We start from the raw sequence: 243793 nt of genomic DNA on the forward strand, positions 1-243793 counted from the left end.
ACGAAATTATCGCGGGTTTTTTTTTATTACAACACCGTGCATGATATCAAACCGTCTGTCGTCTGTACGCGTACAGTGTGATCTCAATAATGCATTGTATTTTAGTCCAGAGTAATTTCGTGGTGCCAGCGGTTCAGACACAGGTGGGGGGGAGACCGCCCTTGGGTTGCCCCCTTTGAAAGAAGGAGCAAGCGGAGGGCAGTGCCAAGCGAATTCCGTTGCAAATGAAGCGAGTGGTGGCGGTGGGTGGTTCACAAGTTTCGGTGCGGCGGTGCCAACACCCGCCACAGCAACGGACGGCGAGTGTTGGTAGAGACGGAGAGTGGATGCTTCCAACCGGTCGCACAAACCGCGTCTCGCTTCGGCCCCGTTCAGACGAAATTGCGCGTCTCTCTCTCTCTCGCTCGCCCCCGTGGTCGCGTGGATTTTTCTCCGGTGTTTTTTTCTCGCATCCACGTTTGGAATAAACACGCGTTGAAAGTTTCCGACATATTTGGCCGCTAATAAACTAAAATGTCCACGTGATAAGCCACTTCGTTGAGCTATAATTTGTGGCAGCCGGGTCGCTTCTGAAAAAGAGCTGTATAGCTCAGTGGGCTTTACCTGGTAAAAACAAAATTATGCGATTTAAGAGGCTTTGAGTTTCAGATGGATTAAAGTGCCCGAATATGAATGCAAATCCCTTTCCTTATCCTTTGTCTCCTAATTGCAGGGATGGCAGGCATGCTCCACCACACCCTGCCGTATATTATACCACTGCCCTATTATTTGTGATGGGCACTTGAAAGGCTACATTGCTCATCGTTCTCATGAGACCACTTCATTCCCCAGAGCTGCGCATGGCAGCAGCAGCAGCATCCGTATTGATTCAAACGGGGAACCAGGTGGTCATTAACAACTTCTAAAAGTCGTGCATTGTCTTTTCTGTACACCAGCATGGAAGACGACTGCGTACACTGCGCTCCATAAACAAAGGCAATCAAACATCCGCAGACCATTTAATCAGAAGGCATTATTGAGCCTGACTTCATTTGCGCCGTGGTTGTGAGATGTTAATTACCTCGCCGGGTGTACACGAGGTCGTGGTTCGATCCCAACCCTGACGGCTGTACATTTGGAGTTTTTTTATGTTCTCCCCGTGGTCGCGTCTGAACAATAGCGATAAAAAATTTACCCGTAAAAACAAAGTTTTTCACTATAAATCCTTTATATGCGTGGCGGCTAGAGTCCTCTCGTCCTCTGGCTTGAGATGGCTGCCACCTATGGGTCAGATGATTGTCTGCCACAATTAAGCAATTGGTAATTAAATATAAAAAAAAATTCCCTAAACATTCAGACGCTGTCTCCCCGACAGACATTCAGACGCTGTCTCCCCGACAGACCTGGTCTTCACCTGAGGACGGCTGCTTGCGTTGTGGCCGAAACGTCGTGAGAATTATTTTATTATGTTTTATTTTTATTCTTTTATTACTTTTCTTCTACGTGACTTTACCGAAAGAACCAAGGTGATGAACCTTTCCATTGTTCACAACGAAGCAGAAACCAATATTTTCTTTACAAGCTCAGTAAAATGCCCATTTTTCAATCTTAACTTTGGAGCTTTCGTGACTGCAGGAATTATTTCTTTGGTTCTTTCGGTAAAGTCACGTATAAAAGAAAAAATAATAAATTAAATAATAACATACGACGTTTCGATTGCAACACAAGCAATCATCATCAGGTATAATGAAATGCCTATTTTTCGTTTCTGCCACGAAACAAACTAAAATCTATTTACTTGCCACAAGCGATTGGTAAGAAATCTAAAGCGGTATTCTTGCGGAGGGAAGGAAACCCGATGGTGGCTGTTGTCATCTCTCTCACGCCCACAATGCCCTGTCGGTACGATCTGTGCCCTTCAGAGAAGCTTGGCTCTGGACCTGCAGCATCTCAAATAGCTATTCAATTGCGCTGCCCGTTTTCTAACCTTAAAAATATATTTTTCTTCCTTAATTTTCCGTTTGATCTTGGCCTATAGTTGTTTATCACTTGAGCCTCTTGTTTTATCCTTCCTTTAAAGCAGTGGTTCTTAACATTTACTGCAGCCTTGCACCCCTTTTGTTCTCAATCGTAATACAAATGTATAATGTTTCGGTGATTTACCTTCTAAAATAGTCTGGCCGTGTCTCGCACTCCGAGAAACGGCATCTCGCATCCCCCAAGTGGTGCGTGCACCCCATTTTCAGAACCACTGCTTTCAAGTAATACAATCTGCCTGTGTGTGTTTATTTACTTGTTTAACACATGGGTAGTGGTGCACAAACACAATTAATAAAACCACAAACTCAAACACATTGATCAATTACTCTGTGGCCTTAAAAGGACAAATATATGATAGGTGACGTTTTGTGCAATGTCCCTTCTTCATGATGTGCTCTGAAGAAAGAGCGATCCCTGAAACATCACCTATTATATATTATTTTCCTTTTAAGGCCACAGTGTTCGAGACGAATGTGATTAGATGTTTGCTTTATTGTATTTACTTACTTGTTTTGTTTTCACGCGACAATGATCAATGACTCTACGATCCCCGTCTGTGGCTATTTTCTGAGTTAGCCGCTTTGCCTGGATTCCTCCCCGAATGTTTAACAATGCAGCACGAGGTACACATTTCCACTTCAGTCAATTTGGGGAGAAGCCCTAACTGGGCACAGAGGCCAATTGGAATTGCTTGCATTTTTGTTTCCTTCTGTGGGATGCTGGAGCCGAATGCGGATCACCGAGATGGAAATGCAATGGATTAAGCACTGGCCCCACACCCCAGCTTATCTACGACTCTAATTTCTTATTACTCTGTGTACTTAACTGCATATAAACAACAGCACACACATAAACATACGCACACATACACACACATAATATATTTGCATATATATTGCAAACATTACAGAAAAACATTATTATACATTTAGAATTCGTTCACTGTACAAATTCAAAAAAACATGAAAAGAAAAACTGCTTTCACCAGCCCACGGTGCCACTGCTGGTATTTACAGCTTTATTAGTTGGGGCGACTGTGGCCACGGGGAGGGCATTTTTCAGAAGATTAATGTGGTGGAAAAGTATGCCCGCTGGCCTGGTTGCAACTCATCAAATTCAGAGTGGCCCAGCCACGGCTCTGAGAAAACGCTTTTCTCACTCAGCCTCAAGTGGAGTGCCATATCAAGAGAGGGCACGGGCAGCCTTGTGCTCTGAGCTGGGAATTAAAGAGAGGGTGACCGTGGGGAAATGATAACCCCCTATGCCTTTTCATGGCATTCTTGGGTCCCGAAGAACAGGTCTTGGCACCGAAGCTGCCACCTTTAAGGACCGTTTATCAGCTCTCGACCTGGACCTTTGCCTCGGAGGTGTGGGTGATGTTAGATGATTCAATGTGGTCACGTATAATTTCTCATTATAATTTCCTAACATGTTAACGGATTGATCATTTGAATTTACAAAAAAATATTAATTACATGTTATAACTTGTATTGTGATGAGGTTAATTGGATGGAATTTATCAGTTTGTTTTCAAGTTTCTTGGCAGCTTCCATACTGCACCACGATATTTGCTTGCTGCAGCCGCCAATTAGCCAGCCAGGAGAATCTGGACGTGACCGGCCGTCGGCTTGGCCTGGTGGCTTTTGACCTGGACCCACGGTGCCTTGACCCCGTGGGTCCTGGCCTTGAATGCAGTCCTGCTGAGTAGTGCACGTTAGGGGAACGTAGGGGAGCCGCATCATCTAGTATACGGAGGCTTAATGGTCAATTTTTGTTTATCAAGCAGAGCCTAATAAAGCGTGACTGCAGGCACAGGCGGGCTTTGGTACTTTAAACCCGTGCTTACAAAATCCCCAAAGCGTGCCTTCTCAATTTCGTTTCCATGTATAGGAAACAGCACATTTACACTGTTCACGTGCTGTGACCTTCTGAGGATACGAACGCTGGAGACGCAAACGGTCAGGTACTGCACCTGCTTCTTGACCTGCGAACTCCGTTGATGCCCTGCCTGAGCGAGGCACCTTTTTATTTTTAAATGTAGCAGTGTTACTGCATTTACTTGGCACATTGCCCATTTCTTCTGCAGATAAAACATATGTATTGACAAATACTGAGTCTATGCCTGGTGGATTCTTTTTCTGTTTTATTAGGCTCTGTTATCAAGGGGGCTGACTGCCCTTCCGCACCCTCCCATCTTGGCACCCCTCCTCCTCCAGTCTTCCCTGCTATGAACGTACACCTTAGGGGCCATACATTTAGTATGAGGGGTCTACTGCCAATGTATGTACGCATAGGGGGTAAAGCCTCGGTAATAATTTGTCTACATTGGCCTTCAAATGAGTTAGTCCGGCGGTGGACTCTCTGTTTGCTTAAACACGTTAATATAATTAATCCTTGATCGTTTCTGCGTGGATTAATTATCGGCCGTTTTATAGGATTCGGGGGGGGGGGGGGTGCGTCAGGCGTACGTACGCAGGTGTGGGGGGGGGGTGTTAAAAGTCCGCGTGCGGACAGGGAGGGGGGGAGGGGTCAAGTTTTGACAGATTTTTGCGTACCGACTCAATAGAGGTCCCCTTAAGCACTGACCTGAACACAATCTTTTCACCATTCAGCACAAACTACACGACGCCAACACGTCTCAAATATGTACCACACTTGACAGCGCAGCTCCGGTTTCATGTACCTAACTGCCGACCGAATTTAACAATCTTGATAATAGCATTGTTCCGTGATTTCCAAGATGGATGGAGGGCAAATAGTGTCCATGATACTTGGACGGTCATACTTTGTGCATGTGAGGTGGTAGCAATGTGTATACCTGTGCTATTGTCCATGCGTCTCAGGTGAGCAGATTACTTGAACCTTTTAGGTCAGGTGACCACCTACCATCGCTATCGTTATCATTATCATCAGCCACGGTTAATCCACCACCGGATAAAGTCCTCCCCAAATTACCGCAAACATCTCAAGATCCGGTGACGTAATAAATGAGCACCAATATGGTTCCACGAAATGTGTTCCCGATTTGTCGATGTGTTGAGAAGGGAGAAATAAGATCCACTTAGAAGGGCAAAGGAGATGCCACCGGTGCATGGCAGGCGAAGTAGTTTTCCCAATGAATGCATTATACGGTCGCACTCATTACACACAAAGCACTGGGCACAAGTGGGCAAAAATACGTTGCTGATGTTAGGAAGCCACTGGAGCTATGCACTTTCAAATCATATAGATTGAAAACTCATTGGTTTAGAACTAGTATTTGTGTTTAGTTTGTTGTCATTTCCTCCACACCTCTGATAAGCACGGTTGGCTACGTACGGTGTGAAAGAAATTCAAAGTACATACATCCAGCAGAGGAAGCTGTGGTGGAATGAGATAGGGTGACGGGGGGTGTGACTGCAGAAGAGAAGCGCGTGTAGAAAGAAAATCCACGGAATAATGCGACTCTTGGCTGAGAAGAAGACAATGCACTTCCAGCGCTCGGTGAGAGCAAGTGTGAATCAGCTATGGGCCTACAGCTGTCAATTAGTTCCTCTATCTGTTCAGCAGCGTCGATCCCGATGTAGTGTGCCGCTGCCAACATTGCGAAGAGGTGGTGAACATGCAAATGCGGTCACCGTGGCCACAACGGTTTAGGGCATTGTATGAACGTTTCAGATTCCCAGCGGGCTGTAAGGCAAGGCAATTGTAAAAGCTTTTTAAGCAGATAGCGACCCTCTGCCAAATGCTCGTAGCAGACAGAAATGCGGTTCAGTTTAACACAGCGTGGCGTTAAGTGGGTGTTTCTGCATCGTGAGTGAATCGCTATACTTCAACACAATCTTGGCACAACTTACGCGAAGCGAATGGACAAATACACCTAAATATAGATGCTTGTGTGGGTTGACATGTGCATGTGAATGTGTGTGCAGCGCCGCGCTGCGAACCCGGCGACTCGAGTTCGATTCCCGCTCATGGCCACCAACACCAGTGAGAATTATCTGAACCGGTCCGGGTCTTCCCCTAGGTCGACTCAGTCTCAAATTAGTACCTGGTGTGGTGCGCAAACCTCCCCAATGGGGAGACAAAAGCGGTCGGGGGTGGTGTTGGCCACCCACCCACGTGTGTGCCCTGCTGGCCTTCGTAGGTTTTCGCTAACTGAACTAGTAAAGGTTGTCACGTAACCAGAACATACCGATTCGTCACTGGTACAGCACACCGATTGGCTGTGCCGGGTGGTGGCGGGTTTAACGACACATTCATATATTTACGCGATCAAACCCCAAAAAACTCTACTATGGATATTGGTCGCGAAAGCCTACGTGTTCAACTGCTCCCACAACAGGGGACGTCTAAACAGGGGACGACTAAACAGGGGACGACTAAACAGGGGACGACTAAAGAGGTCCTCTCTAATAGCACTTGCTTCAACAATCTGCCGAAGGCTACACATATGTGGGATCTTCGTCTCTATTTGCATTTCATCAACGTAACTTATAACTGCTGCCTCATTATGATTCCTCAATAATGGCTGATACCATTAATGAGCCGCTGTATCAAAAGAATTGGAACTCCAATTACAAGAGCCATGGCTCTAAAGATAAAGAAAGTTTCCACGTGACTTCGATGATGCTTCGATGATGAAGAGCTTAAGGAGTGCAGGCTCTGATGTGCTAAAGATGAAACAGCCATCAGCCGTGGAAGCCTCCAAGACGCTGCGACCTCCCGCTGTCAAACGCTGCAGTGGAAGTTAGCAGTGTGATCAAAAGGTAGTGGTGGAGCCCCTCCAATTGCTCGCTCACACAACTGCTGGCAGAAAGGGCCTCGGTGAGATGGAGCTCTAGAGGTGATTTTGTCTACTCTTCCAGCGTGGAAGGGGTCGGAGTACCCACATTTTATCCCCCACACAAGCGGCCTCAAGATCGACTGTGATGTACACCCATTCGGTCTGCTGGGTGGACAGAAGTTGGGAGGATTTTAAGAAAATGTCCAAATTGTTTCAACTGCCGTGCCAGGAGATGGCATTGAACCGGTGACCTTGAATTGTTAAATCCAGCGCGCTAACCATTACACCATGGCAGCTAGCAGTGCACTAGCGAAAGGAAGCTTTACGAGGAAAAATAGAAAAACATTTAAAACATTTCATCTCCAAAACTGATGACTCTGCCATGACTTAAGGAGCTTTCGTGGTTTACTCTTGATTTCAAGGTTGTGCATTTGGGGCAATGAAATGCAAAGCAAATAAAACGAACTATTTTATATTGGGCATAATACAGTATTACTACTATAATGAGCTAAGAATGTCTGTTTGTGTGTCACGCGCGTGACGTCACTCCACATGCCGCACCCCCCCCCCGACCCCCCCGTCATTAATATTCATGAGCGGGTGGATTTTTACACTCGCGCAGAAGAAGGTCGAGCGGAAAGACATTTTTTGTTCACAAATTCGCTTTAAGTTTGACGTTTCTTTATTGAAAGTGAATCTTATAAATAATTCTACGCAGCAGCAAAGTGGATTTGGTGTCTTTATTTATTTTTTCACCACTTGAGACAAAAGGTTATGCTTCTGCATTATGGTAAAATAGATATTTCTCGGTGATTTCCCAGATATTTGATCGAATTCCAATTTATTTCAACCCCAGCGACCGAAAGCAGAAGAGAATAAAGTATCAGAGCAGTGACTTTGAACAAATTGAAGGTCAGTTATATACAGTGCTACAGTGAAATGCAGTGAAGTGTTTGATGACTTCGTTTTGTGCAAGATTCACTGCCATTAAATTTACACGTGATACAATTATACTTTGCTCAATTTTCTCGTAAATATTACAGCTTCCGTCCTAGGACGGGCAAACAAGCTAGTGATTAATAAATAAATAAATACTCCTGCATGAAACTATACATATGTTAAAACATAGTGCAATTTATAATTTTAAATAGCTATACAGAAATATAATATTTTACAGCCCTTTGTCATACCACGGTGAATGGGGATCGGGTGGGGGAATGGGAGGGGGGAGATTTGGGGCGAGGGATGGGGGAGAATGGTGAGAGGGGGGCAGGTGCAAGACCACTTCAGATGTCATTCGCTACGAACGTTAGCCAGGACTAGGAATCGAACTCGGGTCACCAAGTTTATAAGCACGAAGCGCTGCATCATCAGCTTCCCAGAAAGGCTCACAAATATGATAGAGTCCACGGGAGACGGAAACAGACCCCACACATCATCAATAATATTTTGAGTTGCCTATGTGCTCAAGTTATAACGTGAAGCTGCGCCGTGATGCTATGACATTGAAGTGCATTTGCAACAGGCCGTTGACACTTGTGTTGAGAGGGCTCAAAACAGTGCGGCACCGTGCATTTGGTGGTCAGAGCATGTCCCTTCGCGAGACACTCGGCGTACGTGAAATGCGCGTGGTCTGGGTAGTGCTCATAAGCAGTGGCATATTGATGGATTGCTCTCGTTTGGCATGACACTCCAAGCCTTGCTTGGTCTCCAGAGCCCACCCATTAGGGTAAATCTTATTCACTGTGACATGACCTCTCGTCTCAGTTGGTCACGTGCCTGGTCGTGTGACTGCTTCGATGGATTTCTAACACGTTAGCGCTTTAATTCAGCGCGCTCATCAACTTGTTCATTTCACGTGTACACTCTCATCAGCAGTAGATTGAGATTGGATCCGTACGTGTAAACGTCTGAGAAACCGCGAGTTAATCGGGCACTATGTTTTATTTTCGTCAGAATAAGTGCCAATGTTGGCACAGGAAGCAGGCGATGACTTGGCACGGGGTGCACACCGGGGACAGAGAGATCCAACAAGAGATCGTGTTTCTTTCGCGATCGGCCTGTTATAATTACATGATCGAGTGGCCAAGAGAAATTGTGTTTAATGAAATAAAGTGGTAAGTCTCCCAGACGGTTACCAATTACAAAGAGACCAGGCCTGGTACATATTTTTACAAAGTTTAAAGCTGTATTTCTAAAAACAACTTTACTTGACACTTGTTTTTTTCCACCCGAATTTTATCCCCCCCCCCCCCCCCAACAACCTCCGCCATTACTAAATTCCAGCTCATTTCTCCAACTCGTAAAATTAAATTTATATCGGCCTTTTACGAACGGCTTCCAGGAGTAAGCGGCCTCAAATCCTGCCAACTCAAATCATTGCCATTGCCTTCCAACCTCCCTCTGATCAGTCGGGGCCAAAAAAGTCTCACCGCCCCCTTTGTCCTGAGAAGACACCATTGAGAGGAGGTCACTGCAAACGAGACGTGGCCTGCCAACAAAAGCAGCCCGTGCTTTGGCCGTGACCCTTGACCAAGATGTGCCTGTGCCGTGCACTCAAGGCTGTTATCAAAATTAAAATTAAAATGCCATTAATGGCTTTCCTACATTTTTACGTGCTGTATAAGCACTCGTACTGCGGTGGGCCTAACGTATCGAATCAGCAGGGTATATACTCAGAGCGTTCAACCAATATCACTGGGAGCACTTTAGCCATATTCACTTGGAAATTGAAGAGTGAAATGAAAACTGAAGAAACAAAAACATTATAATGATAATAATAATAATGCAATTTACGGTGAGGCAGCCAAGCATAGTGTCGCTCGAAAGCCAGGCGGAGGAGGTGGGCCTTTAAGAAAATTGTGGGTCTTTAACCAAGAGGTGGACCTTTAACCAAGAGGTGGGCCTTTGAGAAAACGTGGGCCTTTAAGAAAAAGGTGGGCTTTAAACCAAAACGTGAGCCTTTCACCAAAAGTTGGGCCTTTATCCAAGAAAGAGGTGGGCCTTCAACCAAGAGGTGGGCCTTTAAGTACTTTTAAAAGCAAGTGTAGATCGAATGCTGCTGCGAAATCTGAAGTGGGACGACAATGGCCCAACGTCAGGGGCTGCCACGGAGAAACAACGCCTGGCACGTGACCACCGTCCTGATCCTTGGTCCTGGAGTCGAGTTTGTGCGTCCCGATGCAGAGTTCTACCGTGGAGCTCGAGGACAGGGTGACGGGAGTGAAGAGTCATGATAGATGGTGATGGCTTGGGGGAGGCCTTCATCTAGCAGTGGATTGAACATGGCTGATGATCTTCTTGGTTATTTCGGTGAAGTCACGTAGAAGGGAAATAATAAAATAATGAAAATAAAACATAATAAAATACAATTCTCACGACGTTTCGGCCACAACGCAAGCGGCCGTACTCAGGTGAAGAACAGGTCTGTCGGAAAGACAGCGTCTGAATGTCCGACAGACCTGTTCTTCACCTGAGGACGGCCGCTTGCGTTGTGGCCGAAACGTCATGAGAATTGTATTTTATTATGTTTTATTTTTATTATTTTATTATTTCCCTTCTACGTGACTTTACCGAAAGAACCAATAAGATGAATCCCTGCAGTCACGAAAGCTTTACATCGAAAAATGGCTGATGGTGATTAATACAATTATGCAATAGAATGCGGATTTATATAGCGCTTAAACGCAACTGCATCTCAAGACGCTGGGAGGTAACACAGCCGACAGGTTTCCAACGTGTCTGGGAATTCCCATTGAATTTCAAGTACAATGCCTTAACCACTCGACCGTTATTCACATCCGCCTGGTACTGGTAGCCTTATCACTGCCACCATTGAAAAATGCAATATTGCCGATGTGTGTAAATAATTTCACCATCGCACTGCCAAGGGGCATGAAGTAAACAGAGTCAGAAACATTCCCGAATACCGGGTTTGCACGCATTAGGTGGTGTGAATAGCAGAACAAAAAGCACGCTCCCACACTTGACGGTAATTAGCTCCCGTGGGTGCTTCAAGAGAAAATGTTACTCCCAATTTCTCGCCTTTGGTGGGGAAATCTATCCACCAAGCGCAGCGCGTTAAACTCGCGGGTTCCACTCTTCAACACGCGACGATCATTTTGAACGCCACAAATACACAATGCAATGTAAACAAACCCTCGGCTATACTTACCTCCGGCGTCACTCTCGACAATATCGTTGCACAATCATCCTCTGCACAGCACTGAGCTCGAAAGCAATCCCTAGGCTGCCATGGTGATCATTTGGGGAATGGATGGAAACCCCCAATGTATAGAGGCTCATGGGTTCTCCCGGTTGTTTTTTTAAAAATACATTTTACAACATCTTACCCCGAGTGTGCTATTGGCGTCATGTCACGAGACGAAGAATCCTTCCAGGTTTCTCGCAGAGCAGCACAACTCTTCCTGTTCGAAATGTCCCACGGAAGCGGATATTACAGAGCCTCCACTGACATCCCTTCAAGTAACCTTCCGTCCACACACACGAGGGGACAGTACCCTCCCACACGCTCTACACATGAGAGTGAGGTGGTGCAGCGCATGACTGCAGAAGCAATATTTTAAATTCCCAGCGCTAGAGTTTAGCAAAAATGAGGTGTGGAACCAAATGTAAGGTCATGGTTTTTTTGTCGGGGGGGGGGGTGGGTCGGGGGGGGGGCTATTGACTGCCAGGCTGAGACCGTCAACTCACTACACTTGGAGAATGCCTCGATCCATACCCAGGACCTCAGCAGTGCCCGTGCAATGCTCTGACATTGAATATGGGTTCTCATTTAGTTTTCGCAATTTCAAGTGGCACGTGTGAACTGCCGAATAATTGGAATGCGATGGCAGTGGCTTCATCAGGGCTTTTGTCCGCTGAGCTCGATGAATTACAATCCTGATGGAGCTTCCCAAGAGGACCAGGTCTTGCAAAAGAAGCACAGCATTGGTGCATTAGCATGTATCACCTCCGCTTTACAATTAATCAATTTACCACCCCCCGTGCATTGTCTGCAATCAGAAACCCCAAAGCCAGATTTGCTTGCCTTTTCAAAATGGGATTGCGAGCCATCAAGGGTGGATTAGTAATAATAGGTTGGAAGACTAAATTATGAGATCAAGATTGCGTAGAAATTTGTAAAACATTTTCATAATTCATCATCTCAAAAAAATGCAGGGGCTATTTGATTATTTTAAACCAGTAGCTACTTAAATATTCCTTCCATGCACTGGAAAAGGCGTGGATTAGTGGCACAGTGATTAGCACGCTGCACGATAAGCCCTGCAACCGAAATGGTTTTCCCGACAATGTCTCATATCACTTCAAGCACCACTTGCACCAGTCTTTATTCTCGTTTGAAGCCACCCGCATCGACCAGTGTGGTGAAATATGGCGAAGAAACCCGCGAGATCGAACGCAGTGTAACGAGTTCTTCGTTCAGCAGTGGATTGACAAAAATTAACCCGTAAAAACAAAGTTTTTCACTATAAATCCTTTATATGCGTGGCGGCTAGAGTCCTCTCGTCCTCTGGCTTGAGATGGCTGCCACCTATGGGTCAGATGATTGCATGCCACCATTAAGCAATTGGTAATTAAATATAATATTTTTGTCCTAAAAAGTGTAAAATTTTGGAAAATTTTTTTAACGAAAAGTAATTGTCACGCACAACGAGTCTGTGTGGAAAATGTCAGCTCGATTGGATCACGGGAAGTGGGTTTAAAAACGACCGAAAGATTTGCACGGTCGTAAGCAAGCAAGCAACCAAGCGCGCAAGTGAACTTAATATAAAGGATTTAAAAAGGGGCTGCAAACATTATTTTAACAGTGGATTACTGTACAGGGAACGTCTCAATGTCACTTTGTCCGTGACGTTTCAGTGTACTTCAGACATCCAGAAGAAAATAACCAAAGCAAACATCATGCCGAGTAAATGTACTGAAAAAAAAAATAAAGAATAAAAAAAACGCATCGAGCATTAGTTTATTCCACACCTGGGCTTCAACTACGTTGCCACTGAATGTCAGACACTCTTCATACATTGTAGTGATTTATTACGGGATATTCAAGCAACGTAATTACATTTGGTCCTGATGAAATATAACTCCTTTTTGCACAATATCCTCCAAACAAATCGTTCTGCTTTTCCACTCGAGCCCATTGAGTTATTTATTTATAACATTGACCCCCATGCAGAACAGCGTTGCCTTGTGCTATTATGAGCAAGCTATGTTACTAAAACACTAAGTAATGCGTCTTATTAATAAGTACATAAAAACACCACACCCAGTGTGGAATGAAAATATTTACATTCACATTTTAAAATATTCATATTATATGCATATATTGTTCAACAGTATAGGAAAGCATTTAAGCTGTCTCGGACGCGTTCGTTAATGCCGCTAATATGAAAGCTTTGCCGCAATGAATAGTACATTTCCATTTTCACCGCTTAGCCTGAGCAGCGGTTTTATTATCAAAACAAAAAACCCCCTTTGTTCTGTTTCATTCTTTTTATTAAGGCAACGCTTAGCAGCCGCCCTTGCTGCCAGAAGCACCTCAAATTATTCCCAACCATAATTAGGAGCAGCAAAGGACCCCCGTGGACAATGACAAATGAGCCACGGTTCTCCGCCAGGAGTGGAACACCGCTCATTACGCACCAGTGGCACCGTCGGAAGATTGGGCTGTCCGCAAAAAAGCGAGCGCCGCTCGGTGTTAATCGTCGTGGCGCTACGCGAGACCAACAACACCGGCGCGTACTCGCTGAGGAGTTGCGCCGTCGATGGAGGGACACCGTCAATCAGGGGCGCAGAGACACGGGGCCACAAAGTGCAATTTTAAAGAATCGGCATAAAACTGAGCCGCTAGGTGCCTAGCGAGCAGCCGAGGCTCTCGAGAGGCCAAGGGAGAAGCCGGCGAGTTTATTAAGCGGGTAGGGGCGCGTTATTGCCTCGACGAGAGCGACAAAAAAAACAACAACAAGCGTTCTCGTAATTTGACCGGAGTGTTGTTCTGATGTTCAGAATAATGGTTTTTGACCCGACCTTGAGCAAACCCGCTCGCAAAATTACACGTGTGGGACTTTCAACGTGTCGCCTTCTTTAGAGGAGATTGCGGATTTAAATGTTTAACGGCCAGGCTTGCTCTAAAAGGTGGGTGCATGTGCGTACAACTCAAGTGCCTCCTTGTGGCAGGACGACGCACTGCTCGGTTGGCTTCGTATGTAGGCGTGAATGGTGAACTTCTTTCGCACAGTACGTAGCTAATCGTGTTCATCGGAGGTGCCGAAGAAGGTCAACAAACTAAACACAAAGCAAACTTAACACAAAGCTTAGGGCCCCGAAATAACTCAATGGGTTACACATTCATGACTTTCATGTTCACTTCATTAGCGAATAAAGTTAACAAGCAATTTAACATCAAAAGCCAAAGAGCATAAAACTGCAATAAATTTTCTCTCGTCTCTATCTTGTCTGCATCTCTATTTGTGTCTACATTTATCTTATCTTACAAAGTCTCTATCTTGTGTCGAAATCTCTTGTGATGTCACGAGGATATTTTAATTAAAGAGGGGTAGTGGAGGGGCGGCTTCAAACGAATTTCTGCTTTGGGCCTCCAATGAACCAGCATCAACCACTGCCGCTTCTAAACAACTGGCAGATCTTCTGCCCTTCACCGACATCTCATCGGCATTCAAATACATTCCTGCGATTAGATTTTTTTTAAGGGCGTCTGCTCGAGTATTTTGACAATACTAACAATTGGAGTGGGCATCATATTTTATTGTGTCCAATAAAACTATGATTTAAGACTCTCATCTTGGAGGTGTTCAACATTTTCCAGCAAACTCTAAAACACAAATTATTTTGTTTGCTTGGTGTGTACATATATAACAAAGACAAATATGCCCCGTATAGCCTGTGAATACTTTTGGGGCAAGTGCTGTTAGCGAGCACCTATGAAGGCCGGTACGGCACACGAGGTAGTGGGTGACCAGCACCACACCCGGCCGCCTTTGTCTCTCTAGTGGCGATGTTTACACACCGCACCAGGTACTCATGTGAGGCTGAGTCGATCTATATGCATGCACAATGTCTGCCAAATAATGTCCACTTGTTAAGGAAGTGGCTGTCAACGTTGTAGGTACTGGGCACTCCTTCCCACGCCAATCAAGATCACCGGCCCCGTGTCCTTCCCCCAAGTTACTCAGGCCACATCACGCCGATGCGGTGTTAATAAGGGATACACGTTTCATGTTGCACAGCAGCGCTGTGTTTTGTCGCAGCACAACTAATAACAACGCACTGCATTTTCTTCATAAATTTAGCAGGAAAATTGGGCAGGGTGCATAATATGGGATCGGCGGAAGATAAAAAATAAAACATAGCGCGGTTACAACCCTGCGTACCTGTTGGGGGGAACAGCTTGCGTTTTTAATTTACGTTCGAATTAAACTCATTTGTTTTTCCTGAAGCTCGCGTGACACCACTCAACGTCACGCTGAACTCCTCCTGCTAACCTCGTGCGCGCAACATTCAATTTATATTCCAAACACTCTGTCAGTGTTCCGCCACAATTGCAGTGTTCTGATGGGCAAATGAGCGTAGTTCGTCACCGATATCTCACCTCGCACAATTTAAAGCGAGAAAAAAACTGTTGCTATGAGCGTACATTCGAGCACGTTTTTTTTTAAGTTTCCAATTCAATCTTGGATTTGTTTTCACAATACCGCATTCCAGGCTGTCCTACGCTTCCATCGTTAAGGAAAGTTGAGACTCGCCCCAACTGCGCAGACGCGGGGCGTATTCCCGGTCCTTGCAATGTTAGTTTTGTACTTACAGAATTATCCGCTGAAATACAGCTTCGTTGAAGCGGCATCGGTGTGGTGAGAAACAACTGGCATTCCTCAGCCCCACAGGGGCAATGGATTTATCACAGAGGCAGGTGACCTATGCAAGCAAACGTCTCTGCCTCCTGCGCATTCCCCCCACCACCAATTTGGACGATACCGACGGTGGAATTACTCCGAAAATGGAGAAGCTGACGCGAAACGTGGGTTAGCTGTTGCGTTACTTTTGGCCGCCATTTGTCCGGCATGAGTCGGGGTGAACACAGCTTAGTGTTTAGCGAAGGTTAAAAACATCGACCCATCGCAGCAACAATCATAATAGTCTATTGTAATGTTGTAATCATTAGGCGTGTAACTATTGCAAGCTCTCCTCCCCACCACCTCGTCCACCCGTCCCGAGCCTGTGGATTCTGATCATCAATTATTTGTCACGATTCAGTGTCAGCGTTGAAGAATATTTTGATTTTTTTGAACCTCATTGTTGAGGGTGTGGGGTGAGCCGCGGTGGAGCGGCTCTACGAATGCGGCGACCTGAGTTAGATTCCCGCTCACGGCCAACAGTGGTGACGATTATATGAACGGGTCCCTAGCCTCCCCTAGTTCGACCAGGCCTCAAATGAGTACCTGGTGTGGTGTGTAAACATCGCCACTGGGGAGACAAAGGCGGCCGGGCGTGGTGCTGGCCACCCACCCCCTCGTGGGCCGCGCCGGCCTTCATAGGTGCTCGCTAACAGCACTTGCCCCAACAGTCTGTTGAGGCTATACGGGGGATCTTCGTCTTTGTTATTCGACACATAGAGGCATCACGAACCGGCAACATAGAACATTGTCATCAACGGGCGTGATCGACGTTGCGCTGATAGATGGAGGCCTCCCCTCGTAAATTTGTCATCTTTCCCAGCATTGCAGAGCCGTGATCTATAATCACAATCGTCCGCGCGAGATGAGCTCATATCGTCGGCACATCTCCGCGGTGGTAGCCAATACATATGTATGAGTTGAAAGTAATCGATTCGTGCACGCCCAGATTTCATGCATCGACCGTGAGCGTGAGAATTCATTTTCATCGATCCCGTTCATTCATTGCGACGCGCCTCGTGTTACGGTGACGGCTTCACCCACGTAAGACGCCGCTCTGGGTCAGCAGTGACCTGCCTGAAACGTGCAGCTCGTGTCTCGCACGCCAGTGGAAATTGTAGAGAAAGAAGGACAGCTCGTGCGTATGGGGACGCGTGAGGATCTGTCCGCCTAATAGGGCACTAGATCTTGTCGCGACAAGTTAAAGGCGCATTAGGCTTTGCTAACTTTGCGCACGAGAGATTTCATTCGGCGTTCCTCCTGTACCCGTGTGCACTTCGCCGGGAGAAACCTCCCGCAGGACTTGAGAGTGGGGCAGTCGCAGAGGTCGCAAACGGGGTTTGATTCCTTACCCGTACCTGTACCCGGCCGCACCAGGGTCGCAAATGGGTACCCGTACCCGGCCGGGTATGGGTACCCGTTCCCTACCCGTACCCGTATCCTACCCGAAATGAGTGACAAACGGTTACTCACCAGTGACTCACGGCCTACCCGTACCCGTACCCGGCCGCACCAGGGTCGCAAACGGGTACCCGTACCCGTACCTGGCCGGGTAAGGGTAGCCGGGTATCGGGTAGGGTACGGGTATCGGGTACCCGGTTGCGACCTCTGGGCAGTCGCCACCAACACGCGGCATCGTTTGTGCGGTGCCACGGCTGCACGTCGGCTTTGTCATGAAGCCCCCCCTCCCTCGAGAATGAAGCTTATCGGCATGGAGAACCTTTGCCCTGTGTCTGGAGTCTGGTCGGCAAGGCACCCTTCACGTCGCGCCAGGTCTCATCCAGGTGAGCAGACTGTAAGATCCGCGCTAAGGAGCCAAGTCGGTGCTGATTTGTTACCTCGCCATCCTCCCACCAGCCGTTGTCTCAGCGCCCGCACGGCTGTTGGAACGTCAGTGCGGGGGTGGCGTGGTGATGGAAGGCGAGCGGCAGGTGGAATTTTGGACGGGGAGAGGCGAGTGACTTCCGCAGGAGAACCCACATCCAAAAAGGCCTCATCTCATTGATGTGCCATTTCAGACACGGGGAGGGGGTGGGTGGGGGAGATTCGGTGAGGCATAATTCGTGTAAGCGGTGTGATACCCTAAGAGCAGCAATCGGTGCACTCGTGTGGAAGAAACATAAAATCCAGCGGCTACCACCACATCCACTTCCGTGAACATTGCCCGTGGTCATCTTCTGCAAGTGGAGATGCAACCACTGTGTGGGGTTGTGGGGGTACAGACAGCCCCCCCCCCCTTCCCCCCAAATGGTTAGTTATGGCTGAGGAAGGCACCCCACAAAATGGTGTGCCTTTTGGTCAGCCCACACAGGCACATGGTCAACAAAGAATCCCCGTGATAGACTGAACAGACTGTTGGGGCAAGTGCTGTTAGCGAGCACCTATGAAGGCCGGCACGGCACACGAGGGGGTGGGTGGCCAGCACCACGGTCGCCCGCCTTTGTCTCCCCAGTGGCGATGTTTACACACCGCACCAGGTACTCATTTGGGACTGAGTCGATCTAGGGGAGGCCCTGGGCCGGCTCAGATAATCGTCACCAATGTTGGGCGTGAATGGAAATCGAACTCGGATCGCCGGGTTCGTAGCGCAGCGCCCTAACCAATACACGACATGGTCAAACACACACATTCACACACACACACACCTTTAGCACACACATACATTCACAGTCGACAACAACCGCCATTTGTCACAAAGTGGAAGTGACGTCACCACAGCCCCTGTGCCAGGCTAGGTGCACTTTGAGGCCACGCGAAGTTTCCAAGGCTGAGAAGTCACGGGACGGGCCCAGGTGCCATGGGTCGACTGAGTGAGATGGCTGCCAGACGCACCACCTGTGCTCCCCTCTGTGCTGCCTCGCTATACTTTATCCGCCTGGCACGCCGTTCATTGTTGTGAGCATCGTTCTTCTGCCCTCCGCCGTTGTTAGAGAGCGACTTGCTCTCAACTGTCCTTTAGCGTCCTTCACGGGCCTCCTCCATAGAGGCCTATCTTGACACCTTTGGTACCAGTACCAGTAATCGACAAGTCCACTTAGATTTCGATTTAAAGCTTTCGTGACTGCAGGGATTCATATTCTTGATTCTTTCGGTAAAGTCACGTAGAAGGGAAATGATAAAATAATAAAAATTAAACTATAAAATCCTCACGACGTTTCGATTGCAACACAAGCAATCATCATCAGGTGTGAAAACCGAAAGAACCAAGAATATGAAGTCCACTTAGCTCCACATCCTCCTGTACCACATCGGCCCGTCTCTTCTCTGGCTGCGCCCTCTATCCGGCCAAACAGAAGCTGCTTGGGCATGCAATGGCTGGACATTCAGTCATCATGCACAGACACACACACAGTCAGCATACATACGTACAGATTCAGCCTGTGCCACTATCTGCCGCTGATGTTTTTGTCTTTCGGCAAACGCTGATGCACACGAATGCGTGCTACTGCCCACAACGATGCTGTCGAATATTATTGCAAATTGGAGGCTGAGGAAAGGTAAATGAAGTTGACAGAAACCATCAATTCTAGATTTGAAGCTTTCGTGACTGCAAGGATTCATACTCTTAGTTCTTTCGGTAAAGTCACGTAGGTAAAAAATGAAATTGTTTCATTATTATTTTTATCAATTTTAATTTCATTTTCTACCTACGTGACTTTACCGAAAGAACTAAGAGTAAGAAACCATCAAGTTTCTACTTGTTGTTTTCATGACGCTACTCGGATTTTATGTACCAACATTGCGTACCTACGTTAAAAATTACGTTTATTTTGTCCAACCATACGCTCGTTAAAAGCTTAACATAGCTGAGAGCCCTGTGTCAATCCACCGCCAGACGAAGGCCTCCACACACCATGTCGGTCATGAGGGCTGGTTGTCGACACTTCACGTTGATCAGCGAGAGAAGGAGAAGGTGGAGGGCCCAGCAAGATTTCGATTTAAAGCTTTCGTGACCACAGGGATTCATCTTCTTGGTTCTTTCGGTAAAGTCACGTAGAATGGAAATAATAAAAGAATAAAAATAAAACATGATAAAATAATTCTCACGACGTTTCGGCCACAACGCAAGCAGCCGTCCTGTCTTTCCGACAGACCTGGTCTTCACCTGAGGACGGCTGCTTGCGTTGTGGCCGAAACGTCGTGAGAATTATTTTATTATGTTTTATTTTTATTATTTTATTAGGCCCAGCAAGAGTTCGCATGTCACTCGCCATTGACATTAGCCATGGCCGGGAATTGAACTCGGGTCACTGTGGTTCACAGTGCTGTGCACACCACCGCCCAATCCTATTCTACAAATGAATTACCGCTACGTTAATTTGCTTTAATTCGATTTTCAAGTTTGCTTTGTACAAAGAGGAACCTTAATTTTGCCACTATAAATCAGTAGAACGGGTAAGCAACGCTGACTTGCTTATCTCCCTGATGCGTTCACTGGTTGTGCCAAGTTCCCGATGAAGCTCCCGGAATGTGGAGCGGAACGTCGGACATCGTAGCGAGACGACAGCACGTAGAGGTACAACTTGACAACGCATCAATGAGATGTACAGCAAAAATATTGAACGGGAATTTGACCCAGCATCAAAAACGGGGCATTCGCACCCACTTTGAAGTTTCGCCTCAGGCATTCCTGGGTAAAACAAAATGCTTTATTAATAATACAAAGACGCATTATGTGTGTGTCGCGCACAACTACATAATTAGCCTCATATTTATACTTCGTGAAAAGAAAACACAGCATTTGAATACAAAAAACCCGTTCGTTTATTTACAGCAGCTTCATGCTTATTGAAATACAAACATTCAGCTGCGAAATATCATTGTGTTGTGTGGCACCATCACGGCCAGTGCTGTTTTGTTTCATCACGCAGTACATGGTGTGTCTCTGCAGCTTAATTATGCAGCCAAAAGAGCGATGTTTAATTTATCTCGAAAGAACGGCACATACATGAGCAGTGAAACACAAATTACATATCTAACGCCAAGCCAGATTTATTTCATCGAGTGCCAAGGCAGAGTATAACTTCGAAGGGGGGGGGGATCTTGTCATTAAAATGAAAGCATCTATCCAAAGACAAATATCCCCCATAAAGACCACACAGATTGCTGGGACAAGTGCTGTTCGTGAGCACCTATTAAGGCCACACGAGGGGGTGCGTGGCCTGCCCCACGCCCCAATCCTGATATTTAGACACTGCACGAGGTACTCGTTGAAGGCTGCGTCCACCTGGCACAGGCCTAGAACCGGTTCAGATATTCGCCACTGATATTGGCCGCGAGCGAGAATCAAACGCAGGACGCCCGGTTGACAGCACAATGCACGAGCCACTACACTGCCGCTCCCCGAAAACAAAGATCTCCCGTGTAGCCTTAACAGACTGTTGGGGCAAGTACTGTTAGCGAGCGCCGATAGAGGTCACCACGGCACATGAGGAGGTCGGTGGCCAGCACCATGCCCGGCCGCACCAGGTGCTCATTTGAGGCTGAGTCAACCCAGGGGTGGCCCAGGACCCGTTCAAGTAATCGTCACTGGTGTTAGCCGTGAGCGGGAATCAAACTCGGGTCGCCGCGGTTGGTAGCGCAGGGCGCTAACTACTGCGCCACCACTCCCCGAGGATCTACCCACACACACGCACGCACACACGAAGCAACGAACAACAACGCGATGTGGCACTCCAAAGATAAACCCACGGGGGTGCAACGCTGCTGCATCACGCAGTAAATCAGAAACTGTGAATCAAACGCGCTCCTGTTGAGCTGCTGCGTTGTCCCTAGCTCCGTGTTCAGTTTTGTTTCCCGGCTAATTTACTCCCAGCGATTACTGCACTGGTACCGCGTGTGGCGCAGCCTGTTGGAATAAAGAAGAAGAAGAAACACCTTGTTGATGTGAACATTGCACATATCACGTGAATGGAATTCATGATCTCCTCGACTGTTTGTGAAATGTCAAGGTTTGGTCATACTTCACTCCCTTGTCATCTATAACTCCCCAGCAAAGCGTCATCACCGTGATGCATTTAATTTACTCTGCCATTGCACAATAGACCACGAATGTACAACTGTTAAGGATTTAACTATTTTCTATTTAGTATTTTTTTTTTACAATATTTTAATGTTATTCGACCAATGGCAGACCCGATGGCCATACAGGTCGGCACATGACGAGATTCTATAAAATAAATACGTGAAGTTAAACTTGAAAAAACAGTTGCATTTATACATGAACACACCTTATAAGAGCACAGTTCGGATATAGCCAAAATATCCAAACTCATTAACTCGAAATGTCTTCATATATAGGGGACTGCAGAGCTTGGGAAATTTCTGTTGCCAGCTCACCGCCTCGTTGCTGCCTTCCAGCGTGATTGTGGTGTTATTTATAAATGTGTCGTAACCCTCCACCACTCGACACGGCCAATCCGTAAAAAGTGTCACGTTGACAAAAGACAAATAGTTCACTGCTTTAGCCCACCGGTGTGTTGAAGCGTGAAACCACAACATTTACAATTTGAGTAGCACTGTGACGTTTCGCTGGTAATTGCATCCAGCATCATCGGGCAATTCGCGAATTGTCCGATGATGCTGGATGCAATTACCAGCGAAACATCGTACTCAAAAATTGTAAATGTTGTGGTTTCACGCTTCAACACACCGGTGGGCTAAAGCAGTGAACTATTTGTCTTTTGTCAACGTGACACTTTTTTTGCTGATTGGCCATGTCGGGTGGTGAAGGGTTACGACACAATTATAAATAACGCGATCTAAACCCAAAAACGTTGATTATGAAGTGATTGCGGTGCTCTGGCGATTCAAAAGTTCATCGCGCAGAGTCAGCGAAGGACCTCTTGCGATAACATTCGCAAAAAAAAACTGCCCCTGCTGCCATTCCGATGACGACGTCTCGAGTGATTTGTTTGATCCACGGATCATGGGGGGGAGGGGGGGGCGACCACAGGGGGTAGTCCCGTTCCTTTGAGAGTCGCAAGTTCGCTTCAAACATCGACCGCCAACCGAAGAAGTTGCGCAATTCGGCTGGAGTTTGCGCATCGAGACGGGGCGACGTGGTCCACGAAGTGACACCACGGCCGTCTCCCACGAACTAAGCCCTCGCTCGCTAGGAGACCGGTCGCGGATGCAATGGCGACAATTTCTGAAGACGAAGTCGAACCATCGGACGCCAAAAAGGCGCCTTTGGCATCGCGTGCGGATGAACTGTAGCCGATCCACATCGGCTTGAAGCAATGTCCAGACCTTCGCACCATGAGATACAATTGGCCTGAATCGTGACGCTACGTAACATAAAACATTTGTTTTTGTTCGTGTGCCACTCCTGCACGTGACTGCCATCCACACGGGTGAGGAGTGTCCCGAGAGGCAGCTGATAAGGGTGGAGTAGCAATCGAGCGGTTGAGTGACTTGCCCTGACCTTTGATAGCAAACGCAAGAAGAAGACTTCTGGGTATAAGCAACGCGTCCTTACAATACACTGGTGGGGAGTCGGGGTGGTGGGGAGGCGAAGGGCAACAAGTTGATATACTCCCAGGGAACCTTCCATCAGTGGTAGGTCACTCATTCTCCTAAACACACCTGGCCTCGGCTCCCTAGGGGTGCCCTAATGCTGTACCAGCACAGCAGGGGGCTTTTCTTTTTTCACGAACGCGGCCACAGGTTACCTGGCGTTCAATTTCATTCCACATTTGACGGCTTTGGCAATGCCCCACCCCCCCACAGGATTACTGAGTGGCTGTGGGAATTGCACAGGCGACTCGGCGCTCCGTGCAAAAGCAAACTGGCTTAGGCACTAAGTGCAGCGACTGACCACTGGGATTTCCATTTGCCGTAATGTGGGAGCACGGTTAAGCTGAATTACTGAACAGGAATGCGGTGTATTGTCGCGAATTTGTGTTAAATAGCTTACCCAGAAATACTATTAATGCACACAACATTTAACGATTAAAGACTAAGTTTTAAAAAGGGATGAAATTCAAAGTGTATGAATAACAGAAATTAAATGGTCAATAATAGTCTCGATGGCATAGTAGCTTTAAAATGTGTACATGTTTCCATACTGTATTGCTTATGATCATTGTGCTTTGGTCTGCGATCACATCGTTACCGAGTATCTCCGGATGATCGCTGCAAAGTATGATCTTAAAGGTGCATTGAAAAATGTTGACACTCCGACTGATGCTCCTGCTGTTGTGGAGTGACTCATGCAGCCAGCTGTGGCTGCAGAGTTTGGTAGTACATGTTGTTTACGTCGTTTATTGTGAAAATTCGGTCACAGTTCCTATGAGCACTGTCTCATTGCTTTTATGGCTTTATTTTGGTGATTTTTGAAAAGTTTTTCGGTTTGGCCATGTTTGTTTGTTGTAGTACAGAGTTAGACTGATCGCCTTAATCTAATTTGTCTTGTGATTGTTGTTGTTTGACTTTCATCCCACTTGGATTTTTGCACACAGTGTTGGTGTACGGTGCTTTTTCTGCAACATTTTGCTGTCTTTTCTTGGATTTTCTGTTTGCACATAGTCACTTTAAGATGTTTTCTTGTTAATGTTTTAGTTTTTTTTTTGTTGCGGTTGCACCCGTTCAAGAGCCGAATGGCTCACAGGGCAAAACCTAATAAATGAAACTTGAAACTTGAAATGCCCCCTTCGTTGTACTGCTGCATGGGAGAGACAGACGCGAGAGAGACGGTGACCCCCCCAAGGCAATCTAAGGCCACGAGCTCCCACCCGCACGAGGCCACAGGCAAACAGCACCGGAGGACGAAAGTCAATAAACGAGCGGGCAATCTCCGCTAACCGCCTCTAAGGGCCGAGCACAGCAAACCTCCTTACGAACTTCGCGGGGAGAAGAAAAACACCCACGCTAAAGGGAGTGGCGTCTTTCCCTTGTTCGATCTCGGGGAGGACGGGGGGGAAGGATGGCCGAGCAAGTTAATTTGTTTAGACGTGGCGATGCCACTTAAAGTAGACCGTGAAAATGTATTGCTTCGCAAAGGTGATTGGGGCGCTTTGGATCACAGAGAGAGAAAGAGAGGCATGAAATGAAAAATGGTCGCGTCGCATTGAAGATGTGTGCAGCTGATTGGCAAAGAACTGCCTATGAGTGCCATTAGCCCTGTTCTCAATTTACAGTAATGTGCTTCTTCGCCGTAAATTAGGACACAGAACGGCTATTGATTTAAACATCACAGGCAGAAACTCACAGCCCCACACAGGAGATGTTTTTCTAACAATAGCCTGGATTTGTTGGCAATTTGGTCAAGTGAGTTATATAACGAGGAATCAAACAGTCCATCAAAATGTAACTATTTCTATTAAAATCGGTCTACACGTGGAATGTCGCATCCATTTGAGCGTGTCCACGTAAAGGCGTGTGCATCGAATGTTGCAACAATTCTACAATGCAACAAATTACTGCCGTACAGAGCATACGTTTGGCACGGATGTTGGAACACTTGTGGTCACGTCTGGGGTTGGAGCATCCGCTTCGTACCTCACTGCACCCGATAGAATTCAGCGTGAAGCAGTCGAGGTGATCGATGAGCCAGCTGCTCACCGATTCACTCTATGCAGTCAGTCGCCTCCTCACCGCTCTCACCTGAAACTGCACTAGTTGCTTCTTCCTACCCACGTCGAGGACTCGCTCTATCAGACCGACTCTTTTGCCTACGTCCGCACTGTGGTCAAGAAGCCGTGGAGTGCAGGTCACAACACTTCACTCGCTTGCTTCTTTCCCTCCGCAACCTCCCATTTTAGCGCGGTTGGCCACGGACTGTTCCTTGGGTCATTCATGAACACAATTTTATAGGGCCCCAACAATTCTCCTGCGACAGGTCCGAACGGTTACTTGGTCTCATGAAGTGATGCCGGACGCACCATCGGAATCAAACTGGCAACAACACGTAGATACAGACACGAAAACACATTCCTGCTGCGGAGGGAGCTGGTAGGAACGTTGGGTTGCTCGGTTAATGGGCAGAGTCAACGGCGGCGTGGTGTATTCCGCAAATATGCCCGACTGTGAGGGCGGGCACAAGCCGGCGTGAGTAGGTTAAACGTTGAGTTTTATAAGGGCACCACGGGGTGACCAGCCCCTCCCCTACCAGCCCCACCCCTCCCACAATCCACCCAGTCCCATCCTCCCCACCCAGCCCCACCCCCACCCAGCCCCTCCCCACCCAGCCCCTCCCCACCCAGCCCCTCCCCACCCTCCCCACCCAGCCCCTCCCCACCCTCCCCTCCCAGCCCCTCCCCACCCTCCCCACAGAGCCCCTCCCCACCCTCCCCACCCAGCCCCTCCCCACCCAGCCCCTCCCCACCCTCCCCTCCCCACCCAGCCCCTCCCTCCCCACCCAGCCCCTCCCTTCACGACGGACGGACGGACACAATAATCCCCTGTGGGCTGGTGTAACCAGGATGTTCCTACCAGTATAAATGTTGTTTGGCTCAACAAACACCTTCGCTGTGGCGAAGTGCTGAGCAGTCGGTGTGTGTAACCATCACACAGGTGATCTATGGGAGAATATTAAACATGGCAATAACCCACAGAAATTGCCTTCTTCATTGCCGCGAATAAAATCTATAATGAACACGACACTTGTATCGTTTTTTTCTGCGTGAAATCCAATGCGCAACACCAATCTAATTAACTTGAGGTACTAATAAATACACCGTTAATGACTCCAAAACAGCATAAAAAGGCAAAGTTATTTTATGAGAGACTTCAAACGCTCAATATACTATTAATGAGTCTTTTTTTATATTTCTAGGGTAGCAGATTAGTGAAGCTGTGTCTTGCGATATATTTGTAATTTAATATGGTACGAGCTACCAACGTGTTTGAAGTATTTTCTTTTCTTCGGATGAGATTAGCGCGAGTTTTAAATGTCGGTTCCCGAATAACTTACGACGGAAAAATGCGAAAAATTATATTCCCACTTCATTATTCACAAGCAAACGGCTGCTGAGTTCATTTTTTTATTTGACATCGGGACTAGGACGAAAGCAATTTCACATTTACTAGATCTCAAATCCTATTACCGGTTATTTCCAGTAATATACCCGAGAGCCCACGTTGTTACGTCCGGTTCACGAAGTCTGCATGCATTACGTTAGGTGCACACGTATACAAACATTGATTACGTGTTGTTTTTCACGAGCTCCATACGATGCCGATGTAACCTATTTTGATAATATAGGACTTAAAAAGCAATTCGCTTTAAATTGTTCCATGCACATTGGTCGGACGTGCAGACAAAGACAAAGACCCCCCCCCCCCCCCGTGTAGCCTTAACAGACTTTTGGGGCAAGTGCTGTTCGCGAGCACCTATAAAGGCCGGCACGGCACACGAGGCCAACACCACACCCGACCACCTTTGTCTCCCTTGTGGCGACGTTTGCACACCGCACCGGGTACTCATTTGAGGCTGAGTCGACCTAGGGGAAGCCCAGGACCAATTCAGATAATCGTCACTGGTGTTGGCCGTGAGCGGGAATCGAACGGGTTCATAGCGCAGCGCGCTAACCGCTACACTACCGCTCCCCACACACATCAACTTGCACACACATACAGCGACTCACACACACATAGACTTACACACACACATCGACTTACACACACACATCGGTTCAAATAGTCGTCACTGGGTGTTAGCCGGGTCGCCTAATTCGAAAGCACCGCGTGCTTACCGCTACACTGCCGCTTGAGACACACAAGCACAGGCAGGTGTTCGTACACATTTCTTAGCACGCTGTTGTCTTGGCCACGTATTTTGAGAGGTAAACATGAACCCATTGACTCTCAGTTGTTGTTGAAAGCTCTCCTCTTTATGATAATAATTTCTATTGGCAAGCAACACATTTGTTCAAATTTGTGTCGGTGTCTCGTCGCCATATCTAAATGTTTGTTTTGTGGGGAGATGGAACGGGGGGGGGGGGGGGTCCGGTCACGCACGGCACCCAGAGTTCCTGCGCCCGTGGTTTCGGGGACAAGTTGGAGGAGTCTTCTTGGTTCTTTTCGGTAAAGTCACGTAGAAGGGAAATAATAAAATAATAAAAATAAAACATAATAAAATAATTCTCACGACGTTTCGGCCACAACGCAAGCAGCCGTCATCAGGTGAAGACCAGTTGTGGCCGAAACGTCGTGAGAATTATTTTATATTGTTTTATTTTTTTTATTTTATTATTGCCCTTCTACGTTACTTTACCGAAAGAACCAACAAGATGAATCCCTGCAGTCACGAAAGCTTTAAATCGAAATTTAAAAGTTGGAGTAGCCTCTGCCGACTTACCACACCATCGTCTGGATCGGCGTTTTCTCTTCAGCCCACAACGCCAACCATCTCCCCCTGGTGGACAACGGTAACAATTTCCGCTCGTGTGTCTGCACGCGCCCAAGTTTTTCAAATTTCTGAACAGGGATTATGGGGGTGGACTACCGAAAAAACAAGAAGAGACATTTTTTGTTCGGACTTCGGTTTCAAAAAAAACCTCAATAACTTCAAGAGCCGCGATGTAACGTGGTGACTGCGAGACGGCTGTGGGTCGTTAATAAAATAAAAACTGTCACGAAGCAACTGCCATAGAAGAGCCACCCGCACGCGCCTCCAGAGAGGCAGGTCTTAGGGCCCCCTGAGCGAACACAATGCCACACGCGGGGGCCATTCGGTGACGGCGGAAACAAAGACCATCGTTGCTTGTCGGTGCGTAGAGCTTCAAAAGAGGTTAGGGGCCGTCCATAAATGACGTCACGCGATTTTGGACGATTTTTGAGCCCCCCCCCCCCCCACCCTTCGATACACAGCGTCATAAAAAGTCAGACCCCCCCCCCCCCTCCTCCTCAAATATTACGTCACAAAGCTCTGCCTCCCTCCCCCCCCAAAATTAAAACATGCTTCAAATCGCTTTAAAGTATTGTCATTGTAGTGCCTATTTAATGTGGCGCTGCACATTTCTCAACCCCCCCCCCCACCCCAGGTGCGTGACGTAATTTATGGACGGCCCCAAAGACCGTTGTTTCGAGTTCCTGCGCTGAGAATTTCCAACTAAAATTGTAATTGTATAATCCAAGATCGTCTGCGGTGGCTAATGAAATATTAATATTGTCCTTACAAGGGGTACCGATATCATCATCAGCGGCAGAAAAAACAGCATCGATGTTATTATTTGCACCACGAGCAGCAGTTATGAAATGTGTCAGCGGCAAGATTAGCACCATCACCATCAGCATCGCCAATCTAGCATCAGCAGGCGACAGACAGATTTGGGGCTGTGGTCTGATGATGGCTAGTTGTAATTACTGGCGAAACGTTGTACTCGAATCGTAATGTTGTGGGTTTACTCTCCAACACACCGGTGTGCTGCACTAGTAACGAATCGGCACGTTCTGTTTAGGTGACAAACATTACTAATTGGCTGTGTCTGGTGGTGGCGGATTTAACGATACATTTATATTTCAAATCTATATTTTGGATAATAATTGGTCGAGAAAAGCCTGCTACCGCGTGTTAAACTGAGCATCAGCATTATAATTTTGTGTTATTAAAGAGCAGCAATTCCACGCACACATGGCATGAACAGCGTAAATCATTGCAATTTGAAATAGTGGAATCAAATGTACAACCGGTCACCACGTACGGCTTGTGTGACTGAACAGCACTTTTTTAACGAATCACGCAACACCTTAACAAAAAGGAGCGAGAGTTCAGCAGCAACAACAACAACAAACGACAATTACACCCTTATCATCTTGCCAGACGCAACGCCACTGCGGGCTCTCGGCAAAGGAAGTGTCACACGCAATGTCCCCATCGAGCACCGTCTCATCAGTGTGATTTCGGAGCCCTGGTGTGAGCGTGTAATTGGGGCCACCCAGGGCTAAGGGGCCATTTGCCAAAAGCCTCCAACCTCCATCTGCCACCTGGGTCCTCCCTCCTGCCTCGATCCTCAGAGGGGAGGCCCTTGTCCAAAGACTTCGGGAAGGGCACCCATTGAACTCCCTACGCTGGCTAATGTACTTGCCGAACGTTAAGCACATGCAGTCCACTCTCGATTATCCAGGGTAATGGAAGGAGGGTGGAGGGGAGGCGAGGCAGATTGCCGAGATGAAACATAAGCACAGATGATGTGATATGTGTAGAAGTTCAAAAAGATAAAGGTGCAGCCCTGCCATTGCTTACTCATGCCACTGCAGGCTTGAGGGCATACACTTGAGGAAGCTCTAGAGGGCTCCCTGTAGAGGGTATTTGGCCTACTTTTCCACACTGGACAGGTGTCTTGAAAGAGACAGGTAGTGTGGATTTCTCTCCGGGTCCTCCGGTTTTTCCCTCCACATTTAGAATCAACTTGTGTTTAGAGAATGACGTTTCCAAATAATAAGCCACTTCCTTGGGTTGTCATTTGTGGCCATATCGCCTCTGAAAAAGAGCTAAACAGCTCAGTTGCACTGCGTCACCGTATGGGACGGCGATGATATGGAGACAAATTCATCCAGCAGTGGATAGACACCGGCTGCTGATAATAATTGCTCGGTTCAGCATCAAAAATAACGCACAGCTTCTGCAGCAACTGCCTCGGCACGCAAGGCAAGAAGCCTGTCAGAATAGTTTAGCACGCGTTCAAGCCCCCCACATCATCATCCACCACCAGCGCCGCATTTAAATTGGATCTCGAAGAGCGCCTTTGACCAGCATCACCGTCGCTGACCACTGACAAGCATCATCGGTGTCCTGGCACGCATGGCCAAGGCAGAGCGCGTTCTCGCTCGAGGCAAATTCCCAATTTGATGGAAATGTTCGAACCGCGGTGCCGTCGCCCACAGCCGTGGTGAATTAGCGTGAAAGGGAGAGAGAGAGGGAGGGAGAGAGAGAGAAAAACAATTCCTGGTAAAATCCCAAGCTCCCCTCCTTGTTTGCGAGCGGCTTCCATGCCACCCCTTGCCTCGGTGGTTTTTAACGAGAGTGAAGCAATCGCCAAAAGCGTCGCTGCGTCCCATTTGGTGAAACATTTGACGGCTCAATGCATCAAACGGGACGCCCACCCGCACCCCACTCCCCCCACCCCCCTCCAGCTCAAAGGAGCTCGCCGCACAGACGAGGGCCTCCGTAGCCACCGCTGGTGGGATCAAAGGCTCGCCCGGCAAGTTCAAAGCGGGCCGGAGGCTTTGCCTAATGGGTGATTTGCAAAGGGCACTCGATGCCACGGATGACGCGATTCTAAACTCCGAGGGCCAATATCGTTTGCATGTAAAAAGGGCGCGCCAAGCAACACTTTACAGTTTCGAAAATGTCGACTGCTTAAGAGCAACGGGGCTAATATTTTGATTGATATTTTAAATCGAGTCATTGCAGTACTATTTATTTTAAATGTGAAGTGTGTAGGTTTGCCTGTGTGTGTGTATATATGCATATATAGAATGTATTACCGTATACGGTACTCGTGTTTGAATCTGGGGGCCGTCCATAAATGACGTCACGCACCTAGGGGGGAGGGGGTCAGACATTTGTGACGATGTGTGACGAGGGGGGGTTTGAGAAATGTGACGTCACATCAAAATGCGCAACTTTAAATAAATATAGACAACACGTTCTACTTAATTAAATATACTTTTTAATAAATATTTTCTCCTACAACATCAGAGTGCAGCGCCACATTAAATACGCACTACACTGACAATAGTTTAAAGCGATTTGAAGCATGTTTTTTTTTTGGGGGGGGCAGAGCTTTGTGACGTCATATTTGAGGAGGGGGTCTGACTTTTGTGACGCCGTGTGATTAGGGGGGGGGGGGTCAAAAATTGTCCAAAATCGCGTGACGTCATTTATGGACGGCCCCCTAGTCGATTTTCGGTCCATGTCTAACATCAGTGGCGAGTGATACCTGAACAGGTCCTGGATCTCCCCTAAGTTGACTCAGTCTTAAGTTAGTACCCGACTTGGTGTGTTAAAACATCAACACGAAGGGAGACTAAGGCAGTCAAGATCATTGTGGTGTTGGTCAACACCACCCTCGTTCAACTTCTTTCGCAACGTACGTAGCCAACCGTGCTAATTGAAGGTGCGTTGGAATGATGTCGGCGTTCATAGGTTTTCGCTAACGGCCCCTAGCCCCAACGGTCTATGACCAATATGCTCCATACTTTGCTATTTTTAAATCCTTTATATTAAGTTCACTTGCTTGCGTGCTTGCTTGCTTACGACCGTGCAAATCTTTCGGTCGTTTTTTAACCCACTTCCCGTGATCCAATCGAGCTGACATTTTGCACACAGACTCGTTGTGCGAGACAATTAATGTTCGTGAAAATTTTTTTCAAACATTTTACACTGTTTAGGGAAAACAAATTAAATATTTTATTACCAATTGCTTAATACTGGCAGACAATCATCTGACCCATAGGTGGCAGCCATCTCAAGCCAGAGGACGAGAGGACTCTAGCCGCCACGCATATAAAGGATTTATAGTGAAAAACTTTGTTTTTACGGGTTATACTTGTTACTGTCTTAGGTAAGGCCCACTGAGCTACGTCGCTTTTTTCAGAAGCGACCTGGTCACAAATGATAGCGCAACGAAGTGGCTTATCGCGTGGAGATATATCGCAGCTACATATTCGAAACGCGTGATGTTGATTCTAAGTGTGGAGGGGGAAACCCGGAGGACCCGGAGAAAAATCTACGCAACCACGGGGAGAACGCGCAAACTCCGGGGTCGGGATCGAACCCACGACCTCCTTCATACCAGGCGAGGTAGCTAACATCTCGCCACCATGGCTCCCATCTGTATACATACATAAAGGAAATTCTCAAAACTAGTTTTTCTTTTCACCAAATTATTTATACACACACAAATAATACCGTACAGAATTGATACATCCACTCGGGTAAAAAAAACTAAAAAAGGAATCTGTGCAGAACAACACCACCTTTGCTGATTCAATTCAGCAGACCGGGTCATTTTATACCTTCAGGCATTAAGGTCCGGCTGACAGCCTAATAAATGATCAAAACCGCCTTCTCTGTCCATGGGAAACGACTTGGATTGTGCTTCAGCTGTTGAATACAATTCCCCACGGCCCACAGGCTGGGTTGCGTGATCGCCCCTGTGCTCTCGCTAGCAGGAGCAATGCCTATTAAAAATGTAATCCGCGTCGGCAAAAAAAGCATTTGTTCATCCTTTACGATAGGTGATAAAAGTTGTAGGGGTTCGAGCCGAGTGATGACTGACCTAGATTATTTTCTCGGTGGCGAGGGCACTAATTCAGCCTCTCGCTTTCCTCAAGGAATTCCCCCTTGATGGTTTTATTCATTCTGCAACTCTGCTCGCCGAACATTACACTTTGATTATAATAAGTTTAATTCAACAACACCGTACTGATGGATATTTTATTAAGTTTCACGTGCAATTGCCTCACTTGGCATAATCAGAAGGTAAAAAAATAAGATTGCATGTTACCAAAGTATGCCCAATCAGAAATGTGAAATGCAGTTTAAAGGTTCTCACTGGAGTTAACTGATTCTTTTTTTTACTAATTCCATTATGCTCACTGTACCAGAGATAAGTCCCATCAGGAAAGCTTTACTTTTAATTTAAATTTCCGAAGATGAACGAGATAACAGTTTTTCATGAAAATGTATACTTGCGCTCAATCAGTGGTGACATTCTTTTTAAGAATGTACAATACGTTTAAAAAAAGGCATTAACTTCACGTTTTTTTTTTATTTGTTTCAATTTCTTATAGCATACCGTTGCTTACACGAGCACAAAGCGGCACCCATCTCCACTCATTCCTAAACCTGTGGTGTAAATTCCACATTTTCCTTTGGGCAGGGGGATTGCTCATAAAAAGAACAACCACCGCCCACTTTGTCACAACTGCGCGTGCCTCAGCGGGTGATGCTCATTTTACCAACCCTGGCAGGGGGGATGATGATGATGATGACGGACGTGTCAGTCCTGACCGAAATTTGAACCCACAAATTCCCATTTTGAAGTCCCCTTCTGCTCCACCGAATGGATCTAGATGATACCCATCACCTGTATGTGCTATGTATACACGCGGCTTTTTGGAAGACGAAATTGCATTGATATTATGGGTGATGATTGGAAAACAATCAGTGAAAATCTGTTCCATTGACTTCCATTGATTTTCCTTTGTATATATACGTGTGTCAGGGTTTTCTAGCAGCACGTGCCTACAGATAGTCAGCGCAGGTCAAAATAACACAAAGGACAATGAGACGCAGCCAAAGCTTGAAATAAAAAAACCCCATTACAACCTAATGTCACAAAAATGTGATTTTAGATTTGAAGTTTTTGTGACTGCAAGGATCCATACTTTTTGTTTTATTCAGTAAAGCCACGTAGGTAAAAAACAAAGAATTGAATTTATTTGTTTTCTTTTTTACTTTGACGAAAAATGTGATTGTCTTGTGGGATGAATATCAGGAAAGGATACAATTAACAACCAAGACACACAGCTTCTTAATAATAATAATAATCTACAAACCATCCAACAACTTTGCATTTCTCACTCTTCTATCACACTTACCATGGTTACTCTCTTCCCATAAACGTCACCCATTGATTCCTCTACCAATATTGAGGACTCAGTCTACCATACGATGTTCAACCACTACACTGCAGGTCACAACAACCCACTCAGAGTCAGAATATTTAATTATATCGGAGCAAATGTCCAGTAGTTTCACAGATGTCCTGTAGTTTCACAGATGTCCAGTAGTTTCACAGATGTCCTGTAGTTTCACAGATGTCCAGTACTTTCACAGATGTCCCAATAGTTTCACAGATGTCTAGGAGTTTCACAGATGTCCACTAGTTTCACAGATGCCCCAGTAGTTTCACAGATGTCCAATAGTTTCACAGATGTCTAGGAGTTTCACAGATGTCCTGTAGTTTCACAGATGTCCCAGTAGTTTCACAGATGTCCAGTAGTTTCACAGATGTTCAGTACTTTCACAAATGTCCTGGAGTTTCACAGATGTCCAGTAGTTTCACTCACTTACTCACCCACTCAAGCACACTCACCACACTGAGGATCACACCACTTCCTTTATTGCTGCCTCCCTTACACTGCCCCACTTGCGAATTCCCTCCCATTGTCAAAATGTTCAAGTTCTTATAATAACCTTGCTTGATACAATGCAACATATTAACTCGTATCTATTACACCTTCGGTAGTTCTGTTTTGTTTGTGGATGCGAGGCCTTTTAGCCCTTTCGGCCGGTGCTAGGCAACTGTAATTAAAAGTATCTATCGCCGTGCCAACTGGTAAAAAAAAATGGGGGGTGGGAGCTTGACTTGACTCATAAATCTCACAATCAAATCCCAGCAGAACCCAAGAACCAAATACACAAGGTCACTCCACAACGAAGAGGACGAGAGAAATCAAAGGGGAGAAACACGATATCACATTCAGATAATTGTCATACCCGCATACAATAATAATCTGTGCCGCAACAGTTGAAAATGGCATGTTCAAGCTAGGAAACGCACCCAATACGCCTGGCCAGGAAACAGATCCATCGCCTCAAAGGGGGAAAACACATACTATTTTTACAATCTAGCTTAGAAAAAGTTGCTTCTAGAACAGCTCCATGTGTACATTTGTTCATGCTCATTTCCCCTTCAGGCACACGTTCCAAAGTGTTCGAGAGGTGTCAATGAATGCATTTTTGAAGCCACGAAACTTAACTTTGGCCTAATGACTTCCTTCTGTTCTCGGGCGTATGCTCAGTCTAACTCGGATAGAAACACATCTGGAGAACCAGTGGCTGGTATTTAGTGAGCCGTGCTGGTGGTGGAAGGCCTCGAATCACAGATATTCAGGTTGTGAATAACTTGTGTGGAAGCACACGTGGTTAAAGTACAGTACAATATAAATGAGGCCCTCTCAATCAGCAAATAACCAAAACGAAGTTCCACTCGCTCTACCTCCCAAGCCTCTCGTTCACTGGGATGTCTGGCATTGGTCTTGTAACAACTCCTGGCACCTAATTTAAATCCAGGTGACCATCAGCTCTCTGACTCTTTTATCTGGTGAGCCCCCCATTGATAAAATCTTCCTCTCGGAAATACCCTGGACCCCCCCCCTCCTCCCACCACCTCTCCCACAGCTAGGCAAAGGCTTCCCCAGTCTTACTCTATGGTTCTTTCGGTAAAGTCACGTAGAAAGAAAATAAATTAAATATTAATGTCGAACTTATTTCGCACCGTCTGTAGCCAACCGTGCAAATCGGAGGTGCTGCCGTCCAATCGTGGCCTAGGGATTATTTGACGCCACCTCGCTGCTGCCACCTCTTTCTGTCTCGGCCTCCACTCCGTAGGTCTTAGTCCACACCGTTTCCGCTCGAGTTTCCAAAAATTTGGGAGAGAAGACAATGGACCAGTCTTGATCTCACCTTGTTCACCGACAATCTCAAAATCGACGCGGGAGCTTCCCCCAAGCAAGAATTATTCCTATTCTTAGGTGTTTTCGGTAAAGTCACGTTGGTAAAAAAATTTAATTAAAATGACTAAAAGTAAAATAAAATTAAAATAAAAATCACGACGTTTCGGAGGCAACACAAGCTTGATTTTAATTTTATTTTTATTTTACTTTTATTAATTTTTATTAAAAAATTTTACCTACGTGACTTTACCGAAAAATCCTAAGAATATGAATCCTTGCAGTCACGGAAGCTTCAAATCTAGAAAGAATTATTCCCCCACGATGTCAGACGTGAACGCGCCACTTTGGGGCGGCAGTGGAGGAAAAGTGACGCCCGGAGCTCCGATCGCCGCAGGAAAATCGTTCCGCGCACGGCAAAAAACCAAGGGGCCGCCACAACCGTGCGGGAATTTTAATGGCTTGGGACAGATGTCACACCGATTTGCCACGCGTGCGTCGGGAACTCCCGATGCTCCGAGCTAAACATACGGTGGGCAGAGATAAATCATCGGCGATCTCGCGTTACCAAGGCAGGTCGACATCAAGTCCCCCCAATGGTCAAAATCGCGTGTTTTATGCATCGTAGTCACCGTTCTAGATTTGACTAATGGTTGCCGATTCCGTTCACGGCGATCTCCTTGGTCGAGATACTGCCGTGGTGCAATCGTCAAGGCAGCGGACTTGTGATACGTAGGCCGCTGGTTCGAATCGGTCCTCCAGCATAGCAGATGAAACAACGGAGCAAGTTTTATTAAACACCCCCCCCCGACCGTGGCAGAATGAACGGCCACAACCACAGTGAGTGGACTGGTTGGTCGGCCGTCGCGTGTGATGGGGGTAGTAGAGCGTGCGTGCTCCCATCTCTCCCACGATGTCCAGCTCGTGTAGAAGAGTAGGCCAAATACACTCGATGGAGGAGCTCTCCAGTGGAGGCGGTTTCGCCAGCGTTGGCGTTGAGAGCCACGGCAGAGCTGCACTTGTACCTTTGTCTACCCTTCACCTTGGCATGCATATATGCTTTTCCATTTTAAATATTCATTTATCACTGAAACTCATTGTATTTTACGGCCTGCTGAAATATTTATTTTAAACAGTATATTCATATTGTGTCAATATTTTCACAATAACACTTCAATATACGATCCGACGGCATTACATTTACTTGAGGGGTCAGGGAGGGGAGGGGTGGTGGTGTGTTCCATGCGAGTGCACGGCCGTGGAGTGAACCTGCCTGGGCGTTCGAATTGCATTATGCAATTCTCCGTGGCTCCTCCGCTGAAATTAATCTGGGAATAATCTCGTGGGGAGTGCAGGCGATACCTTCCCACTTGGTTGCCTGTCAAAATCTGGCCGCGTTCCCCGACGTACGAAGTACGTCTCGGAAGATGCCCTGCAGCACAAGCATTGTCGCGACCTCAAAAAAGCCGGTAATTACTTTGGAACCAAACTCGGAGAATGCGACGCGATGTGCCGCGGAATTCGTTATTACTCAAAGGGATGGCAAGAAAAAAAAACTACGTGGAGCAAAACAAAGCACGGCATCTGCGTTGAAAACAACAAAAAATAAATCCACTCAACACGATCCCAAAATAACCGGGGAAAATTAATTGGGAGAAAACAAATGTGGTGTTATTGTCATCAATTATATATTTCCTAAGTGGACTTTGTGCTCACCCATGCATAATGTTTAGTTAAATTACGTGAATAAAATATTTTCTCTGTTTTGCTTTCTGGTTTAATGTTATACAAGAAGCTGTGGAGCGATGAAAAGTTGTACTTTTCTTGAACCAAAACGTCAAAGAAAGCCAAAGTGATGTTCTGCTCAAACGAGCATTAAGGCATTCGTGCTCATCACATTGTAAACAGTCCTGAGATAGCAGGAAATACGCATTCCTATGGCCGGAACCAGTCGATCGACAGGACAACTGCTGTTGACTTACTCACAAAGAGATGTTCATAAGAATGATGCGCTGATTCAAACACCAATCAGATTTGAACTTTGCAATATTCCCATCGCGAGCCGTTCATTCTACCGCTGAGCCACTTGGCCGGTTAACTAAAAAATATATCCAACGTTAGATATTTGTGAGCTCTCAAACCATATAAAATATTAAATTCCAGCAGTAATTGATGTCACCGCTTCAGTTTTGTCTGATGGTGTGAATGGAAAACATTAAATTGACTCCCAAAAACTTTGCCGAAAACATTGGTAGCACCACTAATTCAACATTTTAAACATTTGCATTACATTATACTGACAGTATACTAAACGTCAACGATGTGATATACAATACAAAAGCATATGGCACTTGTAATGCATCCGTACACTTGGTGAATGATGTGGCTCTTCTATTAATAAGACAAAAATGTCGTCACTTAACATCATTGGTTCCGTTCATCGGACAATCAACACAACTTCAAATTCTTCACTCGTAAAAAAAAATGTATTTCGAGGGTGGCTCAATTAAGCCGCAATTTGCTTGTGATGAGACACCACCCACCCCACCCCCTCCCGTGAGACATTTGGATGACGCAGGAAAAAAAAATACAATATTGATAGATTTGGTAATACGCTGGCACATAACAACCAGTCGATTAGGAAGTGAATTTGGGCTTCCATTTTTCAAGGAAGCAAGTGATTGGATAATGATCAACACACAAACAATGTATACCATGGCATGCTCAGTGAGATCGAGATGCTGTCGTGGTGAAATGGTTCACACCCTGGACGAACAGGCTAGAGATCGCCCATTGCGTTGACTGGCATTTGATGACTATCATTGTCCATAGCAGGACATGTGGCAAAGTGCTGCTCCCTAGTGTGGATAAGAGGTCACGTGAAGGGGCTTTTCAGAATGGCTTTTGAACCTCTCGTGTATACAATGGGTCGTCGCACAGCCCTGCGATATTTCCCAATTTGTCTCGTGACATGAATTCGATAGCGCGCAGGAATACAATTGATAAAATGAGCACCTTATGATCATATATAACCCCCCCCCCCCCAACGAAAAAGGTTATCAATACAGGATGTGTTTGTGTTGCTGAGTCTCTGTAAATGAATAAATGACGAAGCAAATAATAATGCCAATTATTTACGCAGCAAAGTCTCACCGAGTCTGAAGGAGGGTCCTTTCAGGCGGGTTCTGCTACATTGGGATGTTTGACCAATGCAGTACCATTTCTTTATTTGTTGTGATAATTCCGTTGTTGTCTGTGGTTTTTGTTTTGGTGCCTTTTCTTATTTTTTTGGTTTCACTCTTTGATTTTGCTTGGCAAGTCGTAGGGTTTTCATTTGCTTGGTAGTGGCTGTATGTGGGATCTGGTCCTGACAAAAAAATTCATGTACAGCGTTGTGGGATGCCATTCACATGAATGACCCAATATAACATGACGATATTCATATTATATTATTACTGGTGAATGTTCGGCCTTGCTGACGGCAAGAAACACGGAGAAGCTGGACAAACCTCCGGCGAGCTCGGGGTGGCGACACACAGCGCCGCCGTCTCCTGGTGCCCGCGTGTCTTCACGACATCCGCCGGGTCACCGGTGGCATGCCGTGCGAGAGTCGACCAGGGCTCAAGCCTACTCAGCTTCCCGAATCAGGACCAGATCGGACGCATTTCGGGTGATTTCGGGTCCTCCGGAGGTAAGTTGTAGAGGAAGTAACTAATCCAAACAACATTTACGGTGCTTGCATGGACATATATAGGCATAAACAAATGCTTCGTACGTAAAAAAAAAATTATTACGTGAATTAATTAGTTTTTAATGACACGAAACATAACAATTTATGCTGTGTACGTCTCTACGATATGCAGCTGTAAGTAGCGGAAGGTTTCAATTGAGCCGACGCGCATGAATGATTAAACAAAACAAAGTTTCGAGCAGCATTCTCGTTGGTAATTGCCGCGCTAATTGTTATCCAGATTTTTTAGAACGGCTAATTTCAGAAGACAAACACTCGGCGGATGCCACGGGACACAAATCACGGCGCCCGACACCGTGAAGGACCTCGTCATCTCCACGCATAGATTTTCTTTCATTTACCCAGAATTTTATATGTTTTACCTTGCCAATCTCGTCAAGGAGCATAAACCATCACCACATGAACTCCGGTCATCCTCGCAGGGGCAGCTTTTGGCTGGCCGTCGAACAAAGACGGTCGCCGCATCGCAATGCGCTTTCAAATGCGCTTCTGCGGCCGTCTGGAACGCTCTTCCTTCCGACATTAGGAAGCCACTGGAGCTATGCACTTTGAAATCATCTAGAGTGAAAACTAATTTCTTTAGAGCTGCTTTTCGTGTTTAGTTTGTTGTCCTTCCCCCCGCACCTCTGATTAGCGCAGTTGGCTACGTACGGTGTGAAACAAACATAGACATTTAAATTTCGATTTAAAGCTTTCGTGACTTCAGGGATTCATATGATTGGTTCTTTCGGTAAAGTCACGCAGAAGGGAAATAATACAATAAAACAACATAGAGATACATGTTTTTGTTGTTGTTCAATCGGGCCTTAGTCTGTGGATTTAATGTCATCATTCCCTCAATCTAGTCTACTAAAACGGTCAACATTTTTGACAAATCTTACAGTTATGAAATGTTCGTTCGAGGGGCATGCACATGTTGCCCCACCATGATTACCGGGTCAGCCAACCGGGGAACTCGGTAACTGTTTTTGTTCACATAAGCAGCCACCTACCATGTTGGGGGTTTTCCTCGGTTTTCCTCATCGCCATGTATGTAGGTATGTAGGTTCAAAGAAAATAACAAATAAAAAACTACGACGTTTCGATCGCAACACAAGCGGCCGTCATACTTTTCCCGGACGGGGGGTGAAGGGCATGGCTGCATCATCAGCAGCATCACGCTCGCTGTGGCTCTAAGGGGGTTTCCCACCTTCGGGAACCAAATGTGGGGGCGGCCGCCATTTTTTATGGGGTTCAAGTAATGGAGGGCAACAATAGTCGATGATTACAATTGACACTCTAACAATCGCCCCGGCTATAGCTTCAACACTGCGCTCAGTTCCGATGCTGCAGCGCCACGATTTTATGCGTACTGGACAGCTCCTTCACTCTCAAGATGTGAATAATGATTGGTATAATCGTGAAACGACTCTTTTGTTTGAACTTGGCTACAGTGTGTTCACCAATTCGGATTGAAAAAAAATAATAACATACAACCCTTGCTTGGTCAGGGTAAAATGCACGCAAAATACCACGGTGTCAGACACACTTGGATGAGCAGATTATATTTGACGGGCTCACAAGTGACGATGTCACATTTATCTCTCTATTTAAGAACGTAACAGGAGGATTTCTCAACAAATCTGTCTGTCGCCTGATGAAGCGAGTTGTAATTACTGGCGAAACGTCGTGCTCAAAATTGTAAATGTTGTGGATTTACTCTCCAACACACCGGTGTGCTGTACTCGTAACGAATTGGGATGTTCTGTTTACGTGACAAACCTTACTAATTGTCCGTGTCGGGTGGTGGCGGGTTTATTGACACAGTTATATTTACGCGATCTAACCCCCCAAAAAAACCCCTCTATTGGTGTGGACCAATCAGTTTCAAGGACAATGCCAATATATTATCATAGTGTGTTTTTTGTTTGCATTTTGACTGCAAGTATTGTGGTTAATGCAGACATGAATCCTCGTAAAAAGGTTTCAGTTTTGTTGCCAGAAAAAGGGAGAAACCCCTATTATTATATTTGGTACTGGCAAAAGAGATCTAATGATGTAGGTGTAACTTATTTCTTCATTTTTTGCTCGTCCAACATAGCAACTAAGCGAAATCAACTCTCTTAGGAATGTAACAAATACATTAAGAAACATATCACACCGAGAATTTTTATTTTATTTTTATTACACCGCGGCTCGCGAATAAACTCGCGCTCACCCCGGCACCTTGCGATGAAAGCACGGCGCAGCTCAAATGGAGGGAATCTGTTCCCCGTGAACCCTCTGGGGCTGAACTGTTATTTTTGGCCGCTCCTGTACAGAGAGTCCGACCGCTGAGGGGCTCCGCGGCAACGTGAATTATTTACACAATTCCACGTGAGACCAAACGGTCGTGTCCAACCGCATTGCACGACGCCGTCACGAGGCATCACTCCCGGCATCAGGACTTGCGCCCCGGTGTGCCGGACAGAGGTCTGTCGCAGCGTGACAATCACACCCGAGGCCCTCCCCTAGGCAGGTTTTGCCAAAGCTGCCTCGGTTGACGCAAGGGCCAAGTGCGCGAGTTGGAAATGATGGGGGAAATTAGCGCCTTGCGTGGTTATTCTGATCTCACAGAGATCCCCCCCCCCCCCCACCTCCTACGCATTTCACAAGTAGTGACTAATCCCATATCTGCATTTCCCATAAATATGCTGAATTCCTCTGTTGATATGCAAATTCCTTTGTCAAGGCGCCCTTCCTCCCCTAACCCAGCTTAAATATACGCTGCCAAGCTTGGTGGTGTTCATTCAGACGTTGTCTTTCCGACAGACCTGTTCTTCACCTGAGGACGGCTGCTTGCGTAGTGGCCGAAACGTCGTGAGAATTGTATTTTATTATGTTTCATTTTTATTATTTCCCTTCTACGTGACTTTACCGAAAGAACCAAGAAGATGATCTCGCAGAGATTTCAGATTTCAGCTGGTTGTGCATGCTTGGTTTTTGTTATCTTCAGTGATTTAATGTTTTCTCTTTGCGTAAACATTTTGCCGTTAAATAAAGGGGTGCGGAGAATTGTTTTGATTTCTGGGTTTCAACCGTCGGTGATTAAAGTGGGTTCTTAATTGGAGTGAGTTTATGGCCTGGTCACCAAATTACCGCACAAAACGAACCCATTCACATGTCGGTTTTAGTTTTTGACTAATCAAGGATTGTGGTTTTCATACTCTTTGGTTCTTTCGGCAAAGTCACATAGGTATAAACGCTTCGCAGACAATTGTATGCTACCATTGGTTGCTATTCCAATGAAGAATCGAGAGATTTCTTGTCACATTTTTCCCATGGATGAATTTCAGAGTTTAGTTTGCTCCTTTAGCCCAAATCTAACCCCAGAATTACGAGTGCAGTAATGATTAACGCCTCCCCCCCCCCCCCCCCCCCCCCACGACGTCGCTTTGCTAATCACGTCACTACGTGATGAACACCACCACCACCACGACCAGATTTGCGTCACCACGACCCCACACTCGCGTCGCTGACAGCATCATCGTCCTCATCCTTCCTTCCCCGTTACGCGTCGTCTCTCTAACCCAACCAACCCCTATCATGTAATCCCGGGTATTGCCGTCTTACAATTGGGAGCGGTGGCACAGTGGCTGGTGAATTGCACCCAGAACCAGCGAACCTAACTTTGGATTCCCAGCTACGGCTAACATCAGTGGCAGGTGACATTTAAACCCGCACGGACTGGCGTGGTGAAGTATGGTCCAGCACGGCAGGGGAAAGTCTCGAGAAGTGCCGCATAAGAGGCGCGGTATAAGAAACATTGATGATGATGATGGATTCATCCAGCAGCGGATTGATTTATGGTTACGAGAAGTAATTACAAACGTGGCCGCGAGTGGATGGAAGCCGAAGTGAAGCATTGTCTTAACTGCACGACTCTCAGGGCTCATAATGCATCCCACATGAAAAATGTATTCTAGAAATACAGGAAAATACGTTAACGCACAGCAGACTGTTACACTTTGCATAGTTAATGCACAGCAAAACCTCGAAGCTGCTACACCCTGACAATAGCTGCTCAGAGCACACGGCGGCAGCGGCGGGGATGGTGGTGGTGGACGTCACAAGCAGCATGGAGGGCGAAATGAGATGCTAAATGGAAATCTGATTATTTCCAACCGCGTAGATGCATCCTGAAAGGGGCACAGCAGAAGCATGAGGCTGATGCCACAAAGTCATGAATGTGAATGAGATCCCTGATATCCCTGCCAATTCCAGCCCTAATCTGATCCCTTCTTCTCCACTGAGCACACAGGCTTAGACTTTACATATGTTTATACACTACCGGTTGTCATGCATAGCAATGTACCAGCGGTGTGTCCGCATATACATATACAAACAAATTTGGAGTTGTTTAAAACATAGTTTGTCAAAAAAAACATTTGTAAAAATATATTTATATTTTTGTTGTAAATGTAAAGGTGCAGCTCTGCAATGTATTGCTCACACTACTGCTGCCGGAAGAAGAGCATTGGAGCCACCTCCGGGGCTATTTGGCTTAGTTGTCCACGCTGGCAAGAGATCTTGGTGAACCCATTTATAGTGCTGGGTGGACAGAGGCGGGAGGTTCTAGGTTTGAAGTTTTCGTGACTGCAAGGATCCATACTCTTTGGTTCTTTCGGAAAAGTCACGTAGGGTAGAAATAAAAAAATAAAATTAAAAAAAGAATGAATACAAATTTAGCTATTTTTATTTTTATTCTTTTTTTCACCTACGTGACTTTAGTGAAATAACCAAAGAGTAGAGGCGAGAGGGTTTAAAAAAAAAAAACTTGCACCATCTTTTTTTGTATCTTTTTGTTGATCAGGCCGGGCCATGTCTATCTGATTTTGGAACATACAGATATGGGTCGCCGAAAACATAGCAAAAAATAAACGAAGGAAAAATTGCTCGGATTATATTTTTATTTTATTTAACTCACGATATAAAATGTAACTTGGACATGTCCAAGCGTTTTCACACTTTTGTTAGGTAGGCTCGACATAGTCACAAACCGCACCTCTCCATAACAAAGACTCAGTCTTTTGTTATGCAGTCTATTCTTAGTCTTAAGCCTCACCTTACCATATTAACAAAAAGTGTACCGTACTTGGCCCTTCCCCTCTTCAACCATTATATATACGGAGTGGTATTTCTTGTGATCTCTCATTTACTTGATACAGCTGTCGTGGCTGTGACGGTTCCACCTGAAGACGGAAGCTTGTGTTGCCTCCGAAACGTCGTGATTTTTATTTTTACTTTTATAAATTTTTTACCTACGTGACTTTACCGAAAAAACCTAAAAATATGTCCAAGCGTGTTTACCAAAATTGTTCAGTTGGCGATTTCAAACATGAGCAACCAAATTTTGCATCTGCACCAGGCATGCAATTAAACTGATTTTAATGACATTGTCTGCGAGACGACGCTTGTGAAATTTCACGACTCGGCACCCTGATATTTCTCGCGACGCCCGTCGAACTCTTGCCGACACCTCCACTCCTCGTCCCGCCGAAGCGACATTTTATCCGTTGGCATTCCTAATCCCATAGCCCCCGTGACTTGTACAGGGAGACACGGCAATGTGAGGGCAGAGCTAATTCCTTGTGACGGAATAAGGCTCTAAATATTGAAACGCGAAGTCATTCTTGCCAGCGCCTTCGTCAAACGGGTTCTCCCTTGAGGATTAAAATGAGATTAACCGCCCCAAAACACACACAAAAAAAGCTTCGCGATTTGAGCGGGCCGGCTGGCAGGGCACCCGGGGTCAGGGTTGACGGAACACTTTTGTGCGCCAGTTTTCATATGCGGGAGAGAAATGAATCTCAAATTCGTAATGAGCCTAAGGAGGCCTGTGAGAAGACACCGTGACGTTTAATTTATTTAGGTTATTTGGCGACTGTAAATGTCCACGTGATAATCCACTTTGTGGGCTATCATTTGTGGCCAGGTTGTTTCTGAAAAATAGCTAATAGCTCAGTGGGCCTTAGCTGGTAAATAATGTTTATCTTGTATTATTGAATTGCTTATCTCTCCTATACTTTGCATACCTATTGTGCTTTTGTGTTGTTTGTTGTTGTAACTGTCTGACGCGCCCCGACTAGACGCGTGTGATTAAACCAGTGGGGTCGGCGGTCTCGGCCCTCCTTAGCACAAACAAACTCCCATCACATTAAATGTGGATATGCAACATAATTGCAGGGAATAATTCCAGATATGAGAATGTTAACATTGGTTTCACTGCCAGCTGGAGCAAGGTTGTGTGGGAAGTCTTCCCTCCTTCCCCCTGGTACGAATATAAAAAAGGTCAGTTGAAGTGATTTTGGAAGAAGTTTTTTTTCCTTAACACACGAAGTTGCCTCACTGCTTTGGACGCTCTGTTTCATTGCATGCCACTGGTAGCAACCGTCATCATCATCCGCAGCCATTGTCTATCCACTGCTAGATAAAGGCCCTCCCGTGCTGTCACCATCCCTCATTGTCCTACAACGGAACAGATCAACAACTCATTATTGCACCCATAATAGAGGTGTTTTTTGGGTTAGATCGCGTAAATCTATAAATGTGTCGTTAAACCCGCCACCACCCGACACAGCCAACTAGTAAGGGTTGTCACGTGAACAGAACGTGGCCAATTCGTCACTAGCACAGCACTAACCGGTGTGTTGGAGAGCCAAGCCACAACATTTACAATCTGAGCACGACGTTTCGCCAGTAATTACAACGAGCTTCCTCTAGTATGGATGATATTGGTCGCGAAAGCCGACATGTTAATCATTCCTGCACGTGAGCCGATCGCCCCTCACTCCCTTCTCACACAGTGGTTGTCATCCCAGGTCACCTTCTCTCATTTAGTTTTCCGTTCCATCACGGGTCTCGTCAACCAGGCTTCGTCCCTTTTAGCAACGAACGTTTCTTGCCAAAGCGCCCACTTACTTTTTTTTATTATTCATTCATCCAGGCATACGGTGGAAAAGTAGGTAATCACTTTCGTGGACAACGGACCGATTGGTATTAATGAGTCGTAAACCTTTTGGCACTCCACCACTATCCCTCCTGTCAGGGTTTCCTGGCCTGGTTGGGAAGTTGGGGGACTGCAGCCTGGGATGTCGAGATCTACTGGACTAAACTCTTTGTTGTGATAAAAAAACAATTGTTGTGGTGCCATTTCTTAATTTGTTATCTTTTGACTTGGTTGGTGTGCATGTGTGTTGGGCTTCTTTCGCACCGGACGTAGCCAACCACGTATATGGGATTTTGTCCTTGTATATAATTAATCTGCAGCGTTTATGGATGCTGTTGGCATGAATGATGCTATATAATATGAAAGTATTATTATAACTTTTTTTAGCAATGTTTCTGATTTACATTCATTCCCTGATGCAAGTGTTTGTCTGTCTGTCTCTCGGCTTAAATCCTCTCAGCGTGCATCTCTCCGTGAAACATTTTCAGCCTTTGTTCCATTTTGACTGTCAGCATCCCCCTTTCTGATCCGTGTCGTAGCAGGCAGGCAACATGCACCGATTGAAAACTTTCTTCTTCGATATTTGCCTCATTATTTAAGATTTGCATATCTTCCTGTCGTTTCCAGCTGTATCGCCCCCCCCCCCCACCCCCCAACAACGATTTTATATTGTTGATAAAAAAACGTGTTGTTAATCACTTTTATTTTATTCGTATTTATTTTGAGATCAACTGGGCAGCCTATTTTTAGATGAAGCTCCGCGGAAAGTTCCCCCTAATTTATTTTCAGCAAATAAGCGATGGCTAATACTCCATTTACCTGATTTTTGCCTTGATTTTCTCCAATCGAATTTTTGTGGAAACATATCTTCATAACGTCACGAGTGGGCTTCGTGAGAGCATAACTCCTCGCTCGGCTCCTAATCGTGTTGGTATTTTAATCTTGATTTGAAGCTTTCGTGACTGCAGGAATCCATACTCTTTGGTTCTTTCGGTAAAGTCACGTAGGTAGAAATAAAATAAAACAAATCACGACGTTTCGATCGCAACACAAGCAATCTTCATCAGGTGGTTGGTTGTATTTTGTTGCTCCATCATTGCACGGTCATTCCTTCTTTGTAAATCGTAAAAAAAAAATTACACGCGAATTTATATTTTTAATCAAGGCTTCGGTTTTGTGTGAGCTTGGATGACCCCATTAAGTTTCCGTCAAATCAAATGCCTTATCCTAATATAGGTAGAACAATTGTATTAAATTGTGCATAAGATAGATCAAATTTGAAAAGCGCTATAAATGACACAACTTGTGCAAAGGTATATTAAAATAATTGTTGATTACAAAACAAATGGTTCTAAAAGTACACACGGACGAGAGTGTCCTTAATATTACACTCATTAACACGTCCGATGACTATTCACCACGAAAGACGCAAGTATATGCAATACAGTATTACGAAGGAGAATTGTATGAATATAAATGCAGAGTGCGGTTTGGGCATTTGTTGGGTATCTTTATGGAATAGCAGCTGCATTTAAATGGGCAGTTTTACTGTTAAAATACCGTGAAATGGGCAGGCGAGAAATTTAAATGGCATGTAAATTACTCTTTTTCTCAAGCATTTGGGTTGTAATAAGACTCAATATTATTATTTTATTTCCGGAGCAAATTTGTTCTTTGCATAGATATAAATAGATCTTTACACAAATTTACATTAGTTACAAAGCCTCAAGTTTGATTAGTCTTCGTTGATGCCTTTAAACTAAAGCCCACAAAAGAGTGGATGTACAAAACCTTACACTCGACCGTCAAAGTCAAAAGTAATTTCTACTCCAATGAACGTTGGGCAATGGCTCATTTCCAGTTTACAGCCCCTAGCCATCGGAGTTGAAAATTCCACATTTCAATGTTGGGGGGGGGGGGGGGGTATGACCAAATCTCCCAAGAATTCACCCAATCTCGGGAGATCTCAGCAGCTAATAACAGCTAAGAGCTTGGACGGTGCTTGGATGGGTGACCACCGTACACACTAAAGCAGGTAGTTTGAGGCTGCTTTGGAGCCGTGCCTTGAGCAGCATGTGACGGTGTGGTACATCTCTGACGTGCTGCAACAATGTCCCCACGTTGTATGCTGCCCCCGTTGTCACCAACACCACGCTGAGCCCCCTGCGCGGTGAAGTTACGGTCAACCAACTTCCGCGACCTTGCACAGATTGGGGGGTCACTCATCCATCGACACGCGGTGGAGGTGAGTTCATCCAGAGCACCTTGCAACTTCACCATCCCATAAAGGTGGTCCTCATTTTATCGAACCCCTCCCCCCCCCCCCAGAGGGAATGTATGTCATGTTGAACTTCTTTTGCACCGTCCGTAGCCAATTGTGCTAATCGGATGGTGCGGGGAAGGACAAAAAACTAAACACAAAAGCGATTATAAAGAAATGAGATTGAACAAAAATTAACGTGGGTCGGGATTTGAACTCGCAAACCTTCCGACTGTGAGTCACTCACCCCACCCTAAGCACTGCACCCACCACCCCTGGCCAAATGTCACGTGCCGGCTCTCTGGTGATTTTAATCAGCGAGGGCGCACAGCTGGAACAAACAATCCCCTTTACAGCAGCGCTCCCCCAACGCATTGAGAATTAGTCAAATGTAAGGATAATGTCAGAGAGACGAAATGTCAATGAGATGACGGGGGCTGTCCCAATTTGGAGGCTCGGAAGGCTTGAAGGCAGCAATCGGGAGGCTGAGAGCGCAATGTTGACATGATTAGTAATGTTGACATCGGGGCCAATGACGAGGGGGGTGTCAGGACACGTCAGCGGCACCAGGGCCAAGTGCCAGGGCAAAAGGGCATTGCGTCGGAGCGTGAAGACTCTGGCTCAAGCTCAATAGACCACCCGAGTCAATCTCACGCAAGAGACGGATGTTCAGAAGATATAGCAAAGGGAGCAGGAGGAAGGATAATAAGTAATGTTTTAAAAAAAACTTGATTAAAAACACGCTTTAATGAAATGTGCCGTACTGGTAATGGAAGAACTCCACGACTCCAGGAAGTGGCCCCGAAGCTTGCCGTAACGTAAGGGCCCGTGGTCAATTACAGCCAACGTCAGTTGACCGTAGACAATTAGACCCCAGCCGAAACATAACATGAAAAAGATTGTTTCCAAAAAATGTTTTATGATATAATATAGTATTGTCATCAGTATGACATAAGTATACCAAGTTTGCAGTCGATACCACATTGGGAAGTGGATTAAAATTGAGTTACAAGATTTGAGGATACAACAAGGACAACAACAAAAACAACAACAACAACAGACAGAGTGAGTTAAATAAAAGCGTGTAAAAAATAAACTCCTTACCTCAACACGTAACCCCCCCCTCCCCCCCACCACAGCCACAAATAAAGGAGCAGCCCTGCAATTTCTTACTCGTGCCACTGCTGGCAGAAAGAGCTAAAACTAGAAGCACCATGCGAGCCCATCCGGATGTATTGAACTTCTTTCGCACCGTACGTAGCCAACCGTGCTAATCGGAGATGCGGAAGAGGGATATATTGGCCTCCTCTTCCAAGCTGGGCAGAAGTCTTGGTAAGAGGAGGGAGTATACACCCTGCCGATCATCTTGAACCGATTTGCAGTGAGTTGTTTTTTAAGAAACGTGCTCATTGTTTCAACCGCCAGGACCCGGGAGATCGAACCAGTGACCTCTAGATTTCAAGTCTGGTCTGTCATCAACCTTCACACCACAGCAACACCCCCGCTCGCCCAGTAACTACCGGTGGGAGTTCGCAGCATTCACCAAGAGGGGATTTGTCTAATTTAAGTGGGGCAGCCGTGGTACGTTGGTTCAGCCAACTGCCCTATGAATGTACCACGAAGCTGACCAACCCGAGTTTGATTCCCGCCTGATGTGAAACGAGCAGTGAATGATCTATGTGCCAACTGTGGGCCTCTCCCTTCACAAAAACCCCTTCGCTCACCGGCTTCGGTTGAACGTGGTGAAACAGCATTCGGCCATCGGAGGGCTTGTTTCCGTGGTTTCGTACATACCGTGTATTTCCACAGTTCTTTTTTTTTTGGAGAGGCTTTCATCCAGCAGTGGATTGAGATAAGACTGTGGCATTTATTATTGTTGTAAAATTACCATGTAATCATTGGTCGTTCATTTTCACCTCTTTTTTTTTATTCCCAGAAAATGTATCTTTCATAACGGCGAATGGGGGAATCGTTTTTGCGTTAATTTCCAAATGAATGCAATTATGCAAAAAGGACACCAGCTCATGATTATGTTTTTAATAATGAAACAATGCATTAACAGCCTCCGTTTCTCACTTATTGCGCATCTACACATCACAAACACACACAGCTTAGACTCCCGAAGGAAACTCATTTCCTTCACCAATAACGATAGCGAATAAGAAACATCGCCTTCTATTTGCTTTGGGGATTTCGGTCACGTGTCAATCACGATGAAATCCCATCGGTGCATATTTGTTCAACATTAACGGAAGCTCATTAGCATTTGCGGTGGGGGCGGGGGGAGTGCAGGCAAGCACACTTTGCACAATGGTAGGGTTGGTCCTTCAGCACGTAGTCCACGCTACTATAAGACAATATTTATGAATATAAGACAATATTTATGGGTCTCTTCTGGGTTTCTCCGAAAACAGCGGTGTTCACGATGAATTATACAGCGAAAAAAACACAAACCCAATGCCCCGTGGCCAAAAAGGCTAATCCGAGCAGAAGCTTTGCAATGCATTTCCTCTCTTCTCTTCTGCAACATCCAGCTCACTAATTACCCTTTTAAATTTCCCGTAGGCCCTGACATATACGTATACAAAATCACATCAGTCCGCAAGCGTCAGCGCAGAGCCAGAGCTGCCCCCACTGGGCCAGCCTTGTACTCTTCCGATATTCCATATGTCACCCGCGGCTGCCCACGGGCAGAGGCCTTGCAAACACCAAGGAGATTCACGATTGTAGCGAGGTGCGAGATAGTAATTAAGCAACCCATCAATTCTGCCCTATCGAATAATACGTGTGGACCGGTGGCGCATTGCTCAGCGTACTGCGCCATGAACCCAGCAATCCGAATCCGATTACCGGACATGGCTAATGTTATTTGCGAGCGATATCAAACAATACGTGTGGACCGGTGGCGCAGTGCTGAACGTACTGCACCATGAACCCAGCAATCCGAGTCCAATAATTAATGTCATTTGCCAGTGATATCTGAAGCGGCTCTAGGTCCACCCCCACCGCCTTCACCAACTCACGCTGACCAGCGCAAACAACGCTAACGCAACGGCTTTGACCGACACGAGGTGGCGAGGCACCCATTCAGCGGCGGATCGACAAAGAGGATGTAAACGTATTATTGAGCAACGCGAGTGTAGTGTATAGTGTAGTGTATAGTGTAATGTATAGTGTAGTGTATAGTGTTGTGTATAGTGTAGTGTATAGTGTAGTGTATAGTGTAGTGTATAGTATAATGTATAGTGTAGTGTATAGTGTTGTGTATAGTGTAGTGTATAGTGTAGTGTATAGTGTAGCGTAATAGCGCCGGCTGGTGGACAACAGCGGCAGCTGTGGTGGACAGACAGCGCACACGCCGGTGAGCGCGTGCATGGTGTGTGGGCAAAGCAGAGGAACTGGCGTAAGGGTCACGGAAGACCCCGTCTGGAGGTCCCTGGACCTTGCTGGCGGGTTCGCGAAGAGAGGCGCGGTCAGGGCGGAGCCAGGCCGCGCTGGGAGCATAAACGGAGCCGAGAGCCGGGGGGCTCGGGGCTGCCGGTTCTGGGAGTGGACTCGTTTCGTCGTCGCTGTCGTCTCGTCGCCGTCGTCGCTGCCGTCTCTGCTATCTCAGTCAGCGCCGTCAGTGTTAGACGGCCAGTGTTGTGTACAGGCTAGGCTGAGCTGCTGTGGAGAGTGTGTGGACGAGACCGTAGATAGTGTTGATTAAAGAAGGTGCCTCCTACGAACTCTGTCTCCGAATCATTGACACTGCACATGGACCAGTTACGGCCTTCGAAATTCCATTTGTATTTTTATAAAGTGTACCACTGCTGTGTACGGCATGTGGCATTTGATCTTGGTAAACGCAACCACAAATGTTCAGCGTTTTTAATCTTGTGGTTGTTTAGACAAAAAAGAGATTTCCTGAAGGTCACTTATACAACAGTTTTGGTCAAGATTGTAGTTTACCAAAATATGGGCTCAAACTGGCCTGTCAATATAGTTATTTATATAAACCCAGTAAATGTAGGGCATGCGTGGTCAAGTAAAGACTTATTAGATTGTGAAAGTAACTATGTAAATAGATCTTTATTTTTTGTTGCATTGCAGAATCTAAAATGTGTCACGATATTTTTTGTTGCATTGCAGAATCTAAAATGTGTCACGATACTTCACAGTATCAATCGCGTGAAAGTGAACAATTCTATTTGCATTAATTCCAACATTGAAATACCTCGAGATTACTCTGGATTGATTGCCGAACGCGATAGATAAAAAATATATAATTGCATTACCTGGAAATGTTTGGACATCTGTGCAGAAATGGCTGAGATCTGAGCGCAAATTTGTTTTAAAAATTTATAATCTTTTTTCATTAATAAACAAAGAGCAGAGTTCCTCGGTGGTCGCAGAGATGTATTTTTTCTCTCCTTTGTATTTACATCTGCAGCATCCGTGATTGATATCTCCGCCAATAAGATGCGACAGTTGTGATGCTACCTGGGATTAAATAGGAATGTAAGCAAAGTGTTTATTATTTTGACAGATTGAGCGATAATTTATCGTGACTATGTCCCAAGAGCCGAAACCAAATTAACCACCCACAATGAGAAATATTTGCCCTTTATCATTTAAATAATGTTTTTTTATATATATTGAATCGCGTACTATTGGACTGCATACAGGATGCTGTAACGTAGAAAGAAATTGTAAACAATTATTGATTTGCAATAATTTAATGAAATATTAATGTTAGATTTCGAGAATGACTGATTACCCGAATAAATGACCGTACTCTAAATGAATGAAATGCATGTATGTAGAACTTCTTTCGCACTGTACGTACCCAACCGTGCTAATCGGAGGTGCGGGGGAAGGATGACAAACTCAACACAAATAGCAGTTCTATAAGAGATAAGCTTTCTAACTAGATTCACATACATACATGAAGCACAAGCCCATATTCTCCATTACATCAAACATTTCCTAAAACACCATAATAACCTCTTCTCTTTTTGTAAGTTAAGCAGCACCCACCTTGTTTTCCTATTGTATATTAAATATTATGGTTGATTGAGCAAGACTCACAAGAATATTATTAATTTTAAAGTGCCTTCAGATGCTGCTGCATTTCGACGCTTTACAAGTCCCGAATTGTCTTTTTTTATTGTAAAAAAACAACAAGAAAGGTTTCATAACATTTACATGAAAAAAATTACATTGAGAGGATTGTGGGTTATAATGTTACCCAGCTCTCCCTTCTAACACACTCCTGTGGAGGGAGCTGGTAAGAACGTTGGGTTGCCAGGTCAATGGCCAGGGTCAACGGCGGCGTGGTGTATTCCGCAAATATGGCCGACTGTGAGGGCGGGCACAAGCCGGCGTGAGTAGGTTAAACGTTGAGTTTTATAAGGGCACCACGGGGTGACCAGCCCCTCCCCACCCAGCCCCACCCCTCTCACCCCCACCCAGCCCCTCCCCACCCTCCCCACCCAGCCCCTCCCCACCCTCCCCTCCCCACCCAGCCCCTCCCCACCCTCCCCTCCCCAACTAGCCCCTCCCTCCCCACCCAGCCCCTCCCCACTCTCCCCACCCAGCCCCTCCCCTCCCCAACCTCCCCTCCCCACCCAGCCCCACCCCTCCCAATTTTTGGATACGCGACGGACGGACGGACACAATAATCCCCTGTGGGCTGGTGGAACCAGGTGGTTCCTACCAGTAACAGAGACTCTTGGGCCAGTGTTCTGAGTCACGGCTAGGCACAGGCGCGAGCCGTGAAGTGGCTTTCAATGACGCGTGAGTGACTCAGCCCTGGCTTGGCCCAAGCTCAGCTCGTGGAAATCCTAAAACATTGCTGGAACCAAAAGGGGGGCAGCTCACTTCCTGAGCCGAGCTGTGACTAAAGTATTACGGGCTTAAGAGTCTCCAATCTCAAGGAAGAGCTGGTTAACATTGCAATCCACTTAATAATAATAATGTCATGTATAACGCGCCAGATTTTACAGACAAGTCAACAAACTCAGAAGCGTGGAGCAAAGCCAAGGGCCTTGAGATCTTTCTTAAAAGTCAGAGTGCATTTGATGCTGCGGATGTGTAAAGGGATAGAGAGATCCACACCGAGGGGGCTGTCACAGTCCGCGACCTTGGTGTCCGAAGCAGATTTTGAGTGACGGTGCTGGATAGGGTTCTAAATGACTTGGTGGTAAATAAAAACAAGCACTCACCACCACTACTACTTTAATGCAAATTGCATTGTATTTCTGATTAATCATCGTCAGCATAAGCCATGATCTATCCACTGATGGATGAAGGCTTTCATTGCTTTATTGAGTGTGAGCCTCAGACCTTCAGGGTGTTCTGCATTAAGGACACCCCAACCTAAGTTGGAATCCTAGCCACAACTAACATCAGCGGTGAATGCTCTCCGAATTGGTCCCAAGCCCCCCTTTCACCAAAACGCACACACTGACCAGCGCGGAAAATTGACGGTTAAACAATCCCCATGACAGCATCGCTGTAAGGAGGCCTTCATACAACAGTGGACTGAATAAGTAAACCCGTAAAAACTAAGTTTTTCACTCTAAATCCTTTATATGCGTGGCGGCTTGTGTCCTCTCGTCCTCTGGCTTGAGATGGCTGCCACCTATGGGTCAGATGATTGTCTGCAGTATTAAACAATTGGTAATTAAATATAATATTTTTGTCCTATAAAGTGTAACATTTTGGAAAAAAATTTCCATGAACATTAATTGTCACGCACAACGAGTCTGTGTGGAAAATGTCAACTCGATTGGATCACGGGAAGTGGGTTAAAAAACGACCGAAAGATTTGCACGGTCGTAAGCAAGCAAGCAAGCACGCAAGCAAGCAAGCGAACTTAATATAAAGGATTTAAAAAGGGCATTACTGGTCGTGACTCCTTAACCCAGACCACCTTTACTAAAGAGACTTTAAATTCCAACGCGTTCTCGCCTGGTGACATAGACATATCAATCAAGGTACGTGATGCATCCAAGAGGATGTCAACCGAACAGATGCAGATATGAAATCAGTCATCTGTGCAGGATATACGTGGATTACACTGGTCAACAAAAAAAAAAACCATTTTTTTATGGCCTGGATTTTTTGCAACTGTTTACGACTAATTTCAGGGTGCTGAATCTAAATCTGTTCTCAGATTTGCTTTATCATATCTCATTTTTATGCTATCGGCATACCCCATTTTCATTGATTTTACCCGAAATTAACTCTGTCACTTATGATTGCAAGTTGTTGCGAGTCAGTGACTGCTTTAGTGTTAAAATATGGTGCTGTATTTTTAGGATAGTGTGTTTATAATATAATTTTATGTAGATATCCACATTTATTTAATATCTTTCTTCTGCAGTTTTTATTGAAAATGCTATTTTTTGATATCTCAAAAACCTGATGTGATAGACAAAAACTGATGCCAAATTTGGAATCAGCACCCTGAAATTAAACCGTTGGAATACCTTATGCCAGAAAAAGTGTGTTGACCAGTGTTATTGTGTCGTCGGAGATGACTGCAACATGGGGAGACTTTCATCCAGCAGTGGATTTACCATTGATGATGATGATTACGAAAAAAACTCGATGTGTGTGGAGTGGTGTCCGAGTAGTGAGTGTATTTCACCACAATCACGGAGACCTGACTTCAAGTCCTGGCCATACACACCACCACTGGCATTAATGATGAGTACATCATCGATGATGATGATGATGGGAACATCATACTCAATGGGGAGACAAAGGTGGCTGAGTGTGGTGCTTGCTAAACTTCCGAATGTGTTAGCGAGCGTCTCATTAAAGGGGGGACGCTCGCTATAACAGCACATGCACTGACAAAATGTACAAGACTAAAAGGGGACTCTCTGTGATTGCGGCACGTACGAGCGTGTGTACGTTGAGTGTTTTGTGCAGGACGGGAGCGGCGGTGCGCGCGCCACGTATATGCAGGTCTGGCGAATTCAGGTATTCATGGGAAAATATGCACCTCATTGTTTTTTGGTGTGTGGGATTGCAGAACGATGTGCGTAAATCACGAACTGTGCAGTTACGGTTATTGGAGGAGAAGTCCTGTGACCAGCTGGTTTATTATGACAGGCAGGTTTGGTGGGGTTCGGGGTGGAGTTAAATTGATGTGGAAATGCAACGCAATCAGGCGGTCCCCAAATCTCTGAACCACGTCTTGCGAAGGGAAGCGTCTACAAGGTGACTCGCAAATTCGGGATAAATATTTCGCGGTGCCTGCGCCCAAAGCGGCATGTGATCTAAGCAGGAAAGAGGCCACTGAGACTCCGTCCCACCCCACTAATTACAAGAGCAAAGCTTCAGTCGCAATGCCTAATTGTGATAAATTGTGTTTTTTGTGTGGTGGGTGAGGATTGCGCGAACTTTTTTCCTACATGGCACAACAAAATTTATGCAAACTACAAATTGAACTGCCCTCAATGCGCCTTGGTTACGTTGGGGGACTGCTGTGACAGATAGAGACATTGGAATCCAAGCAGACTTTCGGTGCGGTCATTTCACAAATAAAGAATTCGTATTTTTTAAGCTCCTCGGCCAATTTGCTTCCAGATCAATATTACCAAGGAACATTGGTTTAAACAAGCAGTTTTCGACAAATGAGTTTGTATATAACCTACACGACTGCTATGAAATTCTATATTTTATAAAAATCATCACAATTATGGGGGGAAGGAGTGAGGAGTTTCTTTAACTCCTAAGATCATATTTAACATGTTTTTTATTTCACGAGGGTTAAAATAATTATCATTATTCTCTGGCAGCATTCTAACATTTCCCGTATTTATAAACATCGTTTTCGTCTCAAACGTCACCTGTCGTCTCAAGCGCCGACGCTCCACCTGGGCGCAGGGAAAAATGTACGCGCAGGCAGGCAGGCAGGAGGCTTCAGGAAACTTCTTCACCATTACGCTGCTTAGAATGTAGAGTTTGATCAGGGTCATTGCTTTGACCCGTCCTGGCCAAAAAAAAGTTTAACTTTGGAATTTTCTTCAGGTGCCGCGTGCGGCGGTCCCTGGTGACCTCCAAATGTCATGAGCGCAGCGAGCCCAAAGCACGGCTTGTTAAGGTGCCGGCGAGAATCGTTCAGGCGTCGAACGGTTTATTGATCGCAATCCTTCATTTAGCTTTAAACGATATATGCATAGAACTGTGTGCCAATCGGTTGCTATCGTGTATGCAAATTATATGCACACGTTTCATTTGGACTCATTGCACGAGAGGGAACAAATGGCACTGAATAACAGAGGAAGTACAAACAAGATGACAAATATTGGGATTATTGCCCCTGCACATACGGTGATAAAAAAATGCATTCTTACGTACTTCTCACCCTGACATTTGAACCTAAACCCAAACTCCTAAACTCAACCACGAACCCTAATCCTTAATTTTAACCCCTAACATGAAGCTCTAACCCAGACCACACAAACCCAAAGCCCTCCCCACCCCCAACACAATTTCAGCCCTAACCGATAAATCCTAGCCTCAACCAACACACACTTCTAGCCCGCCCTCCCCTTACCCCCAATCTTAACATTAAACACTCACCAACATCCCCTAGCCCTGACAATAAAACAGAATAAGTGGCGTACCTTCATGTCATCAGCTCAAGAAGCATACATTGGAAAGGACCAATTCACAGGCGGGTGGCAACCCAAGGAGGGTCTGTGATTGGACACGTGGTCTATCCTGAGATAAACTATCTACGGGAAAAGTGGGAACAGAGCCTCGGGTTTTCACCGGGGACTGGGGTATAGGTGCCGTCCATAAATGACGTCACGCGATTTTGGACGATTTTTGACCCCCCCCCCTCTCGTCACACGGCGTCACAAAAAGTCAAAGCCCACTCAAATATGACGTCACAAAGCTCTGCCCCCCCCCCCCCCCCCCAAAAAATATATAAAACATGCTTCAATCGCTTTAAACTATTGTCATTGTAGTGCGTATTTAATGTGGCGCTGCACTCTGATGATGTACGAGAATACAATTATTAAAAAGTCTATTTAATTAAGTAGAACGTGTTGTCTATATTTATATAAAGTTGCGCATTTTAATGTGACGTCACATTTCTCAAACCCCCCCCCCCCCCGTCACACATCGTCACAAATGTCTGACCCCCCCCCCCCCCAGGTGCGTGACGTCATTTATGGACGGCCACTAAGGCGGAAAGGTGAAAAGGTCAGATGCGCGAACGTCGATATGAAATTATAGTTACACCACCGTGCGCGGATACCGCAGTAGGAGAGGGCGGTTAGACGTTTCGGGCGGATATGCGATACACGACACTGAATCGTGAGAATGTGCGAATCTGCGTGCTCATAATGAACCCAATCATCATCAGTGCCGTGCGACAGCCCTTTACGTAGCATTCACACGCAGTGCTCAGACGTGATTTAAAGATAAGGGAAGTAAAGAAAAAGCGTCATTGTTTGTGGGTTTTAATAGTAAAGACGCACACGTGGAAGCGCTTAGCACCGTATGATTAGACAGTCGGCCCGAGTGTGGCAACGGATCGGAAGGAAGCTGCAATTCAAGTAAATAGGTGTAAATTTAGACGGGCAATTAGGTAACGCTGAGTGGCAGAGGAGGAGGAGGTGGCGGAGAGAGAGTTGGCGTTGAGAGGCATGCTGTGTAACACGTCTGGCTGTTGACACTTTATCATATTTCTCCTCCGCCTGACAGCTCACAGCTCGAGCAAAAGCGCAGCTGCGCGGAGTGACCAGGAGTGGGGGGAGATGTTGAGCGCAAATCTTGTTTAAATCTTGTTTGAATCTTGTTTGAATCTTGTTTAAATCTTGTTTAAATCTTGTTAAAATCTTGTTTAAATTTTGTTTAAATCTTGTTAAAATCGTGTTTAAATCTTGTCTAGATCTTGTTAAAATCTTGTCGAAATCTTGTTAAAATCGTGTTTAGATCTTGTTTAAATCTTGTTTAAATCTTGTTTAAATCTTGTCTAAATCTTGTTAAAATCTTGTTAAAATCTTGTTTAAATCTCGTTGAAATCTTGTTTAAATCTTGTTTAAACGCACAGAAGCCACCTGGATCAAGCGCACGCGATGACCTAAACGTGACTGCTTGTAGGAGGATGTGGTGATGGTGGTGGGGGGGGGAAGTGAAGTTTAAAAGTTCCTACGTTGCTGCCCGGGTGGCTCAGAGGTCAGAGTTCAGAGCTGGCACTGCTGAGATCTTGGGTCTGAGTCTGGGAAGAACGCCCGTGGTTAAACGGGGTTTCGAGTCGTAAGAGAGATGATCGGCTTCCGTGCAGCCACTGCGCACGAAAAGAATAAAGCGATATTTTATTTGGTTTGGCCAAATTCCAGCTCCGAGGTTTTAAAATTTAAAAAAACATTGTTTTCACTGTCATACGATGACAATTACTCCGTAGTCCCAGCAGGTGGTAAAGTGCTGCTGCTCAGGGTGGATAGGTCACTTGGAGAGTTCTCAAAAGCAGTTCTGTGTAATCTCCTTCTGCATGCTGTTATATAACACAGGGTCATGCACTGCTCAGGGAGAGTTCTACATGGATTCTTCATCAGGACGCCAAAAGCACAATTGGAATAAAATCAGGTAAAAAAAACCACGAAACAAGGGGCAGTAATATCGACATTACATTACTATTTAGATAACGTTTAAGACATTTTAATGACGCCATTATCCAATGGCCTGCTCATGAAAAATTACATGACGGTATCTCTTTACATTCGTGCAAATTAGTAGCTGGGGCACTTGTATGATAACGTCCCTTAAAGGACATCACCACAGGTCTCCGACTGGAATTGAACCCATAAACTCTGAGCCCTGAGACAACTGGACTAACGCCCCAACGTAATTGAATTTTTACCACCACCGTTACGTTAAAAATATTCAGCTCGTACGCTGCTATTTATTTCCCTTAAGAGATAAGCAACGTACAAGGCAGACATCATTGAAATACAAAGCGGCCCGCTTTGTTTTCTTTCATCTCATTAGCTACTTCCCGTTGATATTTCACAACCCAAACAAAATCGCGACTCGGGTGTGGATGAAACACGGCAATAATCGCAGAGGTTGCGTGACTATTGCTATTGTTGTTAATATTCTTAGGTGTTTTCGGTAAAGTCACGTAGGTAAAAAATTAAAATTAATAAAAGTAAAATAAAAATAAAATAAAAATCACGACGTTTCGGAGGCAACAAGACGGAAGCTTGTGTTGCCTCCGAAACGTCGTGATTTTTATTTTATTTTTATTTTACTTTTATTAAATTTTATTTTTTACTTACGTGACTTTACCGAAAAAACCTAAGAATATGAATCCTTGCAGTCACGAAAGCTTCAAATCTATTGTTGTTAAATCAGGGGGAGAGGGGGAACTTTGCCCGCACGGTATCCTCCACAATTGTGGAATTATCAACACCGAGAGCGGTGATCTGCTGAAGGTGCCGTGGGTTTTAGTTTTACAGTGGGGCCCGCGATCCCATTCGGGTCACGTCCGGGCTCTAGCTGCCGAAAGGACACCACCGGTATTTCCATCCGCTGCTGTGCGGCGATGGGCGAGTGCAATCATTTTTTTGGACAGGAGAAATCCGCACGGGGGGGGGGGTGTCAAAGGGGACAAGGCGATTGGCGAAGCGTTCGGAGGCGAGGCGTGGACGTAAATCCGCGACGCCTCCAACGCATTTTCACACGCAGGCCGTGTAAGTGGCAGGGGAAAATTACCTGTCAGGTCTTATCGATGGGTCTCATTAGGGGCACGCCGACGCGCGCTTTTGCCCAAAGCGCATGAGACCGGGGGGTGGATGCACACGTCCACCCAACGACGGTGCCTTTGCCCATCGTCCTCGACGCGTCACCCACCGTCGCGATTCCTTCGGCTAATGGCCTTAATCTAAGTTGTCTTGTGGTTGTTGTTGTTGTTGTTGTTGTTTGACTTGCATCCCACTGGGATTTTTGCACACAGTGTTGGTGTACGGTGGTTTTTCTGCAATATTTTGCTGTCTTTTATTGGATTTTCTGTTTACTTGTTCATGTTTTTGTTTTCTGTTTGTTGCGGTTGCACCCGATGCAAGAGCCGAATGGCTCACAGGACTTTTAAAAAATAAAAATGAACTTGTTGTTGTTGCCCAGCGCGGCGTTTTTCTTTTGCAAGGCCCCGTGGGACAATGGCGGCCCCTGATGGCCCTTTCGTGCGACGCCCTGACGTGCTGCCACCCACAATCGACGCGATGTGTAAAAAGCCCCTCCACCACCCCCACCATCACAGCTGTCAAACCGCAATGGTGTAAAATGTGTGGCGGGCCTCACACACTGATGTCTCATCGGCGAAAGTGGATCCCCCCTCCTCCTCCCTCTGAAATTTAGCGAAGAACACTGGCCTCAGGGCTTGCTTGGCTGCGGAGCATAAGTGTATGCAACTGCTGTGCGCTCTCTCTTCGTCTCTCAGTCTCTCTGTCTGCTGCTCTCTGTCCGACTCTTCCCTACAACCCTTCCCCATTGGTGTTTACAAGTATGCCATCTCGCAAGAGCCTTCGGCCGCCGATGCAAATGGAATCTGGAGGATGGTTTTGCTTGGCTTAGGAAATATGTTAACCTTCATTGACCACTTTTACTAAAGTGCGATCAGATGCGTGTGTTTTTTTTAATATCTATGTATTGTTTTGTCTCTTCTCCAGCGACATCATCGTACGGCGAGAAAATGCATTGGATCAATTGCTGGGAGGAACGGTAAAAAAAAAAACATGTCGAAGAGCCGGCTGGAATTGAGAAAGAGGGAGAGAGCCCAAGACAGGCAGGCAGCCCACGCTGCCCACTCTCATTCATTTGCAGTTGTCCCCATCGCTGGTGCCCATGGGGGTTTCTGAGCGATCCCATGAAGGCAGAGCACCGGCGAAGCGATCGTTAAATCCATCCGCGGGCCCACGGGCGATTCAATTTGGACTCCCGTGCGCCAAAAACCCTGCCTGCTAGCCCACGCAACACCCCCCCACAGAACACCACCACTCCTCTTCCTGTTTAGAGGTCTCGCTGCTGTGAGCTTGTAACGGGCTGACCACGTTTCAAGACGCCGACCAATTTAGGCTGCCTGCTTAAGGGGCATTGCACATCCCTGGCAGTGCGGAGGAGGTGCTCATGGCGGTCAACACGTGACGCACTATCAAGAAAACAGAAAACGATCGATGGTTAAAAAAAAAGATGTACGGGGATTGATGCGGGTGTTTTAACTGGATTTTGTTGCCGTTGCAAAAGTCCCATATTGCTAAAGCTGATGCTGAAATATGTTTGTTTTTCACGGAGATGTAAAATAACGCATTATCATTGCTTAGTTTCAAGTCAGGAAAGTAGTTCTGAACCCATGGGCTTAACCTTAAACAATGCGAATTGAACGCCGATTAAGATTGGAGAGCGCAATTGCGTTTAAAAGAACTCACAAACATCTTGTTGTGAAAGACCCAACGCAGAATATCCCTGGGTTTGATCTTCCACAAAGTCCATGGTCCACCCTAAACCGCATCCACTGCACAAACCATGGCAGATGTGGATACCTGATGCACAAATGGAACATTTTTAAACTCTCCAGTATGCGAATGTGGTCATCCAGAAGAGATCGCAGAACACGTAACGATGCAATGCTCGATCCACAAATATGAAGGAGACATCACAGCAATACACTGTGCTTCACCTGACGCGGCCGTCTGGCTTGACCGCCTGAGTGTGAAATTGTAGCCGTTGCACTGCATCTACATCAGCCACACGAAAGAATATTACTTTTGCAATCATGTTTATAATTAATAACACCTTATAGACTCGTTAAAAACTAGTACAACTTTGTGGGGAAATCTAACAGCGATTGTCCTCTTCAAGAGATGTCGCTCCCGCCGTAGGAATGGGGAATTTCCATCATTGGTTGTAGACAGGAGGTGAGCACTACCCCAATGCCCATTTGGGAAGGACATCTCTTCGACGATACAATAGTCTGTGTGCTTCTGGTTGGCCGGTTATTTTTAATCAACGCAAAAAAACATTCATTACGTGAGCAAAGTCCAGCACATTTGTACCCATTCTCCATCCAGTGAGTTTGTCGGAGGTGAGGCGAGGTGAAATGCATTATATTGGCAATTGCTCGCCACAGAATTTTAAGCATTTACTCTATGAATGTATTTACTCTTGTCCGTACGGCAATTGTGCATGCACTGGTGCAGATTAATATCTCTTATCTGCCATCTTCCCCACCGCAGCTCACATTTCAATGTCCATTTCATTTCCCCCGTGTGCAGTTCACCTTATTGACCACCCTTGTCACTACCGCAGGGCCCCTGTTTTTTTTTTTAAACAAGGAGTTGGCTGTGGGGTTGTGGGAAAAGACAGTGTGACGAGGGAGGTGGATGGGGGGAGAGGGCAGAGATAATGAAATGATTTCAATCTGTTTTACGAGCAGGCCAGTCTCTCCTTTCAATGAAGTAATATCGGCCGCGTTCCCAATGCATTATAATGGTTTGCAGGGTGAAGGTGAGGACAGTGGGCCGACATGAATACGCGACAGCTCATTATTGCAATAACCTCGGCGTTACCCCCCCCCCTCCCACCCCGCTGCTCCCTCCTCGTGCGGGGAACCACCTCGCCTCCGCACACTCCCGGTTAAAGGTCACCTTGAGCGTCGAATTGGAATGAGACACTTGCTTGAAAACGCTGCAAAATTAATTAGTTCAACTATTTACATTATACGGCGTTCAGTGCATGCCCCCAAAATGAGGCGGGTGAAATGAAAGGTCGTCTTTCTGTCCGGCTGTCTCTGTGTGTGGGCCCCATCGCGTAGAGCGAGTGGCTCGTGTTGGGAAGGTCGCGAGCTCATTGTCGGATCACTCCGGAGTCAATCAATTTGTGAGAGTACTAATTTGTGGTCGGAAGGCGCAGGTGGTTGTCCTGTGGATAGACTCGGCCCTGTCCTGGGAAAGTGGAATTTCCGTTGCCGGCTCGGGGTTGGAAGCTGGAGATGAGCACTGACTGCTCATTTGAGCAGGACATCGCGTCGACTGTTGACACCTGCGACAGATGATGAAGTTGTGAATATGTTAAAGAAAACAAACAATAATATCGAATTTACCTAATTGTTTGTTTTGACTTTTTGATATTCTATAATGAATTCAAACGTAAATAATAATGTACAGCCCTTTGCAAGTCCACTGCCGGATTAAGGCGTCCCCATTGTGTGGTCGTCAATGGAATTGTTTTACCATATTCTTTGGGTCTTTCGGTAAAGTCAAGTAGATAGGTTCAAGGAAAATAACAAAAATTACAAAGAACTGCGACGTTTCGATCGCAACACAAGCCGTCGCTGTTTGCAAGCGGTCGTCATTGCTGATGATCGAAACATCGTAGTTTTTTATTAAATTGTCATTTTCTTTGAACCTATCTACGTGACTTTACCGAAAGACCCTAAGAATGTGAATTCCTGCAGTCACGAAAGCTTTAAGTGAAGATTCACCACACTGGTCAGTGCAGCTTGTTAAAGAGTGAGCCCAGGACCAGTTCATAAATCACTCGCCACTGATGTTATCTGTGGCCAGGAATCGAACTTGAGGTCACTGGGTTCATAGTTAAGTGCATAACAAATATAACAACTCCATGAGTATATACGAACCGTACAATGAGGCGAATTCTTGGGAATACAAATGACTGCTCAGTGTGAATTTGGGCACAATTTTAATATTCCATGCTGAGAACGTTTTAACAAGTGTGTCCTTCAAAAAACGGCACACGTGTCATAGTGACACTGTGTAATACGAATCTACATGACACCACTGAGTGGGTAAAAACGTGATATAATGGGGTGGAGTGGTGGCGCAGTGGTTAGTGCAATGACCGGTGAATTTTGCGACCACAGATTGATGCCTCGCTCTGGCCGATATCGGTGGCGAGAGATATCTTAACTGGTACTGCCCCCCCCCCCGGCTTTACTAACCCCACACCGGCAGGTGGGGTCAAATATGGTTAACCAGCATGGGGGGGCCTTCATCCAGTCTTGGATTCAAACAAGGCAAAAGATTATCATTATTTTCACAAAGGTACATTTTATATTTTTAGCCATCCTTGCTTTGCTATAAACCCACTACTTGTAATAATATCTGTGGTGCAAGATTTTGGAATTCCCTCGCCTTTGTTCACGCAGCTGTATACATGTTCGGAGGGAATGTCACTTACATCGCATCAATAATAATAATTTCAGGATGCATTCGTGATGAATACCAGTTGGCTGTCGTTGACACTGTACAAGAATGACCTTGTGCGTGAGATCGGTCGTGATACGATGGCACTGATCTGGACCCTGGAGGGCTGGGGGTGGCGACGTTGGGAATATTTCTCCACACCCATGGACGAGACAAACGATGATGAATCCACAGGAAGCATCTAGCCTCCAAGGACTGCGGGTCTCCCACTGTTATTGTTATTGCTGTTGTTGTTACCAGCCTGTACATTCCTAACTGCTGGGCAAAGGAACTCTCGTTCATTCTTTTTCGATTTAAAGCTTTCGTGACTGCAGGGATTCATCTTCTTGGTTCTTTCGGTAAAGTCACGTAGAATGGAAATAATAAAATAATTAAAATAAAACATAATAAAATAATTCTCACGACGTTTCGGCCACAACGCAAGCAGCCGTCTTCAGGTGGTCCTCAGGTGGACGGCTGCTTGCGTTGTGGCCGAAACGTCGTGAGAATTATTTTATCATGTTTTATTTGTATTATTTATTATTTCCATTCTACGTGACTTTACCGAACCAAGAAGATGAATCTCGTTCATTCGTTTCTCCCGGTCGTGGTCTCCGAACTCTTTGATTTCATCTCTCGACATCTTCCTCTGTCTGTCTCTGCTTCGTTCGCATTCTCTCGGAATCCACTCCGTGGTCAATTTTGTCTGTTTCTCGTCCGGCGTTTTCGTGACGTGGCCCACTCATTTACCCTCTCCCGTTGAATTGTGGTGTTTTTTTTTTCCTGACAATGTTGTTGTTGTTTATATAAATAAAAAATCCAGGAAGTTATTTCAGGTTGAGAACAACATCAAGTTGGGTTACAAGCTCATATATGGCCAGTAACATCATGACATTGTGGACATTGTGTTAAAAGTACGCTTTCAAATGTTAGACTGGAGTTTCGCTGCATGTAATTATTTGGTCTGGAAGTCATCCTTAAGTGGAGAGGTCATTACTAATAGAAGTCTCGGCAATATGCTAATTTCAATATCCATCTCATTTTTTAACGAAAAATTTAGTCGGATAATTGGCATAACAAAGAGACAAATGATAATATATATATATATTTTATCCTTTTAAGATAATTTTACGTAACGTCGCTCTTTTTATCCAAAGATCACAGCACAGAATCCATTTACCAAGAAATGCACTCTCGTCAGTGCACCTTGTTCTCACGAAGTAGGATCTTAAAATTAAAATATATGAATGATATTGACGGCAATGTTGATATCCCGTAGACACGCAGCGCTTGTAATTGGTGGAATGACTCCGCTGTAAAAATGCGTGTGCCCAATTAAACTACAGTAATTTTAAACCGCTTCTCAGTCAGGATGCTGCAACAGTGGTGTAGCGGCGAGCACACTAGACTTTCTAATTCCGAACGCAACTGTTTAAGACAACGGTGATTAAGTTTCTTTAAAATCCCATCGTCCCTGTCCACATGGCAGGAAACATGGGGGTACCACAGTTAGTTGATTAGCAGGTTGTGTGTCTTCTTGGTTATTTCGGTAAAGTCACGTAGAAGGGAAATAATAAAATAATAAAATAAAACATTATAAAATAATTCTCATGACGTTTCGGCCACAACGCAAGCAGCCGTCCTCAGGTGAAGAACAGGTCTGTCGGAAAGACAGCGTCTGAATGAAACACCACCAGGCTTGGAGCGTATATTTAAGCTGGGTTGGAGGGGGAAGAGCGCCTTGACAAAATAATTTGCATATCAAGAGGAATTTTGCATATTTAGGAGAAATGCAGATATGGGATTAGTCATTACTTGTGGAATGCGTAGGTTGTGTGTCGTTGGGTAAAATGTGGTTACTCTTGACCTCTTCCAAGATACCCTCCGAGAGTGACTCTCTTAAACTTCTGGCAGCGAAGACTTTTGTTCCAGTTGCGGCATTGCCAAGCAATTTCAGGGCTGCACCTTTACCTTCACCGCCTACACAATCTTGCCGCCGCAACATCAATAGCCGCTTTTAAATGTGGTGAAACGTCTCGGCTGCAACCAAAAAAAATTCCAAAGCACCAAAAGGGGCGCAAACAATTAAACCGCAGCGTGCCACGGGCGCCCCTCTCAGTCGGCCAGTTCGTGATACGCGTCCCCCCCCCCTACTCCCCCCTGAGTGAACCAGGCTGGCTGGCCGTCTGAACTCAGCGTGCGACAATTTACGGGAAACCTTTCAATCATCGCGGCTGCTTCGGTTGCTCTGGCGGGCTGCGAGCCGACAGCGCCCCGCACGCGCGCGCGCGTGTCCGCGATGCACGGACACGCGCGCGCGTGGGATGGGGGGTGGGGGTGGTGGTACTGGCAGGTGCGGAACGCTTCCGCCCAATCGAGAGCGCGCTTTGCTGTGGCGTACGAACACAAGATAAGTAATATTTAACAAATATTTTTTTTAAAAACACGCTATATTGAAATGTACCCGACTAGTAATGGAAGAACTCCACGACTCCAGGAAGTGGTCTCGAAGCTTGCAATAACGTAAGAGGCCTTGGTGATTTACAGCCAACGTGAGTTGAGCGTGGACAATTACACCCAAGCCGTAACATAACAAATAAAAAATAATGTTTAAAAATATATTTCTTATTTTTATGATAGAATATAGTATTGTCATCAGTATGACATAAGTATATCAAGTTTGCAGTCGATACCACATTGGAAAGTGGGTTAAAATTGAGTTACAAGATTTGAGGATACGACAACAACAACAACAACAACAACAACAGATAGAGTGAGTTAAATAAAAGCGTGTAATAAAAAAAACCGCGACTCCGGTACAAGATGAGAAGCGTGCGCCAGATGGAGATGCAGATGTAGAATTTGTAAAAAAAAAAAATGTTGACGTTGTCAAAATGGGGAATTAATACGGGAGGTTCTACCCGTGGGCTTTCTTTGTTTTAGCTCGGCTAACTACGGTGCGTGTGTAGCGATATTAAAGCGGAAAGGTACAGCCCTGCAATTTCTGGCAAGGGACAAGGAGACACCTTTGTCGTAGTCTACTTACGGAGCATCTAAAAAAGATATATATATCGAAATTCAAGTAAGGGAAACTACAGCAGCAATAGGAAGGCCAAAAATCAACCAAATACTCACAAAATTGTTCATTTCTGAGTGACAACATATGCCGTAACAGCTTTTAAAATAAGAACGTGTGTAAAATCGGTTGCCTAGAGCGGGTTTCACTTCAAGGAAGACTCAATCCACGTGCCAGATAGCTGTTATTATGTAGCTGCATGCTTATGGGTTATGCGTGTTTTTCTCTCTGGGCTGTCCGATACAACTGCCACATGGGAATTGCTCTCCTCCAGTATCATTACCACCAAAACATATGGTGGAGGAAAAGCCTTCAGAATTATGAAAAACACTTCATCATACAGCTATTGTTTTTATATTGCGGGTGTCTGTTTAATAATTTGGGCATTGTGCTTGCATCCGAGTGACCTGGGTTAGATCGCCGGCCATGGATCACATCGCTGGCAGGTGGTGCCTGCGTGCCGGGCACCCCCGGTAGCGAGACTCCGCTTTAGATGAGAAACTGGTGCTCTGTGTAAATATCAGCACCTATGCCCCCCACTGCCTCTCCCTATTGGGCGTCACGGTGGCGAGATGGTAACTACCTCGCCTGGTTCGATCCCGACCCTGTCGACGCCTCGATATTTGGAGTTTGCGCGTCTCTCTCCCCTGTGGTCGCGTGGATTTTTCTCCGGGTCCTCCGGGTTTTCCCCTACACATTTAGAATCAAAACGCAATTAGAGTATTTGGCTGCTGTACATTTCCACAAGATAAGCCACATCGTCGAGCTATCACTTGTGGTCAGGTCGCTTTTGAAAAAGAGCTACATAGCTGAGTGGATCTTTACCTGGTAAAATACATTTTTTTAAAATGTTTTATAGATTTTAGTCGTGTGGTTAACATAATACAATCATACGATTGCTCAAAGAAACTTGCGTTCATTAACCATTGCCAAATGATGTATGAACCTTGTCTGGTTCCACGCCCCCTCCCCCCCACCTCCACGTCTCCCTGATGTCAACTTAGCCAATAAATAAGCACTCACGAATTAAAACAGATGTTTACGCTCGCGATACGGACATCACATCGTGAACGTTCCGAAGCAACCCAAAATGCAACGTGGTCAGTGTGCATCACTGGGCGGACAAAAGTGTCTGCGGCAAGCAAGCGCGATGCTGACCATCCCATATCACCATCGCGGTATGCGTGCGTGTTGGCTTTTGAAAGCCCTTTTGACAGATGCAGCGCCAGTGATGCTGCTGGATTTACAAAGGACAGGACAGAGCATTGCCTTTTATCTGGGGCTTCAAGGCAATGAGATACGATGCCTCTCTGAATTGACTCACCCGGAGACAATCAATAACGCGCGGGTATAATCGGCAAACGCGCAGTTCCCATTATACCTGCCAGTCAGTGGTCGCTACGTTATTACAGCACAATGACAATCACGGTGATTGCGATTGCTATTTGACTTCAAAACGGCGATCATTTGATAAGCGATCCGCGAGACAGCGACCTGCGGTTTTCATTTCAAAGTAGCGTCGCAAAAGAACGGCAGGAAATTCGACGCGGACTGTCAAGGATTTGTGCGTAGTCCATGTTGAACTTCCTTGGCACCGTGCATTGCCAACCGCGCTGATCGGAGGTGCCAAGGGAAGGACAACAACACTAAAACACAAAAAGCTATTCTAAATGAGTTTTTCAATCTAGAGCAGGGGTTGAGAACGTCCGGCCAGCGGGCCGTACGAGGCCCACGAAATCATTTGGTGTGGCCCTGCCCAAGGCAACCGCAGGCGGGACTCGAAATTCAATAAATCTAGGAGCAAACCTGGAAAAGCAGTTGCGAGTAGCAACATTATCAATAGCCAGCTCACATCGCACGCCTCGCCAAAGAAAAGCAGTTCCAGCCATCACATTATATAACAATCAAATTTTTTAAGTTGATAATTTTGTATGGCCCGCGAATGATGTTATAAATATCCAAATAGCCCTTGGCAGAAAAAAGGTTCCCCACCCTTGATCTCGAGGATGATGTAAAAGCACACAGCTCCAGCGGCTTCCTAATATCGGCAGGAAGAACGTTCCAGACGGCCGGCAGCAGCGCGCATCTGAAGGCGCCACGCGATGCGGTGACCGCCTAATTTCGGACGTACTGATACCCGGTGAATTTAGCGATTAACTCGCAAGTATAATCAATTGAGTATCGCAATTCATGGTCACTGTTCAATAAAAAAAATCCTCGTGTTTTTCTCTACTCCTCTTTTTTGACCGTCTCGTTTTTGTCTTTTTCTGCAATAAGCCTATTCAGTATAGAAAACGCAACATTATAACCCGGACTGTAACTATGAACTCATACCTCAATCCCACCCAATCGTTGGACCATTCGATGTATTTGTAACAATTAAGGGTCATGCAGATTCGGGTCAAGAACTGTTTATTCATTTTAACACGGCGGTGATTGCAAGCTGCCTCTCGTTGCTGCAAATGTTCACATTAACCCATTGACAATGCAACTTGTACAAATGGGAAAACAATTATTATCATTATGATGACTCAATTCGGATGCATGCGTACCGATGCTGGAAAAAAATACGTGCAAATTAACGAATCACCGTACGATTACGTATCATTAATATAAATCGTGAATTGTGCATTTTTACATTCCCAAATAAATACGTGCACTCGTACTGCGAGCTTTGACATCTATTTTAATTGACGAATCCATGCATATGTAGAGGTGTAATTGCGCATGGCTACGAATGTTGAGGTGTGATTATGCATGGCCACGGATGGCCAACAAACACAAGGGGCGGGGTTACGGCCGTACACAAGGGTGGCGCTCGCACCGACGTCCGCATGTGTATCCCCCACGGGCCCCCCCTCGGGGGCGAGTCCTATAAAAGGTGATGAGCTCGAGGGCTCGAGGTCGGGACTCAGCTTTAACCAGAGAAGACGGAAGACCAGCTAGTGTAGGCCCCAGAGCTCCCCTGGCTCGCTGTCCTTATAAGGGCCGACCAGGGCAAGCCGGTGGCGTGGCCCCGAGAGCCCAGACGAAGCTGGTCTGGTGACTCAGGGAGCCGGGATCCCAGCTTAACCAAGCTGGGACAGATAGCCTCCCCTAGTCCCGTAGTGGAGGAATTGGTATAGGTTAGAGGGGTTAGCTGTCGAGAAATCCCTGTAGCCAAGTGACCTGTAATGACTGTGTTGGTGTAATAAATAAGTGTGCCTCCGATCCTGTCGTCAAGCCTCCATATACTTACTACATCTGGTGTCAGAAGTAAAACGTCCAACGATGGACACACGAGGGACGACACGTACCAGGGAGTCGGAGATGGAAGACGCCGCGGCCGAATCACCACCAGAGATGGCCGGGGTCGAATCGGAGCAGCCGGGGCCGAGTACGCCCGCGCCGCTACGACAGGAGGAGAGGGATGCGTCGGCCGAAGGACTCCGGCTGGCCCACTCCCGCCTGGCGGACCTGCTCTACGCCGCGGCCGCCGCGTTGGAGGAGATTACGCGGCTGGGGGCTGGAGGAGCAGCGCGGGTCGACGACGCCAGCCGGCGCGGGGCGACGTTTCCCGCCACCCCGACGCGGCTCGCGGTCAAATTTCCCGCCATCTCTACAGTACGAGCGGTGGGCGGGGCCGGCCCGCGTCACGTGTCTGCTGAGCGCCAAGCACAAGCCGTGACATCATCAACGCCGGCCGGCGCGTCAACATCAGAGCGACCGGCGATGCCATGCTCACGGCCCGCCCACACTGTATCATCGGCGGGGAGCGACGGAGAGCGTTCTGCAGCCACGGACGCCGCCTTACAGCAGCGTTTGCCGCCTCTTAAAGAATTCGTCGGCGCTGACAGAGACTGGGGTGGCTTCAAGAGGCGGTTCATCGCTCATCAAGAGATGGCGAACTGGTCGGACGCCGAGGCTCTACGCGCGCTGCCAGCGATGCTGGACAACGACGCCCTGGCTACTCTCACCTCGGCGCCGAGGGAAAAGCGCGCCACTCTACACCTGGCGTTGCAGCTGCTGTCAGCCGTCTATGGGCCGCCTTCGGACTGCAGGCAGCTGTTCCACGATCGGCATCGGGGCGCCAACGAATCGCCCCTGGCCTTCCGGACGGCTCTCCTGGCCCTGGCGAAGGCTGCTTTTCCACGGATGGACGAGGAAGGAGTGGATGCCATGGTGGCTGAGAAGCTGCTGCTACTCGCTGATGAGCTGGACGTCAACGTCCTGGCTCAAGACGACGCAGAGATGTCGTCCCTGCTGGTCGCGCGCCACATCCACGGGGGCTTGCGGTCCCTTCGTCGAAAGGCGGCAAAGGGGGCGGCCAGCCATGCCATGGCGGCTACCGCCCTCCCATCGGAGGAGGTCTGCGGGGTGGAGCGGCGAGGGGAATGGAGATCGGCGGCACCACAGGCTCGGAATGGACCGAGCCGCCAGGAGCAGCCCAGGACATCGGGGGCGCTCACACGCTGCTACAACTGTGGCCTGCAAGGCCACGTTGCGTCAGGATGCCGGGCTCCCCGTCAGCGCGGGGCGACACCTCGTCAGGACGCCACGCCGTCTCCTCCCAAGCTCCAGCAGAGAGATACGGCGAGTCGCGGCACCTCACACGTTTGGCCCACGCACACATCCGACACACACTCACGCGCTCAACCAAACAGGGCTCCAAATTCCCCGTCCGTCGCGCGCGATTGTTCTATAATGCGGCGAGTGCTCCAACCGGGTCAGTGGTGGGAGCTCGCCCATCGTGTCGTTGCTGCGTCGGCGGGATCATCGGTTGTGGTCGGTCATATTGATGGGGTAGAGGTGCGGATTTTAATTGACACAGGGGCATCGGCGACCATTATATCTGATTTGATTTATAACATCCTTCCCGTTCAAAGTCGTCCCTTGCTCCCTGTTGACGTGCCATGCTATGCTGCAAATCCGCGCCACTATCTGCATTGGAGACATTAAATTATCCGGGCCTGTTTTGGTTTCCTCCTCACTCGCGGTTCCGTGCCTGTTGGGGACGGATTTCTTGGCCAAAATGCCCATCCGTATCCTGATTGACCAGGGGTGCATTGAGCTCCCATCGGGCCGACGCGTTACATTTTTGTCTTCCCCCACCACGGAGCGTCGGGCGTTTGCCACCGTGCAGGCGCTCGTGACAAAAACTGTGCGCGTACCTCCGGGGGCTCAGATGCTCGTCCCTCTTAGGTTGCGTCGGCCGTTTAATGAAGGGGTTGCGGATCGGGGGGTCTTGTTGGGACCATCTCGGGCCGGGGTAAATGGACCCGATTTGCTCGCGGCTCAGACCATGGTGAGAGGGGATGGGGACCCCTTCATTGCAGTCCTTAATGTGGGATCGCGAACGGCCGTGGTTCCTCAAGGGACCGTGCTTGCACACGCAACGCCGGTACCCTATGAGGAACCACTCGTGGGTCAGGTATCCACCGATCCTCCGTCGCGACCGCATTCGGACTGTGACGACGGATGGCTGGATGCGCTTTGCGCGGGTTCAGTGGACCTGTCCGACTCGCAGCGCGCGCAGCTGCGAGTTCTCCTGAGCGAATTTGCTGACGTTTTTAGTCAACACAAATTTGATATTGGTTGTACTAAATTGCTGCGACACCATATTGACACGGGTGACAGCGCGCCAATCCGCCAAAATCCCTTTCGGTTGAGTCCCGCCGAAAAGGATCATGTCAAATCGGCTGTTGATGACATGCTAGCCGCCGATATCATTTCCCCTTCCAACAGCCCGTGGGGCGCGCCGATCGTTTTGGTGAAAAAACACGACGGCTCACTGCGGTTTTGTGTCGACTTTCGGCGTCTGAACAAAATCTCTGTGGCAGATGCGTACCCGCTTCCTCGAATGGATGAGTCGCTCGATGCCTTGGCGGGGGCGCGATTCTTTTCCACCCTCGATTTGCTATCTGGATTCTGGCAGCTTCCTCTGGATGACGAATCAAAACCTAAGACTGCTTTTCGTACACCGCAAGGTCTCTTCCAATTTAACCGCTTGCCGATGGGTTTACATTCTGCGCCGGCAACTTTTCAGCGGTTAATGGAATTGGTCTTGGCAGGTTTGCAATGGGATTCGTGTTTGATTTACTTAGACGATGTCATCGTCTTTAGCAAATCCTTCGAGGAACACCTCCAGAGGTTGCGTGCTGTTTTTCTCAAAATGCGGGCTGCCAATTTGAAATTTAAACCGCAGAAGTGCCATTTACTCCGCGAATCGGTGCGATATTTGGGTCACATTGTTGGGCGCTCGGGGATATCCACTGATCCCGCCAAAACGGAATGCGTCAGCTCCTGGCCGACTCCCACCTCGGTGGGAGAGGTCAGGAGTTTCATTGGGTTCGCGTCGTATTATCGACGATTTGTGGCTGACTTCGCTACAATTGCGAAACCATTGCATGCCTTGACGTCCAAGGGAGTCAGGTTTCATTGGGGGCCGGAGGAGGAGACTGCTTTTCGCGCCCTCCGAAATGCTTTGGTGGGGGCTCCGCCGTTGAATTACCCCGATTTTTCACAACCCTTCTTGCTCGATACTGACGCAAGTAACACGGGCATCGGGGGCGTGCTGTCCCAGCTCATTGGGGGCGTAGAGCATGTGGTGGCTTACGGTAGTCGGGTACTGTCTCCAGCCGAACAGCGGTACTGCGTTACCCGTCGGGAATTATTGGCGATTGTTTATTTCATTCAGCAGTACCGCCCGTATCTGTACGGTCGGCGGTTCACCGTCCGTACAGATCATGCGGCCCTACAGTACGCCCTGCGGGTTCAACAACCATCGGGCCAGTTGTCTCGATGGTTGGAGATCCTCCAAGACTATGACTTTGTCACCACATATCGTAAGGGTGTCCGCCACACGAACGCTGACGCCCTGTCACGATTGCCACCCACTTCGGAGTGCGCGTGCCTGTTGGGTTCGGGGCGTTGTAGACCCCCGAACGTCACCACCGATTCGGTCCTCGTGGCCGCTGCCAATGCACCTTCGGCTTCGGGTCCTATCGAGCAAGAAGGGAGGGATTCGTTGCTGGGGTTGTCGGTCGCGGAATGGGGACGCCTCCAAATGGAGGACACCTCCCTCCTCGCTCTGCGCCGTCGCGTCGGGGGGGCTGGTCAGGGGGTGGCGAACGTTGACTCGTGAGGGTTGTTCCAGGGTCTTTTAATGCACTGGGATGGAAAAACCCGCCGCCAGCGGCTCGTGGTTCCTGCAGCGTTAAGGGGTAAGGTGGTATGGGCTGTTCATGAGCGGCTTCTGCACTTGGGGGTTCACAAGACCTTTGCCACGCTCCAGCTCGATTTCTTCTGGTCGGGCATGGAAAAGGACGTGGGGGATCTCCTGGGGTCATGCACGCAATGCGCGCAAAGGAAGCCACCTGCTAGGGGGTCCAACCCTCCGCTGCAGTCCATTAAGGTTTCCCGGGTTAACGAGCTCGTCGCTCTGGACATACTTGGCCCATTTCCCGCTACGCCCAGGGGCAATAGGTATTTACTAACGGGGGTTGAATACTTCACGAGATGGCCTATGGCCTGGCCCCTGGCGAACCAGTCGGCAGCAGCCATCGCGGAGGCCTTTGTCCAGGGCTATGTCCTCGACAAAGGTGCTCCAGAACGGCTGCTTACTGACCAGGGTAGGAATTTTTCTGGGAAACTCCTACGTGAGGTGTGCGACCTCTTGGGTACGGAGAAGGTTCGGACCTCTCCGTATCACCCACAAACTGACGGGATGGTGGAACGGCTGCATCGGACCATCACGTCCATGCTGTCCCAGCAGGTGTCGATATCCCAGACGGATTGGGACCTCCGTATAGCCGGTGTGTTGCAGGCCTACAGAATGGCTCCCCATGCGGCCACCGGATTTTCCCCTTTCTTTTTAATGTATGGGCGCGAAGTTCACCCCCCTGTGGCGACCCAGCTGAAGCTCTCGGCGCCCCAGGCGAAGTCTAACTTGTCTGAACACGTTAAATTTAACATCGCTAAATTGTCTGAGGCGCGGGAAGCGGCCATGCAAAATTCCGAACTCCGCCAGAAGGCAAACGAGAGGCTTCGGTTGGGGCGGGTGCAGGTGGTCAAATGGAAACCAGGGGACAGGGCGTGGTTGCACTGTCCTCAGGTGCCGCTGGCAACCTCGTCGAAATTGGTACGGCCGTGGCGGGGGCCAGTGGAGGTCGTGCAGGTTTTGCGGCCACAATGTGTTCGCGTCAAATGGGGGAGGCGCCGGTGGTATGTGCACCCCTCAAGGTTAAAACCATTCGTCACGCCGCCCCGTGGTTCACACACACACACGCATGGCCAAACGTGTGAGGGTGTCGCCGACTCCCCGTCGTCGCTGCACTCGCCTAACCTGACGCCAACTGTTCCGTCCCCAGGTGAAACAGGAGTGACGGGCCCACGCCCACCAACCCCTCCCGGAGGGGTCGGGGGTCACTCGGCAGCGACGCCTGACCCTCTTGTACCCGGACCGTCAACAACCGTCACTGAGCGTGCCGGGACGGGCCCTTGTGACGGGCCCGCCGCGAGAACGCGCGCCAAAACGCGCAGACTGTTGTGAGGTCGGCCGTTGGGGGGCCTTGCGGACAATGGGAAAGGTGGCGTCCGGAGTGTATATATATGTTGGTTTTGGGGTGTTATCCGGGGAGGGTGCGTCGGGTTATATTTTTTTTCTCTCTCTCTCTCTCTCTTCCTCTTGTTGTTCTTGTTGAAGTTTTCTTGTTCTTGTTAAAAATTACGCGAGGCACACACACGGGGTTTTTGTGAGGGATGCACCTTTATTCTGATTTTTTTTGCAGCCGGGGACGGCTGCGAGCTGTACAGGGGGGGGTGATGTAGAGGTGTAATTGCGCATGGCTACGAATGTTGAGGTGTGATTATGCATGGCCACGGATGGCCAACAAACACAAGGGGCGGGGTTACGGCCGTACACAAGGGTGGCGCTCGCACCGACGTCCGCATGTGTATCCCCCACGGGCCCCCCCTCGGGGGCGAGTCCTATAAAAGGTGATGAGCTCGAGGGCTCGAGGTCGGGACTCAGCTTTAACCAGAGAAGACGGAAGACCAGCTAGTGTAGGCCCCAGAGCTCCCCTGGCTCGCTGTCCTTATAAGGGCCGACCAGGGCAAGCCGGTGGCGTGTACCCGAGAGCCCAGACGAAGCTGGTCTGGTGACTCAGGGAGCCGGGATCCCAGCTTAACCAAGCTGGGACAGATAGCCTCCCCTAGTCCCGTAGTGGAGGAATTGGTATAGGTTAGAGGGGTTAGCTGTCGAGAAATCCCTGTAGCCAAGTGACCTGTAATGACTGTGTTGGTGTAATAAATAAGTGTGCCTCCGATCCTGTCGTCAAGCCTCCATATACTTACTACACATAGTTGCACGCCGTGTGAGATATAATGGATTGAATTAGCTCCTATAACCTCGTAGTTGTTTCAAAACTTTCCGTATATTTACGCATTTATTTTACGTGATTAGCAAATGTAATGTTTTCATTAGGGGCCGTCCATAAATGACGTCACGCGATTTTGGACGATTTTTAACCCCCCCCCCCCTCGTCACACGGCGTCACAAAAAGTCAGACCCCCCCCTCAAATATGACGTCACAAAGCTCTGCTCCCCCCCCCCCAAACCATTTTTCCATTTTGGAAATAAAACATGCTTCAAATCGCTTTAAACTATTGTCATTTTAGTGCGTATTTAATGTGCCGCTGCACTCTGATGTTGTAGGAGAAAACATTTATTAAAAAGTCTATTTAATTAAGTAGAACGTGTTGTCTATATTTATTTAAAGTTGCGCATTTTGATGTGACGTCACATTTCTCAACCCCCCCCCCCCCCCCCATCGTCACAAATCGTCACAAATGTCTGACCCCCCCCCCCCCCAGGTGCGTGACGTAATTTATGGACGGCCCCTTATTTTGTGTGTGTGTGGGCTCTAACAAAGTATCGAGGCAAGTGCTGTTAGCGAGTGGTACCAATTAAGTCCGGGGGGGTTGGTGCCCAGCACCACGCCCGGCCGCCTTTGTCTCCCCAATGCAGGATAAATATAGATTCTGATTTACCAAACAGTTGATCACCATGCCGGTGTCTCAATGATGGTTTTAAACGAGCAAAGTGGTGGTTGTTGTTGGCTTTACGGTACTGGCCGCAAATGTCCGCTAAAGTGTGGTTGTATGTCCTACGGAGCAGTGTCATGTGACACTCAAACGAACCTCGCCACTCAACAACTCACGTGACCCTCACCGCTCGCAGGTTTTCACGATACAAGAGCAAAACATTGCATGGTTTACATTCCCTCCCCCCACCCCATTGGTACATTTTTTACTTGTTGTACTATTTATAAAAACAATGCTGTGTCACGTGCCGGGGAGATTGTACATGATGGAATGGATAAAGCAGCACCGGAATGAAGATTTGCTAAAATTATTGGGTAAAAGGTTAACCAAAAAAACTAATTGTATTTTTTTGTTCAACCTGGTTCATATCAAGTGCACATCATAAGCATTCAAATGACTCCTCGTGAAGTTAGGAAAGTAGTGGAACGGTCGAGGAGGTGTTCTGCAGATTATCCACGTATTATACAGATGTGCGTAGAAGTAGGATTAGCTGAAATTCTCAATACACCGCAGCGCACGCTTACATTTTAGTAATCTTAACACGTGTGCAATTGGGGTAGAAAATTTATGCCATTTGAATTGGAAAGTTTGGTAGATCACGCTTTTGTTGGGAGCAATATATTCGTTTTGGATGCCCCTCCCGCCCGAAAATATTCCATTTGGCATGATTCAACAACATCGTTGCGGGTACTAACGATAGCGGAGGAAAACAACTGCCTTTTTACGTCCTGCCGAATCATTGCAGCCCCCAAAACCTCACGTGAACCACTTTGCTACACTTAGACGGTTGTCAATGCGTCAGTGTCTCTCCGACACACCCTGCCATTCGCATCACCGACTTGCTGCTTCACTTCCCTCACCACCACTGCCCCTTCCCAATCCAATAAAACTGTGAAATACATGCAGGCGGGAATCTATATGAAAACGCTGTAAGGCACACAAAAACGAAATGCTGGATAAGCCGAGCAATACTCGAGGGTGATAGGGCGCAATTCATAGCAACTTGTAGATAGACTCCCAAGTAAACGTTAAAAAAGGGGCGAAGTTAAATGTAAAAAATTTCGCACGTGCAGCCACAATTGCCTCAAATGAAGACATTTCTGCGAAAAGTGTAATGTCTGCTCTCTCCAGCGAGTACAGCTTGAAGCAATTGCACATCGTGACCACTCGTCACTGATGCCGAGCTAATTGTCTGCCATGAAACGCACCGTACACATTGAAACAGCAGCAGTGTTTAAATATTCAGCTACTTAGTCTCAACAATGCAGTTTTACATTTCGCCTGAACCCTCCGTAATAAAGGGTGTCAAAATATTCAAGCAGTGCGAAACCTATTCTAATTAAGCCGCCATTTTTTTTTGTTCAGGGCCCGGGAAATGTAAATAGACAAAAGGGCCTTCGTGACCAATCGGAACAAAGAAGGCTCGGGTAAAAGTAGAAAAAAAACAATTGAACATCCCCTTTTGAGGCTTGCAGTAAAACTCTGAGAGCAAGGCATGATGAGAAGCCAGTGACAACACCACACCGCTCGCGCGTTCGTTTGTGCGAGCGACAGGGCTAGAGATGATTGGCAGTGGTCGTGGCACTGTGCACGAGTAGAATAAGCATATTTTAAGGGACCCCAGACAGCTCAAGGGCCATGTTTGTTATTCGTGGAGGTGGGGGCATGGGGAGGAAACAGCGACGCACCACTTATCCATTGAGTGCATCTATTCGTTGGCTACGTACGGTGCGAAAGAAGTTCTACGTGCATAATATCTCACTGTCTTTCCGCACTACATCCATCTGACTTCCAAATTTGCCGAATTCTACAATTACCCAACCAATTACTTAATTGCTATCATGCATGTGTGTGCGTTGAACTTCTTCTCCGCGCCGTACTTAGCCCAAGCATGCTCATCGGAGGTGCAGGTGTAGGACAACAAACTAACACACAAAAAGCATTCCTAAATAAATGAGTTTTCAGTTAAGATTTAAAAGGGCATGGCTCCAGTGGCTTCCTAATATCGGAAGAAAGAGCGTTCCAGACGGCCGTCAGAAGCGCATCTGAAAGCGCGCGATGCAGTGACCGTCTTTGTTCGATGGTTAGTGACGAGCCGCCTCCTAATGGCAAGAATAATACTCCAGTTAACGACACATTTATATATTTACGCGATACAACACAAAAAAAAACTGAATTATGGATGATATTTGTCGCGAAAGCCTACTAGGTATTTAACCATACTCCAGTTCACTCTGGCAAATTATACGATGCTATTTAAATTAAGGCGGAAGCTTTTCACGACCAATATTATGATTCATAATTGGTTTATTATTGATTAGGTCATGCACAAGTGTGTATCGTATACCCATCTCCACCCGATATAGCCCATTCATAAATATTGTGAAATTACAATTTACAACAACACCGGTTTTGCTGATGAAGTAGTAATACATTTAGCACATTCGTTTTACGTAACACTTTCATTAATTGGCTGCGTTGGGTGGAGGAGGGTTAATGACAAACAGTTTTACAGGACTTTTGATTTAAAGCTTTCGTGACTGCAGGGATTCATATTCTTGGTTCTTTCGGTTAAAGTCACGTAGAAGGGAAACAATAAAATAATACAAATATAAAACAATAAAATTCTCACGACGTTTCCATTGACTACCGAAAGAACCAAGAATATAGTTTTACAGGACTTTACACAAAAAGAAACCAATTATGAATCATGATACTATCCCCTGGTTGAATAAAAAAAAAGCTGACACATCTATGTCGTCTGCGATTCTGTTATCTATGCATGTCTGCCTCATGTTGACATCTTTCGCATCTCAATGCATTTCTATATCTGACACGGGTCATCTCTGCCTGCCTATTTCTCTCGCCTACATCTCATCTCACGGCCTCTCCGTTGCCTACATCTCGTATGTCTTATCATTAAATCTCTGGTTCTCCACAGACATTCTGTCATCTCACTGGGATTTTATAAATAGAACGATGCAAGAAATATCCACCATCGAACAATCTAGGCGGTTGGAATTGCTAATTGCATAAGGAAGATTTGTCCATTGTCATATGTTCCTGATCTCGACTTTCACACATGAAGCAACTTCATCCCACCGTCCTCCACCCCCCCCCCCCCCCCCATTCGTCTCCCCTCGTTCTATCTTCCCCTCGTCATCTCCCTCTTTCTCTTACTCCTGCCTACTTTGTCCTGTTTCAGAGACTGCAGCTGGAGACCACGACTGCACTGTTATGCGTGTGCGCGTCAGTCATTCGAAAGAACTGTATTTCGCTTATTTTTGTTCATGTATTGTTGTTGAGAATATCAATAAAATAGCAATTGAAATGGTAGCTCAGAAAAAAAATGTCTGCTTAGGTCTCCCAACGCGCCATTACCACCGCTGGACATAGCCATGCACATTGGAGGCCAATTTAGTGATGCATTCCTGCTTGTGCCAGTCAAGCCAAGCCAGCACAGGCTATACAGCTTCCATCGCTCCTGCAGCAACGTAACCTCTCTCTCTCTGTCCCCGGCCACCTGCCCGCGAAGACCAATCTCGTCTCTGGCGGAGAAACCAGCGTTTGTTTGTCTGTGTGTGTCTGTGCTCTTGCGTAGGCAACCATTGCGAGCGGACCTTTAATGGTCCCGAAATCCTGAGCCATGAAAATAAATTTTCATTCCAAATGTTGTTGACATTTAGGTTTATTTGTTCTCACATGGCTGCGGAGTGGACATTTTCATAAATTAGCGAAGCCCACTAGTTACATTTTCAAAATCGTCCTCACAATGTATACGGGTGCCATTTTGAAAGCAGTCGTTATAGTTTTTAGAAACCGGGGCTTGTTTATGAAATGTGTAAATCATGTGACACAACCACGAAACTGAATGCAACAACATCATCCCAGAAGAAACTTTAGAAAAAGTCAGCTTGTCTGAGTACGTACACGCCGTGGTGTTTGAATGAGCAGCTCTCTCTTATCAGAGAAGGTAGGCACTTTTTTTTCTATCTGAAGTACAGTCCTTGCTTGGTTTGACATAAATTAAAGGGAAAAAAACCCCTACAAAGCCACTTCATGATGACGCCAGTGATTCTATCCACAACACATCTGGGTGTGTCTGGATTGCACGCGTGAAATCGCAGAACTGACCCTGTGCTCATGACGGGCAGAAAGTGAACAGCTGTTCGGCACGACAATGAATTAGCAGGGGTGACACTTCGCTGTGCCAACTGAAACAAGTTATCTTAGTCAAGCTCGTCATTAATGCAACTGTGCGGCAAGCCACTGGGGAAATTAGCCCCAAAAAATAAAGATATCCCCATAATGTGACATTGACAACCGTAATATCAATCGAGCTGCTTGGAAATTGCAGCCCGGTGATTCTCAAACTCCTCGGGATGTCATGACGCACAGCGGGTGCAGGTTTACGCGTTCGCCGATAAATCCAGTGCGTCGCATCGTACAACAACGCCTTGATTTGTGACAGAATGAAGATTGATAAACATGGGAAAGTGCAACGTGGTAGGGTTGGGATTTTTTTTTGCGGAGGCGAGGTGTAGTTAATGGGTCATTTCGCCGGTGACCTACCATAAAGCCAATGACAGCAATAGTTTGGTCATTGTTTGGGCCATTATGAAATCTGTGCAATGGCTTTCAAAGACGAGTTCATTATGGGGAGAGCAATGAGTATATTTTAGGCTATTGACCAATATTATCAGATCTCGAAGGCTAAGCAGAATTTTTGAGCCTGGATAATGATTGAAAGGGTGATGGACCGCCATGCACAATTAGGTTTTCCATTCTTCTTCTTCTTTCATATGGCATTATGAAAAGCAACAGATTTATTTTTTTCTTAACGATCATCATAAATGAATGCAAAGGTTCATCATCCGGTCCAATGATGTGGTTGACGCAGTGTGGATTTCACCAATACTGCCAGGATGTGCATGGATGGCGCATTCATTGGTGATGTGCTTGGTGGTTTCGACTTCTCCACAGTCGCAGTCGGGCGATTCTTTGATCTTCAATTTATGGAACGTGTACGAGCATCTGCCACGTTGCTGCTAGAGCAGAGGCACGTATCCAGAACGGCTTCCTGGATTTAGTCCTGGGCAGCGTGGGGGTTCCTTTAGATCTTGACGGAGCAGCAGAGTGAAGTTCTTCATGATCTTGTTGTTGTACTCCCGTGTCGTCGCATCATCGCGTCGGATGTTGGCCGGAGCGATATTCGCCAGCACAAGAAGCCACGGGAGCGGAGTAGACTTTTGGGAACCGCTGATGATACGAAGCGCGTTGTTAATTTCGGCGTCGACGAGGGTGGTGGCGGGTTTTAACGGCACATTTATATATTTACGTGATCTAGCCCCCAAAAAACTCTATTATGGATGATATTGGTCGTGTTAAACTGACAATTAGGGTTGGTTGCATGGCGCTGTGGTGCTACTTGGTGGGCATGAGAGGGTCGTGCCGCAAAATGAATTGTTGTTCTCTACTTTGCTCTCTATGCTACCACGTCTATGCTGCTCCACAACTTCAACAACCTGGGCTGGCCAGCATGGTGAACTATGGTCAGATAACCCCCATGAGCCTTCTCGGCATGGCGAGTTCATGTGCATTTCTACATGTGCAGCCTACTTGCCAGTCCATTGTTGGAGGAGGGCCTCCCCGTGCCGTGCAGACTGAGGATGATTTGGCTATATCGTTCTCATTCATGCTGTCCATTGTGAGCTGCTGACGGCGTGGCGAAGTGCTGAATAATGGACATTTTCGGCACTGCACTCTACTGCCTACCTTGCCCGTTTTTGGCTTTCACCCATCCCAGCTGAGCCTCCGAGGTCTGGCAGAATCGGGTGCGATCTTGGTGATGTGGTCACGAGGCCCTCACCTGACCCAACTGTACAGGGGTGGTCCAGATATCTTATGACCCCCATTTAATTATCTAAAACTTAATTCTTATATATTTTTTATACCAATGGGTCTAAAAACTAAAATAAGTAAGCGAATGAAAAAAAATATTAGTGGTAAATTAATGGCGGGGGGGGGGGGGGGGCACGGTCACAAGACATCTGGACCACCATGTACATGTACGTGGATTTTAAGAAGACCCCATCACTGTTGAGGGGAGGGCACTTGGGCGACTCTCCGAGAGCGACGCTTTGTTTCTCTCGGAGGATCGTTGTGGCTTAGCGGTCACGCGCGAGGCTTTCTCGCAGCGCACGTATTGACCCAGGGGTTGTTTGTATTGTTTATTTATTTTATTGCTTCATTCTGCCCCGAGTGAACGAGAAGCCTCGGGTCCCAGATTAATAAACTAAGTCTTGCAATCGATGCCTCGGCAAACACCTACCTGCTGACAGTTATTATCATTCAAACGATGGAGGGGGTCGATAAATTTCAATTTAGGTTTCAGATCAAAACCAATTTTTACTCTTTCATGTGTCAAAATGGAATGCAACTACTTTCATGTACAGCTTTTGTTTAAAAGTGCATCCCAATAACAATACATTTATGAGATATTGTCAAAGAGGTAGAACAATATTTTACCGCAGTAAAATATAACACGATAATGATTATTATGAATAAATATATAACAGTACATTCTCTATCCATCCAATGGATGGAAACCTCCCAGAAACGTGTCAGTCATAGGAGAATGTTGGGGAGATTGACCATACTTCACCACACTGGTCAGTGAGGGTTGGTGAACGTGGGGGGGGGGGGGCAGGACTGACTCGAGCGTCACTGATTTGATCAGTAACTGGAAATCGAACTCGGATTGCTGGGTACATAACTCCACGCGCTAAACAATTATAACCACGCTCCACCCAAGATATCCCTCGTAGCAGTATCGATAGACAAGTTCCAAAGAGGCAGTCCTTTACACCTGTCATAACTTCGCTTTGGGACGAGGCTAGTTCTCCAGATACTGCTGTGAGTCGGCAAAAAACGAGTCGAAATATGTCTGGAAACAAAATGACATTTTGTATATTTATGACCAACTAAGGAAACTGTCTTAAATTGTACGACAAAGAAAAATATGAATCCCTGTCACAGTGCATTAAGCACCGAAGTGTGTTGACTATTATCCACGATCTTGAGTTTTTAAACGTACTACTGATTTCATCATCAGCAACAATCTATCCACTGCTATAATGAATTCCTCCCCTAAGCCGTCAACATATATGTGTGTTGAACTTATTTCGCATCGTACGTAGCCAGCCAGAGGTAGCTCCAGAAAGACAACAAAACATACACAAAAAGCAGTTCTACAGAAATTATTTTTCAATCCAGATTATTTAAAAGTGCATAACTCCAGGGGCTTCCGAATATCGGAAGAGCATTCCAGACCGCCACAGAAAGCACATCAGAAAGCACGGATAGAAATTATTTTTCAATCCAGATTATTTAAAAGTGCATAACTCCAGGGGCTTCCGAATATCGGAAGAGCATTCCAGACCGCCACAGAAAGCACATCAGAAAGCACGGATAGAAATTATTTTTCAATCCAGATTATTTAAACGTGCATAACTCCAGGGGCTTCCGAATATCAGAAGAGCATTCCAGACGGCCACAGAAAGCACATCAGAAAGCGCGCGATGCGGTGACCGCCTTTGTTGACTGGCCAGCCATGGTCGCATGAGATGCAACGCCTCAGCCTAGCTCCTGCACCCGAGCCGATTGCACGGCTCCATCTCCAAGGAGCAAGTTCTATCGGGTGTGCCCCCCTCCACATTACTGACACGCAACATCCTAAAGCCATTCATGACCAAGCTGAAAGCCCTCGTAGTCTCCATCAAAAGTGAGCGGACACGAGACCTCTGGCTCTGGGTGTCGTAGCTGTGACCGCAGTTCAGGCACGCCTGTGAACCCTTCAGCAGAGCCAGACCTTGTCAGCTCGGTTCTACGACGTGGCAATTAACTCGTGAACTCCTCAGTCGCAACTTGTCATTGTCGCTGTGATGCATGCATGGTGTTGGTGGATCACACAGGGATGGAGCATCTGAAAGATGCCAAGTCACAGTCACTCCAGCTTAAGAGGTTGTGGTGATCCGTCTGGATCACCGTGATCTTTGCCACCACCAAATCTCCTGCATGCACCTCATTCTGAGTGCCTTAATATTCGCGGGTCTTTTTATAATCGCTGTTTGCATATTCGCGGGTTTAATATCCGCGCCCTTCTCCAGGAACGCATCCCCCGTGGATAATAAAGGTTTACTGATCAATCGTCACCCCTAAGGTCCCCCGCGTGTCCCTGTAACCGAGATTTATTCACATCAATAGACTTTGTTTTTTAGTGCCAATATAAATTCAAATTTGCTTTGCAATTTCAAAAAGGCAGCAAAACACCAAGGTAGATGTCGAACAAAAAGCATCGACTCAAAGCGATTCTTAAGCTCACAAATGCATCAACTCGTGTGTGGGCACAGAGTTCCACAATTTCAGATGTACAAATCAAACACGTAAAAATGTAGATCATATGTATAATTACGGAGGGCTTTGTTTTTCACCGGGGCAGAGTTTCTCAACCGATTAGAACTGCAATTTAGATATAAATAAACTTTTTTTGGTTCTTTCGGTAAAATTACGTAGAAGGGAAATAATCAAATAATAAAAATAAAACATAATAAAATAATTCTCACGACGTTTCGGCCACAACGCAAGCAGCCGTCCTCAGGTGAAGAACAGGTCTGTCGGAAAGACAGCGTCTGAAGGTTCTGTCGGAAAGACAGCGTCTTTAGACCTGTTCTTCACCTGAGGACGGCTGCTTGCGTTGTGGCCGAAACGTCGTGAGAATTATTTTATTATGTTTTATTTTTATTATTTCCCTTCTACGTGACTTTACCGAAAGAACCAAGAAGATGAATCCCTGCAGTCACGAAAGCTTTACATCGAAATATAAATAAACTGTTCGCCTCTCTTGATGATGGAGAAATGCTCATAAATACCGCGTGGGTGTCAAAAGTACTCAGACCAACTGAGCCACGCTGGGATGGCGATCATGCACTCAGTTTCATGTATGCATCACACCATTGGCTGAGTCCATAAATAAGCCACAATTTCTAAAAGCAAAGATACCTTCAAAATTACATCCCTCTCTTTATAATAACAATGATTTTGAATGTAAAAGTTGGAATTTTTTGGAATTACGTAAGATTCAATGCTTTTTACACGATCCCCACAACCACTATGGGCTTCTACATTCACCGTAATGTAAGACAACACTATAGATTATTGAATCAAATAATAACTTTTCATTAAATTCTAAGGAGGGTATAATCTATCATGTGATGACTTTCTACGCATGTTGGAACATGTGCGTGTGCCCACGTTTAACCCCACCACACCGAACCTATTAATCAACTAAATGCTGTGTACCCTTTTATATACTGCTGGGCGAAAAAACTAAAACTTGTGGTAGGGAGGACGAGGGATTTGAGAAACTTGCCAACATTAGTTTAAATTGCTCTGCTGGAATATTAAAACACAACAAAACTTTATTTTAAGGTGAACAATTTTTTTTAATATACCAGATAAGTCCCACTGAGCTATACTGTATTTTTCAGAAGCGACCTGGCCACAAATGATTACTCAATGAATTAACTTATCGTGTTGAAATTCAGAGCAGCCAAATACTCTAAAGACATCAGGGTCGGGATCGCAACCCACGACCTCTTGTATACAAGCCGAGATAATTAACGTCTCGCCACCTCGGCGTTGCAAGTCCGGCGTGCCTGCTAACCATTAACACCACGGCCGCATCGCGCCGACCAAATGAGGTGGTGATGGTGGTGGGGCAAAACAACGAGCAGCTCGCACTCTCCTCTCTCTCTCGCTCTCTCGGCGCGAAATTTACCGAACGGGGCGACTTTCTACGCGCGGGTTTCTCGTGGATATTTGAAGGTGCGAATTGAATGCCACCAATTTAATTTCTCCACCACCCCCACCGCACCGGCACCTCGCCCCGTACAACCGCCACCGCCGCCGCGTCTGGCAGGGCCCCGGCTGCACGCGCCACGTGAACTTTGACCCGTTCGGGGTCAACGTCGCCTCGAGCACACACGGGAAGGCGTGGGGGAGGTGTTGTTGTTGTTGTTGGCTCAGAACCTCCCGGCAACAACAACAACAACAAATCACATTCCGAGCCCACGCACGCTACAGCGGCTGCTAAATAAAAAGGGAATAAAAAAACATCGTTGTAGGTGGAATATGTGGACACAACAGACGTTTGTTTTGTTTGGATTTGTTGACGCTTTATTGATGCAAGCACACTAAAGCCATCCCTGAAAAACGATACATGTTTTTAATGGGCGTCCCTCTGTTTTGATTTCTTAAAAGAAAGAAAAAAGAGTAGGTGCATTACCAGGCAGTCGAGTGAGCAGACAAGATGAAAGAGATGGTGATGTGTGCCATGCAGAAAGGAAGTCAGGCATGTGCGTGTGTGTGAGCATGCACGGGAGTTGGTCGGATTTCAAAACAGACAAAATATTTACGGATTGTTTTAACCGAATTTTGATCTGTGTGTGTTCGTTCGCAAATTTTCCATTGGCTTTGACCACAGGTTCGGGTAAATTTGAAGATTAGCATTCATATCGCTTGATTAGAAACAGGACAAGAGTAATGATCATGTTATTAATGGGTCTGTTTAACCATACCTAACTACGCTGGTCTGTGTGGGTTGATGAAGGAGGGGGTCATAGAAGACTATTTCATTCTAGATTTGAAACTTTCGTGACTGCAAGGATTCATATTCTTAGGTTTTTCGGTAAAGTCACGTAGGTAAAACATTAAAATTAATAAAAGTAAAATAAAATAAAAATCACGACGTTTCGGAGGCAACATAAGCTTCCGTCTTCAGGTGGAACCGTCACAGCCACGACAGCTGTATCATTTATTTGATACAGCTGTCGTGATTTTTATTTTATTTTACTTTTATAAATTTTAATGTTTTACCTACGTGACTTTACCGAAAAAACCTAAGAATATGACTATTTAAGACATCACTCTCTACCGATGTCAGCCGTGGAGTGCTGAGTTCGTAGAGCGGTACGCTAAAAGCTGCAACTGCACCATCGTTTTACACAAACATGATGATATTAAGATTTACAAACTAGAGGCAGAACAATGTTTAAGTTGACGCGTTGTGACTACTTTGATGAATAAATACGCAGGTGAATAATATCAGTTGGAATTTGTACTCTTGACAAAACATTATTAATTTTGGTCATTCAATTCCAAACAACCAGTTAGAGAAAATGTATTTTTAAAATATACAGTTAATTTTTAATGATGGAGCTCCCTTTGATAGGGAATAGGATATTTCATTTTAGCTGGAGTGTCCATAACTAAAATGGCACTGAAGACTACCATAATTAGCGTCATGGTGGAGAATATAAATAACAGCATAGATAATCAGACGATATCTCTCTTTCATTTCATAGGGGTATGTAATTGAGTAAATAATACAGACAATACGTCACCTTCACTGAGACAAACTCTCCCCGTGGTAAATTCAAAGCATGAATGTATCCCGACAATCTATCCGGCACTTCTTGTAAATATATTTTTTATCAATTTTATAAATAAATACATTTTAGACGAGGGTTTCGAATGGAGAGAAAAAAATACTCCCATTCATATCTCAAATTACGTATAAACAGTGCAGCTGTATCTAGGGCATACTTTTTAGAGAGAGTATGTCCAATAAAAATGTAAAAGCCACATTAAGAAATTCCTATTTCTGGTGCATGACATCGACTTGCGAACCACGGCACTAATTTATTCATCTGCAGCCAGCCGATAAGACCGTATCTGTGCGGGGTGTACGAAATCACGAGTTATCCGCGTGCCCGTGGGAGGACGTGCACCAGCGCAGATATCAACATTACAGGTAGAAGGCCCTCTCGAAGAACCCACTCAAGGTGCACGCTGTCCCTTGGCGAAAGTGCAAAACCGAGCGCTCGTCCGATGCGACCGCGCTTCGGACCACGATGTCATCAGCGGCAACTCCTACGGGCACAGGCGTCGTGCCTCGCACGTGGAGCATCAATCTACATGTCGGATACGGAACAGTTGCATATCGACAATCAATTTGTCGACCCAAATAGCTCAGGGACGGTTAAACATTACCTAACTCGAGAAGACTGGCCCACGATGCAACGGACACTTCCGGAAGCTCTCAACGCAAAGGGCTCAGGTGAAATGACGGTGCATCACAGCGAAGGTTCAGCCCTACAATTACTTTATCGCGTCGCTGTTGGCAGAATGACCTCCGCGAGAGGGGGGGTGTAGACACCCTCTCTCGATGATATTTGGCCTATTCTTCCACGTTGTCTAGTCGTCATGAAAGAGGTGGGAGCTACCCACACTTTACACCACCACGCAACCTGCCACAGTCTTAACTGTGGTGTTCCCATTTCGACTGCTCGGTGGACATTCGCAAACATGTGCCGCACGAGAAATCGCTTTGTTTATATATGTCTTGAAATTTATAAAGGCACCCATGGTATGATGGAATATGCGGATAAAATTAAGCATTCCTTTAAATACTATTAGACCTGCCAGGTACATTGACTCGGATATTGACTGGCTGACTGGCTGCCTATTATAGCATGATTGCCTTGTCAGCCCATTGAGCGGAATACGAATGCGAGCGATTTGATGTATTTATTGCGCAGACATGGGTATTCTGATGTTCAAATGGTGACCTCTGTCAGAAGAGTAACAAACAAAAAAGCACACCTCACCCGAAAATGTCACGCCGAACGCTTGAAATTTGAATTTCTAACCGGGGGCCCTGCGATTCCAAAGATAATTCGATTTTCTCTCACGTTACGAGAGAGAGCTCCCGAAAAGGTGCACTGATTACGCGCTGTGCAGCAGGGCTCACACGTTCACTGCTCAACGCGTGGGGTAGTCTCACACGGGCAGAGATTGAAATATAATACAATGGCACTTTGATGTTCAATTATGTGGGTTAATGTCTGGAGTGGACTCACTCCGTTTTTTTATTTTATTGAATCGACAGCTGTACCATCAGACTCGACTTGAGGCAGGCAATAGATTTTTTTTCAGGGCACATTCTTTGACATTGCTCGCATGTCAATGCCCCAATATTCTTAGACAGCCCTGCGATTACTTGCTCAAGCTACTGCTGGCAGAAGGACCTCCACAATGGGGGAGCTCTACAGAGCCCCCATTTCGAGAGCATTTGACCGACTTTCCCCAAGTTGGCCAAACATCACAGACGAGCTGGGAGTACCCACACCTTTACCCACACTACACCGCCACCCACACCTTTACCCGCACCACACCACCACCCACACTTTACCCCACTACCACACCACCCACACTTTACTCCACCACACCACCACCCATACCTTGACCCCACCACACCGCCATCCACACTTTATCCCACCACACCACCACCCACACCTTTACCCTACCACACCACCACCCACACCTTTACCCTACCACATGTAACCTGCCAATTGACTAAACTGTGATGTACCCATTTTAAACTGCTGGATGAACAGTGGTGGGGGTATTCAATAACTGCCACTGAACAGGCGACCTCTGTATTGCAATTGCAGTGTGCTGACCATCACATCGGGGCAGCAACATTCCGCATGTGCTGAGTGAATGTCTTTCGACGTCTTCCGATTCCCCCCCCCCCCCCCCCCACTGATCTGATGAGTTGTCACAATTCGGGTTCATGATTCGACCCAATAATCAGTTCCTTCCGATCTCGTTTTAATTCTTCGCGTCTGCACTGCTTACCATTTATTCCGCCTCAGCGATTCCATCTCATTCGATTTCATTCGCCTCATTGTAAACATTCACACATCGTATGCATGTCATGCACATCAGTTATAATCATTTATTTCAGGCACCATTCTAGGCGTGCGCCACGAGCTTTGGGATCAATAACAATTGGCGAATGGATTGATTGTCACATGCCTACCGTGCAGTGACGTAGCGACATTAGCAGCTCAGGGGGTGCGGCAATTCCTCAGGCGGGGCCCCAAGATTTGATTTGTCTCGTACGATCGCACCTAGGATATTATATACATCGCGGCTTCTCTTGCCTAATCACAATCGTTACGCTGACGGTCTCGAACATTTAACGCTGGAGGGGCACTCCGTTTTAAATAAGGTTTTTGTTATTTTTACACTGTGGCGGTGGTTGTCAAGGGGGCCCCAACTCGTAGCTTTGACCACCGGTGGGCAAGGAAACCCACACGCAAGTCACATTAACACTCGGTGTGGAAAACAGCCTCGCTTTCTCTAGCAGCAGCAGCAGCACCACCAACAGAAACAACAACTTTGTGGCCAACTCCCCCACCCTCGGGTTGTCTGGCCAGCAGCCGTGAGCGCCAGGGGAGGGTCGGTCCTCTCGTTGCGGTGTTCACCGAGCATCATCGGGGATACGATGGGCAACGTCGGGGTTGAGGTGCCAGGTGAGACGAGTGGCGGTGAGTGACACCAGTCCCCAGGAGGTGAGGCTTGCAATGAGACTGTGCCCGACAGCATCAATTATGAGTGGCCGCGCTGTTGTGAGAAATATTCGTATTCTGGGAGGTAAGTAGCACCGCTGCTGCAGCTGCATAAAATATTCAGATTAAGCCTCCCGAGGCATGCGTATGACATGCTTAAACAGAACACTGTCTCTACACTGCGACAAAAATAGAAAAAAAAAATTGGCTACATTTTAAAACATATTGCAAATCTGATTGCTTGTAATAAGACATTCAAAAAAAAGACTATCCAAAACCACGCTTGCGTGCTTGTACTATACGTATAATTAAATGTGTTAAACGGTCAAAAACAAACCACAGCAAAGACTACTTTTACTTCTTCAGCAGGAACAAATTGACATTGTTTTAATTTCAACTTTGGAATTATTGCATTGAAGAAGAAAATCCCGCCTTCTGGAACTTTAATTCGGTTCTTTTAAGTCCAATAATTTAAGGATTCTGAAATGTCACGGACTAAAGAAGATGTTTTTTTCTGATATAAGAAGCTTAATGGTTTCGACTTCGATGCGCTTAAATAAAAAAGGAAAATGACTAACACTGATGCAGTATATGTGTCAGGTCATTAATCATTGACGAGAAAGAATTCAAATTCAGAGTTACTTATTACAGACAGCACGACAAAGGCATTATAAATTTTGTATTGTTTTGCTCCATCTATATATATAAAATCGTGAATGTCTGTCTGTCCGTCTGTGTGTGTGTGTGGATTTCGGACCATACGCACTTTCATTGGACGGCGGTTGCCCCTGGCAACGGCTAGCGACGCCTTCGCCGCTTTCATTGGACCTAGCAACGGCTAGCGACGCCTTCGCCAAGGGCTGCAGTTTCATTGGACGGCGGTTGCCCCTGCCAACGGCTAGCCACGCCTTCGCCACTTTCATAGGCTCCGTAAATAATTAAATAATAGCCATTACACAATATTGTTGGAGCGCTAGGGGGGGGGGGAAGGAACGCCACCCGTATCCTGCCTCTGCCGGGTGGACAATTTAGGCGAGGCCGCAGGCTCTGCACGCTACTAGGCCTCGACACCCACCACGCCACTCTGAGGTAAATTCATCAAAGTTTTTCCTACTCTTCACTCCACCCCCACCACAATGTGTGCAATTAATATTACTTTTAAACCCAACGCGCCAACAATCGATTACTTAAATGTTCACTGTACAAATAGTCATTAAGCTGGGTCAGCGTACTGCCAGTCTATCATGTAGACTGTAGCCTGCTTATTAAGCTCGGTGAGCGTACTGCCACTCTATCATGTACACTCTAGCCTGCTTATGAAGCTGACTGCGTGTACTGGCAGTCTATAATGTGGACTGTAGCCTGGTAATTATAATCGATTCTTTATATGTTCTTTGTACAAATAGTCATTAAGCTGGTTGAGCGACCCCAGTTCGATTCCAACTCACGCCCACCACCGCTGACGATTATTTGAAACGGACCTGGCCCTCCCCTAGGTCCACTCAGCCTCAAACGCGTAACTGCTGTCGTGTGTGAACATCGTCACTGGGGAGACAAAGGCGGCCGGGCATCGTGGATCCAAGTCCCGGGCGAAGCCAGGTCATGTGTATGTGTGTATGTGTATGTCTGTGTGTCTGTATGTATGTGTGTATGTATGTGTGTGTATGTGTTTGTGTGTGTGTGCATGTATGTGCGTTTTTTTCTATGTCTTTATGTGTATGTCTGCGTGTCTGTATGTATGTATGTACGTGTGTGCATGTGTTTGTGTGTATGTATGTGTGTGTCTATGTATGTGTGTGTATGTGTTTCTGTGTATGTATGTGTGTGTATGTATGTGTGTTATGTGTCTGTCTGTGTGTCTGCATGTATGTGTGTGTGTATTGTGTATGTGTTTGTATGTGTTTTTGTGTTTACGCTCGCATTACACAAATGTGTTGCAGGTCTAAGGAGTTCCTTGCGCAGCATTGCCGCTTTATTATTTCAGTCGTTTACTGCCGTACGCACCCTGAAAGTCGTGTGTGTCTGCAGCAAGCGCGTGTATGTGTACGCGCGCGCGTGTGTTGTGTAGGGGGAACGGTAGTGTAGTGCTTAGCGTGCTGCCTGTGTCTGTGTGTGTGTGTCTGTGTGTGTGTGTCTGTGTGTGTCTGTGTGTGTGCGTGTGTGGTGTGTGGGGAGCGGTAGTGTAGTGGTTAGCGTGCTGTCTGTGTGTGTGTGTCTCTCTGTCTGTGTGTGTCTGCGTGTGTCTGTGTGTGTGTCTGTGCGTGTGTGGTGTGTGAGGAGCGGTGGGTGTAGTGGTTAACGCTACGCTGCGCTACAAACCCGGCGAACCGAGTTCCATTCCCGCTCACGGCCACCACCGGTGACGATTATTTGAACCTCCCCTAGGTCGACTCAGCCTCAAACGAGTAACTGGTGTGGCGTATTAACATCGCCACTGGGGGGACAAAGGCGGCCGTGCGTGAGTGGTGAGGGAGGGAGAGTGGTGAGGGAGGGAGAGTGGTGAGGGAGGGAGAGTGGTGAGGGAGGGACAGTGGTGAGGGAGGGACTCAGCCGCAAAACGAGTAACTGGTGTGGCGTATTAACATCGCCACTGGGGAGACAAAGGCGGCCGGCCGTGGTGGATACAAGTCCCGGGCGAAGCCGGGTAGTACAGCTAGTCACCCTGTGATGGTGTAAGGGGTTGCATGAAAGCACTGCATCCATGAAAATGAGCAGGGAATCCATGGAGTGCTATTGCCTGGTTATCTTTCACGTCTGAACATCGACTACATATTGCCTGGTTATCTTTCACGTCTGAACATCGACTACAAGGCGCGATGTGAATATTCACGTGACGGATGTCAACCAATGGAAATAATAGAAAGAAAAGAAAAAGCCAATCCGAAGCTAGGCAAAACGAACTGGAAAATGTGAAATTCCATGTTACGGTCTCGTTCGAACTTTGAGCAACGTTTTGCGAAAGGAAAGTCTGCAGTCACGAATGCGTTTTCGTACCGAACATTTCCCAGTCAATCATAGATTTCCCTTTATACTATTATTCTGGGTACAAGGTAAAAGCGCAGCCCTGAAAGAACTCACTCACGTCCCTGCTGGCTAAGGGCGTCCACCTGCGAGAGCTCTGGAGAAACCCTCGAGCGCGTGTTTTGGCCTACTCTTCCACGCTACAAAGAGGTCAGTGTACCGACACTTTACTCCACCACAAGGGGCTGTCATGTTACTTTTCGATTTAAAGCTTTCGTGACTGCAGGGAGTCATCATCTTGGTTCGGTCGGTAAAGTCACGTAGAAGGGAAATAATAAAATAATTAAAATAAAACATAATAAAATAATTCTCACGACGTTTCGGCCACAACGCAAGCAGCCGTCCTCAGGTGAAGAACAAGTCTGACTTTACCGAACGAACCAAGATGATGTCATATTACTGTTTGATATATTACAAATATATACCATTCATGCGCTTAATACATTATACACATACTTTACTTATGATCAGCTGAAGGTTCATCTGACACAATGGGCGATTTTCAATCGGTCACAAATGAGCAAATATGTAAACTATAAATAACTATGTTTCATATAGTTTTTTACGATTATTGTATATTTAATATATGTCGATAGACTCTTTGAAGCAAAACATCTTCAACACTCACGACGTCCCAACAGGCTCCTATCACATTCAGCTATTCAGACTGACAGCGCTAAATAATTTCAAATATTCAATGAGGGATTATCCTGGAACATTTTGCCTTCGTACTTTAAGGTTCATTAAAATGCATTACCCTTTTTGTATTTATATTTTATTTTAAACCGGCACTGCATTCCGCATGTCCCGTACGTTACACGGCGCTTGGCACAACACGACGGAGAGATTTTCTTGATCCTCGCCACCTCAATCCCCCTTCCTCTCTGTTCACACACAGCGACGGACGAACGGAGATCCCATGGGCACTGCCACTCTGGATAGCGTTGCCACCTTTGAATCTGATGCTCAAAAAAACAGAAAGGGGTTATATAGCACTGTGAGGTATTGACAATGCCAAGGAAGATGAGAACAAACGACTCTCCATTTAAATTAATGGCCTTGAGTGGTGTGTGATCACGCAACGGACCAAAGTCAGAACTTTGAACGTGCGGTGAAAACGTACACATTTCCCAGGATAGCTGCCGTCAAAAACAAAAAAAGAGGACAATCCTGGGAAAACCGGGACGGGTGGCAACCGCTAGCTCCGAAAAATATCCGCGCGACTCCCTGGTGACAAAGCCGAGAGGAACTGCGGCGATCACACGAACACATTGTGCACGGCCACCACTAAGTGCCTTCGGGCGTCAGAAGATACCCGTCAGGAGTGAGAGGCATGAAGGGGGCCGGGTGGCACAGAGGTCAGAGCGCTGAATTCCTGGGTTTGAATCCAGGGTCTCAGCGGCTGCTCGTGATTAGCCTGGCTTCTAAAGTATAGGGCCTTGATTTATTCACTGCACATAAAAAAAACATCCTATTGAATTCGATTGTTTTTGTCTCGCTTTATTCGCCTAAACTGAAGCTGTGAGCATCAAAAATATAGATTTGGCTCCTAATAGACACACATTTTTGCGAGTCAGTGTCTGCTTCCTAGTGTGTAAACAAAGGTCACTTGAAGAGATCTCAGATATGGTTCTGTGATATCCCATTCAACGGGCCGTTTGCTAACACGTGGGCTGATGCACTGCTCTGCAAGGTGATGCTTTGTCTCATGACATAACTCTAGATTGCAAAATTGGAATAACGTTAAAAAAATACAGCAGCGAAATGACATAAGCGCTAGAAATAACTGACTCCTGGAGATGGGACATTATGTCCATTATGACTCACAGTAATTAGGAACATACATTTTAGTAAGAGCCAACTAATTTTGTCCAGAACAATGCCAGTCCATCATACAGTGAGAGAACAGCAAGATAAAGTATGTGTGTGAAATGACTCGAACATTTATTGCGATATGTCGGTTCCTGCAAACAAAAATGTTTCGACCTTGATTGGAAGCTTTCGTAACTGCAGGAATTACTCTTTGGTTCTTTCGGTAAAGTCACGTAGAAAGAAAATAAATGTAAAAATATTATTTCTACGTGACTTTACCGAAAGAACCAAAGAGTAAAAAGGTTTTGGTTTAATTTATGATCGGTAAATAAAGTAAGAAACACTTGCAGCTCTTTCTCAATCCTCTGCTGGGTGAAGGGCCATCCCCAGGCGATGTTGGCATTGGGATTTGTTTGTCTGCACATGACAATGCAGGTCAGTGCGGGTAGATGGCGAAGGGCAAGCAGGACCCGGTGCAGATATCACACTCACCACTCTCGGTAAAACATTTTTTTTAAATATATTTTCCCGTGGCTTTTGTTGTTGTTTAAAACGTTTCCACACAAGCATCCGTCTTGTGTTGCCTCCGAAACGTCGTGATTTTTATTGTTTTATTTTTATTAATTTTTATTTCATTTATTTACCTACGTGACTTTACCGAAAGAACTAAGAGTATGAATCCTTGCAGTCACGAAAGCTTCAAATCTAGAAGTTTCCACACAAAACAAGTAAAAACGTGGACGCAATGAAGCTTTGTCTAACGAATGACCAACAACGCTGCTATGCAATCTTGAACTAAGCAAACTTAAGTTCGAAACCAACGGTAACGCCACCGCAGTCTCGCGAGTGTTGTCGAGAAGCATTTCCTGCTGCACGTTTTTACCCATAAGTTTCCGAGAGCTCGAGTGGCCGTGAGAAAACCACGCGACGCAATGGCAGGTCGACGCCCGCGTGTTCGACCACTGCCTTGTGCAACATCTCTGACTCTCGGGGCAACGCAGCGCAGGCGAGGGAAGATTGCGCCAAACTTTCTCGTGCGCAAGACATCACGGTCGACAATTACTTACATCTGCAGACGCGAGCAGCGCCGCGCATATCGAACAGAGAGTGCGAGAGGTTACCGTTGGCGTTCGATTTACGCCAACGGGCGATCGATACTAAGAGAATTCTTCTCCGGCACGAGATCGGAGGTTGAATTCAATCTGGTGACGCTGATATTAACGAGCCCGTGCTGGAACACTGGAGAGCATAATGAGCGGATATATTTATATATATGTAGTTTAAAAAAAAATATTTAGTTATATAAATATTTAGTTTAATGCGCTGATAACGCACCCACTGCAATGGGGAACGTCAGAACCCTGAGTCGACGGTAGAATATCAATTCTCCTTCACCAGGACACCGACCGTGATGTCCACGGCCGTGCATCGATGACACGAGGGAATGGAAATCAAACTCTACGCCAAACAGCAAATGTGACCTGCGTTCGTAATTGTGCAGAGGGCCGTTTCAGCTGCACGGGGGATGGGGGTACACGAAAACAAAAAGGGAGGCCAGTTCATTTGTAAGGGCGCTTTGAAATTCCGAGTTGACTTACAGATTCGTATACCAAAAGAATATGAATTCCCGCAGTCACGAAAGCTTTAAGTCAAGATTTTTTACGGATTCGGACCGCCGTGTGTTCAGAGCTCGGCTTGCGCGCACACTCGACCAACGCAAACATGAAAGGCGCCTTTGTGGCAACGTTAAGGGGGCACAATGTTTGCTAGGGAATAAATAAAAGGAGCGTTTGTGGGAGGAGGAAGGGAGGAAAAAAAATCTAACCCACAGTCGGCGGTGGCGGCGGCGATAGAACCAAGACGCGGCGGGGAAAGATACAGCTGAGAGAGGATCAATATCAAACTCGTTAGGGCGCCTGGACTCACCGACGCGATACGGACCCTGGGGAGGGCGTGAGGCCCTCATGGAAGATGCACAAGCCTCCCGACGCCGATGATGCATCGATAGCGTGGTTCCGCGCACCTCCACCGCTGATTGTGTGTGTGTGTGCGCGTGTATATACCGACAGCGGTGCGGACACGGGCGCGAGTCTGTTTGGAAATGCGAGGGGGTTGAGGGGATGGGGAGTTCAGAGGCCACGTGGATGCAAATTCTACGGGTCGGGAAAAAAAAGGAGAATCTTCCAAAAAATGTATTTCACTGTGAGTCGATCTGCAGGCCGCGCGTGATGGTGTCACGTGTGGTCAGACGTCTGCCCCCAGCGTGGAGAAATGGGACAAATAGTATCTGCTAGGGGAGCCACTGGTGGCGAGATGTTAACTACCTCGCCCGGTATGCAGGAGGTCGTGGGTTCCATTCCGACCCTGACGCCTGCTGGAAATTTGGAGTTTGCGTGTCTCTCTCCGTGGTCGTGTGGATTTTTCTCCGGGTCTTCCGGTGTTTGTCTCCACATTTAGAAATATTCGTTGAGAATATTTGGCCGCGAAAAATGTCCACACGATAAGCCACCTCGCTGAGCTATCATTTGTGGCCAGCTCGCTTCTGAAAAAAGAGGAATATAGCTCAGTGGGCCTCACCTGGTGAAAAAAATAGTTGATAGTTTATAGAGCTCCATCTAAGTTGATGCTCTTTCGTCATCATCATCAGTGGCGTGACGGCGCAATTGCAGGGCTGCACCTTTATCTTTTACATCTCCCCGTTGGTCCAGGTTGCGTGGATGATGGGTTTTTATTTTTGTTTTCTCGCCTTTAAATTTGGCGAAGATGGCAATTAGGTTGGATCGTTCACGTTCGAGTGGGTGCACTATTTAGCAAGTGAAATGGGAAAGTCAACGTGCATTTCCAGATCAAAGCAAGAGAGGTTGAGGGGCGGACATTGAAACTGTTCAGTCAACGCCTCTCCTCGCTAAATTGCTAATTGGCTAAGCGTATCCTGATAAATACATACTATGTCGCGTAGCCTCGGGAAAGCTGTTCAGGGAAACCTCTTCATTTAACGCCTCTCCTTGCTAAATTGCTAATTGCCTAAGCATGTACTCTTACGTACATATTAACAATGCCGCGTGGTCTCGGAATAAATAAATAAATAAACATGGTGATCCGTTTATAGATACCCCCTTCAAATAATACGGATACATTCGAGAGAAAATAACATTTAAATTCCAAGTCTCTCGACGTCCCACGCAAACATCAGTGTACATATTAAACGTTGTATCATTCTACTCCGTACTAAAAATATATGGAGCCATAGCTTTCGCAATATTCAGTCACCCGTTGAGAAAAAAGAAGATGATCTTTAGAAATCAATGGGGGTTATCTGCATTTAAACGATCATTAGCCTTTTTTTTGCGGAGGATATAAGTGACTAAATATATACCGTAACAGAGAGGGTCAGTGCCGATAAAACACCCAGCAAGCTCACTTGTATTGATTCACACAAGCCCGACTGCTGATGAGACAATGAATATTGAAAACGGTCCAGAATTTGCTTGTGTTGAACCGAAAATGCCAAGTGGCTGATGGGACGTGTAACAAACAAAACACACATTTATGTTTTGTAGACATGTGAAGGAGGCAATTTGTCTGCCGATTTCAATTTGTTGTAGATATGTAAATGGGTCACCCTCTGTGTGCGTGTGTGTGTGCGCGTCAATTCTAATCAATTGCCAAAAGTGTGTTACTTTGCTTCGGGACTGTTACCGATGTATCCTCGCATGAAACCAGCAGGTGGCACTTGGATCCATTCCACCGAACAAAATCATCTCTTGAGGCTCCGAGTGTGAGGCCAATGCGCTGGTAGACGTTGCCATCTCGTGGAACAATGTGGACGTCTCATGCAACAACTCGGATTTGCCGCGCGTGCGGTACGATTTTCTTTTTTTTACACAGAGGATTAACAATGTTATTTTCCGCGATTGGGCGATTATCGCGACATTTGCAGTTTATATTTCACGCCGTTTATTGCTTTATTTTCTACTGATGCAGTCTACTTTGCAAGGTCTGCAGCTCGCCTAATATCATATCATCTATATATAAGGAAGATTTGTGATTATGTTCAAAGTTCATTTATTAGGTATAGCCCTGTGAGCCATTCGGCTCTTGAATCGGATGCAACCGCAACAAACAAAAAAACATGAACAAGAAAACATCTTAAAGTGACTATGTGCAAACAGAAAATCCAAGAAAAGACAGCAAAATATTGCAGACAAATCACCGTACACCAACCCTGTGCAAATATCCCAGTGGGATGCAAGTCAAACAACAACAACAAGACAACTTAGATTAAGGCCATCAGTATAACTCTGTACTACAACAAACAAAGATGGCCAAACCAAAAAACTTTTCGAAAATCACCAAAATAAAGCCATAAAAGTGTGTCTGTTCAAAATGTTTAGCGTACTTCCCGACATGCAACAAACTTTAAATTTGCCACGTGGGTACTTTCCAGATTGTACATCATGCAAAAATAATAAAAATAAACTTTTGTGAGCTGTGACGTCACATCTGTCATGTGACCCGCGTGGAAGCGTAACGCATTGTAGTGTAGTGGTTAGCGCGCTGCGCTGCGAACCCTGCGACACGAGTTCGATTCCCGCTCACGGCCACCGGTGACGATTATTTGAACCGGTCCTGGGCCTCCCCTAGGTCGACTCAGCCTCAAACGAGTAATTGGTGTGGTGTGTGAACATCGCCACTGGGGAGACAAAGGTGGCCGGGCGTGGTGAATCCAAGTCCCGGGCGAAGCCGGGTAGTAAAGCTAGTCTATAATAAAGGTGTTTTGGCTTTGATCGCGTAATATAAATGTGTCGTTAAACCCGCCACGACCCGACAAAGCCAATTAGTAAGATTTGTCACGTAAACAGAACGTGCCAATTCGTTACTGATACAGTACACCGGTGTGTTGGAGAGCAAATCCACAACATTTACGTGACAACCCTTACTAATTGGGTGGTGGCGGGTTTAACGACACATTTATATATTTGCGCGATCTAACCACCCAAATAACCTTAATTATCGCCTAACATAAGCCTGCCGCTGTAAATCCCCGAATGCCTGCTTACGCATGACGCAAGTATTCGTTCAAATATACTCAACGCTTTCGTCAGCAGCACGGTTCGCCTTAAAAGGCAACACATATTATGTAACATGGTCCGTCTTCATAGCACCCACCGTTGTTAATGCGCCTGCTGTGAAGTTGGACCATTGCCTCGTGTATTGTCCACGTTTTAAGGCCACCGTGTTGACCAATGTGTTTGTTGTTGTCGTTACTTGTGCTTGTGATCCACTGATAAACGCAGCAGCAGCATCACCAATTCATTGTTCAAGTCATGAAACTACCACGTCGTCAAATCCTCTGGAAAACATTTTTGCAAAGCACTCATTAAATGGATAATATGCGAAGATTTAATTAGGGAATTCGTTGTTCCAGACACATTTTGTCAGAATTGTTTTTATTCATAATTAGGGAAGCTAAAAATTAGCAGCGATAATCGCGATATTTAGACAATAATCACGATATTGCATCGTACTTTAGATGCTATATTGGAGCATTGCCACACCGCGGCATGCCTAGCAACCACACGCCAGCTCAATAACAGAGCTACCTACCAAACAAAACACAACTTTCCTGTAATCGTATTCTTTAAAGTCACGTAGATAGGTTCAAATTAATAAAAAAATGTAACAAAACAAAAACTACGACGTTTCGATCCCAACACAAGCAATCCTCCTGATGACGATCGCTTGTGTTGTGATCGAAACGTCGTAGTTTTTGTTTATGAAATATTATTTAATTAATTTGAACCTATCTACGTGACGTTACCGAAAGACCCAAAGAATATGAATTCCTGCAGTCACGAAAGCTTTAGGTCAAGATTTTGTTCCTGTAATCTATCAACTAATACCCTAATAGCCACCCTCACCCACACACGAGCACAACGCGCGCACATTCCACTTCTACCAATTGGCAGATGTAGGAATGCGGTGTAGTTTGTAATTAAACGTGAGAGCGAACGTCATTAATACGTATCAGAGGCGCACGAGAGGGCGAAGGCGATCCAGGCAGCGATTAAAGAATAAAGGACCACCCCGTAAATAAAACATCATTATTTTTAAGGCAAATGTGCAGCCCTGTAAAGCCTTGCTCCGCATCGCAGTAAGGTATCGAGAGCCCCTGTAGAAGATATTTGGCCTGCTCTACTCCGCTGGGCAGGCGTCTTGAGAGAGGCGGGAGTGCCCACACTTTACCCCACCGCATGGCAAGCCACCGGCTGACTAACTGATGTGTCCCCGTGCGCGTAGCCGGATCGACGGAGACGATGGGGAACATGTCTCTTGCTGCCGCGCCAGGGAGGAGATCGAACCGAACCTTCGACCTCTGCGTCGCAGGTTACCGTTGCGCTCACCATTACATTGTGATGATCTTTTGCAAGATGTTTCGTGTTTTATCAGACCCACATTAGCCTCTGCCAATACGTCTGGCCAGAGTTGGAAGAGTAGGCCAAAGCACACACAATCGAGAAGGCTCTCTATGAGATCTCAAAATATGTTTCATTTTTCAGTTTCATTTATTTGGTATAGCCCTGTGAGCCATTCGGCTCTTGAATCGGGTGCAACCGCAACAAACAAAAAACAAAAACATGAACAAGAAAACATCTTAAAGTGACTAGGTAACTATGTGCAAACAGAAAATCCAGGAAAAAACTGCAAAATATTCCAGTTAAAAGCACCGTAATACTGGAGGAATCCGATAAGCTATAAAGCTCTTTTTCATAAAAGTCCAGTAGGGACGGGTAAGAACGTTACAACAACAAGCAGTACAAACACATAATAGTAGTGCAAAGTACAATAAAGGTAAACAAATCGCCCAAACACATACAAATACAACACTAAAACATCCTCACCCTACCATGCAAAGCCAACTGAAGTATTAACATATTATTCAGAAGCGACCTGGCCACACACGACAGCTCAACAAAGTGGCCCATCATTGTGGACATTAATAGCAGCAAAATAATCTAAATAACCTCAACGCATGTTTATAAATGTGGAGGGGGGGGGGGGGAGAAATCCACGCGACCACAGAGAGAGAGAGAGACACGCAAACTCGAAATACCGTGAGCCCCCTCCACCACATTAAAATGTTTGCAAATGCCCTTCCCACATTTCACGTTCCAGAGGAATGGCAACGCCCGTGAAATGGAGGCATTCAAATCTGGGAGGCCTGTGCTGGCCGCATGATCCATCAGGTTCCCGTCGGAAAGTGGCAGGGTCACCTCTGAAGGTCGCCCAATAATTGAACGCGAGCATTGTTATAAATGAGAGGGAGGGCAAACGCAAAAAAATGTGCAATCATAATTGCTGTTTTAAGGCAATTGCAGGTTCTGCATACCTGCCTAATCTAATAATGAACAAAGAAAACAATTTATAAACATTGTTGAGCGCTGAGAAAGGTCTTTGCAGAGACATCGCTGTGGGTTTTTTCATCTCGTTTATGTTCAAAGTAAAACAGAGTTGCTTTAACTTGTGGTTCAACATGTGCGTAACTATTCAAAGACACAGGTATGGCACGCAAATATGCAACTACGTGTGCAATGTGGGGTACACACACAGCACGTAGAGATACTAAAAGAGGACCATTGTAACACGATTAATTTTTATTAATACAATTAAGCAATCGGCATGTTTATACCCACTGCACGTTTACATATCACAATCATAATAATTCGAATAATGAAGAAAAAACAATGCAATAGATTAATTACTCTGTAGTCTCGGTGTGAAAATGAATGAACCACCTCTACCTGCATATGATGCGTACGTTTAATCGCTTTTGAATAAAGGACTCAGTTGGTGAGTGGTGGTGTCGGGGGCTAGCGCAGGGCTCGTCCGAGACAAAATTACAAGTGGGGCCATTTTTTGTCGAATTCGATAAACAATTGAATATTTCAGGAGCCGCAATGAACCGTTTGTAAATACGAGACGGTGGTGGTCCTCAATAAATAAACAACGAGTCACCGCACGCGGCTCTGAAGCCGCTAGTGCGTTGTGCTCTTAAACCTGACAACCTAAGTTTGATTTCTGGCCATGGTTAACGTCATTGCGCTTGAGTGATATATCAACCCCCGCCGACCATTTCACCAACCTATATCAACCAGCATGGTGAAATATGGTCAAACAAGCCGCAGGGCTGACAACGGTGTAAGGAGGGCTTTGTCTAAATATCGATTAACACATGGTGTAAGGAGGCCTTTGTCTAATGATCGATTAACGCATTTCTGTACGTAACTGTTAATTGTTAATCGAGCGTAGCTGATTAAATTGCAATTACTGAATTAAGAGTTGTCGCTTTTGAACGTGGCACTTGCAGAGAACAATATTGGCGATGGATGCCTGGTCCTTGATGTGCATTGTGTCCACCTGTCTTTCATAATATATGCAACAGTTTCAGTATGAGAAACCTGGAATTGATTTAACACATCACTAAAATACCTCCTCTGTACAGTGTTACGACGCACTGTGACAATTTTCAGCCGATCTGATCAATAAAAAACACTTAATAACATAATGTTTTACCACGTTAAAAGTTCTACCACGTTGCTGCGTTAAAAGTTTAACCGGTAATTAAAACCACGAGCGGGATTTCAAAATCACACGGCCGTGCAGCGTTATGGTTCTACGCTGAGATTGTACGATATGTTTGGCAAGTGGTGTCGGCTCGTTGGGAGAACTTAATCGGAAGTGATGTTAGGGGGGGTCGCCCGCTTTCAACTTAGGAAAACTCTGAGCGGAGACAATGTAACAGACACAAGAGACAGAGATGTACGCGTCGTATGTTGAACTTTCTCTCGCACCGTGCTGATCGGAGGTGAGAGAGCAAATATGCAAACAAGATAGGTAGTGAGAGATGAATTTGCCTATTGTGTTAATGAGCTTGTGATGCGAGTTCGAATTTAGAATTGTAGATGACATTTGGTGCACCGCTATTTTTTTTTTAACTCACGAATCTCGGGCCTCTTGCGCGAGTTGGGGCCCTAACACCTTTCGCTCGCTTTTACTTGCACCCCGACGCGCCGTCACCGCCAAGAATTCAACCCACTCAGGAATGAACCTAAATGAAGCTCAGTCTTGATTTGAAACTTTCGTGACTGCTGGAATCCATGCCCTCTGGTTCTTTCGGTAAACTCGCGTAGGTAGGAAAAAAATAACAAAAGAAAAATACTCTTAGGTTTTTTCGGTAAAGTCACGTAGGCAAAAAATAAAATTAATAGAAACAAAATAAAATAATGTAAAATAATATAATAAATCACCACGAAAGCTTCAAATCTAGAACATAATAAAACACGACGTTTCGGTCGCAACACAAGCGTCCGTCTTCAGGTGAAGTGAAGCTGCATAATAAGCCACCCTCATCAGAACCCTTGGTCTTTCCCCCACTCCCGATAGGAGCAACAACGACAACAACAAAAAAACTCCCAACCAAGGCCTGCGTGTTCTATTGCTGTAAAACGGCTTAGGAAAAAAAGGCGACGCCACTGACACAACTGGGACCAGTCTGGGGTCAGCCGGCAGACTGCAATGTGTTACAGGCTTAGGCATCGACCTCCAGTTTGCTTTTGATCTGCACGCATCACAGGGCACACATGTTCTGCCGGGAGAACATGAAAGCAGAGGCATGCAACAGCAGCAGCAGCCGCCCCCCACCCGAAAACTGTAATACACTCTCTCTGAACCGGGTGCACGGGGAACCAACTCACACTCCTCTAAAGTGTTGGGGAGTTGTGAGTGTGTTCGAACTCCCCCCCTCCTCCTCCTCCTCTCTCTCACTGCCAACCCGCCCGCCCGTCCGCCTTCCTCGCACCGTTCTGATGATCATCGCTCACGAAAGACGTGGCTGTCAGCGTCCAACAGCGCATAGGGTTGGGGAGAGAGCCGCTTTGCTATGCAAACGGGGGAGGGCTGGGGGCGGATTTCGGAAAATAATCAAAGCGTTAATTTGGGAGTCAAATAGAATCGTCGGCGTCTCGTTAAGGAATGGGCGCAAGCGGTGATTACGTTTCCGTGGCTCGAATGTGCTCTGCCTGGATGATGATGCTGCTGCTGCTGCTGGGGGCTTACCTTTGTGTCGTGATGGATCAAAGTTAACTGTTTTCGGCTCCCTAAACAAAAAGTCAGAAAGTGAAAGGCTGCCCAGTGTTTAGTCTACTGACTGTGTAATGGCTGACCCCCAATTTCGCATGAGAAAAAACAGACGCAACGCAACATTCGTAGGAACTTTCAGGAAATGTGCTCCGCTGGGAAGGGAATACGACCAAACTGCTTTTCAAAGCGACTGCGAAACATGCACGTTCTATTTTTAAAGAAAATGATTTTTTTTTTTGGCTTTAAAATGACAGCTTTCATCACGGAGGGCCCATCTGCACTTCAAGAAACCTCATTCGGCGTATCACTTTTTAACAACAGATTTAAAACATGCTCGGCGTAAGCAAGGGGGAAAAGGGGGCCGCCTTGGAGAGGGCCATGCGGTTTCCCTTAAATTGTTGTTTATGTCTACTCAGTACCGGAGAATTCTGGGGAGGCGTCTGCATTTCGTGGCGCTGCCAACAAAGTTCAAGTAACAGACCCCTCAGACAAATAATCCGCACGAATAAGGGAAGGGGGGGGGGGGGGCGGACAACAGACCTCCAGCATTAACATATTTTTGAGTAATTTAATACTTAAAATGGCTTTCAGAAATGTCCACGTTATTGATGTATCGTAAAGTCTTTAACCACTGCTGTGGTCTGATGTGGAAATATCTACACCAAGTTTTTTTTTCTTCTTTCACGTCTCTCGCATTTTGCGTACACACATTCTAATTGATGGGACACCCAACGTTGAGACCTTGGTGGTAACGACGCATCGCTGCCCTTTCAGTCATTGACCTCGTGTAACCATCCAATGTTGCACTTGGAAGCGTGTGTGTAGACCACTGCTGCTTGGGTACTGGTGGGCAGTCTGGGCAAATTACACTGACCAAAAGCAGTCGAGATTTCCCAGGAAACAGGGCAGGGCTGGCCAGCGCATGAAAGTATCGGGCCACGTTTGAAGCCTTCCGTATTTATTGGGGCATCGTTCTCCGAGCTACGAGACCTTCCCAAACGCAGGCACGACGTCCTCTGTGCCCCCCCCCCCTCCCCGCCACCGTTGGTGTGTCGGCTTCATGTGCATCTTTCGTTTATTTTCGCCACAAATCACGGCACTCCGTCGGGTGTATTTTATCCGGGCGGATGCACGAACTCCTCCTGACGCTGCTGGAGGCCGCGGGGAGTCTGTGCGCGGCTCGTGAGTGAAGTTCCGGAACGGAGCGGTGGGCACCGCGTTCTGATTCCCGGCCTCGGCTAACGTCAGTGGCGAGCGATATCTGAACCGGCCCGGAAGCCCACCCTTAACCAGCATGGTTCAGTGCGGTCAAACGACCCCCATGGTTGACAGGGTGTGCGGTGGCTTTCATCCGGCAGTGGATTGGCAAAGGAAATGTTAATTTTTAATTGTGCAGTGTTTTTCCCCATAAATAGGACGGGGGGAAAAAAAACAGACATGCAAGTCCGAAAACTGTAGTTGCAATTTCAATAGCTACGCACTGTCATCAACCCTCATTATATCTTGTAAAAAAAAACGGCACTAACAAAAAGATGCCATAAATTCCAACCCCTGTACATCAAAGGTGGAAATGAATACTTCCCATGATCGTACGGAATAACTGATTCATTAGGAAAAAAAACGCCTTAACGTTTTCGTTTGACCCAGGGGATAATGGCGATCATGATAGGTGTAGTTCATTCTTCATGCATTCTCTTTCGCCCTCCTTTGAACCAGAAATATTACGCCCCTGGCACGGGTAGTTTTGAAAGCGGCGTAACTTAACGCAGATTCGGCAGCCGAGCATTGCCTGTATGCGTACAGACTTAAATGGTGTGTGTGTTGGGGGGGGGGGTGATACACACGTACAGCCCTTGATCAATCCACTGCTGGGTGAAGGCCTTTGCTTGCCAAGTCAATCACGCGGGTTGTGTGACCGTGTTTTACCAGGCTGATCAGTGCGGTATGGCGAAGGTTGAGGGGGATTGTCCAGGACTTCATCTTCTTGGTTCATTCGGTAAAGTCACGTAGAAGGGAAAGAATAAAATAATAAAAATAAAATATAATTAAATAATTCTCACGACGTTTCGGCCACAACGCAAGCAGCCGTCCTCAGGTGAAGAACAGGTCTGTCGGAAATCGAAATTTGTCCAGGACTTGTTAAGATTGTACGTATGTATTGTGTATGTATTGTAGGTATTGTATCTCTATGTATTGTATTGTATGTATGTTGAACTTCTTTCGCACTCTACGTAGCCAAACGTGATAATCGGAGGTGCTAGCCGTGACCGGGAAATCCAAGTTAGGTAGAGTGAGTTCATGGCTAAATGCGCTCCACCCGTTCTGGGAGCACACATCGCTTAATTTGATCATCTGTAGGAATGCACTGCTACATTAACCCAAATTAACACACAGGCGATGTAGGAACGTACACAACGCACGAAACTTACTGGCACATTGGAGATGCAAGGCAGTTACAGTCGTAATCAAATTAGCGTGCAATCCCAGAACTATAAGACGTCGCGTCGCCAAATATTTTATATGAAGACGTGTCAGATTGCTTCACGAGCTTTCAACCCTCGTGTCGGCATGTGGCTGTTAGCGGAGACTTACTGGCGAGCAATTATTTTCTGTTGCCGTCACTGAATTTAGATTTTTTAGCCGTGAACTTACACACATGCGCGCACGATTAGAGCATCCCCCTGATGTTTAGGAAAACTATTTCTCAAACTCTTTCACCGGGGCACCCGCGAAATACCGTTTGAGAGCAGTAAGACATCTTGCTTGTGTCAAACAGCCTTGCCCTTTTTCTGCACTATCGTTCAAAAGTTAAAGATGCCCCGATGATTTATACAACACGAGCACTATAAAGCATCGAAATTACTCAATTATAGCAGAATCAAACTCGCTACCCTTGAATAAACGCATAAATAATAATTGGAATGAAAAAAAAGAAGACGCTGCCGTAAAAAAGGGGTCAGTAAAACAAAACTTCAACACGTGTTGCGGCAAATAAAATAACAAAATTTACCACTCTGCGCAGCTAATAAAAATTAAACTCTAACATGTGTGTGTGGGGTGGCAAGCCGTCGCTTTATGCCACTGCACAACGGACACTTGCAATGATGACGTTACAATGTTACAAAGATGACGGTCGTCGCATCGCGCGCTTTCAGATGCGCGTCTTCGGCTGTCTGCAACGCTCCTCCTTCCAATGTTAAGGAAAGCCACTTGCAGCTATGCACTTTTAACTCGAGATTGAAAAAAAATTATTTAGAACTTCTTTTTTGTGTTAGTTTGTTGTCCTTCCCCCGCACCTCCGATTTGCACGGTTGGCTACGTACGGTGCGAAAGAAGTTCAACATACGTGCAGTACATGCAATCGCTCAACGTAAACGCTGCAGTACAAAAGCGTAGGGTGGAAAGCAATATTGCACAGTCACTAGGCAATTAGCGATTGAGATTGAACAGACGTGATGATTACAATTGTAGCAATTATCGGTTGTTGTTTCAAGACTGAAGGCGACTCGTGCATAAATCAGATATCTGCAGCGTGTTTCTTAGTTCCTGTGACGGTAGGTCCTGCTAATGCCCATCGTCTCGAGGCACAGCTGCCTAAAGACGCTGTATGATTCGAAATGACATTGTATTTTTTTTTTATGAGGCCGTCACAACATTTTAGCTACGGGTTAAATATTAAACCGTCGCTTTACCCTCTTACCTTTATATTCAGCTTAAAATGTAACCGTGCAAGAATATCTGGAGATACGTGGAAAACTGAATTGGCGTGGGTTGACGTGATACTTAATTTCGAACACGTAAACTCACTTTTAACCACCGCTTACGAAATACTCGAGAAGCCCATCACCAATGCCCACTAGCCGGCGAGGTGAAGTATAGTCAAATAACCACCACGACCCCCGTGGCATGCAGAAGTCCTAATCCAGCAGTGGATTGCCACGGGAGATGTACATGCGCATGCACTGCGTGATTTCTTTTTAGAATCGAGCCTTCTGTTGAAACTACAAGCTTGGCGATTTCAAAATACACCTTTTTCTTTCACTCGGGTTACATGGAAATTAAAGCCATCAACGCGTAAGGCGCAGAAGCTGGCTGGACAACATAAAACAAAATAAACCCCGAACGTGAGTCGGCAATGGGATTCACATCAATTCCACATCCGACGAGCCTGTGAAATAAAACAACGGGTTAATAGCGTGTCGATGTCGAGCAATATTGAATGACATCCGAGTGACATTGATGCATCTCTATTAAAGGGCAGCTGCCATTTCAAAGGAGGAGCACTACGAATCCGAGTGACGGATGACGCGCATTTTATCCGGCGGCGGCGGCGGTGGATGTGTCGATCAGAGAGAGAAAAAAAGGTAACATTGATACCCGAGGGCACCCGGACGCCGAGCTACAAACGCCGCCCGCGCGTCGCTACGGTGCCGCGCCTCGCAAAATGATCGATGCCCGCTACATGCTCGCAGGACCGAGCGGCGCATTAGGCACGGCCGGTCACAATCAGGGGAGAAATGTGTTGGGCTACTCGCTCCGTCGATCGGTTTCGTGCATGTGTTGAAGTGGAGAAGACCCGTTGGAGTGGTGGTCTCAAGCACAGTTTGAAGATTTGTCGATGTTGTTTATTCTCGTTTGTTATATATATATATGCATATGCGTGCGCGCGTGTGTGTGTGTGGCTAATACCTTCGTGTAATCTTTTTGGAAGCCACATTTGAGCTGCAGTCACTTCGTCACAAAACGAGTTGTCTCAAACGATTGGGGGAGTTTTTGTTTATCCTCTGGCGCCTCGAGACGTACTCCATGGGAGACGCTATATAAATAATGAATGACAATCACGATGATGATGTGTTAATTAACTCAAGGCTGTGGAGGGCCTTCACTCGTGACAACAAATGATGGAATTTTCCAAATCTGACACTTTGACTGCATGTGAAACAAATACTCTAAATGTATTATAACATTCCACAATTATAATATAGGTGTTTTTGGGTTAGATCACGAAAATGTCGTTAAACCCGCCACCACCCAACACAGCCAACTAGTCAGGTTTGTCACGTGAACAGAACGTGGCCAATTCGCTACTAGTACAGCACACCGGTGTGTTGGAGAGCAAATCCACATTTTCAATCCGAGCACGACGTTTCGCCAGTAATTACAACTAGCTTCATCAGGCGACAGCCAGCTTTATGGAGAAATCCCCGTTTCCTTAAATAGATGTGATAACGTGACTTGTGACAGTCCACAATTAACTTGTGAATGTAATTTGCATTTTTTTATATATCTGTGCAATACATTTCTAGGTATAAATTCGTGCAACGTGGGCCAGATTATTATGTCACTTCGCCTTCGGTGATGTTGCCCCGGTGATGTTGGTAGTGAAGATTTAGGCACATTTTCTCCAACAATCAAAACAAATGCATGGCACTTTGCCACGCGTATCATGCCCTAAATGCTTTACCTGCACTCACAGATAGACTCTTAGACTATATAGAAACACCGTGTGTTATTTCCACTCTTTTAAGTAAACGTGTGAACAATTTCACTGACGTTTTAATAAGCTATCTTACTTTAGAGCTGAAACATTACGTAATTAAATTCAAGTATCAGAGCTATTGTATTTTGCTAAGCGTGGTTAACTAAGTAAAATGATTTAATGTTATCAGTTGACTAATAACATTGGCCATGATTATCTGTACGGACAATATGTGTAAGACTATCAAATATTTTTTTACAAAAAATTAACACATTTTATTAACATTATGAATCGAGTGAAATGATGGCACATTGGTTTCGTGTGCTGTGCTATGAACCTGGTTTCGATTCCCAGCCATGGCGAAGGTCAGTGGAGTGATAAATTAAACCAGTCCCGGGCACCATCTTCACCATTCCCTAATCAACAAATTGGTGAAGTATGGTCAAACAATTTTTCGATTTAAAGCTTTCGTGACTGCAGGGATTCATCTTCTTGGATGTGGCCGAAACGTCGTGAGAATTATTTTATTATGTTTTATTTTTATTATTTTATTACTTCCCTTCTACGTGACTTGACCGAAAGAACCAAGAAGTATGGTCAAACAACTGAAATTACTGAGTAAATGGTGAGGCCTTCATCCAGCAGTGCAGTTACCAAGGCCTGTAAATTATTACTCGTGTTTATTATTTTTATTTTCATAAACTTTTGGGATGATCGAAACCTGCGAGCTGCTTTAGAATCTATCCATATTTCTACATTAAGTAACAACCACGGTAATAATTACCATACAGGAACATGTTTCATAATACTGCAACTTTATTCACATGTTATGTACAGAGACAAATACTTTACAAATCATACGTTAAGATTCTCAAAGTGTATGTGCCAGGTATATATATATTTTTTTTTACAAAATACTGCATCATAAATCCCTTCTCTACAAAATACGTTCTTTTTACTATTGGCATGACTCAAAAATAATCCGCACAACATTTATTTTTCAACATATAAATATATTTTATGCGACATATTTATTTCAGAATAAATTAACGTCAACATGAAACGTTAACATGAAATGTTTTAAGAGTTAAACGAAACTATTCTAAGAACTTTCTAAAATCCAGCAAGTGGCATTCTCGCTGAAACAAACTGTATCGCGGACAATAGAACACTACAAATATGACATTATCCAAAGAGTATGGACCCTTGCAGTCACGACAACTTCAAATCTAGAATGACATTATCAAGCCTTATTTTCAGTCGGGCCTTTCCGGCTCAGCGACCCGGTAATTACTTCCACGCCCCAGCACACCGCATCCAGTATACCTCTGGCAATGACTGTGGCTACTGGTCAGGTGCCTAACTCCAGTGTCCTGGTGACCTGTGAAATACTGAGTAAGAAATTAAGTCCTGGACGTGATCATTTACGATGAGCACCCTCCACCATCGCAAGCTGTTGTTTCCTTCTCTCCAGCCTCTTCAGCAGCGCTTTTAACTCGCCGCTATCCCCCCTCGGTTGCGCCAAATTCAAACTTCTTTCCTCCGGCCCGACGGCCAAACACCGAACTCGCTCGCCAGGCTCCCCTGCCAAAGCTGGCGCGAGCACAACTTCTTCTCCACTGCCTAACGGCGCCGCCGCCGCCGCCGCCACCGCCGTGGTTCCCGCAGCAGCGATCGTCGACCTCTTGGGCAGCACGGGAGCGCCCTCCTTCTCTCTCGGCCGGTAGCCACCGAACCTGGCCGAGTCCTCGCCCGCGAGGAGCTGCAGCCTCAGCGCGTTCTCTCTGAAAGCGGCGGCTCTGCGGCGCGTTGACGGCGCGCACGCTCGCTCCGTCCTGCCCCACCCGCGAGAGGCCGACGTGGCTTTCGTTTTTGGCACGCGTCCACCGGCACCGACGTCCGCTCCTCTGCCAGGGTTTTTATCGCCTTCGCTTGACTTTTTGCCAAGCGTGCTTTGACCGCCCGATGCACCCTCGCTAGTTGACGCGTGCTCCGAATCGCTCTGCGGAGGTTCGCTCGCACCTCTGTCGTCGTCGTCGTCGTCGTCGGTAGTCGTCCACACAGCTGGCTTTAACGCCCGGTTCTGATTCCATTCGTCAGGCCTCGTTCCCACCTCCTCAGGGACGACTTGCGATTCGTTTGGTGCCCGTTGCAATATTTTGTCAATGGGATGTATTGCAGTGTCCAGTACCAAACTGGTATTTTGATAATCTTGAGTTTCTAAACTTAAGACATTGTGCGAAAATATGGCTTCACTATTCTGATCAAGATTCTCTGCAGATACACGTTCGTTAGCAGTCGCGTGCTGTCCTTGCAGCATCTCCTGATTACCTTCTGCGGATGGGCGAGTGATATCGCACGTATAGAACCCTTCAAGGTTTCTGTTGGGATCGTCCACAGGCAAGTATTCTACGAGAGTCAGGAGATATTCCTGTAAATGTTCATGGTGACCTTCTGTAGATGCTTGCGTCACATTGAAGGCATGCTGGTCCTCCAGATTTCCATCAGAACAATTTTCATAATCGTGTCCTGCAATAGCCGGGTGGTCTTCTGATAAACATGTATCGGCACCTCTACCAGGAACGTCTTCTCTTAAAATCTGGTGAGTTCCACCAAATGTTTCATCAAGATCCTGTGTAGATGAATCCATCATATCTAATGCAGGACTTTCTTCCAAATTTTCCTTAAGCAGGTCCACAGAGGCATCATAAACAGGAGTCAGGTAATGCCCTTCAAGATGCTCATCAGAAGCCTCAGTCGACACATTATTTATATCGCACGCGTGATGCCTGTCCACATTTCCATCACAGCCTTCCGCAGACACGTGTCCCATATAAAACCGGTGAGGACTCTCACATTTTTCGCTCGGGTCACTCGCAGGTGAATGTTCCACGTCGGACGGATGCCGTTCCTCTCTGGGCCGCGGTGGTTCTGTCAAAGCTCCCCTGCTGGCAAGACGTCCTTGGCGTTTCGTCTGAACGTTTTCAGGTCCCTCGCTCAGCGCCTGCTCCTTGCGGACCGTGGAAGTCTGCTGGGGAGGTGAGGACTCGGGCCCCGTCCCTTCACAGCGAGCTCCTCGACAGCCTCCGTCCTCCTCCAGCAGCAGGCCTGAGAGCGTGGCGTGTGCACGTTTTAGCACGCGGTACACAAAATCAACCACTGTTGTTGTTGGGAGAAAATATACATCCGTAAAATTATACCCGTCTAATGAAATGCTCAATATGCACACCACAATTAACAAAGTTTTGAATGGAAAATTACGTTTCTGAATGAACAATACTTTCTTTTTGAATTCAAAAAATATTTCGCAAATATTAAACGTTTGAGGACAATGATTTGCATGTATTGAACGTTCACATGTCACATGTGACACGCTATAAGCTACTTCTATAAAGGCAATATACCCTTGCAAGCTACGACATCTCAGGGCGCTTAATGAACGCGACTGAATTGTGAAGGTGCTCAGAAGAGCGAGCGGTACAAACTGCGAGCGCCGCTTTACGTCGGGTGATGAATTTGTCCACCGAGGCGAGCCGCCTTCTCCGCTTGCCGAGCCTCTTGAGCAGCGAGTGCAGCTCCCAGCACGCCTCCCGCTCGTCCTCGCCTCGCCCCCCGCAGACGTCGCCCGCTGGCCTCCGCTCCGCCACTCCAACGCGCTCGCCGGGTGCTCCTTGCTCGCTCGGCATCTCTGGGCGAGCGTCCGCGATCGGCGCCGGCGAGCAATCTCTTCTCGGCTGGCAGCCGTGAAACTTGCCGCAGTCCTCTGCCGCAAGAGAGCGCGGTGCCGGTGCGGCGACGATCGCCACGTTGGCAGCGTGCCGCCGTTGCGGTGACGTTTTGTCAGCGCACTTTCCTGCCGCTTCGTCGGTTGTATTTTTAACGGCATCGTTCGTCGCTTTCGCGTCGTCGTTGCATTCCGATTCGGCCGTCCCGCTTTCAACACTGACTGCAAATCTTTGTTTGTCAATCGAGGTACCGTGGGTAGCTTTGTTGGAATTTATACCGACCGTCTGATCGACGTATATCTGTTCATTTGTGTCCCGTGGCACGCAGGACCCCCTTACGCTGTGCACACCTTCACTTTCGTTATGCCCCTGCCAGTCTGGCCGTGTGCCGGGCACCTTGCAGAGGCCTGCTGCTCGCACTGCACACGACTCGGACATTGCCGCAGGGCAGTCAGCGAAGTGCACCCTCCGTTCGTCGTGACGCCCGTCATCCCGGAGAAAGTCGCAACGTTCGGCCTCCCTGCGACTATCGGGAATGTCCAGATCCTCCACATCACATGAACGGTCTGCTCTCGCATCCGCTGCCACTGCTTGGCTGCCAAGCTCTCCGTGGTCTTGCCGGAAGTCTCCAGGCTCCGCACCGGATGTCCGTCCTCCCTCCGCGTCCGCGGAAGCCACCTTCTCCCAGAAGACAACGTGAAGTTGCTCCGGAGGGACGCTCACCTCCTTTCTCTCCACGCAGAAAGGCCCGTTCAGATCGTCGCACTCCAGCCACGTACCTGCCAGCGAGCACAGCCGACACACTGCTCGATTCTGCGTTGCGTCCCATTGTCAGAAACACATTTGTTAACTTTTATTTCGCTTATGCAGCAAATGTTGCGCTCCCATATTCAACCCACACAATGTAAACACGCGCAAAGTGCATTTTTTTTTTACAAACACACAAGCTCGCTTCAGAACAACTAGTGAAAGGCGAACATGATGATGAATGTCATATAAATCACCGTTGAAGCAAGTCGCTTTGTTAATTAATAAATGCCACTGACAATTGATTTAAACCCTTTCAAAGGCCCACCTATCAAAACAAAGTATTAAAGCTGCCATAGCTGCGGGTGCCGGGGTGTCTCCGGGGGCTAATGTGCCGTGGCCGGGTACCCCTGCCAGCATGCGAAGGGACCTGGAGATCAAGCCACGGGGCAGACAAGTGAAAAATTTACGTTGCCTTGTCAGTCTGAAAAGCGGCCGGTGTCGGGAGCCGGACACGGCGCACTCCACGAACACGGCCACAGATTTCGATTTAAAGCTTTCGTGACTGCAGGGATTCATCTTCTTGGTTCTTTCGGTAAAGTCACGTAGAATGGAAATAATAAAATAATAAAAATAAAACCTAATAAAATAATATAATAAAAAAACATAATAATAATATTATAGTTATTTTTTATTATTTTTTATTTATTTTATTATTTCCATTCGACGTGACTTTACCGAAAGAACCAAGAAGACGGCCACAGATCTTCCCCTTCCCTCTCCCTGTTCTCTCTCTCACATCCTGTTCTTCCCTTCCTCTCCCTTGCCCTTGTCTGTTTGTCTCCTGGATCGTAGCGAGGGGTGATTATTGCTAGGCTTTGTTATGCGCCCGATGCCTGGACGTCGTGTGCCCTGGTTCTCCGCTTTCCTCACATTTGTTGTTGTAGTTGTAGACAATATAAAATCAAGTAAAAACACAACCGCAAGTGGATAAGACGTATAGGACACCATCTAATTCTTTCTGCAATTTTGCAGACGCCAAACTCAGCGATGGCATGTGGCTGTAAATTTAAAAAAAAATTACGCTTCCATTTTTTTAATATGCCGGTAGGATTAGAAATTAAGAAAACATCAAACGTTATTTTTAAAATGTTCATGCTTTGAGAGATAATAACCAACGCTCTTTGTGGATGTGTCATTTCCCATGATGAAAATATGAAGATTCACTGCTGGCCGTGTCGGTCATTGGGAGTTCTTACGGAATTTCAGTACCGGTTCTGATATCACTCGCCTCTGATGCTAGCCGTGGCCAAGAATCGAACTCCGATCACCGGCTTCAAAGTGCAGTGTGAGAACCACTGCGCCCATCGCTCTTAACAACTGATGCTAACGTAACACTTGATTTAAAAAATGATAACGTAAAAAGGGCCCCAAAAACACAGTAAAATTGAAATGTGAACTGAACCGCCATCTGCTTCAGAGAACTGTGATTTTCATTAAAATGATTGCCCGTTACAGAGTGTGAGCGGGGCGCGGGAGAGAAACCGACTATGCGTGTACATGATGGAAAGTTGCAGTCCTCGCATTGTGCCAATAATAAAGACATCATTTTATTTTGGTTGAGCAGCTGAGCTCATGTCTTTAGGTTTGAAACACAATCCCTGGCTGCGGTATTGTCTGGCAGCCAACATGATTAATGCCAATTTGACGTTTAAAACAGCCAATATAAGTGTGATATCTAAAAAACACAAATTCTCAAACAATTTGCACCTTATCAGTTGCAGACTTAAAAAAAAAGTTTTTTAAATCCCTGCTGTAACCATATGCTGTACTGTACAATCATCAGACACTTTAAATAGCATTAAGTGCTTATCTACATTTTTCTATGCAACGTATTTTATTTTAAAAACAAAACTTAAGCACTTGTAGTGTGTTCGTGTATGTACAGTTTACGGCCATTTATCAATTCACTGCTGGATGAAGGCCTCCCCACCATGTCGGTCACAGGGCTTGTTTGACCATACTTCACTACGCCGGTTAGTGCGGGTTGGTGAGTGGGTAGCATCAGACATCGCTCACCACTTTATGTTACCCACGGTCGGGAACCGAACTCGGGTATCTGGGTTCATGGGGAGCGTGTGCCTTCCACTTCGACACTGTGCCTGTCTAGCACAGTACAGATACTTTAATAAGTTACAGCGACTCTAATACCCCCCAAATAGGATGCATATCTCGCAAATACAATGCGGTTCGACATAGAGCGGTGGAGAATAACGGCTCAGTAAAAGTACGAAACGTCGTTTTCACACCAAGAGAGGTATTTTCTTACAGCCCTGCAGATCTTGCAATAAACGCTGCACATAAACGCTCCGGAAATACGACTCGCATACCAGAGTTCAAAACATATTTCAAGTGGTGTTTGTCATCCCTGGCTCTGTTTTTGTTTTAATAACGTTGGTGAACATTACTGCAAAAAACTACTGCACTGCACCCAACCACAAGGGAGAGCTGGGAGCTTAGATCCAGGCAGAGCGAGAAAAAAAACGTCCCCTTGGTTCGGGCGACCCTGAAATTTCAAGCTTGTTCAATAGGGGCCTGCATTAATAATAAAGGAACACACATTCAGTGAATTTTCTCTGGTAAATATCAATAAAATTTAATTTTTGGGGGAGTTTCAAGGGAATGATGGGTGGGGGGAGGGGCAAATGCCCCCATTGCTCCACCCCCCTGGCTCCACCACCAATGGGTTTAGGGAACGTGGTCCCACGTGTGGCAGGTGGAGAAAAACACTGGGCACCGATTCCAGTAGAGCTTACCGGATCAATGCGCCGCGGTGGCTAGGAGATGTTAACTCCCTTACCTGGTATGCAGGAGGTCGTGGGTTCGATTCTGACCCTGGCGCCTGTTGTATATTTGAGTTTGCATGTCTCTCTCTCTCTCTCCCCGTGGTCACGTTGACTTTGCTCGGGGTCCTGCCCGTTTTTTCCTCCACATTTAGGAACATGCGCTAAGAGTATAGGGCTGATCTTGCTTTGAAGCTTTCGTGAATGCACGAATCCATACTCTTTGGTTCTTTCGGTAAAGTCACGTAGGTATTGGGCTGCTATAAATTTCCACACGATAAGCCACTTCGTTGAGCTATCAATTGTGGCCAGGTCGCTTCTGAAAGAGAGCTATATAGCTCAGTAGGCCTTACCTGGTAAAATAAGAAAAAATAGTTTAGTTTATAGTTTAGTTTCCATACCACACAAGTCGGGTTTTTAAAGCGTCAAGGTGGGATGAGCGAAGGGTTTTGTACGTTAACAAATGAGTCTGAATGACACACCCCAGGCTTGGAGCGTCTATTTACTAAGAAGAAGAGGAAGAAGCGGTTGTGCGGCTGCCTCGGTGCAGCATCGCACAATCCATTGGGATGCTCCAAGCCTGGGGCTTGTCATTCAGACTCTGTCTCCTCGACAGACCTGTTCTCCACCTGAGGACGGCTGCTTGCGTTGTGGCCGAAACGTCGTGAGAATTATTTTATTATGTTTTATTTTATTATTTTATTATTTCCCTTCTACGTGACTTTACCGAAAGAACCAAGAAGATGAATCCCTGCAGTCACGAAAGCTTTAAATCAAAACTTTAATTCCTCGACTATGGAGCTATTGTGGGTTGCCATGTTTTGTTTTCCAGGACGGCCCTTGAATCAGCTCTCATGCTGCTAATGAATGAGACCAAATGAACGTGACTCATTTATTATTCATAATGGTTGTGGTGTTTCCATTATATGTTTAATAATCTCATTGATCACTCCTATTTAAAAGAGCATATGGTGACACTCATCTCCATATTAAAGCCCTGAGCCAGGAGTGAATAATTCACATTCCTATGGTGCAGAAGAGTGTTTTCATAGGACAAACACAGCGACCTTCCCTCAGAGCGGTACTCATTTTATTGAGCCCAGAAGAATGAACGGTTGAGTTGACGTAGGACTATGATTTTAAATCGCAACCTTCTGACCGCAAACCATACTGAACATTCTAATCGCTGCAGCACCCGGCTGGATTTTAAACATGCATACCGTGAAAACTTACAGCCCTTTGTTAATCCACTGCTGGATGAATGCTTTGCAATGCCACTTGGCCTTGAGTTGTTTGAACATACTTCATCATGCTGGCCAGTGCGGGGATGGTGAAGGCATTGGCTCCAAGCCTGGTTCAGATGTCGCTCGCCACTGATGTTAGCCGTGGTCGGGTCGCCACATTCATAGCGCGGGGCGCTGACCGCCGCATCGCCGCTCCACCGCATACACAATTTATGGGGCGGTATATATTTGCAATATTATGGAATTAGGCATTTGACCTGAATTGAAAACATTTCTCATCTCACTATTGCTGTATTTTACACCGGTGCAGGAAAAGGAAGAAATTGCACATCAGTCGGCACCACCACTAGCGCCGTTTGATGTTCGCGGTGCACGCACGACCGCGCTGTCCAGCGCAGGCTGCCCAGCGTCACCGCCTCCCTCTCACTCTCGCTTCGGAAACTAAGGCCAGAAGATATTCAGCTGTGTTACAAAAACCACATGTATCTGTTACAGATTTTACCCACCGCCCCCTGCCTCTCCCTCCCACCCCTCCACCCCTGAACATCCAATTAGAGTTATTAATTCTTTAATTTACCAAGCATTAATCAAGGGAAGCAAGCAGAAACAAATCTCGGATGATGTATCTCGCTTTCAAGAAAATAGCTCTATGCCAACACCCACACGAGGTCCATTTTATTAGCTAGGCCTATACAAACAGCCACTTAAATCCAGGCAGACACCAGGCAAACTTAAAATGGCTCTCAGCCTCTCTGCCAACAAAAACTCAAAGTGCAATTACAGGAGATTTCATGGAAATGCTATCCGATTCCCATCTCTTTTGAAGGTTTCTAACCCTAACCGAACGCACGGAGGCCGATTGGAGAATTGAAGGAATGGTGGGGAAAAAATTTGGCGAGCGCAATTTCAGCACAAAATGCAAATGAAACTACAGTCTGCACTCCGCAAAAGACATTACCCAGGCTTAAGCCGGCTTCCCTTTTCCTATCATTACTCTTAGTTAGCCCAAAAAAACCAGACAAGGCCCTTGTTTGGTCGGCATTTGTGAGACGGAGCAGACCTGTTTTGATTGCTTCGAGCACACTGATCATGCGTGCTGCTATAATGCAGTGTCGTCCCCCCACTCCTGTCGCATCGAACTTAATTGATACAGTGCCTTCTCAGCCAGGGCACTCGCAACGATCATCGCCCAACCCCGCAGACCCCCCATAAAGCAGGGATGATTCGCTTAAGCGCACACCTCTTCCGCAAGTAAATTTTCAATACCGATAAAATGCATCGCATTTACGAACGATTCGTTCCAGTGCTTCGACAAAAAAGCCGCGCATCCCCGCATCGTTGCAATTTAACCCTCGCGCGTTGGAAAAGAAATGCAAGTTGACATTCTTCGAGGTCGCATTGGTCAGAGACTGATATAAAACACATCCATGTTCGCGCAAATATATACGCTCCAATATGCGCCTGTGCTGTCCCTTACGCTATTGGAAATGTCAGCCCCGGTACACGTGGAACATGATAAATATCATGATGATTAATAATAAGGGTAATTCTAATAATTACTATCGATTTGATGTCTACATATTTAGCACATAAACTAATCTCTTCTATAATTTGTCTGTACAATTATTATTTTTTTACAGACAGCTCACATGTTAACATGCACACTCTTGTACAGCAATACTAATAAATTGCAGCCGTCTGCAAATCCAATGCTGGATGAAGGCCTCATCAAACTGTGCCGGTCAAACGGTTTGTTTGACCATACGTCACAACACTGACCGGTACGGTTTGGTGAAAGGAGACCAGTTCATATATCACTTCGCCACTGATATTAACCATGGCCGGCATTCAAACTCAGGTCACCGGGTTCAGAGTTGCAGTGCGTAAACCACTGCGCCAACACTTGAAATAAAAAACTATTACGATGAATCGGCCATAAATGAGACTGTGAGAGATTGCAACGGCGCAGGGATGCCTTTATCCAGCAGTGGATTGACCATAGCTGAAGATGACAATTATGACGATGATGATGATGATGATGAAACGAGACTGTGCAAACTTAGGAACTGGAAGAGCACCATGCCTGGACAGAGTCAATCCAAGAGCCACAAGCTTTAAAAAAATCTCTCTCTCTCTCTCCATTCACTTGGTCCACTCTTTGGCTGGACGTTGATGCCCAAATGATGGCGTGCAAGCTCTTCATCTGTTAGTGCGCCGATTTATGGGTGGGTTTCTGGTTTCACTTATAACACAAGGGAAAATGCTTTCAGCGGAGGCACGCAACGGCGTGCCATCAGCGGCAAGTAAAATTTACGCGGTATGCAAAGATTTCGGCTGCGGAGACAACGGGACTGGGCTGATGGCGCGGAATGTTTAACTGCAGCTACGTTTGTCTGTTCGCTTTGTTGCGTACGTCATCGGAAAAACAATTTCGGGCCACCGCCCAACAAACAATGCATCGAACCTGCCCATCAGTCTAACAAGGCAGCGCACGTGGCCTTGCCACTTAAACGATTCTGTGTTTCTAAACGCTCCGGAGGATGCCATTGTCACAACTAAAATACATTTCTGGAGTTGAGGAAAATAGCAAGTGAATTATATTGTACCCGAATAATGCACGCATTTTGTAAAAACACTGCTTTCTTGCTGATTTCAGCTCAAGCGCACATGCTAGTACAGTGAAAAAAAATAACGGTTCAATAACATTCTGCTCTCAGAATATGTACAACCGAGGCATGAGCTGCATTTATTTGAATTCCCTTTGACTGCTGTTTTCAAACCGAGGCCTTAAGAGGCTTGAAGGCTGCTGAAAGGCTACACTGACAATAAGCCCGCGGTCTATTGTAACTGTATTTTGGCCCATATATTTGTCATGTTGAATTTTACTGGAGCGCTCCCTATAATTTGTATTGCTAAAGTGATGCATGGATGTGCAAATGTGGCCACGCTCCCACTGTTAACAATCAGAGGCAATATTTCATCGTGTTGTTTTACTTACTTACCCTCCACAGAAGGTATTCCCGTGCATATTTCCACAAGCCACACACACGTCCTGGCCTTACAGTGCAAATTAAACACCGTGAGGCATACACAGAGGCATTCATACACACATTGTGGTTTTGCCAGCACGAATGCATTAGATCACACGTGCTCAGTAACACTACACTCCTGCCTCTGACTCAAGGTACTCGGGATGGGCATAATATATGACGATACTACAATCCGTCACATGATGTGAGATCCATCATCCTCGCATCGCTCGATTTGGAAAATGCCGTAATATCATGGTTATCCTTTGATTATTTTATGGAAAATATTACATTCCCTGGCAGAATATGTACGGATTAATAAACACAATAATTACTTTTCTAAATATATATCAAGCAACAATGCAAATTTGTTTTAAAAACGAAACGTTTTCCATTTATCATCATCATTTTTACAGCTATCTCACTTAAGTATTGTGCAACTGACAGAATGTGTGTTAAAACATTACAGATTGTAAATTTGCTAAGCTTAAACGACTTATGGCAGGGTTCTGTTGAGTGAACTGCAGTCACCGAACTCCACTCAAACTGGAAGTACAGCAAAGGACAAAACCAATATAACAACGACGCAATTATAAAGTTATCGGAAACTAATTTGCGATGATCGACAAATCGTGAAAAAATTAATATCGTATCGAGTAAAACGATACCGCGGCGGTGACTGAACGAGCTTCCCCCCGAGTTCGCAGTGGCGGGTTGAGTGCCGTTCGAATTCGCTCCGAGCGTTGGGGTGGGGGGGGGAGGTCACAGACGCAGACACTCGCACACGCAGGGGAGCGAGCGAGCGGGTGGGCGGGCGGGCGACACGCTCCCTAGCCCATGAACCAAGCGGGATGGTTGGTAGGCACCACCTGGGACGGAAAATACTATCAGTAACCACCATTTGCCATGTACACCAATGGACGGTATCCACTATGTTTCATGCGCACGCTTTATTTTAATATTTTTGAAACTCAGGATTTTTCTCATCGCGTACTTTTTTTTTTACAAAATTCTCTATCAAGCATGCTACGGCACCCTTCTCCAGCAACATTTCCCCCACAAAAACCACTATCAGAGGCATTTGTGCCCTAGAAATAATAATACTGCAGAAAAATCACTGGGAAAATGTTTGTTTCTATTCCGTGCGGTACCAAATAAAGCCAATTCTGGGTCAATGGCTTAAGAGGACCCCTTTGGATCGTTACCGTTTTGCGAGCGGATCCAGGCGATGAAGTGGTCCGGATGAGTGCGGTACTGGATGAACGCCTGACACGGCGTAGGCGGCTCCCTGATGAGTGAAGCTGTACTTGTCCATGTCCCCGTGCGCCATGCCCATCTCAAAGTGCATCACGGTCACCGGCGCGAGCCTACGAGCGAGATTTCAACAGGGCACTTCAAGCGCCTCAATAATGGACGCGAGGTTGCCCAATTTAAATAGTACACTCGTTTAACTTGTTCGTCCTCTATCTCTATAGCAGATTATTGCGCGTGCTTTAGACGTTGTATCATGAACTGATGAGCCTAAAACATCACACAAACTCCGGTCATCCTCGCGCTTTCAGATGCGCTTCTGCGGCCGTCTGGAATGCTCTTCCTTTTCTTTAGAACTCCTTTTTGTGTTTAATTTGTTGTCCTCCGATTAGCACGGTTGGTTACGTATGGTGCGAAAAAAGTTCAACATAATACAAACTCTTCACTGGTCATGATCTTTTGTGAAATAATTTTTTTATCGTACACTGCAAATTCAATTGTGCAATGTAGAAGAAATTATGTGGGAGCTTTCATGTTCCCCTATCAGAATCAGAATATTTATTCATACTGGAGGAATCCGATGAGCTATAAATCTTTTGGCTTCCGATGGCCTCTACTTTCACAAAATTAGAGTGGTCCACCGGCACAAACAAATAAAACTCAACACTTTCGGCCTCATAACAACAAAACAATAAGGTCCACATTGTTTCATGTTTACGTGGGATTAAGCATTTTAGTTAAATTGAAGAGACGAGTTAATAAACAAGGAAACAGCAAACAGGGGGTCACCGACGACGCCGTTGTCAAAGCAACATCATTTCAAGTGCAAACAGCAAGGGCACGTCGCAAGAACTGACAAGAGATGATGAACAAAATGTCCGGTGAGACAAGGCGAGAGGAGGCAGAGGGAGCAGAGGAAGACAGCGGAAGAGACGGCAGCAGTCAGGGGACGTCAAAGAAATTGAAGGCCACTGCTGGGCAGGAACAACTCAGGAAGGGAAGGAATCGAAGAAAACTGAGGAAGCCTTTGACCAGCAGTAGGAAGTTCTAGGCTGACAACAAAATCAGAGAAAAACCCAAAAGGCTCACACGTCAGGCAATGACCATTTTTTAAAGCGGATTCAGCGTAGGAAGACCTCACTTCTTTCTACCTGTGCCAATGCAGACGTCGCCGCTGCCCTTTGGCCTGGCAGTGGCTGCAGGTGCCCAGGTGTGTGGTGTTGAGCGGGTGCCAGTCTGACACGACACTGGGAAAGGTGACCAAGCAGCTGGAATCCCTGCGTCGCAACCAAGGAATAAAAATCATCCCACGTGCGTGGAATCTGTAACCACTTGCCAGCATGTTTTTGTCCCCAGATGTGTTAAGTGATGATGTTATGTTCCGAGACACACAACAAGATGACGTCACGTGCAATGATGTCATGGGGAGAGGGTGGTAGGAGATGTCCGTGCATGGCGCGTGACACCATCGCCTTGACCAAAAAGGCATTCTTTTTTACTGGGCAACCCATCAGTAAAAAATATTATCAATTTGTCCGATTTTCTCTAAGGCTAAGTCCCTAAGAGCAATTCAACTTTGTACGGATTTTTTTATTGGCACTGGGTCATATGTAAGAGAGCTATTGTGATCACACGTTACGTACACATAGACTGGCAAGACAGAGCTAATGTCTAAATGATTTCAAGTTTCAACTTCAGTTAATGTGAAGAATTAACGAAAATGCAGGAACAGCATGCGTGCATCACGGCCTGGCACTTGTCATTAGGCTAACATAGCCCTCGATCTACGAACCATGATTATATAAAACTGGGGGGGGGGGGGGGGCTGCAGGGAAACACTCGTCTCGATCAGTGTATAAATACAGATCTTCTCCGAGCTGGCATATTGCTAAGCTATAAACCATTGTAGTGTAAATATTGAATTGGCACGAGCTTGCAATCACAATAATGTAAATATTTTCAAAGCTACAAAATATTTGCCATGGAAATTGGGTGCGGAGCTACAAATCAGTGTCTTATATAATTTTAAGAGGCTTCTATAAAGCTCAGCAACTCACTTTGTATAAAAAGAGAAAAACTACGGTAATGTACTGCGCTTGATAAGAGCGAGAGCCCCAACTTAAGGGATTAAAAGCACTGAAGACTCGAAAACACGCCGTGCAATACAAGCTTACACATACACTTACAAAAATACCTCCTTCTGGAACTGAATGTGCCATTGGTGGACCAATGGAATGACTACGGTGTTTTGTATTAGAATGAAGAGGACAATTCATTTACACAATTCGTAGGGTCTTTTAAAATGCAATCAACGTCACCACATCAACAAAACCGAGTGGTTTGCTATCTAATCTATTTCTACATATTCAAGAGCTGTATTTTTTATTTTTTACCACAGACCGTCCACACGTTAACGTACACACCACATTAAAATAATACTCTGCAGTCCTTTGGCGAATGATATCGGGGCGGAGGAAGGTTGACCAAACTTCACCACTTTGGTCAGTGCTGGTCAGTGCAAGGTAGCGTGGTGGCTAGAACCAGATCAGAAATCACTCGCCACCGATGCAAACCACGGTCGGGAACTGAACTCGGAGCTGAGCCGTGGCGCGGTCGTCGCCTAAAATAAAATAACGTTTGAAAATAACAAAAATTGCACTGTAGAGCCATTACAATTAAGGGCATTACACTACCTTAGCAGCTATTATGCAATGACATGCCGTGTAAAGATGCGTTCCACCAATAGGTGGCATAGGCTGTATGGAACATTGACGATATTCAAGCTGCGATCGTCTTAACTGCCTTCTCAAGTCTCCCCCCCCCACCAACCCCCCCCCCCCCCCAACACTGTATTGGGTTTGTTACACACATCACATTGAATAAATCAGGAATTTAATAAAACAAAGCTGTGAAACTCAAGTGAGATCTCCCTTCCTGTGGCTCCATTCAATTTCCATGGAGGATATTGTAAAACACAAAAAAAATCCTTCAATTGGACCGTTTTTTCCCATTTGTAAAAAAATAAAATTGCAACAAAAAAACAAGAATCCATTCTAGAGACGACAAGAAGGTGTATTTTGCAAGGGAGAAATGCATATATAAAAAATAAACTTTCGCACCTTGTATTCCTATTATAATCCGTATTAGCTTAGCTGCAGTTATGTGTGTCGTAATTTGAAAACATTCAGGCATTGCCAAAGCAATGGATGTACTTTCTGTCCATAATCACTAAGGTAACATGGTGTACTTTGTAAGACACCACACGAAATACAGACTGTTTTGAACGCGACAAAAGGGAAAAATGTATGTGCATAAAACAACTCATAAACGAAGGTTTGAAATACATTGCATTGGTTAAAGGCAAATACAAGCAAAACTGAATTCTCCATCTCCAAATATAGATTCAAAAACATATATGTTTTAGTCCGTCAGCCTTTTCAGACAAATATGATCCAGCAGAATTGTTTAAGCAATCAAACTCTGGAGCAGTTTCGAATTTCGAGGTCTCATCAGCCAGTCAGGCTTGTTAAAACCAATGCTGTACATGTTATTTACAAACATGCTCCACCGTTAAATACAAAAAAGAACGATTGTATACACACTAATTATGCGTTACTCTGGATGACTGTGCGTTTAAGCATAATAAGAGCATATATAAGCGGAACTGAATCCACATATCAGCATCATTTAACGTGTTAGTCTCAGATGCCGAGCGAGTGGGAGAGCGCTGTCATCGACTGCGTGGAACAGGTCACTTAAAGGGATCTCAGAGGTAGCTCTGTCATATCCGCTTCCGTGGGCACCCTTCTCCGACACCAAGGGTTGCACTGCTCTGTGCGAGTTCCGAACGGACACTGCCGTTCGTGACATGATGCCGATAGCGCGAAACGGGATACAATTGGGGACGTGTTCGAGAAAAAAATATTGGAATACTCCGATGTGCTTCTCACTGGAGAGAACACCGAAAATAAAGTAGCATTCCTTGACTTTCTAGACACCCGGCGGCAAGCGGTTCAAACGTGAGTTACCACCGTGGCTATAACACGAGGGCTTACTATCCTCCACATGTTTGCAGGGGTCTTTGATGAAATCTCATTTTGGTATCGAGCTACCCCTTGCAGGAACCACTGTTCCAGTACCGTTCACTTTTTGTAATATCACAAGCATTTCTGAAAGTCATGAAAATGTGACCCAAAAAAAGGCACATCAAAGGCCAGTTCTTCAAGCTGGGTCTGGATATATTGTTTTAAATCTACGAATAGATTTTAATCCAAACCATAGCTGTAAATCATAGGATATTTCTAAATGGAAGAATTCGTTCAAACGTAATCAGAATTTTGGAGAAGTTCAAATATGCATCACTGTATACTTGTTATAATGATACATCCGTGTTATAATTATACTTGTAACGTTACATTAAAAACCGAATGTTCTTCTGTTTGAACAAAAAATTGTAAAATGAACCCGAATGGAAATTGTTATTGTTTGATGAAATCGTCAACAATTTCAAGCATCTGCGTTATATTTAGAATTTTATAAATTAAACATGTGCTGAACACTTAAACCCGACCGTGGGCGAGTGTGAGCCAAACTTAGCTGGCCATCACTCGTCAACTCAGTTTACTGACAAAATACAAATACATTATAGGGCATGAAAATACAATAATAATTTAAGGCACATGTATACACGTGCTGCGGAGCGGTGGCACATCAGTCAGTGCAGTCCACTATGAACCTGGCAACTTGAGTTCGACTACCGGTCACGGCTAACAATGGTGACGAGCGATATCTGAACCGGTGCTGGCTCCAAGGCCGTCCATGGTGGAGGGGGGGGGCCGGGGCAACTCAACTCTGTATGCGATGCCCCCCACCCACCCCGATACCTTCAAACTAAACCGGGATTATTGCATCTGACACCGTGACGTCGAGGCGTGGAGCCCCCCAAGGCGTGGAGCCCCCAAGGCGTGGAGCCCCCATAAGCGCGGGGCCCGGGACGCTCACCCACGATTCTTCGTTACCCTAAAGGATGGCTCTGGCCAGGTGCCACATCCCACTTCATCAGCCTGCGCTGACAAGTGCGGTGAAATATGGTCCAACAATCCCTCCTATGAAACACACAATGTGGGGAAGCCTTCATCCAGCAGTGAATTGACAAAGCCCTGGCTGTTTTTTTTGCACATACAGAAACACAATTTGCAATGTAACCTGGATTTTGACCACATGTAAATGCAATAATATATTTTTAAACAAGCCCATGATCCCGCATATAATCTTAAACTGCAGAGACAAGTGCTGTTAGCAAGCACCTATCAGACATACACACACACACACACTCGTAAACATATTGGAAATGCATATTGGAAATATTGAAAATGCGTGAAAAACATGTTGCAAAAAAGTGCAAAGTGTTTTATTATCATTCAAAGAACTTGGCATAGTCAGCGAATATTCTTACTGGTGCCTTGATTCCTTTAAGCATGCATGACAGTGCGTCTCCCAGGAAAAGCTCTGCAGGAACAACTCCTCCAGCTCTTGGGACTCCCGCAGCAGGAGTGGGAGGGCAAACACTGGGCTCTCGTTCTTGCCTGCACAGGTAACGATCACACGCGTTCACGAAAACACACACACACGTGACAAACACGCAAACACGCGACACATGCCCACGCAAAGATGCACATGCAACACGCGACATCCACGAAAATACACACACGTGACAAACACGCAAACACGCGACACCCATGCAAAGATGCACACGCAACACGCGATATCCACGCAAACACGCACACATACGTCCACGCAAACACGCGCACGCGATACACTCCGCGCTCATCAACTCTCGCAAACGGCGCACGTTCGTTCTGCACGCGTTCCGAGCGCGCGCATCTCTCCACGCGCTTTAACATTTTCACCGCGCTCTATCCACTGCTGCGTGAAAATCATATGTAACGTTTAAAACTATACGGTTAACTCGTGATTATCCATAAGCGGTGCGTCTTGAATTGCGGATTAACCGTGCTTGTGAAAAATTTAATAAATTATTTCCTTGCGGTTTATGTATTAGCTGCTCCTCATTCATCGAGCCTCAGTGACTCAGTGCCACCCACGTGACCGCAAATGCGCCGGCAAACGAGCCGATTACTTCAAGAAGCAATAGCAGATCGCAAACTATATGTCTTCCAGGCCCTCCCCTTCACTGCCCCCTCCTAATTCTACATCAATAAACAATAAGTATTTGAAGCTTTCGTGACTGCAAGAATCCATACTCTTTGGTTCTTTCGGTAAAGTCACGTAGGTATAAATAAAACAAAATAAATCACGACGTTTCGGACGCAACACAAGCGCCCGTCTTCAGGTGAAAACCGCGTTAGCCGCGATGTCTGCTGTGAGCAGCACGATGTCTGCTGCCTTGTGGATAATCGGAGTCTGTGCCTTGTGAGGCAGCAGACATCGCGGCTCTCGCGATTTTCACCTGAAGACGAACGCTTGTGTTGCGCCCGAAACGTCGCGATTTATTTTGTTTAATTTCTACCTACGTGACTTTACCGAAAGAACCAAAGAGTATAAACAATAAGTACATTTGTACAGCCGAATTGCCATATTTTGCATTCTCCGTGTTTCTGATTTATCCCGGTCACCATTGCCATTAACCAGAAGGCCTTATCCACATCGCTATTATCAGCGACTCCGATTATCCACAAAAGCTGCAGGGTCGTTAAAACAAAAAATCGCATTTTCAGCGATCCTCTGTGATTTTTTTGTCCACATCGATAAACGAAAAGAATAACACCGCAGGATAACAGGATCCGAGGTATTGATCTCCCACATCGCCTCGTAGGAGAGTGGGTATCGTTACATCGCGTATCATACGGTTGGGTGAAGACCTTGGAAACACAGGCTCGACGTGGGGGTCGCACTGCGCCCCATGTGCAGGCACGCACGGAGTCAGCATGAAGTACTACTCGGCATGTTCAGCCCGGTGCAGTTTGGCAAACGTTTACGGTAGAAGCGAGCCAAAGTTATTTCACTCACACGCACAAGAGGTGTCCGGCATTCTACCGTCTTGTTTACACTGTACACTTTAACTTGTCCTGACCCTTTACAAGCATACGGCTTTCTTCACCCCCCCGCATCCCCGATGAATATTGTAAACGCAAACACTTCAACATATTTTGGAAACAGGCCGATTTCCAAAATATTCACAGTTAAACCGTTAACTTTAAAACATAAACATGTTTTGTTGCTTAATAACATTTCCCGATAACGTTCTGGCCAACGGTTTTGATGCACGACGCCAGGGTTTGTTTCGCCGAATGGATGCTCGACGATTGCGGTCTTAGTCAATAATTATACTCAATCCCTATAATTTATTGAAGAAAAAAAAAACTTGGTAGTTTACAAAAAAAATACTCCCCATTCCTGTAAATTTCAATGTGCGCATACTGCGCGACTTTCAAATAATTATCAACCCAGACGAACATTTCTGCTCTCGAACCGCGTTAATCGCCGAGGTTAAAGAAGAAAAAGTTTTCATGAAAAATAAATGACGTTTTTAGACAACTACCTATCCTTTTAGCATTAACAAAAACAGAAATATTGTATGGACAAAACCACAAAAGTGCTTTTGTATTCATTCAAACTATATTTATTTATTCAAGCAAGAACTACGGCAATTTCTAAACGATAAACGTAATAACTCCGAGCAGGTTTACCAAACACATCTTCTCTCGCGTGTGTCACCGGGTTGCACCGCGCGTCATTTCGGCACGGCGTTCCGCGTGTAAGCCTCCGTGTGCCGGGAGTTCCTTCGGAAACTGAATTCAAATCAAATCAGAGCTGAATTCAAACACAGTTCCCGGAGAAGCCCCCATCACGCGGGGCGAAACGTCGGTCGTCGTGCCCACCGACATGCTGTACAACCCCGAAAAACACATCAAGCAGAACAGATTTGACAAATCTATGTTATCGTGCTTTTCAATGGACTGTATGTATGTTGAACTTCTTTCGCGCTGTGCGTAGATAACCGTGCTAATCGGAGGTGCCAATGAGTGGCTGCTGTGCTTCTTGCTTAAGTGTAACACAAATTGAGTTTGAATTAGCACTAAAAATAAACGCACGACGAAAACCTCCGCGTAAAATCTTTCCCTTGTACGCGCAAGGCCCAGCACGTTTGTGTTAAAACTTGACCTATAAATTGCCACTTCGTGACAACGGCATGGCAGAGCCAAGTTCACTTCGTTAAAAAGAAGGGTCAGTGCCCTTCGGCTCTTCAGGGCAGCGGGTCGGGGGCGCTATCCTCATAGCCTGGCTTCGCCTCGCCGCCGTGATAATGCAAACCACAGCCAGACGACAAGCCGATAGCGATTTAAACAAACGAGGTGTGCCGAATTCCGCGAGCCTCTCTTCAGGCGCCACCCTTATCAGTGCCACGCACACAACGCCCAGGGCTCGGGCATCCGCTCTCGCTCAGCCATTCCTGAGGCTGAGGTCATCTTTCCGGGCTCCCAGTGGCCACCGCCGCCATAAGGTGGCCTTATCTTGCAGCCAGCCCCGTGGGAGAGGGCAGCTCCCGACTGCCCGCCCTGCCTGCCCGCCAAGCCCGCCAGCCCGCCTGCCCGCCGTTATCCCGCTTAAAGAAAACACGGCGTCGCCATCGATTGCTGAAGAGTTTTTCTGCATTGCGCCTAGAAAATATTTACCGAAAATGTTTCCAAAGCAACTGAGGTCATGCAGTCACGTTTTTTTTTTATTCCATCATTATATCGTTCGTAATAGTACGGCTCATTAAATTTGTTTTGGAACTGACTATAATTGTTTTGGGGGTTTTTTTTTTACCAGGCTTTCTTGATAAAACTCTGAAATTTGCCTTCGTTTACAAGTCACAACCTCCCAAGCATATATGTGATTCGTTGTGAAATTGGGGAGGTGTGTGCATGTGTATACGTGCGTAGGTTTTTGCTGTTGAGCTGTACAGCTTTCTCCGATGTGTTTTAAGGTTGTGCTTCGTGTTGTCTGGCACGACGTCTGAAAGTTCCCTTTCCAGCACGTGGAGCCAAACGTCGGACACCATTCCTAACAACACGCGGTACAGCCCAAACACACGCGGGAGAGCGATGCGTGTCCGTGAGTGGGAGCGGCAGTGCCGTGGTTAGCACACTGCGTTACCAACCCAGCAACCCAAGTTCGATTCACGCACACGACCAATAACAGTGGCGAACATCTGGACCGGCCCTGGGCATCCCCTAGGTTGACTCATCCTTAAATGAATACCTCGTGCGGTGTGTAAACATCAGCAATGGGGGAGACAAATGAGGCCGTTTCATTGCGTTGGCCAGACACCCCCTTTCGTGTGCTGTGCCGGGCTTCACACGTGCTCACTAACAGCCCTTGCCTCAACAGCCTGTGTGTAGGCTATACGGGGGATCTTTGTCTTTGTTAAAAAAAGTTTCACAGGTCGAACCGTAACGGCGTGGCACGGCACACACATCACCTAACCACAGCATGCGGAGCCGTGTCAGTGGGGAGGGAGCATTTATCTCCACACTCACCTCTCCCACGCAACAGCTTGGCCCCACTCACCAAGTCTCCCCCAACTCAAGCACAAGTTCTTGGCCAAGAAGATCACCACCCCTCTCCGCATGCGAATGACCCTGACTTTTACAACTAATTGACGTCCTATAAAAATTCCACCTGTTCAAAACTGACGTGACCAAAAAAAGGAATCTACGCTCGATCATATATGTTTTTTTTTTACAATCATTATTTTTTACGTCAATAATTAACTATATTTCTTATATATAATTCGGGAAACTGTAGCAATTTATTATGCTAGATTATGTAGCTTAATGTTACAAAATGTGTTGTGGAGAATTATTAATTACATGATGTATGTAGAAGATGTAGAGATAAACAGCACGCATAGTGTGCTGTACAGACAGGCAACTTTTGTCCAAACACTAAATACTAAAACTCATCATCCTACATCTTTTCATTAAAGCATTGCCATATTCCCTGGCGATCAGTATCCACAATAAATAGAAAACGATGTGTCTGTCAGTTACACAAACATGTACATATACAATCTACAGTTACGTGAACCGGCCTAGAAACGCCTTCACTAAAGGGTGCATTTCTAGAGGATATTTCGCAAGGATTGATGACAGTTTATAGGAAGAGTTCATCCCCTTTTGTTGATTTGCTCCAGATTTGACTCCCATTCCCCATTGCGTTTTTTTTATATCTTCCCACAACTCTTCCCCTCTCTCCTTTTTCCTGCTCCTTACGAATTCTTCCTACCAGTCTCCACCTTCACCTCCCTCCCCCTCGCTCTTGTCAATCTATAACTCCTGAAATCAACAGCTGAGGATCACTACAATATATGCTTGCTTGAGCCGGTCCCTTTCCGCGGACGTTTTGCGATCACCGCTATCTGCTTTCTGAACCCAGGATTAAAACTCGCGCAGAGATCAAAGTGACCGTAAAGAACAGCAACGCAAATCTCGCAGACGTGACAGCTCGCATCTTCCTCTTCCAACCAAAGAAGTAAATAAAATATGGCATTCCTCACTCTCTTCCGCGAAGTGAATGCAAGTGGGTTTTTTTCCGTCCTCGCCTTTCAAAACGCCGCGTGTAAAAGTGACGGCGACTTGCGTTTTAAAAGCGAATAAGTAACGGCTGTTGCTTAGGCAGCACCATCGAAAGACGTATGCTTCGTCTCACAAACGCTCTGCTCAATGTCACACGTGGCAATATTAAACATTAACACAAATTATGACATTCAGCAACCCGGCGTGCAGTAGCCACGATGACAATGGCAGATAACGCTCGCCGCTCGTCACGAAATAAACGGTTTCTGCAGACCTGCGCGGTAAACATTGTGAATTACGTTAGAGGTTACACTCCAGCAACCCCAAGAGCCAAGGAATAAACCTACTTGTATTGCCAAGTTGTTTAATGTATGGTACGTGTACACGCGCAACCCTTTTGTCAATCCGCTATTGCATGAGAGCCTCTCCATGGTGTATCATAGCGGACAATTTGAACAAGCTTCAACAAGCTGGTCATGTGTAAAGGCAAGAAGCGTAGACGATGCAGCACGGTACAATACATTTGTCTGCATCGCCCTCAACTGACAACGTTCCATGGTGGCATACGACGCCTGTTTAAAGTGCAATTTAAAACTCCGAATCTTTTTCCCTTTTTCCTTTATCTTTTCTATCTCTTCCTAATCTTTCTTTTTCGTCTCTCTCCTTTCCGTTGTTCCGCCATTGCCTGCGACACCACAATTATGGGGCCCTACTATTACCATGTTTATGCTGATCGTTGCGCGCTTTCCTGCATTCGTCACGTTAAAAACGTAAATAAATAGAATTGTAAAAATATAACCCTCTGAATTTTACACAAAGCGCAGCAACATACAATTCCGGCAGAATGCGGCTGAGTGTGGAGTGCGGTGAATTAAGCTGGCACGCGTACACGAGCAACGCTAACGGATCGACGGGCGCATCCTCCGGGCCGCCACCTGGCCTGGTACGAGCTCACCCCGACTGCTTGAAACATCATAAATTTCTCCCCCCATTCCTACCCATCTCCTCCTTTCCTGCTGAGGCACGAGCCTCCCCCATTCCGCACAGCGATCCGCGCGGCGCTAATGATCTCTGACGCACGTTCGCAAAACCGCATTGCGCCGCGCGAAGCGGTTTTGCGAAATAAATTCCCCGCGTCGCAAACTTTGCACCAACCACATCCGGGCCCAAGGGGAGGATTTTGTTAAAATACTCTCACAATGTTTTGTTGGAGGGGAGTGCGGATATGGACAGGAGAGCTCCCTGCCCACATATCCCGGATTCCTCTGGGGTTTGGATCCATCGCTTGACTGTAGCTTCACAACGTAAATCCTGATTTTCAATACCACGAGAATTTTTTTCCATCCCCCCCCTCCACCCCCAACAAAAGATCAGGGGTGAACTCTGGGCTAAAAGGGATTTGCGATGTAAGACATTAAAAATGGAAATATTTTACACATGTACTCTACGATGCCAAATTCTAAAACATTTTCTGCTCTTATGCCTGTTTTTCCTTAAAAGGAGCCCCAGTAAGTGTGCAATAGAAGGGTTGGAATTATGCACTGTAAGCGTGATTTACACGCAAATATAAGCGAAGCATTTTTGCATTGTAAAAAGAAAAGAAAAAAACATTTTCAGATCCAGTCTGGAAAATAATAACTTTACATTTCATATTTAAACAATGCCGGTCTAGCAACAACAAGTAAAGCAGTTTGTGCGCACAAAACTGCTTTTTAACATGTGTACGAGTGTGTAAGTACAGATATGAAGGGTGGTTTATCGAGTGGCCAGCACACTTTGTCACAATCTCAGCAACCGGGTACACAAAGATTCACCTCCACCCTCTCTCTCTTCCCCTGCCAACCCCCCCCCCACCCTTAATTCTTTAAATTGTCACAAATTGGGATAGAATAAATTATTTTCTCCACATTTGTACCGTCTAATTTGTACTGCCTGTCTCGTTTGTATTGTCTGTATCGTTTGTTTTATAGTTGTTCCATCCGTATTAAGCTAAAGCTTAATTTACATGTCATTTGCATGACTCTTAAATACAGTAATTGATTGTTCCGTGCAGGATCTGGAGGTAGTTGTGAGCGTAAGACTCCACTTTAAATCGCTCGGTCGACAAATCTTTGTTACGTGCCTACCAACAATGTGCACTCGATTCCATACCATGCACACTCTTGCAAATGATTATAATCATTCAGATAATTATCTGAATCTGGCTTGTGCCCCTGCCCCTAGATCGACTCAGCCTCAAATGAGGATCCAGACCAGTGTGACAAGATCTACATTGGGTAGACAAGCGATTGGGCACGGTGCTGATCACATCACCCTCTTGTGCATTTCACCAACCCTAATAGATGCTTGCTAACGTGTCCAGTCTACACAGAAGGCCGGGAGGAGCCTTGTACATTTGATCCAGCAACAAAACATTCTTATAAACATTCAAATATTTTGCTGTGAACTTACTTTGGATCCCAGGTCTCCCTTTAGCTGAAAAAAAATAGAGTTTGTTTCATTGAATTATCATGTGGTTATAAATTAAGTTCATGGTGATGATGATAAATTGCACTGCTACGGTGAAAAAAACAAGCAAGCCTTCCCATAGACAACGATCCAAGCACACATGGCTTTTTAGTGGGTTTTTTTTCATTCCCCAACAATACGACATGCAGTTCAGCATTCCAGGCCGTGGTGCAGCTATCGAGTGTGCAGCCGGTGCAACTGCACCGGGGCCCATGGGCTAAAGGGACCGTCTTCCAATCCGAAAGAAGTACCGATAAAGTTAGAATAAAAACTGACATACACGAACGTCATCGAAATGGCAAATGGTGAAGGAAATATAAAGGTGCGGCCCTACGACTACCTGTTCATGCCACCGTTTGATGGAAGATTCTCTCTTAGAGGGAGATCTGGAGAGCCCCTCAAGTAGCTATTTGGCCTACTTATCTATGCTAGACATACATCTTGGTAGAGGCGAGAGCACCCACACTCTGCTTCACCACACACGGCCTGCCGATGGGCTATCTGGGGTACCCAACTTGTACTGCTGGGTCCACAGAGGCGTGGGGAATGAGAGACTTGCCCGTCGTCTCAAATGCCTCGACGGGAGATAAAAACCAGCGACCTCCGGATTCGCAAGTCCAGCGCAGCAGCCATCACACCACGGCAGGGGGGAGGGGAACGTAATCACGGCGACAACATTTGCCAGCGAATGACAAACGTAAACAACTCATTGGCGTGTCAGGTGAGTCAAAGTTAACGGAACGTAGCTTCCAAACATGTAACCGAAATGTGTTCTGTGGCTACGAATTTCCCAACGTGAAGCTCCCACAAAGCCACTGAGGACCTCCAACTTCCTCTCTCTCTCGCTCCCAAACTCCTGAGCGGGCAACAAAGCGCTGGCTAAGGAAGCCCGTGGGCTGTGCTGAGCAGGAACCCCCACGGGACACCATTACCAGACATTTAAAACCAAAAAGCAACAAGGTTTCAGAACACGCTAACTTTCGCAGAGGATTGTTCACGCACATGACGCTCTTACCGCATGCACCGCTTGAGGTCACGCCGTCGTTCTGTTACAGCTCTCCCACTGCCTGCAGCACTGTGTGCGAGCGCTCAGCTGAAGCCGAATGTAGTCGTCAATTTTCAACTATTGGTTTAAGGTGGAAGGTGGTCGTGGGTCGGGGCGCAGAACTGGCACCGCCGAGATCCTGGATTAAAGTCCATGCCTGCCGCCTGTAATTATACTGCGGTTGTTAATTGTAGTGGATTGACGGTCTCATTCGCACACAACAAAAAAGCCATCACATTTGTGACCAACCATGTGGCTGTGCGTTCGGGCTGGTGGCTCGCAATCAGCAGGGTTGCGAGTTCATATCCTGGTTGGGAATTGATTCAGGCAATCATCCCTCTGGGGTTGATAAAATAGGAACCACTGTGTGGAGAAGTTAACAGTAGTTGTCCGACAGAGAAACTTTCCATAGCAATGGGGAATTTCCACCATTGGCTCAGGACTATGAACAGAAGAGCACCACCTCAATGCAAATTTGAGCAATAAATCACTTTGACATTACATATGGTTCTGCACTTAATTTTGCTAATTTCAAGAACTGAACATGAACCGCATTGATTTGACTTTTAATGCGAGGTTTATGCCAATCCAATTGCGCGGGCACTTGTGTGCCCTGAATGTTGCCCACTTTCCTGCATTCGTTATGTAAACAACGTAAGTAAAAAACATGTAAAAATATAACCCTCTGTATTTTACACAAAGCGCAGCAACATACAATTCCGGCAGAATGCGGCTGAGTGTGGAGCGCGGTGAATGAAGCTGGCACGCATACACGAGCAATGCTAACGGATCAGCGGACGCATCCTCCGGGCCGCCACCTGGCCTGGTACGAGTGGGTTGCAAAGTGCTGCCACCTACTGTGTGGACCAGAGGTCATTTAAAGGGACATCGGATGAGTTATATGACGGGCAATTCTCTAACACGAAGGGTTCCACTGCTCTGTGAGAGATTCTGAATTGATCCTTTGTCTCAAGACTTGACAGGGAGAAAACAATCCGTGGAACATTGGGGGAAAAGATTAAAACAAACTATTGATTTAAGGCAGGCTTCTTTGACTCCAGCCTCACACAATCCTTCACAGTACCATGTTTCCATACTTTCCAATCATCGTGTATGTACTGTACAATGTGCAACAACTTCTTTGCAGCATTCAAATGGAGAAGAGTGGTGAACAAGGAAAGACGGACCAGTGGGGAATGTGAGGACTGGAGGTTGACAAATCTGACCTTAAACTAACGATTGAAACAGTGATGGCTCTATAATGCTTTAATTTAATATTTGAACATTGCAATCCAATGGAAGAGTAATAGCACGCCAATTCAATGGCTATGAGCAAGCCACGTGGTAACACATGGTAAACCCATTGTGTATAGTTGGGCAATTCTCTGTGAAGAAATATTTTCTGGGATTTATCCAAGAAGAAAAAAAAAATACTCAACAACGAAAATGACCAGGCATACCAAGTAAAAATCTTGTGAAATAAAAAAAAAATTAGTCTTGAGACTCAGCAAGACTTTATTCTGACAATTTAGATTTGTAAACAACTGCTGGGACAAACACAACAGAGATTTTGCAATACAGAAATACCTTTACCAGCCAGAATTATTGGAGGGTGAGAATTATTGGAGGGTGAGAGGGTGAGCCTTTCCGATTGTGGGGGGGGGGGGGATATCCAGCATCATCAGCAGCCATGGTCAATCCACTGCTGGTTGGCAAAACACAACTGCATTTCAAGACACTTTGTAGTTTCTTTTGGTTATTATTTCAAATGACCGCTTGAAAGGGAGCCCACAACTTTGCCCGCGTGACTGGAGTCGAGTTATTTTTGTTTACCTAGGAAAGACTTGCCAAGCCCCAGGACTGGTTTTCCACAGAGTCCAACATTGGCACGTTTTGGTCAAATCCAATACTGAGCGATGAGCACGATAGCATCGATCAAACTGTTACTGGATTGTACACATAAGACTCTAGCGGAATGTGCCTTTAGCGAGCACCTATTATGGCTAACGAAATCCACAAGGGGTTGAGATGGTGGTCACCACCAGGCTTGGCCTTGTCTTCCCAGTAAAGATCTTTGCACAATTGGCTTGGTATTCATTTTAGGCTCAGTCGATCTAGAGGAAAAGGGCCACAGGCCAGATTCAGACACTCTTTTTCCAATAGTGTGCATGAGATGGAATCAAGTGCACATTGTCGGTAGGCACTTCACGACGATTCGTCGACCGTGCGATTTAAAATAGATTCTTACGCTCACAATACCTGCGTCGGATCCTGCATGGAACATTCAGTTACTGTTTTCAGAGTCATGCACGTGATATGTTAATGTTACATATGATTATAAGCTCTAACTCATTCAACACGACGTGCTTGCAACAAATGAACCACAATACCTTGCTGATCTCGTCAAGGAGCATAAACCATCACGCGAACTCCGGTCATCCTCAGAGCGGCTTTTAGCTATTCATCGAACAAAGATGGTCACTGCATTACGCGCTTTCAGATGCACTTCTGCGGTCGTCTGGAACACTCTACCTTCCGATAATTAGGAAGCCACTGCGGCTATGCACTTTTAAATCTAAATTAAAAACGAATTTCTTTACAACTGCTTTTGGTGTGTAGTTTGTTTCCTTCCCCTGCACCTCTAATTAGCACGGTTGACTACTTATGGTGCGAAAGAAGTTCAACATACATACATTTAGAAACATGCGTTTAGATAATTTCGATTATTTGGCTGCTATAAATCTCCACATGATAAGCCGCTTCGTTGAGCTATCATTTGTGGCCAGGTCACTTGTGAAAAGAAGATAACAGCTCAGTGGACTTTACGTGGTAGAATAAAAACTTTGTTTTATTTTTATTCTTTTTTAGTGATTTGGCTACATTTCCTATACTTTACACTGCAATCGTTTTTTGGATTTTTTTGTTTTGTTCATGGAATGTTCTGACCCCATGCCCATCCTGGACATCTGTGAAAAATAGCTTTACAGCTCATCAGATTCCTCCAGCGTAAATAAATATTCAGATTCTGACATACCTATTATTAGGTCCACATTTTAGGCAGAGTTGCTTCTTTTTGTTTGCTTTTTTGACTACTTGTGTTGTGGTTATTGCAAACATGATGCCTTGAATAAAGGTGTCAGTTTTGTACCAGTTTAAAAGGGTAAAAACCTACTACTATATTTTGCCACTGGTAAAAGAGATCTCATAGTGTAAATGCTTGCCCCGAGCTCTCATTACTCTGATAGTGCACTGTGTTTGAGTTGTACGCCTTCTGGTGTCATCTGGTCCAACACCAATGGAGACTAGGCTCTAAAGAAAGCCGTCTCGGGTGTGGACCAATCAACTTCAAGGACAGTGCATATTATTATCATTATCAGAGTTGCTTCTTTTTTTTGTTTACTTTTTTGACTACTTGTGTTGTGGTTATTGCAAACATGATGCCTTGAATAAAGGTGTCAGTTTTGTACCAGTTTAAAAGGGTAAAAACCTACTACTATAGTGAGGGGGGGGGGGGGTCCGGGGGGAGGCGGGGAAGGTGGGGGAGCAGGCACAGGCAGGGCTGCACCTTTACCTTAACCTCTTACCCAGCTGGCACTTGAGTCGCGGCTGCATTGCACTGAAGACCGCCATGCGCACACCGTGCAAGGTAGCCGTAGCGGCGGCGGTGGCTGCAAAGGATTCGGCAACGGGAGCGGTGGTGGTGGCGGCGGCGGCGGTGGCGGCGGTGGCGGCAGCGGCGCCGCGTGCCCGGTGCCCTTCCGGCAAGCCTGCGAGAGAGAGGCAAGGCGCGCCAAGTCGCTCGTAAGTTACAACAGTAGCCCCCAGCCTTTTCACACGGAAGGCCTGCTTTTGATCAACATTTATTTTACTCCACAGTAAAATATATATATATAGGATTCAATGATAGGCCACGCTGAAATGTCAAGCGCCAATGTGTAACCGGCAGTGGCAAAAGGCTCAGTTATTCCAGACTCAAATGTACGTTTTAGATTACTTTGGGCGCGTTGCTTTTATGGTATTGGCACTGTCGTCATCGATGCTTATAGTACGTACTTATAGCGTTGTTGTCGTTCGCCTGCTGGATGATAGCCTTCCCACTGTGTGGATCATGATGATTATTTGACCATACTTCCCCATGTTCATAAGAAAGGGACCTTGGTTTTTACACATTTGACATAGAATTCCTGTTAAATGTATTTTAGAAATGCATTATTTCCAAAAACTTACACTTTAAAAATGCAATCCTTCGAATAATTAAAAACTATCAGTACAATACAGTCCGGCACTTATCATTACTAGAACTAATGTTGACATTAATAGCAAAGGCACCATAATTCTGACACACGTAACGATTATTATTAGTGCTGGTATTGTTGAAATGTTTTCAACAAACAACGTGTTTACACTAAACAAGTGGGGCTGTCACTTGCTTTAAGTGAGACACTGTCAGGCCACCACTGTTTAGTCTGCTGATGTGATCCAATGACAGGAAGTCTGGCTCTAAGGAGACCTGCCCTGATCATCGTCTGCTTAATAGCTGGTGTGGCGTAACAACCCGCAACCCCACACACACACACTCACACCAGGTTCGCGACGGCCGTTAAAACACCAGGGGATGTAAACTAAACATACACGTGGCTCCACAAAAAACTCCTCCTTAAAATAAGTGCCAAATTACGGCAGCTCGACAATGACCGATGTGCACGGTTGCAAAAACGAGCTGTGTCGTGTTTCTAACGATATCGACTGTCGCTTAGCCGAAGCTAAATTCACGTACACTGTAAATATACCGCCGAGGTCAGTGAGTCAGAAATGTTCTCGTCTTCAAAAGACGTCAGACGATGTACAGCCTCATTGACATGCTGTCAAACTGCCGCCCTCCAGAGGGGATGCTACTAAGCGAGATTGTTGTCCAAATAGAACCGACGACTTTGAGAAAGCAAACAATTGTGCGCAAAATCCGCTTCGCCGTAAGCGAGCGTCAACTTCAAAGTAACTTGAAAGACATTTGATCCACTGCATTATTTGTTCATCGGATGCACCCAGACTCCTCTCACTAGTGGGCGGATATATCGCACGATGAGCCATACTCCAGAGCTACGCGCTGACTAAACATGATCATAATAATAATAAACCATGATGCATTAATAAAGTTCGTGCTCCACATTTCACAAGAACATTCAGGGCAATGTGTTCCATTACCTCCGCTTTGTAGGGTGGTGGCAAGCATGGCCTGTGCTTGGTTATACTGGGTTAACAGAGTCTGCACAAAGCATTCCTGAGATATTCCGACACTGCCTTTGGGTGCGCAGATTCTACTCTGCTGGAGAAACCTTTGCTGGACACTCCTGCTATGCACCAGGACCATCAAAATGCAGTCGAGCCAGCACAGGGCATATTTGTTCTGCCACTGTAGCACACGACCCGCGAGATACGTCCAAGGAGGCTGAGTAGCGTCCTCTTCACTCCGCTGGTCGTTTTCTGTCCTCAGTCTCGAATAAGAATGCTCGGAAAGCTGCGCTGGAATTTCCAAATCTAATCTGCCTCCGTGCGAGCCTTCTGAATGTTCGTCGATGCCTCTCGTTCTGGATGGGCAGCCATCGCTTTCCTCGCTTGAACCCCCAAGCCCGCCGCGAACCTCTCTCGTTTTTGAAATGTCAACACTCTGCGCGCAGTTAATGCGTTTCTTCAACGGGGGAATATCTTTTGGGAGGTTTTGCTCTGAGAAATCGCCGCAGGCCCTCGTTTGCTTTATAGGTGAGCCCAAAGTCTGGATGTCTTCAACAGAAGTACGCATTCTCCTGCGGGCGTTAGCACGATGTTTCTGCGCACTGGCTTTGGTCAGAATCCTCCCGATCGGGAAGTACCCGAGTGGATAAATGCACTGCAAATCAAAGTGGGGAAAACGATTATTATAATTGTCGTTACAATTCATGTTATCGTTACAATTCAATTACACAGTAGAACATCTATAACACTGGAAGCAATTGGCAGCAGGTTGTCTTTTCATTGGCACTAATGACACGCTGTAGTTTACACAGTTACATTTTTTGGCAGATTTGTTGAATTTAATTTGGTTGCTGTAAAACAATATTGGCAAGGTATCCATCAATTTGAATTGTAATTCAATATTGAAAGGTTAAGTCTAATATTTGATGTACATCAACACAAATCTTCAAAATTTGTTTAAAAAAAAAGTAATATGCAGGCAGAACTTATGCAGCAAAAAATGCAAAGCTGCCAGTGATGTAAGAGCATGATGTAAGGGATACAAAAAACGTTACCACCATCGACTGGATTCCCGTGAATAAGAATTAAGAATAAGTATAAGCCGTAAAAACAAAGTTTTTCACTATAAATCCTTTATATGCGTGGCGGCTAGAGTCCTCTCGTCCTCTGGCTTGAGATGGCTGCCACCTATGGGTCAGATGATTGTGTGCCAGTATTAAGCAATTGGTAATTAAATATTTAATTTGTTTTCCCTAAACAGTGTCAAATTTTGGAAAACATTTTTCACGAACATTAATTGTCTCGCACAACGAGTCTGTGTGCAAAATGTCAGCTCGATTGGATCACGGGAAGTGGGTTAAAAAACGACCGAAAGATTTGCACGGTCGTAAGCAAGCAAGCAAGCGAACTTAATATAAAGGATTTAAAAATAACGCCTTCTCATCAAAATCGCCGTTTTTTACCTGAAGAGGTGAAATAATTCACCACCTTCTCAAACACGTTGGCATACCTGTCAACCCCTTATCAGTGCCCTACCTTATTACAGACCAATTCAGACCTTATTGGTCACCTCGTGCTCCTTATAAATCTCAACGTTCATCCTACAAAGTCCCATCACAAGGGAGAAACACAAAATACGGGTAAACCGTATGGGTTTGACAGGTATGTCAAGTCTACATTTCAATTCTGTGCGAGGATGTGTTTTTTAATATATATTCTTGATGGGTCCCATCGATTTTCCAAACTTTTACACGAATTCTTCTTCATAACCTGGCATACACGCACTTGACTGAGTCAGGCCACGGCACCATCATCTGCAGCGGAGAGTGATCTCAGTTCTCCATCCAGTTTGGTCAGAGGGCAACCCTCCTCCGCAATAAATGGCACTCATTTGAATAAAAACAATATTTAAAAACAGGTACTTGTTCAAGAAAACAAAGGACTTATACGTTTATCCTGTTTATTCTATTTGGAAAGAAGTGTACGATTGTATCCATCCTATACGATTTCTAAACGTTCGTTTAAATAAATTGTACTAATGCAAATAAAAAAACGGAACTGAAACTCAACGATTGTCAGTGTCTGTTAATGACATCAGCTGTAATTCAGCCTGCGATTGTGGTCTGCCTGCTGTATGATGGCGAGATGGATGGGAAACAGGTCGTAGGTTCAATCCTGACCCTTGACGCCTGTATATTTAGTGTTTGCGAGTTCTCTTCCCCTGGTCGTATGGATTTTTCTCCGGGTCCTCTGGGTTTTCCCTCCACATTTAGAATCGACATGCGTTTTAGAGAATTTGGCTACTAAAAATTTCCACATAAGCTACTTTGTTAAGGTATCAACTGTGGCGAGGTCGCCTCTGAAAAAAGAGCTATATAGCTCAGTGGGCCTTATATAGTAAAATAAATTAATTTAGTTCAGGATAGAGATGGTGGTGATCCAGGACATGAAGAAATGTGGAGTGCGCAGGGAGATGGCCCACGACCAGGAAGGAGTGGGAATATTGCCAGGAAAAAGGGAAAGCAGCAGCGAGTGTGCCAGGACGCTCATGGGAACACTTACCTGGGGGTCCTCACACAGGCTGATTGACTCACTGAAGTTGATGAGAAAGCGCCTGAGGAAGCTCGTTTTGCCATTCTTCGTGCACATTGGACATGGACCCAGCATCTGAAATCGTTTAGCCGCCTGGTGCAGAAGACACAATAGAGGCGACATGAGCAGGTGTTCAGTTTTTTAGCATTAGCGTGTTTGTATATTAACCAAAACGCAAGGCCTCCCACGTGGAACTATCAGGTATGGAATCAGCAGCTGAAGAGTTTGCAAAGCGGCGTGGAGAAATACATGCTTGAAATGAATGATGGGAGACGGGAGGAGGAACACAGATGACAATACACAAATAAGAAACCAGTGGGACTGAGCAAGGAACACATCACAAGCAAGAATGATACCCAACAGACAATACTGGTGACAGAAAAGCAGCAAAAGGAAAGCTAAAAAGTATACAACAGCACACGGGAGATGCATGCTGGGAATTAAGAGATTGAAAGATGAACACGGGAATTGGAAAATAAACGCCCTCCATAGTTAGTCTCCACACGGGCCTTCATCCCTGCTAGACATCTCTGAATGTCCACTAACCCAGCTTAATTCTTTCTTAGTTCCTGAGAAAGTATGTATGCTGAACTTCTTTCACACCATACGTAGCTAACCGTGCTAATGTAAATTTCGATTTAAAGCTTTCGTGACTGCAGGGATTCATATTATTGGTTCTTTTGGTAAAGTCACGTAGAAGGGATATAATAAAATAATACAAATTTAATTCTCACGTTTCGGCCACAACGCAAGCAGCCGTCCTCAGGTGAAAAAACAGAGCTGTCAGAAAGACAGCCGTTGTGGCCGAAACGTCGTGAGAATTTTATTGTTTTATTTTTATTATTTTATTATTTCCCTTCTACGTGACTTTACTGAAAGAACCAAGCATACGTGCTAAAGTAGTATCTGTTAGCTTTGGGGAGGCTCCTCTACACCAGTTATTGCCTGGGGGAATGGGCGGGGGGGGTGGTTTGCTGGTTGCTAATCACTGGCCTAATTTATATAATTTATCTGTCACATTTTATCGATGAAACTCAAAATCCAGCGGTGACATCTCGTGATGCAACGGTGATTTAGTTCAGTATGTGATTTTTAATCCCTTGATGTAGTTTATGATTCAATGACGTCGAGGGTGTATACGATACCATGTTTGTCCGTATGCACGAGCCTCTTCATGCAAACATTAAGAGGTGTTTTTTTCTTTATTGCTAAAAGGAAACACAAAGACACAAAAACTTCAAGTAAGCCTTTGATGTTCCTTTATTTGTAACAATTACATTTTAATTCACATAATTTCTGCAATATACTCGCGAGCAATGCATACCGTGGACAAAACTGAGAGCACAAACTAAACACAATTCCTTACTGACACGTTAGCCACTGCCTTATTGTATCTTGTATTCATCATCTGCCACGATCAATCAATCCACTGCTGGGATCTCTCTCGCGTATGTGCAACATCGCACGTGGAAATTTAAGTCTGCGAGCCATGCGATAATCCACGGAGCACTTTGCACCACTGATTTCATCACTCCATCTCCACTCGGCGCGGTTCCGTCCACCTCGGGACGCGTTGTTCGATTTTCCCTTCGGCTGGCTGCCAGTCCGCCAATATTCTTGAGCATGATTTCATTTTATTTGCCCTAGTCTCCGGATCGTACGACGCACTATTTGTGGTTCGGTATGTTTTAAAGTAAGATTTAGGGGATGCGTCTTATAATCCGGCAGAAGTGTGCGTGTGAAGACAAGTCGTTTGATCTCTATTATTTAAATACACAAACCAGGCACATGTTACTCTTCCAGAGCGTCTTATAATCCGGACAATACATTCGCGATTATTATTACAGACTAAATGTATATTTTTATTTAGCAAATACTTGTGTATGCACGCAAACATATTTGATAAAGCACATTATAACACGCGAGAGGACGTAACGGGGGGGGGGGGGGGTGGCACATTTAGCAAAATCCTGAACTGCTAAAGATCGCTTGTTGTTTGATGACATTGAGCATCGTCGACATCACTTTGTAAACAATATCGATCCAGTAGTTCTTGCGTATTTAAACGATTTGACCTCACATTTACTCGCGCTGGGTCAAGGAGAGGGGGGTTGGGGTCGTGGGCAAATTATGTCATTTTAAAAAAACTCACACGAAGCCACCGACGACTTAGAATGTAAAGCACAATACTTATACACATTTATTTGTTTAACGATGCCCCCCCGCCCGCACCAACACAAAGATCAGCGGCTATATTAAAACGCCAGTTGCGTTTTACGATTCTTTAGTAACTCGTCGACGTTATCGTGCAATGTAAACGTTGACAAACCCCCCTCCCTCCCTGCGTTAAAAAGAAAAGGAAATAAGGTTCCTCACGCGGCGTAACATTAACATTTGTCTTCTTAGCGATGTGGCAAGCCGAGGCCCAAACTAGCACCAGGGCGGGCTGCCATAGATAGGCCTCACCCCGCCGTGAACTCGCCCGTCTGCGATTCGCGAGACAAAACTGCCGTGTGGCATCCCTCGACGGTGTTTAATGAAGGCGTCTCTCAACGAGGAGACGCCGTGCCAGTGATAAGCAGTGATCGTGATTGTGTGACGGCGATTCGCTTTTGGCGTTTTGCGAGCGATCAAACGCCGTAAACACAAGTCGAGTGGAGCGGTGACGTCGTCGCGCGCGGCGACTGCGCATGCGCGAACTGGGGGGGGGGGGGCACAGCAGGAGGGGGGGGTACAGCTGGTCGTGGCATCTACCTGTGATCTCAGTGAGTTGAAATTATGGCACCTGCTGGGTCTGTCCCTAGACCTCATGCACATAGCCTGGCACCTAGCCTGGCACAGGAGGGGGTACAGCTGGTAGTGGCATCTACCTGTGATCTCATGTCAGTCGAAACCATGGCACCTGCTGGGTCTGTCTCGAGACCTCATGCACCTAGCCTGGCACCTAGCCTGGCACCTGCTGGGTCTGTCCCTAGACCTCATGCACCTAGCCTGGCACAGGAGGGGGTAGAGCTGGTGGTGCATCTACCGGTGATCTTAATCAGTCGAAACCATGGCACCTGCTGGGTCTGTCCCTAGACCTCATGCACCTAGCCTGGCACAGGAGGGGGTACAGCTGGTGGTGCATCTACCGGTGATCTTAGTCAGTCGAAACCATGGCACCTGCTGGGTCTGTCCCGAGACCTCCTGCACCTAGCCTGGCACAGGAGGGGGTACAGCTGGTGGTGGCATCTACCGGTGATCTTAGTCAGTCAAAACCATGGCACCTGCTGGGTCTGTCCCGAGACCTCATGCACCTAGCCTGGCACAGGAGGGGGTACAGCTGGTGGGGCATCTACTGGTGGTCTCAGTCAGTCGAAACCATGGCACCTGCTGGGTCTGTCCCTAGACCTCATGCACCGAGCCTGGCACAGGAGTGGTACAACTGGTGGTGCATCTATCGGTCATCTCGGTCAGCCAACTCATGGCACCTTCTGGATCTGTCTCGAGACCTCCTGCACCTAGCCTGGCACAGTATGGGGTACAACTGGTGGTGCATCTATCGGTCATATCAGTCAGCCAACCCATGGCACTTGCTGGGTCCGTCCCGAGACCTCTTCCTGTCAGCGAACCTTCGACACTTCACGTGGCAGCCTCAAAGTGCACCTGGCCTAGCACAGGAATGTCGTGGCGACGTCACCGTCACTTAGTGGCGAATGGCGGATGTTGGTATTTGGTGGATGTGAGAGCGTGGCTGTCAGAGCCCCAACACTGATGATGGCTTGGGAGGCCACATTCTCCCTCCATGGTGTCAGAATCATCATCTTATTCGCGTGTTTACTGGGATGAGGAGGAAGGAAGGTTCCTCCAATGAGCTGTAAAGCTGTTTTCTCTCCACATGTGTTCCAGGAGGTGGGTCGCACGGGGTCAGAACGTTGCAACAGCAAACAATGCAAAAATACAATAGGGTGCAAAAGTACGTATAAGAAAGGTCAACACATCCTTAAAAATATATATACAAATAAAACGAAACTCTTTTTTTTATATTACTAGGTAAAGTCCACTGAGCTATTCGCTTATTTTTTTAGAAGCGACCTGACCACAAATGATAGCTCAATGAAGTGGCTTATCATGCGGAAATTTATACCAGGAAAATAATCTAAACGCATGTTTCTAAATGGCCTATTCCTCATATCATCATCATCATCGTCACCAGCCATGGTCAGTTCACCGCTGAATGAAGGCCTCCTCCCCAAGCCGCCGAAATCATCCACCCAGCACCTACATTAATATATCGCCGATCTGCTCAAGTTTTATTGACCACTGCGAAAACGTAGATCTGCTGAATCTGGTCTGCTCATCATTCCAAAGACAAGACTGTGGTGTGTTCCCATAGGAAACGGAGCCTTCTGCAGCCAGGCTCTGTGATTGTGGAATCCTCTTCCTCGGTCAGTTCGGGACTCCGAGTCTGTTTCACCTTTTAAATCACCGTCTAAAAACGAACCTATTTGTTCTACAGGCTTTCCCCGTGAGTTAAGATTTTTTTTAAAAGTTATTTGATTACATTACTCTGTAATTATTATTATCAGTCGCTGTAATCATGGTTCTTCATTTTATTTGAACTTCGAGTGTAGTGATTGATATGGTTATCAGCTTTCTATTTCGCTTAGATATTATACCTGTGAGTGTAGTTTTATTTTTTACATACACGCTTTGAAATACTTTAATATGAAAGGTGTTTTATAAAACATAGATTATTAATATCTCCCAGGTGGCCAACCTCTCTCTCAAATGGGTCCCATGCTTTGGCTGCCACTCCATGGTTAATTATTGGCCAGGAATCAAAATCTGGATATTTAGTGATACTGGAGGAATCCGATGAGCTACCAAGTTCGTTCTCACAGACGTCACCCACGTGCCATCATTGTCACTTCTAGCCATGGACGTCCCCTGCCCAAGCCCACTTTCTGTTCATAATAGTTTGAATGGTGTCATTAACATGCGTGCGTTCTCTCATCCACGTGTTCGCCATTGTTTTCAATACATTGCAAATAATGAACTGCAATTACATTTTTATTAATTGTAAAAAACTAATGATGCAATGCATAGCGGATTAATTATACATCCCTTTTTTACTGAAAACATTAGCCATACCTCATGTATCGAGGTAACATTCAACACGTTAACTCTCCGAGGTCGATAAAATAGCTATCCACTTTGATAGAAAATAGATAAACGGATAAGATGTCTCCTTCTAATAGCTGTCTCTCCACATAAAAATATATATATCTATTTGCACACAACCCATCAGCTCCATGTCTTCTCTAGGCTTGCATAATCTCAGCAGCATTAACTCAGAAAAATACGAATTCTACAGCGGTTTCGACATGCAGCGTTTAATCACCACGGTAAGTTTTGCTTTAATCAATCCTGACAGATGTTACTTTGTTACAAGTCAATTGCATGCTGTTATTGATACCCCTGCCATACGAATGTGGAATTTCCACCATTGGCTCAGGGGTGTAAGCAGGAGACGAGGCATGCTCCGCGCTCGTTTCAGCGGAAAAACAACTTTGACCGTTGGCTCTATGTCAATATTTGTGTTTAAGACATCCTGGAAAAAAACCTGATAACCCACAACAGTTCATTGTTGTCGTTAGGAGGAGGGGAATTTCGTGGATGGATACAGTTCATTGTGCGACCATCCGCTCGGAGATGATTACAATAAACCACGTCACGCGTGGATGCGGACGGGATTGTAATATGAATAATAATAAAGATGCTCAGTCCTTTATCAATCCACTGCCGGATTAAGAACACGATAGGTTTATTCTAGAGTTGTACACAGGAAATACAGTTATGTGGGTTATGCTCTTTTTGTTCCAGACCACTTTTCGGGTATCACCAATGAGACCACGTGTCTCTTTTGAGAGGAAGACTCGAGTCGTACAGAGGTAGCTGTCATTGTAACCGAGGTAACTTTACTCAAAAATTACTCTGGGGCAATTGCGACCCTCGACCAGTAATGCCAGTCAATTCCACGTTCCTGTGACAAGGCCCAGTTGACCCTCATCACAGCCATTGTCGGGTTCTAGACAGGAATGATGGGCTGAATCATTCGTTTTACAGCTCCTTTATCAAGCCACTGTTGGATGACAGCCTCAAACTACGCTGTTTTGGTCATGGGGGTGGGGGGGTTCATTGACCATACTTCACCACGCTGATCGGTGCGTTTTTGTTAAGGAGAAAGAGTGCACAGGACTGGTTCAGATATCGTTCACCTCCGATGTGATCCGTGGCTGGCAATTGAACGAAGTGAATTGCCTGCAATAGCCCGATGCTGCATTAATTAACAATAGCTTGTACAATACAGTACTACACTGGACATTTGTACATCAATTGTTTAGTAGTATTTGAATACGTCTATGGTATAGTATACATACATGCAATATGCGGGTCAAAGAATCGTTGTTTAACCGCATCTTTCTTTATAAAAAAAAATAAGTCGTACACGCAATAACTTTGCGCACGCTATATCCTTGGCTATTGAGACAGCGCTTCGTGTCAGAAAAACTGAGGCTCACTTGATGGACTCATGCGGTCGGCTTGGTTTGGTTGAGTATTCGTTTGGCTCACAGCGAGCGAGTGGCATTGTGTGCAGGCCAGAGGTCGCAACCGGGTACCCGATACCCGTACCCTACCCGATAGCCGGCTACCCGTGCCCGGCCGGGTACGGGTACCCGTTTGCGACCCTGGTGCGGCCGGGTATGGGTACGGGTAGGCCGTGAGTCACTGGTGAGTAACCGTTTGTCACTCATTTCGGGTAGGGTACAGGTAGGGAACGAGTACCCGTATCCGGCCGGGTACCCATTTGCGACCCTGGTGCGGCCGGGTACGGGTACGGGTAAGGAATCAAAACCAGTTTGCGACCTCTGGTGCAGGCGACTTGCGTGCGATTCCTGCTGTTGCTCATTGTGGTGGTGCCCGTTCTTTGCGTGGAATTAAAAACAACACTTTTGAAGACATCCTTATCGTATTTTGTTAACCAAGCAACCAGATAGCCACTCAGGCCGTCAGAAGTTCATTATCTATCGTGAAAAAAACAATAGATTGTGGTTGCATGTTTACCCCATTCGCAGCGCCTCTTAGCAAACTATTTATTTAAAAAAACCACAAGTCAGCATTGTGTCACCACGTATTTATAACCGACATTCTAATGGTGACCTCATTTTGCAACATAAATGTTGTGCGGTAATTTAATGGGGGGAGGGAGGAGCGGGCTTTAACTCATTCACAAATCACATCACGGTTTATGTAACATTGCATACATTAGGTATGTGTATATTTTATTTCACTTAATTTTTACGAACCTTTTTTTGTCAATCCACTGCTGGATGAAGGTCTCCCCACGCCATGTCGGTCATGGGAGGGGGTGAGATGGGGAGGGTGAGATTGGGGGGGGGGGTGTTGACCATACTTCGCCACACCGGTTAGTATTCATAGCCGGGAGTGGAGCTCAGGTCGCCGGGTTAATTGCGCGATGCGCTAACTGCTGTACCACCGCTCCAGCCACTTAAACGTATATGCATCTCTGACATCGTTTAGTTCCAGTTGATTGTTTTGTATCCCATTGGCTACTTGTAAAAATTATATAACTTCATGAAATACATGGGGGGGAGGGGAGCGGTGGCGCGGTGGTTCGCACACTGCACGATGAACCCGGCGACACGGCTAACATCAGTGGAGAATGATGTGAGAGGCAGTCTTGGAGGCATTCCCTCCACCAACTTCACACTGACCGACCGAATGTCGTGATGAAGTATCATCCTTCAACAACCCCAAATGATCGACACGGCAGAGGGATGCCTTCATACAGCAGTGGGTTGAAATTTTTATTTAAATACAGAATATATCACTAGACCCAGCCACTCCTTTATAACCCTTGGGCTACACCAATTTCAAACCTTTAAAACAGTCTGCATCAGCAGCAGGCCATGCTTTCCCACCTGATGACGGACGCTTGTGTTGCGCCCGAAACGTCGTGATTTATTTTATGTTTATACCTACGTGACTTTAGCGAAATAACCAAAGAGTATATCAAGGAGGGTCAAAGCATGCTCATACCCATTGCTTGATTTAACTCGACGATGAATGTTGACTCGTCTCACAAAGATATAGCTATGTTCGACGGAAGCATACGAGTTAGTATAATCAATTGAGCATGCATAAAGGGGCATGCTAACCACACATTACTTGATTGGTTCATGCACGTATTTGGTTTTATTTAATAAGCTGGCATCTAATTCAAACAAATATCTAATTTGCATAAACGTGGAAGTTACAAAGCTAAGTTAGAATATATTATTACTATTTGAGAGAGGAAGAAAATCATTTTGAAAGTTCGGGATGTGAGGATTTCCACCGGAATGCAATTACCCACCCACCCTTCCTCGCGAGGAACATTACAGGGTCATTAACGTCACTTAGAAGACAGCTGGCAGGCTTTAACGACAGTCTATCTTCGAAGGAGGCTTCTGTCCAACAGTGGATTGACAAAGGGTTATTTGTCATTAGTATTATTAGTGGTATACGTAGCAACACGTATTTCCTTTGGACGCGTCAGTCAGCCAGCCAGCAAAACTTTTACAAAAGTAATTTAGCATGCGCTAAAAGTTAGACACATTTAGTAATAGACATTTAGCTGCCGCACGAGCAGATAGTTCACAGTAAATCACCATTCATACTCTTTGGTTCTTTCGGTAAAGTCACGTAGGTAAAAAATAAAATTAAAATAAATTAAATCACGACGTTTCAGCAAAATGACTGTATCACTTGATACGGTAATTTTGCTGTGCCACCTGAAGACGGAAGCTTGCATTGCCTCCGAAACGTCGTGCTTTAATTGATTTTTATTTTATTTTTTACCTACGTGACTTTACCGAAAAAAATGTATGGACCCTTGCAGTCACGAAAACTTCAAATCTAGAATTAATCACCATTCATTTGAGAACCGTTTTCTTGATTGGGGTGCCAAAAACCTGGCCATGGTAAACTGTAATCGTCCTATAAATGAAAATACCAGGTAAGGCTGGCAATTCCACAGTTCCTGTAATTGCATTTAACAATTACTTTATTTGCTTTCGTGAAAGGATTCATCTGCTTGGCCCAACGTTCTCATGCGCCCTTCATAGCATCGCTATGTTACAAATCTAGCTAAGGAGACATTGAACATGTGTGGGGGTTAGTGTAGATGCTTGCCCCGAGCTCTCATACTCTGATGGTGCATTGTCCTTGAGTTGTGCGCCTTTTGGCGTCATCTGGTCCAACCCATATGAGACTAGGCTCGAAGGAAAGCTGTCTCGGGTGTGGACCAATCAACTTCAAGGACAGTGCACATTATCAGAGTTATGTTCTTTTGTTTGTATTATGACTGCAGGTATTGCGGTCTATGCAAACATGACTCCTTGCAAAAAGGTGTCAGTTTTGTTGCCAGATAGAAGGGTAAAGAACCAATTATCATGTGTGGGGGTTCTTTTATTTTAGTTCAGTGCCAAAGCCCTTTTCGAACTCTCAACAATGAATACGACGACCATACGAGGCGCATATTCAGGCCCAAGTTGGAACATTGTTGCGGGTGACTGAAGCCCAGTTCCTTACTTACCTGCATCGTAAAGCAGTCTCATTGATCGATGCTCCGGACAGAACTCACCGATTCACGCCGGCCACTCGCACGACCGCCTCCTTATCGCTTCGTCTATCGCAACGTTTACTGATGCCACTGACATCACTCCTCCCCTCCTCCTCCCGTGATGAGGACTCGATTTACCAGACTCACTGTTCCGTGTATTCACAATAATTTGCGGATTAAAAAAAAGTGCCATGCTGATTCTTCTTCATTCGAACCTGTTCATTCACGTTTTGGGAATTCACTCCCGTTTTTGTTTTTTTCCCCCCAAAGGTGGTATAACCTCGCTAAATTAAAGGAATTCCGTAACTATATTAAAGCACGTTAGTCGTCAGTGATGTTGGTTGCCTGTTGGCTCGGGGGTCTGTGGCTCAGCAAACTATGATGTTAAAAAACATAGGATGATGTTGTTGATTTGGTTAAAACACTCTTGCAAACAAATCTAATGAACGCCTTCGTCTGTGTAGGCCCTCTGTGAAATCAGAGGGATACTTTGTGTAACATTCTAACCACAATGATGTGAATTGTTTTTTTTAGACATATTCAATGACTCTTCTTGGTTCTTTCGGTAAAGTCACGTAAGAAGGGAAATAATAAAATAATAAAAATAAAACATAATAAAATAATTCTATTTTATTATGTTTTCCTATTTATTATGTTTAATTTTATTATTTTTTTATTTCCCTTCTACGTGACTTTACCGAAAGAACCAAGAAGATGAATCCCTGCAGTCACGAAAGCTTTAAATCGAAATATTCAATGGCTATTTGTTAGTTTATTTCCTATACTGTATTTAAATTGTTAAATGTGCATACCGCTTTTGTTGGGTTGAGCGTAGCTGTCATTCTGTCCGAGTTCGATTCCAATCAAGGGCCACGGCTCACATCAGCAGCGAGTGAGATCTCACGCGGCCATGGTGCGGTCCTCCTTCATCAACCGGCACTGACCACTGTGGTAAAGTATGGTCAAACAATCCCCGTGACCGACGCTGCGTAGAGTGGCCTTTGTCCAGTAGTGGGTTGACAAAGGGTTTTATACGCCAGTACAAAGTGTTACGTGCACAGAACAGCTACTTTGTAGGGTGTTCCCCCCCTTTAAAAAAGGATGAAATAAAGTTTGTTTGGGGGCAGTGTTCTATTGTGTTACCTTGCGTGCTAGATCAGTGATTTGACGTGAAATAATTACGCATGGTAAGATATTTCTTATTTTAAAATACTCACCTAACGTGTATACGTAGAGAATACGATTGCAAACGTTACAAGCGAAATCAGTTTCATTTAAACACGATATGTGGAAGATTATATTTTAAATGCAAGGGCATATTCTACATTAAACCATTAATACGCGAAAATAAATCATCTATGCTGGACTGTTGTTGTTTTTGTTGTTGCTTTGTTGAGGAACGGACTCAAGCATGAAGCAAATAAAAGTCCACCGACACTCGCAATCAGCACGGCCTTTTAACAGCAAAACATCGTTAACTCCTGATCATCCGTGCGTGCATTATCCGGGTTACGATTAAATCCTGGTTACGGATGACGCACGCGATGATAGATAATCGATTATAAGTGTGCCCTTGTTTAATTAATACGCTGGGTTATCTCTCAGTGTGTGGCAGTTTAATTGCTAAACTGTATGATCTATTAGTGTGTGGCAGTTTAATTGCTAAACTGGATAATCTATAAGTGTGTACCAGTTTGATTGCTAAACTGGATAATGTCAGTGTGCGCCAGTTTAATTGCTAAACTGAATAATCAATTGCTAAACTGGATAATCTATTGCTAAACAGGATAATCGATAAGTGTGCGCGAGTTTTAATTGCTCGCTGCTCTTCACTCGTCGAGGGTCAGCAACTCGGTGTCCACGTGACCACGAGTATGTGGGCGAGTGAAGTGATCGCTTGAAGAAACGACGAAAAGAAACGGCGCATTCATTTGTACGTGTTCACCCCTCCCATGTTAGATGGGTAATCAAGGAGCACGTTTCCTGTACTTCCACTTAAATGCCTTGTGTTTTTTGTGTTATCCTAGCCAATACCCACCCTTCCCCTCAACCCATTATCCCGGATAATCGAGGTTGGACTGTTTCTAACTCTATACGGTAGTGGGCTGACGTTTTAGGCAATGGCGTTTGAATTGGGTTTTATGCAAAGTTAGCCTGGAAGGCAACCAGTTTAAAATATACACAATTTAGCCTATTTAAAAAATGGATTACGTTGTAGGAATACATCGTTTATCTATGTATATATATAATTAATTGTGTTCGACAAGCGGTTATGTGAATCATCAGGTAATTGGTTCAAACAATTGGCCACGAAAAGTGTGCATGATACACGATTCCTAATAACTTTTCATATCGCAGTTGCTGCTGAACGCAGGTCCGAATTATTATGAAGCAAATCGGTCAGCAACTAACAGCACTACTAGCAATATAAAAAGGGCATAAACAAATGAAGCAAAGTGAGAGGATTGTTCTGGAAAAAAATGCGAATGACTTCCGAAGCCGGCAACCCATCAGGCTAACAATACACGGGTGGTAAGGATCAAAGTTACAAATCGCATTTGCAAATGTGGCTTCTGTATCCAGCACTAATTTTCTGCATCGAGATATATTTTTTTTCATCAATATTTACGATGTTGAGGGAGGAAGGGAGGTCGTGTTTTTCTTACATTTGTTGTTGTAACCTTCTAACCCCGTGTAAAAGAGCTTCATAGCTCATCAGATTCTGTTGCTGATGATCCGTGAGCAGTGCCGGATTGAGCGTAGGGGCGTCCTCGTTTCAGAGCCCACGTGCGGTCCGCTTTTGTTCCGGTTCTATTTTTCCCCCCACACTCAACCGCTGGGCAAGGTAGGTAAGCCGGAGCGTCTGATTGAAGACGAGCTGCATGCGCAGCGAATAGGCCCCAGAATGGCGTTGTCGGATGACGTTCTCTCTGTACCTGGGACGTTTACAGAGAAACCTGCTAAAAGAAAGAACCGATGTGATAATTATTGGAAGAAAAAAAAATTAAAGGACGTATGTTTCCTTTACTACTCGAATACAAAGGTATGCAACACAACATCATCTTCTTGGTTCTTTCGGTAAAGTCACGTAGAATGGAAACAATAAAATAATAAAAATAAAACATAATTAAATAATTCTCACGACGTTTCGGCCACAACGCAAGAAGCCGTCGTGAGAATTATTTTATTATATTCTTAGGTTTTTTCGGTAAAGTCACGTAGGTAAAACATCAAAATTAATAAAAATAAAATAAAATAAAGATCACTTTATTTTATTTATTATCATTATTTTATTATGTTTTTATTATTATTTTATTATTTCCATTCTACGTGACTTTACCGAAAGAACCAAGAAGATGAATCCCTGCAGTCACGAAAGCTTTAAATCGAAACACAATATCAGTTAGTGCGTGGTGTTGTGTCACCTCTATAGCCAGTTGCTGCTTTGTCTACGGGTGGCTAGGAGATGCTAACAACCTCGCCTGGTATACAGGAGGTCGTGGGTTCGATCACGACCCTGACGCCTGCTGTATATTTGGAGTTTGTGTGTCTCTCTCCCCTTGGTCGCGTGAATCTTTCTCCGGGTTTTCCCTCCACGTTAAAAACGTGCGTTTAGAGTATCTCTGGATGCTATACATTTCCACACGATTGGCAACTTCGTTGAGCTCGTATTTGTGTTCACGTCGTTTCTGAAAAAGAGCTTTATCGATCACCGAGACTTACCTGGTGAAATAGAAAAAATTGTTTATAGTTTTATATATGTATGTGTGAACGATGTGTCTTATATTCTTGGTTCTTTCGGTAAAGTCACGTAGAAGGGAATATAAATATTTCTATTATTTATTATTACCGAAAGAACCAATCATATGAATCCCTGCAGTCACGAAAGCTTTAAATCAAAAGATGTGTCTTATGTAAGACAGTTAACTGCGGGAATCCGTGCGTGCATTCAGTCCACTCTCTCGTATTATAATCAGAGCCAGTGCATATAAATATACACAAAGATGCACAATTAACAGAAAATAACTAAACACGCACCAAAGCACTGCCTTAAAGTGTCGACCAAATAAATGGTCAATCCTTATTCATAGCATATAAACCACGTACGAACATGAACCATTTACGTCCCATGAAGGGTCATTGTCCAAAACGTCGCCGAATATATAATTATTGTCATAGTGGTTGTTTTTATGATTTAAGTTAGTGTTGTTAAAAAACGTATACTATACACACACTGTGATCGTATATAGATATCCCACTGATTTATAACAACGGCTGATTGAATATTGGAAAGTCGATGGGCTCCGTATCTTACAGAGGTGAGAGAGTGTTCAACAATCTAATTGCGTATATTGTATTGAGATACATTTATAGGGATATAATGTATCACTTTAGTAGGGACGTATAAATACAGGCGTGGGTTACCCGGAAGGTATAGATAAAGACCCCCCCCGTATAGCCTTAACAAACTGTTGGGACAAGTGCTGTTTGCGAGTAGCACCTATGAAGGCCGGCACGGCACACGAGGGTGTGGGTGGTCAACACCACGCCCGACCGCCTTTGTCTCCCTAGTGGCGATGTTACACACCGCACCAGGTACTCATTTGAGTCCGAGTCGACCTAGGGGAGGCCCAGGACCGGTTCAGACAATCGTCACTGATGTTGGCCGTGAGCGGGAATCGAACTCTGGCCGCTGGGGTTCATGGCGCAGGGCGCTAACCGCTGCACCACCGCTCCCGTATACACACACGCACGCACAGGTACGTACATATATACATGCATAACCCAGCTTTAAATAACGCTGCCAAGCCTGGTGGTGTTCATTTAGACAGCTGTCTTTCCGACAGAACCTGTTCTTCACATGAGGACGGCTGCTTGCATTGTGGCCGAAACGTCGTGAGAATTGTATTTTATTATTATTGTATTTTATTATTATTGTATTATTTCCCTTCTACGTGACTTTACCGAAAGAACCAAGAAGACATACATGCATACTTACGGCTTTGGGGCGTGAAGGCGTTCCATCAGCCTGCAGACAAATCAAAGTCAATCTCAAGACTGCACCACCACCACCAGCACCACCGAATGTACACGCGCATCCGTCTCCGGCTGCGGTTGCTGCGTTAAAAAAAAAGCCGCATGCGTCGAAGTTTCCCGATCGTCACGAATGGACCCCGGGGACGCTTTGCACGCCGCCGCTTTTACTTGAGCACCCGTGCCACCTCGTCCAGAGACGTGCCACACAATCGCCGTAACTTCACTCGCCCGCGGCCCTGCCTCCGCCTCTTGTGATGACAACCCTGGCTGGCACCGACGAAACCTACGCGTGACGTCGCGGATAGAGTTAGTGCGGAAAGTGGTCAGCGAAAGCACGCGCCGTGGTCTATAACCTGTAGGATGCGTTTGTGTGCGTGTCTATGTTGTGTTTCTCTCTTTGTGTCTGTGTGTCTGTGTTGTGTGTCTCTGTCTCTGTGTCTCTCTGTGTGTCTGTTGTGTGTGTGTCTCGCTCTGTCTCTGTGTGTCTATGTTGTGTGTCTCTCTCTGTGTGTCTATATGTTGTGTGTCTCTCTCTCTGTGTGTCTATATTTTGTGTGTCTCTCTCTCTCTGTGTGTCTATATGTCGTGCGTCTCTCTCTGTGTGGGTCTATGCTGTGGGTCTCTCTCTCTCTCTGTCACTGTGTGTGTGTCTCTCTCTCTGTGTGTCTCTGTGTGTCTATGTTGTGCGTCTCTCTCTGTGTGTCTCTGTGTGTCTATGTTGTGTCTCTCTCTGTGTGTGTCTCCGTGTCTGTGTTTGGTCTCTCTCTAGAATTTAGTTTTACCTGATAACGACTGCGTGTGCTGCAATCGAAACGTCGTATTCTATTATTTAATTATATTGTATTTTCTACGTGACTTTACCGAAAGAACCAACGAGCAATTCCCGCAGTCGCGAAAGCTTCAAATCGAGTTTGATGCGTCTGTTCGTTTGACCAATCGGTTTACCAGACGCGCGCTGCAAGCAGGCGATGCTATTGTTCGTAGGCTTTGAAATGGGACGCTCAATACGAAGCTGGCATTGTGCACGAAGCGTGACCGCGTCCATCGACCTCGGCGTCACAATGCATGGCAGGCGAATTACTCGGTCCACCGATGATGGGTGCTCGTATATTAGTCGGTGTGTTTTTCGCGAAGCGTAAAGCGATTGTAGAAGTTGAAGGACGGACACCCCATTGTCCCTGTTCGTGTGACAGCGGTCAAACTCTCCGGGCTGAATATTTCGGGAGCCTGGTTCACATTCAAAAAATCCGTAATGCGTAATAGGAGTATGGAGTCGACTGAACGTGTAAACAAATGTCACCCTTGTAGTCGTCCTTCTGGAGCAGTGGTTCTTAACCTGGGGTGCGAGATATGGGCAGATTTTTTTTAGAAGGTAAATCATCGAAAAGACAAATTAAGCACGGGGCAGGTAAGTTACAACTACTTTGTTGTGTGTTTTTATCAAACCCTATGTATTGATTAACTTTGCAGTTAAGGTGAAGAACCACTGCTCTCGGTTACGAGCGTGCGTGTCTGAGATAAGATTTGCCTTCGAAATGGTTTCAAGACGCGTTATGAGTTAAGTGTGCTCTCTTACAGACTCTAAACATCAATATAGACTAATACAATTGTATTTAGGAGACGTGGCTTTTACTAGCCCGCACTCACCGGCGTGGTGAAGTATGGTCAAACAACCGTCACGACCAACACGGCGTGAGATGAAGATCCTTTTCATCCAGCAGTGGATTGACATCGGGCGGACTATAATAAGACAACGCGTGCAGTGGGAACGGCCGTCTGACCCTGGTCCTGATATCGTATTCGTCGGTGTAAATTAGCAGATATTTAGGACAAAGCGATACACGTTTGTGATTTCTATTCGTTACGAAACTGGTCGTTGATTTTCTAAAACAAAAATAACAACAAAACGCAAACGCAACGGTTTAACTTTGTAATTCACAACTATTGCTGGATGCTGCACAGAGAGAAAAAAGAAACCTTCCCGATCCAATTATTTCAAGTTGGATTAACAGAAACTACTAAAACCCACTATTTTCCGTAAAAGTTACGCATTTCTTGGCAGACAAAGATCGCGATGATAACGATCGTGAGCAACGTGATGATGATGATGCTAATGATGATGTATACCATGCTCATAACTATGACGATAGTAGCGATGACACACGTTATAACACAGCGCAAACTTCACACGCGCCTGCGGAACCACACGATAACGCACTGTCAAAACAAACGTGTGTACGGACATCGCACGGACGTAAATAACGATTCGCTTGAACTTTGGCTGGCGGGATATACTCCCAAGTTGAACTGCCGCTTCCGATTGGCCGGATGATTGCGTGAAATGAGCGTACGCACAATCGCGTGCCTCTGCATTCCCCTCCTCCTCTCCTCCCATCTCGACCACCCTCCGCCTACAACATAGCAGCACGGTCATTTGTATAAATTCCCAAACGTCATGGACATTGTTGGCTTCCATCGGAGAGAACGCAGCGCTCCGTGGCCGTCGATGCGACCGAGACGGCGATTTTTATGATTTCTATCCGAGCGCCTCTTCCCGCGGCAGAAAGTCAACCGAGCATGTGTCCGCGAACACGTGCCACCCAGTCCGCCCTGCGCAATCGGCGCTCTCGTTTATGATCTACGCGTCCGACTCTCTCCGCCTCGCTCGTGCTTCTTGCTCGTTCATCGCATCCCGAGCGAAGAGAGAGAGCGAGCGAGCGAGAGAGAGGTGGGGGGTTGGGGGCGTGAGTGGTGGGAGAAGCGGAGCAGTAGGAACGCGAAGGAATCGGCGGCTTGGCTAAGCTCGGCCGCGTGTCGTCCGCGTGGTTTGTGACCGCCGCAGCATGAGTCTGGTGGGTGGCTACCCTCACCACCACCCGGTCATGTACGACCTCTACCCTTGCGTGGCGGCCGCCGGTCGCCGCCACCACCACCACCATCATCATCACGACGAGAGCCTCTACCTCCGCGGCTGGGTGCTCGGGGGCGCGGCGGATATGGCAGCGGACTACGCCAGCGTGCCGTGCCACTACAACGGGCTCACCGCCGCCAGCTACCCCGGCGGAGTACTCCGGGGTCCGGGGTCGATGCAGGTCTCCGAGGCGGCCGCCGTGCACGGAGGCGGCGGCGGTGGCGGCGGGGGCGGTGGAGGAGTCGGAGTTGCCGCGGGAGTCGGAGGAGGGGTCGGGGGCGGAGGAGCCATCAACGGCGGTGCGGTCGCCACCACGGCCACCGCCGCTGCCGCCGCTGCTGCCGCGGCCGCCGCGTATTGCGGGGCCCTGCGGGGGCTCGGGGAGAGGGCGTGCGGCCGGAGGCTACGGCCCCACTCGGCCGGGGTGGGACCACCGGGGCAGCCGCAGCCTCCGCGCAAGGAGCGGCGCCGCACCCAGAGCATCAACAGCGCGTTTGCGGAGCTGCGCGGACACATTCCCAACGTGCCCGTGGACACGAAGCTGTCCAAGATCAAGACGCTGCGCCTCGCCACCAGCTACATCTCCTACCTGATGGACGTCCTGGATAAGGGCGACAGTGGTGGAGAGACGACGTCCGGATTCAGGGCCGATCTGGCGGACAGCGATGGCCGGTCGGAGCGCGCCGTCGACGGAACGGTACGGGCGCACGCACGGGCGGGAGTAGCGCAGGCGCTGGGCACGCGGCACGGGAAACGGGACTCGGTAGAAGTGGAAGATTTGAACTCGCTGCATGGCACTGAGCGCATACATCTGTGTGTAACAAGCAACTATCGGCGCAGGCATGCGAGCGTACAGCTGGCTGTATCGAAGAGGGAGCACAGACCTGTGTTTACGTAATAGAACTGGGTTGCATGAATAGCACTGCAGCGATAATAGAACAGGGTACATCATGTGACTGGGCGGAAAGAATTGGGTACGTAACAGAACTGGAACTGGGTACATAGTCGAAGAGGGGGTACATAGAACTCGATTTACATCAGCACTGGGGACAGAGAGCTGGTTACATCATAGAACGCCGCAAGCGGTCAGTGTCTCTGTACACCTACGACTGTGGTTAGTTTGTTGGGCGTATTCAGCGGTGGGTAATCAACCCTCCCCCCAAAAATATATATATCTTGAAGTTTGATGCTTTTAAACAATAATGAAAGGCTGCGTTTAGAAGTGGTGCGTAAGCACACGTTAGACCACTCGGATATACGGTTCGCCGTCAACACCGTCTCCATAGTAATATAGACCAGTTCGACGTTTCGAGCAATGGCCCTTCTGCAGGGCAGACACAGAAAGCGATCACGTCACGTTTGTATTTCCAACATAGTTCCAAACAGCGCAACAACAAAAATCACGTAATTATAAAAAAGCACATTGTGTCCAGCCGCACAACCGAACGCACGAACTTGAACTATGGGACTTTGTTTAAAGAAGCTTGTAGCGTATACACACTCGCACGGACCTCACTGTATACTTAGAACTTGATATCAATCTGTGCTTCAGCTGCGGGAAGAGTGAAAATGTTTCACTGAAAGGAAGCAATCCAGCGGCTTTTTGGGCAAACGCCAGGCCAATTATTATCCAGGATGTGTGCCAACATTTTATCTTTATTGTAATCAAACAACACATTCTCGATTGCGCTTGTGTGTACGTGTGTGTCCTATCGGTTGGCGCCGAGTATGAACGAGGATAGGAATGCATACGCACGCAGGGAGACACGTGGACAGAGCGCGCACTCATGAACCCTGAGGATATTTCTCCAGATGAATTATTTTGCCTCAAACGTGAAATATTGCTCCGTAGTACAGTGCATCCCCTTATTTGGGGAGTGGGGGTGTGTGGTGGTGGGAAAAAATGTGATAAATCAGTGCAATTTGTACAGATTTTTTTTTAGGGGGGGGGAGTGTGTAAAGGGTGGTTAGTGGACATATTTTTACCATTGAGTCAGCAGCGGTGCGGACCTTGCACAAGGCTCACGTGACAACCACCAGAAGAATGCGACTTGATAAGACTCATCGGTGTCATGCACGTGTTGATAGAGAGAGAGAGAGCGAGAGAACCAGAGCGAACCACTACTCGGAGGTGTTCTTTCAAAACCTGATAGATCCTCCATTCCGTGAATATGTACCACGGTGGGAGTTAGGGATTGCGGATTGCGTCGCCGGGTTTAGGGCCATGAGTCACAGTTCGGCTGTCACTTTCGCCGCGTGCGAAGGATGCATTGGACATGCCCCCGGAATTTAAATGCCCTCCCTGCCGCACGAGTTGTAGTCACAAATAAAAAGGGAACATTCTGCAGGATAGATTTGAAGCTTTCGTGACTGCAAGGATTCATACTCTCGTTTTTTTTCGATAAAGTCACGTAGGTAAAAAAATGAAATAAAAATTAATTCAGCAAATCTGGCTGTAAAAGTCCCACCTGATGACGGAGACTTGTGCTGCCTCCGAAACGTCGTGATTTTTATTATTTTATTTTTTATTAATTTTAATTTCATTTTTTTACCTACGTGACTTTACCGAAAAAACTAATAGTATTTTGCAGGCTCTTCTCCGCGTCGGCTCGCTGAGCTTATAGAGGCACACGCATTGACTATACCTTGAAAAGTTTCAGTGGTGCGAAAATATGAAGATGTATAGTGTATACATATGTGCCAACGGTGTTTACATTTCAGTTTAAAGTTAGACTTTTGATGTGTTGCACCCACAAGCGCGAGTTCACACACGTCATGCACATTCATCATCATCACCGTAATAATCGTCTTCAAAATCATCACCAGCCATGGTCTGTCCGCTGCTGGATGAAGGCCTCGCCAATCCGCCGCCACCACCTCCCCTCGCGATTCTGCGATATAAGAATCCGTCTAGCACCCCACAAACGAGTTGATTTCATCATTATGGTCTTCATCATCATCAAACGTACAACAGAAATTACGTGGTGATGATGATGCTGCGTTGGCGGTGGTGCAGAAGCATAATTTGTTACAAACTCGTCAACAAATGTGTTCAATCTTAAGGCAGTGTTGTCGAAGAGCGTGTCGAGTTTATGTTTACATATTACAGAGATGAACGTGCAATTGTATGACACGTAGATGAATGCAACGCTAATTGTGCAGAAACATAGAAGTAAACTGTCATCGTTGATCTTGGAACACCCGATGCTGCCGCTATATTCATAAAAGTTCATTCTGATTTTATAACGCGCGTTAAACAGCAATGGAACGACGTGCAGTTCATCATCTTTTACCTTTTCACTTAGTCCCCTACACGCGTGTCGATGCTAAGCGTGACTAAGTGTACTTTGTGTCGTTGTTTGACTTTGCATTTCTGTTTGTTTCCCCTCTCGTCCTCCTCCCCCCCGACCTCTTCGTAGAAGAGGCCATCTGTCCAAGTAGTCCCGATAACGCATGAACAACTGAAGGCATGTCCACGCACTCCTTCTCGACACCCTTGCACGTAACAATAGTCCTGTGCACGAGTCCATGGATATGTTGTATGAGCGTCAAATTAACTCCCTTCCCCCCTCCCAATCTGTATATCTTATCACTTGATCATTTGCCGTAATTTTGTGGATTATAAGACGCTCCGGAAAATTAAGACGCACCCCAAGACGCCTTTGCGCGGTGTCAATAAATGTATTCGAATCTGTTTTCACACAGAGACAAAGATCCCCCGTATAGGCTTAGCAGACTGTTGGGTCAAGTGCTGTTAGCGAGCACTTATGCGGGCCGGCACGGCACACGAAAGGGTGGGTGGCCAGCACCACGCCCGGCCGCCTTTGTCTCCCCAGTGGCGATGTTTACACACCGCACCAGGTACTCATTGTATGCTGAGTCGACCTAAGGGAGGCCCAGGACCGGTTCTGATAATCGCCACTGGTGTTGGCCGTGAGCGGGAATCGAACTCGGGTGGCGGGGATCGTAGCGCAGTGCATGCTAACTGCTACACTACCGCTCCGCACACAAATTATAAGACGAACCTCCGACGTTTTTGTAAATGTAGGGATACAAAATATTTGCTTATTTTGAACTCTGAGAATACGGCGTAGATCATTACAATGCAATTGGCCAAACGTTGTAAATGCAGGACCCTCCTGAAATCGGAGTCTTGAGACTCGGGGAGGATTTTTGTTTATCGACACGTAAATAAATGTTCCGTAATTTTAGTTTTAATGATATATTTACGAATGGACTCTCTCTGCTCATAATGTACAAAAAGTAGAAATACTGTTCAAATGTTTAGCATGTATACATTCTATACAAACTATATTTGCACGCTTCGGCAACTCCTGGTGTACGTAACCTATACGCACCAAGGAAAAAGTCAAACAATAATGAGAATTAGCTACTAAAAGTGTAAAGATCTATTAACTGTATTTTTAAGGTAATCGATCAAAGCGTTCTGTCGTGAAATGCATTGACGTATTTTCGGAAAATGATGATTTTGAAACAGGCCTCAAATCATATAACGGTCAGACATACATAACTTACCTTGAGTAATAATTTTTTATTTTTCCCAACCATCACAATTTAAAGTATAAATGGCGTACAGCGAAATATATCTGTGCATGTATTGCAACCACACACGCTACGAGGATTATTTAGCTGCCACTCAAATCATCTACTGCTGGATGGAATGAAGGCTCCACACACTGCATTAGTCAGGGGAGAGAGGGGATAGGGGCTGTTTTTCGGCCATACTTCACCACGCTGGTCAGTGCAGCTTGATGAAGGAGAGACCCCAAGGACCGGTTCTGATATCACTCACCGCTGATGTTAGCCGTGGTCGGGAATAAAACTCGGCTACCGATTGTGCTAACCACTGCACCACCGCTCCACCCCGTCGTTCGAATTCATGTCTTTTTAAATACACGACAACAACAACCGATCACCGAGTGATTTGAATATGTATGCCCGATTAACTTGGCAGAGTTCACCAAAACGCACAACAAACCCTAGCTGCTGACATTTCCCCGCACCTGCGATCAGCACGGCCGACTACGTACGGTGCGAAAGAAGTTTAAACGCACATACGCTACAGTGTAAGTCACCATTAATGTGGAGCGGTGGCGCAGTGGTTAGCGCGCTTGCGCTATTGTTGAGTCGTCTCGTACCACTGGTCCCGAGTGTTGCTCCCCCACCCACTGCACCAACTCCGCACGGACCAGCGTGGTGAAGTATGGTCAAAACAACCCCCTCCTCCTCCCCGCCATGAGCGACAAGGCGTGGAGAGGATTTCCATCGAGCTGTAGATTGACAAAGCGTTGTGCATTTGTCCGAGATAATCTGCGCGTTCACGACGCGTAACGCGTAGTTCGGGGGGAGGGGGGCATGGCGCTCCCACGTTAAAGCGCATGCATCGCATTATATCACAACACACTATTTACGCTAATTCTGACGTCGATGAGTTCCACATTAACGCCACTCATTCGTGCCAACGTTGCTCTACTCCGTAAACAAACGCCGACTTCGTACGGCCGCGCGCGCGCGTGCGCTCGTGCCGACATTGCAAGATGAGACCCGAGTTCATCGTGGTGCACCGTTTGACAACAGCGATTGATAATGACGACGATGATGACGATGATGATGCTGTTACATAAACAGTGACAAACACGACACTAACAACACGTGACAGACGAACGCCGCTCGTGAAAAGAAACGGACCGCGGCACAAGCTGCAGCTGCGTGTTGCGTGCGTGCGCGTTCGCAAGACTAGCGCAGCGCAAGGGTTAAACGCCTCCTCTCTCATTTGCCGCTCCATTTTGTTTTGCTAGCATCGCTGCCCATTCACTCGAAGGTCGTCCCCATCCCTCCCCCCCCCCTAAACCCAACACCACCACCACCTATCCACCCACCCCGATAGAGACCTCTCAGTGCGTCAGGGTCAAGGGCACAGCGCTTACGCAGTGACCACAATGACAGAGACCCCCCCCCCCCACCCACCCTCCTTCTAAAGCATTCGCTGCTTATTCGAGTCCCCCGTGTGACGGGGGAGCGAAGTCGGCCTCCGCCGCCGCAGGCAGCCGATCGAGCCCCGGGAAGAGCCGCTACGTGCTACGAAGCAGCCGATGGAGAATCGGCCGCGTAAAATGCGCCCCAAGGCTGCACGCTGTTTCAGCCGATACCTTAACTGATCGCAATACACTCTGGTTGTTGTTGTTGTGGCTTGTAAATGTTGTGGCTTGTAAATGTTGTGGCTTGGCTCTCCAACACACCGGTGTGCTGTACTAGTGATTAAGTGGCTTGTTCTGTTCACGTAACACGCCTTATTAATTGGCTGTGTCGGTGGTGGCGGATTTAACGACACATTTTTATATTTACGCGATCTAACCCCAAAAACCTGTATTATGTTGTTGTTTGGTATTGTTGGCATATCTTTCAACGCATACCGGTTACTCGCATTCTTGTACAGAAAATCTAAGTTTTCGGGTCCATACGGCGTAAGCCGTTTCAATGCGGGCTTTGTAAGGATGAACTTTGTTGAGGTGTGTAAGGGGCACGGGGTGACCAACACGGTCTCACTTGGTCTGTAATAAGCTAGAGGGCACTGGTAAGGGGTTGACAGGTTTGTGTTGGCTTGCGCGTATGCGTGTGTTGTCTTTATGCGTATGTCTACGTGGGTTCACCTTTGTGTGTGTTGTGTGCACACCGTATAATGTGTCCGCGTGTCGTGCCGTGCCAGCCTTCGTAGGTGCTACTCGCTAACTGCACTTGCCCCAACATTGTGTGAAGGCTATACGGGGGGGGGGGAATCTTTGTCTTTGTATTGTGTATGAATGTATGCGTGGGTGTGTATATATGTTTGTTTGCAAATGCCTGTGTGTGTGCATGTGTGTGTGTGAACCGAGCCTGGGCCTCCTCGATGTCGACTCAGCCTCAAATGAGTACCTGGTGCGGTGTGTAGTAAACATCGCCACTAGGGAGACAAAGGCGACCGGGCGTGGTACTAGCCACCCACCCCGTCATGTGCCGTTCTGGCCTTCATAGGTGCTCGCGAACAGCACTTGCCCCAACAGTTTGTTACAGCCTGTACGGGGGACCTTGCCTTTGTAAGTTATTACCTGTGTTAGCGCTACGCTGCGCGAACTAACCTGGCGAAACGATTTCGGTATCCGCTCACGGCTAACATCAGTGACGAGTGTCTGGACCGGTCCTGGACCTTATTTAGGTCCACTCAGCCATTAACGGAGTACCCGGTACAATAAGTGGACATCAGCACTCGCTAACAGAACTTGCTCCAATGGTCCATTAAAGGCTATATGGGGGATCCCATATATATGTATATGTTCGTACATATACACACATGTATACACTAAGCTACCTAAATAATTAACTTATTTATACTATGTTAACAATTGTATGCAGTTGTGCGTATGTACATGAGTGTCTCACGTCTGTGTACACGAGAACAACCTTAAATACGTGCATGCATGACGTACTACACATTTCCTGTTGATGTCGGGTGCCATCCTTGAGCCAGCGGCTGAAACTCGACATTCCTATGGCCAGTTCTATTTATAAGACAACCGCAGCTGACTGCCAAAAATTGGTACTAAATTTACCGACCCCCCCCCCCCCCCCGCCGATGGAGAATTGGCTGAGTCGACCACTTGGAACATTTCAGCCGAGCGCTCGAACCACCCGATTACCCCAAACCAGAACAATAATGTAGTCATTCATCCAGCAGGGATTGGCAAAGGCGATGTAACACATCAACGTGTGGACTCTTTACCCCCACGCCACCCACAATGCACGTACACGCAGTACTAGCACCCGTGGCATCGGTATAATCATTGCCAGCTTTCTATCGCTAATTGCGCTCTCTGCTCGCGTGTTTAAGAGCGGTGGCACGACGATTGACGCACACGCGTCAGGAATCCAGCGCCGAGTTACATTCTAGATTTGAAGCTTTCGTGACTGCAAGGATTCATACTCTTAGTTATTTCGGTAAAGTCACGTAGGTAAAAAAATTAATTAAAATTTATAAAAAATAAAAACAATAAAATCACGACGTTTCGGAGGCAACACAAGCTTCCGTCTTGTTTTTATTTTTATTAATTTTCATTTCATTTTTTACCTACGTGACTTTACCGAAAGAACTAAGAGTCCGAGTTACATTCTTAAAGCACGAAACGAGTACCTGGCGCGGTGTGTTAAAAACGTGAGCACTTGGGGAGACAAAGGCGGCCGGGCGTACGGAGTTACAGTACCACCACCTCGTGATGTGCCGTAACTGCTCCAATAGTTGTTCGCTTACAGCTGGGATTTAACAATTCTAATTATACGTGATAAGTTAAAGCACGATCTTGATTTGAAGCTTTCGTGACTGCAGGAATCCATACTTTTTGGTTCTTTCGGTAAAGTCACGTAGGTCGACATAAAATTCAAACAAATCACGACGTTTCGATCGCGACACAAGGGACCTTCATCAGGTGAGACAACCACAGCAGTTTTCTTGCTGTGGTTGTGTTGCGATCGAAACGTCGTGATTTGTTTTATTTTATGTCGACCTACTACGTGACTTTACCGAAAGAACCAAAGAGTAAGTTAAAGTCCATTTGTCAACCCACTGCTGGATCAATGTCTCCCCACTCAATGTGAGTGTGTGCGGTTTGTCGAAGCGTGTTTTCAGACACACCCCCGTTCAGATATCGCGCTCGATAGCCTATGCCACCACGTACAGTGTGAACTTCTTTCGCACCGTACGTATCCAACCGTGCTAATCGGAGATGCTGGGGGGGGGAGGGGGTAACAAGCTAAACGCAACATCCAGTTATGATTCAATTAGTTTCAATCGAGATGATTTAGAAGTGCATAGGGCTCCAGTGGATTCCTACTATCAGAAGGAAGAGCTTTCCAGACGGCCGGTAGAAGCGCATCTGAAGGCGCGCGATGTGGTGGCCGTCTTTGTCCGATGGCTAATCCTAAAGCGGCTGCTGCGAGGATGCACGTTGGGGTTCTTTCGCGCGCCGTACGTAGCCCAACCGTGCTCATCAAGAGGTGCGATGATCGGAAGCCGCTTGCTTCGATGAAGTCGATGGAGCAAAACGGATTATGGGGGGCGTGGGAAGGGGAGGAAGTGTGCGTGTGTATGTGTGTGCGTGCGTGTGCGTGCGTGTGCGTGTGTATGCGTCTGGTGGGGAGCGGTAGTGTAGCGGTTAGCGCGCTGCGCTATGAACCCGGCAACACGGGTTCGATTCCAGCTCACGGCCAACACCAGTGACGATTATCTGAACCGGTCCCGGGCCTCCCCTAGGTCGACTCAGTCTCAAACGAGTACCTGGTGCGGTGTGTAAGCATCGCCACTGGGGAGACAAAGGCGGTCGGGCGTGGTGCTGGCCCCCCACCCCTCGTGTACCGTTGCGGCCTTAATAGGTGCTCGCTAACAGCACTTGCCCCTACAGTCTGTTAAGGCTATACGGGGGGGATCTTTGTCTGGTGGGGAACGCTTTCCGTGAAGTGTGACACGTGTTGTTGTTGTTGTTGTCTTGTTGTTGTTGTTGTTGTCCTCGCCTCCGATCAGCGACCCAGTGGCAAGAAGAGCTCGACGGAGAAGAAGCGTGGACGGACTGGCTGGCCGCAGCACGTGTGGGCTCAGGAGTTGAAACGATGATGGCGATGACGACGATGACCGCGTGGGACAAGCTCGTCTCTTGGATGAACGCTGAGAAAACGCTCCGTTCAACAACAACAACAACCCAAAAAAACCCTAAGAAACCCCAAAAACAAAACTGAAAGCTTTGCACTGAACATCGCTTGAGTCGTCGTCGTCATCGTCGGCACGGGCACGGGGAATCACCGCCGGTACGTCTTTGTCGGTCCTCTCGTAACTGCACGGCATTCTTGCTCGTGGTATTATCATCATAATCATAATATTCGAGCGGTGATTCGATAGACCTGTGGTGCTGCGTCGTAGTAATGTTACGTTATGTGCCCGAACGTGGTATAGACGAGTGTTATTTGGCCTCCTGTTTAATGTTGTATATAATGACGTGATGGTGATGATGATGGTGATTATTTAGAATGATCGTCAACATTGGAAGAGTGTTTTGTTGTTCTTCTGGTTGTTGTTTTCAGTGGATTTATAAAAAGACAGAGTTGAGACAATGCAATCGACTGCCCCTTACAAATTGGACTTTTTCCGAAGGATAAAAAAAGAGATTTAGTTATTCTATTCTATAAACGTGTTTCTATTTTGCATAACGTTTGTATCGATGCTACAGCTACAAACGATTCATATACTGAACAGAGTATTATGTTTTATGTTGACCATGATGATGATGAGAGTTGATGTTACACGGATGTCGCTATATGGAAATTCACATGTCAGAAGTGTTTTAATTTGCATCAATGCAGTACACGAACCAATGCAGTTTATCGCTTATTACATTGTAGTGCGATTCAATTGCAGACTTTTTTACCATACATTCACATGATGATGATGGTGATTATGCAATTTGCTGGAGAAAACGAAATTAACGTAAGAACGCAAGGCAAACTAACAAACATCTCATTTGTAGATAACTCCAAATGCAGCGCGTGACTGTTATTTTAATACAGTAAAACTCATTATGTGGCGATTGTGCGTTAGCAGTGGGTTTCGAGCACACGTAACAACATACACAACCCAACGCATTCGTCAATAATACTGTGGCCTTAAAAAAATCTATATTTAATATAAGCGGCGACGCTTCGGGCAATGATCCTTATTCACAACACATAGCGAGGTTTATTCCCACCTCTCCGGCCTCTGACTAGGCCACAGTTGTTATTATTTTGTTATTGTAACACGGCGTCTCCAAAATGACATCGCGAGGGTGGCTATCGCGGCGCGCGACTCGATGAACTTTAGGACACGAAGTGGTAGCATCTTCTTGGTTCTTTCGGTAAAGTCACGTAGAATGGAAATCATAAAATAATAAAAATAAAACATAATAAAATAAATCTCACGACGTTTCGGCCACAACGCAGGCAGCCGTCCTCAGGTGGAGAACAGGTCTGTCGAGAAGACAGTCTGAATGACACACCCCAGGCTTGGAGCGTCTATTTAAGCTGGGATGGAGGGGGGAATAGCGCCTTGACAAAATAATTTGCATATCAAGAGGAAATGAGTACTGTACTCTACTTGGTGCGATGTCTAAACATTGTCGATGGGGAGACTAAGGCGGCCGGGCGTGGTGCTGGTCATGCATCTTCTCGTGCGCCTTGGCGACCTTCATAGGTGCTACTCGCTAACAGCACTTGCCCCAACACTGTTATAGGCTATACGGGGGATCTCTGTCTTTGTTTGTGTAGATGTGTTCCACGTGACGCAGAAAGCGTTAATTGCTTCAGCAGGTCGCGCGGGGCGTGTTTAGCAATCATCGGGCGCGTACAGCATGGGACGACGGATTTTAATTTGAAAAGGGAGTCAATTGGTGCGCACGAAGAGACGTAGGGGCGTGGTGGTGGGCTGTAGTTTGAGAAACCCTTCTCTGAGGCTACACATTTATCCATCATTAAAGGGCTAAACGAGCTGAAATCGTGTGCACAGATCGTCGAGGTCACGCTGCTAACTAGCAACATCTGGAAGTAGATTTGTGTTTATTGTTAACCGTTAATTTAAGTTAGGATCGCGTTCAAAGTCGCACGTTGTTTTCAGTCTCGCGATAAGCAACATACACACCCAGCAGCGGACCAAGGACGTGGAGGGTGACGCTAGAACCGACGGAAAAGCCTTTGACGGGTTTTGCGTTTTTCCCCATTTACTGTCACGCGACTAACTAATTTGACGTTTCCTGCATCCAATTAGGGGACACTTAGCCGAGGCTGTAATTAATGGCAACTGTAAATCAGTCGCTGCGGCTCGCACCGACGGCATCCTCGAGACGATGTTTCGTGTTCATCTTCTTGGTTCTTTCGGTAAAGTCACGTAGGATGGAAATAATAAAGTAATAAAAATAAAACATAATAAAATAATTCTCGCGACGTTTCGGCCACAACGCAAGCAGCCGTCCTCAGGTGGAGAACAGGTCTGTCGAGAAGACAGTCTCATTCAGACTCTGTCTTCTCGACAGACTTGTTCTCCATCTGAGGACGGCTGCTTGCGTTGTGGCCGAAACGTCGTGAGAATTATTTTATTATGTTTTATTTTTATTATTTTATTATTTCCCTTCTACGTGACTTTGACGAAAGAACCAAGAAAATGAATCCCTGCTGTCACGAAAGCTTTAAATCGGAGTTGTAAATTATTTATTAATGATTATGACCTCGTGCCAAGGCAGATCTCTCTCGCCCACTTCAGCAGTTTTGTTCTTGCTGTGGTTGTCCCACCTGATGACGGTTGCTTGTGTTGCGATCGAAACGTCGTGATCTATTATTTTTCTACCTACGTGGCTTTACCGAAAGAACCAAAGAGTATTAATGATTATGATTATAATCAATGCCGTTTATTGATCAGTAAAGCTTCACTAAGCCTCAGTCGACTAGTTTCAGGAAGGTCTTATTAGATTGGCATGCTTGGCAAATTCCACGAATAATGGAACAAGTTTCACATTTTCGATGAATAGAAGAGGCGAACATTTCTTTTTTTTTTAAGAAAACAACATCTATAAATAACAACGTTAGAAAATGTAATACCAAAGAGCTATTCATTGTTACACTATACAGCATTTGTTTTTCATTACGTAACTAGTCAAGCCGACATTTTCAGAAGCTGATCGTGTGGACGGATATATATATATATTTTTAATAATTACCCTCCTTTAGCGAGCCCATGTAATCGATACCGAGTATAATGTGTATAGCATATGGAGGTCGCGACTCATCGATGCAAATTGCAATACTTTGACTATAGAATTGGACGAGCAAGCCGACATTTATACTTACGACTCTACAAAACCACGAAAAGTTAAAATCGGTTGTCTTCTGGCTCACAGAAACGCGCAGTCGGTTTCACTCTTTGTCGCAAACCTCGGCCCGACGTTCCACCTCTACGCGCGCGTGCTCGATACGACCAATGCCATTTTAGTGGACCGAGTAATTCGCCCGCCCCCGGCGGAGTGCGACGTTGGAGCCCGTGGAAAGCGGGCGTCCGATCGCGAAGCAAAAAAAAAGTTGAACGTGCAGACACTGCAGTGCACACAGCGTGACGCAGACTTCACGTGCACAGAGACTCCTCCGTGCGTGCCTTTGTCATGCAGATAAATCAGATCCTCCCCCCGTATAGCTTGTAACGGACTGTAGGGGCAAGTGCTGTTAGCGAGCACCTATGAAGGCCGGAACGGCCCACGAGGGGGTGGTGGGTGGCCAGCACAACACCCAGCCGCCTTTGTCTCCCCAGTGGCGATTTTTACCACACACTGCACCAGGTACTCATTTGAGGCTGAGTCTACCTAGGGGAGGCCCAGGACAGGTTCAGATAATCGTCACCGATTTTAGCCGTGCGCGGGAATCGAACTCGGGTTGACAGTTTCGTAGCGCATCGCGTTGACCACTACGCTACCGCTCCCCATACAAACACGTGCCTTTATCATGCACACACACGTGCATCTCTTTTGGTGATCCACTGCTGGATCGAGAGCCTCCACAATGCCGTGTTGGTCGTGTCGCGGTGGGGAGGAGGGGGGGTTATTTGACCATACTTCACCACGCTGGGCGGTGCTGGTTTTTGGTGAAAGTCGGGGAGCAAATGGAACGTGCGTGGATGGGAATGTAGAGTCACAAAAAGCTTCATTGCCACTATTATTGTTATTAGACAGCGGGTATATATATAGACATGTCAACGATTTGTAGTGAATACAAGAAGACGACGAGTCTAGGTTGTGTGTGACGATCGCCAGAAGCGCTACTTTATTTACTGCCACAGAGCGTTTTGCATTATTTACCAACAACACCTTAAAAATAAACGGAGTGCGTCGCGTCTCGGTTGAACTGGAGGCAATCTAGGATGTACGAACGTGGTTTTACCCCCCCCCCCCCCCGTGTGACATTGTGGAGATGTATTGCCGACAGAGGCCGCACATTCTCCGTACACATCCTGTAAACAAAGCGCCTGCCTGCAGAATGTACAGCGTGTTTGCGCGCGTGTGATGTGTTTTATTGCAATCGCCGTCCCCTGTACACGGTTATTTCAGAGTGGTTGTTGTAAGAGCTTCGTATTTTGACGTTTTTCAATTGCCAATAGTTTAATAAGCACCCCCTGCACGTTGGGATCATGTTTTGTACACGCTATACACACGCATGTACGCGTATCTTACGCGCGCGTGTGTGTGTGTGGGGAGCGGTGGCGCAGCGGTTAGCGCACCGCACTACGCACTTAGCGATCCGAGTTCGATTCTCGCTCGCGGCCAACGACTACCTGAACGGGACCTGGGCCTCTCCTAAGTCCACTAAGCCTCAAATCAGTACCTGGTACAGTGTGTATACATCAGCACTGAGGAGACAAAGGCGGCCAGGGCGTAGTGCTGACCACCCACCCCCCCTCGTTTGCCAGCACCGGCCTTCGTAGGTGCTCGCTAACAGCACTTGCCCTACAGTCTGTTAAAGGCTACATGGGGGGGGGGGGGTGGTCTTTGTATTCGTGTTCTGTGTCATTGACAAATAATCCGACGATATTCGCAAATGTTAATGCAAAACTATTTACGCATGCCGAGTCGTTACGTCAAGACAACCGGCGGTCGACCACGTCTCGCCACTCGTAGAGACGTGCACGTTGTAAGTTGCGGCACGTGTCAAGCGAGGCTTTCGCGGCCACCATCAGACGATTGATAAATACAATTTACCTTTCGGGCCAGAGCGCGTACGCGTAACGCGCGCGCGTGTGTCACGCAGACACCACTTCGTCCGCTCGACACGGCCAATCGATGGAGTCGAGACATCGTGCCACGATGTTTAAGGTTGTGGGCTCGCTGCCCCCCCCATCGACAACACCGACTGGGCTGATTCGGCGGTAACATAATGGCACGTTTGTGCATCGCGGGACGACTATGTTCATCGGAAAATTGCTAATAGGCGTTGTTTTACCCTTTGTGTCGATAAAACGGGTGTTAAGATATTCAAACGCCAAATGGAAACCCTTGGCAAGGAATCGTACTTTGATACTGGCAAAAAAAAAGTCGCCCCATGATATTTGTTCATTGGCTCTGTCGGGTGGAGAAGGGTGCACGACACACATTTTACTCACGCGATCTGACCCTTACGGCAATTATGAATCCTGTAGGTTTGTGTTTTTGTGTCAATAAGCCTATTTATTGGTTTTAGAGACCAACATTCACAGGCAGCATGCATTTTTATTGCGCATAGACTTTCTGGGGCTGGTTTCGAACGTTTTTGATCTCATCAGCGTGTCCATGTGTACAGCTGCTCTGTGCTCCAAGTTAAAATAAGGCCAGATCGTCAATCGGAGGTAAATCTTGATTTATATGATGATAAAAATAAACCATTTCATTTTACAATACAGTCTTCAACTTTACGGGCTTATACTTGGTTTTATAGAGTTACGCTTCGCCATATAAGAGCAAAATCTAACGTGTGTCCATTGCAACACAAGCCTGTTAAGATGGTTTTACTATTTCACGGCTTTGTTCGAACTCGGCTGATGACGTCAGACGATGCTAGTCATCACGCGTTACATCATCATCATCATCGCCATCAACATCATCATTACCACCATCAATTAATCGTCATCATCATCATCATCGCCGCCATCAACATTATCATTACCACCATCAATAAATCGTCGTCGTCATGATCATCATCGCCATCATCATCATCATCATCGCCATCAACATCATCATTACCACCATCAATTAATCGTCGTCATCATCATCGCCATCAACATCATCATTACCACCATCAATTAATCGTCGTCATAATGATCATCACCATCATGAATCGTCGTCATCATCCGAATATATAAAACCTCGAGCACGTATGTCCGCTCGTCTCTTTTTTTTCCCTCCATCATTACGTTAACGTTGATCGCACTTGAAGGCATTCGTTTTAGGCCGAGTCGATCTAGAGGAGGAGCAGAGGCAGGTTTCGATTGCGATCGAAAGCCATTGCCGCTGGTCTAGTGGCATCGTAACCATTCGCCCGCACACCCCGAGACGCACACACAACACAAACAACATCGCACAGACCCCGCGCACCACAAAGACAAAGACCCCCCGTGTAGCCTGTAACAGACTGTTGGGGCAAGTGCTGTTAGCGAGCACCTATGAAGGCCGGTGCGGCACACGAGGGGGTCGGTGACCAGGAACCACGTCCGGCCGCCTTTGTCTCCCTATTGGTAATGTCTACACGCCGCACTCATTAGAGGCCGAGTCGACCTAGGGGAGGCCCACGACCGGATCAGATAATCGTCACCGGTGTTGACCGTGAGCGGGAATCGAACTCGAGTGGCCGGGTTCGTAGCGCAGCGCGTGCTAACCCCCCCCCCCCCCACATCACACACCAATAATAAAAATACATCGATCGTGGCCTAATGGTGCTAACTCGCGGCAGGCGATCACTGCGCATTGGATGGAGTTTCACGAAAGCCTTGCTCGCTAGAAGCACGTCCATCATGCGCACGCGCCTACCCGGAGACACAAAGATCCCCCATATAGCCTTAACAGACTGTAGGGGCAAGTGCTGTTAGCGAACACCTATGAAGGCCGTAACGGTACACGAGGGGGTGGGTGGCCAGCACCACGCCCGACAGCATTTGTCTCCCTAGTGGTGATGTTTACACACCGCACCAGGTACTCATTTGAGGCTGAGTCGACATAGGGGAGGCCCAGGACCGATTCAGATAATCGTCACCGGTGTTGGCCGTGAGCGGGAATCGAACTCGGTCGCCGGGTTCATAGCGCAGCGCGCTGACCGCTACACTATCGCTCCTCGGAGACACCCACGCATACACACGCGCGCACACCGAGACGCGTCGACTTTCTTATCCAGCGTTTAGAGACGCACGGATCAAGGTGCTCGATAGTTCACAAAATGCACCAAAGATAAAAGATCCCCCCCCCCCCGGATAGTCTTTAACAGACTGTTAGGGCAAGTGCTGTTGGTGAACGGCTATGAAGGCTGGAACGGCGCACGAGGGCATGGGTAGCCAGAAAAAACACCACGCCTAAGCCGCCTTTGTCTCCCCCGGTGCTGATGTTAACACACTGCACCGGGTACTTAGTTTAATACCGAGTCGACATAGAGGAGGCCCAGGACCGGTTCAAATATTCGCCACTGTTGTTCTGCAATTGGTTGTGAGCGGGAATCAAAGTGGGGGTGACACTGCTACTTCCACATGTAACATTCATATTACTAATCGTATATATATATACACACACAGACATTACATGTTCAAATGAGCATGTGTTTAAGGGTATGGCTCATTTTTACCCAGCAGAACGTGTTGGACCGCCTTTTGGATTAAGTACGTGAAGTATTCGCTATAAACGAGCGGTGGCACAGTGGTTAGCACACTGCGCTAGTCACCCGCTTCACCTGCGTTCGATTCCACGGCCACGGCTAACATCCGTGGGCGGACTAACATCTGAACCAACTCATAGCACGCCCTCCCCCAAACCCCTTCACCAGCGCGCATTGACCGGCGTGGTGAAGTATGGTCAAACAACATCCCACAACTCACACGGCGGAGATGATAAAAGGGTTGTAAATTATAATACGCTTTAAACATATTCTGTATCTATAAGACACACAAACAATCAGACCAAACATGCTATATGCTGTTTCTGTGATGAAATATAGTTTTTTTTTACATATATCCGATATAGCTGGTGCAATGTTATCCTGTTTATATATAGTGTACAATAAGATGTACATATAGTACTCGTTACATTGTATTGTTTTTATGACTACAGTGATATCTATATATGCACCTGGACCCACTGAGACTGTGTACACTTATAGGTGCAACAAGGGCAGCCATGCACGTGTTCACTATTTAAGTCTGGTAATTGCGTTGTCGAACGAATAGCGACTGTAAATGATTTCCGTACCTTTGAATAAATGCCTGCAGCATCACTCAAACTGTGTATCTTTGTTAATTTTTAAAGTTGCATCACCGTCCCGCATACAATGTTGTTGTCCTCATCGCTTTTGTTGTTGTTGTTGTTGTTTTTATTCTACTCTACGTGAGGTTCATGGTGGCGAGATGTTAATTACCTCGCCTGGTATACAGGAGGTCGTGGGTTCGATCCCGAATCTGACGCCTGCTGCTGTATATTTGGAGTTTGCGTGTCTCTCTTTATCTGGGCCCTCCGGTTTTTCCCTCCACATTTACAATCAACGTGCGTTTAGAGTATTTGGCTGCTATACGTTACCACATGATGATGAGCCACTTCGTTGAGATATAAATTGTGGCCAGGTCGCTTCTGAAAAACAGCTGTATAGCTCAGTGTTACCTTACTGTGTAAAATAAACGAACAAGTAAACAAAAAACGTTAAATCGGTTAGCACACCGGAATTGCAATCCAGATGTAGCCTAGTTTAATCGATCTCCCGTCCCGGCAGCTGACAACAATGGGACACTTGTTATTAACTCCCATTGCATCTGTCCACCCATGAGCAATATCAATAGGCACAACCACTGTCAGTCAGTTGATCGACATGTCGCGTGCGGTGCGGTAAAGCGTGGGTAGCTCCCACATCTTCCATAATGTCCGGCCAGTGTGGAAGAGTAGGCCAAATACCCACTGGAGTAGATATTCTAGTGGAGGCTTTTTCCCACGAACAGTGACGTGAGAACACAGTTGCAGGGCTGCACCTTTACCCTATACCGAATACGCGACTCTTATGAGGCAATGGTCCTTGCTGTCAATGTCGAAAGTTCATATAGTGTCCCTGGCTGTCGAAACACCGTAATAGTGTGTGATTTTTACTGAAGCCGCGTATAGTCTACAAGTTGATTGGAGAGGTAGCCGAATGCTTGGCACACGGCACGATGTTACACCCAGGGACTCGATTTCAATTCCGAACGGAGTGCCACGGTGACGAGATGTTAACTGCCTCGCCTACTACGCAGGAGGTCGTGGGTTCGATGTTCTCCCCGTGGTCGCCAGGATTATTTTACAAGTCCTGCGTTTTTTTCCCCTCTACATTTGGAATCGACATGCGTTCATGAGTCTTTGGCTGCTGTACATGTCCACGTGATGAGCCGCTTCATCGAGCTATGATGCGCTATGACCAGGTCGCTTTTGCAAAAAAGCTATAAAAGTGTAGTAGTTTAGTAACCACGGCTAACGTCAGTGGCGAGCGATATGCGAACCTGCCTTGGGGTAGATTTGAAGCTTTCGTGACTGCAAGGAGTCATACTCTTAGTTCTTTCGGTAAAGTCACGTAGGTAAAAAATGAAATCAAAATTAAGAAAAAATAAAAAAACTATAAAATCACTGTCACAGCAAAATATCTGAAGACGGAAGCTTGTGTTGCCTCCGAAACATCGTGATTTTGTTGTTTTTGTTTTTATTTTTATTAATTTTTATTTCATTTTTCACCAACGTGACTTTACCGAAAGAACTAAGAGTATATTGCCTTGGTGTCTTCCCTTCACCAACCCGCACTGCCCAGCGTGGTGAAGTATGCTCACACGACCCTCACCCCTCCTCCCCAAGACGAAGCACGGCGCAGGAAGGAGGAGTCCTTCATCTCGCATTGTGAATCGTTCACGCGCTTTCAGATGCACGACTGCGGCCGTCTGGAACGCTCTTCATTCCGATATTCGGACGCCCCTGGAGATACGCACTTTTAAATAATTAATCATCTTGATTGAAAACTCAGTTCTTTAGAATGTATCTTTGTGTTGAGATTGTTATCCGTTTCCCCGCACCTCCGATTAGCAACGTACTGTGCGAAAGAAGTTTAACATACATGTAGTTAAATGTGTATATTTTGTACACGGGTTACTAGATTAATCGTACAAAAACACGATTCTGAGCAGTAGTCGCAGTAGAAGCATTGAGATGGCGGTGTGGTCTGACGGCTGTGTGAAATGTCTCTCGTTGAAATGTATTCCCTGCCGCAGCTGAGCGAAAGGAAAAATAGATCCCCTTCAAGAATACGCCGTTAAATCTGTGTGCAGGCTATATCCTACATGTGTACACTATATATATCTAAAATGTATATGCAGATACAGGTCAAAACATTTTGAGAACAACACAACGGGCCCATCGCGTTGTGTTTAGTAATAAACAGATTTTGTAATGAGTAGTGTGCATACATTTTTTTTAAGAAATAGGATCAAAGGAAACAAAAAAAAGATACACAGCGACGTTTCGGTTGACCAGCCTTTGTACAGGAAATTTCCTATCGGTTGCAACGTCCAGAACTTTCTTCATGCCGATTGATGGGAGCAAGAAGAAACACCGCTCCTTGTTATCGCTTTTAATGAACCCGTCACGTGTCGTGTAACCTGAACGATGCAGACATTGATAAAAAAAAATGATTTACACTACGTAACAATGAAGCGACGCATCGGTTCCAAGTAATAACAAAATCATCGAAGTGCAAAGCTAACTAGCATATCCTTTGCACAGTCGTGAGGGAGCGGTGGCGCAGCAGTTAGCGCACTGCACTCGGCTCAATCACGTGATTTTGATTCCAGGCCACGACTCTCATCAGAGGAGAGATAACCGAATCAGCCTTTGGACCGACACCTAATCCACCAACCTGCAGCGACCAGAGTGGTGAAGTATGGTCAAACAACCTCCATGGGTCCGCCACGTCGCGGGGAGGAGGCATTCATACGGCAGATGATCGATAAATGGCCGAGAAGTATAAACTCGTTGTTTTTACTCGTTAAGGGGCCATCCATTGAGTACGTACGCAAAAATCTGTCAAAAATGTATCCATCCCCCCCACCTGCGTACGTACGCCTGACGCACCCCCCCCCAATCCTATAGAACGGCCGATATTTAATCCACGCAGAAACGATCAAGAATTAATAATATTAACGTGTTTAAGCAAACAGATAGCCCACCACCGGCTGCATTAAAGAATTAAGTTGGTGTACCTTGGCCACTTATTTAGCCGAGCTGCGTGATAGCTGCAGTCAGGGGCACGGTGGCACACGAGTGACACCTCTCCCACAGTCCCACTTCTCCCGGCAGTCCTTGTTGTCTGACAGCTGGAGACACTGAACTGTGGCTCATTTGAAGGCCAATGTCGACAAATTATTATCGAGGCTTCACCCCCCTCCCCCCCGTGTCCTATGCGTACGGACAATCAGTAGACCCCTCCTATACCCGAGCGTACGCATTTGGTTGACCCCCCCTCCCCCCTCGATGCGTACGGACTAAATGGATGGCCCCTGAGTAACCACCAGCATATTCATCTTCTTGGTTCTTTCGGTAAAGTCACGTAGAAGGGAAATAGCGTCAGACGCTGTCTTCCCGACAGACATGTTCTTCACCTGAGGACGGCTGCTTGCGTTGTGGCCAAAACGTCGTGAGAATTATTTCATGTTTTATTTTTATTATTTTATTATTTCCATTCTACGTGACTTTACTGAAAGAACCAAGAAAATGAATCCCTGCAGTCACGAAAGCTTTAAATCGAAATTTCACCAGCATATTGTTTGTTCGCGGAAGTGATGCCGTATATATATAGCATAGGGATTTCTATTTACAGATACTCCACTGATCTCTAATTACCCTCTTGCATCTCAATATGATGATTGAATATTCAGTGTCGGGGAGGTGGTGTCATGTGCGTGTTGATATTTGTTGGTACCTTGTTACAGACTTTGAAACGAATGTAAGTTTTCTCGATGCAACGCTGTAAACTTATACGTTGTTATTATTATTGTGGGGGTATCTGGATCGCCCTCGTGTTATAGTTAACTGGTGATGCTGCGGTTATTGATGGTAGTGGTGCACGAAAGCAAAATAACTTTTGGAAAAAAATCTGAAAACATTCGTCAATAACAACCGTCCTAAAAGTTGCTTATTTATATATATATGATTGCCAACATTTGTAGAAAATGACCCTTCATAATAACACATCGATAGAGAGACCAGAACGGCTCGGTGAATCGTGGAGTGAAAGGTTGGCGCTATAGATCACGTGGCCCTGGTCGTGGACGATTTGAATTTCGAGAAAACTCTGAAGTGCAATCGAACAATCGCATTCGACTGACACAGAGTTACACAGTCGCCCATGCGTGCAGTCGCGGACACTGCTTCAGAGTAACACAGTCCAAAGGAGAGACAAAAAAAGACAAAGATCCCCCGTATAGCCTGTAATAGACTGTTGGGACAAGTGCTGTTATAGCCCAGCACCTACGAATGCCAGAACGGCACACGACGGGGTGGGTGGCCAGCACCACGCCCGGCCGCCTTTGTCTCCCCAGCGGCGATGTTTACACACTACACCAGCTACTCCCTGGAGGCCGAGTCGACCTAGGGGAGGCCCAGGACCGGTTCAGATAATCGCCACGGATTTTCGCCGTGAGCGGGAAATCGAACTCGGGTCACCAGGTTCGTAGCGCAGCGCGCTAACCGCTACGCCACCGCTCCCCACAAATGAGAGACACACACACACGCACACGCGCGCGCGTATTTACGCGTTACAAACTCGACGTGCCCTGCAGCTTGACGCCACGGGCGTGTGGCGGACAGATGTTGAAGCGGCCACCACCCCCGCCCCAGATGCAGCGTGCGGCAGAATTAGCCGCAGCAGACCAAGCGTCTCTTGGAACGGGCGAGCTGGCGGGCGGGCAATCGTCTACAAAAACCGCGGCCTTACGTTGACCCCCCCCCCAAACCACCCTCCCTCCTCCCGGCTGAGATACGCCTCAATGGGACGTTTCTGGCACAACAGCAGCAGCAGCAGTAGTCGCTGCCACATCATCACACGCCGCGTTCAAGTCTCGACACGCGACCCGGTGGCCCCGTTCAATGTTTGTCTTCTCTCCCGATGTCCGGGGTGATTCAAGATGTCTTGTGACGCCCCCCCCCCGCCGCTCCCCCCACTCATTTCTCTGAAACTTAATATGTTGTGTTTCGCAATGAGTGTGCAAATAGAAATGAAAAAGTATCGGAGGGGGGGGGGAAAGTTATACTAGTCAATTATATCCAAAAAAAATTCGGGGGGGGGGTCACAGCACATCTGGACCACGCTGTACAGCAATTCCCCGATTTTCGTCTCGATTTACGTCGCCTCAACCCACGTTTACGTCGCTGACAACATCGCCATCATCATCTGCCCTTTCTCGTTATACGTCGCCTCTCAGCCTTCGCCGCCACCACCACCGCCACCATCCCACCCTGGATATCGGCTTTGATGATTGACGTTGTTTCGAGATTTGTCGTCGCACCTTTCAGGAACGCATCCCCGACTTAAACCGGGGTATTGCTGTAGATTGGAGCAAACGCGGACACTCGCACATTTAAATAAGTTTAAATAGTTGACGTTTAAATTCAAGTCCGGTAAAGTAGCTATACGGATCGCCCGTAACGGTATCAGCCATGCAGGAAATAATGATAATTAGTAATCTTAGGGTTTTTTTTCGGTAAAGTCACGTAGGTAAAAATAAATAATAAAAATACAAATAATACAAAAAAAGTATTATGATTATAATAGAAATAAAATAATAAATCGTAATAATTTTATTTCTATTATTTTTATTATTATTTTTTACCTACGTGACTTTACCGAAAAAAACCTTAGAGTATGAATCCTTGCAGTCACGAAAGCTTCAAATCTAAATGATAATTAGCTTGAGGTTATTCGTTTTGTTGTTTGTATGTTGAACTTCCTTCGCACCGTACGTAGCCAACCAATGCGAATCGTAGGTGCGGGGAAAGGACAACAAACTCAACACAAACCAAAGCACGGATGATCCAGTTGACCCAGTTCTCCCCCTCCCCCCAAAATATTTCACAAGGGGAGATCCGTGATGCTGCGCGACAACAACAACAACCAACAACCAACAACAACAACCAACAACAACAACCAACAACAACAACCAACAACAACAACCAACAACAACAAAACCCCAACGACAAACAATGTCAACGTCGCAGAGAGATCGCGTTTAGCCAGTTGCCTGAAACTTGTTAGGAGGTGGGTCGGTAACAACTATCCACGCCGTGTTATCGGAACCGACTCCGATCAGTGCCGGATTAAGCTAGTGCGAGGCCTGTCGCATATGTTATAAAGGGGCCCTACATTTTATATGAAAAACATATATTATAACACAAATTTTTCGCTCGCATAGTAAAGTTATTGTATTTTTGCATTTACTATACAGCCAGATAATACGACAAATCGCTAACTTTAAACACCCAGTCGTTCGTAAAAGTTGAAGGCAGTATAGTACTAGAGTAATAGAGCAAGTGCAGAATCACTGAACCGGAATTGATAGCTTGAACGCATTTAGCGCGGGGGCCCTTGCAAGTGCGGGGCCCGTAGCTACTACATACATAGTAGCTACACTATATATGTAGCTACTACATATGTTGTAGATACTTTTGCTCCGAGGATAATCCGGCACCGACTCCGATAACGCCGCGTGTCTAAGCGTATGAAGTCGAGTGAAGATTTTCATCACGAGTCGCATGCAGGGGGAGGGGGGGAGAAGACTTCGTTTCATCCGGGTCTGTAACGGTCGGGCGCGTCCGGGGAAATGTCCGCACACCCGGTACACCACATCCAGTATCACCCCTCGCTTTGGCTGTGGCTCCTATAGTCAAACCACCACCGACGCCAATCTGAAGCAGCGACCCGGAAAATAAATATATAGTTAGAAATTAAGCCTTTGTTAGGCCAACTCTAAACCCATACATGTCCGATAGAACTACAGACGATGGCAAAGATCCACAGACTAACAGACCGAGCGTTGTTAGCGAGTAGCGCCATTGAGGTCGGCACGGCACACAAGGGGATGATGGGTGGCCAGCACCACGCCCGACCGCCTTTGTCTCCAAAGTGGCGATGTTTGCACACCGCGCGAGGTGTTCATTTGAGGCCGAGTCGACCTAGGGGAGGGTCCATGATCGGTTCAGATAATCATCACCGATGTTGGCCGTGAGCGGGAATCGAAGGTAGGTGCCCTGGTTCATAGCGCAGCGCGCTAATGGATCCGATACCACCCCCCACCCCACACAGACGCACTCACAAACTTTGTTAGTGCGCAAGATTTTACTTCAGGAGCCTCGTTCATCTGAAGTTCCAGGTGTCCGCTGTGGTGTTGGTGGCGCACGTGTAGAGAGATCAGAGAGAGTCGCCGCGTGTTCGCCAACATCTCGCCTGTGCATCATTGGAACCTCATTTGCCAGTAAAAAATATAATAATTGGTTTTTACCCTTCTATCTGTCAGTTTTGTTCTGCCAGATAGAAGGGTGAAAAAACAATTATCATGTTTTTTACTGGCAAATGTGGTTCCAATGGTGTAAATGCTTACCCCGAGCTCTCATACTCTGATGGTGCATTGTCCTTGAGTTGTGCGCCTTTTGGCGTCATCTGGTCCAACCCATGTGAGACTAGGCTCTAAGGAAAGCTGTCTCGGGTGTGGACCAATCAACTTCAAGGACAGTGCACACATTATCAGAGTTGTGTTTTTTATTTGCATTATGGCTGCAGGTATTGTGGTCTATGCAAACATGACTCCTTGTAAAAAAAAGGTGTCAGTTTTGTTACCAGATAGAACGGTAAAAAAAACAATTATCATCTCGCCTGTGGTCAAAGTGCTTCTGCCACGCGCTGTTGAAGATCGTTCCAGAGCCACCATTGAAAGAGAGCTTCTAAACTCGACGGACTTAACTCGGGAAGTTAACTTCAAAACTTGAGAATTTTCGGGAGGGTTTTGTTTGTTTAACGATTAATCTTTCACAACATCTCAACATTTCGATTTAAAGCGTTCGCGACTGCAGGGATTCATCTTCTTGGTTCTTTCGGTAAAGTCACGTAGAATGGAAATAATAAAAATAAAACATAATAATTCTCACGACGTTTCGGCTGCTTGCGTTGTGGTCGAAACGTCGTGAGAATTATTTTATTATGTTTTATTTTTATTATTTTATTATTTCCATTCTACGTGACTTTACCGAAAGAACCAAGAAAACATCTCAACATTCAACCATCGTGCCGAACCCGTTGTTAAATTATACATCAGAGGAGATGTTGCGATTACATAATCAGTCGTTTGTGCATGGTGCTCAGTGGACTATCAGGATACATCGCAGGGTCGCGAGTGAAGACGTTCACTCGACGAGGTCTTCATCCAGCAGTGGAATGCTGCCGACGAGTCCATTTAATTCTTGCAGACAGCAAGATTTTCAGAAGCTAAATTCCATACGTCGTGGTCTGTTAGTCACGACGAGAAAACTTGCGGGAGAGACAGAGTTCATGTCAATGTTGCTATTTTCCCCTTGAAGGAGCGCAAGACTGCAGTGGTTTCAAACATGGCCCATAGTTGCATTGCCACAGCCGCTCACGACGAAGCCGATATAGGACTCATTGTGGACTCTGTGGATATTCACACAATCGCTGTAGATTATGAACGCGTTAACAAACTCCAATCCTCGCCAACCCACCACCAGCACCACCAATCTCCGTCTTTCCGCGTTTACAAATGTACTCCCCATTCAAATACGAATTAACTCGTCCCACGCTGCACGCGCCTGATGATTGTTAAACACGTCCCACTTCGCACGCCGAGCAATTAACGCTGTGCTAATCGAGCTGACTCGAATGAAGATCGATATATCGGCGTGCGCGCGCGCCTGTTCCACCTGACGCTGCATTTATTGATTCGCTCGTCACGTGGAGCGTGATGAACAAGCATCGGGCGCGTGCGGCGTGTGACGAGTTGATTTTCATTTGAATGGGGAAGAATATGATGGACGCGGGAACGTCTTAGCGCGGTGGGCGTCGCGAGGACGTGGAGTTTATAATCCACTAGGCGCTGGGTGGATTATTACATGGCATCTGTCAGTCATGTAAGTCAGTTGAACGCGTAACACCCGAGTCTGTCGCGTGAACTCCTTGCCAGCAGCGAGCCGTCCACACTTCGCGCGGCCTCAATGTGCACACCGAGGCGTGGCGAACGGCGATTGTTGTTGACTGCATCAGAGCTCGTCACCATCTCTCACGAGCCTTCCGTTATTGCATCGCACGATCCGTGAGAGACGTGGCGACGAAACCAAACGGGGGCGGGGGAGGTTTTTTTCAGTGGCTGATAATGGCGATGACGATGATGATGTTTGCGTATAACGGGAGACTTGGTCTTGGTGATGTTTCGTTGCGCGTTTGGGGTTTTTAACAACGTACAGAGCCCGCGGATACGTCGTTTGGTGGAAATTGGTCCAATGATTACGGCGTTCTATATCTGCTTTGGGGAAAAAGAGGTTGGGTATAAGCCTCGACTGAGTTTGCACGGTGTGGGTTGAACCATTTAAAACACACCGTACGGTTTTTGTTTGTTTCAAACGAAGCAATGCCAGACACACTGGATATTACGGTGCATATATTGCATATATTGGATTTAGCTGATGCGCTCAACATTGTGTATTCTTTGTGTGAAATGCAATATAGATAGGTATACAATTCAACGTTTATGTCGGTGTACATATGGGCCAACTACATACGCAGTGCTGCATACGTGAGCATGATTTAAAATGAGTGTGAAAAATATAAATTAACAGTGTAATTGCCTTGCATAACTTACTCGTAGCGTTTCGCATGCTGGGCTGTTAAAAAACATACACTTTGATTCTTTCGGTAAAGTCACGTAGGTATGAAATATCCCTGCAGTCACGGAAACTTCAAATCTAGATTTAAAAAATATACATTTTTCGTTATACATACAACAAATTAATCCGCAAAAAATGCATGATGCGGTTATATTTTTCGCACGTAATAAACGAAAACATCAACACAGATTTGGCACGCGAATCATAACAGCGTGCCGTCGACTTTAACTGGACACTTTAAAATTGTACACTGTATAATTATAATGGAAATGTTTTCGCATATTTTAAATGCAGGACACATGACGATATCTTGTTCTTTCTCGGCACTTTACCCAGAAGCTACTATTCTATTGGTGCATATAGGCGAGTGGTTACAGATGTCAACTGTACGAATGTTGAACTTCTTTTGCGCCGTACGAAGCCAACCGCGCTAATCGGAGGTGCGGCGGCGGCGGGGAGGACATCGACCTAAACACAAATATCAGTTCTGAAGAAATGAGTTTTCAATCTCAACGTAAGCAGGAGTCGAACACAGTTCGTGCAAACTGTAGTGCATTATTATTATTCTTGTGTTACATGCGATCCTCCCCTCCCTCTCTCTCTCCCCTCCCTCTCTCTCTCCCCTCCCTCCGGACGTAACCATGGCAGGAGATAGGACAGTAAAGAGAGAAGCAATACATTTCGATTTAAAGCTTTCGTGACTGCATGGATTCATATTCTTGGTTCTTTCGGTAAAGTCACGTAGAAGGGAAATAACAAAATAATAAAAATAAAACATAAGATAAATTCTCACAACGTTTCGGCCACAACACAAGCAGCCGTCCTCAGGTGAAGAACAGGGCTGTCGGAAAGACACCTGAGGACGGCTGCTTGCGTTGTGGCCGAAACGTTGTGAGAATTTATCTTATGTTTTATTTTTATTATTTTATTATTTCCCTTCTACGTGACTTTACCGAAAAAACCAAGAATAGAGAAGCAATAGACAACACACAGCCAGCCGGTACAACTTTCTTTTTAAAAAATATAATAATAATAATATAGTATGATTGTTTGAACGTGGTGGAGCGGTGGCGCAACGGTTGGCGCAATATCCCTGCCAAACCCCTCAGAGCTAAAGTTTGATTCCAGGCTACGCGCTGAACGTTGTAGATGGCTCACTGATACCGGGACAGGGTTTCGAGTCACCAGCCCCACACTTCCGACTCTCTCCTTTCGCCAATCCGCACTGGTGTCCAGCGGGGTGAAGTATGGTCGAACAATCCCCGATGGCCCTTCGCGGCGTGGGGAACCCTTCATCCCGCGGTGGATTGAAAGGGGGCCTCTAAAAGCTGCGCTTGTAAACATCCCAGCAGTACACACTGCACGATGTGTTTTACCGCGAAAGTTTTGAACGAACATTTTATTTTTTGACAGTGAACACGATAGCGCATAAAGCGTTGTGATTTGTAATGATGAAACTACGCGCACCGCATTTCCCACGTGCGAAGCCTCGCTGTAAAAGTCCCCCAATATCTTATCCCTACATCGGCACTCGCCAAACCAACACGACCCATCTTTACTCGCGCAAAACAAATGGGTACATTTGTGCGAGTCCATTTGGCGTTACCCGCGTGTTGTGCAGACATCATTTGAATCAAATTCGTGATTCGAATGACTTAAACATGACGAGGATTGGTTTGGCAGGCAGGCTGAACAAGATCTGGAGAACGTGTATCGATAACAAAAAATCAAGGTCCAGGTGTACGTATCTTTTTGCTAGTTTCATAGATTGCTAGAATTCTGGACAAACAAAGCAACTCGACGAGAGAGCGATCTTAGTTGAACTTTTTTCGCACCGTACGTAGCCAAACCGTACTATAGTTACCGAGAGGTGCTTGCTGGCGGAGAACGATTCGATATGCGTTATGAACGCTGCGGAGAATCTACTGTCGACCAATATAAGTTTATGGGTGAACACAACTTCACCAGACAGAGTCCAGAGGACGACACCGGGTGGAACGCGTCACGTGAGCGAGTCGGGGACAAAAGGTGCTGCAAAAAAAGACAAAGATCCCCCGTGTAGCCTTAACCGGCTGTTGGGGCAAGTGCTGTTAGCGAGCACCTATGAAGGCCGACACGGCACATGAGGCGGTGGGTAGCCAACACCACGCACGCCCGACCGCCTTTGTCTCCATCGTGGCGATGTTTACACACCGCACCAAGTACTCATTTTAGGCTGAGTCGACCTAGGAGAGGCCCAGGACCGATTCAGATCATCTTCACTGGTGTCGGCCTTGAGCGAACTCGGGTCTCCGGGTTCGTCGCGCAGCGCGCTAACCGCTACACCACCGCTCCCCGTACCTATCGACGCTGCACACACACAGACACACAGACACACACGGAAGGGAATAAGAGCAAGATGAGATGGAGTCGACATGTGGACGACAGGAGATCGAGAGTGAAGGTTGAGCGAAGCGGTGGCTAAAGAAGGAGAAGCGTGGTAGGCATCCGTCGCTGACGTGCATGATAAGGACGTTGATGACGATGATACCCAATGAACGGAACGACACTTTGAGATTACATAAGATGCCCTATAACAAACATTGTTGTCACTCTGGATCATAATCTTGGCCGCCGATAGAATGAGAGTTCTTGCTGAGTGCGCATGGGTGAGGCGCCTCGGGAAATGTGGGATAGGTTACCACCATGTACAGCCGAGGAAACCTTCTTTGGGGGAGGGCATCGGATGCAGTGCCGGATTAAGCTAGTGCGGGGCCTGTAGCATATGGTATAAAGGGGCCCTAAATAAAGTAAAAACAACGTAAATATTAAAACACAAATTTTTAGCTTGCGCAGTAAAGTAATTGTATTTTTTCATTTTCTATACACCCAAATAATACGACAAATCGCTAACCTTAAACACCCAGTCGTCCATAAAAATTGAAGGGCAGTATAGTGCTATAGTAATAGCGCAAGTGCAGAATCACTGAACCGGAATTGATAGCTTGAAAGCATTTAGCGCGGGGGCCCTTGAAAGTAGCTACATATGTAGTAGCTACATATGTAGCTACTAATAATGTAGTAGCTACTACATATGTAGCTACTTTTGCTACTAGCATCGCATGTCTTTACGAGCAAAGTCCCTTCTTCGACGGCATTTACATCCCAACAGACTTCGCTAATCCGCACTGGGCAACGTGGCGAGGAATGGTCAAAATAACCTCCAGCGAACCCACGCGCCAACGGTGGATTTGCCAACGAGGGCTGCGGTGGTGACGGGGCGACGAATTTGCACCGCACGGGGGGGCAAGCGGGAGGAGGAGGAGGACGCGAAAACCCTCGACGAGTCGTTTCCACGTCTCCCCACTTGCACGGAGGTGGATGAGGAACTGCCCGACCCACGGCCCCACGCCTCGCTCACCAAACTCCGCGTCTGAGGTCGGCGCGTGCAACCACCAAGACGAAGTATGCCCCAACTCCTCGTGGAGCCTGAACAGACTTGTCGGGGAAAGTGGTGCTCGCGAGGAGCACCTACGAAGGCCCACACGGCACACAGAGGGTGTTGTGTGGTCACGCACTACTGCCGGCAGACTTTTTCTGTGAATTTGTGTGTGTATCTGTGTGTGTCTGTAAATGCGTGTGTCTGTGTGTGTCTGTGTGTGTGTGTCTGTAAATGTGTATGTGTCTGTGTGTGTGTCTGTAAATGTGTATGTATCTGTGTGTGTCTGTGTGTGTGTCTGTAAATGTGTGTGTATCTGTGTGTGTATCTGTGTGTGTATCTGTGTGTATCTGTGTGTGTGTGCATCTGTGTGTGTATATGTGTGTGTGTATATGTGTGTGTGTATCTGTGTGTGTGTGTGTGTCTGTAAATGTGTATGTGTCTGTGTATGTGTGGGGGGGAGAGGTAGTGTAGCGGTCAGCGCTCTGCGCAATGAACCCGGCGACGCGAGTTCGATTCCCGCTTCAAGTCAACACCCAGTGACGATTATCTGAACCGGTCTTGAGCCTCCCCTACGTCGACTCAGCCTCAAATCAGTACACGGTTCAGTGTGTACACATGGTCACTGGTAAGACAAAGGCGGTCGGGCGTGGCGTTGGCCATCCACCCCCTCGTGTGCCTTCATAGGTGCTACTCGTAACATAACTTGCCCCAACAGTTTGTTAAGACTACACGGGGGACCTTCGTATTTTTTGTAGCCACACACAAACATGTAACCACACAGACACAGACATGGCATCTTTGTCTTCGTAGTTACACAAAATACAAAGATACCCCGTGTAGCCTTAATATACTTTTGGGGCAAGTGCTGTTAGGGAGTAGCACCTATGATTGGTCGCCACACGCACACACACACGCACGCACACACGCACACGCACGCACACACGCACGCACACACGCACGCACGCACACACACACACGCACACACACACACGCACGCACACACACGCGCACACACACACACACGCACGTACACACACACGCACACACACACGCACGCACACACACGCACACGCACGCACACGCACACACACACACGCAGGCAGGCACACGCACGCACACACACACGCACACTCACGCACACGCACGCGCACACACACACGCGCGCACACACACGCACACGCACACACATACACACACGCACACACACACACGCACACACACGCAGGCACACACACGCACTCACACATGCACACGCACGCACACACATACACAAACGCACACACACACACGCACACACGCACACACACAGGCACACACACACGCTCACTGCTGTGTTGGGAGCGGTCGCGTAGCGGCCGGCGAACTTTGCGTTAGAGACGAAGGCTGCTGCGGCCGTTCCCATTTCGATTGCCGGGTCACGGTCAACATCAGTGCGGCAAAAGCCGTCAGGGCATAGACTAGCCCCCCCTCTCCTTCCCCCGCCCCCACCTAAGTCGACTCAGCCTTAAACCATTAGCGTGCGTAAACGCAGCATCGAAAGTGTGCGGTGGTTTGGCCGCACCACGGCGTTGCGGGCTAAGCCGGCTCTCGGGCGTTGCTCGCAGACAGCACTTGCTCCAGCAGCCTGGATGCCTGTACGGGGGTTCTTTGTCTTGTGTGTCTGTGTGTGTGTGTGGAACGGTGGTGTAGCGGTTAGGGCGCTGCGCTACGAACCCGGCGACCATGGTTCAATTCCCGCTCACAGCCAACACCAGTGGCGATTATCTGAACCGGTCCTGGGCTTCCCCTAGGTCGACTCAGCCTCAAATGTATACGTGGAGCGGTGTGTGAAATATCAGCACTGGGGAGACAAAGGCGGTCAACCACCCCCTCGTGCGCTTTGCGCCTGCTAACAGCACTTGCCCCAACAGTCTGTTCAGGCTATGCGTGGGATCTCTGTACGTGTTGTGTGTGGAATGAAGTGGTCACTTCTTGCCCGCAACCGATGCACGGATTCATCGAGTGGATATCGCCTCTTCAGCTCACCATGCGCGTACATTCACGAACATCAAATCGCGTGCGCAAGAAAGGATGATTAGCACGTTTGGCTACGTACGCTGCGATCTTAAGAAGTTCAACGTACACACACACACAGAGATGGAGGCCTCTAGACGCCGCGTCGATTACTAGATCACACTTCATCACGATGGCTCGAACTGGATCCGCGATGTCTATTGCGCACTACCCTAACCACTGATACCACCGTTGCTGCTTCACGTGGAACCTGCAGCTGCCAAAGGACCGCTACATTTATCAACACGTGTAGAAAAATACAATTTCGTGTACCCAATGTCGATCCTTGATTGTGACAATTGAATAGCCCACCAAGTTAGATGCGTGTTTGTATACAGGGTGGGCCACAAGTCAAGGCACGGGGGGTTATTATATTTCTTATAACAAATCGCACCGGGTTATTTAATTTATTTTAACACGTGTGGAAAGGGACGTCCATTCACGTGAATGCATGATGCATGATATGGAGATTTTTTTTGGAGAGAAAAAAATTGGACCTATTTTAAGATTACAAAGTGCAATCTTTGAACATTCATCAATTATGTTTCAGTCTCAATTCGCTCAGGGTCCTTGGTCGAGTTTTGTTCACGACGGGTTTGAGGTGACCGCAGAGGATGAAGAGGAAGAAAATAAACATGAAAATGAGAACAGATAAAATATCAACTTGCAGAATAAACAATTAAAATGTTTTAATTGCGAGTGTTACAATACATTAAACATCCCGATGCGTCCTGAATTTTGGGCCACCCTGAATAATGTATTTATCGAATATCATATATCTTTAGAGCACATTGCATGTTTCGTTATAACATTGAGGGTGAAGTGTCATTGTTTGAAACTCTTGTCATAATACGCGCGTTATATAAATAGGATTATATACTGGGTTATATACTGGGTTATACACAGGGTGGTCCAGATGACCTCCAATTATTTGAACCCGATTTTTTAAATTCTCCTTTTGCATATTAATTTCTGTTTCAAATAAACCTTACTTTTAAAAACAAAAATGTAAGTTTTAGAGAATTAAATGGGGGGAGGGAGATTTGGGGGAGTCACAAGACATCAGGACAGCCCTGTACAGTAGGTCACATCTAACACATTTTCTTCTGTACATTTGCGCCGTGATTTTCGCACGATGCGTGAAGTATAATCAAGAGGTGGGCGATTATGCAGCGACATTGCGCGATGATTTACGACGACTTGAAAGACCCGGCGAAGAGGTTCTCTCTCCCTCTCTCTCTGCAGTTGCGGTGTGGTGGAGCTCACACGCCTGAGACGTGCTCTGTGGGTCTTTCGGTAAAGTCACGTGGATAGCTTCAAAGAAAATCTACGACGTTTCGATCGCAACACAAGCGGGCGTCATCACAAGCGGTCGTCGTCCCGATGACGACCGCTTGTGTTGCCATCGAAACGTCGTAGATTTCCTTCGAACATATCCACGTGACTTTACCGAAGGACTCAAAGAGCACGAATTCCTGCAGTCACGAAAGCTTCAAGTCGTCTGAGCCTTGTTCTAGCCCCGTGGTGCGGCGAGGCTCGCACGCGGAGCGAAGCGCCAAAGCCCTCGTTTTTTTTAGCACGAAAACAAAACGAACGTGAACGTCTCCGGGTCCTCGTGCGAACTGCGCGGTGTTTGAGACGTCATAGATTTATGATTTAAACATGTATTGTTCATAATGGGAGACTCAGGATTATTACTCACTCACGCGGCGGGCTAATTTATCTTGAGGCTATCCATGCGTGGTCGTTTTGTGCAAGTCAGCGTTGTTGCGCTTGGCGGAGAGTTTCAAATAAAAATAAAAACCACCAAGCCGTTGCGAAGTGATAGATTGGGAATTTTACAATATATGAGTTATAACTGAGGTTTATATATATATGCATAGTATATATATATATATAAAACGTGTAATGTGTTCAATCAGATTATGGAGTGGTTGGGGTAATTACGATACAAGTCAAATGTTTTATTCCAGATCCCCCCAAAAAATTATTGAATGCAGACTTTTTGTAACTATTTTCGTCCTTTTCTCCATTCGATCAAATGTGACAATTCGATTTACCAAACGATTGCTTCAGTTAAATTAATTGTTGATATTTTTAAATCACGTTAGCTGAGCGCATGGCCCAAAAGTGTAAAATGCCAAGGCCAACAACAAGCAGCGATATTGAAAGTGTAACTCCACAAGAGTTCGGGCGATTCCTGAATTAAACAAAGTTGTGATGAATGTAGCGGAATATCGTGGCTGGTGTCTACCACGTGAGCGGTTACATACGACATGTGTGTATGTTGAATGTATGCATGTATGTTGTTCTTCTTTCGCACCATACGTAGACTAACCGTGCTAACCGAAAGTGCGGGATATACAATTCTAAAACATCTAACATTGCGCACGCGATTGTGTGCATGCATCACGAGTTTTAGTAATCTGTTTCAAATTATCGGATAATTTCAGCACTCTTTCCAAAGACTGGCTTCTAAAAACTGAGAACATAATTTGCATATACCGGAGCGCCTATGGTGTCTGCGAGGGTCACGTGACAACATTACCATAATATACAAATCTGGAGGCATTGATAATGTGCACATGTGATCTGATGCAATGCACGTGTAGTAAGTGCAGAGAATGCTTCATTGGATGAATCGATTAATTGATTCGCTCATGCTTATCCGCTGCGTGATGACTCGCCTACCACCTATTCACGTCGGGTGTGCGTTGTCTTGTTGTGTTTTGCTTGTTGTCCATCCCCCCCTCCCCTCCCGCACCTCCGATTATATATTATCACGGTCGGCTACGTCTTGTGTGAAAGAAGTTCAACATACTGACTGTACATACATTACACAGTCTCGCATCAGTGGCGTCACTGCATCGACTTTAGGTTGGAGCGCACAAGAGTAAAGTCAACATTACAGAATCCGAATATTTAATTATAGCGGAGGAATCCGATGAGTTCTAAAGCTCTTTGTTCACAGATGTCCAGTAGTTTCACAGACGTCGCTAGATTCCTATGATGAGTAACTTTAAAGTACTTTTTTTTATTCTTCATGAATGAAGATGTAACCACTTGTCAAAGATCCCGAGACCAATAGATATTTATTTCGGAGTTACAATTACAATTTTAACCAGAACATCTTAACTACAAATGCATTGGGTGTCTGTCCATCGCCGTTGAACAATTTGATGTACCCCCGTTCGAATAAAATCGACGAATCCGATGTTCTCACCGTAGAACATTTACCGAATGGTGATACATCTACATACACCTACATCATCAACAGCCTTAATCGATCCTACTGCTAGATTGCGGCCTCTTCAAGCCGTCACCATCTTTCACTGCCATGCGAAGGCAAAGGAACAGCGAGCTGAAGAGTGCGCACGGATGCATGGAGCGCACGCATTGCATTTAATTGCGAGACAGACAGAGAATACACGCCAATACACGTTCCTTGCAATGTCAAAATATGATGTATGTTGGGTGTAATCATGGCGTAGTAGGGTCAATCCACTGCTGGATGAAGGGATCCCCCACCCTGTATACGGGTCGTGGGCAGTTATTTTGACCATACTTCACCACGCCGGTCAGCACGTGCTGGTGAAGGCGCAGAGTGTATGTATATCCAGTGCAACAGTGGCATTTGCGGCACTCAGCCTTTAAACATAATACTGCCGCAGCAGTAGGAGTAGCAACAGGAATGTCTCTGTTCTCTATCGCAAGACTCTCGTTTTTATTTTCTTCAGAAGATTCCGAACGCATTTATATGTTTCTAGGAGGCACCGCGTGCGCGATTGCCATCGACGATGAGAGCTCCCACCGCAGAGGTACATCCTTGGGCCCACTCTATGGGAATTACACACTCCCTTCTCAACCACGCCACTCTCTACCCCACCACATCACTCTCTACTCCACCACACCACTCCCTACCCCACCACACCACACCCGCCCCCCCCACCACACCACTCTCTACTCCACCACACCACTCACTACCCCACCACACCCCCCCCACCACGCCACTCTCTACCCCACCACACCACTCCCCACCCCACCACACCCCCCCCCCACCACTCCCTACCCCACCACATCACTCTCTACTCCACCACACCACTCCCTATCCCACCACACCACTCTCTACCCCACTACACTACTCCACTAACTCAGGTTGAACACATTTGGACAGAGAGTCGGTGGGATGGAGGCGGTAGGGGCTGACGAGGAACAACAACATACGGGCGTGTTAGAAAGAGGGAGAAGGGGGTGGTTGAGAAACCTCTCCGATTGCTTCAAACTGCCATCCCCGGAGATCGACCCGATCTGGTGGTATCGCAAATCCAGCGACGCTCAAATCCGTTGCGTCACGGCGGCATTCCACTCCACCAACGCCGCCGCAGCCGCCGCCGCCGCCTCCGCCTCCCCGTCTTCACTGCCCCTGCGTTTGAGTGGATGAAGTGTAAATGGAGAGACGCACAGACGTGACACTGCACAGACGCGCCCTGTCCTAATGAGGGCCATTCATTCTGCGTGTCAGAGCGGCGTCAGAGGAGAACCGCGGGGGCCCCGGTCGAGGACTTCCGATGGCGCTCTCCGATAACCCGAACGACCCCCGTGCGAACCCGGCAAACCCTTTCTCCCCGGCATCCTTTGACCGAGCACAGTAGCAGCGCCTCTCTCCCTCTCTCTCTTATAATACAGCGCACGCACGCACGCACGCACACGCGCACGCGCGCGCCTGCTGGCTGTCTTGCCTGCCCGTCTTGCCCTGTCCACATAACGCGCGCGTGTTCGCTCATAGACTCGCGCGCGTGCGTGCGTGCGCGCGCGTGCTCGTGCGTGCGGCCACACGCAAAGGCAAAGGTCCCCCGTGTAGCCCGCACACAGACGGGTTAGGTGGGCCGGGGGGGCGAGAGCTGTTATATTGTGAATGCCGGCACGGCCACGCGCGTTTACAAACATACACGTGTGTAAACGTAAACATGAACATGCACACATGAACATGATGGCGTACTCACGTGCGCGTGCACACGCATCCACACACAAGCAGACACACGTGCACACAAGACAAAGATCCCCCGTGTAGCCTTAACAGAGTGTTGGGGGCATGTGCTGTTAGCGAGCAGCACCTATGAAGGCCGGCACGGTACACGAGGGGGTGGGTGGCCAGCACCACTCCCGGCCGCCTTTCTCTCCCGACAGGTACTTATTTGAGGCTGAGTCAGCCCAGGGGAGGCCCAGAACCAGTTCAGATAATCGTCACTGGTGCGTAGGGCAGCGCGCTACCCGCTGCCCTATCGTTCCCCACACGCTAACGCACACACAAAAAGACAAAGATCCCCCCGTATAGCCTTAACAGACTGTAGGGGTAAGTGCTGTTAGCGAGCACCTATAAAGGCCTGCACGGCACACGAGGGGGTGGGTGGCCAGCACCACTCCCGGCCGCCTTTGTCTCCTGAGCGGCGATGTTTACACACCGCACCAGGTACTCATTTGAGGCTGAGTCGACCTAGGAGAGGCCCAGGACCGATTCAAATAATCGCCACTTGTGTTCGCCGTGAGCGGGAATCGAAACCGGGTCGCCAGGTTCGTAGCTGCAGCGCGCTAACTACTACACTACCGCTCCCCAACGCACACACACAAGCACACACACACGCGCACACACACACGCAAACACAATCATTAACACACACACAGACTCACACAGGAGCCCACACATGCTCTGTCAGCAGCCGCACCGCCACATGCCCGCTATTATCGGCGAGCCTCATTGCCCCGTGCCCGGCGTGAGACTTGCCTGGGGCTAAACAGGGCATGGCAATTTGTTCTTACAAAAACCTCCCAGGCGTAATTTCGCGTTTAATACCTCGCCGCTTCGGCGCTACATAAACACGGGTCAACGCCGTTTATTAAAACGGAAACAAGCAACGCAATCTCATTGACGCGAAGACAAATTCTTGGGCGCATAAACGGGCGGGCGGATTAAGGGACCGTACACTGAACGCAAGGCCGTAGCCACGGAGTCAACATTGTAGGAGATCAAATCTTCCAGGGGATCTGTGGGGGGTCCCAACCCAGGAAAAAAAATGTAAATTTGAAAAATGATTTCCTGTGTAAAATATTTTTAAAAATTCACTAACACATTGGATGGACTTTAATTTATTTGTAATAATTTCTAAGAGTGTATTGTATTAGATTGCTCTGTTTTTACCTTTGTACCATTTCTTGTTTCATTGTATGTAATGGCAGAGATTAGGGATTAATAAAGTACAACCATAACCACAATCATATAACACAGAAATCTATGCGTTGATTTATATGAAGACAAGTCCAGATATTGTGACCAAGGTTTAGCAAATTGTTGTTTTAATTTACATAGCATAGCAATTATTATTTTTTAGACCAAAATATTGTGGGGGGGGACATTTTGAGCATATTTGAATATTGGGGAGTGATGTGTCCGCCCCCCCCCCCCCCCAATATATTTATTATAATTACGGCCTTGACTGAACGTACCCGTGGCACACGACATCAGGGCCCCGCAGCCGTCGAGGAGGAGAAGACATCGTCTTTGAGTTACAGCAAATTGTCCTTTGCAATGAGAAATCGTTTCGTAGTTAAGGTTTGTTGGGCTAGATAGCGTAAGTATAAATGTTGCGTCGTAACCCTCCACCACCCGACACAGCCAGTAGGGTTTGTCACGTAAACAATGTGCCAATTAGGTTACTACTTCAGCCCATCGGTGTGTTGGAGAGTAAATCCACGACATTTACAATTTATATTAAGTTCGCAGTGGTGCATAAGCACAAATAATGATTTAAAAAAACACACAACCGCAATATATATTAAACAAATAATAGGCGATGTTTCGGTCACTGCTCCTTCTTCACAGTACATAGAGAAGAGGTCAGAGAGGTAGAAGAGACTTCTCTATGTGCTGTGGAAAAGAGCATATGGCTGAAACGTCACCTATTTTATTTTAATGTTTTAAGGCCACAGTGTTTTTGTTGTCTGTGCTTACTCACCACTGCTAACACAACAGCATCACCAACTAATGTGTTCACTGTATAAAAAAACATAACATAGTCACACTACATGGAGTTATCTGCAAATGAGAAGTGTGTTATTTTGGCTTGCGTCTTACTGATGTTTTTTTGTTTGTTCTAGTCAATGACATAATCAGTGCAATGATCATCATCAGCGTGTGGTCAAAAATAATAATATGCGAGGGGAGTAGAGTCCTGATACATAGTTTGATAATCGTCAGTCCATCGTCGACAGTGTGAGAACATTAGAGGCCATGGGACCGAAATAATTCTCCGCACACCATTTCTCCTCGAACTCTCGCTTAATACCGCTGCTGTGTTCAGTTCACGTGATTGTGATTTGTGATGTACCTGTTTGAGTGGGGAGCGGTAGCGGCTAGCGAAGCTGGCGACGCAAGTTCGATTCCCGCTCACGGCTAATATAAGTGACGATTGTCTGAACCGGTCCTGGGCCTCTCCTAGGTCGACTCAGTCTCGAATGAGTACCCGGTGCGGTGTATAAACATCGCCACGGGGGGAGACAAAGGCGGTCGGGCGTGGTGCTGGCCACCCACCCCCTCGTGTGCCGTGCCGGCCTTCATTGGTGCGACTCGCTAACAGCACTTGCCCCAACATTCTGTTAAGGCTACACGGGGGATCTTTGGCCGGGTTCGCAGCGCAGCGCGCTACCCGCTACACTACCGCTCCCCACACACATGCAAGTACACACGAAACAAGACAAAGATCCCCCGTACAGCCTTAACAGACGGTTTGGGGCAAGTGATGTTAGCGAGCACCCAGTACGCACACACACGCGCACATCTATATGCACGTACACCGACAAGCGCACCCCACGCGTATAGCCATTTATAAGTCTGTGGTCAAGCTGGTGCCGTGGCCCACATTTGCGGAATTACCCGCAATTACTAAATTGCCATGGTGCCCTTTCCTGAGCCCCAGCCTAAACCAGATGACCCCGCGTCCAGACGATGTTCAGCCGCAATGGGATCGCCCCCTACCCCCCAAACCCCTTTAAACCAAAACTACCGCGAAATAATCATTGGCGCGGTACTGGCGGCGATGGTGATGGGGGAGCGGTGGTGCAGCGGTTAGCGCTACGCTGCGCTGTGAACCCGGCGACGCGGGTTCGATTCCCGCTCACGGCCAACACCGGTGACGATTATATGAACCGGTCCTCGGCCTGAATTTCAGTTTCATTGATTTGGTATAGCCCTGTGAACCATTCGGCGCTTGAATCGGGTGCAACCGCAACAAACAAAAAACAAAAACATGAACAAGAAAACATCTTAAAGTGACTATGCGCAAACAGATAAATCCAGAGAAAAACTGCAAAGTCTGGTGCGGTGTGTAAACATCGCCACTGGGGAGACAAAGGCGGTCGGGCGTGGTGCTGGCCACCCACCCCCTCGTGTACCGTTCCGGCCTTCATAGGTGCTCGCTAACAGCACTTGCCCCTACAGTCTGCTCAGGCTACACGGGGGATCTTTGTCTTTGTGTGTGTTGAACTTTGTTTCGCACCGTGCGTACCCGCCCGTGCTAATCGGATGCGCGGGTGTTGGGAGCGGTAGAGAAGTGGCTGAGCGCACGACTTACACTCACCACATGAGTTCGATTATCCTGAACCTCTCCTATTCCTAGGCCGACTCGCTCTCAATTGATGCGTGAATGTCTGTTTACCCGCTAAGAATAAATGCAATAGAGAGACAAAACAGACCCTATTCATCATTGTCCGCAACACACAAGGATGACGCGTAATAACGCCAGCCTTAAATGAGTACCTGGTGTGGCGATTAACCACCAACACTGGGCAGACAAAGGCAGCCAAGCGTGGTGTACTGCTATCTCCTCGTTGTCTTAGTAGGTTGCTATCCACCAGGAGGCCGACTTGCTATAGGGTTGGGTGCTTTTGCGATAATTCGGTGGTGGTGGTGGTGATAGTGGTGATAACGCATGGTGAAGTATTCTCGTGGTGATCGGTGGTGGCACTGTGATGGTGATGGATGGTGATTTAAATCGTGAGGATTGTGATCGTGCCTGTGGTGGCACTGAGTGCAATGGTGACGATGATTATAACGATGATGATTATCATCATCATCATCCGCGATGATACAAACAGACACGCGTGTGATCCAGAATGTTGGAAATCGAGGCTTCGTGCGACTCGCATCTTTGTGAGACTCACAAACTCGTAAGAATGCGACGTGACTGCCGAGTAAAGGATGTAACGTGGGGTGAACGTTGAGCCGACGTTCGTCCAACGGTTTCAACTACAGGCCGACGTTGCCCCAACGCTGCATGTTTACTGGGAAGTTGGTTCGTGCACGGGTCTGTGCGGCGATGTACAGGTTTCATACCCTCGTGTGAATTTTGCGTCGTGTCCGCGAACTGATCGCACAAACAAAACATTGATAACAAAACAATGTAACGAGCGTAACATCCCAGCGCAAGACCCTCTTAAAAAAATATATATTGGAAATCAGTGCAGGTTTTCCGTATAAACGAAACTATAAACTATTTTGTTTTACCAGGTAAGGCCCATTGAGCTATTGAGCTCTTTTTTTCTGAAGCGACCCAGTCACAGATGATAGCTCAACGAAGTGGCTTATCACGTGGTTATTTATAGCAGCCAAATGCTTTAAACGCATTTTCCTAAATGTGGAGGAAAAACCAGAGGACCCGGAGCACGTGGAGAGAGACACGCAAAGCTCCAAATATCCAGCAGTCACGGTCGAGATCGAACCCACCACCTCCTGTACACCAGGCGAGGTAGTTAACATCTCGCCATGTAACTAAAACAAGCCACATATTTCTTCTCCGCGACATGTTTTGCCTTTGCGCCGAGTTGACGTTCGTGGCATCATCCTTACGAACGGGTCTCGGGAACGAATTAGACTTCGCAACCCGAGGACTGCCCGTATACCCCGTACACGTACTTTGGATGAAATGGATGTAATCGTCGCCTCTCCTTGCGATTGGCTGTGTGACTACGGCAGACGCCAACGGAGCGTGGCGTGGCCACGTAGCGAGTCTGTGCGTGGGCCAGGGCCGCCTTCACGAAGTGACTCCTTTGTTTTTATTGTTGGGAAAACTCGGACAAAAATAATCAGACGTCGCGCTAAATGGCAGCTTGTGAATTATTATCACGGATGTCCCTGCCGAAGTCCGTGCGTGTGTGTGCGCTTACGAACCATGCAGGCGAACACGGGTTCGATTCCCGCTCAGGGCTAACAACCAGTGACGATTATCTAAACCGGTCGTGGGCCACCCCTAGGTAGACTCAGCCTCAAACGAGTACCTGGTGCGGTGTGTAAACATTGCCGGTCTGGCGACAAAGGCGGGCGCGCGTGGTGTTGGCCACCCATCCCCTTCGTGTAGCTGTGCCGGCCTTCATGGGTGCTGCTCGCTAACAGCACTTGCCCCAACAGTCTGTTCAAGGCTATACGGGGGATCTTTGTCTTTGTGCGTGTATACAATATACACGTTTGCACGCGAGTAATTCATTGCTCACGGCCTACTACTAAATATTCGTAAACATCATCATCATCAGCTATGATCAATCCACTGCTGGATGAAAACAGGTCACGTGTGTGTGTGTTGTTGTTGTTGCTGCTGCTCTGGAGACCGGGAGATCGATGAACGATGTTGGCTCGCCTCGCCGTGATCGTCTCACTCGACAGAGTGGGCCCCGTGAAGGCTGCCATCCTCCACTTCAACAGGTCCCGTGACTAATGTTCACAGCGGTGGAAGATTATTTTACATCAGAAGAGGCTCATCGGAGCTGCTGCTGCTGCTGCCTAGAGATGTGTTGCCTGACAACTGCTAATGAGAGTTCTAGCCACGCGAACGAGGGGCGGGGGGGGTTACACTCAACCCTGCCATCTCCTGGCTACACCTAAGATAAAGGCAAAGAGCCCACGCATAGCCTTAACGGACTGTTGGGGCAAGTGCTGTTAGCGAGTAGCACCTATGAAGGCCGGCACGGCTACACGAAGGAGATGGGGGTGGCCAACACTACGCCCGGCCGCCTTTGTCTCCCCAGTGTCGATGTTTACGCATCGCACCAGCACCCTATTTCAGGCTGAGTCGAACCGGTTCAGCGGGAATCGAACTCGGGTCGCATTGGTTGGTAGTGCAGTGCGCTAACCACTGGGCCACCACTGGCACCACATCAACAACAACCCGCAAACCCACCAAGTTCCACACAGGTAAGACTCCTGTTCGCTTATTTAGGTCGAGTTCGACGTGGGCTTTCTACTGCGCATATATATAGAGCGAGAGCGATGTTGACATTTGTAAGCCAGTGAGCAGGTTAGTATCGCTGTAGTGTTTCGTTTAAAAAAAAAGATAATAAAATTACAGTTTTAAAAAAGAATCCGAGTCTTTGCCAACTTTTGATAAAACACAATCATCATCGGACAACTTTGGTTGGCTATATATATAACACGTTAAATCGCATATCACTACATACACAGTACCGTCATCAAATATAATACGAGTGTGAATTGTTAACAAGGGCATGGAGGCTGCATTAGAAACTAACAAATGTTGTACAGCGTTGTTTGGCATGTACACTTAACATGATCGGACACTACACTCGCCAATGTATGGATTACATATTCACATTTACTGTATCATAATTCTGTATAGTCAGTTTAGCTCGTAATAGGCTTTCGCGACAAATATGATCCATAATAGAGGTTTTTTTGTTGGGTTAAATCGCGTAAATATATAAAAATCGATTGGCTCTCCAACACACCGGTGCGCTGTGCTAGTAACGAATTTTCCCGTTCTTATTATTTGGGTCTTTCAGTAAAGCCACGTAGATAGAACAAATAATAATAAAAAAATAATATAAAATATCACCACGTTTCGATCGTAACACAAGCAATCGTCATCAGGTGAAACATGTAGCGCACGTTCTGTTTACGTGACAAACCTTACTAACTAGCCGTGTCGGGTGGTGGCGGGTGTAACGACACATTTTTATATTTACGCGATCTAACCTAAAAATAAAAACCCTCTATTATTGATTCTGTATACTATATGCGTGTATATATATACATGTACGCACGTGAATAGTGGTTATAGATATAGTGCTATTGTTATAGATAAACTACTCTTGTTGTAGACATAGTGTTATATCTTGACTTAAAGCTTTCGTGACTGCAGGAATTCGTAGATTTCGTGTTGTTGAAATCGCGGTTGGGCGGAGTTTTCAGATAGCCGGAGCCGGGCAACCAACCTATGAGTCCGGCTAACCGGGCGGGGTTTTACTCTGCAGAACGTCGCATACAACAGGACACGTGTTTTTTGCTCCCTCTTGTGTGTATGTATGTGTGGTGTAGGGACGGCTTCTCCAGGAAGGGGACCCACAGCACACCACGCGCTACGAACAATTCAGTCCCCCAAGGAGAGTGTTGAAAACATGTCAGCCACGCAGTTCAAACGTATTGCCTGCATTGTAGTTGTTGTTTTAAAAAATCAGGAACGAAATGTCCATGAAACACCCTGCATTGTCACGACGTTTAATGTGCTCAATCAAAATGTAGCCCGCTAATAACACAAAGATCCCCCGTATAGCCTGTAGCAAACTGTAGGGGCAAGTGCTGTTAGCGAGCACCTATAAAGGCCGGCACGGCACACGAGGGGGTGGGTGGCCAAAACCACACTCGGCCGCCTTTGTCTCTCCCTAGTGGCGATGTTTACACACCGCAACCAGGTACTCGATTGAGGCTGAGTCGACCTAGGGGAGGCCCACGACCGGTTCAGATAATCGTTACCGGTGTCGGAATTGAACTCGGCTCGCCAAGTTCGTCGTTACCATTAGACATGCACGCAGACGCGAGTTCCTGCTGAAGTTTATCATTGCTAAGGCTAAGAGCCAAGGCGTCATATGGGCCTCGTTACATGGAGGGTTACGCTTGTGGTGAACACGCGCAGGCTTACAGCGCCAATCCACCTCCTGGGTTTACATTCATTTTGTTCCCAAACTGCGACCCCGTTTCATAGACGCTGCTGTTCATGACGAGCGTGTACATTGTGTAGAGAGAGAGAGGAAGTCAGTCAGTCGGTTAGTTTATAGGGCGAGGTGAAACGCAATGGCGTGGACTTGAACGGGCGCAGGGAGTTGACAGCACGGACGGCTGGAGGGAGATTTGCAGCCAAGGGCGCAACAGAGGAGAGGGAGCGACCGCCGCTTTGTGAATTATTAGAATAAGAAAAAAACATTGAACTCGTAGTAGGCTTTCGCTACCAATATTATCCATATTAGAGGTTTTTTTTAGTTAGATAGCGTAAATATGAATGTGTCGTTAAAGCCGCCAACACCCGACACAGCCAATTCGTAAGGGTTGTCACGTACACAAAGTATGACTATAGTATAGCCCTGCTCCTTGATATGAGTCTGAGTCTCAAAACTCTCTGTCACGCAAATGTCTGTCGCCTGATGATGCGAGTTGTAATTACTGGCGAAACGTCGTACTCGAATTATAAATGTTGTGGGTTTACTCTCCAACACAACCGGTGTGCTGTACTAGTAACAAATTGACATGATTTGTCTACGTGACAAACCTTACTAATTGGCTGTGTCGTGTGGTGGCGGGTTTGACGACACATTTATATTTATGCAATATAACCCAAACATTATACTACAAACATTGTTAGAGTAAAATAGATTTTTCGAAATAGGGACTACTCAAAAAGAGTTATTTAAAAGTGATACATTAGTTTAGAATGTATCCATTTAAGACTCGGTTAATTCCAATGAGAAATAATTGATATTCATCTGTTGGTTAAAACATTACACACGTTCACTTGGCATGCAGGGTATGCGTGATTGTGTACAATAGGTGTTTGTATTTAACACAATGCAGCATGACTATTGTGTAGTATTTCAGAAAGGGCGCACTGAGTCTCAAGGCTCTTTCAGGAGAGTGCCACATTGTCATGTTTTGGCAGTAAAAATAAAAATTCATCAGTTCGTGATTTGCCCGGAGAAGACCCCGCTCACAATTGGAGGTGGTGACGCTAAAAGGAACATACAGACGAGTTCGCTACTCCTTTGCACTCTTTTCATCTCGCAGCCCAGCGGCTTTAGGAATATTCACCAATCTCTACGTGATCCACCATCTCTTACTTACAAAGTGCTGGATCACGACTCGTAGGTTCATTCCTTTCACTCGTAAATGAGGACATGGCCATATTATTGGTTCTACCGGTAAAGTCACGTAGAAGGGAAATAATACAATTAAAAAAATAGTAAACAATAAAATTCTCACGACGTTTCGACTGCAACACAAGCAATCATCATCAGGTGTGTGGATTTCACACCGGTGACGATTATTTTATCCGGTCCTGAGCCTCCCCTAGGTCGGCTCAGCCTCAAATGGATACCTGGTGCGGTGTATAGTAAACATCGCCACTGGGGAGACAAAGGCGGCCGGGCGTGGTGCTGACCGCCCATCTCCTCGTGTGCCTTTCTGGCCTTCATAGGTGCTCGCTAACAGCACTTACCCCAACAGTCTGTTAATGCTATACGGGGCATATAAGTGGATGGAAGCATTCTTGAATGTATACCACCGTGCTTAATGGGTACTGGATAACGGCACTTGCTCCAACAAAATATATATGGCCATACGGGGAATCTTTATGTCTCAATGTGTGTCTTGGTGGGCGGACTTAGTGCGTGTCACACGCCAGGAGAGGCGAATTACTCGGTGCACTGATGGCGAATTACTCGGTGCACTGATGGCGAATTATTCGGTGCACTGATGGCACGGACCGCATGGTGTTCGATGGTTCAGCGCGATACTTTAATCAAATGCAGAACTTTAGTTTATCCCCGCCCATACGGGCCGTGATTCTTTGTTTTTTGGTCATTTTTCTACGACAATAAGCATCGTGATAGATATGCAGACCGACTGTCAAAGGCTCACGGATCGACAAGGTGCGTGGAAGGATTTCCTCTGGCAGCTTGCACCTCTTTCGCACCGTACGTAGCCGACCGTGCCAATCGGAGGATCGACGAAGGGTTTTGAACAATTATATTATTCACCTTTTTTATGCAGGGAGTTGATGGCAGGCAGAAATCAGTGTGACCATTCGGCTGTCTCGACTACCAATGCGACTTACGCAAATGCGCAACTGTTGCGACCAAATCAGCCTGCCTGCGCCTGACCCCGCGACATCTCAGACACTAATCGCATATTTCTAGATTTGAAGCTTTCGTGACTGCAAGGATTCATATTCTTAGGTTTTTTTCGGTAAAGTCACGTAGGTAAAACATTTTAATTAATAAAAGTAAAATAAAAATAAAATAAAATAAAAATCACGACGTTTCGGAGGCAACACAAGCTATCGTGCTGTGACGGTTCCACCTGAAGACGGAAGCTTGTGTTGCCTCCGAAACGTCGTGATTTTTATTTTATTTTGATTTTACTTTTATTAATTTTAATTTTTTACCTACGTGACTTTACCGAAAAAACCTAAGAATACCAATCGCATATCTCCAAGATGAGCATATCACAGAAACGAGGCAGGGTTGGAGGGGGCGAACGACGTCACGCTCGGCAGCTTCTCAAAGTGCAGCTGCCGAGCTGTGTGCTACGTGGCGGTCAATAGAAATCAGAGGGCATCAGAATCCATCACTGTGATTCACAGCGCTTCTATGGCTCCCCTGATTGTACACCAAGCCGCGCTGACCAGCGTTGGTGAAGAATTGTCCAAATAACCCCTCCAACGACCCGTGCGTCTTTAGGGAGACCCTCATCCAGCAGTGGATTGACAACGATAACAACAGCAGCAGCAACACTCGCCCGCTGCCGCATCTCACCACCGTGATTGCTGCCCGCCTTCAATGGCTGTGCTGTGCACACATCATCTGCCGTGACACCCAGTTGCGTCCCTCCGACGGATATCTACAAACTTTATAGAACTCGTTGTGGTTGACTTCTGCTTTGTTCACTTCTACCCAGGACTCACCCCACCCCACCCCAACACGCGTGAACGCTGTCCGCACTGAGCGGCGTGGTTAAGTGCGGTCAAACGATCCGATAGCCCGCCACCACCATCACCACCATCATCACCATCACCACCACCATCATCACCACCGCCACCACCACCATCACCACCACCATCACCACCACCATCATCAACACCACCACCACCATCACCACCACCACCACTATCATCACCACCACCATCACCACCATCACCACCACCATCATCACCACCACCATCACCACCACCAATATCATCACCACCACCATCACCACCATCACCACCATCATCATCACCACCACCACCACCATCATCACCACCACTATCATCACCACCACCATCACCATCACCACCATCACGACCACCATCACCACCACCACCAACCGCGACCTGCTCGGCGTGGAGAGGCCCTCATCCAGCAGTGGATTGACAAAAGGGGACGGACGGCTGTGCAATGTGCAGCAACAACAGCAGCAGCAGCAATAACAACAGCAGCAACAGCAGCAACAGCAACAGGACAATGGGCCCAAAGCTCAAGTCAGCGAAGGACCGTTGCACCATACCCACGCGCACTGCATCATATAACAGCCTAACAGCCAGAGATCTCAGAAAACAGACCTCGGCTCAGAGTATAAACACAACGCGAAGCCCTACAGACGTCTTGGCGCCCAGCAGCACATAATGATAAACACCCCCCGACATACTCCAAACACACACGCACACGCAGATAGCCGGCAAGTCCGCCCCGATGTATATGCCTGCCCGCTGCGTGATTGATGGCGCAAAAACAATTGGGCATTTTGGATTACCTGAGGTCTCTTCTCAATGAACGGCGCCTCTATTATTGGGAATCTCATCGTTGGCGGTCTGGAAAAAAATACATTTTGGGCGGAGTTTCTGAAATGGTTATCCCGGTAAGCGTGCGTTAGTCGGTCGGCAAAGTGCCGGTACTCTCACCGTCTGGCCAGCGTGGAAGAGTAGGCCAAATACCCTTTCGAGATGGCACTCTATGGCGCCCTCTGGGTTGGAGGCTCTTCCACCAGCAGTGGCGTGAGCGAGCAGTTGCAGGGCCGCGCCTTTATCTTGTATCGTTGCATTTCCTCTTGACATTGAACGAACGAAGTCGAACATTTGTGAACACTCGAATGTAAACAAAACGTATAACGAGAAGTATTATATTTTAAAGCGTACTGTTATTTCACGAGGCTAACTAAAGTCAACTGTAGATGTGGAGCTCCGTAATTGTTCGGAAAGTATGTTTTCTGTTTAAAATTGTGGCGTGTATATCTTTAAAATACCGCAGACGATATTGCGATTTAAATACAAAAATGAATTGGGCACACGCGCACACACACACATGGGACTGCTCAATAAATTACACTGCACATGCAAGCAAGCCATGGGTATAATTCAACCAACTATATAGAGTCACTATTGAGATACATACGCAGGACTGAGACTACCACTCCCCCTGCAAACCCTGGACACTGTTGGAGCGAGTGGTGTTAGCGAGCACCTATTAAACCCGCACGGTGCAGGAGACGTCTATTTCTTTTGCTGTACCACGCCCGGCCGCCGTTGTTTACCCGGTACAATGTTTTTTTGTTTTAACTCAAGCGTGCACCCATTCTTCATCCGCACAGACCAGCGTGGTGAAGTATGGTGAAACAAGCCCCATGACCGCCACGGTTCATCCAGCGGCGGATTGACAAAGGACTGTAAATTATTGTTAGTGGGCACAATGAGACCTCGTCGGCCGACAGGCAACATATAATACAGGGCTATATGACAGGCGTATCATATAAGCCTTTTTACTAACACCATCAATCACTGTTCGCTGAATGTGTAATGTATCTACGGGGTCTATATAAACGAGATAACGAATTGTAAACCATCCCGCTCAGTCAATGCAGGTCGCGTCCTACACGGGATACGAGATGCCGTGTGGCATGTTGAGAAACCACGCATCCGTGTGCGTCGAACGCGCATTTCAACTCTTGCCGACCTGCCATTTCATTCCCAGCCACGGCTAACGTCAGTGGCGAGCGATGTCGCAGCCGGCCCCGAGGGGGCGCTTGAACCCCCTTGACTAACCCCCCGTGGTGAAGTATGGTCAAACGACTCCCTGTAATGCAAAGACAAAGACACCCCCGTGTAGCCTGAACTGACTGTTGGGGCAAGTGCTGTTAGCGAGCACCCACGAAGGCTAGAACGGCACACGAGGGGGTGGGTGGTCAGCACCACGCCCGGCCGCCTTTGTCTCCCCAGTGACGATGTTTATACGCACCGCACCAGGTGCTCATTTGAGGCTGAGTCGACCTAGGGGAGGCCCAGCCCAATTTAGATAATCGTCACTGATCTTGCCCGTGAGCGGTAATCGAACTCGGGTCGCCAGGTTCGTAGCGCTGCGCGCTAACCGCTACAACACCGCTCCCCCAAGGGATGTAATGCACGCACACACAATGAACGCGTATGCTATTAACATTTATCACGGGAAATGTATTATATGCACTCGCACTATACAATTGACTCTGGCGTTATTCCATGCAGCATGAACGTGAACTGACGCAGCTACATATATACACACACACGTCGTTGTTACATATTCGTGGTGATGCAACGATATGCCGAATTATACTTCGCATGAAATGTCAAATTAAAATCGCTGCTGTTGCTCATTCGCGCCGTTTGCCGTGTGTGTGCACGTTTGTTTTGTTGTGCATGTACGTGCCAACACACGAGGAATAAAGCCACAGAGTAGAAACGCCGTGACGTTCCATTGGTCTCGTTTACTTGAGCCTCAGAGCCGTGCGTGTGATGTACATGTGTGTGTAATCGTTACAGCACCTTTGCCCCAACAATTATACGTGACGATACGCAAGTCGTTATGTGCATTTACCCATAGTCCATAACAAGTATTTTTTATAAATATATAATCGACAGGTTTTTCTTTAATTGTCAACGAGAAAACAGAAAAAAAAATCGACGTTTTGGATACCTAGCCTTTTTCGGAAGTTATACTCGAAAACGTGGAAATCGCTTTGATTGTGGGAACACATTCTCTGTGAATTAACCTACAATTATGTTTAAGTCTAAGTTAACCGAAGCCGTAACGTAATGTTCAATATGCGTAAACGCATATCTTCAACGTCATGTCCAGTGTGCTTACACCTCTACACACGTGCCTGTTCTAATCTGAGTTTGAAATGTAACGCGTCGAACACTGCCATGCGAAACTGCCGCATCATGAAAGGAGATTCAAAGCGATGCAGCCAAGGGGACAACGATGACTCCACATCCCCCCACCTACTCCTCCTATCTCCGTGCCACATGAGGATGATGAGTTACACAACTATGAACTATATATTTACCAGGTAAGGCCAACTGAGCTGTATAGTTATTTTTTCAGAAGCGATCTGGCTACAAATGATAGCTCCACGAAGTGGCTCATCGTGGGGAAATCGATTGCCTCAAAATACTCTAAACGCGTGATGTTGATTCTAAATATGGAGGGGATGAAAATTCACGTGACCACGGGGATAAAGACGCAGCAAACTACAAATATCCAGCAGGCGTCAGGGTCGGGGTGATCAGTTTAACAGCGATGATCTTCCAACCCAGGATCAGTTTAACAGCGATGATTTTCCATCGCAGGATCAGTTTATCAGCGATGTTCTTCCATCACAGGATCAGTTTATCAACGATGATCTTTCATCGCAGGATCAGTTTATCAACGATGATCTTCCGTCGTAGGATCGCGAGAAAAGCAAGCGGCTTGTGTGTGCCTTCACTCAGCAGTGGATAGACCATGGCTCTGCTGCTGCTGATGGTGATGGTAACGACGACGACACACGAGCATGTTGCAGTGCACGGTCGCGATGTGGTTGTGCAGTCGTGGTTTACGAGTCGTAAGCAGATTTATTTTTCAATTCGATTCAACGGTTGTGTGTGGGCGCTTTTTTTCTTTCGTTCCTTTTAACAGCGAGAAAAACGCATTAATGTTCATGAAATTCGTTTGTTTTGCAAAAGCCCCGCGGTGTTAATACATTTCGCTGCAAAAATGACCCAACGACTTCACCCGATGGCAATGAAACGCATTGCATTGGGCAGTAAAAGTTACGAATGATGTCCCCTTACCCCAGTGGCTGAAGTTTGACGCAACATTCGCCGTACATTGCATTTACACACGCACACATCACTGGAAATGCATTATATCATTGACCATATACTATGCATACTAGAGTGTGCACGGTCACAAATACCAGATATGGGTAAAGACGCTTTTCCCAATAATGCAAAATATATACTATATCATTGCAATTTGGAAATATATATCCATATGGATATTGAGTGTTTAGCTTGTGATAGTGAGTAGTGTACAACCTATACTGTACAGCGCGGTCCATATGTCTTGTGGCCCCCATTTAATTTTCTAAAACTTAATATATTTTAAACGTTTATTTAAAAACAGAAATTAACATGCAAATGAAAACATGTTGAGGGTCAATTAATTGGAGGGAGTTAGGTGACATCTGGACCACCCCGGAGATGTAGCTTGGAGTGGCGGTGATGGGGGAGCGGTGGCGCAGTGATTAGCGCACTGCGTGACGATGCATGGTTACTCTCCATCAGCACCAGTCCTGGCTCTCTCTCTCCCCTTTATCAACTCTCGCTGGCTTTACGGCGTGAAGTATGGCTACATGGTTAAACAGCCAACACCCCCATCCCTCCTTGATCGACACTGCCTGCGGAGGCTTTCATCCAGCAGTGGATGAATAATGTATTACGTTACGCGGGACCATTTTACCAGTTTCAAAGAAGGCTGTCTCTGATGTAGGCCAATCCGTTTCAAAGACCATGCATACATCATAATTATCGTACAGGTAGGAACAACAGGTTCCACACTGCCCACCAGGGATTATTTGTCTGTCTGTCGTGCACAAATGCGCTGTCCAACCAAGTTCATACCCGCCGACTCCGAAGGAACGTGTTCATCAGAGCGTGTTTTGTTTGCGTGTTCACCACAAGCACCTGCGGTTAATGCGAACTTGACTCTTCGCAAAAGGTGTCAATTCCGTGTTTGAATATCTTAACACCTCCTGTTTTATTGACAGAAAGGGTCAACAAAAAACCGTATTAAATTTCGATTGAAAGCTTTCGTGACTGCAGGGATTCATCTTCTTGGTTATTTCGGTAAAGTCAAGAAGAAAACATCCTATTCTTATTTTTCAATGGATTGCGTACGTATACAGTGGTGGGATACATGCGTTCGTCCAAAATATAACACCCCCTATACAGTGCCGGATTAAGCGAGTGCATGGCCTGTAGCATATGGTATAAAGGGGCCTTAAATAAATAAATACATATACATAAATGTTAAAACTGTATTATATTAACTTGCATCGTAAAGTAATTGTATTTTTTCATTTTCTATACAGCAAGATAATACGACAAATCGCTAACTTTAAACACTCAGTCTTTCATAAAATTTGAAGGCAGTATAGTACTATAGTAATAGAGCAAGTGCAGAGCCACGAAACCGGAACTGATAGCTTGACAGCATTTAGTGCGGCGCCCTTGAAAGCGCGGCAAATTGCCCGATTATGCTGGATGTAATTACCAGCAAAACGTCGTACTAAAAAAAATTAAATGTTGTGGATTCACTCACTCTTCAACACACCGGTGGGCTAAAGTAGTGAACTATTTGTCTTTTGTCAACGTGACACATTTTTTACTGTTTGGCCGTGTCGGGTGGTGGAGGGTTGCGACACATTTATAAATAACGCGTTCTAACCCAAAAAAACTTTATTATGAATACGTAGTAGCCACTCAAACGCCGTACGCGTGAGTGGACAAATCGACTCTGCGTAGTCGCAGCAGCAGCAACTGCCGAACGCGGCGCCGTGAGAACTGCAAGGGAGCGCAGGTCACGACTCGACACGTGCCGAGATTGCCTTCACAGCGACAATCTGAGACCCCCCCCACACACACCCCCAGCGCGTTTGTCGTCGCTCGCAAAGCACGCGCGCAAGAGAGAGAGATTTTTTACTTTTAAACAACTTTTATTGCCGCCAGCAGAAACAGCACTGGAGGCGATTCCAATACCAAATATGCAGCCACCAGCAGCAAAAATAACACAAACACAATAAACAACACGGGCGCTGTGGCGCTAAATGCGCCGCGCACAACACAAAATAAACTCCAAGTGGTGGTGGTGGTGGTCATCGCGCACGGCACGCCGACGAGCGAGCGCTTCAGAAGGTGAACACGAGGGTGCCGTCCACGCTGGTACAGAGAGGGGCTTGTCCGGCTCCCCCAGCGTTCGAAGAAGACGCGCTGCACATCACCGACACGTGTGTGGCACGCGTGCTCCAGCCAGAGATAGAGAGATTGAGAGACAGACAGGTAGAGATAGAGAGGGAGCTACGCGTGGCTCTCAGCCTCGTGGCCGTCTGTTGGGCGACGCAAATGAATTAACGATTGCGTGGGAGAAAACACAACAACAGCACGTGGGAAGAAGAGAATGGTGGAAGGGGGGGGGGGATACAAGGCACCACGAGTGCGTTGTTCTCGGTGGGAATTCACGAGCGCCCCTGTGGCCATCCAACACGCGCCAGCCTCGAACGCAGCGCACACGTTTAACGCGATTCGTCTAAGACGCAGCGTCTCAAAAATAGAAAAAATTAACCCGTAAAAACAACGTTTTTCACAATAAATCCTTTATATGCGTGGTGACTAGAGTCCTCTCGTTCTCTGGCTTGAGATGGCTGCCACCTATGGGTCAGATGATTGCCTGCCACAATTAAGCAATTGCTAATTAAATATTTAAAAAAATCCTAAAAAGTGTAAAGTTATGGAAAAAATGTTTCACGAAAATAAATTGTCACGCACAACGAGTCTGTGTGCAAAATGTCAACTCGATTGGATCACGGGAAGTGGGTTAAAAAACGACCGAAAGATTTGCACGGTCGTAAGCGCGCAAGCAAACAAGCAAGTGAATTAATATAAAGGATTTAAAAAGAGGAGACGTTGCACGAACGTCCAGGGAGGACGAGACGGGAGAGCGATACATGCGCGTCGAGACAATTCGAGTTGTGTTAAAAACAGAGATAAAACATATTTCAGAATATATAGGGCTGGGGGAATCCCATGAGCCATAAAGCTCTTTTTCGCAGATGTCCAGCAAAAAAGTATATAAGGCTACCGGAGTAGGGAGGAAAGTAAGACAGCGTGGTGACTCATCTTCTTGGTTCTTTCGGTAAAGCATAATAAAACATAATAAAACATGTTTAATTTTTCATTTTTATTATTTTATTACTTCCTTCTACGTGACTTTACCGAAAAAACCAAGAAGATGAATCCCTGCAGTCACGAAAGCTTTAAATCGAAGCGTGGTGACTCTTATGAATGAATGGAGATTCTTTGCCGACGGGACAGGCATAGGGAATAAAAGAAGATGTGGATTGTGAGCTTGTCACTTGCACAGGCAAAGCAAGTTTAAGTTTACGTGTTACACTGATGGTCCCGTTTCGTCGGACTCCCGGCTAATTTCCAAGGGAGGTCCGTAGTGAGTGGTCACAGCAGCATCAACACAAAGACGACACACACTGACATTGAAGTGAACGAGTGCAGGGTCTTTAAGGAACGCAGCAGTATACGGACGACCGGAGGAACTTAATTCCAGAGGATAACTTACTTGATAAAGCGCGTGGCGGTAATCCTCATCAATTCAAGTGCTGTTTGATGCTGGAAGGCTTGACGTTTTCGGTTTTTGATTGAATAAAAAAAAATGCGATTAAGCCAGCCACCAACCCCCTTCGTGTTTGCCATGAATGTGCGTCCATGCCGGATTTACGTAAGTGCATGGAGAGCTCTATAATATATATTTAAAATAGGCTGCGTTGCACGTGCATCGAATTTCCACTTCTGCATGAATATTAACTAGTTTGTATTTACATAAAAGTTCCACTTAAGCAGGAATAGCAAATAGTGTGTACGTGCGTGAAAGTTTCACGATGGCAGGGATAGGAAATAGTTGACGTGCAGTGGCGCGTGGCCGTGATGATGAGAATCTGAAAATCAGAAATTCCCAACAATTTAACGGCTGCTTTGCTATCCACATCTTACTAACCTCGAGTTACGGTGCAGGATCTGAATTCTAAAGCATCGCACATTGCAGTACTGTCCAGCGGTTTGTGCGAGTGTGATCGGTTATCACTGGCCGTCTTGAATGGTATTGGTCGACTTGAGTTGCATTAACATGAAATGCTGAAGTAACTACTGGAGTATTTTATTCGGTCGGAAACTGTAAATGTCACGTAAGGGTGCAATGATGTAAATTTCGACTAACGGAGCTTCGATTAGTTGTCATTTGCCAACTCTGTCGGTATCGGATAACTTTACGAATGCGATAACACAATAGATGTAATTTTATTCAGACGGAAATTACGAGTGTCTTTGATTTATATACATACTTGTTTCATTGTACACTGGAGGTATGTTAAATAATGTTACTCTAAACAAGAAAACTAGTGTCACAGGCTCACATAGAATGTAAATTATACACATCAATTGTAAATAATAACATAATTCTGCCAGTGAAAATATCCGTGGTTAGTAATTTAATCACGTACTTAGATTTTGTATAGCCCTTTAAGAATAAAATATCAAAACCTGCAACCATCTAAATATTTAAGCACTATTGAAATTGGGCATTAATATCCCATAATGTATACAGAAACAGCTTGGCAGGAAGTCGTGTTTTGCACATTTTAACCGTATTTATTGTTTTTCCAAAGAGAAATAAGCCACTCGTTAAGAAAAAAAAATCAGTTGGCAAGGATCTTAATCTAACATTCATTTCATCACACAATGGGCATGAATGACAAGTATTGAAGAAATGTAATCTACGTGAAAACATTTTTTATTGCTGTGGATTTTACACCTGACGATTGCTTGTTGCAGTCGAAACGTCGTGAGAATTTTATTGTTTATATTTTTATTATTTCCCTTCTTCGTGACTTTACCGAAAGAACCAAGAATATTAATCCCTGCAGTCACGAAAGCTTTAAATCAAAATGTAATCTACGTGGTTAATATCACAAAAGTTGTAATACATTTCTTGGAATATTTGCAGTTCAATGGTTTTCTCTTATTCTTGGTTCTTTCGGTAAAATCACGTAGAAGGGAAACAATAAAATAATAAAACAATCACTCCAAACAAGGTGTAGTTGAATGATGTAGAGACTTTTGTATTTATACTAGCATTGCATCTCTCCATATTATAATAACAGATTTTATAAACACAATGTGCATTAGCATTCCATCCCCATTTGTACTACATGGAACTTCTTTCGCACCGTACGCAGCCAACCGTGCTAATCGGAAGGTGCGATAAGGCACGGTTTCTAGTTGACAATAGCAAAGAGGACTCACATTTTGGTAACTAAGAATTAAAATCTATTAAGTCTCTATATGTGTCAAACTGTACTAAGAAGCACACGTGTTGAGCACTGAATGTGCGGCAAGAACTCATAACCAACACTGGAGCACTCTTGTGGCTTAGACAAAAAAACAAAGTTGCAGCATTCTGCTTTTGGACAAGGAAAACATTTTTGTTAATCTTTTAATAACAATTGCACAAGTGAAATACAATGTGTGTAGCAATTTTGGTAATAACATGCAATTCGACTTCATTAAAACTTATTTCAGGTGGATATTGTTTTTGTGTAAGACATGACAAGGTTGCTTAGAATGGTAAGTAATTTCACACATTTTTGACAAACACTTTATTGACAAAGCACATTGTGTAGCGGTATACAGTATTATTCGATATGTAAAAGATAAATGGATGAATCTCATATTACACGTAGCGCCCTGGCTTAAACTAAGACTGTTAACCCCTCGTATCGGTGGTACCTTTGCAGAAAATGTACAAACGATCGTCAAATATACTCGGCAAAACAAAGATCATAACATTGTGCAATTACTGACAATGCGGTGGAATGAATGCACGTGGCGAGGTGTTGCCTCAAGTTTCAGATGAGTCATGAACGAAGTCCTTTAAATGGCATTGCAATCGCTCGCTTAAACATTTATATATATAATGTACACCTCGTCCTCGCGTCATCGCCGTCGCCTCCTCAGCTTGTGAGATGCTTGCGACCCAGGAACTGGACTTTCCGCTCAAAGGCCGTGGAACGGATCGGAGTGTTGGGCTCGTAAAATGGGTTCATTGCAAACTGTGGGGAAATGGCGGAGAAAGGTTGTTGGGAGGTGGAGTAGGAGGGAGAGGATAAGGTCAGAAAAAGAAAACTGCAATGCAATTACACAACTCGTTGCAGATATAGGCCTATGCCCTCTGGTGGAAAGTAAATGTTGTGCATGTGGTACTCTAAAAAAAAAAAGATTCATTTCCTGGTCAATAACTTCACAGTAAAACGCTGCATATCCGACTTGCTTGGGACTGGGCAGATATGTGAGCATTTATACTGGTAGGAACGAAGTGGACCAGACCACCAATAGATTAATGTGTCCGTCCGTCCGTCCGTGGGAGGGGTGGTGTTGAGGGTGGTGTTGGAAATGAAAGACTACGAGTCTTTAAATCTCACAGCGTTTCTTGTCAAAACAAACACTTTTAATTAACGTTACACTAGAATACAGTAATTTTTTTCTTTAACTCCTCTATACCCGGTCGATATCTCTGTACCGGTACTAAGTATTATTCCTACCAGCCCACCCCACAGGGTCCTGTTAGAAAATGACATTTACGCTATTGTCCACAAATAGGTTACCGAACCAGAATAAATCACAACGTGATTTAAGAAACGAGAGTGATTGAACATGACTGGAAGTAACAAGGTCAGATTTGTGAACATTTATATAAAGAGTGAAAGCTACACGATGCACTGTACTTTAGTTTCAAGAGTCGCGGGTAAGTTAGAACATCAAAGCTTCAATCGGTGGAAGGTGTTTGATACAGAAAACAATGTTTTACCTTAATGTACAACTCATAGACCTCGTTGAAGAAGTTTTTTATCCCGTCTTCATGCCTGGCGTCATGCAGCATGAGGAACCTCATTTGTATGGAGGGGGTTAAGGAAGCGTTTGTGACGAAAAAATGGCTCTACAAGGCATTTCCTATAACAATAATCAGGTACAAGACATTTGATATTTTCCAGCAATGGCACTCTGAATGAAAAAAAACAATACACAGTTCTGCAATACACTGTACACGAGTTACATTCCATTTTAAAAACCAATATGAAAAATACGAACAATACTGTAATATACAATGAATGTATACATCTATAAATGGAATTTCCATTTATTTTCGGGCATCAATTATGTAATTTACATTGCAATTGTATTTCGGCTCACAAAGCTGCTGCAATTGTCATTATAATTGACCACATGTGAGGTGTAACAGATAGATTACATTATTTTGTATTCATATATTCTGCATGCAATTGGTTTGTACACACCCTGCATCCACTACAGGCGCTACATGCATTCCAGTGACAAAGACATACGATTATTGTGTCAAATCAGCTGCTGCAATCGTGAACAATTCATCCAATCACGAGCAGGGGTGAAGGGGGGGGGCAAAACCGACACGTGGTCAGGTTTTTTTTTCCCTGAAAGGATATGGCTGGCAGTGACAAAGGCTGACACAAACCACTCGTTGAACTTGTCCACAGTCTTGAGGTACATGTTGGTAGTCGTCCACATCTGCTCATCCACGAGGTCCAGGGCTGCATGTGCAATGAACTGGTTCAGATGTCGGTAATCCTCCTGCAAAATGGAACATTTTGAATTGAAATCAGCACTGCCATTTGAATTGGTTGGTGTGAAATGCACATCAGATTACTATCATTATCAATGCCAGTTATTATTATCAGTGCAAGTTAAAGAGGTCAAAAAATAAAGTAGTCTCAAGTGCATTTAAGCCTTTAATGTGTATTGTCAACACCTTGTTTTCAAACATCGATTTTGGTCTGCAATGACATCCTGGCCTCAAATACCCCTTTGTTCTGGAACCTCAAGAAGAACTGCATGTATACAAAATAAATGGTAGTGATTCAGAGATTTTAATAAATTCAACTTGTAACACGAACAGAAGAGTGCACATGTGTTGTCATCACATCTACGCCTCTATATAAGGAACGAAACAGGGAAACATCTCCACAAATATGACTGTCGCCTGATGAAGCTAGTTGTAATTACTGCTAAAACGTCGTACTCCGATTGCAAATGTTGTGGCTTGGCTCTCCCAACACACTGGTGTGCTGTACTAGTGACGAATTGGCCACGTTCTGTTTAGGTGACAACCCTTACTAGTTGGCTGTGTCGGGTGGTGGCGGGTTTAACGACACATTTATATATTTATGCGATCTAACCCAAAAAGCCTGTATTATGGAACATGCACAGTAGTTACTCAATCTTGAAGACAGCTGGCTCCAAATTACTCCTGAAGATCAAAAGTACTCCATATATGAAGGAGTTATTGGACAATTAATTAATGTTTACAGGTGGGAGGTAACCTGATGATCCAGAGAAAGCTCACGCGCGTGTGAGGGGGCAACACATACAGATGGGACAGGTGGAATCCAAATGTGCTGTATCGCCTTCTCTTGACAAGCCAGGGTGTGGTACCCATGGGGGTTTCATAACATGTGTGTGATCTGCCAATGGTCGCTTCCACAGTGCCAGATTACAGGTGTGTTTTCTTGTTCATGTTTTTGTTTTCTGTTTGTTGCGGTTGCACCCGATTCAAGAGCCGAATGGCTCACAGGGCTACACCAAATAAATGAACTTGAACCGCCAATATCCAGATATGATGTATAGTGTGCAGTGATTGTGCGCAATGTCAATGCATAATCACCTTTGCTTCATTCTTGTTCTGAGGGCTGAACTCCATCTCAAAGACAGGGTTATCCTGGTGGCCCACAATCGCGAAATAAAAGTTCCCAGACATTGCGAATGAGCTGGATGCTGCTTAACAGAGGGGGGGGGGGGGGGAGGGGTGGAAACCTCATGAGCATTTCAGCAAAGAAAACCAATTCACACATCATGTCCCACAAATTAGTTTTGAGAAGTAATGGCACTTACAAACTTGTTCAAACAGCTCTTCTTTGCTATATATATCTTAAATGGAATCGGAGAGCTATTAAAAGCACTTAAACTGTAAACTTTTTCTCTCGAGTCTATGAAAATGTTAATACTGCAAATTTTATGGCAACATCCTGACAGACTGGTCTCTGAAGACGTTTCTAAAACAATAATATGCTGACAGCACTTTCTGATGAGGTCTCTAGACAATAACAGACTGACAGACAAGTCTCTGATGGGTCTCCAGAGAATAACATACTGACAAGCTAGTCTCGCATGGGGTCTCTACAACATAACAGACTGAAAGAAAGCTTTCCGATGGGGTCTCTAGACAATAACCAGCAAACTGATCAGTCCCTGCTGGGGTCTCTAAACAATAATAGAACAAGAGACCGGTCAGTGATAGGGCATCTCGACAACAGACTGTTCACGGATGGGACCAATGGACAATATTTGACCGATAAGCTCGTCTCTGATGTGGTGTTCTCTCGACAATAAACCGACAGATTCGTCTCTGGGGTCTTCATACAAGCGAGGTGGGGAACCTCTTTTTTCCGATGACCAAAAAGGGCTTTCAAAATCCTTTGGCGGGCCCCACATGACCGGGCACCTCAGTAACTTGTTACTTTTGAAGGTAAAATGGTATCGTGTGGTAAGGGCCCTTTAATCATTAAGCCATTGGCCCACACGGCTCGGAGATTACACGACCCAGACCAGTCTCTGAGGGAGCCACTGGACAATAATACCGACACACAATGACCACTAAGACTACTCAGACCAGTCTCTCAACGATATCGATACATAGCAGATCAATCCACTCGCGGCATCTCGCATTAACGTCAGCCACGGGAAATCTACTGCTGGATGATGGGCCTCTCCTAAGGTGTCGCCCGCGACCCTGCCACGTAACAACCCCATCACAGGCGGCGATTAACGGCACCGTAACTTTACACAAACACTAAAATCAACAAGCAGTCACATGCTCGGAAGTGTTAAATCAACGCGCAGTCAAACATCAACGAGTGGTCTATCAAGCTAAGTGTTCACACACACACACGGAAGCTTGTGTTGCCTCCGAAACGTCGTGATGTAATTTGTTTTCTTTTTTAACCTACGTGACTTTACCGAAAAAAACAAAGAGTATGGATCTTTGCAGTCACGAAAACTTCAAATCTAGAATGAGTACAAATGTGTTGCCGATCACCACCCGGGAACGGTGATGGACGGAGCCTGCGGAGTACCCGGGTAAGGCGCGCCTCCCCCGGTAGGAAAACTAGGCAAGAGACGGGGTCCGATTGAGGCCGCGGCTTCCTCTTCCTTCTCGTTACACACGCACGTAGCAACAGCAGTAGTAGTAGTGATAACGTTAACACGTTTAGCGAGCCGATATACTTACCAGAGGAGTCGGACACACAAGAGGAAGGGGGGTGGGAGATGACTTTGACGAGGTGGAGAGCGGCCCGAACAAACCGAGTCGATTTGAAACGATTCGATTCTCGCGATTCCACGAAGCGAAGTTAACCCGCGCGAGGAATCGATTCCGCGTCTATGATTTGTACAAACAGCAGTGCCGTGCTTGTTGTCCCGCGCCTGGTAGGAACCTCCTGGTTACACCAGCCCACAGGGGATTGTTGTGTCCGTCCGTCCGTCGTGCAGGGAGGGGCTGGGTGGGGAGGGGCTGGGTGGGGAGGGAGGGGCTGGGTGTGGAGGGGAGGGTGGAGCTGGGTGGGGAGGGGCTGGGAGGGGAGGGTGGGGAGGGGCTGGGTGGGGAGGGGCTGGGTAGGGGTGGAAGGGGCTGGGTGAGGAGGGCTGGGTGGGGCTGGGTGTGGAGGGGAGAGTGGAGCTGGGAGGGGAGGGTGGGGAGAGGCTGGGTGGGGAGGGTGGGGCTGGGTGGGGAGGGAGGGGCTGGGTAGGGAGGGGAGGGGCTGGGTAGGGAGGGGGGAGGGGCTGGGTGGGGAGGGTGAGGAGGGGCTGGGTGGGGAGGGAGGGGCTGGGTAGGGAGGGGAGGGGCTGGGTGGGGAGGGTGGGGAGGGGCTGGGTGGGGACGGTGGGGCTGGGTGGGGGAGGGTGGGGCTGGGAGGGGAGGGGCTGGTCACCCCGTGGTGCCCTTATAAAACTCAACGTTTAACCTACTCACGCCGGCTTGTGCCCGCCTTCACAGTTGGGCATATTTGCGGAATACACCACGCCGCCGTTGACCCTGGCCATTGACCGAGCAACCCAACGTTCCTAGCAGCTCCCTCCGCAGGAGGAATGTGTTTGTATTTGCCCGTGAAGTTAATTGCGATAAATTTCTATTTAAAGCTTTCGTGACTGCAGGGATGTATCTTCTTGGTTTTTTCGGTAAAGTCACGTAGAAGGTAAATAATACAATAATAAAAATAAAACATAATAAAATAGAGAATTTTATTTTATAAACCATAAATATAAAACATAATAAAATAGAAAATTTTATTTTGTTTTATTTTTATTATTTTATTATTTCCCTTCTACGTGACTTTACCGAAAAAACCAAGATGAATTGCGATAATCGGGGGGGGGGGGTCAATATATTTACTGTATTTAGCAGTCACTTTGGTGTCTTTATGATACATTAAGTAGCTAAGCTTTGCCACAAAACGCATCGTGCGTGCTCTGGGTGTCTCGGAGACGAATGTTTATGTTTTAGAGCCCTGCGTGAGCCGTGGCCAATAGGAATCATTGTACTTGGAATGAATGCGGATTCTCGAATAACCTTGCCAGAGCAGAGGTTTTTTAAAACTCCAGACGTAGTTATTTTTTTAGTTTTTATTCACATTGACGTATACTTTTAAATAAACAAGCGAATTTATTCTGCATGCAAATAAACGAGACGTGTACGATATTTTCGCACGGATTCTGATCTCAATCAAATATAATTCCTTCACACAAAGCTGTACTCATTCACGATTAAGGTCTCATTCCACAAACAACAATGTGTTTATTCGTTAGATGATATATACACACACACCCTACGTACGATTTAACACGATTAATTATACAAATTATTTATTAAAAGAGAGGTTTTCCCTCCAGGTCTGACACCAACAACGACACGACAGGGCCCAATGTCGTGGTGCCCATCGGCTGTAGTCAAACCGCACAATCTCCTCAAAACAACAAACAAAACCACGAATATTTAGGTCTATTTCACGGATCTAAGTTATAAAAGCTCTCGAGAACCATCGCTACCGAGGGATTGTGAGCAACACACGCACCGAGCCTCGTTATCGAAGCGTTCACGACTGGTTTGTCGCGATCGATAATTATTACAGCAAGAAGTATCGTTTTTATTAATTTGTTTAGCAACATACACCAGACACACGCGAACCGACGATTTGCAACACGCACTCGACGAACGCATCTTTAACATGACGAGACGAGGATAAAGCAGCCCCCTTCCCCCCGTTTAAAAAATATAATTAGCAAGCCGAGAAGCAAAATAATTATTTATATCATATTCCAGAGATCACTCACGACGCGTCAAGAACTCCGCCACGCCTGAGGCTCAAGCAAGCGACATGTTTCTGCTGTGCGCCATCAGACGTTCAAGGGCCCTCTCAAGGGCCACGTTTCCCTCCACGTTCGAACACCACCACCAACATCACCAACACCATCACCAACACCACCACCTACATCACCTACATCACCACCACCAACATCACCAACACCACCAACATCACCACCACCAACATCACGACCAATATCACCAACACCACCACCAACATCACCAACACCACCACCTACATCACCACCACCAACATCACCAACACCACCACCAACATCACCAACACCATCACCAACATCACCACCAACATCATCACCACCGCGTGGGGCCGTGGGCGAGGTGGCCGCCGATGGCCGCAGGGCCCACGAGATGTCTCAGCGCGGCGTCGCTGGTGGCCTCGGCCCCCGAGTTCACGCGGCCCTATCTCCGTCTCATGCGGCTGGACAAGCCCATAGGTGGGCCCACCCCCGGAGTGTACTTGTGTGAGAGTGTGACCTCGAAATTAGCGGTGGAAACATCTCTCTTTTTATTTTACACGCTTTTATTGAACTCACTATGCCTGGTGTTGTTGTATCGTCAAATCTTGTAACTTAATTTTAACCCACTTCCCAATGTGCTATCGACTGCAAACTTGGTATACTTGTGTCATACTGATGACAATACCATATTATATCATAAAAATGTAAAATAAACTTTTAAACTATCTTTTTACACGCTTTCTATGATCTCACTCTGTTGTATCCTCAAATCTTGTTACTCAATTTGAACCCACTTCCCAATGTGCTATCGACTGCAAACTTGGTATACTTGTGTCATACTGATGACAATACCATATTCTATCATTAAAAAATATATATCTTTAAACATTTTACAGGCTTTTATTTAACTCACTCTGTCTGTTGTCGTATCCTCAAATCTTGTAACTCAATTTTAACCCACTTACAAATGTGGCATCGACTGCAAACTTTTGGTATACTTATGTCATACTGATGACAATACTATATTCTATCATAAAACATTTTTTAAACTTTTAAACTAACTTTTTACACGCTTTCTATGAACTCACTGTTGTCATATCCTCAAATCTTGTAACTCACTTTTAACCCACTTCCCAATGTGGTATCGACTGCAAACTTGGTATACTTATGTCATACTGATGACAATACTATATTCTATCAATAAAATAAGTATTTTTAAATAATCGTTTTTTATATGTTATGTTTCGGCTTGGGTCTAATTGTCCACGCTCAACTCACGTTGGCTGTAAATCACCACGGGCCCTTACGTTATGGCAAGCTTCGGGGCCACTTCCTGGAGTCGTGGAGTTCTGCCATTACGAGTAGGGAACATTTCATTAAAGCGTGTTTAAAAAAAGTATTTTTAAATATTACTTATTAGCAACAAACACCAACAACAAAACCCAATGATCCATCACAGGTTTTTTTTACTTGAAGCTTTCGTGACTGCAGGAATCCATACTCTGGTTCTTTCGGTAAAGTCACGTAGGTAGAAAAAATATCTACGTGACTTTACCGAAAGAACCAGAGAGTATATGTTTTTTTGTATGTTCGGTTAGATCGGGTAAATATATGTGTCGTGAAACCCGCCACCACCCGACACAGCCAATTGGAAAGGTTTGTCACGTAGAACATGCCAATTCGTTACAACATTTACGATTTTAATCTCCAACACACCGGTGTGAACTAATAACTGACATGTTTTGTTTACGTGACAAACCTCACTAATTTGTGTAGTGTTGGGTGGTGGCGGGTTTCACGACACATTTATATTTGCGAGATCTAACCCAAAAAACCTCTTATGGATAATATTGGTCGCAAAAGCGTGCGTGTTAAAACCCTGTTACTGTGCAGTATTGCCATTTAAGAATGCACTGTATTCCATTTTAGAGCTTGAAATTCACATTTTTAGTGGTGAACCATAATGGTAAAAAGACAATTAGTATATCATTTTAAAGTGTAAAGTGACTTAATGAGTATACTTGCACACGAACTTGGTCTGGCATCAGCATCACTTGTTCGAAGTGTACTGACACAACTCAGCTTATTACACAAACTATTAACCCTGCCCCTGGCCCTCCTTGGCTCACCAATGTCGAAATTCAAATGGCTTGTGAGGCCAAAGTTTCACTGCTTGGGTCTGGTTCAACTCGACAAGTGGCCAGTGGATAACCAACTCTAAGGGTCTCGTGCTAGATGTGCCATTGCAAAAGGCGATATTTTATTGAAGGACTACTGTTTGTGTTATCTTGGTGTGATCTGGGACTGGATTTTTTCTGCCTTGCCCAATCTTGATCAATCGGACTTACATAATTAATTAGTTATATTTCGTAACTTCCTTACCATTTCCCACATTTTTCACTCCTATCGTTTTTTATTGTTTGCTGTTGTAACTTGCTGACCTGCCCATACCAGACATGTACGAAAAAAATAGCTTCATAGCAAGGTGCTAACAGTTTGCTTTCCAAGGCACCTGGCTGCTCTACCTGCCGTGCACCTGGAGCATCGCGTTGGCGAGTGCTCCAGGCTGCCTGCCCGACCTCGAAATGCTCGCACTGTTTGGCCTGGGCGCGGTGTTGATGCGTGGCGCCGGATGCACCATCAACGACATGTGGGACCGCGACTTCGACCGAAAGGTGAGCCCCATCTCGATGGCTGGCTTTCACTTTTTTTGTTTTAATCGTTCATCGTTCAGCATCGTCAACAGCCATTATCTCCCAACTGCTGGATGAAGGTTTTTCCAAGCCATTCCCGTTTCTCTGAGGCAAAGAATAATCGTAAGAATTGCATTGCAGAGTAAACATTTGCACGTTTACGAATGAATAAATCTGCAGTGTAACACTACAACGTTCATAAGCCCTATTTGTGAGTGTGGAGCACTTGGACATCGGTCTAATATTCATCTCGAGATGGTCACTCACCAACTCGCTCTGTGCAGGTGGCTCGTACGGCCACACGTCCCATCGCCTCTGGGGAGGTGAGCCGCTTGGGAGCCCTGGTGGTGCTGGGTGCGCAGCTCAGTCTCAGCCTGGGCATCCTCCTCTGTCTCAACAACTACAGGTCGGGTCCATGGCTTCAGGGCCTCGACCGTTGCTGACTAAATTAACGCTGCACCACCATTCCTCCTGCCTGCAAAATAGCGATGTTGTTGGTTTTGGAGCTTTGGGCCTGTGCTCAGCAACCGTGGTAAAGGATAACCTGCAAGGGATGTTTCGATTTAAAGCTTTCGTGACTGCAGGGATTCATCTTCTTGGTTCTTTCGGTAAAGTCACGTAGAAGGAAAATAATAAAATAATAAAAATAAAACATAATAAAATAATTCTCACGACGTTTCGGCCACAACGCAAGCAGCCGTCCTTCAGGTGGAGAACAGGTCTGTCGAGAAGGCAGACTCTGTCGTGAGAATTATTTTATTATGTTTTATTATTTTCCTTCTACGTGACTTTACCGAAAGAACCAAGAAGATGCAAGGGATGTGTATAAAGTTGCATTGGGGAACCTTTCCTTTTCTGAGGGCCAAAAAATAATTTAAAATACCTTTGGCAGACCACACGTTAAAAACACACCACAGTCACTTCTATCACTGTGATGTGCCTATGCAGTGAGAGTAGTGACTGATGCAATTCGAAACAAAGTTCACAGGTGGAATATATTCCCTCCTAGTAGCTAATTAGTGGAGATAAAATGCTTGCAATGTACGATTTTTTTTACATTATTTTTCGTATGAAATTAAGTTGCGGGTCAGATATGGCTCACCTCTTGTGTAAAAGTAATACTCCAGCTGTCATCTGGCGAGAGATTTGCAATGAACCTCAGTGGCTTTGCACAATGGTGATTTACATTTTCAGGTGTCATTTTCTGCAATGCAATTATAAGCACAGACGTATAAATGGCTCATTGAGAAATCTTGCTGTGCCTGTCATTCGTGCAGCATAGTGCTGGGCGCGTCTTCTCTACTTGTGGTTGTCAGCTACCCCCTGATGAAGCGAATAACCTACTGGCCACAATTCGTTCTAGGTAATGTATGTCTTTTGTATGAAAAATAATATCACCTTGACTTTACCCCCCACTGTACGATTTCCCTGACTTTTGTAAGCAACAATGTTAAGTTAGATTATTGTTTAAATGTGCAGTGATGACACCTTTACGATGATTAAACCAGCCGACCTTGTTAAATCTCAGAAGTAAGGTCGGATTGAGCCTGGATTTTGTTTGGATGTGGGACTGCCATGCAAAAAAAAACCTGCTATGTAGGCTGGGGATACATATCAGCAGGGGGCAGTGTAGGAAAGTGTATGTGGTTAAGCACGGTCAAAATAACCCGTGCAATTTGCAGTGTGTGGAGGCCATTCTCCACCAGCGCATTAACAACATGTACACATAATACATAATACTTGACTTTATTGACCATGCTCGTTTACTTTGTGAAAGAGAATTGATTCAAGAGGGTAGTGAAATCACACCGTATAACAAGAACATTAACGTTGGCTTTAAACTACAGTTCAAATTTACTTGATGAATCGTGATGCAGTATGCACCAGATTAAATATTGCGCATGTCTGACAATGCCACTGCTACTTTATTAAAAAAAAATACATTTACTGGACACCACGTAACGTGAAACGGAAGCAAAAAATGTCACCTATGTGTACCGCATGTGTGATTTATTCCGACATTTCCATTCCCTCCGCTGTAGGGTTGGCATTTAACTGGGGTGCTCTGCTGGGCTGGGCAGCAGTGCGTGGCGCTTGCGACTGGAGCGTTTGCCTTCCGCTTTATTTCTCCGGAATCATGTGGACGCTGATCTACGACACAATATACGCTCACCAGGTGTGCATGGTGGTCACTAGCCATGATGACTTCTCAAACGCCAGTCATCTGACACCGCCTCTTCTCTGTGGAATGAGTAAAATAATGTATACAATAGTGGGCTCTATAAATCCAGCTGCTCCCCAAACCGATTCCCTTGGAAGCAGGAATTCCAAATGTGATCGTATTACTATCATTGATGTACCCAGATGAGCACAGTTGGCTATGTACTGTGCGAAAAAAGTTCAACATACATACATATATAGCATGGCTTCCCATAGTTTATAAGATAGAGGCAGTGATTTTTTGACACACATTAACATGCCCCTTAATCTTATCCAATAATATTGCAAAACAATTTATTAGGGCTCATAATTATTTGTGCTAAACTTAAAAACACTTTGCCAAGTGCAGTGATGGATAAAAATCGTCTGCAGGCCGTTCAAAAGTGCTAGGCCTCATGTGGCCACGGGCCATATTAAATGAAGTCACAATCTTTATTCGGCCTAAAATTGTTACGTTTGCAACTCGTACCCTTTTCCACTGGCACATCTAAGCTGTGCCAGCGTGGGTCCCTCATGCTACAGGTGCTTTTTCACTTGCTTTTTGGGAACCAAATCGTGACATGCTGGCCTCACAAAACATTTGAATCTGGCTCAGGGCCAAATAAGGCCAGTCCAAATTATGCATTAATTGCTCATAACTTCAGTCAGTACATTGTGGAAATAATAATAAAATTTCAATAGCGCTTTTCATCAAGGATCTCAAAGCACAGGACACAACAGCAGTATAAAAATAATAAAATCATTTTCCAAATGAACAAAACATTTAATACGCGGAAACATATAAATGGGTTTTTAGGCGGATTTTTTTAATATCCACAAACTCAGAGATCCTGATAGCTTGTGGAAGAGCGTTCCATAGCCTGGGGGCTACACGGGAAAAATCTTGGTCACCCATAGACCGAAACCTTGACCTGGGAATAGAGAGAAGATCTGCATCTCCGGATCTTAGGGACCTTGAGGCGGCATATGGATGAAGCATGTCAATGATGTAGGCTGGGGCGAGATGGTTCACTGCTTTGTAAATTAAAAATAGGATTTTAAACTGTGTTCCTATGTGAAACTGTAAGCCAGTGCAGCGAGGCCAAAACAGGTGTAATATGATGTGAAAATGTGTTCTGGTTAATACCTTAGATACAGTGCCCCTGCATCGTCCACATGTGTCTTTGACTTGGACGTTGCATGTGGAGTCTTAACAGTAAGGTTCTGCAGCGGTTTGGCGTGGCTGGGTTGTGTACGGTGCAAAACGAGATACAGCAGATGAGAATTCGTGGAACAAAGTCAAAATGAGACACGTGGCCCTGAGTGTTTTCCGATGCCTCCCCTCCTCCCTCCCCCCTCCCCACCGTCATAGGACAAGGTGGACGATGCGGTGGTGGGCATCAAATCCACGGCCCTCCTCTTCGACGAGAGCACAAAGTCTTGGCTGGCAGGGTTTGCTGTGGCCATGGCGAGCGGTTTGGTGGCAGCTGGGGTGGCCAGTGAGCAGACCTTGCCTTACTATGCCTCCGTAGCACTCGTGTGCCTCCACGTGTCTAATCAGGTACGCACACCCTGACACGTCAAGGCTCTGTATGTTAAACTGTGTGCTGTTTTTACCACTACAAATATACCAATGCACTGTCATACTCATTTTCATCCCACGGTTGATCGAGTGCACAGGGCCGGGTTAGGTACCACATGCCACTGATGTTAACCGTCAGGCCGCGCAGTGGTTAACATACTGATACTGTAGGTAAACTTGAAATGCTTTCCTTGCTAGTGTTAAATACATGTATACATTTATGCGACTGCATATTTTACATTTCTTAACTGTGCTCAACTAGTTTTTTTGTTTGTTTACGAATATTTGTACATGTGGACTGTGCGTCCCATGCATACCTTGTGTTTATGTATATATATATATAGGAATGCAGCTATCTACGAGTCATCCTTCGCGTGGTAATTTAGTTGTTAGATTAAGCCCGTTGGGTTCATCTCAATGAATGATCTTCTACAATTACAAAATGAGCTTATGTTTGCAAGCACATCATTATCGACTTTAAGTAGCATCGATTTGTCTGTGCATTTGCAATGCATGAGAATTTTCCGCTCGACTAGCTTGTTAGGAATGGCACGTGTCAAGAATCCAAAGTTAGCACTTGGCCACGATTCCACGAGAGCGCGCTGTCCACACGGCCGTGCTGCCGAAGCTCCTCATCCCACAGTGCACAAGCGTCCATTCATATCAAACATAGTAACATGATTGTTCGTTTTAAGGCACTTAAATTAAAAACACGTGTTACTTTATTGAGCTAAAGACTCATAACAGAATAAACGACAGCAAGTTAAAAAAGGGCATCTGTGCGAGCCTAACAAGGCATAATGTTACCGTTAATCAACCCGGGTTACGTTTGTTCGCATAAGCTGAAACAGAGCATTTCCTGAACATGTATCTGAATTTGGATAATGCAGTCAAATACTGACAATGGCAGAGCCAGGTTTTTCAGGTAGAGGGGGGGCAACCCCTCCAGCAATGAAACATTAGAGAGGAGTTGTTCGTAAGTAAGGACTTGTCCCTTGCGTTTTATTCGACGCGTGTGCGGCAATGGCACAGCCATCGATCGGGGGTCGAATTCGAACCGTGTGTGATTGGCATCGCGCTCGCTGAAGGTGTTTGCCTTCAGGGAAGTCGTGAACTGTAAACGCAACTACGCACAATTCTGTGAGTCGCTTATAACTGCTTTGCCGTTACTTATTGCCAATTATGGACTCAGACTATTGTCCTATCATCTCATAGAGTCTCTGGCACATAATAATATGCTACACAGTGGCAGTGGGGGTCGCAAAATGCCAATTTATTACTAACAAACCCCAATGATCCGATCGAAATTAGGGATTTCGATCGGATCATTGAGGGGGGCACGTGCCACTCTACCCCCCCCCCCCCCCACTGGCTCCGCCAGTGAATACAGAATATGTTGATTGTCAGTCTTAAAATATAAAATAATCTATACCATCAAATAGGCATGACTCAGGTTTTTTAAATGTTATGCTTTTGTTTATTATGAACATGACTTCTTAATGAATACATGATTGAGTTTTAGGTAATTAAAAGAGAAAAGATGCCAACTTGTATGCTTAACAAATCGAGAAATCAACTGCCATTAATAATAATAGTCCGTGATGTTGATGATTACATTGCAAGACCGTGGGAGATGGTGGCGGATTGGGGGGTACTCTCATAGGTTGAGCGTGGCTTCTCATACTGATATGTAAATATGTTCAATTATGTACAAATGTACACTATCATGTTGCTCTCAGAGGTTCAAGGCAACCTCCGGCGTGGTTTTCCAGACGTCCATCGTAATGTTTTATACATCTCGTTTTTAAAACTGTCCTCCCCGAGCAGCTTACATCAAATCATTTTAGCGACCTCAATAATCAGTCCTGAACCTTGTTGTGACCGCCCCTTGTTCCATGGCTCACAACTTTAAATCTTCACAGCTGCCGGCCGGCGATGTTGATCGCTCGGCTTGACCGCAGCCCCTTTAACTCGAGCCTTGCACTGCAGATCCGCACACTGGACGTGGACAACAGCGATGACTGCTGGAATAAATTCTGCTCCAACCGCACACTCGGCCTTCTTCTCTTCGCTGGGATTGTGGCCGGCACCCTGGCTAAGGGGAAGCAAGCGCCTCAAGATGGACGAGGACATGAAGGCGCCGTGTCGGCTGAAACCCACAATCAAGCTGAATAAACAAAAGCGATGGGCTTAAGAGTCCACGGCAGTTGTTTGCATGTGTGTACGTTGAACTTCTTTCGCGCCGTATGTAGCCAACCGCGCTAATCAGAGGTGCGGGAGAAGGACAGCAAACTAAACACAACAATTTTTTAATGTATATTTTTATTACAGTATTGCCAAGTTAGTGCTCGGAGAACTGATCGCCTGTCTGCAGCACGGAACCGCTGGTGGAAACAACACATTTCTACAGTGATGTTGAATCGAGACAATCCCAAGGACAACCACTGTTGACTTTCCACAAAGTGGTGCTTATTTTATCGACCCCAGTCAGCATGTAAACTTTGATTTCAAATATTTAAGTCATGCCATGAAGATAAATAACATCTAGAACACAGAAGAACACGTGTTGAACTTGTCACGACATGTCACGGATCAGTGTTGATCCTCTTTGTGTCTAGGAAAGGCATTGGAAGATGATGCCACAAAACTAATTTTAAATTCACTTCATGTGTCTCATACCCAACACTAGACGGCGTTTAATCATGCTGTTCATTACACATCAGTGTATGTATTAACGCTAGCTCTCAGCCAGGCTGAGCTAATTTCAGTGAAAAACTGATGTGTGTGTGTGTTGTCATTGGTGATTAGATTGAGACCAAAATGTCTGCTCGTTGAGAAGTTGCGAGCGATCGATCCGGGGTGCTTTCTACATCTTAACGTTTCTGCAGTGCAACCTCAGTGCTCTGACACCAACATCAACCCCTGATCCACTCGGCCCAATCCTCAATGCCGTTATGTGTACGTACGTTGAACCTTCTTCTTGGTTCTTTCGGTAAAGTCACGTAGAATGGAAATAATAAAAATAATAAAACATTAAATCATTCTCCACCTGAGGACGGCTGCTTGCGTTGCGGCCGAAACGTCGTGAGAATTATTTTATTATGTTTTATTTTTATTATTTCCATTCTACGTGACTTTACCGAAAGAACCAAGAAGATGAATCCCTGCAGTCACGAAAGCTTTAAATCGAAATTTACGTTGAACCTCTTTCGCACAGTACCTCGCCGACCGTGCTCATCGGAAATTGCAGTGGAAACAAAATCCTGGTTGTCCCTACGATCAGTGATGATCCTCACGGTGCACCATACAGACTACTTATCTCGGAGACTGTGAAATTACCGTAGCCCTCACACCTTGATACAGTCCTCGACATACACCATTTAAATCGTTTGGGCACGAGGGTGCGGGTGGGCTATTGTATACGTTCACCGTCCCGTGATCTTTTAATTCTCGTCAATAATTGGCAAAAGGTGACGGACACAAAGTGATGGGACGCTATATCCGTCGAAGAGTCGTTTCTGGTGCTCAGACGTGCACTTAATTCTAGATTTGAAGCTTTCGTGACTGCAAGGATTCATACTCTTAGTTCTTTCGGTAAAGTCACGTAGGTAAAAAATGAAATTAAAATTAATAAAATAAAACAATAAAAATCACGACAGTGACTTGCGCACAAACACGTCGTTGACCACGAGTACCCCGTCCCTCTGTTAGCCCTGCCCCCCCCCCACCCGATACGTTCCATTCATTGGCTACCACATTCTGATAAGCCCCTCCCCTCCCTCCGTCCCTTAACTGGTACTTAAGAGCTTACATCTTGAATCCCTCCCTCACTTGATTCAGCAAATCTGGCTGTGACGGTCCCACCTGATGACGGAGACTTGTGTTGCCTCCGAAACGTCGTGATTTTTATTGTTTGATTTTATTAATTTTAATTTAATTTTTTACCTACGTGACTTTACCGAAAGAACTAAGTGCGTGCACTTAATGCCCCGACGTCGTGCGTGAGAATTGTCCTAACGCCTTTGCGTTAATTTACGGAGTCCACTCCAAAGGCTGTCCTTCACGTGAATGTGTACTCTTTAACAAGTCCAAATGTTCTTTCACTGACGTATTTGTACAGTTTGTTTAAAATAGTTTTAAACAATTTATAAACCGCGCCTGTTAACGGTGGGCCCATGCGCAGTGCTTACAATCGTTTACTTGGAAAATAAAACATTTTCATTACCTCTTCGTTTTTTTAAAAGTGCGGTCATTGTCACGCAAACCATCAATGGGATTCAGAGTCCTCGTTAAACCTACTGCCGGCCGCAGTGAGTTAATTCACACGGGGTTCCTTTAAATAAAATGATAAAAGAGTTATATCTCGCGTAAAAACAATCGCTCATCGGGGTATCGCCTGCTTCGAAATATAGCAGTCGATTCATTCGTTGTTGATCACACGGACAAACGTGGTCAAATTACAAATGCTGTTTATAATAAAGGTTTTTGGGTTCGATCGCGTTATTTGTGAATGTGTCGCAACGCTCCACCACCCGACACGGCCAATCAGTAAAAAAATGTGTCACGTTGACAAAAGGCAAATATCTTCTTGGTTCTTTCGGTAAAGTCACGTAGAAGGGAAATAATAAAATAATAAAAATTAAACACTTGAGGACGGCTGCTTGCG

At 46.2% G+C, this 243793-nt stretch overlaps 5 protein-coding genes across 10 annotated transcripts; 2 read left to right on the forward strand and 3 right to left on the reverse strand.

The window, feature by feature from the left end:
• Positions 1 to 115249: 115249 nt before the first annotated feature.
• Positions 115250 to 118568, reverse strand: LOC133350120 (uncharacterized). The gene is made up of 2 exons (XM_061564148.1): positions 117908 to 118568; positions 115250 to 117513 (listed from the first exon to the last, which is right to left on the reverse strand). Exons 1-2 carry the CDS (start codon positions 118566 to 118568, stop codon positions 115826 to 115828), a joined length of 2349 nt encoding a protein of 782 aa, XP_061420132.1. The 3' UTR covers positions 115250 to 115825.
• On the reverse strand, positions 117999 to 230673 carry LOC133350037 (trafficking protein particle complex subunit 2-like). Of its 3 annotated transcripts, XM_061564000.1 has the most exons (6): positions 230546 to 230673; positions 228923 to 229032; positions 227687 to 227832; positions 227036 to 227120; positions 226172 to 226280; positions 117999 to 118008 (listed from the first exon to the last, which is right to left on the reverse strand). In XM_061564000.1, exons 2-5 carry the CDS (start codon positions 229013 to 229015, stop codon positions 226182 to 226184), a joined length of 423 nt encoding a protein of 140 aa, XP_061419984.1. In that variant the 5' UTR covers positions 229016 to 229032; positions 230546 to 230673; the 3' UTR covers positions 117999 to 118008; positions 226172 to 226181. The 3 variants fall into 3 exon arrangements, with proteins under 3 accessions (XP_061419984.1, XP_061419983.1, XP_061419985.1); XM_061563999.1 differs by lacking the exon at positions 117999 to 118008 and having other exon boundaries at positions 225649 to 226280; XM_061564001.1 differs by lacking the exons at positions 117999 to 118008; positions 230546 to 230673 and adding an exon at positions 230391 to 230413 and having other exon boundaries at positions 225649 to 226280.
• On the reverse strand, positions 118684 to 151868 carry USPL1 (ubiquitin specific peptidase like 1). 2 transcript variants are annotated; one of them, XM_061563996.1, is made up of 9 exons: positions 151668 to 151868; positions 150347 to 150409; positions 149172 to 149294; positions 146583 to 147264; positions 144965 to 145147; positions 132700 to 132829; positions 128396 to 128521; positions 127199 to 127360; positions 118684 to 118909 (listed from the first exon to the last, which is right to left on the reverse strand). In XM_061563996.1, the coding sequence occupies exons 2-9, from the start codon at positions 150347 to 150349 to the stop codon at positions 118684 to 118686; spliced, it is 1635 nt and encodes a 544-aa protein (XP_061419980.1). In that variant the 5' UTR covers positions 150350 to 150409; positions 151668 to 151868. The 2 variants fall into 2 exon arrangements, with proteins under 2 accessions (XP_061419980.1, XP_061419979.1); XM_061563995.1 differs by having other exon boundaries at positions 151578 to 151868.
• Positions 166307 to 178782, forward strand: LOC133350034 (heart- and neural crest derivatives-expressed protein 2-like). 2 transcript variants are annotated; one of them, XM_061563993.1, is made up of 3 exons: positions 166308 to 167513; positions 170236 to 170283; positions 176385 to 178782. In XM_061563993.1, the coding sequence occupies exons 1-3, from the start codon at positions 166749 to 166751 to the stop codon at positions 176472 to 176474; spliced, it is 903 nt and encodes a 300-aa protein (XP_061419977.1). In that variant the 5' UTR covers positions 166308 to 166748; the 3' UTR covers positions 176475 to 178782. The 2 variants fall into 2 exon arrangements, with proteins under 2 accessions (XP_061419978.1, XP_061419977.1); XM_061563994.1 differs by lacking the exon at positions 170236 to 170283 and having other exon boundaries at positions 166307 to 167513.
• Positions 229820 to 243353, forward strand: COQ2 (coenzyme Q2, polyprenyltransferase). 2 transcript variants are annotated; one of them, XM_061563997.1, is made up of 8 exons: positions 229820 to 230394; positions 232634 to 233130; positions 235162 to 235328; positions 235631 to 235752; positions 236624 to 236709; positions 237389 to 237522; positions 238918 to 239106; positions 241117 to 243353. In XM_061563997.1, the coding sequence occupies exons 1-8, from the start codon at positions 230369 to 230371 to the stop codon at positions 241300 to 241302; spliced, it is 1407 nt and encodes a 468-aa protein (XP_061419981.1). In that variant the 5' UTR covers positions 229820 to 230368; the 3' UTR covers positions 241303 to 243353. The 2 variants fall into 2 exon arrangements, with proteins under 2 accessions (XP_061419981.1, XP_061419982.1); XM_061563998.1 differs by lacking the exon at positions 229820 to 230394 and adding an exon at positions 230702 to 230742.
• The last annotated feature ends 440 nt before the right edge of the window (positions 243354 to 243793 follow it).

This window comes from Lethenteron reissneri, chromosome 32, assembly GCF_015708825.2.
Source record: "Lethenteron reissneri isolate LAM-NWPU_2019-01 chromosome 32, ASM1570882v1, whole genome shotgun sequence".
In the NCBI taxonomy this organism is placed as follows: Eukaryota; Metazoa; Chordata; class Hyperoartia; order Petromyzontiformes; family Petromyzontidae; genus Lethenteron; species Lethenteron reissneri.

Bases quoted from the DNA above. Each gene is read 5' to 3' on its own strand.
- LOC133350120 (XM_061564148.1), bottom strand. From the start codon at position 118,568: ATGTCCGAGTCGTGTGCAGTGCGAGCAGCAGGCCTCTGCAAGGTGCCC. The intron at 117,514-117,907 runs GTAAAGCGGCGC...CCACGCTCTCAG, and splicing joins GGACAAATTCATCACCCGAC to GCCTGCTGCTGGAGGAGGAC.
- LOC133350037 (XM_061564000.1), bottom strand. From the start codon at position 229,015: ATGTCTGGGAACTTTTATTTCGCGATTGTGGGCCACCAGGATAACCCT. The intron at 227,121-227,686 runs TATCCTTTCAGG...CCCCTCCATACA, and splicing joins GCCTTTGTCACTGCCAGCCA to AATGAGGTTCCTCATGCTGC. The intron at 226,281-227,035 runs GTAAAACATTGT...ATTTCCCCACAG, and splicing joins TCTATGAGTTGTACATTAAG to TTTGCAATGAACCCATTTTA.
- USPL1 (XM_061563996.1), bottom strand. The intron at 147,265-149,171 runs GTAAGTGTTCCC...TTTGATTTGCAG, and splicing joins GCCTGTGTGAGGACCCCCAG to TGCATTTATCCACTCGGGTA. The intron at 128,522-132,699 runs GTAAGAATATTC...GTTGCGACGCAG, and splicing joins TTAAAGGAATCAAGGCACCA to GGATTCCAGCTGCTTGGTCA.
- COQ2 (XM_061563997.1), top strand. From the start codon at position 230,369: ATGGACGGAGCCTGCGGAGTACCCGG. The intron at 235,753-236,623 runs GTCGGGTCCATG...TCATTCGTGCAG, and splicing joins CTCTGTCTCAACAACTACAG to CATAGTGCTGGGCGCGTCTT. The intron at 239,107-241,116 runs GTACGCACACCC...CTTGCACTGCAG, and splicing joins GCCTCCACGTGTCTAATCAG to ATCCGCACACTGGACGTGGA.
- LOC133350034 (XM_061563993.1), top strand. From the start codon at position 166,749: ATGAGTCTGGTGGGTGGCTACCCTCACCACCACCCGGTCATGTACGAC. The intron at 167,514-170,235 runs GTACGGGCGCAC...ACCTCTTCGTAG, and splicing joins AGCGCGCCGTCGACGGAACG to AAGAGGCCATCTGTCCAAGT. The intron at 170,284-176,384 runs GCATGTCCACGC...GCCTCCGATCAG, and splicing joins TAACGCATGAACAACTGAAG to CGACCCAGTGGCAAGAAGAG.